General features: G+C 38.1%; 30 protein-coding genes, 3 long non-coding RNA genes and 3 pseudogenes across 41 annotated transcripts in view; 18 read left to right on the top strand and 18 right to left on the bottom strand.

The window, feature by feature from the left end:
• The window catches only part of LOC133738277 (RNA demethylase ALKBH10B), a 4,504-nt gene extending 4,478 nt beyond the window's left edge, over positions 1-26 (bottom strand). Inside the window, exon 1 of the mRNA XM_062165778.1 lies at positions 1-26. This exon is cut by the window's left edge and continues 684 nt beyond it. The gene's annotated coding sequence lies outside the window, so the exon portion shown is untranslated.
• A 13,294-nt stretch (positions 27-13,320) lies between these two features.
• Positions 13,321-14,414, bottom strand: LOC133736343 (uncharacterized). The gene is made up of 3 exons (XR_009859513.1): positions 14,328-14,414; positions 13,653-13,773; positions 13,321-13,564 (listed from the first exon to the last, which is right to left on the bottom strand). It is a non-coding gene; the product is annotated as an uncharacterized LOC133736343 (long non-coding RNA).
• A 1,235-nt stretch (positions 14,415-15,649) lies between these two features.
• On the top strand, positions 15,650-20,158 carry LOC133740181 (bystin-like). The gene is made up of 10 exons (XM_062168103.1): positions 15,650-16,241; positions 16,435-16,486; positions 16,689-17,025; positions 17,403-17,482; positions 18,230-18,277; positions 18,641-18,787; positions 18,952-19,024; positions 19,102-19,179; positions 19,442-19,530; positions 19,635-20,158. The coding sequence occupies exons 1-9, from the start codon at positions 15,782-15,784 to the stop codon at positions 19,517-19,519; spliced, it is 1,353 nt and encodes a 450-aa protein (XP_062024087.1). The 5' UTR covers positions 15,650-15,781; the 3' UTR covers positions 19,520-19,530; positions 19,635-20,158.
• A 10,547-nt stretch (positions 20,159-30,705) lies between these two features.
• Positions 30,706-33,915, bottom strand: LOC133739596 (E3 ubiquitin-protein ligase SP1). The gene is made up of 11 exons (XM_062167381.1): positions 33,528-33,915; positions 33,360-33,412; positions 33,130-33,251; positions 32,926-33,021; positions 32,701-32,838; positions 32,557-32,622; positions 32,013-32,125; positions 31,785-31,895; positions 31,557-31,600; positions 31,364-31,472; positions 30,706-31,266 (listed from the first exon to the last, which is right to left on the bottom strand). Exons 1-11 carry the CDS (start codon positions 33,599-33,601, stop codon positions 31,164-31,166), a joined length of 1,029 nt encoding a protein of 342 aa, XP_062023365.1. The 5' UTR covers positions 33,602-33,915; the 3' UTR covers positions 30,706-31,163.
• Positions 33,916-34,662: 747 nt separating this feature from the next.
• LOC133736789 (elongation factor Tu, mitochondrial) lies at positions 34,663-38,360 on the bottom strand. Its single transcript, XM_062164387.1, has 12 exons — positions 38,082-38,360; positions 37,707-37,782; positions 37,484-37,576; positions 37,294-37,368; positions 37,043-37,147; positions 36,842-36,932; positions 36,555-36,760; positions 36,215-36,298; positions 35,926-35,991; positions 35,772-35,834; positions 35,235-35,475; positions 34,663-35,086 (listed from the first exon to the last, which is right to left on the bottom strand). The coding sequence occupies exons 1-12, from the start codon at positions 38,255-38,257 to the stop codon at positions 35,019-35,021; spliced, it is 1,344 nt and encodes a 447-aa protein (XP_062020371.1). The 5' UTR covers positions 38,258-38,360; the 3' UTR covers positions 34,663-35,018.
• A 1,206-nt stretch (positions 38,361-39,566) lies between these two features.
• LOC133736469 (GDSL esterase/lipase At1g54790-like) lies at positions 39,567-41,942 on the top strand. The gene is made up of 5 exons (XM_062163968.1): positions 39,567-39,780; positions 39,904-40,107; positions 40,194-40,360; positions 40,435-40,705; positions 40,800-41,942. The coding sequence occupies exons 1-5, from the start codon at positions 39,579-39,581 to the stop codon at positions 41,075-41,077; spliced, it is 1,122 nt and encodes a 373-aa protein (XP_062019952.1). The 5' UTR covers positions 39,567-39,578; the 3' UTR covers positions 41,078-41,942.
• A 1,711-nt stretch (positions 41,943-43,653) lies between these two features.
• Positions 43,654-47,935, bottom strand: LOC133736468 (uncharacterized). The gene is made up of 5 exons (XM_062163967.1): positions 47,599-47,935; positions 46,576-46,756; positions 45,566-45,968; positions 44,800-44,877; positions 43,654-44,561 (listed from the first exon to the last, which is right to left on the bottom strand). Exons 1-5 carry the CDS (start codon positions 47,683-47,685, stop codon positions 44,060-44,062), a joined length of 1,251 nt encoding a protein of 416 aa, XP_062019951.1. The 5' UTR covers positions 47,686-47,935; the 3' UTR covers positions 43,654-44,059.
• A 15,435-nt stretch (positions 47,936-63,370) lies between these two features.
• Positions 63,371-66,804, top strand: LOC133735544 (BTB/POZ and MATH domain-containing protein 1-like). The gene is made up of 4 exons (XM_062162943.1): positions 63,371-64,081; positions 64,822-65,170; positions 65,300-65,576; positions 66,399-66,804. The coding sequence occupies exons 1-4, from the start codon at positions 63,645-63,647 to the stop codon at positions 66,575-66,577; spliced, it is 1,242 nt and encodes a 413-aa protein (XP_062018927.1). The 5' UTR covers positions 63,371-63,644; the 3' UTR covers positions 66,578-66,804.
• A 268-nt stretch (positions 66,805-67,072) lies between these two features.
• LOC133735545 (uncharacterized) lies at positions 67,073-73,849 on the top strand (annotated as a pseudogene).
• A 1,095-nt stretch (positions 73,850-74,944) lies between these two features.
• On the bottom strand, positions 74,945-76,746 carry LOC133735543 (aspartic proteinase 36-like). The gene has a single exon (XM_062162942.1). The coding sequence runs from the start codon at positions 76,512-76,514 to the stop codon at positions 75,027-75,029; it is 1,488 nt and encodes a 495-aa protein (XP_062018926.1). The 5' UTR covers positions 76,515-76,746; the 3' UTR covers positions 74,945-75,026.
• A 12,408-nt stretch (positions 76,747-89,154) lies between these two features.
• Positions 89,155-91,116, bottom strand: LOC133738215 (aspartic proteinase 36-like). The gene has a single exon (XM_062165678.1). The coding sequence runs from the start codon at positions 90,753-90,755 to the stop codon at positions 89,271-89,273; it is 1,485 nt and encodes a 494-aa protein (XP_062021662.1). The 5' UTR covers positions 90,756-91,116; the 3' UTR covers positions 89,155-89,270.
• A 3,782-nt stretch (positions 91,117-94,898) lies between these two features.
• Positions 94,899-97,795, top strand: LOC133735244 (uncharacterized). Its single transcript, XM_062162657.1, has 4 exons — positions 94,899-95,109; positions 95,186-95,290; positions 95,862-97,080; positions 97,189-97,795. Exons 3-4 carry the CDS (start codon positions 95,866-95,868, stop codon positions 97,258-97,260), a joined length of 1,287 nt encoding a protein of 428 aa, XP_062018641.1. The 5' UTR covers positions 94,899-95,109; positions 95,186-95,290; positions 95,862-95,865; the 3' UTR covers positions 97,261-97,795.
• Positions 97,796-116,781: 18,986 nt separating this feature from the next.
• Positions 116,782-117,581, top strand: LOC133740925 (xyloglucan endotransglucosylase protein 1-like; annotated as a pseudogene).
• A 442-nt stretch (positions 117,582-118,023) lies between these two features.
• On the bottom strand, positions 118,024-119,636 carry LOC133737803 (leucine-rich repeat extensin-like protein 2). Its single transcript, XM_062165295.1, has 3 exons — positions 119,631-119,636; positions 118,870-118,945; positions 118,024-118,769 (listed from the first exon to the last, which is right to left on the bottom strand). Exons 1-3 carry the CDS (start codon positions 119,634-119,636, stop codon positions 118,024-118,026), a joined length of 828 nt encoding a protein of 275 aa, XP_062021279.1.
• A 2,969-nt stretch (positions 119,637-122,605) lies between these two features.
• LOC133737802 (blue copper protein-like) lies at positions 122,606-123,793 on the top strand. Its single transcript, XM_062165294.1, has 2 exons — positions 122,606-122,771; positions 123,192-123,793. Exons 1-2 carry the CDS (start codon positions 122,606-122,608, stop codon positions 123,791-123,793), a joined length of 768 nt encoding a protein of 255 aa, XP_062021278.1.
• Positions 123,794-124,707: 914 nt separating this feature from the next.
• LOC133738753 (uncharacterized) lies at positions 124,708-128,316 on the top strand. Its single transcript, XM_062166349.1, has 7 exons — positions 124,708-124,907; positions 125,649-125,800; positions 125,914-126,047; positions 126,167-126,390; positions 126,482-126,688; positions 127,061-127,141; positions 127,800-128,316. Exons 1-7 carry the CDS (start codon positions 124,867-124,869, stop codon positions 128,062-128,064), a joined length of 1,104 nt encoding a protein of 367 aa, XP_062022333.1. The 5' UTR covers positions 124,708-124,866; the 3' UTR covers positions 128,065-128,316.
• Positions 128,317-128,820: 504 nt separating this feature from the next.
• Positions 128,821-130,490, bottom strand: LOC133737801 (F-box protein SKIP23-like). The gene is made up of 2 exons (XM_062165293.1): positions 130,352-130,490; positions 128,821-129,962 (listed from the first exon to the last, which is right to left on the bottom strand). The coding sequence occupies exons 1-2, from the start codon at positions 130,359-130,361 to the stop codon at positions 128,821-128,823; spliced, it is 1,152 nt and encodes a 383-aa protein (XP_062021277.1). The 5' UTR covers positions 130,362-130,490.
• Positions 130,491-133,522: 3,032 nt separating this feature from the next.
• LOC133738984 (F-box protein SKIP23-like) lies at positions 133,523-135,381 on the bottom strand. The gene is made up of 2 exons (XM_062166688.1): positions 135,229-135,381; positions 133,523-134,836 (listed from the first exon to the last, which is right to left on the bottom strand). The coding sequence occupies exons 1-2, from the start codon at positions 135,236-135,238 to the stop codon at positions 133,695-133,697; spliced, it is 1,152 nt and encodes a 383-aa protein (XP_062022672.1). The 5' UTR covers positions 135,239-135,381; the 3' UTR covers positions 133,523-133,694.
• A 580-nt stretch (positions 135,382-135,961) lies between these two features.
• LOC133739557 (uncharacterized) lies at positions 135,962-145,440 on the bottom strand. Its single transcript, XR_009860683.1, has 3 exons — positions 145,057-145,440; positions 142,326-142,423; positions 135,962-137,958 (listed from the first exon to the last, which is right to left on the bottom strand). It is a non-coding gene; the product is annotated as an uncharacterized LOC133739557 (long non-coding RNA).
• LOC133739556 (cadmium-induced protein AS8-like) lies at positions 142,437-143,752 on the top strand (annotated as a pseudogene).
• A 5,310-nt stretch (positions 145,441-150,750) lies between the features above and the next one.
• On the top strand, positions 150,751-160,604 carry LOC133740215 (mediator of RNA polymerase II transcription subunit 33B-like). Of its 2 annotated transcripts, none has more exons than XM_062168155.1 (12): positions 150,751-151,197; positions 152,168-152,278; positions 152,855-153,202; positions 153,409-153,728; positions 153,833-153,924; positions 154,725-155,085; positions 155,203-155,410; positions 156,126-156,240; positions 156,322-156,477; positions 157,009-157,669; positions 158,760-158,966; positions 159,257-160,604. In XM_062168155.1, exons 1-12 carry the CDS (start codon positions 150,911-150,913, stop codon positions 160,375-160,377), a joined length of 3,987 nt encoding a protein of 1,328 aa, XP_062024139.1. In that variant the 5' UTR covers positions 150,751-150,910; the 3' UTR covers positions 160,378-160,604. The 2 variants fall into 2 exon arrangements, with proteins under 2 accessions (XP_062024139.1, XP_062024138.1); XM_062168154.1 differs by having other exon boundaries at positions 150,752-151,197; positions 156,316-156,477.
• Positions 160,605-161,153: 549 nt separating this feature from the next.
• On the top strand, positions 161,154-164,139 carry LOC133740216 (endo-1,3;1,4-beta-D-glucanase-like). The gene is made up of 7 exons (XM_062168156.1): positions 161,154-161,564; positions 161,860-161,881; positions 162,737-162,860; positions 162,984-163,074; positions 163,215-163,304; positions 163,492-163,592; positions 163,725-164,139. Exons 1-7 carry the CDS (start codon positions 161,417-161,419, stop codon positions 163,863-163,865), a joined length of 717 nt encoding a protein of 238 aa, XP_062024140.1. The 5' UTR covers positions 161,154-161,416; the 3' UTR covers positions 163,866-164,139.
• Positions 164,140-177,425: 13,286 nt separating this feature from the next.
• On the top strand, positions 177,426-180,098 carry LOC133738398 (endo-1,3;1,4-beta-D-glucanase-like). The gene is made up of 7 exons (XM_062165935.1): positions 177,426-177,768; positions 177,881-177,902; positions 178,740-178,869; positions 178,999-179,089; positions 179,217-179,306; positions 179,484-179,581; positions 179,724-180,098. Exons 1-7 carry the CDS (start codon positions 177,561-177,563, stop codon positions 179,868-179,870), a joined length of 786 nt encoding a protein of 261 aa, XP_062021919.1. The 5' UTR covers positions 177,426-177,560; the 3' UTR covers positions 179,871-180,098.
• A 644-nt stretch (positions 180,099-180,742) lies between these two features.
• LOC133738311 (isoamylase 2, chloroplastic) lies at positions 180,743-184,286 on the bottom strand. 2 transcript variants are annotated; one of them, XM_062165823.1, is made up of 2 exons: positions 184,126-184,286; positions 180,743-183,681 (listed from the first exon to the last, which is right to left on the bottom strand). In XM_062165823.1, exon 2 carries the CDS (start codon positions 183,602-183,604, stop codon positions 180,992-180,994), a length of 2,613 nt encoding a protein of 870 aa, XP_062021807.1. In that variant the 5' UTR covers positions 183,605-183,681; positions 184,126-184,286; the 3' UTR covers positions 180,743-180,991. The 2 variants fall into 2 exon arrangements, with proteins under 2 accessions (XP_062021807.1, XP_062021808.1); XM_062165824.1 differs by having other exon boundaries at positions 180,743-183,713; positions 184,126-184,285.
• A 2,147-nt stretch (positions 184,287-186,433) lies between these two features.
• LOC133739547 (CSC1-like protein At4g02900) lies at positions 186,434-191,424 on the bottom strand. Its single transcript, XM_062167329.1, has 12 exons — positions 191,263-191,424; positions 190,709-191,064; positions 190,459-190,608; positions 190,220-190,355; positions 189,919-190,020; positions 189,607-189,729; positions 189,408-189,488; positions 188,537-188,877; positions 188,194-188,439; positions 187,497-187,821; positions 187,159-187,392; positions 186,434-186,811 (listed from the first exon to the last, which is right to left on the bottom strand). Exons 2-12 carry the CDS (start codon positions 191,020-191,022, stop codon positions 186,572-186,574), a joined length of 2,292 nt encoding a protein of 763 aa, XP_062023313.1. The 5' UTR covers positions 191,023-191,064; positions 191,263-191,424; the 3' UTR covers positions 186,434-186,571.
• A 3,500-nt stretch (positions 191,425-194,924) lies between these two features.
• Positions 194,925-196,013, bottom strand: LOC133735894 (EID1-like F-box protein 3). The gene has a single exon (XM_062163342.1). The coding sequence runs from the start codon at positions 195,968-195,970 to the stop codon at positions 195,113-195,115; it is 858 nt and encodes a 285-aa protein (XP_062019326.1). The 5' UTR covers positions 195,971-196,013; the 3' UTR covers positions 194,925-195,112.
• A 917-nt stretch (positions 196,014-196,930) lies between these two features.
• LOC133735893 (uncharacterized) lies at positions 196,931-201,295 on the bottom strand. The gene is made up of 4 exons (XM_062163341.1): positions 200,183-201,295; positions 199,676-199,887; positions 198,686-199,160; positions 196,931-198,210 (listed from the first exon to the last, which is right to left on the bottom strand). Exons 1-4 carry the CDS (start codon positions 201,278-201,280, stop codon positions 197,080-197,082), a joined length of 2,916 nt encoding a protein of 971 aa, XP_062019325.1. The 5' UTR covers positions 201,281-201,295; the 3' UTR covers positions 196,931-197,079.
• A 3,454-nt stretch (positions 201,296-204,749) lies between these two features.
• LOC133736253 (protein HUA2-LIKE 2) lies at positions 204,750-215,344 on the top strand. The gene is made up of 11 exons (XM_062163691.1): positions 204,750-205,165; positions 205,746-205,822; positions 209,452-211,557; positions 211,738-212,191; positions 212,669-212,777; positions 212,875-212,987; positions 213,162-213,346; positions 213,435-213,897; positions 213,992-214,430; positions 214,535-214,708; positions 214,879-215,344. The coding sequence occupies exons 1-11, from the start codon at positions 205,043-205,045 to the stop codon at positions 214,902-214,904; spliced, it is 4,269 nt and encodes a 1,422-aa protein (XP_062019675.1). The 5' UTR covers positions 204,750-205,042; the 3' UTR covers positions 214,905-215,344.
• Positions 215,345-217,699: 2,355 nt separating this feature from the next.
• Positions 217,700-221,796, top strand: LOC133737799 (uncharacterized). Its single transcript, XM_062165292.1, has 6 exons — positions 217,700-218,041; positions 218,136-218,285; positions 218,369-218,616; positions 218,907-220,852; positions 220,956-221,007; positions 221,139-221,796. The coding sequence occupies exons 1-6, from the start codon at positions 217,700-217,702 to the stop codon at positions 221,794-221,796; spliced, it is 3,396 nt and encodes a 1,131-aa protein (XP_062021276.1).
• Positions 221,797-223,845: 2,049 nt separating this feature from the next.
• LOC133736255 (probable glutathione peroxidase 5) lies at positions 223,846-228,870 on the top strand. The gene is made up of 6 exons (XM_062163693.1): positions 223,846-224,060; positions 224,139-224,215; positions 224,314-224,375; positions 227,000-227,118; positions 228,322-228,489; positions 228,625-228,870. Exons 1-6 carry the CDS (start codon positions 224,001-224,003, stop codon positions 228,655-228,657), a joined length of 519 nt encoding a protein of 172 aa, XP_062019677.1. The 5' UTR covers positions 223,846-224,000; the 3' UTR covers positions 228,658-228,870.
• Positions 228,871-230,032: 1,162 nt separating this feature from the next.
• On the top strand, positions 230,033-231,596 carry LOC133736254 (E3 ubiquitin-protein ligase RING1-like). Its single transcript, XM_062163692.1, has one exon. It carries the CDS (start codon positions 230,193-230,195, stop codon positions 231,255-231,257), a length of 1,065 nt encoding a protein of 354 aa, XP_062019676.1. The 5' UTR covers positions 230,033-230,192; the 3' UTR covers positions 231,258-231,596.
• Positions 231,597-247,581: 15,985 nt separating this feature from the next.
• On the bottom strand, positions 247,582-251,983 carry LOC133738966 (uncharacterized). The gene is made up of 9 exons (XM_062166668.1): positions 251,884-251,983; positions 251,411-251,473; positions 250,861-251,014; positions 249,982-250,685; positions 249,364-249,537; positions 249,154-249,270; positions 248,618-248,797; positions 248,486-248,532; positions 247,582-248,126 (listed from the first exon to the last, which is right to left on the bottom strand). Exons 2-9 carry the CDS (start codon positions 251,456-251,458, stop codon positions 247,790-247,792), a joined length of 1,761 nt encoding a protein of 586 aa, XP_062022652.1. The 5' UTR covers positions 251,459-251,473; positions 251,884-251,983; the 3' UTR covers positions 247,582-247,789.
• A 789-nt stretch (positions 251,984-252,772) lies between these two features.
• LOC133736607 (DUF21 domain-containing protein At4g14240) lies at positions 252,773-256,735 on the bottom strand. Its single transcript, XM_062164157.1, has 13 exons — positions 256,328-256,735; positions 256,138-256,214; positions 255,969-256,052; positions 255,747-255,860; positions 255,391-255,474; positions 255,103-255,174; positions 254,684-254,751; positions 254,296-254,383; positions 254,097-254,170; positions 253,691-254,012; positions 253,418-253,464; positions 253,247-253,328; positions 252,773-253,145 (listed from the first exon to the last, which is right to left on the bottom strand). Exons 1-13 carry the CDS (start codon positions 256,539-256,541, stop codon positions 253,035-253,037), a joined length of 1,437 nt encoding a protein of 478 aa, XP_062020141.1. The 5' UTR covers positions 256,542-256,735; the 3' UTR covers positions 252,773-253,034.
• A 6,193-nt stretch (positions 256,736-262,928) lies between these two features.
• LOC133739953 (protein WHAT'S THIS FACTOR 1 homolog, chloroplastic) lies at positions 262,929-266,415 on the top strand. 3 transcript variants are annotated; one of them, XM_062167777.1, is made up of 3 exons: positions 262,929-264,287; positions 264,981-265,493; positions 265,963-266,415. In XM_062167777.1, exon 1 carries the CDS (start codon positions 263,030-263,032, stop codon positions 264,215-264,217), a length of 1,188 nt encoding a protein of 395 aa, XP_062023761.1. In that variant the 5' UTR covers positions 262,929-263,029; the 3' UTR covers positions 264,218-264,287; positions 264,981-265,493; positions 265,963-266,415. The 3 variants fall into 3 exon arrangements, with proteins under 3 accessions (XP_062023761.1, XP_062023759.1, XP_062023760.1); XM_062167775.1 differs by lacking the exons at positions 264,981-265,493; positions 265,963-266,415 and adding an exon at positions 264,761-264,967; XM_062167776.1 differs by lacking the exons at positions 264,981-265,493; positions 265,963-266,415 and adding an exon at positions 264,719-264,736.
• Positions 266,416-273,303: 6,888 nt separating this feature from the next.
• LOC133740778 (uncharacterized) lies at positions 273,304-276,257 on the top strand. Of its 5 annotated transcripts, none has more exons than XR_009861415.1 (9): positions 273,304-273,462; positions 273,563-273,689; positions 274,118-274,287; positions 274,372-274,419; positions 274,519-274,694; positions 274,801-274,887; positions 275,116-275,223; positions 275,317-275,411; positions 275,635-276,257. It is a non-coding gene; the product is annotated as an uncharacterized LOC133740778 (long non-coding RNA). The 5 variants fall into 5 exon arrangements; XR_009861416.1 differs by having other exon boundaries at positions 273,306-273,462; positions 274,519-274,887; positions 275,635-275,709; positions 276,030-276,257; XR_009861414.1 differs by having other exon boundaries at positions 273,306-273,462; positions 274,195-274,287; positions 274,519-274,887.
• Positions 276,258-277,350: 1,093 nt separating this feature from the next.
• Positions 277,351-279,320, bottom strand: LOC133740077 (uncharacterized). The gene is made up of 3 exons (XM_062167925.1): positions 279,301-279,320; positions 279,073-279,195; positions 277,351-278,346 (listed from the first exon to the last, which is right to left on the bottom strand). The coding sequence occupies exon 3, from the start codon at positions 278,114-278,116 to the stop codon at positions 277,616-277,618; it is 501 nt and encodes a 166-aa protein (XP_062023909.1). The 5' UTR covers positions 278,117-278,346; positions 279,073-279,195; positions 279,301-279,320; the 3' UTR covers positions 277,351-277,615.
• Positions 279,321-281,522: the final 2,202 nt, after the last annotated feature.

The raw sequence follows: 281,522 nt of genomic DNA, 5'->3' as shown, positions 1-281,522 counted from the left end.
AGAGAGATTTTCACATGGAAGGGTTTTGTGGTGTTGGGATTTATATATATAATAATATACTAGGAGGAGGGTGCCGCTGGACCGTGGCATTTCCGTGCATGTGGGGACCACGCGTCGAGGTGGCAATTTCGAGGTTTCAGTGACGTGGCACAACAGAAGCGAAGGTTGGGTGGTTTGGTACTACCTTGGTGAATGGGCTTTGTGAAAGACTAACTTTTTTTTTTGGTTAGGGAACTTAGGGCACAGAGTAAGGTAAGTAGGGTTCATAACTAGCCTTACTCTTTCTTCAACAAAGAGGTAGTTGGCTGTGGGTAGGTCTAGTGAAATATTTGCACGTGCAGAAATTACTTGCCGATTTCGATTTTTGGACCGTCTGATCTAGGGTAAATGTATTATGTCTTTAGCGTTATCCATAAAATTTGAAGACGTTTAAATTTTGGGGGTAAAAATTAACGTGCGGTACAAGTCGTCAAGTCCTAATTTGGTATTTGGATTTGATTTAGAACTCTGCCACATTTTCTATGCATGTTAATCGTCTTATATACCAAGATTTAAGGTGGATTTTTCAATAACTTGCTCAACATGTACTGCTCCAGTCTTGCTAGTTTATCATAAACCTCAAGGGATTTGAGAGTGTGATAGGATTGATGACTAATTGCCCCTCTCTTGCGGAATGTATGTTGAGGAATTTGAGGAACTTGAACATTACTCCCTTTTTTAACTTTATAAACCTCGAACATAATATCGCAAAGCCGTTATGTCTTGCACAACTCATAATTAACTAATCGATCCAATGATTGATATGTAAATAATTGTTAGTAATATCTTTAACTTTAGTTTCGATTATGTAATTAGTACATTAATTAAATCTATATGCTCTTTCGTAATAATAATAAATAATATAACTACTTAACTAGTTAGGTAGTGTACTTTTAACTTAGCTATACTATGTATGGATGTATACATAAATAGTGAAACGAAGAAATTACTTCATAACTGAAGTATTAAATTTTAAGATTATCGAACACGATTTTGTAGTAATAATCATTGATAATGATAACCGACTGTAAATTTTAATTAATGACTAATTGATTCAAAATGTAGGACTAAAACAATTTTCAGAGTTAGATCGCATAAGCAAACACGCATGCAATCTCTCAATTTAAATAACTAGATATGTCTATTAGAAAAATTCTCGCGTATGTTTATTCTAAAAGATCAACAAGGTATAATTCATTGGTCTAGCATATATCTATTAGAAGAATAAAATGATAAATAAATTTCAAACTAATTACATTTCTCTTGTTCTATTACCAGTTAGGTGGTGTCTATCCCTACAAAATCTCTAGCGGGGCGGAGCTCCATTGGATACCCGCCCTTAATGGGGGGAGGATTCGGGGACAAATGGGGAATGGGGATGGGGATCCCTAATCTCCGCTATCTAAGATTAGGGATGGGGCGGGGATGGTCTTGTGATTCCCATCCCCAAACCCGCCCCAATAATATATACATATATTTAATTTATCTATTTTTTAATTATATATTTAATATATATACAAATATTAATTTATTTTTTATAATATAAATCACAAATATATATATTTACTACTTTACTTTAATTGCTACACTTTTACAATATAAAAGGCACCATATAAACCCTAACTTCATAAACAACAGCCCAACCATTCTTATCGTTCTCTCTAACCCTAACTAAATTATGATTTATGAAATTAATCATGTTTTAATTTTATTTGTTGTAGATTTTGATTTTAGAAAAGACAATATGAGAAAAAAATTATTTTATTTAATAAATTATTTTTGGGGATTTGGGGCGGTTTGGAGGCCTAGTCTCCAGTGGGAATCCCCAATATATTTTTAATAGGGATTGGAGCGGGGATGATGATGAAGAATGACTCCGGAAATAGGGATGATATTGTGATCCCCATCCCCAACCCGACCATTACCATCCCTATGTCTATGAGATTAGAGGGCTTATGTATAAATTACAAAATCTTTGAGATTAACATGTGAATGGGTGATCATGTGGCTCGTAATATTGCACCTCCATGTGACATGTGAGTACTCTTTAGTTCACATAACTCAACTAAGCTCGATTTCCGCCCACAACCTGAAAAGAAAAAAAAGCCTCCAAATATCTTTCCATAAGCTGAGCTTAAATTATACAGCTTTCACAAGTAGTTGAACTAATAGTATCTTCAGCAAAATGATCATGAACTTAATTAATCAACAACTCACTTGCTACATCCTCATTTCTCCCAACTCTAAACATTTGTTTTGGGTTACACAATTTTTCATTACCACGTAATTTCAAAAGAGGAATGCTAGCAACCTTCTCCATCTACCTTCTCTTTCAACATTCCCCACTTGTTATCTAACTTCACTCAATCCTATAAATTAAATGTTGTGAAAATCAATTTTTGTTTCTTCCAAATTTGCCCATAATTAATGCAATAACTTACTTTTCCTTATTTTTCTATCTCTCTATCTCTGTTCCATACCTCCACTAGAGACTTCTATTATTTTTTTCATTTTATTTTTTTTCCATTCCTTTTTGTTCAATACAAAGTTACAAACCTAGAAAGAGTTGATGAATAATATTTCAAAACTTGATAACTATCTATGTTGATAGAAACCCAAAATCTAACTCTCTCTCTCTCTCTCTATATATATATATTCAATTTTGGTTTATGGGTTTTGGAATCTATGAAGGCAGACCAACAATCACTTCAATTGAGATGCATAGGAGGACATGAATTGGGTTTGGCTAATAATTTTAATTTATATATAGCAATGATTTGATCCATAAGATTCCTGAAAAATTTGGGTTTCAACAAATAAAGAGTATTAGAAGAGGAATCTAGAGACCTTTTTCCATTTCAGAAAAACAATGTGAAGAATTTAGCTTAAATTTTAGGAGAGATAATACCTATGCTTCGTTATTTAAAGGTTTGAGCCAGAAAAAAAAATGATAAGAGGGAGAGAATGAGCACAAACGTTCAGAGAGATATCAAGGAAAAAAAAAAGTTTAGAGATCGAGAGGGAGAGAAGAAGAGAAATGAATGGAAAAGAATAATGTAAAGTTTAAGATCTTTTCATTAATTATAAAAGAAATATTGTATTAATTATGGGCAAATTTGGAAGAAATAAAAATTGATTTTAACAGCATTTAATTTATAGGATTGAGTGAAGTTAAAAGACACTTGGCAAACAACAAGTGGGGAAGATTGAAAGGAAAGGTAGATGAAGGAAAGGAAGGCTGCTAGCATTACTGGTCGCGATAATAACCAAAAAATTAATAATTTTTAAGGTACTGACTACTGAGGCCGTTAATTTATTCCCTTGACATGACCAAGTAAAGCAGGACAAAACCAAACGACGAGACGCCCCAGAAAATGCCATGTACGGTGGCGTAGGGTATCCCCCCTCTAACCAGTAAGGTTCGTTTGGGTGGTGGGCCCCGCACCCGCCGCTATTGTTGGCTTATAGACGAGGAAGGAAAGTTGCGTGGGTCCCCCCCTTAGGGTAGAGGGGGAGGAGCCTAAAAGGCTGAAGGGCACTTGCTCAATTCAACTTCTTCTTGTTGTGTCCACTGATGCGCATCGCGCACTAACCTGCATAAAGTGTCGTATACATAATATGGATCATATGGAACGGAAAGCCACCACCACAAACGACACGCCGTCCAAGACGATCCCGGGCCGGCTGGTGATGGACTCGGCTCGGCTGCCAACTTTCCCTTTTGGGCGTTTCTTTTAACAGAGGCTGTTTTATAAAACTTTCCTTTTCCGTTTTTTATTGAGGGAAAGGGCTTCGCTGTCTAATTCGATTTCATCGCCAAGAATGTTAAGAGGGAAGCTTCTTTCAGAAGGTTGACGTATACCTGTCATTCATGTGAGTTAGCTTCCATCTTCCATTATTCTTAGAGGTACCAAATTCGATCTATCAATATGTTTAGTTCTAAATTCGAATGCATATAAGATAAGATAATATAAAGTGATTGACATGCACTATGCTGATCGTGTCAAGGTTGGCCCTAAAAATTTTGGCCTCTTGGGGTGCCCTAATGGCTGGGGTAGACTCGTTCAATGAGGTAGTTCTTCGTGCAGAGGAGGATTTTAGTTAATGACCCTAAAACATTTGTGCAAGTATTGAATCTGTTAGTGAATAGGTTATACAAGTCTAATGGATCGAGTCTACGTGTTCGCCCTAGCATTCTTAGGTGCCCGACTTGAGAGTTTGAGACGGGTTCATCTAATGATGTTCGAATTCTCTACGGCTTCTTCACCTTCTTGCATTATAGGATGCTGGTAAAAAATATGAACATACATTTTAGTTATACAAGTTTTTGATGATAAAAAATTAGGCGGCTCATAAAAATTGGATATATATATATATATATATATATATATATATATATATATATATATATATGTTATGATGACTTACTTTTCTCTCATAGAAACAAATTTAATTTTTCATCAACTTTGATTTTCTTCACCGTACCGAATTAAGTCTATTATTAGCCTTAATAATATTCAATATTTCTAATGTAATAATTAATAATATGATTATGCTATCATGAGATCAATCTACATGTTTCAAGATTCGATCTCCAGTACCTGAAGCAATTAAATATAGATGGACTAATAATTGTTTTTAACATGCATTTCGATCGGTGAGTGTCCATATTATATATCAAGTATATAGTTTAGCTTTGGCATACATAATCAGTGTTTAGGTAAAATCATATATATATGCTGATCAGTTACATGACATTAACCATGCATAGGATACGTTATTAATTTATGTACAGAACCTGCACATCCATATTATTTCTAAGTTTTTAACAAGAACATTAGTAGCTGTGCCTCCTACGCACTTTAACATATTCTAATAAATTTCCTTTTGTTTAATCCATTAGGGCATAAATCTTTACCTGTCACTTCCCATAATACTGCAAATGAATAATTTTATCCTTTTAACCCTTTCCATTAGGGCATAAAGCCAATGTTGCTAAAAGGATGACAAAGCCATCCTCTTTAAGTGAACTACCCGTTAAACAATTGTAACTTTCAGTCTTTTTAACCTTTATTTGATTCTACCCGTCAAAAATAATCTTTATTCCCTACGTGCCCAAGTTTACAAGCCAAGCCAAAGCCTAAGTGGGATAGAAAGCCCTGGATTCCATTGTTACCTTTTCTAGGTCAAAATCGAGGGTTGCACATGAGGTATGAGAGGTCCGAGTGAAAAGTAGGGTGCCCATTTGAATGGAGACCATCCCATGACTCACACCCACAAAGACCCACAAAACTACAAAAGCACTTTCTAGAGAAAAAGTCAATTTGCATTTCAACTCAAATTTCTAATGTGTATTTATGCAATTAGATTTGGTTGCCAATAGAAACCCTACACGTAATTAGATTATGCATGAACATCAATCTATGTCTTATATTTATTTTGGGAAACCAAATCGTGATGCCCTTGAACATATTGATAGTGACAAAGACTAATGCTTTGTGATATTTGGTGAAAATCTCCATCATGATTATGGCCGACTTTAAGATATGACTATTCAGGTATAAGAATTTTAGTTAGTGTTGTATTTCTAATTATATTACGCTATTTCAATGAAAATGCTAAACGATAAATAATGTTCTTTTTCAAGATGTGATGGCTGCCTCACAGCCTCGTTGAATCTACGCTACAATTGGATTGTTTCCTTGTTAATTGGATGGAGGAGAAAAATGGCTTGGTTCTTCTTTAATAGGTCACTATCCAAGAAAATTTACGAATGATAGATTTTACAAATTGTTATCGTGATTGAGAATAGATATAAATCTGCTAGCTTGAACTTAACACAAACTTTGAGATATCCAACTCGATCTACACCCTAATTGAAATACATAAAATTATGTATACGAATGTACAATGCTACCCTTTACTTCATGAAATTTGAAGTAATCATTGTAAACTAATAAGAATAATGTACATTAGGCTGTGTTTGATCATTATTCTAAGTTCATCAAATATCTTGAACTTAAAATAACCACATATATTCAGTTTTTTCATGCATGGTAGATCGAATTAGATCTTACACACCCACAATATATTACACTTGGACCTAACTATGGATATTATTATATATTCCGAAGCCAAAACCATTTAAACACGAAGAAGATAAGGAACCCTTCTACATTCACACAAAACATGAGACCACCCCATTTCCTTGAACGTGCTTGTGCCCAAAAGCACTTTAATTTTGTTAAAATTTGGATGGTGGAGAATAAAACCCACACACCAAACCTAGACCATCCAAACTAAATCAAGCAGAAAGTGATCGTATTTTTTTTTCATATTTATCGTGATAAAGCGTCAAAAATGTCCCAACATGCCATGTGGCATGTGATCTTCACGGCCGTTAAGCTAGGAAAAAGATATATATACACGAACACAAAGCAAAGCTAGCAGAAATGGCCGGATTCCCGTTCCTAATTTCATAGTTTTTATAATCTGTTAAATCTAGGTGATGGACAAAGAAACCAATTAAGAAGGTGATCCAAGAAAAAGAAGAGCTTGATTCTTGGTCAGGCCACTCTATTTTTGCTATAAACTAAGCAAAGATGTCCTCCTTTTTTCTTTATTTGGTTTAAAGCCATTGCAGCATGTTAAAGTTTGTTTTTGTATTAATAGCTTAGAGCTGTAGTACTGTTACACCCAACTTCTTAGCCAGAACTCGATTAGTTAATTAGGTAGAAAATAATAAATCTACTTGGATTACAGGAGATTTTGGAGATCGATCTCTAGATGCATAAAACAAGTGCAGGTGCTTCAGCTCCCTTAAATCGATGTTATAAATTTATAATATATGTTCGTTAAAGTTGGTTAATATCGTGTACGTGTTTATGGCTCCTCGCGACCATCAATATGTATCAAGACTTGGATACAACATCATCTCCAAATACTAGATTAATTTTCTACATCAACTTCGTACAATACTATGGTCTATGGCCTACCACGTATTCCACCACATGAAAGCTAATTTACTTATATTTTATTGACATACAATCACATATTGTGAAAATGTACTCTTCGATCATGTAATATGATGGTTCATATACTGCATTCTATATATAACTTGTATTGATTGACGATTTCATAAGCAATGGTTAGCTAGGGTTCCTTGTGATTCCCAAATTCATAACTAATAATTTAAGATTGAGGTGTTATTGAAAATCTTATTCACAATTTATCTTGCAACAGTTGACATTAAAGTTGTATTTAATACTCTTATATCACCTATATATTGTACGTATTCATAATATATTTCAAAAGCAAAATTTACCAAATACTCTACTGTGAGTCTGTGACAGTCGTTTTTTTTTTTTTTTTAACCGAGTAAATTCACTCTAGTCCCGCCTCCCGGTGTTCCACTTTAACCCAAAAAGTATTAATTTGTAGTATATTATATACTTCGGAATCCGTCCTCTCTTTCAGTAATTTTTGTTTCTTGCTGTCTGAGTCGGATTTTGTGGACTGGAAGGCAAAGCCACAGAGCCTCATAAGCCATTTGGCTGCATGCAGCACATGAAAATATATAAAGTGCCCTTATTTTCTTGTAAGAGCTAGCTAATTAAGTTTTATTTATTTATTATTATTATTTTTTAAAGAATGTAGCTAATTAAGCTTTTCTACTCTACACAGTCTAGCATAAACAAGTGACAAATAATTAACAGTGTTTGTTCTAAACTAATTAATTGGCCTCAACGGACAAATACTTTTTGATCACCGATGCATGACAAAAAATCTACGAAGCATGTCAACATCATTTATAGTTTATACTACAGAAGCCACCAGACAAACAAAAGAAGAAATAAAATATACAGTTACCAACCATCTTATACCTAGGTCCCCATGATTTTAATCATTAAATAAAACGGCACCCCATAAACACTATCTTTGATCGTTAATTGTCATCATCTTCCTAATTAAGTTAATGAACAAGTTTCCTCTCAAGATTAGGGTATCTCAAAGTCAAAAACCTTTACTTAGATAACTAATAGTTTTATAAAACCCTTTGTTCATACTATTTTACTTTTCTTTTTCTAGAACCTAGTCGATTAAAGAGTTTCTTCACGCTTAAATCTAAAAAACTAGAAACAAAAAATTACTATCAACAGTCTCTAGAAGCCAATTAATCCCCTACTCTAACAATACAAATAGATCACATAGCAAATTATAAATCGAACAATTGTATGCGCAACCGTAAGAAATTATGTTTGTGTTGGAGTCTATAAGTGATGATACAAGAAATTTAGTCAATGATCCATAAAAACTTTAAATGTCTTCTGCAATAACTCCCTCCTAACTACGCATGGATCCTTGTTGTATACTTCATCGACCTTAAGACCTTGGTGATCATGCATGCTTCCAATTCAATATGATGGTAAACATATGTTTTAGTAATCAGTTTGACTTTCGCCAAATCTTACACTATAATTATATATGTGCATATGTGGGGATTTGCTAAGCATGTATAATATAGGGTGTGGCATCATATATACGTAGATCCCACATCACATGCATATATATGTCTCAAAGATCATTAGTCCCCTAGCCTCCATAATACTTTGTGTCAAAGTTGAATTGTGAAAGGCGTTTCTGTCATATTAATTAATTGCTAGAAAACTCAGCACGCGTGAGCTAGCATGCTGTATATTTGTTATTCATTTTCAGGCTTGACCTAATGCTTAATGAAAATAATAGAACTGTGTTTCCCTCTAATCACAAGCCACTAATATTTTTTTTTTTCAAAAAAGAAGAACTATAATAATAATAAAAATAAATACATGATATTGGTTTTCTTTGGGCACCAGCTACTATAATATTAAGAAATCCACCATCTAGCTACTACTTACTGCGTGGAAAAGAACAAGAAATAATACTTTCTTAGTTTGGTAACCTTGATTAATTTACTTGATGACTTTGATGTATATGCATGTTTGAGGAATTATTTATATATGTATATGTGTAATAGATATGTGATTAACACAATATAATTTTTTTTTCCTGAAAATGGCATGATAATTCTCAGTCTAGCTAATGTTGCTAACAGCTTGTTGATATATTGCTGCTGTCCTCATATGTACGTATGCAGCATGCTTTGCTTAGCCTCTTGATACTATATAATCAGGTGTACCAAATTATTATACTAGAAAATTAATCAAAATAGTAAGTTGGTGGTTTGATAAATAATAGTTTAACTATAATATCTAACGATCACTTGATATAGTAACATAAGTATCTTTTTTTAATTAGAGGTTTCGAGTTAGATTGAAATACACTTGAAATCCCGATAGTTTTCTCATTTGCTTAGCATACAGGCATCAATGCATCAAGTACTTTTAAAATATAAAAAAAAAAAAAAAACTTTTGGGAAAGTTCCCTGCTCTATTTTGAATATGATTAAATGTGGGTCTGGATTAATGTAATAATCCTTTCACGAGCCAACCTAGCTATTTACATGAATCTGTCAATTGAAGCAATATCGATCTTCTGCCCCTTTTCAACCGGGCAATACTTTTTCACTTTTGGATTCAATGGTGGCTATGGAAATGGTCCATCATTAGATTAGCTATAATGCTAAAGAATACCACGTTGTTTAGCCCTACATTAACAAATATGTTACCAAATGGTCCTACCTTTAATAAGTTTCAGGCTTTCAACATTGAACTTATTTTAGGGTTGTGACCCTTAGAGCAAGTTCACCGGGCTCTCTCATGCCCGGGCACCACGTCAAAAGCAGGCCTGGGGGAAGAAATTTTCACTATTCATTCTTCCACCGGTGTTGGGGCAAGACCACAGTGGGTGGCCCAGGACACCATCTCGGGCACCATGGTGACTGAGGGCGTGACCCAGACTGCCACGCTGGCCCAAAAAGAAGAGGAGAGGGGAGACGCGCGTTGCCGAAGAATTGAAGGCCAGTCGCTTGTCTTCTAGCGTCGACAGGACAGCAGGCGCGTAGCCGCGCATGTTTTTGTCGTGACCTGGGGTGCTGGTGCGACGTGGCGTGTAGCCGTTGGGCTGCTTTGGTTTTTGAATGCAATGGTCCACAGATCCGGACCGTTGCTTATGAAAATTGATTTTGATCGGACGGCTATAATTGTGGTTTCTAGAGGTTAAAAAAAATAACCGTTAGATTACAACGGTAACAAAAAAAATATAACCAAAATTTCCTATAAATACCTCACCTCCTATTTTACTTCTCACACCAAAAAAATCATCTTTTTTCCTCAAAATTTGTCTACCCATAAAATTTTATTTGGTTGCATTTCCAAATTGTTCATCAATACTATTTATTTATATCATACATTTCTCATTTTCCCAAATAAAAAATAATAAAATATTTGATGAACAGTAACTGACTGGTGACCCTGACCCAACGGGTGGAAGCAACGATCCAGTGGCAGTGAATAGTTTCCTGCCCTGGTGACCGTGACCTGGTGACCCAACGGGTGAACTTGCCCTTACACAAACCCAAATAATATTTTTAAATTAACTTTTTTTCTCGTACACTTTAAATTTAAAATAATATATATAATGACAAATCAATCATTACAAAATACAAATAAAATAAATATCGATATTTATGGAAAATTGACACTTCACTAATGAATCAATACACTAGCTCGCTAGTGGTAAATCTACTACTGAATTGCACTATGCATATATCACAATTGAAATTGAGGTATTGATCATTAATGTAGCTAAATGGATGAAATCTCCATGCATACTAGGGTTTCCATGTCCTTAGTAAGTTAGTATGCTTTCATGAGAATCGTCATCGATATTATAAAAGATTGAAACGATAGCATGCATACAGACTTACCGGAAGTCACAACACCATTCCAAAATCCCCGAAAGGTCGAAATCAACTCTCCGACGATCATTCAAGCCTTCCTTCCGGCTCACCAACGAAAAAGTTCCAAAAGCTGCAGATCAATCGCATCCAAGATCCAAGCCACAAAATGGAGATCGTTAGCCGAATTTAGGGTATGGAGTACATATTATTCATAACGGTCTTTGACGTCAAACCTGAATCACAATGTGAAACAAATAAACGGAGGATTAAATAAGTCTATATAGTCTTAGCTCACATATAGGTGGAACTAGCAATTATTTGGTATATATATAGTGAATGGGTATATGCCGTTATATATCCGCATGCTGCTGAATATGCCTGAAACAAATAGAACTTTGAAACCTTCTACAAGAGGCAGCTAAATAATACAAAACAGTCAACGAAATATTTCCAAACTGGACCCATGCATAATTATATATGTAAACTGAAGGAAAGAAATCGGTGAATTATTAGTTTAGAGGATTATTCGAAGTTTGTAGTCGTATAAGAATTAAATAATGGGACATGGACTCATATGGTGTTTAATGCCGCCAGGCACGAATTCCATTCAAGAGAGGTGGCCCACTGTCCCACTGGCCCAACGATCATTCTATATAAATATCGTCTAGCATTCCCTCACTCTCGGTGTTAATAAATCTATGTTAATTTGAGAGAAATAAATGTCTTCACACCATATATCCTATACATGTGAAGAACATAAATTGAGTGAAATCACACATAATATATATATATATATATATATATATATATTTTTCATTAAGGACAAATTCCTTTTTTGTTTTGGAACTTAATTAGATACTTGAGATACTTAACGCAAAGAAACAATTTTCGTACATTGTTTGATCTAATACATGACACCATGAGACTTTATAGGATTCTTCTATCAAGGTGCATGTAGGTTATGTTTTCATAGACATGTCTATTTTATCGAGCTTTTTAAGTAACTCAGTTCACTACGCTCTTTGTACAAGTTGAAACTTAGAGAACAAAGAATTTCACTACATTAAAACCTGTAACAGTTCATTGAGGCTTAGGTACGTTGCTCGCTTTCTTGTCATCAGGTCCACCAACTTCCTTGATCTTCCGACAGTGGGCAGGGGTCACCCGGCCCCCATTGTGATTAAGCAACATTCAACATTTTAAGAGGGGCTCACCTTCAGCTGAAGGACAAAGAGTTTGTTATAGGGTCCAGTATATATTATGAAGCAACAAAACAGACTTCGCCAAGTGGGAAAAAAATTTGATCACAAGTATCACAAGTCATGAATCATGATATTTTGTGAAGCACATGAAGAGAGCCTTAGCCTTGGTGGCTTGGTGTTTGAACGAGCAGTTGGGTGGTTAGGTGGGTTATATGACCATATTGTTCAGCTTCATGTATACTAATGGAGAATGAGAAATGAGTTGGCTGTGAGATCAGTCACGTTGTTCTACTTGCATATCACAACCAAAACTTCCAAAGACTCTTCTGATCTAACAACAAGGGAAATAGGTAATGAGGTTTATTTGGCATTTTAGGTTTGTCCAAAGATCTACGTAACTGAGCAAAATAATCAAATAAGTAAATTGGGATGTTAGTTCAATATTAACCACCAACTGAAGCACGAGATTTATAACCGGGTTTAGCCCACATAAGTAATCTTATGCTAGTCAAGCGCAAAAAAAATAAAAAAATAAAATAAAAATAAAAAATGTTACCATTAAGCTATTATCAAAATGGTTACCTAACAATCACGATAATGCAAAACATAAATTTTATATTGGCATATATCTTGCCATACAAATCACTCAACCTCACATGTGATTGTGTACAAGAAATGGTATATGTACTGAGGTCGAGATATTCTGTACTAGCCCTAACCCCTAAGCCTAACCTTGAGTCTTAGTAATTTGGATTTATTGATTTATTCACCGAAGAGACAAAAAAAAAAAAAACAGAAATGGTCCAAATAGAGGTTTGATTATTGAGCCGACCATTTGTGGGCTAACGTCCTATATTAATATGTTGGGCTTCTTGGATCCTGCAGAATCAACCCTAAAAGAAGTAATCGAAAAAAAAAAACCGCTAAAAGAAGTGACAAACAAGAATATGAAGCAAGATGTTCATAGACTAAGGACGATCCTGCTTACAATCTCTTCTTCAGGATAAGCACAGTACACTAGAACAGGGGAAAGACCTCAGAGAGTTGGGTCACAACCCTCCAAGAACCATGGTATTGACATAATGAGCAAAATGATCATTATTTACACGATGAACATTATCAGAACATTCAACATTCTTGGTTATCAGAAGCATCTTCTACTCAAGTGTCGTTTGTTTTCTCCCTTCTACACCCTAAATGTTAAGTGCCTTTACATCTCATCAACAAGGTAAAAGAGAGGCACAAGCAACATAAGTTGACTCTCAATAAGAGACCATCTAAACCTTAAGCCTACACCACGTTGTGAACCTGAATAGTAAGAACTGGTCAAAATGACTAATAACAACCACATTGTAACAGTTCAATATCCCCATTGTAACAGTTCAATATCCACAGCTTAGACCTTATCAACCACATCTCCCAAGTTTGTGCTGAAAAAGGTAGCTCATGGGGCCAAACACCTGCTCCATTGAAACTACAGCAACTAGAATAGCATGTATCAGGAAAATTCAAGAAGAAAATGAAAGAGATGGCATGTTATGATGAACTCATGAACAGGACTTATTACTGACCATTTGATGTAGCAGTAGCAAAGCTGCAAAAGTATGCAAGTGTCAAAGTCTGGAAAGCCTGTGATGTAAACATCATAGTGGGCCACAAATCGTTCCCCAAGTCACCTCTAGGCATCAAAACCTGTGCCAAAGAAGAAATGCAGACATAAACTTAAACTTTTAGACCAGAGTATATGAGTCAGTCATTTCTGCGTATGAATTACCATCAGAATAAGATCAGAGTCGAAAAGAGCTATCTGTGAAAAAATTATATCAATTTGTGGGTCAGATAGGAGAGGAACACTTCCAACCAAGCTAAATTAATACAAAGAAGATTGAAAAGAGTTAACCTGGTCAATTACAATAGTCCTTAAAACCTAGAAATAAAATTCTATTGATAGTAATGAGATAAGTAGGTTGAGCAATTCTTAACAGATAGGATTGTTCACCCCCTCTAGCTTAATTTCTCTTGAAACTCAGGACAACCAAACAAAAGAAAGACAAAACACTGTCCGACAGTGCGTGTTCGAGTGTGAATACATGTGAAACGGTGAGCGTTGTAGTACCACTGAGAGTCAATGCAAGTTCCAGAATTTACTTGAGATAAGCATACTGAAAAGGGTGCTCATACTGCTTATATTGGCAAACATAGTATCAAACATCAATTTTAAGTAGCGGTAAGCTGGCATGTCAAACCTGGTTGACACAATTTGCAATAATGATGAAAGGTGCAATTCCAAGTGAAACAACATTATACGCCTTGTATGCATGGTTCCACAATCTGAAAAAAGTTGGATTAGATAAAGGAATAAAGGTGGGAAGAAAAATTAATAAAGACCCCTTATTAACAGATAATTGCCAAACATTTTCTTGCTGAACAAAATTTTCTTCAGATGAGAACCAAGAATGAGATAAGCATTCAATTACCAAATAATAAAGATCATTCGGGTCTTTGAGCCGTACCTTTGTATTATGTATAATCCATGGCTGAGGTAATGCTGACACAGCTTTAAGATAAACATAGAAAGCCCACAAAATTCTGTTGATCAAAATGAAGTGCTCTGTGGAGAGGGGAATGGCTACAGAGAGCAGAAGACATGGTACCACCTAGATTAAGTTAAGAAATCAACAGAACAATCAATAAGGGAACCAAAAAAAGGAAAATTCATCTCCACAATTATAAAACTATAGTGTGGACTATCATTACTTAATGGAATACGTGATCTTTACAAAATTTTACAAGAGTTTAGAAACTTGCAATATGTAGAGCAGCGAGAGTGCCGACATAGATTGGTCACTTAATATCCATCAAACTCAGAAACAATGCTTTTTGAAAATGTCTTTCAACACATTGTCGCACCACATATATGGAAGCTAGGAACAAATCTACCAAACATTATGAAGCCAGAACAGTTAAAATTCATTTCAAGGACTCATAAAACAAAACTAAGAAACAATAACTTTTCCTAATTAAGCAAGAACTTTTCCAAGAAACAACTAGATAATCAAAACTTCCAACATTAAAGGGTAACATCCTACTGACTTAACATATTCTCAATGGCCGGGACGGGAAGATCATACACCAATTTTCGCAGACTCAAACAAAAAATCCGCTTAGTACGTAAACCATTGGATTGGCAAAAAAGGACTAGCTAACCAAGTGGCAGATTGGGAAGTCTCCATATAGCTGGACCTGACTTTGAACCGAATCATATAGATAATCCACAGCGTTGCCATCAGAATAGGCACCTCATGTAAGAACAGGACCCACCACTCATCTGTCATGAACACACTGCAATACACCTTAATTCCCAGATACAGAGCCGTTAGTTCCAGTGACTTGAGGGAGAGTCCTGCAAATAGTGAAAATTTCAGAGAAAAAAAAAAAACTTAAATTAAAGGTAAATCTTTTGGGGAGGAGGCCAGGGCATAAAGGTAAGAATTAATGCATATTTCTCGTTCAAATAATGCCACGGTTAAAAAGAAAACTTATTTCGATTTATGAAAAGATTGTCCATTTATTTTAGCTGGCGCCCCTGTGACTCACTACTAGTCGAAACCCTAATTGTGAGAGACAGGTTTTTCATCCTCCCAAAAACACAGAGAGAGAGAGAGAGAGAGAGATTCTTGCGTACCAAGCCAAGCCATCAATGACGAAGAAGAGGGGGAGAGAGAGGCATCGAAATCCAAAGCCGTTCCTCGCCGAAGACGATGTCTCTGTGGCTTCCACAAAGCTAACCAAACAGCCCAAAATGGTGCGCAAGCGCCAAGAGAATCTAGTTTTATCAGCAGGCATGAGCTCGAAAATTCTCAGGGAAGCTCAGATTCAGGAGAAGGAGATCGAGGAAGAGGAGAACACAAACGCCTTCACTGAAGAGCCGCACAACGATGAAGAGGACGACGATGACTTTGATACGTTCCTTGAAACACATAGAGAGGATGAAGCAAACAAAGTGATGGAGGCCATAATGAATGAGACTGAAGATGAAGATGAGGAGAAGTTACTAGAGCGATTCTTATCAAAGGAGGAGGGTGATGATGGTCCACAGCGTAATCTCGCAGACCTCGTACTTGCAACCATTAAGAACAAACAGTATGATGTCACCTCAGGTATAATATATGGTTCTTGTGTAAGAATTTTTCATCTCAAAGTCTGATGAAGGTTTACAATTAGTGATGTTAATGAATCCCAACTACTATAGTTCAGACAACTCTTGGAGATACTGTTCATATATTAAGTTGCACCATTTAGAAATATTGGTATCTCTTCATTGACATATTGTATTGATTTCTTTGGTCTCAGATGCTAGGTCTTTCGTTAAAATGGATACAGATTTCATGGAAGTCTACAAGGGGTAAGCAATCCCTCTATTATTCCATTAATGGATTTGACATGTTAGGTCAAGGAGAGTTATCTTTTAATTATTGCCTCTCTTGTTCTAGATGGTGCGAGATCCAAATTGACTTGTACAGTTATATAAATGTCATATCTATATGAGTATATTTATGTATGCATGTATATGTATTACCAAAGTTGTTGATGGTGGGTTTAAACAGGGTTGCAAAGTTTATGAAAAGCTACAGTGCCGGCAAGATTGCCAAACCATTCAAATTTATCCCGGCAATGCAACAATGGGAGGATGCCCTCTATTTCACTGAGCCTGATAATTGGTCACCAACTGCTATGTATGAAGCTACAAGAATTCTTGCTTCTAATTTGACTCCGCAAAAAGCAGAACGTTTCTACAAGCATGTCTTGCTCCCACGGGTGAGACGAGACATTCGGAATAAGAAGAAGAAGAAGCCCTTGCATTTTTCCCTGTATCAATCTCTAAGGAAGTCCGTCCACAAGCGTGCTGCCTTTTTTAAAGGAATACTGTTGCCTTTGTGTGAGGTATTCCATTCTTGAAACACGTGATGCTTGTCTACCTAAATTCAATTCTCTTAAGGTTGAGTGTGATGCTTGTTTGCTTGATACTCACTCATAAATTTCCTTTTCTTCATGATATGTTTAGTTTGTCGTCTATTTCTTATTAACGCAATCCACACAGTGAATGGATGGTGGATTGATGCAGAACTTTTCTTTGGCTGATCCATTAGTATTATTACAACCCAAGTTTGTAAAATGTGATATATATATTCTTCAAAATTCCATAATACTTCAAAAGGGATGTAGGGAACTGATAATATTATTCTGTTTTTCACTTTTTGCATGCTTTTGAGTTTTGGCAACTCTAATCCACTGCGTCCCCCCTGCTCTTTTATTAACAGTCAAGGACATGCACTCTAAAAGAAGCCTCCGTTGTTGGGAGCATCATACAAAAGGTTCGAATTTCTGCAAGTCATGCAGGGTATGTTGGCTTCCCCTCTCAGATTGTTATTGATTACTAGATAGAGCTTTTGAGATTACGAGTTTGTTTTGGAATTTGAATAGTAGGTAGCAAAAAAACTTGCTAGTCGAAGTGTTTTATTTTCCAAATGTGTTTGATATAAGTGTAAGGATACTAAAGTAGTAAATTCTCAACCTTGCATACTTTTAGGAGCAGACCCAGAGTTCTATGTAAACTAATTTTAGGAGATGTTCTTAGAAGTGGATATCTTCTCCACTGTCATGTACTATTTGAGCTTTGTTGCTCATAAAAGTTTCTTTGTTCTTCAATAAAGAAGAAAGTTAACGGTGGTCCGTTGAATTTCTGTTCTGTACCAAAATCAAATAAACATTACTGTAAGTAAGGAGTCCACCAATTACATCACCAAATCCGAATCAACTAAATGATCCTTTTCCCCCTCCATTCATTCTGAGAAGAGAGAGAGAGAAAAAAATAAAAATCTCATTCAGCTTTCAATTTCTTTTGCCACACGTATGGGAATCCAGAGGAGGAATATAGTAAACTTTATGTGTTAACCTCCCCTCTGTGGTTCCCAAAAACTAATTGCCTTATTCTCTTTGAATTGGGTTTGTATGTATTGCACTTATCTTTGTTTGGTATTCAAAAAGTTTTCTTCTTTGGCGTATGCTTATGGAAGTTACCATATTTTATGTAATTTCTTGAGAGCATCTAGGAGGTCTCTGATAAATTCTTCTAATGTATTTGCAGTGCTGCAATGATGATGCTAGCAGAGATGGAATATAGCAGCGCAAGAAGGTATCAACTCTATGAGACTATGACATTTAGCATTGTCAACATATTAATTAGTTTGAAAGACTTGAGTAGATTTAGTATTGTCAAGATGTGTACTTGAGCATATAGGATTTTGATTTGGGATATTTATTGATTTGTTAGAGACATAAGAACCACAAAATTTATGCTTTTGCATATGGAGGAGAGCTGAGGTTTCTCTAAACTTCCTCAGTTTCTTTATATACAATAATATTGTAAATGTTGATTTGTATCCTTCTGTGACATCTGTCCAGTATATGAATTTTATTAAGACTTTAAGAGTTATGTTATCATGAAAGGAAGAAGATCCACCGCTTATAATGTTACTTGACACTGTAATTGTTGCAGTTATTTTATAAAGCTTCTTTTGGAGAAACAGTATGCTTTGCCAAATCCTGTAATCGAGGCTCTTGTTGCACATTTTATGAGATCTGTGGAGGAACCAAGAGTAATGCCTGTGATATGGCACCAGTCTCTTCTTGCATTTGTGGAAAGGTAGGTTATAACCGTTATAACTTTGTAAGAGGTTTTGGCTTGCCTAAATGATTAATGAGCAGCAATTTTCTTCCAATTTTGAGTCATATTTAAGAGTTCATGATTTGTGGTTGTGTTTTTTTTTTACTTTCCAAATTACAGTTGGTGTGCATAATCCCTTGCAGGTACAAAAATGATATAACAAAGGACAACAAAGATAAGCTTAGGAATCTTCTTGAAGCACAAAACCACCGTGAGGTAAGAGTAAATTTTCTCTAGAAGAACTTCAATTCCATAATCTGTGGCATAATGTAATGTAGGTGATTGAATCTTAGATTACTCCTGAAATAAGAAGGGAGCTATTTCATAGCTGCAATCATGGTGAGAAGGAGCATGATCGTGCGTCAAGTGATATCCTTCTTTTATTCTTGTTTTCTGTTATAATTAAATATTTTTGGCGATTTGAATTATAGAATATATATTATCACTGAATTCAAGAAGAAAATTGAATTGGTTCAACCTTTAAGTCCAAGATTCATATCTACAGAAACAATGCCAGAGTTGATAGCGCACATGTGCATATTGGTTCAACCTTTAAGTCCAAGATTCATATCTACAGAATAATTTGGAAAAAAAAATTGGTACAAGTTGTGTTCCCCTTGACTTTACATACATTCTCTGATGTCTGTGTTCAATAAACCAATCGATGAAGACATGTTTGATATTCCAGAGGTGCCTATGGAGGATGACTAATTCAATACTAGGTATGCCTTTTGTTTTTGTGGCAATGTTGTTCTTTTCCTCTTAATTTGTTCTCTTCTGTTTTACTAACATGGGATTACTTTGCCAATCCATGGTTGTATTGCAGATTTGCAGGTGGGTCTGGCTAAAGAAATAATGCACAAGTACATGCTTGGGAGGAAATGCAATACTGTTCTTGCATTGGAATGGCATTAATGTAGCCACCTGGTATCAGGCAGTCAATGTGGTTACTTTTGTACCAGTATTTTAGTTTTATGTTTTGGGTTGGGGTATGACACAATGAATCCTCAAACCCAGAAATGATTTTTCCTTAGCCCTCTTGTAGAGTTAAGGCTTCTACCTTTTGGGTTGGGGTATGAATATGACACAATGAACCCTCAAATCCAAAATGAGTTTTCCTTAGTCCCCTAGTAGAGTTAAGGCTTCTACTCTTTTGGCGGGAAGAGATGATTGGACAAGTCTTTTGTACCCAACTTGTTAATTTATTTTCTGGAGTGAAATTTATCAAACTATTGTTTTCTTTTTAGAAAATTTTCCTTTTTGGTCTACCTGCTTTAAGGATGCTTTCTCAAAGACTTGACTTTAATTGGTCATGATGTTTTTCTTTGGTCAAATGTTTTGCCATGGAGGTTTCTATTGGTAATTGTTGCTAACTATATATATCTCGCAGATTGGCCGGCTATGGGAAGTTGCTTAGTACTCCAATTTTTACTTACAAAATTTTTAATCCTTTAGTTAGTTTGGAGTTCTAGCTAGAAATTTCCCTTGAACATTAAGGATGAGGCCAACTATAGTGTGAAAATTGATAATTTGATTTACTGTGATTCCTGCTGTTTTGAAGCTTATGAAGAATTATACTCCCAGCTGATCAGGTCTCAAGATTTTCAATATTTGTTTATATTCCCTATATTCCTGGGGTTTCTTGGACTGCAAGTTCCTCCGCTAGGACTCTTTAGAGTACTGTGCGTTTGATAATACATATATATTGTCTGAAGCAAGAAGTAGGTGGCTTCAATAGTGGAGTTACGTACTGAGCAACCTCATATTTTCTTCTATTGGTAGAGGATCGACAATTTTTTTTTTTTTTTTTGAGAATACAGGATCGACATTAAAAATTTTAAATGCAAATTCAATCTAAATAAGCAAAAATGATCAAATGTAAATAGTTAATGTTATTTTAATATCACCTGCACAAACCAGATACATTAGCCCGCTCATATAATGCTCGTCTTATCCTTAGCCACCAGGGAAACTGATGCCACAATATTACATTATACGTTTAGCTTATGAATGCACACAGAATTACTTGATCACCAACAACAACACCACTGTTATTTATGAAAACCCATCAACCAAAAAGTTGAACCTTCAATCTTCATTACCTCCTACTGATCTCTCTTAAATGAGACAGTCTTTCCGGTACCACCAACATTCGATGTGCTAGATTTGAACTTGTTCTTTGCACGATCAATAAAAGCAGAAAAATGGACGTCCTTACCACCATCAATACCCTCCTGATCAGATTCTTGTATCTTCTTTGATGACATGGTTCTGATCTTGATCTTAGCACGAGTGATATATTCAGAAAACTTATCATTAATATCCACTCCTCCTGGTTTCTTACCATCATTCTTAACTTGTACTTCTTGTGCTTTCACAACTTTCATAGTAGCATTGATATGTTGCCCCTCCCCAACTGCTCCTCCTTTTGCCTGCAATGACTCGGACTTGGTCTTGTGCTTCTCCTTCTTGCCTTCCTGGCCATGAGTAATGTGTTCAATAGCAATTACCTTCTTTTGGGCCACCTGTGCTGGTCCAGGTTCAATCTTAGCAGCAGCCTTGTGTGAGGTTGACAACTTTCCTCTATTCTCATTTGGAGTACTAGCAGGCTGCAGAACCTCCTTCTTTTCAAACTTGATGGGAACCTGAATCACTGCCGACTTGTTGGACTGTTGAGGTTTGCTTTGGATATCAATTATTTTCTTTCCGGCAGCATGATTGAGGTTTGCCAGTGGGGAACGATCTCTAGCAGGAGAGGAGATTCGGCGGATTGTTTGAAAAGCAGGATTGACTGTAATGGCACTGAAGAGTTTCTCACACACTCCTGATGAATCTGTAGTAGTACTAGTACCACTGCCATTCTTTTCCATTGAAGTATTCCAAGTATATATGATAAAGTTTGAAACTTAATGATAGCTGAGAGCTTGAGGTGATGCATGAAATAAGGACCAGAGAAGGTATTTATATGCATTGTAATTTGTAATACCTCATGTGACTAAACTTGGGGTCTATGCAAGTAAAGAGAAAAGTATTTTGTCCATTAGTGACACATATTTGGGTTGGAATCATATTCTTCATCACTTTATGTGACCTATTTTTCTACGGATATTAGAATCTAAGAAAGCAAGCTTGCACAAAGAGATTATTAAAGAAATCTCTAGCTGGTTTCCACAACTACTTTGATTGTAACAGATTGGTTTCAGAAGCAAATGAGTTTTAAGACCGAGTACTTCTAGAAATGAGCATGTACATTATGTGTGGATTGGATTCGATTGTCCAATTAACGAACCAATTAACCCTTGCAATTAGAGGAATCTTTCTCTTATGGCTTGTGAAGTTGTGATGCTTTAGCAACTAAAAAGCTTGCAAGAATCATACTTTTGTAGCCTGGTGGGTGGTGGAAAACCAAATCAGGGTAGAAACTTACACCAGCTTTTGAGTGATTGAATGTGTTTCGCTTCCTTTTCCCTTGTCTTCGGTCTCCAAGTAAAATTCTTGGAAAGGGATCGAATACTTTTGAACTGGAATATAAAATGTTTCAAAGAAGGAAAATTGTAGCTGAAAAAGCAACTCATGAAGAAGCATATAAGCCACCAATTCGTATAACTGTATGAACACGGCTAGATTCTACTAGTCGTGAGACATGTTCAGAATCTTATCTATTTCCTAATTATATATGTAGGTAAACTGCCGACACTCTTTTAGACTGTGGCATCAATTTTATTAACTAATCATCCAGCTAGGACTTATGCTATAGTTTTACAATACCACACTATTTGCCAACCTATTCAAAATCCACACCTTTTCACATCATCTTGCAACATGCCTTGCAATCCCATCTCTTCATCCAGCACGAAATTGGCCTGCGAAAACATGAATACTGGTAAAAAAGAATTGCAGATCATAGATCCCATGTTCCCATGTATGCCTGCACAAAATGAAATTAAATGTAAAAACTCAATAGTCAAGTGCCAATTTTGTTCGCAAGTACTGAAAAAGGTTCCAATACCTATTATGCATGTTTCCATTACCTTGCACTGCAAGTTTTCATCAAAATGGGTAAAGTCCAGAGGATACAGAAGCAGTACATCGTTATCTTTATTTTCAGTCGTACGCTAGTGACCAGTCATATACAAAGCAAATCCTCAACCAGATTCCTTCAGCAATCAACTATAGACGAACTTTTTTTTGATCGAAAGCCATAAGTTTATTGTACTCGAATTGCCATATCCAAATCTTTTTGTGATACACAGTCCTATTTCGGTGCATTCCTGTGCTTCAGACATTAGTATTATTGATTCTATGTGCCTGACAGAGATAAGTACTTCTTGTCCATACTAAACAGAAACGATGGATGTCTCATAAAAGAACAATGAACAGAAGGTATTCCCCGTTGTTCAGCTTAAAGAAGTGTGAGCTAATCCATAGCAGCATCAGTATCTGAAAAAGGAAAATAGAACTGGATGAGGTTTAGACATAAAGAGAGTAAAGTCCAGACAAGTACTTAGTCAACAAGATGGGAGAATAGGTTAGGAATGAAACTTTAACCTCAGGTGCTACCGGATGGTGAGAGTCGGTTCTTTTTATTCTCTAGATTTTATTTTTTGTTATGGGATACTTTTAACAACTAGTAATTTTTTAGTAAACGAGACTTTCACCAATGAATAATTAGTTAATAGAAGTGTCTACTTCTATAATTTTTATGGATCGTTTTTCCCATAAAACATAAAATCGATGATCTACTTCTTTTTTCAGCCGTAATAGTATGTTTTTTTTTTTTTTTTAATATTTATTTATTTATTTTTATGATAGCCTTTTTGCAGAATTCTATATCGATGCATTCATTATTAGAATTTTGTCGATGATAACTATTAGTAAATGTGTGTCATCTTTCATATACAAGATATGCGAACATTTCACTTCCCTTTTAAAATGAACTGACATGAAAATATTATTACATTTCTCTTTTATCTCCACAAGAAAGAAAAGGAAGAAATGCTTGTGAAATATAACTGCCCCCCGTTACGTAAGTCATGGGTTGTTTAAGGACAATCAAAATTGACAGAGAGAGAGAGAGAGTTTCGATTCAGAGAGAATGAGAATTCATGTGTATTTATTCATCTCATACAATAGGGTATTTATAGGAAAACATTGTAGTGTGAATGCTCAAAGAGAAAACCAAAATGATAACAATCTTCATCATGGCTGCAGCTGTATACTTGTCTTTCAATGATGAAATCTGCCATGCTTGTTGCCTCTTGGTATAAAGCATGTCACACAAGTCTTCATACACTCAAGTACCTATGTATACACTCAAGTACTTATTACATGATATAGACATTTATACTATGACTCATATATACAACATGATGAGTCATATATACTACAACACTCCCCCTTGGATATTTCATGTCAATAGTATTGTCTAGGCTGTGCGCTTCGCAGTTGCCTCGTTAAAAACCTTGCCAAGTAATAAAACCCTGTGGGAAAAAAACAACCTTGGTCGAAGGAGAAAAAGAGCACAACGCGCATGAGTGTGGAGTAGTAATATCACAGTTTCGGAGATAAGTGGAGTCTTGTTATCAGCATCATAAGTAGGTAATATGTCTACGAGAGGGATGCAATAGAGTTGCTGCAACAAAACCTTGCCCGGTAAACCCAGTGGGAAAAACCCGTGGTCGAAGGGAAAAGATGAGCAAAAGCATATATGTTGAATCAAAACATCTTCAGGATGTAGTATAAGTGGGGTGACCATGTTAAAGATGTGCCTCGTTAAAACCTTGCCAGGTAACAAAACCCAGTGGGACAAAATAACCCTGGACGAAGGACAAAAAAGAGTACACGATGGTCAAGTGGGTATGCTTCTGGATACTCCCCCTGATTTCAACATCTCCTTTGTGTCTCCCAAACGTGGTGCTTATCTCGTTGCCTCTTTAAAAACCTTGCCGAGTAATAAAAACCCTGTGGGACAAAAATAACCTCGGTCGAAAGGGAAAAAGAGCACAACACACTCTTCACGTTTTGAGACCATATATGTAGACATCTCCCCCTCTGATTGATCTTTGAGGAGAGTCTGTTATTGCTGATTTTATGCTTGATGTTGTCGCTTTTGATGCAGCCTTGCTTCATTTGTTTTCAAAAATAAGCAGCATTATCTTAAATGCTTGTAGGCTCATCTGTGGTAGACTTCAAACCACAACTGTTCGAACATGCGTAACTATGGATCCAGTCCATATACATTCACGAACTACTTCGTGAAGAGCAATAATCTCTGCATTGTTCGAAGATATAGCGACTAAGGTCTATTCTATAGACCTTCAAGATATCGCGGTCTTACCCATGGTGAACACTTTACCAGTCTGAGAAGGCCTTTGTATGGGTCAACAGATACCAAATATCAGCAAAACCTTCCAAAGACACTTATGTCATTTTGGGGTAGGGATAGAAAACGCAGGCCATCGTTTGGCGGCGTTTCTGGTGTGTGATGGGTCTGATTCCATCATTTCTTTGTAGGGATAGAATAAGCCCATATCGATCGTACATCTCAAGTATCGAAAGATATCTTTTACACCAATCCAATGGCGTCGCGTTGGCGCAGAGCTATACCTTTTAGCTAACAAGTTTATGTCAAAACGAGATGTCCAGTCTTGTGCATTGAGCTAAGTACAATAATGCGCTTATTCGCACTTCTGCCTCTTGCACATCTTTGTCTGATCATCCTTCAGACGAAGATGATCCTTTTTAGGATCAAGACTACGAACGATCATGGGGTGCTTGAAGGCTTGACCTTTGTCAAAATGCCTAAGCATCTATCAACACGGTGCTCAAGTTCCAAACTGAGGCATAATCGTGTTCCCCCAAAAATCCTTCATCTCAAACTCGGATTTCAAGTGTTCAGCGGTTTCCCTTAACTCTTTAAGGGCTTCTAATGAAGATCATGTCCAACATGAAAACCGCGATAGAATCCGAAACTTGTTATGGAAACGCGCGGGCATATCCCTTCCCAATCAAGTAGTCACTTTTAGCGAGCGTTTCAACTCTATTGCAAACGCGCTCCGTGGTCTAGAGCCACTTGATTTGGGTAACTAAAGTTTCACTATGAACTTTCATGTATATTCCATATCTAGATCCCCATAGAGATACGTAGTGACCACATTTATAAGCTGCATGTTCAGTTATTTGGAAACTACCAAACTGACAGGGTAGTGGAGTGCAATGACAACCATTACGAGAGAATATGTCTCATCGTAGTCAATTCCAGGGCGTTTTGTGAGAAGCCTTGCGCCATAAGGCGAGATTGCCATCTCTTTTTCTCAACACGCTTTCTAACGAAGACCCATTAGTCAATAGGTTTTATGTAAGAAGGTGTTGGCATCACTGGCTCAACGACCTTCCTCTTCGTTAGAGAATCTTACTTAACCTGGATCGCATCTTTCCATTTAGGCCAAATTTCTCTACGTTGGTATTCATGCTTCAACAGAGCGTGGTTCGATATCATCGGTCTCAACAAACTCATGCGCAACACAATGCGCAACTACATCATCAATTATGATGGAGTTTCTATTCCACGTCTCATGTACACTAGTGTAATTTTCATAGAGCTCTATATTCTCAGGAATAGGTTCTGACGTTGAGGCGTCCCCCAACGATAACCATAATCCAGAAGATACTCATGAGACGGATCTTTGAGTGTCGATGATCTAAGGATGCCAAAATATCCTTCGAATCCACGGGCTTCCCACGCATCCTAGCTGGGGCCATGGCCTGTAACGCCAGAGTGCCACTTTCTATGACGTTGGCGCCTTGCCTACCTCTGTGTAGGGTGGCGCTAGGTCCTCTTATAGGGACGTCCTTCCTTGCAGGCATTTGTGCAGCAAATGTGTGTGATCTCGTCACTTTAATAGGGATCGAGATGAGACATAGTGGGGACAGACCAAGACAATTCCTGTCGTTCCTGCTGAACATTCGTGTTCTTATCTCCCCCCAACGACGGGAAGACTGTCTCATCAAAGTGACATCCGTAAATCAGACGGTAAGGAGATCGCCTTGCAAGGGCATTAAGTGGCGGACGATTGTTGGAGTCTCAATTCCAACTAAGTTGCGCACTTGTTTTTAAGGACCTACCATAGGCGCTGTGGCGGCGCAATTGGCACATAAATGGCTCACATTGGCACATAAATGACTCACTCGAATGTGCGTAAGTACAAAATATTTGTACCCAGTCACTAGCTGTAACGCAGGGATACATTGAGTGGCGGTAGGTCATAGAGGAATTAGCATAGTTGTATGCGATATTGCATCACCCCAAACGGATATAAAGAGATTGGCGCGCATCGCCAATGTCTGAACTACCATCGTAGTTATTTCCACGAGACCATTTAGGTGTGTATATGGGAATGTGATGTCCAACATCACTCCCTTTGCAATAACCATCGAAAATCTTCGATGTATACTCACTAGCATAGTCAAAATCCAATTGACTAAATAGGATGATCCGGGGAGTGAGCCCGTTGTCATATTATATGTGCTATGAGTATAGCATAAGCAGCTTTTATAGATGGACAATGGCACAACACGTGATTAGTGTGTTTGCGTGTCAACCAACATCATGAGATATTTAAACGTCCGCAAGTTGGTTGAATAGGTCCACAAATATCACCTTGGATTCTTTGCAAGAATGGTATATTTTCTTTAGTGTCCTTTGCATAGGATGGTCTCAATCCTATTTTTGCTAAATAGCAAGCTTTGCAAAACGAATGATATCTTTTAGAAGTAACTCTTTGGACCAATCTTTGGTTCGTACTTCTTTTCGTTGTGAAGAATGGATGTCCGTGTGAAGTTTTTAATATACGGAGCATCATATCACAACCTGGATATCTCAAACGTTCTTGCCAAAGCCTATATGTGTCAGAATCCCATAAGTCATCTCTTATGACATGGTTTGATTCAATGACTTGAATAGTGGCTGCGTACAACCCACTAGAGCGACACATAAGTTTTTCTAATACTCGTTTATGTCCGTAGTCATTAGAGGTAATGCAAATGAATTCTTGTCCATTCTCACAATGTGTTTCCACATGAAAACCATTGGCTCTTATACCTTTCAAATAATAAAGTTCGGAATTTAACACATGTCCATGACATTGAATAATAATGCGACACTTTATTAATAAGGAAAATAACCAATGATTACATCAAAGTTTTCCCAAAGTCTATTCCATAATAGAATCAATTCAAATTTTTAGACAAATTGTAGTTTACTCAATCCGTTTGGTAACTCCAATGAAATATAACCAGGAAAGTAGAGAGATGTTGGTGGAGCGAGGCTCGCTTAAGTACCCCGATCTCAATTACTTTCCTAGACATCATACTACATTGGATGCGCCACATGAGAAAGAGTTTTAATACAATTGTCATTTGACTAAGGCACATTTGCCATTCTTGGAAAATAGAAAGGACTATTCTAATCAAAGTCTGCGGCATCCTCGTGCTCTTTATCTGCAGCTTTGAAGTCCTCAGTGGTGAGAGTGATATCTTCACCATCTTCATCTTCAGCAAGATTGATATCTTCATCTTCAGCAAGATTTATATCTTCATCTTCAGCAAGATTGGTTTCTTGCTCTCTTAATTGCCTATACTCCTTGTAGCTTGCAGCTAGTTGGGTACTTGCATGGCATTGCTTGAACCAATGCTCAATTGATCCACATCGTTGTGGATATTGCCAAAGCGCTCTTCTAGCGCTACCCATAGGTCTCTTGCATCCTTGATCGACATGTACTCTAATCTGAGAGATTTATCCATGTGGCGTCGCATCAAGATAAGTGCTTGAGCATGCTTTGTGGGTGTTCGTTGGAACACAAGGCCCTGGTCAGGTGCCTGGATTATGGGCAATATCCCACTCGCAGTGAGATGGTTCTCATCGTCGGTTACCCAGCCATGGTATTCCGAGCCTGTTGAGTCAAGCATTGGAAAGTCGAGTCTAGGTTCATTCGACATCCTGAAAAATAAGAAGAGAAGATATATTAGTTTCGGAGTTTAAACTTCCACGAAAACTAAAATAATAAGATTTCCGAGCTATGCTACCAAGAAATCAATTTCCAAGAATATTTGGATTTAGACCAAACAATGATGTTTGCGGACGCTCTTAGTCCGAATATTATGAACACTCTTAGTTCATTGATTTACGAGCACTCTTAGTTCGTTTAGCGTGAATCCCCACGATTTCGCTTTAAGTCCATAAATTGATGTTTTGTGGACGCTCTTAGTCCGATTATTATGAACACTCTTAGTTCATTGATTACGAACGCTCTTAGTTCGTTTAGCGTGAATCTCCACGATTCTGCTTTTAGTTGATAAATTGATACTTGCGGACGCTCTTAGTCCGAATATTATGAACACTCTTAGTTCATAGATTACGAATGCTCTTAGTTCGTTTAGCGTGAATTTCTATAATTCCGCTTTTTGATTACAAGTCCCTGAAAATAAGAGAAAAAGGAATACAAACTCAAAACAGGAACTTTAATCTTTAAAACTTACTTGTTGAAATTCGGAGCAAATTTGCTTCTGAACAGATCGCACTTCAAATGTTATACAGGTCTCAAAACTGCTCCAACAGGGCTGAAATTTGGAGATAAGATATAAGAGACAGAGATTAACAACTTTGAAGAAGAAATGATTTTGATTAGATGTCCCGAAAAGGACGTTTCTTGGCGTGCAAGCAGGTTGATCTGCACAGGAACGATCATACTGAATAGCTCCCACTTTGAATGGTGTACATGTCTCAAAACGACTTCAAAAGGGCTGAAATTTTGAGGTCAGATAGAAAAGACATAAATGAACAACTTTGATGAAGGAATGATTTTGATCTGAGGTCCCTATCAAGATTTTTCGGGCGTACAAACAGGCTGATCTGCACAGGAACGAGCGTGCTGAACAGCTCCCACTTCGAATGGTGTACAGGTCTCAAAACGACTCCAACAGGGCTACAATTTGGAGGACAGATAGAAGAGACATATACGAACAACTTTGATGAAGGAAGTATTTTGATCTGAGGTCCCTATCAAGATGTTTCGGGGCGTGCAAACAGGCTGATCTGCACAGGAAAATCACTTAAAAGTGTTTGGCAGGTGACTCGGTAGCTGCTGCGCAGGTCGCTCGGCAGCTGCTGCGCAGCTTCTCGGCAGCTGCTGCGCAGGTCGCTCGGCAGCTGCTGCGCAGCTTCTCGGCAGCTGCTGCGCAGGGTCTCGGAGCAGCTGCTCGGCAGCACTTGGCAGCGGTCTGGTTTCTGTTCAAAAATTCCGGCGGCCGGTTCAGGCCTTTTCCGGCCGGTTCCGGCGATTCTGAGGCCGGTTCTGGGCTTCTGGGATCAATGGCTTTGATATGAGATAGGTTTTGGAGGTTTTTTTTGTAGTTTTGGAAAAATGACTTCGATTGATGATGAACTCTACTCTTGTCAATTTTCGATTCTAATTCTAGAGCAACTTCGTGCTGATAACGTGTTTAAGGACAATCAAAATTGACAGAGAGAGAGAGAGAGAGTTTCGATTCAGAGAGAATGAGAATTCATGTGTATTTATTCATCTCATACAATAGGGTATTTATAGGAAAACATTGTAGTGTGAATGCTCAAAGAGAAAACCAAAATGATAACAATCTTCATCATGGCTGCAGCTGCATACTTGTCTTTCAATGATGAAATCTGCCATGCTTGTTGCCTCTTGGTATAAAGCATGTCACACAAGTCTTCATACACTCAAGTACCTATGTATACACTCAAGTACTTATTACATGATATAGACATTTATACTATGACTCATATATACAACATGATGAGTCATATATACTACAACATGGGTTAGTTTTTTAGCTAAAGAAAAGAAAATGTCATTTTCAACACATTTTTCCGATAACATGAATATATTAAGCAATGGATATCTGAGTTGGAGTAATTTCCAGGGAGACCTCATATGTTTTCGGCAGCATAAACTCGTACATACATATAGAGGGTACATCACTCAACCTCTTTCTAGTCTGCATCAATACTAATTTACAACCATAAAATACATCCATGAATCATTTACAACCATAAAATACATCCATTAATTTACAAGTTTCATTAACTCAGAAATATTTCAGAAAGAACTGTGTTTCAGTAACTTTTCTGAAACAAAACAAGAGAACATATTGAAATCTACTCATAAGAACAAGTTGAGGGGCCTTTGGGAGCGTTGCACCACATTTCAAAGTTGAAATGCCAGGGCAAAGAGTAATTAGGTAGACCCTTCAGATCAACAAAAATATGACCCATTCTCTTTTTTAATCTGCTACGGCAGCTGAAAACATTTGAAGCAGAATCTTAATGGCGGAAAGTCTTAACCACCTGCTCAATTCGTCGCCGGCAGAGAGGACAATTGGTCAGGTGCAAGGAGCAGGTTGTACAACAGCACATATGACCACACCTAACAAAAAAAAAAGAGTCAGCTACTGCTAATTTATGAAGAAATGAACTATGAAGCAGATAATTTATTGTATCAAAAGCCTAAAGTCAGTTCTTACGGGACAAAAACCGCATTATACTCCTGCTCAAGGCATATCACACATAAATCAGGCATCAGACGGTCTTTCTTGGGAGCATCTGATGCATTATCATCTCTTTCAATTGAACCTGGGAGAAACAGATTTAAAGCATTTTAGTAAATTTCTGAGCAAATAATCATGTAATGGGGACAGTCAACAATAAACAAGTTACCTTCATCATCTTCCCCGGATCTTTTAGCAGCTGCAGCAAGAACCCTGCAGCAAGAGGAATTTCATATAATTGTATAGAATTTCTTGAAAGACAGAAGAAACAATTTCAAATACACAGGAGTTGAACAAACTTAATTTTCTGTCCAAAAGAAGTGAAGCCCACCTTTTTGAGTGCCAATCACTATATATGTTGTTTTTCCTTTACATAAAAATATAAGCAGGGACTTACCTTTTCTGTAATTCCCAACGCCGCTTTCTTTCCATGATGTAGTGGACGGAATGCTTAGCAATTAAATAAACACCAAACACACTCAAACCCAAAGATGCATATTTGTACAACCTGGTGAATACATCTATACCATCAGACTTCAGAGAAAGCACACACGAAAATACACGCACGCACACACACCCACATGTACAGACCATTTTGTATCTATTCAAGAATTTAATAACCAACCTTGCCCATTTCCCCAGGTTTGCAATAAGCTGATCAATGGTTTTGGGGGAGATATAAAATGGTCCCTTATGGGGTCGTTGAATTCTAATGGTACCAATGTCATCTTTAACAGCCTGAACATAAATTGAAACAACCAGAGATATATAACTTTTTGTGATGACAAACAAAATTAAGGGATAGGATATATTACAAGTTTACAACATGACAGGCTTCAATGAATAAAATCTCAATCAAAGGATTTCCTATAAACAAACTGAGGTTATGAAAGTACACCCAAAATCCGTTTATAGGAGTGTATACCATACCAAAATCTTCACAGGAACAATGGTCATTAAAGGAAAGTGGAAACCCTTAATGTGGTTGGATTGTACATGCACATCATCCAATTGGTAGCATGTTAAACTAAAAATGTTGGTCTACATTGTAATTCTATAATATAAACCGGTATATATATACCATCTGAACAGTAATAGTCATTCATTAGCTTTTAGTCTATTTGCATGTATATTAAGTACTTGCAGCATAATATTGAGCAACAACATACCTCACCAACAACACTCAAAGAAGTACCAGTTGGTAATACCCTCTCAATTCGTTTGACTCCAAGCATCTAACAAAAGTAGTCACCATATTAGTCGACTAATTAAGTTCTGCATGAGACAAAGAACATTAACTAACCCAGACAGACCTTGAGGCCTTGAAGATAATCTAATGTCCCTCGTACAAGGGATCGCCCTGACTCTTCAAATACCTCACTTGCAACCGGCAATGAAAAGCCTGTGGCACCTCGAGCTCCCACCACATGCACGCGACCAGTCCCATCATCCTGATATAAAGAATTAATGCACCGTCATAATATTCTGTTAGTCAACTTTCAACTCTCAAGAGAGAGGGCGCAATGCAGTTATCTCACCAGATACCAAGGGACTTCTTTACTCATCGACAGCATCAAAGCAGAATCCTGTATCCATGATCCAGCATCATTGTGTTTCAGAAAATGTTGTTCTGCCTAAAAAAATATATAAACAAGATCATCCATTACCAATTACCCAAAAAACTAACCACCAAAACACAAAAACAGCATAAAAAACAATGCTCTAGAGTTTAATTTCGGTACCGTTTCTTCCACAACTACACCTCTTAAACCACTGAACTCACAGGTGATGGGAGTGTCAGAGCTAACTCTCCCCGAAATCGCAACCACCAATGGTAATATAGACTCAGAATCCAACAATTTAGCTGACAATTCAAAAGAAAACGATAAAAATCTTACGTCTCTAATCCAATCAATTGGGCTATGCCGTCACTAGCAAGTCTTTCTCTTTCGAAAATAAAAAGGGTACATACCCAATTCCTTCAACTGGCTGACCCGAGTGGCTGTCCTAAGAATATCAGCGTCCCTGTAAAATCACAAAACAAAACACCCAGTAAGCTAATTTGATTCTACAGTAGCTCAAAATTCAAAGTGGGCAATTAGAAGCTAATATGATTGTTAAGAATCGGAGGAAAAGAGACCTGCCACTGCTTCTGCCGAGAAGATAGAGAGCAGCAGCACTCAAACAACAGCTTAATCCACCCCAAGGTAGCATCTTTATTGATTAAGAAGCCTAAAATCCAGAGGCTTTTGCTATCTAGGCATATGTTCAAGATGGGTATGTGTTTGGAATGGAATTTGAGGAAGGAACAAATTGGGGGAATTAGGGATTGAAAAGGAGGAGAGTGAAATTTGTGGGGAAATTGGAAAGCGTTGCCGGGAAATTTAAAAAAGACGGGAAAAGGGGAATCAGATACGAGGAGTGTGGAAAAGGGAGAATCAAGTTTCAAGTGTGAGAGACTGGAGGCGGTGACACAGCTTTCTTTTGGGAATTAACGTTGATTGGAATGGAAGCAGTGCAGGATATATCATATATGGGTCATTTTATTATAGTTTTGTTTTTCTTTGACAGACAATATGCAATATGGGTTTTAATTGGTTTTTATATATTTATTTACTTGGTTAAAAAAAATAATAATAAGAGAGAGAGAGAGATTGTATTTGTCCGAAGTTACAAAAGTCATATTTTGAAATTTGAAGTACAAAGAAGATCTCGTATTTATTTTTTGATAATAAATATTAAGATAAAACAAATTATTTTGATAAAAAAAAAAAAGATAAAACAAATTATTAAAACCAAAACATAAAAATGATAAAATCACATATGAATATCAACAATATCTCCAATCAACCATCACCTCTGACGAAGTGGTGTTAGTTCAGTGGTTAGAGCACTCACTACCTATGTACGAAGTCATGGATTCGAATCACCATGGAGGCAGGAGTGAAACCCTTTAATTCTCTTTTAAAAAAGAGAATAAAAAAAAAAAAAAACAATATCTCCAATCAACCATCAATAAAACAACTTCAGAATTCGCACCCAAATCATCACTGAAAAATACACTTTTACTTTACAGCATCATTCACATTATAATGTCCAAAAAGTTTTCTAACATCTATAATAATAATTTGAGGCTCTCAGTTTTTTGGCTAATTTCCAACGAATAGATCCTACTACATCACTTTAATTGCCGGTGCGTGATTCTTATTTATTTCTGCAGCAACTGTTTTTGTAACAACCTTCAATAAGTGGAAACATATTGACACTGGCAGAAATTAGAAACTAACAAAGAACAATCAGGCTTCCTTCAATGACAGTAAAACAAATTTGCGAGGAACTCACATTGTACATGACAAACTATATAAAATACTTACCAAAACGACCCTGATTACATTATTATTGTCAGCTCTGAAAAGAAACTAATGTGCAAAAAAAACTATCGCAGAGCTGCGAAGTTTCCTTTTCAATTTACGCTGTTTCTCTAACAAATGATCTCGTCGAGACTACCTAAAACAAACGCATAAAACTCAAAATATGCAACGAATAACCACGTCATGTTTGTCTAAGTGCCCCTTTTCACTTTATGAGCATAGAAAGGGAAATCAAGGCTCCAGCGTTAGAAAATCTCTGCTCAAAGTAGTTTTGAAACTACTCCTGCACCAACTGTTCTACCTCCCTCCCTTAAGGCAAATCTTTGACCTGCAAATCAATATCGGGAATACTTAGCATGAACAAAACAGCTACACTTGGTTTACAAAGAATATTGAAAGAATAAAACAAGCCAAACTAATGAATAAAGCAAATAATTGGGGGATATCACGAGGAATAAACCATGACGTTAAAGTACCTGCTTCAAGAGGAACAGGTAGAATGAGCTCAAAAACTGCAGTCACGTTGTCACCAGGCATAACCATTTTAACATCAGCTGGCAATTCTACTTTTCCAGTGATATCTGCAGTCCTCAAATAAAACTGAGGCATGTAGTTTGAGAAAAAAGCAGTATGACGTCCACCTTCATCCTTTGTGAGGACATATATCTCTGCTTCAAACCTCTTGTGTGTTTTCACTGTTCCTGGCTTAGCAATTACCTATACACGAGTATAAAAAAGTTGGCTTAGCAATTACCTATACACGAGTATAAAAAAGTTGGCTTAGCAATTACCTATACACGAGTATAAAAAAGTAAGTACCTTCCAAAATTTAAAAGGTCAATGCCAATTCATAGTTCAGTTGCCAACACAATAGAAAAATCATTGCTGACCGTAAGGAGTACAAATACAGTACAAATACAGTACAAATACAATAATAACCCACTAAAATGTAACATATCTAAAGTAAAAAATCGAGAATAGCTAAATTTCCTGGTGCAAATAAAACCACGCACCTGTCCTCGTTGTATATCTTCTCGTTTTAGACCTCTCAGAAGAAGACCGACATTGTCACCAGCCTAGTCAAGTTCACAAACCCATCATGAGAAATATTTCCTATTGTAAAAAAACCCGTAGCATCTTGAAGAGGTGTTAGAATCAGTCACTTACTTGCCCTTGATCCAAGATTTTCTTGAACATCTCAACACCTGTCACCACAGTTTTCTGAGGAGCGCCCTGAAAAAGAAAAAGTTCAATCTCAGGAGTCAGGACCAACAATTCTTAGAATGGTATTCTATCCTCAAAATTGCTATTTCAAGGATCAATGCCACCTAAGTTCAAAGTGCTTTATAGCCTTCTAACTGAAGCTCCACTAATTGCATAGTAAATCTTCCACTAAAGAAATGTACAAGGAACAACACGCGGCATCGCATAATTTAAAGAGCGGATATACACACACCTGATGTAACCCCAGAATCTCGACTTCCTCACCAACTTTAATGCACCCTTGTTCAATGCGTCCAGTAGCAACAGTTCCACGCCCCTTTAACACACATGAAATTGATGAATTCAGCACCAACAAAACAATATATGAGAAGCAGAACAGTGCAAACCACCATTTCAAGTCTACGACATGAGAACATAAGTAATTCGGGATGAAAAAAGACTGAATTTTCTAGAAAGGCTTATAATAACCGAATTATAGTAACAGTGCTATTATCATGAATGCAGCACATGTTACTAAGAAAAAAAAATTGCACCGCAAATATGTGTTACAGCTAAAAGCATGTCCAGCTTACCTGAATTGAGAACACATCTTCAATTGGCATAAGGAAAGGCTTGTCAAGCTGGCGTACAGGGTCTGGAATGTATTCATCTACAGATTCCATTAATTTCAAAATTGCCTTTTTGCCTATCTCTTCATTTGTGCCTTGCAAAGCAGACAAAGCCGAACCACGGATGATAGGGATTTCATCCCCAGGGAACTTGTAGAAACTAAGAAGTTCTGCCAGAAATTGTAGAGCAAACATGAGAAATTTAAGTAAAATATAAAGCTGTCAAATTGTCAAAGTGTAAATCTACTGACCACGGAGTTCCATTTCGACAAGCTCCAACAACTCTGGATCATCAACAGCATCAACTTTATTGAGGAAACACACAAGTGATGGCACACCAACCTAAGATTACACCCAACAAAAACAATATATGCATTACTATACACCGCAAATGCATGAGATAAACACACAGGTTGGAGTTGATTTCTAAATTTGGCATCAGTAATACCCACCTGGCGTGCAAGCAGAATGTGTTCCTTAGTTTGTGGCATAGGCCCATCAGGCGCAGATACAACAAGGATACCCCCATCCATTTGAGCAGCTCCAGTAATCATGTTCTGCACATCACGAATCAAATTAATTTATGGAGGCACAAGGCTATACAATATTTTCCATTAAAATCTTTTCTTTAAGAAGAAATAATATTCAGTGAATTCAGAGCTTACTTTGACATATGTAACCAAAAAAAAAAAAAAAAACTTACTTTGACATAATCAGCATGTCCTGGGCAGTCCACATGTGCATAATGGCGTTTAGTGGTCTCATACTCCACATGAGCCTACAAAATCAAGGCAAACAAAGTTACATTTGAAAAGATGATTAAGATAATGGATATGGAAGCTACATTATTCCAATCAAAAGGACAGGCCTCAAGTCAAAAAACACATGCTAACCGTAGCAATTGTAATTCCTCTCTTCTTCTCTTCAGGGGCCTTGTCAATTTCATCAAAGGCTATTGCCTTAGCTTTCCCTTCTTCCGCAAGTACCTGAGAAAAACCCAAACCATTATTACCATCGAAAATGCTAAAGTTGGGACCTTTTAAACAAAGCATTTTCCTTTTAAAGTATGTATTGAGAAGAAAATGAAAACAAGCCAATACGAATCAGTGACCAGACCCTTGTGATTGCAGCAGTCAGCGTCGTCTTTCCGTGATCGACATGACCAATAGTTCCCACATTCACATGAGGTTTTCTGTTAGGCAGACACCACCATATACATAAAGTTTCATCCTTTAACATTCAAGTTCATCAAAGTAGACAAGAAAAGTAAAACTACGCTAAACCCAATTCAGAAAAACAAAAAATATCAACAGGGCTAAGTAACCCAATACAAAATTTAACAGAAAGTCATTTTCCTAATGAAACAAGTACATAAACCACTTCAAGATACAAGCTTTGATCAACTAAAGATGAAACCCAATATTACTAATCCGCTCAAAACCCTAAACCCTAATAGTAACAAACGGAGAGAGAGAGAGGAGAAATACTAACGTGCGTGTAAAGGTGGCCATGGATCTCAGCCAAGGAATGGGGGTGTAAGAGCGGTCATTTTCGGAGGAGATCGGAGAAGCGGCGGCGGCGGCGGATCCACGGCAGCAGGAGTAGATTTGAGAGGAGACGGGGAGGATGCGCCGGGAATTAGGGTTCCGGAGAGCGACCGAAGCCATTGGAAATCGGAATGAAGAAGAAGAGAGAGAGAGAGCCTCTACTACTCACTATAGGCAGTGTTGTGGCGGAGACTTGAGGGTTTAGCTTTTGGGGTTTTCTAATTTCTCAAGGGTTTTACTCGCGGGCCTTTGGATCATAACCCGAATCTACCAAACCCGGCCCCCTTCTTATTAGCTAATGTGTCGTACAATGAGATGCGACTTGTGTGTTTGTGTTTATAAGAACTAACTATATGCAAAAGATATATGTCAATACAAAAGGCCTGCTCACTCCAACAGCTTCTTCATATTTTAGGGGAAAAAATGAGCATATTTTGCTGCAACAGATTTCCTATAACAGTTTTTAGATATGGTGAAGGACAAGGAAACATGGTGATTGAAAATAAATGATCATTTTTAAGTTATTAATATTCTAGTTGTATTAGATTTAATACATGTTAAGTACATTTCCCTCACAATTTCTTAAAATTGTTCGTTAAGTGAATAAGATTAGTAATTGTCCGTTAAGTGAATAAGTTAACAACATAAGTAAAATAGCCACAATTGCCATTGACGATGGGACATCATGACTATTGGCAGGAGTTAAAATTTATAAACTATGATGAATGTGAAAATCTAAGTCGGAATAAGCAAAAATGTGTACTATACGAATCAATCTTGTAATTATATATAAGAGGATTGAAGCTCATTTCTCGACTATTATGAATGAGCAATTGAGTGTAAATGTAGTAACACATATATACTGTAAATATAGTAATACATAAAAACTTTCATCTTTTTCACCTCAAAGCTCTTAACAATAAACACTAGATTATCTATGACATATTACATTGTGCTGATCTTTGTATGACATGAAACCCTAAATTTAAAGATACGAAATCTAAACAGTGATCTAGATCAGATTTCAAAATCAGCGGTTGATTTGTATCACTCCAAATCTGTAATCACTAATACAGAAGGAAAAGGGAGTTAAAAAGGCAGACTTTTGGTTAAACTTGTCCTAGATGCTCCCAAGTGTCTCGAAGACGAGGCTTGTAGTTTAAGGGTTAGGTTTGACGAAGCACCACAATTAGAAGTTGGCATCAATTTGACTTGGATTTTTTAAACATTCCCATTTGGACTTAAGGCACTTCAAGTTCATGGCATTTACATCCAATCCATATTTAGCACATTTCTTTCAGCTTACAAGGCACCCATATACCACCTAACTCTTTCTTCTGTTGAACGAGAAAAAGACATCACCAAACTTTGAGCACGTATATAACTTGACCATTGTTTCACTTATTCTATGATCTAATTAACCCATACATCTTCAGTTGCCATGGCTCTGAAAGTAGTCTCCATCCTTCATTTCCTACCCTTCGTGTTTGCACTGTTACCTATAACTAGTATCCCCATCAATCTCACTTATCCGGCAGTTTTTAACTTCGGTGATTCGAATTCAGACACCGGAGGCCTTCAAGCAGGAGTCGGTTTTCCCATTAAACGCTTTTGCAATGGCTATTTGATCATAGACTATTTTGGTAAGGCCTATTAATTGGTGTTGTGTTTATGTCACACATAACTTTAGTGTAAAGCATTTTGAGCTTTGAAGTCTAGTATTTAAGGAGTTTACATATTGACACTTCGCATGTTTTATGTTGCAGTGACTGCAATGGACCTACCCTATCTGAATCCTTACTTGGATTCAGTTGGTGCACCAAGCTTCCAAACAGGATGTAATTTTGCAACCGGGGGAGCTACCATTCTTCCAGCCAAAGCATCTTCAACAAATCCATTTTCCTTCGGAGTTCAGGTTGCTCAATTTGTCCGATTCAAGGCTCGAGTTCTTGAGTTACTGGGTGAGAAAGGTACTAATGTTGTGCATGGATGCATGATGTGTTTGGTTTGTCATGTGGAACTTAATGATCATGAGAAATTTTGATGTGTGATTTAGACAAGAAGCTTCAACCAGTCCTCCCATATGAAGATTATTTCAAGCAAGGCCTTTACACTTTTGATGTGGGACAGAATGATCTTGATGGTGCATTTTCTTCCAAATCAGAAGACCAAGTTGTTGCTTCAATTCCAGCTATTCTAACAGAACTCGAGACTGGATTTGAGGTAATTGGCCATCTCTTTTCCCTCTTAGGAATTGAAAGTCTTTCGTGACAACCAAGAATCGCTTTCTTTTGCAGAAACTATACAATCAGGGGGCTAGGAATTTTTGGATCCATAATACAGGTCCACTAGGATGCCTACCCAGAATTATAGCAACATTTGGGAAAGATCCATCAAATTTGAACCAGGTTGGATGTGTTGCTTCACATAACCGTGCTGCTACTGCTTTCAATGAACAACTACATGATCTTTGCTTGAAGTTTAAGAAAAACTTCCCTGAAGCTAATGTTACTTATGTTGACATCTTCACCATAAAGTTGGACCTCATCACAAACTATGCTCAATATGGTAACATGCCTTTTTCATAGAACTATGATATCTTTCACAATGTTTTGCCTTTTTTATTGATGGCAAATTCTGGGTTAATGTTGCTTTTTTCCAGGTTTCAAACAAGGCATAGCAGCTTGCTGTGGGTATGGTGGTCCGCCATTAAATTTTGATAACCGGATAGCTTGTGGCCAAACCAAGAATCTAAATGGGACTGTGGTCACTGCAACACCATGCAGTAATCCAGCTGAGTATGTGAATTGGGATGGTAATCATTATACAGAAGCTGCAAATCAATACGTGTCCTCGCAGATATTAACAGGAAACTACTCAGACTACTTGAACTCTTCGATTGGAAGCAAAATTTCTTATGGGAATCCAAACCTTGAGTAGCATATATGTAACACTCAAAAACAATGTAATAAGTAATCAATTCAAATGATCAAATTATCAATACAGTACATTTATGTATAGGACACAGCTACACTCACTAGTGAAGTAATACACAATAAGCATACTATTTTGAAACGGTTGATTTCTCTTACATTGAACAAAAGAGTTTAGATAGTAACAATGTAGAGGAAGAAGAGCACAAACTTTTATCATGTAACAGACTAGCATGATAACAATTCACAATTTCACATCCTACATGATATACTACTACTACCGGCTGACTGATCACTAGCCAGAGCGCTCTCAAGATCACCGGAGCTTAGGTTCACATCAATTGTCATACTTTTGTTAAATCAGATTACAATTTCTTTTGAAAGATGGGTTCTTCAATGTATCGAATTGAAGTACACCACCCCAAGCCTATCCGGTCAGCATATCTTTAACAACTGACAACTTTATCTCTCATGAACACAAGTTCATTTCTTGCTGATAGCGGTACGATAGTGTCCCTCAGCTCATGCACTGCCCTAGATAGCCAAACTAACCCAAACCCAACCCCAGTGTTCAAAAGTGTAGATGCATAGAAGGTTACCCTCCCACAAGCTACTTTAAAGACGACAGATAAAAGGACAGCCAAGCCTAGTCCAGGAATACTGGCAGAAAACTGTGTCAGGAGCTGAGGAAGCTTAGTGCCAGATTTTTGAAGTGAATGAATCGCCGATTCCCCATGATTCTTTCTGTCCATTATTAAAGATAGAAGGCTCTCACAGGTGTGAAAATAGTTCCTAGTGTATAGATCTCCCCCTCTGCCTACCTTTTCACCTTTCTTCTGCTATGGCATGACGTTGTCTTGATTCTTTCAGGACTGTCAAGCAAAAGGATGTCAGAAAGTTCATAAGCAGCTAGCGTGTATGTAAATGATCCAAGCTTTTGGTGAAAGAAGTGATGTATAAGCATACAAAAACCGACACCAATGATCGCTTAAACAGGTACCAAGGAGTTGAACACAAAAATAAGGAACTTACACTGTGTCAAGCAAAGTAACAAGTAAAATGCTTCATTAGAAGAACAAATGTCCTCATGTAGAAAGTATTAGAAAATATGAATCCTAAACTAGAGTATTAGAGATCTGTGTAACAAACAATTCCAGATCTAGGTCAAACAGGTATAAGAATTCAAGCATACCTATCAAAGTACGGAACCAAGACAAAAACACTAGGCTGCTGTAGCAAAACCCTGTAACAGCAGCTTTCATACAGAAGGACAACATATCAAATTGGCTCTCAATTTCATTAAGCAATTTTGCGTGCTAAACATACGATATAGACTCAAGGAACTGAAATTGATTGATATGTAAACAGTCCACATTACGAATACAAACATCAACAATTTCATGGTATCCCTAGATCTTATCTGCAAGAGCAAATATCAAACCAGTAAATTTCATAAGCTAAGCTACAAAAGCTATACTTTACCTTGATGATGCCCATTCTGTGCTTTTGTTGTAAAACATGTTTATGAGGGCAGCCATGAGAAGCCATCAAGCATAGAGTATCCACCACGAAGCTAAGAGTAGAGAGAAACCCAGTTCAGAACACCTAATTTCTCTCTTATAAGAGCTAGACAGCCTTCTCCTTGTTGATATAGGAATCGATGAGTATCTCTACTTACGTACTGATAGTCTGATACCGTGATCCATCATTATACTACTAGAGTGAGACAAGAAGAACATGAACTACCGCTTCACTTTGGCATCCAAAGCGGCGTGCTTCTGATCAGATTAACCTTCTTCAAGCTATTCGGAAGCCAGCTGCCAGTCATGAACAACACATTTTAGCGGACTAACATATTACAGTCTCTCACTCTAATTTCCTGCTCCATCTAAAAGGGATATGTATACAAACAAGGTGGCCGAATTTATTTCCAGCCGCATGCGCGCATGTCCCGGAAGATGAGCAGCCACCCATTATTCATCAGATATTTCTGGCAGTTGAACAGCCCAAATGGGATTTGGAGAAAGTGAAAGTTGCTAGTTTGGAGGCGACTGTTAAGCAGCACCTTGCGTTATTTGTAAGGAGGGCCTTGATCACTTTGAGGGAGTAGAAGAACAAGGGAGTGATCATCAGCCAGTGGTTGCTTGCTTGCCCTGCGCACATCTTTATCATGGAAACTGCATTGTCCCGTGGCTGGAGATGCGTCCCTTGTGCCAATACCCAATGCCAATCAAGGTAGAGAAAGCAAGCCATCAGAACCCTCGGGGCGGCAGCCGCGGCTGCAGTAGACTATGCTGCACACATTGTCCGCGGGTGGTATAATTGCTACTGTTCTGCTTTTGCAGAATATTGAAGTGAAACTAACAATGAAATACATGCTAACATTTGTTGGTGTTGTTCATTCATCTTGTATTTCCATTTCATCTTAAAACCAAGAAAAAAAAATAACAAGAAACTTTCATTCTAAAATCGTAATTCAAATGATTAAATTTGAACCTGTCCACTATGCTTACAGCGCTGCTATCACTCATTTAGTGAAGTAATACGCAATTCCCAACTATTTCTAGTCATGCAAAACATGTCTTATGCAACAAACATAGAAGAGTTTATTTACGGATAGTAACACAGACAAAGACAGTTCCATGCACAAAATTGTACTATGTTACAGACTACATGCAACCTTCCTATCAATTCACATTCTACATGAACTACTACTATTACCACCAGCTGACTGGTCATCAGCCAGAGCTCTGGATAACCAGAGTTCTGGTTCACGTCAACTGTAGAGTTTTTTGAACATATTCATTCTTTGAAAGATGGGTTCTTCAATTGTATCTAATTGAAGAACACTTTTGATCAAAGTGCTTCACCTGTCTGGTCATTAGCCAACTTAGCTACCGTCATATGCAATTTTACTTAAATACTGACCATCTAGCCAAATGTTCTTCACACCATCTGTATCTCCCAAAACTTTGTCTTCGCTTCATGTTCAAGCAAACCTCAACACCGCCACCGCCATCAATGCTGCAGCTCTGAAGTAAATCTCATTCACGCTCGTCTCCACCCTCGACAATATTTCCTCTTCTTTTAAATCCGACTTCCTTGGATTCTTGCTGATAGGAACAATTGTGTCCCTCAGCTTATTCACTGACCAAGACAGCCAAACTAACCCAAATCCAACTCCAGTGTTCAAGAGTTTATAAGAGCAGAAGGGTACCCTCGCACAAGCTACTTTACAGACAACAGAGAAAAGGACAGCCAATCCTGTTCCAGCAATACTGGCAGAAAACTGGGTCAGGAGCTGAGGAAGCTCAGTGCCAGATTTTTGAAGTGAATGAATTGCTGATTTCCCATTCTTCTTTCTGTCGATCATTAATGATAGAAGGCTCTCACAGGCGTGGAAATAGTTCCTCCTGTATATATCTCTGTCTCTGCCCACCTTTTTTCCATTCTTCTGCTTAGGCATCCCCCTTGTCTTGAATTTTTCAGGACTGTAAAGTAAAGGATGACATAAAGTTAATAAGCAGCATGTACGTCTTGATCCAAGATTTGGCAGAAGAACAAGCATACAAAAGCGGACACCAATAATATCAACAACAATTGGAATTTCAATTTAATGTTGAAACTGATATCACTTAAACAGCTAGAACTAAGAAGCTGAAAAAAAGAGAGGAAGTCACAGGTATGAAGCTAAAAGGAAAAAGTACTAAAAACACTCTCATTATATACCTCTTTAAAGGAGCAACTGTAGTCCCATGCATCTTCAAAGGCGAACCATCAATATTGACTTTTTCCCTGAACTGGAACCTGTTACATGAAATAAGTTGACTGTCAGGTCATGTCTATGGAACGAAACAAAATCACAGAAAATTGAGAACATTTGAATTTTGAAATATATGTCAAATTTGAAAGTTATAAAAAAATACTATTTAAAAGTAAGTCATCCACTTTCATAGCTGACACTCCGGACATAAATACGACAAAAATAGTTTACACTCCACCCAAACTGCCAACTAGTAACAAGGTAACAAATGTTATATATATAAGAACACATTGAACTAGGAGATTTTATGCAGAAAGACATAAAAAGAGAATTTAACATAGTACGTTTTTTAATGAGAAACTCACCAGCAGAAACAAATAAAATGTTCAATTGTAGAAAACTGGCATTATAAAATATTTACAGAAAATCCATTTGTGTTCAGTGGGCATAACATGTATGATTAATGGGTTAGAAAATCTAGATTAAACTAGCAGAAAATTTTGATCATATCATTTATCTTTTCTTTCGCAAATAGAAAGAGAGAATTCACACTGAGATAAATAAGGAACAAGATTGCCTTCAACAACTATAATGGTGCCATACTTCTACAAGAAATATATACATAATTTTATTAGAAAATATTCATCCAAAGGAGAAGCATCAGAAAATATTTGATCCTGTAAAACAAGTGATTCCAGATTTGAGTCAAACAGGTATAAGATCAATACGTACCTATCAAAGTACGGAACCAGAACAGAATGCTTTCCCAAATTAGCTGAGGTTTTCAATGAGTAAAACTCCGCAACAACTGAAAGGAGATGCTTCATCTCAGTCCCTGTACCTGTGAAGAAAACTCGACCATCTGGCTGAAATGTAATTTTAGAACTAGATGCCAGACCACCAACAAAGTCCAAGAGAGGCTTTGTATTCGACTCACTACTTGGGTAGATGAGAGACGGTATTAAGGGCTTTTGGTGCATTTCATTTAACCCCATCAAGTCATATAGTGAAGTTATATCTAGTCCACCTCTCTCTACTTCACTTTCTCCGGACATGAGAAACTGCGCCATTTTTTCATGTCGTAGGAAATGCTCAGCAATCCCAGAGCTGAAAAGCACTGAATCTCGATGAACATCTGTAATCAGCAGTAAAAGGAGATCATTCAACACATTGCTCAAGAAGTACATTACATTACAATATATGCAACAATTTAGCAGCATCAATCATCACATGGCACTCTGTTGAAAACACCATATATAGCGTGTGATGCTCATGTTTCACATATATTTGAGACCATGCACACATACACACACAAACACATATTAACTTTGCACCTTTTCAGAGAAACAAATATGTTCACACACCATCTGTAGCCAATAAGATTTGTCATTAATGCCATCTTAAATTCTCAACCTTCTTTCACAATGGTTAGGATGCATGAGTCCATCTTTACAGTAAGTTACACGGCACGTGAATCAAAATATGGTAAGAAAGCCCCAGCCAATCTAGAACATTTAAATATAATAGTGCATGCTAAAGTCGTGCAATTTTTGTCTATCACAAAGGATCCTCCATCATGATTCCAGCATATCATTTTACAGTCAGCCTATCCATATAAACAACTACTCTTTTTTTCATGTCTACGGATGAATTCTGCATACTTTGACATTTAAGATTTACATATTGGAACAAAATAAACAAAATTTCTCATTGAAACCAACAAATACCAGGTAGGTGCATACCTTGCACATCAGTGAGTGCAGGCCTTTCAATATCTGAGGCAGTCTTCGCAAACCAGTTAGACTCTGACAATCCACTTATTGCTCTCCATGGCTCCTCACTTTGCTGAGGCATCATTTTTAAAGATCCCAACTTTGTAATTTCCTGTTTTGCTCCATAACTTGGCAGGAAGGGTTGGAAATCCTGCATTAGTAAAAGATTGATTCTTTTTCAAATACTGATTAAGGTCAATAACCAAAATATAAGCAGGAGGCTGCTAAAGCATACTTGTCAACTAGATAAAACCCTATAACAGCAGCTTCGATAGAAAAAAGGACAATATCTCAACTTGACCTTGAGATTCATTTAACAAAATAATACAAAACAAGAATCATTGGAAGTTAAGCATGCACCATGGACTCAAAAGAACTGAAATTTGATTGATATGTAAACAGCCCAAATTACAAATCAACCATGCGTCCCAGAAGAACTCAACAATCGTAAGGTATCTCATAAAACTTATCCGCAAAGCGCAAATATCAAAGATCGATACTTTCTCAAATACTGATTGACCACAGGAACGAAGAAATATACACTAGGGGCTAAAACAAATTCGTCAACTAAATAACATTGTAGGCAGCAGCTTTAATAGCAAAAGAACAATATCTCAATTTACCCTTCAAATTCATTCAGCAAAGTACAACAATTCAAGGATAATTGAGATCCCAAATACAGCTAAACATACACCATAGACTGAAAGAAATGAATTTGATTAACATAGACAGCCTAAATTAACAAACCAAACATGAATCCCAGAAGAACTCAAACAAATAGGATATCTCATAAATCTTATAAGCAAAGCCCAATTGGAGCTAATTACAGCTAGAACTGAACTTCATCACCACATAGACAGCCCACAATTACAAATCAAACATAAATCCCAAAAGAACTCAAACATTTTCAGGGCATCTCAAAAATCTTATCTTTAACCCCAAATATCAACCCAACAAATCCCATAAGCTAAGCTACAAAGACCTTCACTTTACCTTAATGATGCCCATGTTCTGTTCTTGTTGCAAAACAAGCCCATGAGGGTAGCCATGAGAGGCCATCAGGCAAACGTTATCCACCATGAAGCTAAAAAGAAAAGAGAAACCAAGTTTAGAAAACTAAATTCCTCTCCCTTTTTGTGCTTGGTGCCTCTTCAGGCCACCATAAACTGATCCATCCCAGGACTCAAAATCCGAGATTTTATTAGAATTTGGTGTTATTCGATTTGAGTGGCACCCAAATTAGGAGGATTGAAAATCACAATGTGGGATTTATGTCGTCCAGTTGTTTTGATAAGAGGAGAAGGGTTGTTCTGATCTGAGATTCCAGGTTGGATTTCTCATACCAGACAAGGAGTGTGTTTGTTTTCTTCTAACTTGGAGTCTCTGCAATGTAGGTGGTAATCCAATGTAACTCTGTGCACGTTCTTATTATGTTTCTCATATTCTATGGTGGGATCATGGCCGCTTTTGAGTTTGTGGACCTTTTGTTCGTCAATTTTGTTGGTTTAGGGAAAGCTAGATTGTGCAACGAGTACATACACGAGTCAAGTTTTAAATTTTTAATAGAAGACGATCTTTTCTTGACATGATGGTCGACTTACTTGCGAGGCAAAGCAACTTAATTAATTAGATAATCAAAACTTGCCAAATGATTCAGAGTGATTATGAGATTGGAAATTTAATTAGAAGCGGGTTTTTATCAAACACCATGGGATATACTAGAGACTTATAATTAGGTGCTTTAACCCAAAGAATCTAAATAAGCTAAAATTAACCAACTTAGCCTAATTTAAGAACTAAATGATAATTTTATCCTCAGCTTAATTAAACAACTACTATCATGCCACTCTCTCTATCTCATCCTGGAGTCGGTTTCTCTCTCTCACCTCTCTCTCTCTCTCTCCCTCCCCAAATTGCCCTCAGATCATGAGCTCATTCAGATCGACGACAAAGATGGAATCCGACCTGAACTCGGTGAGCCATTTGTCACCGATGTTGTCGTCACGGGTGGAGGCAGTGACTAATTTCAAAATTAAGGTTAATAAAAGAAGAATGTATACTAACCTTCGAGGGATCCTCATGGGCAAACCTCTGGGCGATGGCCATACTCAAAATAAAGTATGATGAAGTGCCATCATCGAAGGAAGCAAAGTGCCCAACAAGCACTGTATCAACGTGGTCCACCCAGTGGCGGACCTGTGTTAAGGTCTGGGGGGGGGGGTCCAGACCCCTGCCAGTTTGAATAGCTTCCTTATTTGTCTATGTATATACTGTATTAGAACCCCCCATTCCTTTCTCATTTTCTCATTTCATAGTTTCATACTACACTAGTACACTTCAATCCTTAATTTTAGTCTTTCCTTTTGCTTCTGGTTTATATTTAATATTTTCAAAACATCCATTAGGGAAATATGTATCAAACATTAAATTTTATCTAGCAACACCTTTAATATAGTTGTAAAAAGACATTAACTATCGTTAATTCTTTGTTTATTTTAATATATACTTCAAACTTATAGTTAAGATGACAAAAAAGAAAATTAATTACTTTTACATTTGGGCTCACTACGTCTAGTACAAATTGGCAGCGTATAAATAATAAAAGGAAAAAAAATTAAAATCGATAGATACTTTCAAAATTAATAAACCCAATTTACTTATAATTTTCCCTAAACCCGCTTTTCCAATTTAGGATCCTTAATACCAGTGACTAGGTAATTCTATTCCCTGCTTTTCCAGTTTAGAGTATTGATAACTGTTAAAGGAGAAATGGAAAATGCTAAGAAATGGGGAAATAGAATACCACCCCTGATTAGGTAATTCTATTCAGGTTTTCTGAGGAAGTCAATTTCCAGTCAAATCTCATTTTTTTTATTTCCTTTCTAATCTCTTATTACAACCAAACGACATTTTTAAATGGAAGATGAAATTAATTCTCATTCCATACCACAATTTCCTGTCATCTAAAAGGGGCCTAAGGATAACAACCAAACTCAAATTCACAACACGAAAATAAATAACAAATAAATCTCCATATTAACATTCCAAATCAATAATCAAAATCAAATTTTCATACAATAAAGTGTGGCAAAAGGCCCTAAATTACTAAATAGGATTTTTAAACCAAAATAGAGGTTTGAAAAAGGCTGCACGCGCCACCACCCAAAGCTCAAATCTGGCCACACCACCTACACCAAATTAATCCTCACAACAAGTACAACAACATTTATACCTGCAATAACAACCAATTCAAAGTAGGTTGGCCAAACTATAGCCCGAAAGAAATCCCTACTGCCCGAGTTCGATTCTCTCTCCTCTAGCCAAATTGAGCTGCAAGATGGGTCTAGAATTGCTCAAGGAACTGCAACCATCAAAGCCTAGATGATTTCTTGGCCGGAAAATGTTGGAAATCAGAAATTAATCCATATGAAAATTCGGTGAAGCACCGAACTGAACAATCTCACTACGATTTTCTCGATTCAAAGCTTTTCAAATAAGGATACCTACATGGGTTGAAGGAGGAGGAAGAGAGGCTCAATTTGTTGTCGGCAGTCCGACGACGGAGAAATTGTAGGATCTAGTTTCCGGGTTTGAAAATGGGTCGGGTCGCTGAAATAAATTCCCTTATCCTTTCCAAAAATAGAAACCCACAAATATATACACAAAGACCCAAAATAGTAACTTAGGTTTTCAATTATAACTTTTTCATGCGAACTCCCATTTGGGCAAACTACATGTCTACGAACTCGGTTTAACGTATTCTACAACTTCCACAAGAAATTTTACTAAATTGTCATGTCAAATAAAAAGTCAACTCTACGTTCCCTAAACGGTAAAACAGAAACCCATGAAGTAAAATAGTCTTTTACTAACTGTAAACTAGTAAGAAGTTAAATTTTTTGGTACGGGATAGAAGTCCTCTTTTAGTGAGAAAATCGTTCATTGTTAAAAGGCGAGGAAAACATTCATTTCTAAAGGTTCTCTTTTAGCAAGAAAATCGTTCATCGATAAAGATCCTCTTTTAGCGAGGAAATCGTTCATAAAAAAGTCCTCTTTTAGCGAGGAAATCGTTCCTCGTTAAGAGTCCTTATTGGTGAGGAAAACATACTTTCGTCGCCATATAATTTGGCGGGTTTCAGAAGACTTCCCACCAAAACTATAGCGATGACTTAATTATTTCCTCGCAAATTGCATATTTTGGCAACCATATGTTTCCTCGTTGAACATTGACATTTAGCGAGGAACCTATAGTTTCGTTGCTACTAGATTTGGCGGGTCTCACAAAATTTTTCACTAAACCATTAACGAGGAAATCCGTATTTCCTTACTAAATATAGCTTTGGCGTTGAAAAGTTTCCTCGCTAAAGTCTCATATTTCCTCACTAATAATAGAACAATTGATGTTACTAAATTATAGTTTCCTTTAACGAGAAATTTAAAAATTCCTCGTAGAAAGTGACATCTAGTGAGGAAATTATTTTGCTAGCAAAAAATTCAACGCATTTAGATAAAAATTGAAATATTTCTCGTAGAACGTGACATTTAGCGACGAAAATAAATTTCTCGCTGAAAAGACTTTTTATTGTAGTGTCCTCCCACTCTTAAATCATGTCAAAGCTCTCATCTTTCTTCATCCCACTCTCAAAACTCTTCATCTTTCCTCCTACTTCCACATAAACACAATTTTTATAATAATGTAATAAACTTTTGTAAGATTTACGATCTTCTTTTCAGATTGATGAGGTTTTGACGTTCTCTTTAAAATTTGTTTTTTTTAAAAATATGGATCTCTCAGTGGTGATTAATTAGCTTCATTAACTTCACAATTGTGTTGAACTTGTAGAAAGAACGGCAAAAAACTAAAATTGTTAGACTAGGAAGATGATAGACACTAACAAAATGAGAAACTAAAATAATATGTCATTGATGAGTTTCACTAGTTAGTATACAAAAATTGTATAATAGCATAAGTATAGCTCACACTAATGGTGGTGAACTCCATAACAAATAAATATCTCAAATATATGAAAATGTCTAGAATAATCCCCTAAAAGATACAGAAACCCTCTCGAATAAATGCCTAAGATAGAACCGTACTGAATAGTAGGTCACAGTCTGGCTATCTGCTATAGAGTCCCAGAAATAAATAAACCACTGCATGCCACTATCTAATCCAAGACCATCTGACTCATCTCGAGGCAAGACTAGGTCTAGTAGTAGCGCAATGAAGACTCCAATAGTCGGTGCTGATGTGCCGAAGACCAAGACTATGTCACTCACCTACACAAAATTCAACAAAACCAAGAAATTTAGCTAAACAAATTATCAATGAAATTATCAAAATTACTTACAACTAAAGATAAATGTAGAAATTAGGACAACCGCTGAACTGGGGGGAAGCATCCGATAGTACAAAGGTACTATGATTCCCATAACTGTGCTACATCCTAAGATGGTCATGTTTCTTCTGTTGTTCAAGTGCAGTACTGCAAAAAATTGAAACCAGAAGAAACTGCACCAAACAACACCAACTGTTAAGCTTAATAAATAAAATAAATTACAATTTAGTAATTCATACAAACTTATATCATGCTTTAATTTTAATAGTGTACAATTTTCAGTATTTTGCAATGTAGGTTGTTTTTTTAAGTTTTTCATCTAAAATATAAGTTTTGTGATGATGTGGCATTAATGAGTGACAAACAATATAAAAAAATGGCTCGAAATCCATAGTGATTTTGCGGGCCTACTTTAGGTAAAATTCTACAGAAAATTCGACAAAATTTTCCCTAAAAATATACTACCAAAAAATCTGCAATTATTTAAATTCATACCAAAATAGAACAGCAAACATATTCAAATTCCAAAGAATCTAGATGCTCACTTCAAATACTAGATGTTACAACATCTCAACAAATGATCACAACAATTAAGTCTCATATACTTAATTCAATAACACATTCAAGAGTTTGGTCATCGAAGCAAACTATTCAACAAACGCAATCTTTCACTAATTCTTAACTATTTTTTAAAAACCATACCAAATAAAAGGAACTTCCAAAGTACAATAGCTTGGTTTTTTTAATGCAATTCAACAAACACAATCTTTCACCAATTCTTAACTACTTGTTAAAAGACAAACCAAATAAAAGATCTAGAAGCAAGAATTGTGTGAAGTTAAGGTAGTGAAACTAACACTAGAAACTTAGAGATCACTTTGTTTGAAATGAAGGGAAAGTATCTAGAGTTTTATATTTCACCAAAGATACAATAACTTTGGTTTTTGATGCAGTTCAACAAACATAATCTTTCACCAATTCTTAACTATTTGTTAAAAGATAAACCAAATAATAGGATTTAGAAGCAACAAGTGTGCATAATCAATATAGTGAAACTAACACTAGAAACTAAGAAATCACTTTATTTGAAATGAATGAAAAACATAAGTCAACATAAACCCAATTTTTATAATAATGTAATAAACTTTTGTAAGATTTACGATCTTCTTTTCAGATTGATGAGGTTTTGACGTTCTCTTTAAAATTTGTTTAAAAAAAATATGGATCTCTCAGTGGTGATTAGTTAGCTTCATTAACTTCACAATTGTGTTGAACTTGTAGAAAGAACGGCCAAAAACTAAAATTGTTATACTAGGAAGATGATAGACACTAATAAAATGAGAAACTAAAATAATATGCCATTGATGAGCTTCACTAGTCAGTATACAAAAATTGCATAATAGCATAAGTATAGCTCACACTAATGGTGGTGAACTCCATCACAAATAAATATCTCAAATATATGAAAATGTCTAGAATAATCCCCTAAAAGATACATAAACCCTCTCGAATAAATGCCTAAGATAAAACCGTACTGAATAGTAGGTCATGGTCTGGCTATTTGCTCTAGAGTCTCAGAAATAAATAAACCACTGGATGCCACTATCTAATCCAAGACCATCTGACTCATCTCGAGGCAAGACTAGGTCTAGTAGTGGCGCAGTGAAGACTCCAATAGTCGGTGCTGATGTGCCGAAGACCAAGACTATATCACTCACCTACACAAAATTCAACAAAACCAAGAAATTTAGCTAAACAAATTATCAAAATTACTTACAACTGAAGATAAATGTAGAAATTAGGACAACCGCATTATTACTTTCCAGAAACCCATTCTTGCAGGCTTCACCTTTCTTCCTCCTCCGACTGCACTCTCTCTTCCGCACCACCGTACAGCCCACCAGGTCTGGAGTTCCATGAGCCATTTTGAACTTCATGAGAGTGAGAAATGTAGAGTGGTTTTCTGAGTTTGAAAACTCCATTTGCTCGTTAGGTCATACAACTGGAGCTGAGCGTAGATCGTGCTCGTCAAACAAGGAATTGTTATTTTACCCCTTCAATGTTTCATTTGCATTAGAGAGAGTTATCATCAAATCATGAAATCTTGGGTAGTGTCAAACACAGAGCTGGGTTTACAGTCTAGGCTTGGGAAAATTTCAATATTCAGACCCCTCATATATGACTCTTTTTTTTTTTTTTTTGAGAACAGAACCCTCATATATGACTAGACACACGGTATAGTACCAATAATCTCTTTTCAATATGATGAATTGATCAACCTACAACTTTGTTAACTGATCATGACTTTCTAGTTTAGATCACTCTTTTTTAGGCTACCTTTTCATCCTTTCAGATATACTACTTTTTAGTTATTTTCAAACAAATGTGAAATTTGGAAAGTCTAAACACTGAAATTTCCACACCAAGACACTTACAATTCTTAAACCTCTTTCTTGGTATTATTGATAATTTATCTTGTGTCTTTTATGAAGAAACTAAAGACATGTCAAGAATCATAAACACAGATTATTTTGCATTATTTCTAAATGATAAAGATTCCCAATCCACTCATCTTCAGTGAGTTCAGTCATGAAGAAACTAAAGATATACTAAATAGTCAAAGATGAAACAGAATATAAACTAAATACAAATGTTTACAAAAAATGGGAATAAACGAAATGCGGCATGGTCTTTATATATATAGAAAATTACATAGTAGCACATGGTTAAAGATGTAAACACAGAAAACCCACTTTTAAAAAGATTTATACAAATAAGGACATGAGCCCAAACCCAAAAGCCAAATGATGCAAGCCTGACTCCCAATTTTAATGAAAAATGACCAAAATGCTCAGTTTGATCAAATATTTATGTGTATGCCACTAACCCAATACCAACACCCCAAAACAGAGAAGCATCAATCTCCAGCTCTTCTCTCTCGGTTGGCTCCACCAATCGACGACCGCGACAGTAGTAGCAGTACTATCCTCCAGCGAAAAGAAGAATAGACGCGCTTTGTTTTGAATGTCGGAGCGGCATCGTTTTAATGCGATGTTGATGTTGTGAATTGGAACTTTGTGATCGATTTTGTGAAAAGAGTCGGCAGGTGATTAGGGCTCAAAGAGCGATTACACTGGAAAAAATCCATCAAAGTGAAAATTTATGAGCTTTCAGCAGTCGTCGTCTCACCACTTTGGTGTAGCTTAAAGATTTGGACACCCATAATGTTGATTGGACACTGAATGGTCTCTCATCTCCAACTTTCACCAGCTGAAACTCATCTAGCCACTCATCAGCTTGCTGAGATCAAGGAGCCCAGACGATACCCACCGTGCAATCTCAAAATCCAGATAAGTACGTTCTTCCTTTAACATCTAGCTCCGGTTAATAAAAGCTCAGTGCTTTGCATGTCCCTAGTTATTGTTCTTCGAATATATCTGCAAGTTTATGATAGCATAAAATAACTACATACACATAGCTACTGTGCTTTACTCGAAGCTTTGAAGCACATGCATGTGTTGCCAAAGTCTATTTTTACTGATCAGGATGCTGCAATGGCTAAAGCTTGTGCAAATGTGATGCTAACACATATCACATGCTTTGCACATGGCATATAATGAACAATGCCATTAAAAAAGCAAGTAGTATATTACTATATTTTAGTGTGAGGAACGGGTCACCACCTTCTTATCATAATGTATGAATAACTACGAAGAGGAGGATGAGTTCCTAGTTGCATGGGAAGCAATGCTCAATGAATATAGTGCACATGAAAATCCTTGGCTAAGTAGTATATATCGATTAAAGGAGAAATGGGCAAAACCTTATGTCAAGTGGGCATGGTCTACTGGAATGCATAGCACCCAATTAAGTGAGAGTTTCAATGCTAGCCTAAAACCATATGTTAAGTCAGATTATGATGTGGTTCAATTTTTCAAGCACTTTGACAGATTGCTCAACGATAAGTGGTATAAAGAGTTAGAGGCAGAGTATGCTTTGTGCTACAAGTTACCTGCTATAGGGATATTTTCTTCAATGGTGATCAAGGCTGGAAATATTTACACCAAAGCTATATTTGAAGAATTCCAGATTCAGTATGAGAAGGCTCTTGATTACAATTTAGTTGGATGTATTCAAGATGGTGAAGACATTGTGTATAAAGCTGCCTTTAATGGTCATCCAAAGGAGAGATGTGTTAGGGTGAAAAAAGACCATACAGTATCTTGTAGTTGCAGGTTGTTTGAGATTGAAGGAATTTTGTGCCACCATGCAATTAAAATCCTTACTAACTACATGAATGTCAAAGAAATTCCTTATCAGTACATTTTAAAAAGATGGACAAGAAAGGGAAAATCGTCCAAACAGTGTCTGAACTTTTTCAGACTATTAATTTTCATACCTATACTTTGAAAAATATCAAAATGGTACCTGAAAATTTAAGCCCGACCTAATTTTCATACCTGGCAACAGTAAAAACGTTAACCCCGTTAATTTTTTAGGAGTAAATCTGGTACTTCCGAAACAAAAAACTTTTTTTTTTGGAGTGAACCTTCTTCTTCCAGCTGCTTTCGAATTCTTTTCTTTCTTTCTCACAATTGATTCACTTCACTGATTCTTTCTTTCTTTCTTTCTTTCTTCTTATTCTTCTTCGAATTGCTACTTCATCAAACCAAGGACAAAGCGCTCTTTGTATCTCTCTCGACTTCGTGCCCCATTTTCGCGCCACCGGTGAACCGGCACCCAGCCCACAACCCGCTTCAGATTCACCCGCCCACGGACTTCCGATTCGCGCGGTGGAACAACCCCAACGCCGAGAAATTCAACCAGCGCCGCCGCCCCAACAAGTAATCGATAGGCACGCCTTCATTTCCCTCAAGCCCTTCAATTCCAGGCAGAAAATCCAAGTACTCTGGTGGCTGTCGTGGGACGAATGGGTTCTTCTTCAATTGTGGAATTGCTTTGATTGATTTGTATTTGAATCTGGGACGAATGGGTTCTTCTTCAGTTGTGGAATTGCTGCCTAAAGGTTCTGGTGGCTGTCATCTAGTTAGAGGTATTTTTTCGGTTTGTGAAGCTGAGGCTTCATAGGGAATGGGTCAGAGGGGCTTGGGTTCTTCATCTGAGAGAAGAAGAGAGGGTAAGTGGAGTAACTTTTGGGGCTTTTTGTTGGTTATTTGATTTGATTTTGTTGTGGGTGAATTGATTTTTAGGGATGTGATTTTGGTTTAAATGTTGAAACTTTAAGGTGGGTTTTGGGGGAAGGATGAAGATAATGAGGAAATTGATTATTGTTGGGAGGTGATTATTGTTGGGTTTGTGAAGCAGGTTAGTATTCCACCTAGAGTTAAGGTTTATGAGGTTGAGGAAGGAGTAGAAGATGGTTCATTTGGGACGAACCACATATCGTCCACAACCATCTCAAAATGCTTTAACTCCAGGCCTCTTAAAATTGGGACGAAACCCATTTTCTTTTTCAGGTTTTTTCAATGTAACCATAATGCCTAGCTTCCAATAATTTGTCCTCAGAAAAAAGTCAACACCAGGCACAGTAGAAACTATGAACTTGAATTACAAGCAGAAGTAGAAATGGAAGTAGAAGAGCCAGTAAGATTTGTACTTGAGAAGCAGACAATGATTTTTGCATTGATGAAGAAGAAGATGATCTGGAGGATGGTGAGGGTGGACCAGCGTACTTCATCGGCGTCCTCTTCTTCTTCTTCTGATCACAGTTGCAGAAATTTGGAATACATGAAGTACCAGATTTACCCCTAAAAAATTAACGGGATTAACGTTTTTACTGTTGCCAGGTATGAAAATTGAGTCGGGCTTAAATTTTCAGGTACCATTTTGATATTTTTCAAAGTATAGGTATGAAAATTAATAGTCTGGAAAAGTTCAGACACTGTTTGGACGATTTTCCCGGCAAGAAAAGCAAGATCTGAAAGAGTGAAAGACATGTATGGGTGTGACATCCAAGTAGATACCAACCTACAGCAAATATCTCGGTACAAGTCTCTAAGTTCCATATCCACCAAGATTTCATCTCGAGCCGCTGAGAGAGAAGAGACATATAAGTTTGTTGTTTATCATTTGGGGGAACTAAGCAAAGCTATTGAAGACATGTTATGTTCAAAGATAGATACAATACAACTTGGTAAGGATGACCAAGTTACACCTTCCACCACTGTGATTGAGGGTATTAATATGCCATGTCACTCGAATAAGGCAAAAGTTGTCCAAGCTAAGGGATTCAAGCAAAGAGAGATGCTCGGGGAAGAAAAAGAAGAATTATAGGTGATTTCGAAAAAAGTTTGGCCAAGAATCGAAAATGGAGTCCTCTTGAGGAAGAAAAATAATCTAATTCTGATTCAACCAAGGTATTTCGTTTTCGTAAAAGTTGTTTCTTTTTCCTTTGATTGATACAATTCCACCACATTCTTGGCTTTGCTTCTTTTTCTTTTGATTCATTTTGCATAAGCATTAATTAATTCAAAGTTTTTTTTTTCTTTTTTCATGTCCTCAGTCTGGAAATTGTGGTGCACCAATTCCCATGTTATGGATGCCATTTCAAGAACCTCAAAGTTTTAGTTACCAAGCATTACTTAACTCTTAAGATTTTCCAGATGATGAGAAAGACTCAGATTGTGGTGATGAATGATTGGTCTCTGATGCTATTTGAACTCAATTGTGGAGCATGCCTAATATTTATGCAACTAAAGATTTTCATTGAATTGAAGTATGGTTTAACTAGTTGTTGCAATTAAGTGCAATCTATGCTAAAATTTTCTATTCTTCAGGTCATTAGCTTGGTACATGGAAGTCAATGATGACATCATAGTAACTTCTTATTCAGTTTGCTATCTATACACTATGCTTCACAATTTTAGGTCATTTGCCAAGTTAAGATAAAAAAATGAAATTCTCATTTATGTAAATAATATTCTGCAGAATTTCTTCATACATAGAAGCTAATTAATAATTCACTCCAAATTGGAGTCCTCACAATATCTTCATACATTGAAACTTAACAATTCACTCCAAATTGGAGTCATAGGCCAAAAGTAATTAACATGACCATCTGAGCATCCTAAAAGTAACACATTCTTGTTCGAGCCTCTCTGCCGGTGTCATATGATCAAATACTCCAGCCTTTCCTACATCATCACCATCATTAATTCTCAAATTGATCTATTGCATCTCCACCTATCAAACACACTTTCCATAACTAATACTCCCCAGCTCTATGCCTCCACTTCTATTTCATAATTGAACCTGCATCAAATAAAAAGAAAACCAGATTGTTATGTTGGTGGGATGGGGCTAAAAGGAACCACTAATACTAAACAAATCGATAATTTGAGGTTGTTCGAGGGGATTGCACCTCATTTAGATCCGCCTTAAGGGAATTTTCCTCACTCGGATCCGTCTTGAGGGGATTTTACCTCACCTAGATCCGTCTCAAGGAGATTTCAACTCACTTGAATCTTCCTCGAAGAGATTTCCTCTCACTTGGATCTTCCTCAAAGAGATTTCCTCTCACTTGGATCTTCCTCAAAGAAAATTTTCCTCATTCGTATTTGGCTCAAGAAGATGTCATCTTGATGGCACATCAGTCTGGACTGGATAAGTGTAAGCACATGTTGCTACCAAAATACATACCAATAAACAAATATGCTAAACTAATACTAAACAAATATGCTACCAAAATACATACCTACAGTATATAGTGAAAAACAGATTTAGTATTGGACAAAACAAGAGCACAAATAGACTTGAATTTGATCATCACTAAGACTTACAAGGCTTGACAGGTTATTTTTCTAAGTGAATAAAAGTCTAGAACAAAGCTATATTTTCACTAGATGAGAAAAATAACTTGATTGAGACAATAAAACAAACACTTGGTATGCAATACCAAAAGACAAATTGAAATGCAGGTCATCATTCGATAGCTTCCAAATCCATTCTTCTAGACTGAATGATGAAAGTTCAAAGTACCAGCACCCAAAGATGAATGAAGTTTGGATTGAGACCAAAGGGTAAATAGGAAGAATGAAAAACATTTCAGCCATGAGGAAGAGGAAGTCTAAGTGGAGGGAAGAGTGAAAATTGTTGGAGGGAAACTTGAAAAAACACTACCGTTTGTGATCGTTAGTGTGCTGTTTGCTTTTTCCTTATTCATATTTGTTGTTAGTTTGACAGCCATTAGATTGAGTTGGGCTGACGTGGCGGGCTCACATAGTTTTCCAAGCAGATCCTAGCAATAGTTTTTCTAGCAGAGAAGCCGGATCCTTAGATCTAATGGTCTGGGATTCCTCTTTTTATTTCACTTCTCTTTTCCTTGAATTCTTCCCTTTCTCTCTCTTCCGTTGGATCATTCCCATTTAACTCTTTACTCTCTGGAGTAATCTTGTATAGAACATTGTCCATTAACAAGGTGATAAATTAATTCAACCAGCTAAGAAATAACAAATCAACAAACAATTATACTAGGTAGATCGAGGAGGCCAGGCGAAATCACAGTAGCTTATCCTCCATCTTAATTAATTCATACAATTAAATATATTTGCTCAACTGAAAATGATGAACGCGCGCGTTATATCATTCATTTGGCCATTTGGGTTGCCATCAACACAAAGCCATTGGCCCTCGAAGAAGGCTTTTCAATTGCAATTAGGATTGATGGAAAGGAAGAAGTCTAAACTATTTATTCCGAACTTTTCAATGACACTAATGCAGGAATCACCGAAATCTGCAGCCTAAACGGAATTGCAGTCTGCGTCAAAACCATCCACTCCAATTTGTTTACTTTCAGAGATGGAAATTTATAAGAGATACCACCAAATCAGGTTAACATTAGTCCTTGCTGTTTGTTCTCTGCAATTTGGTGCTGCACTGAAAGCAATTTGCAGTTATCAAGTTATGTAGACCCCATAAAAAAAAAAAAAAAAAATCTTTCTTTTGTCTCTCTTCTCCTTCTCATTTCTCACTCTTCCAATTCATTTTCATCGAAAGCCATCAGCCATTGATCCAGAAAAGCATGAACCAATCCAAAATGCAGAACAAACCCAGATAAAGAGGATAAAGAACAAGCTGAAATTCGATCGATATGGCAGATCAGGAGGGGAATGAGGTTTGTCATATATCTACGAAGTCATGCATATGTAGTCACCCAGAATTACACATCCCATGCATACCCAACATTCCAACTACGGCATGCAACGTCATCAATATGCTTGTACCAATGGTTGTGTTAGACCTACATAATCCATTCCAGTCACAAATTACAATGTACGATACCACTCCACGTACGTACACCAGAATAATGCCACACCTAATTTACCGTCCAAACATTGAATAAATGAAATTGAGCATTCATATGATTCAGATCTACATGCATTATGCTCTAGTCAGTATTTCTTCAGTACTCCTATACAAATTTGACCAAGTTTAATGTTCTCATTTGACTACACCAACTATATATATCATACATTCAATATGTGACATGTAGTTCGTAACGATCATCTTCTTCACTACATGTACCGATGTACGTACTGTTCTTCCTGCAGTCAACCTATGAAAACCAGATACTTATTACTCCACCATATTCAAGAGCTCACCCACAAATATGGACCAGCAGATGGATTTTAATCCAGGCATGCATGCACCATATCTTACCAGATCGAGATCGAACTAAAAATGATTTGCCTCTCATTACAGAGATGCTTATTATAAATGTGTTTACCAAACACAGTCAACCTGGAAATAATGTCCTGTACAAGAATATGTAAACCCACCACGTTGAAAGTCAAAAAACCTAGCTATGGTATGGTGGTACGTACTACTCAGAATTAATGAGTTGTATTGTAGCAACCTCTGTTATGAACATTTACCTTTTACGGTTTTAGTTATTATTGAGTTTTCATTTTTGATTTCTCTATTATTATAAATTTTGATTGAAAGTTCAATTCTCGTTAAATAGTAGTTAATCGTTGTAAACAAAAAAAAATATGAAAAAGAATTTTTTTCAACATTTTTCGCTGTTCGAAAGCTCTGACGACTAAAACACTGTACGCAGGGTAATTAATCTTAACAAGAGCAACCAAGGTTTTCTTCATTTCCCATTTTTCGTGTGGATTTTTTTTTTTTTTTTACACATGGAAAGGTGGTCTGCCACGTGGCAATATTGTGACCGTAAGCAGCGTGGTCCTGCTTGTAGCGGATTCTTCCGAAAGCAGGCTGTCGGCTGTTCATCCAGATTCTAGTTTCTAGACAGGCGGAGGCCCAGCCTGACGCGCGCGTAAAGCCAGTTGGCGCGTAAGACAAACCTCCCACTTGAGCAACAAGCCAACATTTCACCTCAAACAATAAACCAAAAAGTCATGCATTGCATGAATACTTCTTCACTTAGCCAGTTAGCCGTCGCTACCACTCTCCAATCCCACATTATTTATTGATGAATAATAGCCTGTATATATATCGTACACAGTTTATATATAGTACTGCAAATGTACAAGAGTAACAAAGTTAATTGTATTCACTTTGATCATGCAGACGGACATCGTTGATAGTCTGATATTGGCTTATCAAATCACAACCATTTTTATTAGGCTGCATGCTCTTAATTAAATATCATACACAGTTTAATTATATATAGTATTGCAAAATGTACGAGAGTAATAAAGTTGTATTAGTTTCGATCATGCAGGCATCGTTGATACCAACTTATCAAATCACAAATGTCTTCTATTAAGATAACATGCTCTTAATTAATTAAATAAGTTTGAGTAAGGTGTCTATAATATCTTAATCGATGGATGGACCTAAATAAAATAACTATCTCTCATGGGACCAAGCAGAAAAGAACTTCACCACTCGTACTATTACAATTTCAATATAACTTCACCACTATAAAATGGAAGAGGATTGTATGCACCGACAGTGCCAGTTATTTTATTCTCTAAAAAAATAACAGCCACTCATCTAATCCACTCATTTATATATTTTAATATCAAAAAAATTACATCCATTCATATTGCAAATACCCATGCACTGACGGTGCATGGAATACACTCCCTCGAGATTTATGTTATTCCGGCCTCCTTCTTCCTCGAGATTTATATTTCTTTCTTTATTGACGACTTTAATAAAAGAAACGTTCACACAGTGGGAGTGGGTTTACCACTATCGTTGGAGGGCGCACTACCAAAATTGTGAATGCGTGATCTATAAATAGCAAAGTAAATCTAAGGTTCCTCATCCAAAACACCTTTCCCGTTAGCTGAAGAACACGTGGCCCAATAGGAGAGCGAGTGGGTCAAAATTTGTTAGGTCGGGCTAGTACACTTTCTGCTGCTCCTCACCAATAATTCACTGTCAGCAAAAAACAAAGTATAAAATCCACCCTGACGATTCACACAAGTCATCGTCTCCCACTTCTTCTTCTTCTTCTTCTTCTCTCTCTCTCTCTCTCTCTCTCTGAATGTGAACGCAATCCCTAGAATTTCACCTTCCAGAACCCCATAGAAGCTTTCCCCACAGATTCTTTCTTCCAAAAGATTCTAGCTTTCTCATTCAGGAGCAGAGGAATCTTCAATCCCAGGTTGAAGATTTCTCATTTCCGATCCAATTCCACCGTAAAACCCTAGATCCCGAATTCGGGGAAATTCCACTCCAAAGTAGCTCAATTTCTCACTGGGGATGGGCAAGGTTGTTATAGAAGCCTCCAGGCCGTCTTCTTCTTCGTCTCCGGCGACCTCGTCCTCGCCGGCGCCGGCGCCGACGACCACCGCGTCGACGTCGATCACGGAGACGGTGAACGGGACGCACCAGTTCAAGATCAACGGGTATTCTTTGTCCAAAGGGATTGGGATTGGGAAGTACGTGACCTCCGAAGTTTTCAATGTGGGTGGGTATTCTTGGGCCATCTATTTCTATCCCGACGGCAAGAGCGCCGAGGACAATGCCACGTATGTGTCGCTGTTCATTGCGCTCGCGAGTGAAGGAAGCGATGTGAGAGCTCTGTTTGAGCTGACGCTTTTGGATCAGAGTGGAAATGGGAGGCACAAGGTGCATAGCCATTTCGGGAGGTCATTGGATAGCGGCCCCTACACGCTCAAGTATCGCGGTAGCATGTGGTGAGTTGAATGCTTCGGAGTTCTTTGCCAGAATCTTGTTTGTCTTGCCTTCTTTTTATTGATGAATGTGTGCGAGTTTGTTATAATTGCTAGCTTTGATTCTCTGATTTTAAAACAAGCATGTTTGATTTGGAAGAGTAAGGGTTTTAGGTGTGAAAAAGCCTTGCAGATATGATTAGGAAATGTGAAGCAATCATTTGGTTTGTAATTATAAATTCTGTACTAGTTTGGGTTAGGATAGAAAAGTTGTGAATCCTTATTTGTTCTTTGCCTTGATCACTGTTAAGGAGCTAATTGTGCAACCTGAAACAGAAAATGCTCACGCCGGCCGAACCTTGTTAGAAGTTAAGTATGACATGTATAGAGTTACAAATGTATTTGCTCGTATTTCGGTTATTCTTGAGTTATTGTATTCAGTGTAGGAACAATAGATAACAGCTCTGTCATGCTCTCATAGAATCCTGTGTGTTTTGTTATGATGACAATGCCCCATTTGATCGTTATATTTCTGCTACAACTGTTTAGTACTTTTGTTGAAAACTTCTTGTGATATATGCTTTGGATTGATTGCTATCTAACCTAGTAATATGTATGCCCTACTTTATTATGTTCAATATTCTGCAGTGTGATGTTCTCAAAAAGTCGAAATTAGTTTGGTTCAGCTTTCCATATCATGTATATATATCCACTGTGGTGATTGGTTTACTTGTAGAATTTAATGGCTTCTTTGGACGCTGCAGGGGTTACAAGCGTTTTTTCAAAAGAACTTCTCTGGAGACATCAGACTACCTTAAAGATGATTGCCTCTCAGTCAACTGTATGGTTGGTGTTGTGAAGTCACACACTGAAGGGCCAAAAATATACTCTATAGCAGTACCACGATCCAACATGGGCCATCATTTTGGGCGACTACTAGAAAGTGGAAAGGGAACTGATGTAAATTTTGAAGTTGATGGGGAAACTTTTGCTGCTCACAAGTTGGTACTAGCGGCTCGATCACCTGTATTCAGGGCCCAACTATTTGGTCCAATGAAAGATCAGAACTCTCAGTGCATAAATGTTGAGGACATAGAGGCTCCAGTCTTTAAGGTAGGATGCATTTCTTTTTCTTTGGTTCATTTTGTGTGTACATCATTTAACTAATGCTTATTGTATGTTTCTACAAAGATGGGAGAGCAGGCTTGACAATTCATTTAACCCTATTTTGTCCATGTGCAGGCTTTACTTCATTTCATGTATTGGGATTCACTGCCTGACATTGAGGAGCTTACCGGCATCAATTCTCATGGAGCTTCCACTCTGATGGCTCAGCATCTGCTTGCAGCAGCAGATCGGTATGGCTTAGAAAGGCTAAGGTTGCTGTGTGAGGAAAATTTGTGCAAGGATGTAGCAATTAACACTGTGGCGACGACATTAGCTTTGGCAGAACAACATCACTGTTTCCAGTTGAAAGCCGTGTGTCTCAGATTCATTGCAACACCTGGAAATCTACAAGGTGAGTCTTTTATATCTATCAAGTTTTGTTTTACAAATAATTTAAAAATGAATTCTGGGTTTGTAAGATGAAAGGAAAACCATTATTCTCGGCATCCCAAATGAGATTGTTGACAATTATGCATGAATTAAATTGGTCATACGTGGATAATTGGATAACTCTAAAAGCTGTGCTAGAATTACAGTGTAATCAATCATTGGAGAATGAAGAATTACTTTTGTATGATTTCAATGTTCTGGTATTCATATGTCCTGTTTTATCTATTGATATTTTGAATTTGCATTCAGTTGCATCTTATTACCAATTCTCTGACAATTATTCTTTAGTTACTTATAATGTACAAATTTCTGTGCCCCGTGCCCAGCTGGTTATTCTCAAATTAATGCCTCTATAGGTCATAAAGTTAAGCTTATTGTGAGAACATTAATACTTCCTCTTGGTCCTTTAGTACCTGGAAGGTCATTTGATAACAGCTAATATACTAGAGGCTTCCGTCACAAGCCTTTGAGAAGGGTTGTTAGAATTGTCTAATACAGCAAGGAAACAAATCTAGGCTATTTTACCCTTTTGAATCTTGTTTTTGCATGAAAAACTTCTAGATGGGTAGTAATCTTGGACCACATGAATATCTTACATTCGTTTAGATTTTATACATTATCTCTTCTTTAAACTAGTAGTTTAGATCTTTTCGTATTACATCATGCTGTCTTGGTCCTTTTTTGTCTCCGTCTAATTTTATGGTTCCTGGATGTAATGTATGCATGAATGATATATTAGATATATTACTCAGTAACTGAGAATTCTTTTGTTTTTATTTTGTAGGTGTGATGAAAACAGATGGTTATAAACACTTGAGGGAAAGCTGCCCGTCTGTTCTGACCGAACTCTTGGAATATGTAGCTAGAGTTAGTGAACATTCTGTACCTGTATGCAGGATTGGTAATGAAGCTATCCTTGATGGTAGTGACATTAATGGCAGGCGAGTGAAGCAAAGGTTATAGTATTGTGAATCGAGCTTGTTAAATGTTTTCTGTGTAGACGAGGAGAAAATGGAAACAAGAAAAAAAAATGAGGAAGAGATTGTTTCTAGGTTTAGAAATAATACTAGTTTCTTCTTAGCTTTGTTGTTTGTAAGGATGTTGATGTACCTGTTGGCTTGTAATGTGAAAGTTGTAGCACTTACTGTTTTGATTTAGAAAAGAAAATTCAATTCCACGCTTTATCCATAGGTTTGTTGTACTCGTGTTTCTCTGTAATCTCACCTTGAGAGCTATATGAACTTTGCCAAGAAAGTGGATTTTAAGACCCTTACTGGAGATTCGTAAGAATATCAAAGAAATGATAGAATTTGGAAGAAATTCCATGAACTCTTCAAAGGAACCCAAAATAGTTACAGTATGCTACTTTCAGCAATGTATGAACCATGGACTTAAAAGCTTGGTCCTTTTGTTTCCAGGAGCGTATAAACTACAAAGCAACGATTTTCAGTAGAAACCTATAATTTTCTTACTATTACGAAAGAACGTATTTTTATCCGTATTATACTAGATTTATAAGTGCGAAGTGATCCAATATTTGCTTGTTTGTTTAATCAGCCCACTCCTATTCTTAACCGCTATAGCCCCTTCTCCTCTCTCGGAATTTCTTTCTTCCTCATCCATCGGTTCCTCCTCAGACTTGGGCAGAATCATGCTACAGCTAAAGAGCTCATTGCAGTTTCAGCTGAGCTTATAGGTACAGTTCTCAGCCTCGTTTACTCTGTCTAGTTTTCACTTTGGATGTTTCTGTAGTGTAGCACATTTTTTTCAGATTTTTATTTGGCGTTTCAGGACACTTTTTCTGTCTAAGAAAGAACTCTGATGGGTAGTTCTTCAAATATTCAGTTTTCTGTTCACATTTTTTTGTAAAGTAATATATGGGTTTGTTTACATACAACAAGTTCTCCACTTTTCAAGCTCTTGGTTATTTAATGGTGTTTAGAGAAGCCATTTTCACGATTATGGGTAAATGGGTAATGCAGTCACATTCAGGATCTTCCTAGTTCATCCCCCACAAATTTCTTGGGTCTGCCCAGTTGCATTGCATATGTGAACTCAGGACATCCATATAGTAATAGATTAGAAGGGTTGATTAGTTGATTTGTTATTGTATTCGATTCATCTATATTCTCACTAGTATAAAAACCACCAATGTTCAACTGCATCCCTTTACAATTGTATTTTTCTAATACAGAAAAGGTATGAAACACATCCCAATTCCTTGCTGCTTATTACCCCTTTAGTCCAATCAATGCTCTGAAAACCTACCTTAGCATACATCCAATATAATAACAATCGGCAATCTGACGTTTCCCTCGTAATCTATGAATATGTGTATTTAAGTGCAAGCACTGAATGAACAAAATAACCACAGAATAGTGTTCTGGGTCGGACTTCAGTTTCAGCTATGCATGTTATTGATTACTGAACCATTTGAGAATTTTGATCTTGTTGAAACAAACGTTCTGCATTTTCGGTTGCAGTAGTCATCAAGTTTTTTTGCTTATGTTCATCTAGTGGATATGATTCCAGTAGGCATTACTGAACAATTTGAACTTATCTATTTGAAACAAATGTTCAGCCTTTTCAGTTATAGATGGCATCAAGTATTTTGTTTATGTTCAACTGCTGGATTTGATGCCTAATAACATTTGAAAAAGTGAGATCGTAATAGAATTCGTCCTGTGGCATCCCTATTAGGGGATCTCTCTATATGTATAAGCTACATCTCATTTGTTTATTTTGTTAAGGTCGTGCCATTTTATGTTCTTTCATCTGTAATTTAGTGAAATCTGCTTTCAGTTCTCATAACTTTGTTGGAGACATGTATCTTTTTCTTTGACCATAGATATTATAGTATTTGAAGTTCATCATCATATTCTGTTTAGTTTGTACGGGTAAATTCATGAAAAGAACAACATCCAAGTATGCTGCTGCATGTTATCTTTTCATTCTCATTCTTATTTTTCAAAACCTCTCATGGATTAGTGATTTTGTTTCTTACGATGAAAGCGCTATCATATGCCTTTCAGTGTTTCAGTAGTGAATTTGTAAAGTCTCTTTATAAATGAGACATAGAACATAGCATCTGTTTTTGTCTCTAAAAGCTATGTTTGTGGCTTAAGCAATTATTATAGCTACAGTGAAGTTTTATTAAGTTTTTTTGTTTTGTGTTAATGTAATGAATGTTACTTTTGGTAGAGTATAGACATGGGTCACATGACAAAATCCCCCTGTCCCTATATATCTGTTTTGTTTGCTGGATGGGTACAGAGATTAGAACGCAGCCACTACAGTGTTGTGGGGTAGCAGTAAATGGTTTGTTCATACTATCATTTGGTATTACCATATTGTATATACTTGGTTCCAGACTTGAGATTGTTGACCAAGGAATGTCTTTGTGCAGGTCCTTTCTCATGTAATTAAGTTTCACCCCAAGGTCCCCGGAGTTTGGATCTATGCTGCAGCTTGGGAATTTGACCATAACCTAAATGTCAATGCTGCTCGTCCTATAATGATGAAGGGATTGAGCGTTTGCAAAACTTCAGAAGATCTTAGGAATGAGTGTCTTCGAATGGATATGACATTCCTAAATAAACTAAAGGCTCAAAAGGTTTCTCTTGGAGAGGATGTGGGCACTCTGGACCGTACTCAGACACTTGCTGATCAGAAATAGCGGGCATTTGCAAAACTTAAATGTCAAACTGCAGCTTGGGAATTTGACCATAACTTAAATGTCAATGCTGCTCGTCCTATAATGATGAAGGGATTGGGCGTTTGCAAAACTTCAGAAGATTTTAGGAATGAGTATCTTTGAATGGAAATGACATACCTAAATAAACTAAAGGCTCAAAAGGTTGCTCTTGGAGAGGATGTGGGCACTCTGGACCGTACTCAGACACTTGCTGATCAGAAACAGTGGAGAGATGAGAATAAAGATCTATACATGCCCCTTAATCAAGAAACAGAAAACAATGAGGGTCAGATACTGAAAATCAGAAGTCAAGGAACAAAGTTAATAAGTTTCAAGAGCAAGGTTTTAGCATACTACGAACCATATACATTGAAGCACTGCTTTTGGAGATCTCGGAAGCAACTTCCTTGGTTAGTTCAGAAGAAATACGTAAGGAATTACTATGTGACATGAAGGACTTCTCAACAGAACCGAGTACTGGGACTAGCTGGCAAGACTTGAATACAATCCTGCAAGTACACAGGAGATGAGTGAAGAAATCACACTTTCTCAGATAGAAAAAGCAGTTCAGGTATCTATGCTTTAACTGAATCTGAATTAGACAAATGTGTTTTCTGGGTGTAATTATTTTATGTGCTTATATTTGTTTGATGGAGAAATCTTGGATGTCATGCTATGATTAGGTTTATATGGTGGCTATAGAAGTTTTGCCGTCAGCCATAATATTCAACCAGTAAGCAAAGTTTTTATGCATGCCACTGCTGTACTAAAACGAGAAAACAACCTGTCTGATTTAGCCAGTCCATCTGCAGCTCTACTAGTTATATTTCACGTCTTTTAAGTGTTTTCAGAAAGGCTGAACAATGGGGTGTATCAACGAGGAACTTGCCTGTCAGCATATTTCATTGTATTTGCAACTTGGAAGACAGGATGAAGCCCAGAAACCAGCACAAAATCTTTGTTCCAGAAAGGTTTCACATTCAGCAAAGATATTGCTATTAAGGGTCTCAGATGAACTCAGACAGTTTAGAAGAGATTGCATTTCTTCGAGTAAAGATGAGCTGCTATCCATCTTTGAACTTGTTAAAGAAGTTTTGACGAGAGAATCTATTTCAGAAGCTAAGAGCCTGTAGCTAATCGTATGCTATGTCGACCTTCCGATTTTCCCCTCCCTCCTGTTGAATTTACCTCATGCAGCATCTTGACGAGAACACTTTTAACCTTATCTCATATTGCAGGCCCCCAAGTTCTTGGCTAATTAAAAACTTTTTCTTTTTGACAAGTTGGTTGAGAGTGCTGAAATGGTTAGCTAAAGTTGGTGGCATGAAAATGGATTTTCCCTATCTTCTTCTGTGGTGAGTTTTGTTCTTTAAAAAGATAGAATTCCACATGCTAGAGAAGTGTATAATTGGTAGGTCATTTTGTTATGAGCCACATATAATCCCAAGGAATTGCTCACATTATGATAACTCTTCATTATACTTCATCCAAGATTGTTTGTTTACCAAGGAGGCAAGGAACATCTAAGCATGCATCATGCTTATATTGCAGCTTTATTGCTCTACCACACCCTAGACAGGAGTCATAGGACCCGCGTCGAGTTGGAATCAAACTTTGTAAGTTTGTATGCAACGGGGATAAAAATCGTCTTCTAAATACCTGAAAGGTATATGAATCTGCACTTGGAACTTACAACTAAGATCTCTTCTCAACAAAAAAAAAAAACTCTCGACTAAGATCTGAGCCTATGACTGTATTTCATTCTTATGGAGACAAAGGTGAGGTTAGTGGCATCACTGGCATGTCTGCTCATCTAGGAAAGTAACAATTTCTGCTTTGAAAAACAGATTTTCTTTCTTTTTTCTTTTAATTGTGAATAACACTACCAATACTTTCTAATATGATAACTAGACTTTCTGCTCGTTGTTTAATATCATATTCTTTACATCATGCCATCCACTAGAAATTTATTCATTTCTGCTAATTAACAGATGGGAACATCACAGACAGCTGCTGCTGTAATAGGTGGGCACGCAAGATTATAAAGACATTACTGGACTTGTTCTCCAGATTGTGATAGCTATTCAATTTTGACCTCAAGTTTAAGATATGATTCCTAAGATGCTTGAAAAAATGAGATCGTATTAAAGTTCTCCCTGTGGCATCCCTATTAGGGCATCTCTCAATATGTATAAGCTACATCCATTGGTCGTACAATGTGTTTATAGTTCTGTTATTTGGTTTCATTTGTATGTTGTTTGTTTTGTTAGGTCGTGCCATTTTCTGTTCTTTGATCCTGTAATTTAGTGAAATCTTCTTTCAGTTTTCATAACTTTGCTGAAGACAAGTATCCTTTTCTTTGACCCTACTCTGAAGTTCATCATCATATTTTGTTTACTTTGTACGGGTGAATTTCAATTCTTCATTTGCGAAATGAACAACATCCAAGTATGCTGCTGCATGTTACCTTTTGGGAAGAACAGTATTGTCAATAAAGCTTTACTGGTTAACTTCCATTCTTATTTTTCAAAACCTCATATATTTGTTATTTTGTTACTTTATGGTGAAATCAGTATCAAATGCCTTTCAGTGTTTCAGTAGTAGTGAATTTGTATAGTCTCTTTCTAAATGAGACATAGAACACAGCATCTGTTTTTGTCTCTAGAAGATATGTTTGTGCCTCAGGCAATTATTATAGCTGCAGTGAAGTTTTATGAGTTTTCTTGTTTTGTGTTGATATAATGAATGTTACGTTTGGAGTGTAGACATGAGTCACATGACAAAATCCCCCCGTCCCAATGTTTCTGTTTTGTTTGCTTGGATGGGGATAGAGATTAGAACGGGGCCTCTACAGTGTCGTATGGTAACAGTAAATGGTTTGTTCAGATTATCATCTGGTATTACCATTTTTTTAAACTCGGTTCTAGACTTGAGATTGTTGATCAAGGAATGTCTTTATGCAGGTCCTGGCTCATGTAATTAAGTTTCACCCCAAATTTCCTGAGTTTGGATTTTTGCTGCAGCTTGGGAACATAACCATAACTTAAATGCCAACGCTGCTCGTCCTATAATGATGAAGGGATTGGGCATTTGCAGAACTTCAGAAGATCTTTGGAATGAGTATCTTCGAATGGAAACATTCCTAAATAAACTAAAGACTCAAAAGGTTGCTCTTCGAGAGGATGACCGTACTCACACAAGTGCTGATGAGAAACAGTGGAGAGACAAAAATAAAGATTTATACACGCTCCTTAATCAAGAAAGAGAATACAGTGAAGGGTCAGATGCTGATAATGAGAAGTCAATCAACACAGTTATTAAGTTTCAAGAGCAAGGTTTAAGCATATTAAGAACCATATACTTTGAAGCAGTTAAAGCTCTTACCTCTAGTTTTACTCTGAGAAAGCGGCTTTTGGAGATCTTGGAAGCAACTTCCTTTGTTAATTCAGAAGAAATACGTAGGAAAAATACGAATTGACATGAAGCGAGACTTGCCAACAGAACCAGAGTATTCGGACTGGCTTGCAAGACTTGAATACAATCCTGCAAGCACACAGGAGATGAGTGAAGAAATCACACTTTCTCAGGTAGAAAAAGCAGTTCAGGTATCTATGCTTTAACTGAATCTGAATTAGACAAATGTGTTGTCTGGGTGTAATTATTTGCTGTGCTTATAATTGTTTGACAGGGAACTTGGATATTGGATGTCATGCTATGATTAGGTTTATGAGGTGGCTATTGAAGTTTTTCCTTCAGCCATAATATTCAACCAGTATGCAAAGTTTTTTATGCATGCCACTGCTCTACTAAAACGAGAAAACAACCTTGTCTGGTTTAGCCAGTCCATCTGCAGCTCTACTAGTTATATTTCACGTCTTTTAAGTGTTTTCAAAAAGGCTGAACAATGGGGTGTATCAACGAGGAACTTGCCTGTCAGCATATTTCATTGTATTGCAACTTGGAAGACTGGATAAATCCCAGAAACTAGCACAAAATCTTTGTTCCAGAAAATTTTCATATTCAGCCAAATTATGGCTATTAAGGGTCTAAGTAGAAATTAGAAAGTTTAGAAGAGATTGTATTTCTTCGAGTAAAGATGAGCTGCACTCCATCATTGAACTTGTTAAAGAAGTTTTGATAAGAAATCCATTTCAGAAGCTGAGAGCCTGTAGCTAATGGTATGTTATGTACACCTTCCAATTTTCCCCTCCCTCCTGTTGAACTTACCTCGTGCAGCATCTTGATGAGAACACTTTAACATTATCTCATATTGCAGGCCCTCAAGTTCTTTGCTAATCAAAAACTTGTTTTTATCAGGTAAGTTCTGATTGCTGAAATGATTAGCTAAAGTTGCTAGCTTGAAAATGGATTTCCCCATCTTCTTCTGTTGCGAGTTTTGTTCTCCAAATAAATGGAATTTCACATGCTAGAGAAGTGTATAAGTGGTAGGTCATCTTGTTATGAGCTACATAAAATCCCAAGGAATTGCTCACATTATGATAACTCTTCATTATACGTCAACCAAGATTGTTTGTTTACCAAGGAGGCAAGGAATATCTAAGCATGCATCATGTTCCTATTGCAGCTTTATTGCTCTACCACACCCCTATAGGACCTGCAATGAGTTGGAATCAAACTTTGCATCCAACGGAGATAAAGACCGTCTTCAAAATACCCGAAAGTTATATGAATCTGCACTTACAAGTTACGACTAAGATCTGAGCCCATGGCAGTATTTCATTTTCATGGAGACAAAGGTGAGGTTTCCTCTGCTTTATTGTAGCATGTCTGCTCGTCTAGGAAAGTAACGATTTCTGCTTTGGAAAACATATTTTCCTTCTTTTTTCTTTTAATTATGAATAACACTACCAATACTATTGGTAGACTTAAATACATTAATATCACATTCTTTTCATCATGCAATCCACTAGGAAATTTATTATTTTCTGCTAATTTACAGATGGGAACTTCACAGACGACTGCTTCTTGACGGGCACGCAAGATTCTAAAAGACTGAACTTGTTCTCTAGATTGTGATAGCTGTTCAATTTTGACCTCATGTTTAAGATATTCAAGTCAAATGAATTTGTTGAACATAAAATAGTAATTTCAATTGCAACGGAGTTTAAAGTTCTGTTCTTTTCATTGACTCTTGGGTGCTTGGAAAATCTGACATTGGCTTGCTCTTGTTACTACTACATTACACAGCAATTGTGAGCTTGCACAGAAGAATCATTAGTTGCTTCATTAGGAGATTATATAGAATAATACTGGCATATACAAGAACCCATAAAGCAAACAAGAGCTTCCTTGAATTCCCATTAGCAAATAAGAGCTTTTTATACAGAGCAATCCTTGAATAATCAGAAAATTATTCTAAACTCCATTCTCCCAAACCCCAAATTTCGTACTTCAATACCAAAATTCCTATCCTACTCTCCTCCAAACACCAAATTCTCAATCCACATACCTAAAATTCTCACTTCAATCCCCACTTTATTCACTCTTATCTATTATACCAACTAGACATCCCTATATCCTATATATGTGTATCATAATGACAATCAGGAGCAACTTTGAACTGAAGTGTCAGAGCACAATCTATCCTCAGAAAAGAGACGATTCATTGCACAAGCTGAGCAAACCCAAATTCTTATTGATTGATAAATTATGGTCCAAAATCAAAGAATGCTGTGCCTATATGTTGAACTAATCTAACTATATAGATATTTGCAGCAGCATACAAATTACAAATAACAAGAATGTCAATAATCTTCTACCTATTAATAGACCTGAAGCAGAAGAAATATTGTGTGCATCAACATAGTATATTGCCCCCGAACTGTCATCCCTCACTTTGATGCTTGAAGAGCAATTGTAATCAATCCACCCAATGGACTGATTCTCAAGATCGTAAAACACCAACTTATTCGAGAGCACCAAATCTCCCAAAAGAGTCATGGAGCTTCCATCTTTGGTTTTCATCCCACTGCTCTGCCACCCAGAACACCATACATACTCTTTCAATTGGAACAAATACTCATGGGGATACACCGAAAGCGAAACCGAGTTGTTGAAATAAAACTTCACCACCGGAAATCCATCATCCACATTCTCCGAATACTGAAAACATGTGAACTGGTCCTCAACAGTGTGCAACTTCAAAAGGGGTTGCTTGCTCAGTATCATTTTCATCACCGGCTCAAAAACCACCTGTGGAAGATAAGCCAAAGTGGTGCCACTATCGATAATGGTCCCTTCCTTGTCTCCACTGTCAAATGTATCCGAGGGCAGGTCGACAACAACACCACCCACCTCAATCGCCTCCATGACCACATTGTAATGCGCACTTTTGGGCACCAATGGAGTCATGTTCAGCTTCAATTTCGTCTCCACAACTTCCCCAATTGCGAAAATGCCACCCCCATTCACATTGTCCAAACAATGCACAAACTGCTTCTTCACCTTCCCAGCTGCAGCCAGCTGCGAAATCATGGACGAATTCGCTTGCCCGAAACCAAGAATCCCATCAAGCGCCCCATCAGACGAATTCCCTAGCTGCCCTGACTGCTTAGCTCCACACCCGAAAACTATGCTCCCATTCGTCACCGAAGTCTGATGACTCCCACTAACCTTATCAAACTCAATCACATCCTTCACAAAGTACCCTGCAGTCCAGCTCCCATCCCCATAGGACACATTATATGGACACAGCAACTCCGGTTTACAACCCGGAAACTGACCATCGGGTTGCGAAGTGCAAAAGTCCTGATCACAAGTGATGGATTGGGAAGTGGAAGAGTCCTTTGGATCATACAATGTGAGCTTGACTCCAATGTCGCTTTTCTTGGGGCAATTGGCGCACTCAATGCAATTGACCCACAAAATGTCGCTGCCGGTGTCGACTTGCACGTAGTAGTCCTTCGACGGGGATCCGATTCCGAGCTTGGTGAAGTAGAGAGCGGTCTCGGAATGGTGGCCGTTGCCGCCCAGTTCCAGATCCACAGCTGATGAAGAAACAGAGAGGAGGTTCCGGCCGTGGCGCCGAGCGTCGTGGGCTTTTAACTCACTAAGTGACCACTGCCCGCGGCGGCCCTGGAACTTGTGAATCACCGGGAAGACCAAGTTGCAGGAAACATGTAGAATCAAAGAGACAAGTAGAAGAAATCCGAAAAGAACCGATCTTGATGTTGGCCCAGGATCCATATACAGAACCCTGATGGAATTCGATGCCAAGATTCGATTTTGAAGGGTGGATTGAAGCTTTTGGGGGAGTAGAAAGATGGGTTTTTTTTTTGAAAAGTTGAGGGTGGTAAGATCTGTTTGGGATTGGAGTATTGGACCCAGAAGCAAGAAGGAGACTTTTCTTGGTTTTGGGAGAAAACCTAATAGGACTAGGACAGAAAGGAAGAAAATAGGGAATTCAAAACAACATCACTTCATTCATACTATTCAAAATGGCAGAGCCTACGATATAAAGACTAAAAGACCTGAAGCAAAAGATTCCACCTCGTGGATGGGTGACAAGTGTCACCATCTTACAATGCTTATCCTAAGTTGTACTACCTACAGACTGGCAAGGGACTACCTACAGAGTACAGACTGCAGCTGGCAGCCACAAAGTTGTACTGTAGTAGGCTGGCACAAAAAGAGTCGTTAGGTTATTGAAAGGTACTGGAAAAAGGTAGGATGATGATGGGTTGTAGTGATTGGGCCTTAGGGTGAAATAAGGGTGGCCTTATCAATTCCCGCGCCCTTGAAAACAGGCCTGTCCTCGGGCCTTAAAGTGAGGGAAACGATTCATCAGGGAGTGGGCTATTTCCCAAGTAGCATCTTCTGCTGGGAGCCCAGTCCATTGTACCAGCCACATGGTGATTGACCTGTTCTTCTTTCTTTCAACCTTGATATCGAGAACTTTCAAGGGAGTCCAACTGATGGCCCCGTCATCACCAAAAGGAGGTAGTGTTGGGGTAGGCCTCATCAAAAAGCCCGCGGATCAAGTGGGCCGATGGAGGCCCGCCGGCCCTAAATGCCAAAAGCCCGGCCCGGCCCGGCAAAAAGCCTGCCTCGGTGGGTAGTGGGCCGGCCCGCAAAAAGCCAGCAAAAAGCCGGCCCGGCCCGTAAAAGCCCGTAAACTATTATATATGTATGTGTTATATATATATATATATAAACACATATTCTATATAAAAGTATGAGAACTTCCACACATATATAAACACACACACACACATATCTATATATATATATATATATATAAACACACACACATATTCTTTTATATATATCTATAAGAATATGTGTGCGTGTGTGTGTGTGTGTGTTTATATATGTTTGTAGAAGTTCTCATACTTCTATATAGAATATGTGCATATATATTCTACATATCATGACGATGGTTGACCAATTCGATCGGATTCGAAAATATGGTGAAATTGGCTAAATTTTTTACCACACTCATAATTTATTGTAATAATCTCATCCAACGGTCGGTTTTTCCATTTTTATTGAATTGATAGGGGTTACTCTTTGGAGTGTATGATATATAAATATAGGTTTATAAGAGTAACTATGTTTGACCTCGTTAATTGAATTCGAAACGAGAACCAAATTGGCTGAATTTTTTACAACCACCATAAAACATTACAGTCTCTCCATCGAGCGGTTGTTTTCTCTAAATTCATTTTCTACTTCATGGTTGTTTTAGAATGAACCTCAACAATTTAAATACAATGTACAAGTCATACAACTTTAGGAGGCAAATTGATATAGGCCAACATCTTTGTAATTAAAATTGAAATTTTTATCTTATGTACACGCACATCCATCGATAGGATATTTACAGACGTGATGGGAAAAAATAAGCACGTTTCGCGGTCGTCAAGCCATCGGTCAACCAAGAAAACATACAAGTGACGACGGTTGACCAATTCGATCGGATTCGAAAATATGGTGAAATTGGCTAAAATTTTATGATAGGAGTATTTTAATGTGGTATTTCAATAATTAATTCCTCACATTTTGCTTAGTTAATTCCTTAACGAATCGATTTTTAACTCAATTTCTATTTTTAGGTACATTGGAGTAGATGATGATGAAATAAGTGTTAGGTCCATAATTATCTAGAAATGATGGAGAAAAATGGAAATGCACTAAAAATGTCAACTTTACACATTTTCCTACTCCGGTTAGGAGAAACCGAGCCAAGCAAGGAAGAAGGAGCGACCACCTGAACAAATGAACTCCAAATGTGCTGAAACCTTCCAGATCCATTCTAGACATCCTAAGAAACATTTCTTCTGAAGAGTGCAAGAGCCAGATAGAAGTGGAAGGCCTTCAAACAGTCAGCCCAATTTTCTGCATAAGCAAAACTGGAAAACTGGACTTGTAAGGAGTCCAGCAGCGATTTCGGCCCAAGGGCATGAAAATAAATTCTGAAAATTTGACAGAGTGATCTACATTCATAAAGGAACATTTGTTATGAAGAAGTCACGGGCAAAATCTGAACTTTCGGTGGAGAAATAGTTGAAGGAATAAAGGGGAAGAAAGTGACCTAAATTCATCATGTTCATGTTTCCCACCCACATAAAGAAAGCTAGATGCTCTTCTCTTTTTTTCTTGGATCCATTTTCCTTTCCATTCTTTAATAGATCATCATATTCCACCTTCATGCTTTGTTTTCATTCATCATTACTTCCCTCTTTTTCTTCTCTATTTAAACCATCACATTTAGCACCCAAAATACACATTCCTTCATCCATTTCATCTTCTTTGTCTCTCCATTTCCTTTCCATTTTCCTCTCCATCCTCTAGTTTCAAGTTTCTACATTTTCAAGCAAAGAGAAGAAGAGAAGAAGAAGCCATGAAGCCTCCTAGCCGTCATCATCCACCTTGTGCCGTGATAGTGAAGCCTTGCTTTCAAGATTCAAGATCAACGTCTCAAGCTGTTTATCATCCACTCCCTTCACGGTGTAATTCTATCTTTTTCCTTGTAACTTCTTTTGGTTTTCTTTGTTTGGATTTGTAGAACTATGAATTGTAGTTAACGTAAACGGTTAGGGCAAAGTTTAAGCCCATTCTTATGTTTGAATAAAAATTGCGATTTCTTTATGTTGATTTTTATGTTGCTTATGTGAGATTGCTTAATTGATTTTGGATTATATAAAACTTTTATATGTATGTGTTCTTTGGTGGCCAACTTAGGATATATGCATGTAATTGGTGCTAGATTTAAGTAGTAAAGGCTTTGGACAAAAGTCGAAATCAATTAAGGAGGATTGCAAATAGATGAACTTTTTCATACTATGTTGTGCACTTTGGTTGACATCCTTTCTTTGTTCTTCATGCATTGAATGTGTTCTTGATTATCTAGCTTTCTAGACTATGATTGCATGTTCAATAGGTTTAATTTAGGTGCTTTCACTTAGATTAAATATTCAAGGAAAGTAAAATATGGGAAATCATTTGCTTCGAATGTTTCACATGGTCAACTTATTTCTCATGACATAGATAATTAACTATAAGAATTTTAATTGGATTTCATTCATATGATTGTGGTTTTGATCTTTCTTCCTTGCGTTCCACCCTTGTATATGTGTTTTTACATTTTCTTTATTTTATTTATTTTAATTTTTGATTTTAAAAATCCTAATCCCCCTTTTTACATTAAATTGTATAAATTTCTATTCTTTGTTTTATTTTTGTACATAATACTTTTTACTTTTTATTAATTCTTTATTTATTTTTGCAATTACAGGTGTACCCTCAATCACCGGCTAGAACGATCCCTACTTATTCTATACTAACAACTACATTTTGCAGGGTTAAATTGCGCGCTTGCTTCTAGCGTATCAATTTTTGGCGCCGTTGCCGGGGATTGAAAAATCACTTGTTTTTGTTTATAATTGTTGTATATAAATTGTTTGAAACTTAGTTTAATTAATTAATTATGATGTTATTTATATTATTGAACACGAGTTTTAATTGTAAGTTGTAAATTGAGAGGAATAGGTGAAGTCTCTTTTGTTAATATTGGCCTAAACCCCTTATTGGTACCTAGTTCATGTTCCTTAAGGTTGAGGGCGGCCTTTATTAACACTTGTTGAACTGTCTTCACACTTATGACATTTTTTTTAGTAAGCATAGCCTATGTGGAATGGTGTCTAGGAAGGGGACAACGTTCATGCATGACGGGTTTTTAAATCCAGAAGTGCTTGCAAATGGGCCTAAACCACTATGTGGGAGTAGCTCATGTCAAAATGGATTTTTCCTCTCGTGTTCGTCCTCCCCCACCTGGCCATTTCAGTAAGGTTGCCCAAAGGATGCTAAAGGGAATTTGTGTCTAGGCGACTATACTTGGGCCGCACATTCACTTGATTTACCGCTTGGAATTTGATTCGATATTAATAATGTTTATAACAAAAGAAAATGTTGTGATAGACTAAGGTAAAAAAAAAAAAAAATATATATATATATATATATATATATATATATATATATATATATATATATATATACATATTACACTTGTAAAAATACTTTTCTTGTTTTTTTACTCACTTGTGTCTCATGTACAATACACTTGCTAATTTTACTTGTAGTTTGTAATTCATAATTATACTTGTTTATAGACTTTGTTTTTCTTTGTTAATTATAGTTACTAACTTTTTAATTTCTATTACGTCTAGGCTGAGAAGACGTTAAATCCAAGCGCTATTTGGGAGGCAACCCAATCCAATCAGATTTGCTTTCTCTATCCCTATTTCTTTTTATTTTTCAATTTTTCTCTTTGTTTTTATTTTTAGAATTTATTTTCGTAAATGTCTTCTAGCTATGCTTATTTGTTTCATTGCATGCTTATAATTGATTACATTGAGGACAATGCAATATTTAAGTGTGGGGGAAGGGATTTATATATTTTTTTTCTTTTATTATGAATCCTATTTATTAAAAAAAAAAAGTTACACTATATCCAAGTGATTTGCTTTCTCTTTCCCTATTTCTTTCTATTTTTCAGTTTTTCTCCCTTATTTTTATTTTAGGATTTATATTTTTGTCTTTTATTTTGAGTCCTATATAATGAAAATGCAAACAAATAAATAAAATAAAATAAAATGCAAAAAAAAAAAAAACTACATTCATTCAGTCTTATTATTATTTAAAAAAATAAAATAAATAAATAAATAAATAAATAATTGTAACTAAGCCAAGTCAACAGATCCGGAGGAGTTGAGGCTGAGCTCAAGGGAAATGCGAGTGTCACCGCCATAGCTGCCCCAGCCACCGGAGTAATCGCCATAGCTGCCACCTCCCTCGGAAGTGGTCTTCATGTTGCTCAAGATGTCTTCACTGTGCATGGGGAACAGTGGAAGGGTTTCAATCTCCTTTATGGATCCACCAACACCAGCTGAAGAAGCACAAGCAGATGCAGAAGATCCGAAGTTAAGATACTTATCCTCAGGTTTCCAATTGGTACCATTACCAACAAGCCCTGATCTTTGCATGGGCACAGGAACATCCGAAGTGGACATCTTCTTCTTTTTGTCCCGAGGCTTGTGGTTCTGGAACCAATAAAAGACGTTCCTGCCCTCGATCTTTCCGTACCTTTTCAGCTGGAGAGTGATCCTCTGAACCTGCTCTACAGTTGGGGACCTAACTCCCTTGTTGTAGAAAAGCTCGTTAAGGATTCTTATCTGATCTTTAGTGGGAGTCCATCTGGTACTACTCCCGGCTGCTTTGTTGCTTCCTCCATCCTCGGTTGGTTGCTGGGTTTGTGGTTCCATTGCTGAAGATCTGAGAGAGACAACTGAAGATCTGAAAGAGAAGAACTGAAGATCTGAGAGGAAAAAACTGAAGATCTGAGAGAGACAACTGAAGATCTGAGAAGGAAGAACTGAAGATCTGATAGGGAAAAACTGAAGATCTGAGAGAGACAACTGAAGATCTGAGAAAGAGACAACTGAAGATCTGAGAAGAAAGAACTGAATATCTGAGAGAGAAAGACTGAAGCTTTGAGAGAGAATGACTGAAGCTCTGAGAGAGGTTTTTGGCGTGAACAGTCTCATCTCCAGAATGCACTTATTTAAGGAACAAAGCATGCAATCTCCACCGTTGGATGGACAATGAAGAGTCAAACCAGCGGCAGAAAAGCAGATTAAAGTTGCCCTAAAACAGGGATTATTGGCGCGTGGGGGAACCAAACGGATCTCAAGGAGTTGTGACAGACAAGCTCTAGCCGAAAGCTGCCGTAAATCACGGAAAAGAAAAGTCAGGACACATGACTGATCAATGCCCTCAACTGTAGCTGTGGATGGAGGCCCGAGGTACAAACCTTTCATGGGCCGGATTGCTGAAACAGGGAAGCTACCAAGCAACACGGCACCAAGCCCACATGAGCAAGCCCAAGCCATCATCACTAGGAGTGGACGCTTACTATTGGACCCTCCAAGAACCCACAAGAAGGCCCAAGTGGCCCATAATGAAGATGGCGCCAAGCCCACAAGAGAAGCTCAACCACGTGTGTCCACCGGATCCTGTATGAAGACAAACCGCCAAGCCCAATCACGTGTGTCCACTGGATCCTGTTAGAAGAAAGCGCCAAGCCCACAAGAAGGCCCATAATAAAGAAGAAGACGCTGTGGAGGAGCCATCAAACGCAGATTTGCTTTCTTGAACTCTTCCTTCTCTTTTATTTTCATCAATTTTAATTTGTTTTAGGTTTCGTTAACTTTCTCTTCTATGCTTGATTTTTGCTTTGCATGCTTTATATTTGTTTATACATTGAGGACATTGCATGAATTAAGTATGGGGGAAGGATTATTGTTTTTTGTGTAGTGATAAGTAGTTAGTTTTTTGTGTAGTCATAAAAAAAAAAAAAAAAAAAAACATTTTAAAAATAATAATTTGTTTTTGTTTGTTTGAGTCTTAGGATGCTCCTAACGTCTAGGATGAACATGTCTCTGAATTCATGGCTGGAGGTTTTCGCAATCGAAATCGGACTTAATTGAATTATGTGGTTAATCGACATTGTGATACTTGTATGAAGATTTGAGATAGGATTGTAACTTGGTTCATAAAGCATGCTAGGATTAAGTTTAATTCATTTGACCCTAAGTGAGCTGTTGAGGTAAAATACTTTCTTTTTGAGTGCTTAATTGATAATTCCATAATTTCATGGCTGTATTTGCAAAACCTCATCATTGTTTGAAAATCCAATGATCATGTGCCATAGATTTTAATGGACTAGAGAATACTAGAACTCGACTTTTGTGACTGTCAAAACTTGTATGCTAATATGCCCTGATCTTGGATAGGATAGAAGGCATTAGGGTAACCACCATAGCCAAACAAGCATGTGTCCCCAATTGTGCCCGTCGTGGGACTCTTTAGAATGAACCCCTTTGAGCCTACGTTGAAAACCTTTGTTTCATCACCCTCACTACCCTACCATGAGCTTAGTATAGGACATCTCTACCCTTGTACTAGGGACTTGGTAGAGCATGACAAATTGTGTAGGGGTGACGATGAAAGACAAGTGTGGGGTGGGGAAAAACCAAGAGAGAGAAAAAAAAAAAAAATTGCCGAAAAAAAAGAAAGAAAGAAAATTTGAAAAGAAAACTCTTAGGAAATTGTTAAGTATGGTTTTGGATTTTCAAATTTGTAGAAGGCTCAAAGTTGAAAATTAGGCATTTGTCCATTCTCATGTTGGTTAGAGTGAATGTTGGGCCCAAAACAATGATAATTGGCTCACAAAAATGGTGACATAAGGTGATCCATATATGCTCTGCTAGGTCCTTAGAACTTTTGCATCCTTAATCTTCATTTCGAAAACCCTAGCTTAGCCCCATTACAACCTGTTTCAAGTCCTTAATTACTTGATCCTTGAGATGGGCATCCTTTGGTTAGTGGAGTCAGGTACAAAGTCGAGCTTATGGTTTAGGTCCATTTGTGCACTTAGTCATTTCTTGAGGTTTTTAAAAATTCTTCACAAAATGCTTTTATTGATGAAATATGCAAGCTGTTTGTTGCCTTACAATTTGTTCTCTTGCGTATACTTGAGTGTGAAGCTTTTAAGCATAGTCATTTCTGAGAGAAAAATCGAGAGTATGCCTTGTGAGTTTGGATTGGACTTGTTCGAAACATGCTATCATTCACTGTATAACATAAGTTCTCCATATCTTACTTAGTCATATGAGTGTCACACGTTTATTAACCTTGGAATTATCTATGTGATTTTGATTAAGTGTTTAACGTGAAAGCCATGAGTTTGGAGTCTCTGAGACAATAGTTAGGGGCAGTAGAGTCATTTACTTACTTTTTGTTGAGTCTTTGTTTTGTTTTGTATTTTTGTTTTGCTAAGGGACTAGCAAAAGCTAAGTGTGCGGGAATTTGATAGGAGTATTTTAATGTGCTAATTTAATAATTAATTCCTCACATTTTGCTTAGTTAATTCCTTAACGAATCGATTTTTAACTCAATTTCTATTTTTAGGTACATTGGAGTAGATGACGTCATGACGATGAAATAAGTGTTAGGTTCATAATTACCTAGAAATGATGGAGAAAAATGGAAATGCACTAAAAATGTCAACTTTACACATTTTCCTACTTCGGCTAGGAGAAACCAAGCCAAGCAAGGAAGAAGGAGCGACCACCTGAACAAATGAACTCCAAATGAGCTGAAACCTTCCAGATCCATTCTAGACATCCTAAGAAACATTTCTTATGAAGAGTGTAAGAGCCAGATAGAAGTGGAAGGCCTTCAAACAGTCAGCCCAATTTTCTGCATAAGCAAAACTGGAAAACTGGACCTGTAAGGAGTCCAGCAGCGATTCCGGCCCAAGGGCATGGAAATAAATTCTGAAAATTTGACAGCGTGATCTACATTCATAAATGAACATTTGTTATGAAGAAGTCACGGGCAAAATCTGAACTTTCGGTGGAGAAATAGTTGAAGGAATAAAGGGGAAGAAAGTGACCTAAATTCATCATGTTCATGTTTCCCACCCACATAAAGAAAGCTAGATGCTCGATCTTCTCTTTTTTTCTTAGATCCATTTTCCTTTCCATTCTTTAATAGATCATCATATTCCACCTTCATGCTTTGTTTTCATTCATCATTACTTCCCTCTTTTTCTTCTCTATTTAAACCATCACATTTACCACCCAAAATACACATTCCTTCATCCACTTCATCTTCTTTGTCTCTCCATTTCCTTTCCATTTTCCTCTCCATCCTCTAGTTTCAAGTTTCTGCATTTTCAAGCAAAGAAAAGAAGAGAAGAAGAAGCCATGAAGCCTCCTAGCCGTCATCATTCACCTTGTGCCGTGATAGTGAAGTCTTGCTTTCAAGATTCAAGACCAACGTCTCAAGCTCTTCATTATCCACTCCCTTCACGGTGTAATTCTATCTTTTTCCTTGTAACTTCTTTTGGTTTTCTTTGTTTGGATTTGTAGAACTATGAATTTTAGTTAACAAATAATGTTTAGGGCAAAGTTTAAGCCTATTCTTATATTTGAATAAAAATTGCGATTTCTTTATGTTGATTTTTATGTTGCTTATGTGAGATTGCTTAATTGATTTTGGATTATAGAAAACTTTTATATATATGTGTTCTTTGATGGCCAACTTAGGATATATGCATGTAATTGGTGCTAGATTTAAGTAGTAAATGCTTTGGACAAACGTCGAAATCAATTAAGGAGGATTGCAAATAGATAGACTTTTTCATACTAGGTTGTGCACTTTGGTTGACATCCTTTCTTTGTTCTTCATGCATTGAATGTATTATTGATTAGCTAGCTTTCTAGACTATGATTGCATGTTCAATAGGATTGATTTAGGTGATTTCAATTAGATTAATTATTCAAGGAAAGTAAAATATGGGAAATCGTTTGCTTACTAACGTTTCACATGGTCAACTTATTTCTCATGACATAGATAATCAACTATAGGAATTGTAATTGGATTTCATTCATATGATTGTGGTTTTGATCTTTGTTCCTTGTGTTCCACTCTTGTATATGTGTTTTTACATTTTCTTTATTTTAATTTTTGATTTAAAAAATCCTAATTCCCCCTTTTTACATTAACTTGTATATATTTCTATTCTTTGTTTTATTTTTGTACATAATACTTTTTACTTTATTATTTTAATTTTTTATTTGTTTTTGCAATGACAGGTGTACCCTCAATCCCTGGCTAAAACGATCTCTACTTATTCTATACTAACAACTACATTTTGCAGGGTTAAATTGCGCGCTTGCTTTTAGCGTTATCATTTTACCACACTCATAATTTATTGTAATAATCTCATCCAACGGTCGGTTTTTCCATTTTCTTTGAATTGATAGGGGTTGCTCTTTGGAGTGCATGATATATAAATATAGGTTTATAAGAGTAACTAAGTTTGACCTAGTTGATTGAATTCGAAACGAGAACCAAATAGGCTGGATTTTTTACAACCACCATAAAACATCACAATCTCTCTATCAAGCGGTTGGTTTCTCTAAATTCATTTTCCACTTCATGGTTGCTTTAGAGTGAACCTCAACAATTTAAATGCAACATATAAGTCATACAACTTTATGAGGCAAATTGGTTTACGTCAACATCTTTATAATTAAAATTGAAATTTTTATCTTATGTCCACGCATATGCATCGATGGAATATTTATAGACGTGATGTAGAAAAATAAGCACGTTTCACGGTTGTTACGCCATCGGTCAACCAAGAAGACATAGAAGTGACGACGGTTGACCAATTCGATCGGATTCGATAATATGGTGAAATTGGCTAAATTTTTTACCACACTCATAATTTATTGTAAAGATCACATCTAACGGTTAATTTTTTTATTTTCTTTGAATTGATAGACGTTGCTCTTTGGAGTGTATGATATATAAATATAAGTTTATAAAAAAATTAGTGTCTTTAAAGATTTATTTGTAAATAAAGCCCGCAAGGCCAGGCCCAAAAAAGCCCGCAAGGCTCGGCCCGCAAAAGCCCGCAAGGCCCGCTTTACATGGACGGACTTGGATCCTTCGATTTACAATAAAGCCCGGCCCGGCCCGGCCCGGCCCGCTACTATTTAAAAATATAGTAAGGCCCGGCCCAAGCCCGCTATGAATGGGCCGGGCCGGGCCATGAGGCCTATGTGGGGGAGATCTGAGTGTGGTCCCCAACTTTTTTCTTCAAGAGAGAGACATGGAAAGTAGGATGCAGCTTTACATTGAGGAGGGAGCAGAAGGCGGTAAGCCACTGGGCCAATTTTGGCCGAGATCTGGAAGGGGTCGTAGAAACGGGGAGCCAACTTCTGGGAAGGGCGGTGATGGAGGGATTTTTGGCGGTAGGGATGGAGCTTGAGGTATACCCAGTCCCCAATATCAAAACTCCGTTCAGTACGGCCTTTATCTGCTTGTTGCTTCATTTTATTCTGTGCAAGATGCAGGTGATGTTTCAATGTGTCCAGGAGCTCATCTCTTTTCTGTAGATTAATATCCACGGCATGGACAGCTGTTGAGCCCGGAATGTAACGGTGGATCGAGGGAGGAGCAGTGCCATAAACAGCTTGGAATGGAGTCATCTGGATACTGGAGTGGAATGTGGTGTTGTACCACCATTCAGCCCAATGAATCAAATCCGACCATGAGGAAGGTTTGTCAGCCACAAAACACCGCAAATAGTGTTATAGGGAAAGATTCACGACCTCGGTCTGTCCATCCGATTGGGGATGATAAGCAGAACTGCGACATAGTTGGGTCCCTTGCATTTTGAACAGAGCCTCCCAGAAGTGACTGGTGAATATGGGATCGCGATCGCTGACAATTGACCGTGGTAGACCATGGAGGCGAAAGATCTCTTTGCTGAAAATATTCGCGATAGTAGCTGCCGTGTACGGGTGTGTAATAGCAATGAAATGACCATATTTCGATAGGCGGTCAACAACCACCATAATAGCGTTTTTGGCATTGGAAGAAGGCAGACCATCGATAAAATCCATAGAGATGTCAACCCAAATAGTGGCAGGTATGGGAAGAGGATGGAGAAGACCTGGAGGGTGAATGGTCTCGTGGTTCTGTCTTTGGCATTGGTCACAACTTGCCACAAAGCATTTTACATCTCGACGCAATCCCGGCCAAGCAAAGCTGCGGCTAATTCGCTGCAACGTGCGCAGATAGCCAGAGTGGCCGCCTTCCAAAGAAGAGTGGAACCCAGTAGCGCCTTGGAACGCCAATCAGCCAATCAGAGACTGAACTTGTTCTCTAGATTTTGATAGCTGTTCAAATTTGAATCGGAGTTTAAAGTTCTGTTCTTTTCATTGACTCTTGGGTGCTTGGAAAAACTGACATTGGCTTGCTCTTGTTACTACTACATTACACACAGCAATTGTGAGCTTGCACAGAAGAATCATTAGTTGCTTCATTAGGAGATTATATAGAATAATACTGGCATATACAAGAACCCATGAAGCAAACAAGAGCTTCCTTGAATTCCCATTAGCAAATACTGGCATATACAAGAACCCATGAAGCAAACAAGAGCTTCCTTGAATTCCCATTAGCAAATAAGAGCTTATACAGAGCAATCCTTAGATAATCAGAAAATTATTCTAAACTCCATTCTCCCAAACCCCAAATTTCCAAATTTCGTACTTCAAAACCAAAATTCCTATCCTACTCTCCTCCAAACACCAAATTCTCAATCCGCATACCCAAAATTCTCACTTCAATCCCCACTTTATTCACTCTTATCTATTATACCAACTAGACATCCCCATATCCTATGTGTATCATATAATGACAATCAATCAGGAGCAACTTTGAACTGAAGTGTCAGAGCACAATCTATCCTCAGAAAAGAGACGATTCATTGCACAAGCTGAGCAAACCCAAGTTCTTATTGATTGATAAATTATGGTCCAAAATCAAAGAATGCTGTGCCTATATGTTGAACTAATCTAACTATATAGATATTTGCAGCAGCATACAAATTACAAATAACAAGAATGTCAATAATCTTCTACCTATTAATAGACCTGAAGCAGAAGAAATATTGTGTGCATCAACATAGTATATTGCCCCCGAACTGTCATCCCTCACTTTGATGCTTGAAGAGCAATTGTAATCAATCCACCCAATGGACTGATTCTCAAGATCGTAAAACACCAACTTATTCGAGAGCACCAAATCTCCCAAAAGAGTCATGGAGCTTCCATCTTTGGTTTTCATCCCACTGCTCTGCCACCCAGAACACCATACATACTCTTTCAATTGGAACAAATACTCATGGGGATACACCGAAAGCGAAACCGAGTTGTTGAAATAAAACTTCACCACCGGAAATCCATCATCCACATTCTCCGAATACTGAAAACATGTGAACTGGTCCTCAACAGTGTGCAACTTCAAAAGGGGTTGCTTGCTCAGTATCATTTTCATCACCGGCTCAAAAACCACCTGTGGAAGATAAGCCAAAGTGGTGCCACTATCGATAATGGTCCCTTCCTTGTCTCCACTGTCAAATGTATCCGAGGGCAGGTCTACAACAACACCACCCACCTCAATCGCCTCCATGACCACATTGTAATGCGCACTTTTGGGCACCAATGGAGTCATGTTCAGCTTCAATTTCGTCTCCACAACTTCCCCAATTGCGAAAATGCCACCCCCATTCACATTGTCCAAACAATGCGCAAACTGCTTCTTCACCTTCCCAGCTGCAGCCAGCTGCGATATCATGGACGACTTCGCTTGACCGAAACCAAGAATCCCATCAAGCGCCTCAGACGACTTCCCTAGCTGCCCTGACTGCTTAGCTCCACACCCGAAAACTATGCTCCCATTCGCCACCGAAGTCTGATGACTCCCACTAACCTTATCAAACTCAATCACATCCTTCACAAAGTACCCTGCAGTCGAGCTCCCATCCCCATAGACCACATTATATTGACACAGCAACTCCGGTTTACAACCCGGCAACTGACCATCGTATTGCGAAGTGCAAAAGTCCTGATCACAAGTGATGGATTGGGAAGTGGAAGAGTCCTTTGGATCATACAATGTGAGCTTGACTCCAATGTCGCTTTTCTTGGGGCAATTGGCGCACTCAATGCAATTGATCCACAAAATGTCGCTGCCGGTGTCGACTTGCACGTAGTAGTCCTTCGACGGGGATCCGATTCCGAGCTTGGCGAAGTAGAGACCGGTCTCGGAAGGGTGGCCGTTGCCGCCCAGTTCCAGATCCACAGCTGATGACGAAACAGAGATGAGGTTCCGGCCGTGGCGCCGAGCGTCGTGGGCTTTTAACTCACTAAGTGACCACTGCCCGCGGCGGCCCTGGAACTTGTGACTCACCGGGAAGACCAAGTTGCCGGAAACATGTAGAATCAAAGAGACAAGTAGAAGAAATCCCAAAAGAACCGATCTTGATGTTGGTCCAGGATCCATATACAGAACCCTGATGGAATTCGATGCCAAGATTCGATTTTGAAGGGTGGATTGAAGCTTTTGGGGGAGTAGAAAGATGGGTTTTTTTTTTTTTGAAAAGTTGAGGGTGGTAAGATCTGTTTGGGATTGGAGTATTGGACCCAGAAGAAAGATGGAGACTTTTCTTGGTTTTGGGAGAAATAACCCAGATGGGAAACAATACCTAACTTGGATTGGAGAAGAGGGTTTTGGGGGAAAGTTTGAGGGGACCAAATAGGGGTGTGTTGAGGAGGACGGTGACTGTGAAGGGAGGGAAAGGTATGTAAGGAAGAAATGAGAAAGGCAAGAAAAGCAATTTGCTTAAGACGGCAAGGGAGAGAGAAGGACAGCCAGAAAGGATTGAAGATAGAGTCAAGAGTCAGAGAAGACTGAGCAACTATTTGCGCGTTTTCAAAGTTTGGTTTTTTGCAATTTCTTTGAGATCAAGTATTGGTTTATCACTTTATCCTGTAAGTTTAACGATAAGACATAGCTTTGTTTGGTAATACTGGGGTAAATTTTGTTATAGGTTATGACATAAGGGGAGTTGTTATAGGCCAGTAGACTGCGGTAATATTATTGGTTGGAAGAAGAAAAAATATCCTATTTTTTGGATTCAAAATCATTTGGATTGTTCATTGTTTTTCATTTATGTGATTTTCGAAAGATAGCTCATTTCTCTCGTACATCATGGAGCAACGAAAACCGTTTAAACTTGAAGCTGTCTGCTTCAACATCCTGATTTTCATAATATAGTTAATGCTGCATTGTTTACTCTAACTAATGGTAATGCTTTTGAGAGTTTTGTGGCAAAAGTAAATGCTTTTCAGGCTTTAGCTCGTAATTGGAATTACACTGTCTTTGATAATTTGTTTCAGCGTATGAAAGATTTACATTCACAACTTCTGAATCTCCAATCGTCTTCTTTACCTTCTTCATATCAATTTCAACAAGAAGCTTATCTACAGTCTCAACTTGATTCTCTGATTAGAGATGAGGAGCTTTTTTGGGCTCAACGCTCTAAGGATAAATGGCTTTCTTTAGGTGATAAGAATACTAAATATTTTCAGACTCATGCTACTATAAGATGAAAGAAAAATCAAATCCTTAAACTGAAAAATGATCTTGGTTGCCGGACTAATGACCAATCCCAAATTGCTGATATTCTAATTACTTCTTTTAAACATAGATTTTCTCATTCTAGTACACTGCATCATGATTCATTATCTTGTTTTCTTTCAACTATTGATCCTTATATTTCTCCTAAAGATAATAAGTCATTACTTGCACCAGTTACGTTGATGAATTATTTTCTGTTGTTCAAAGTATTGGTTCCTTGAAAGCTTCAGGTCTGGATGGGATTCATGCCTTATTTTATCAATCTTTTTGGAGTCAAATTCGACAACCATTATACATGTTTTATTATTAGGGACTCTCAAGGGAATCAGTTTGTTGCAGCGTGTAGAAATATTGGATCAACTAATGCTTTGGTTGCAGAGGCTACAACTCTTTGTGAAGGTTTACACACAGCTCAATTGCAAAATTTATCGAAAGTTATTGTTGAAGGCGATTCAAAGTTGTTGATAGATTTTCTTTCTGGAAAAACTGCTATTCCTTGGAGAATTAATTCAAGTACTGGTCAGAGACATCAAAGGCTAGCTTCTACTTTTCAGTCTATTATATTTAGGCATATTTACAGAGAAGCGAACTTTGTTGCAGATCATTTGGCCTCTTTAGCCTATAATCATGTAAATCCTAAGGTTTGGTTTTCTTGTATTCCCCTTTTTGTGTCCCCAGCATTCCATTTGGATCAGTTGGGAGGGAGTGTCTCTCGTGGTTTTGTTCTGTAATTTTTTTTTTTATGTCATCAAAAAAAAAAAAAAGCTCTTGTTTTAGTGGTGGCTCTTAGCCTTTTGGTCTTCCGGTTTGTGGAAGTTGTTGCCTAGTTTTACATCCTAGCGGTAATATTATTTTTCAAAATCAATATCTGCTCTTTGAATCCAGAAAATTGACACATATAACGCCTAGTCTATAATATTTGTTTTTTCCCAAATGATGGGTTCATTTCTCTCGTTCACCATGGAGCATTACAAGAGTGGTCTCCCACAGCCTTTCGTTGTCTCAGGTTATGGGTGTTGTTGGATGGTTCAAACATGTGAGAGAGTATTCAGTGTACCGACGTACACTACTTGTACCAACATGAATAGACTAGGAGGAATAATTTAAATTAATTGAGTGATTTCACGAGGAATATTTCAACCTACTCGCAAGCGTTTGAATATTGAGATCAATAAACTAAGATTTAGTGACAGAACTCGCCTCAGATTTCACCCTGAAATTCGAGGTGACATTGTAGGGCCCATCTTAGGGGAAATTTCACCCAAAAAATGGCAGAATTATCCATAAAATAGACTATCCAAACCTAAGAAAACAAAAGAAACTCTTCTAATAGCCAACAATATCTTCATCTCCATGAGCCTACAAGCTCTCCTCAACAATTCAACTTTCACAAGTGATATACAAGGAATCTTAAACATGAATCTCGAGTATCAAATTTTAGATACAACTAAAGTGTCGGTAATCTTAGCAATCTAAATGAAATATTGAAATAACGTATCCGTCGGTTAAATATGTAACCTACAATAAAGATGAATGTGGTGGACACTATGCCTCAACGCCTACGCACGCTTGATCTCAACTAATCTGCAAACTAGGCACGAAAAACTGAAAAGCCTAGGGAAAAGTATTTAATGTTAGAGTGAGTGGACGAAAAATAAATAATTTCAATGAAATAAAATAAAATCTAATACTTTCCCAAATTTAATTTCAGATAAAATCAAGCATGCAGTAAGATTTCGTGAAAATACTTTTAATCGCTCTATAGTACTAAAATATCAAAATAAATTCTTTATCATCTGTAAATCATTTCATTTAAGATATGAGCATCTCATAAACATTTCAAAAATCTCATTTAAAACTCTCACATGATAAAATAGGCTACGACTAGAGAGCAATGCCGACTAGTCATCTCATACTACTGGAAGGTACTACCAACTGGGTGACGCATCGGAGGGTACTGTCGCTCGGAATATGAGGAGGCGATGGCTAGAAGGTATTACCGACCAACCATCTGAAAGGATTAAATTGGGAAAGGAAACTCATTATAAACTCCGGTGGTGGACATTTGTTTTTAAATTAAATGTGCATGTAGTATTATTTTTATCATATTGATTTATATTGATAATAAATGAAGTATGATATTTGAATATTTGAGTATGGTTGAATTATCGGGATTTCTTGATATTATGTTTTCAACAAGTTATTTAAGATTTATTGACATTGAGTTCATTTTGAGTTATGGAGTATTCTCAGAGTTTTTGCCGATACTTGACTTATTGGATTATTGAGAGTTTGTTTTCAGAAAGTGGAGATTCAAATATTTGAGTTTGGATAACTTATCAAAATTTCATGAATTATGCTAGAGGGTAAGGGCTTCCAGAAATCGGTGGTGGCGCCGGCTGAAATGGCTGGAGTTCGGAGATCGAATCAGGTCAAGGGCGTCGGACTGCCGAAGAGATTATGGCTTCAATTCTCTTTCTCCACTGCAAATTGAAGCAGGGGATCAGAAGGTCATAAGCGTGGTCGGTGTGGAGACAAACGGTGGCCTAACGGTGGAGAACCGGTTGGGTTAACATTTTGAGTCGGATAATGAAATTCGAGTCTTGCTGGGAGAGTTTCCAAATTAGGGTTTGTTGACTGAAATGGAAACTTCCAGAAATGGAAGGTCAAACTGCAATTTATAGTAGGTTTGCTGAATTAGTAATTTTTGTTTTTCAAATCGTAACTTCTTCATACGAACTCTAATTTTGGCGTGCTGCATGTCCACGAACTCGGTTTAACATCCTCTACAACTTTTCAGAAGAAAGTTTCTTCAAAAAGTGAATCATAGAAAAGCAAGGTTCTAAAAATCGGGCTAGGCGAGTGAGCTAGGCGCTGAGGAGAAAATCGACCGCCTAGGTGGCCTAAACGGTTCTGGGCGGGATTTGGGTAGTCGGCGATTAGTTGTTTCAGATTTTTTTTTTTTTTTTTTCTCTCTCTAGACTTAAAGCCAATTTAGTAATTTACCCAAAGTCCCAATTCCCAAATCGAAGATAAGGTTCTGGAGGGTCGTCGTTTTGAACCAAAAGTCCAAAACTGGAGGCTTTTTGCTCCGGTCTCTTTCTCTCAATCTCTCTGCCTCTCTCTGCGGTCCGGCCACACTATTCTCAACGGCTCAAGTACTCAGCCTCTCTCTGACTGTCTTAGTCGCCTGTGACGCCGTAACAACGAATTTCTGGTAAGTTGAATTTCTAGGTTTTAGAACATTTTAATGATTCAATTGAATTCGGAATTTCTGGGTTTTCACTTTCCAGTCATCACTCTTGGTTTGCTTCTTTGACTCCTCCTCAAGCTATCAAGCCACTCAAGCAGCAAAGCAGAGGACAATCTTGGTTCGATTTCTGGGTTCTTCAAGCTCGGTGAGTCTTTTAATCTCTTGTTAAGTTCCTGGGTATTGTATGAAACTTTGAGTTTTTAGTTTTGACTCGTGTTGTTGATGACTCGTGTTTGAGTGTTTCCCCCTGTTTCTCATTTTCTCATGGTTTCCGTTTCTGGATTCATTGATTGACAATGGTTATCTTGTTGTCTTGTTGAGTTGTTGATGACATTAAGTTTGATTGTTTGAAGCTTCTGTCATTAATTTTGGACTGTTCTGTTTTGGTCCTTTTGGACTAAGTTTATGATTCTTTGATTGTTGACATTAAGTTTGGACTGTTCTGTTTTGGTTAATTGAATATTTGGCCGTTTTGGATGGAAGTCATGGGACTTGATTAATTGAATTTGGCCTCTGTGAATGGTCTATGTGACAGGTTGTATACTTGTATAGTTGTATACTTGTATGCTCAGATTAATTATGCTATGTGGCTCTGTTATGGACTTTTTGAGTTTTTGGTAATCACTTGACAGGTTTCATTGTTTTGGTAAACTGAATTGCATATTTGCATATATAGAAATGGTTGTTGAATGTTGAATACTCTTTTACTTATTTAGGGCAATGGCGGGTACTACATCTTCCTCGGCATCTAATGCAATGTCGGAGATGGATAGATCATTGAAGCGTGGTTCGGGTGATATTGGATGGGAATATGCGGAGTTGGCGGATGCTTCAAACTTGGATAGTTTGAAGTGTAAGTTGTGTGGGAAATTAGTGAGTGGTGGGATATATCGAATGAAGCAACATATTGCCCACATCAAGGGAAATGTGGCTCCTTGTAAAAAGTCTTCGGATGAGGATAAAGCCAAATGCAAGAATGCTATTGAAGAGGCAAAGTCTAAGAAGAAACAAAAGAGTAGACATGAAGCAGAAGTGAGGCAAGAAGTCATTCTTGAAGGAGATGAAGACAATGAAGCGAGTCAAGGGACAAGAAGAATGCTGCATACTCTTGAGCCAATGGATCGTTTTGCATCCCCCATCAATCCGTATTCTTCATTGGATGAAAGTAGGAAGATGAGGCAACAAAATATCAATGATGCACTTTTCAAGCAAAGAACACATAGTGTGCATCAATACTTGGCTAGATGGGTGCATGAAGCCGGGATTCCTTTTCATGCCATTGATAGTGATAGCTTCAAGAAGTTTGTTGAAGCGGTTGGTCAATTTGACCTGGGTTACCGACCTCCAAGCCAATACCAATTAAGGGAGCCATTATTGAAGGAAGAGGTAGAGAGAACTAAAAGTTCATTGAAGAAGCAAGAAGAAGAGTGGGCTTTGAATGGTTGCTCTATTATGACCGATCCTTTGAGTGCTTCTTTTTGGAATGGGGTAAGTCTTTGTTTTAAGGTGTTTACCCCTTTAGTCAAGGTGCTTCGCCTTGTTGATGGGGATAGAAAGCCATCAATGGGCTTTGTGTATGGAGAACTACTTAGAGCCAAAGAGGAGATTAAAATGGCATTCAAAGATCAAGAAGCTCACTATCGTCCAATCCTTGACATTGTTGATGAAAAAGCCCGTGATCGACTTGATAGTCCATTGCATTTTGCGGGCTACCTCTTGAACCCTTACTACACATATGTCAATCCAAGCATTGAGAATGATAATGCGGTCATGGATGAGTTCTTCACTTTTGTTGAGGTATTCTTTCCCGATGACATTCAAACTCAAAGTTTGGTGATAAATGTAGAATTGCACAAGTATTTGAAGAAAGAGGTGGATTTGGAAGAGTTTTGGCTAAGGCGGGATGCGCACAAAATGATGACAATTATAATCCGGGTAAGAAATACCAACTTATTTTTTTATATAGAAACTTATTTTGTTTGTTTTGCTTTTGGAGTTTGGCTAATTCATAATTGTTGTTGTTTTGTTTATGTTTTTGTTTAGTTTTGTGGTGGAATATTTATGGAAACCTTGTACCAAAATTGCAAAGTATGGCTAAAAGGATACTTTCATTGACCACAAGCTCATCCGGATGTGAGAGAAATTGGAGTGCTTTTGAGGGGATAAGTACTTATTTAGTTATGCATTTTTGTAAGTTTATAAGCAAGTAGTAATGTAGTTTACTAATTATTTACAAACTCATAATATACTAATTTTTTTTGTCTTTATGTAGATCCATACAAAGAAAAGGAATAGACTAGATACAACGAGGTTAAACAATTTAGTCTATGTCCAATTCAATGCCAAGATCATCAAAAAGAAGAGAAGAATGAAAGAGAAGAATGTGGATGTATTACTTGCTGGTGAAGCTACTATGGCCCAAGGATGGATTGTGGATTGTGGTGATGAAGATGTTGAGTCTGATCTTACTAGTGAAGTAGTTGGAGAGGGATCGGGATTGGGAGTGGAGAGTAGCTTAGAGCCTAGGAGAAGTTGTAGACTTTAAGAAATTAGAGAACTTCATGAGGAGGATTTTGTATCGGATGAAGAGGAAGAATATGAGATGGATTTTGAGTTTGAGTCCGATGAGGAGGGAGTACTAGAGGGATATGGAGAAGAAGAATTTGAGGATTAGGCTTGGATGAATCAAATTTGTAATTTTTTTTTATTTCTAAGAACTCATTATCTCATTGTTGTTGGACATTTTATCTATATTTTGAGTATTTTTACTATTTTCAAACATTATAATACCTTTTATGTTTTTATTTCTATAATTATATGTTATAAAAATAAAAATAAAATATAAAATAAAAAAAAACGGCCTAGGCAGGTAGGCTAGTCCCCGGCCTTCTGCCCGACTAGCGCTTAGCGTTTTTTAGAACCTTGAGAAAAAGTCAACGTTTGGAGCCCCCAAAAGTTCAAAATTAAGTAAAAAGTAAGGATTTTAATTGTTTACCATCCAAATGACCAGTAAACGGGTAAATCTAGATATGGGGTGTAACATTTAAAAAATTTGTCAAACTATCTCCATTCATTGTTTGACATCAATTCAATGGTGCGATGTATTAAAACAGTAAGGAAAAGTAAACTGCAGGAGAATATTAGTGATGAAATACTATTGAGCTTGCTAAATAAAAGGTCTATAAAGTGATTAAGTTGGGCGGACTACAACATATATATACTTGCACACAATCCTACACTAGGCCCCAGGCGGAACCCAACTTAAGGGGTTAGGGGGCAACGCATAATACCTTCTTGTGCAAATTGGGGATCTACAAATATCTTCTTCCATCGATGTCCGGCTTTTATCTTGGTCTTCGTGCATCTTCTAATAAACAAGTCCAAACACAGTCCAACACTAGCAGCTACTGTCACTTGAAACGACAGTAGCACCTTAGTGCAGACATGAAAAACAAAAGAAAAAAATAAATACAAAAGTTAAGTTTTTATTTTTTTTTTAAATAAAGGATGGTGCTATTCACACACCCTTTTTATTTTTCTATTACTTTAATTCAATTTTTTTATATAAATTACCATAACTACCCTCCCTTGTAATTATGTTTCTTTTTATTTTTTCTATTTGACAAGTCAATTATGAATCAAACATCATTATACAAATATACAATAAATCAATTTTTTATATAGGTGAAAAATGAAGGAAAAATAATACGTTCATTAAGTGGAATGACTTGTATTATTAGACAAGGAATATGTTTTCTAGGTAATTACGTTCATCCAACTGAATCTAAATTGCAAATGTTGGTGACCCATGACCTGTTGGTTAACTAGTCTAACTACCACCGTGGATGTCACTAACATCAGCGGTGGGGAAAAAACTGTCATCCAGAAGATATAAAAACAAAAACAAAAACAAAAAACTGAATCTAAATTGCAAAGTTTGTTTCTTCTGCATTTAGATTCTTCATTTTCAAAAGCATGCTTCATACCCCTCCTACTTGTATGAGGACAAACTTTGCAATTTTGATTCAGTTGATGAACGTAATTACATGGGAAAGACAATGTCCAATAATATAGGTCATTCCATTTAATGAACGTATTATTTTTTCTTCATTTACATAGGTGAAAAAAATTGATTTATTGTATAACGATGTTTGATTCATGATTGACTTCTCAAATAGAAAAAAAAAGAAGAAAAAAAAACATAATTACAAAGGAGGATAGTTAGGGTATTTTATAAAAAAAAATATTGAATTAAAGTAATAGAAAAATAGAGGGGATGTCCACAATAGCGCTCGGCTCGGAACAACTCTTTCCCCTCCTCCGTCCGCATTTCCCCGATCCCCACCATTCCCTCAGACTTGTTGGAGTCCTCCGAGGTCGACTCCGACATCGACCCATACGAAGACGGAGTGATCTCGTTGTCAAAGTCCATTGCTCTCCTCGTCTGAAATGGCTCGTCGGTTTGCACAAAGAGGAAGAGAGTTTGACGGAAGAGTGATACGGGGAAACCGACGTAGGGTTTTAGAGATTTCAAACCTCACTGCTCCGACAAGGCGGTTTAGTTTTGGAGGAGCTGGGTTTAGTTTCAGAGGAGCTAGTTGTGTACTACAAGTCTACAACCCATGCTCGTGGATGCTCTAATTTATAATATTACCCTTTTTCTTTCCATTTCTCTCATTCCATGAGAGTTTGGTCTTTTCACTTTTTGTAAAAATGCAATCTTTATGGTTGAACATTAATGTCTTTTTGTCTTGTTCCGTGCAAGATTTTTTTACCTTTGGTAACTAGTCCCTAATCTTTGCACGGAAGCCGAAGAGTCTAGGCAGCTAGCAAGCTTCTTTGTAATGAAAAGTTTCAAGCAGCTAGTTACGTTAATTTGTTAACGCAATGGATGTTAGGGTTAATTTGTTAGGCCATGGATGTAATAAAAGTTAAAAATTAATCAATTAAGCAGATAGCTGAGGTCAATATGGCCTGACAATTTACATGATGAAATACATTGTCATCTTCGTCTTCCTCTAAAGTGAGATTTGCAAAGTTTTCAAAAGTGATCTTAAACTAATGTTATGTTGTTAGGAAATATGTTGATTGAGAACATATTTTAATTCACAAAATTAATTGAGAACCACAAGTTCAACTTCATAATCTTACCTCCACCGTAGCAACAATCAAAGCAGTCATCAGTGCAAAAGTATGCCCCCTATTTAGCTTAGGACTTCCCCATTGGAATGACAATGGAATCCTAAAGCTGCATTTATGAAAGAAAAGTACACAACCCACAAATTTTAACAAGAGGTGAAACGTGTTTACGAAGGCTTTCCAATACAACATGCGGGAGAACAAAAAACTCACCCAGAGTGTTGGCCAACAAGCCAAGTCCTCCATGCATCACAACCAATTTGTTGAGGATAATGGCCATATATGAGTGATGCTGATAAAATAGCAGACAATGGCCATATAGCCACAATCGACAACAATATGGCATAGCACTGAAATAGTTGATAATTGATCTTGAAAATCCATATAAAGCACTGCAACACCCCACAAAATTCATAAGTACAAGTAGCAAAGAAAAGAAAAATTAACCTAACCTATAGGCACATGCATGGGCGTAGCTACTATAAGGCGAGAATGGTCAATTTTGTGAATATGATTGGTTGAAATATTAGCTAATCTGATTGAGAGTATATTCATTTCTAAAAAAATCATATAATTTTTTAGAACTGAATATGATTGGTTGAAATATTTGGACTTCTATAAATAGAAACGAGATATTGACCATTCTGCTTTTGTCTTGACATGTCTCACCTTCTTTTTATATAATTGAATCTCCAATGAACGATTCTCAAATTAGGAGATATAAATATAATAAATCCTTTACGGTAGAATTCAAAAGATGAAAAAAATCATGATCTTATATATATTTTTCTTCTCTTATTCCTCTCTTCTCAACCGTTTTTGTCTTGACATGTCTCACCTTCTTTTTATATAATTGAATCTCCAATGAACGATTCTCAAATTAGGAGATATAAATATAATAAATCCTTTACGGTAGAATTCAAAAGATGAAAAAAATCATGATCTTATATATTTTTTTTTGTCTCTTATTCCTCTCTTCTCAACCGTTTCTTGTTCTTTAATTTGCTTAATTTGAGTTCTTCTCGTTTTCAAGGCGGTCGACAACTCATTCAACTTTACTCACTTTAAAAAAAAAAAAAAAAAAGATTACTTATATATACTAAGTTTATATAATATGGTTTTAAATCTATAGATTTGTGATTTTAGTTTTTTTTCTTTCTCAAGTTTTGACCCTCCTAGATAAAATTTTTAGCTATACCGCTGGCCACAAGTAGAAAATATGATAACACCTTATAGAAAGATATAGTTGACCTACTATTGACAACCTAATATAAACACTAACTTTCAGAGAGTTAGGTGAGTGTTGATGGTTAGATGGTCATACAATCAGGTAATTTTAAGAATAATAGTGTTGATGAACAGCAAGAACATGGATGTGATTCGTAAAAAGGCAATTTTGAAAGAGTAGCAACACTACCAAATACAAAAATCAGTAAGGGGTGTAGATTTCACGTCCACAATAAAAAGGTATAAAAGGATTAGAGCTAATTATCTCTACAAAAATTACCTTGTTGTCTTTTAAGTACCGGTGCTCTATGCCGCACCATGAATGGAAGTGTATGTGATATAAATAGCATAACCATCAACAAGGAAAATTCAATCTCAGGACATGACAATAACTGCAACAATAAAACACACCGTAAATTGTCATTTGGACCCGAATCAATCTTAAGTCAATTAAATCATAAACAACGCCGGTTAGCTGACATATGTAAGGGTAGGGTGGGCTAAAGTTTTTATTTATATTTTTTTTTTTTTAAGAAAGTAATTCATAGAAAACTGGTGAGCTTTTGTCAAACCATACAGATGAAGCACATAAATTGACTCAAAAATAATTAAATGACATGTGGGAAACCAAAATTAACAGTCCAAAGCCGGTAACCAATGATTTTGGTATCATGGTAGTTGGACCAAGAACCCTGCATCAAAACATATGAAATATGTACATTAGTTTTCATCCATAACAAGCGGATAATAATCAAATTTTTTTAGTTCTGTCTTGGATTTTAATTTTTAATACATCCATGGAATTTTTAATACATCTATAACGAAAGTAATTACCATCGATTTTGACAAAAGTTGGATATTCTAGCTAATTACAGTTTATATATGTTCAAATATTCAAATAAAAATTTGATGAACGGTTTACAACTCGTTCTACTTAAAATTAAGGGATAATTCCCGTATGCCCAAAAATTCCACGTATTGTGCCCAGATGCACCAACTTTTTCGTATCTTACTATTTGCTTGGGAAAAGACTAAAAGGGGTATTTCCTATGCTATCTTGAGCTTTTAGAGCTTTTGTCTACCTTAGAAACTTTATTTAAAAACAAAATGTAAACAAGACTAGCCTTCAACATGTCCAAGTTTTTCTCCTAGCGGATACTTTAACAGGCGGAATCACTGCTGTTTCGTCTTCATCTTGGTCTTAAAACTGGTTTTGTTTTGGTAGGCAAAGCTTTTCAAACTTCAGACAATGATAGGAAACAGATACTGATAGCTATAGATGGAATGCAGACAACAGATAGTGATAATGCAAAATTATGTAACAGATAGTGATAGCTAGAGATATTTAATTTTTGCTACATTTGACAAAATGGGTAGGGCATCCTTGTTTTATTTATTCAAATAGAAATACATGCTAGGAATCCAGAGCCTCATTCCTTAGGTAAACAGCACGAAGCTTGTTTAGTTATTCATGATAGCAATACTTACTTGGAATGATTGCTCACTACTGCACACTGAACAGGAAGGGAAGCACACTGCTATACTAGTTGAGAGAAGACTCTCAAGGTGTTATAATCTAGAACTGATATGGCTATTTTCGAATATTGGAATGATGTTTTCCGTTTCGAATGCCTTACAAATGAAACTAAAGCTCTTTATATAGAGAGCGGAACTCAAACTAGAATTCAAAATTCATAAATGTACAGGATAACTCCGTGATCTTCTGCTTTTCTGAGTGCTCCTGATGATGGAGGTCGGACAGGGAAAAGCAAAAGCATCTAGGTGAAATGTTTTTCACCTTCTTCTTTTCTGAAAAGCAAAAGCATCTTTTGAAAAAAGGAACAGTTGCTTTTTTTGTTTTTGATGCTTTTTTCTTTCACCAGCTGCTACATGTTGTCATCAGTCTCTGAGTGGTGGCCAAAGACAAACGAGTGATTGTCTGTTTGGGCCCTTCTAACTGTTGTAGCATTGTCTTCTACGTCTGTGTCGACGTACATCTTGTAGTGGTTGTCGTTTTCAAGTTTATCCATCCACTGCATGCATGCCATTGTTGAGTCTATCTCTTTTCGGGTGAGAGATAGGAATAGGTCACTGCTGACGACGTCAGGATGATCGTAGGCAGTGATAATAATCTTCTCTTCTGCTGCCAGGAAGGTATTGCTGAGGTCTTCAGAGATGATCTTCTTTATGTATTCCAAGGTCATGGCCTTCATCCATGGGATGCTAGAGTTTGGTTGGCCATTATACCCAACACATGCAGGTTGCAGATATTGTCTTGGAATAATTCTCACATAGTGATATGGAGCAATATATTCGACTTCACCATTTGCTTGCCGGATCCATTCTGGAGGGGTGGATCTAAACTTCAGACGAAGCTCACAGTCTGTTTTTCTCACATTCTTGACTGTATTAACGATGATAGGTGGCAAACCTTTTAGATCATCATTAGTTTTGGTCCACAGATTATGGACAAAACCATTTTCAACAAGCCAAAGCTTGTGTTCTTGTGGATGTTCACTCTGAACATTTACCAGGTATCTTCCAACATATGGTCCCGCGATGATGAAGAGGGTTGGAGGAACTAGGTCTTCAGAATTGTGCCTTCCTATTAGATTGTGGAATTTATGCCAGTCTGCTTCAGTGAGTGCCATGATAGGGACCCTAGCACTTTCTGGACTTTCAAGGAAGTTAATTTTTTCTTTCTTGACAGCACTCTGCTGTAACTCTTCGAATTGTGGTCTAGCATTTTCGTATAGTTCTTCAGCTAATGCAAATAGGGCTGGAAACATTAGACCACTGCTTCTTTCCTGAAAGGCAAATAAAAGATTATCCAGAATTGCCTTCTGGTGGTAAGCTAATCTCCTGCCAGTTCTGAACACAGGAGTATCGAAAGTTCGAAGTTCATAATTGAAAACATTTATTACTCCAGTTGGAGTAGGTTTGCTTTTTGGCAAAGCAACAGCCGTCAACGGTCTTGATGAGCCTTTACCGTCTGCCGTTTGAGACGGGCTAGCCAATCCTTTACCCTGGGATTGATCAGTTATGGCTGGTCTTTTTGGACCTAGCAGGAATTTTTTGAGGATTTCTTCTTTGGGATCCTCGATATCCTCATGTTCTTTCCCAAGTCTTCTGCTTCTGGGATTGCGACCTTCGTCATCATCTCTTTTGAACATGGCTAATTCTCTTGTCAAGACGTCTGGAAGATAGTTCTTGTTTCCTGCAATTAATTCAACAACATAATCGTATTGGTTAAGAAATAATTGCCAGTTAGCTAATCTTCCTCTATCAGCAGCTTTATCAAGTTTGAAATTTTTGAAATTCTTTACTCTGGCACAATCGGTGCGAACAGTAAAGGGTTTTCCAAGAAAAGCTGGAGAATTTAAAATCGTTTTCTTTACAGCCAAAATTTCTTTTTCCCCTGTGGGATAATTCAGTTCTGCAGGGCTGAACTTGCCACTACAAAATTTACAGATTTTTTCAATGTTAGTTCCAGGCGTTTTTGTCAGAACAACACCGGACCAGTAATTATCACTCGCATCTGTTTGGAGGATAATTTCATCATTCTCTTCTGGTTGTTGAAGAGGAGGGAGGTTTTTGCAGAGATTTTTTATCTGCTTCACAGTTTTTTCATCATCTTCTGTGAAGTTCCATTTTCTTTTGGAACTCGTTTTAGGCGATAACATTGCTGTTAACCCTGAGATCTTGGGGATGAAATCTCTCCCATAATTTATGACACCAAGGAATCTCTCTAGACTTTTGGCATCAGGAATTCTATCTGGGAATTTCCAGATCTTTTCAAGGATATGAGGTTGGAGTTTTATCACTCCATTCTTGATATTTATTCCTAGGAAATCAACTTCATCAAGGATAAAGAAGATTTTCTTTTCACCTAGGATAATTCCATGCTGTACTATCAGCTTTACAACCTCATAGAGGTGTTTCATATGTTCTTCTCTGTTTTTGGAGAAGACCAGAATGTCATCTATGTAGACGACGCAGAACTCCGCAACATGTTTGAAGATATTATCCATTTTTCTCTGGAAGATGGAGGGAGCTTGCTTTAGACCAAAAGGCATTACTAACCATTCGTAATGTCCTTGAGGTGTACCAAATGCAGTGAGAGGTATACTCTCAGGATGCATCTTGACCTGCCAAAATCCTGACTTTGCATCAAATTTTGAAAAGACTTTAGCTCCTCTGAGCTGGTTGATCAGTACTCTTACTTGAGCAATTTGATAGCCGTCTTTGACAGTCTTCTTATTGACATCTCGATAGTCAATAACCATTCTAGCTTTTCCTCGAAGGGTTTCTGCATGATTTCTCACGTAAAATGCTGGAGCATGATGAGGGCTAGTGGAAGGTTGAATTAATCTCTTGTTCAGGAGATCTTCAATATCCTTTCTGAATTCTTTTTGATCTTCCTCTTTGTATTGAGGAATGGCTTTGACATGACAGATGGCATTCATGTCATGCAATCTTAATTCACAGACCACTGGGTCTTTTTCCCAAAACTTCTGAGGGTCTACATCGATGTTCTGCTCGAGTAGTTTTTTGATTTTTTCAAGAGTGGGAATTTTCTGTGACTCAAGCTTATTCTGAAAGTGCTTGAGGTTATGCTCATGGATGAAACTAGCTTCTTCTTCTTCACTAGTTTCTTCTTCTTCTTCTTCAGAAGATTCTTCAACAAGTAATTCTTCTTGTTGTTTGATTTGGAGTACGGGTTCAAATTTGGGTTTGTAGGAGGTAAGATCACCACTATTCTGTTGCGATCTCTGATATTGGGTAGTGAAGTTTGGTCCTACCACACTTTTGGCTTGAGTAAGCCGATCTGCCCAGAACACTCGTTCTCCTTTTCTGAAGCCTATCGCTTCTTCATCCTGAATAAATCTCTGTTGGAGAATGAAATCATTACCCAACAAGAAATCTGCGCCTTGACCTTCAGATTGCCAGACATTATGGATGGTAAATGTTCCTCCACCAATGGTGATATGAACATTTTTTGCTACTTTATTCATGGTGAGATGACTTCCATCAAAAGTAACACCAGTAGCTGTTTTCTTTTCTTCTTTCCAGAGTTTTTCTGGGATTGCAAATCTCTTTGCAACTGTAAATCCTGATCCATTATCTACAAAGGCATGTAGATGATATTTTTTATGATCAGGGAATTTTAGTCCAATCTCAATGTAGTTGCTGTATCTACTCGTAGAGACGACTTTCGATTGCTGAAGCTCATTTTCTTGAGCTTGTTCCTTTGGAATGAATGGTTTACATTCTACTGGAACATTTTTCTGAGTGGGGGACATATCAAAATTCTTTGATTTTGTATTATCCCAGCCTGTAGGAATTATCTCTTTGCAGTCTGGATTACTGAACCAAAAAGGAGGGTCATATCTAACTTTATAGTCAAACTTGCCAGAGGGTTGGCCAAGTAGATCCCATGTTTCAGTAGCTGCTTCTTGTTTTTCTAAGAGATGAACATTTTCTGGTGGTTTCACCATTTCTACATTTTCTGGTATTTCAACCAGTTCAATATCGTCATCGATTTTTTCTTTGATGATGTCTTCCTTTTTCGAGGAAGATGGTTCCATGGTTTCCCGGAACAAAGTTTCTACTTCTTTCTCTTTTTTCTCAGAGAAATATTCTTCATATTCTTGTTCGACCAGTTGGCTGACAAGTCCATTCTTGGTTTTTCTTCTTGCTTCAGCTATGAAGCATTCTTTGTGATAAGTCTTTTTTGACTCTTCACAAAACATAGGGAGACCATTCTTTTCATGACATAAACAGTAGTCACAAACGAATGTACCAGGGTTCACCTGATAAGAAGACATTAAGGATTCTGTCTTGCTTTCTTCCCAGTTTTTGATTCTCAAAACATTCATTTGTCTGGATTCGAAGTACTCTACTTCAGAATCTGTCTCAGACTCAGATGAATCTTCTTCTTCAGACCAGGCAGAGTAAACTGACCTGTCGTCTTCTTTATCATCAGAATAGGCTATTTCGTAGCCTTTCATGTTTGCTGATTCTACTATATGCTCATATTCTTCAAAGAGAGCTTTAGTAGAAGATCTTTTACCCTTTTCCGGGCATTCATTGGCATAGTGCCCTTCAGCTTTACATAACCAACATCTGCAAGCTTTCTTGCTTGGTTGTTTATGTTGATGAGTATTCTTCTTTTTCTTGAAGAATTTCTTTTCAGGATTTTTCTCCTGTTGTTTCTTGTAATTGGAACTTTTCTTGAATTTCCAATTCTTCCTTTGATTGCTCCTCTTGAACTTTTTAGAGTAATATTTTCCTTTCTTTTTTCTGTGGAACTTGGATTCATGACATCCCCAGTTGGTTGGCATATCCAGTATTCCGTAACAGAAATTTTCAACTCCTTTGAGTTGTTTCTTGGCCATCTTAGCTCTAAGATTGGCTTTGCATTGTTCTTTCAGTAATTGCCGGATTCTGTCAGCAATTCCTCCAACTGAAAATCTTTCAATTGGTTTTTCTGCTATGCTTTCTCGCACAGCTGTTCTCCATGGTTCAGGGAGTTTCCTGTGCAACAGGTTGACTAGATCAGTGCTTTCTAGTTCACCAATTGTACAGTAATATTCTTGAAATTCATTCAAGTATTCTTCAAAATATCTCATGTCACAAATTTTGAGAGCATAGATATTTGATTTGGCCGTTTCTCTGGCCTTTTCACTCATATTTGCAGAATCTCCACAGAACTGATCGTACAGGGGTACTGCAAAATCATACGGAGATTTTGAAGCTTTGATATCTTCAAGCCATTCTTTTCCTCTGGCCGTTTCTTTGAAAGAGAAATAATATTTCTTTGCTACTCCTGTGAGAGTAGTTTCAAAGTACATCTGAAGATCAGGGGCTTTGAATTTTCCAAAGGTGAGAGCAGATGCCATCATCAGGCTGTCTACCCATTGGTCAAGAGTTTTTCTCTTGTCTAGAGTTTTATCCAGATCTAACCAGATACCAAAATTGGTAATTGGTACTCTGGGTATCTTGTCCTCTGGGACAAATCTTTGAGAATTTCTTTCTCCTTCTCTGCCCGTAGGGGCTTTCTGTATAGGGAGTTTCACCTTTCCTTTTTCTCTGGTGATGGAAGTTTTGGAGCTTTCTCCTTCTTCCATTTCAACATCCTGGTAGGGAAGGAGTTTTCTTTCCTTTCCTGGATTGAAATTTTTCATTTCTTCGATTAGTTTTTCTAATCTTTCTGGATTTTCACAGAATTCTGCTTCTTCATATAGATCATAGAGCTTTTGTGCTCCAAGCATATTGACTGGTCTGTTTAGATCAGTTTCAAGGTCTTCTTCAGTAATTGGCTCTTCAATAGTGGATTTTGCGCCACTAGTACTAGCTTCTCTAGTGCTGTAGCTTCTTCTGAGAAGATTTTTGTTTATCCTGATATTCTCAGGACAGACATCACTTTTTCTGTGATTGTCAAAATTTAGACTGATTTCTCCAGTCTTTCTGCTTTCATAAATTTTAGCTTTTGCACTTTCTGCTGGTAGCTTCGGACCAAATAATTTCCATTCAATAGGAAACGTTACTTCATTCCAAGTAACCTTGTGGATCTGTTGTGAATGGTTCTTCTGACTGGTGAGGAATCCAGTAGTAAGACCAGGGATGTTTGATATCCTTGTCTTTGGCTCTACTGTGGTACTCATCAGTTTATAGTATATTCTGTATACTATTGCCAATTCTTGCATATCATTTTTCATAGATATGCCATCTGTCTTGACTCTCAGTCGGAGACAGTGAGCTGCATCTTTCAAGCTGGTAGAGAAGTTGGGGAAGCAGTTGAAATATGCTACTTGGTTGCACAGAGATGCTTCAAGGGTTCCCAGAAGACTAGCTTGAAAATCTTCCAGTCTATTGTCTTGTAAGACACATAGAACTGAACAGTTTATGCCTTCTCGAGCTAAAAGTTTTATGCCTACTTGGACTGCTCCAATATGCATAAATTGATAATTTTTTGCTTTTGCTCTGGCAACTTCTGCAGGAGTGATCAGTAGTAGATCTGTTTCTCCTGTTGTAGAGGGGGTTGTAAATTCCAGCAATTTGAAATGATGGCTGTCCATCAGGTCAAATGTTCCCCTTTTGTATATTTGCTTGAAATCTAGCTTTGGAATTGAGGCGTTTTTTACCTCATGCTCGATTTCATTGTATTCAAATTCTTCAGAATTTAGGAGTTGTACTCCTTTCTTTTTCCCGAAGATGCTCATCATATTAACATCTCTAGTTTCTTTCGGGTTTTCATACCGAATACTAGTTGAGGGATCCAGAAAAATCAAGTTTGGAACAGGATTCTCTGGTCTTTCTAATGGTTTGAATCCATTAGCTTTCTTTTTTACTGTAGGCACTTTCTTGTCCTTCAGTATATTTTTCATAGAATCCAGCGTTTTTTGCTGTTCATTGATTTTTTTACTAACACTTGTTAGCTTTTCTTCTTCCGTTTTTGGAAGCCCTTTGATATAATCCAGTTTGTTTTTCCAGTTTTTCTAACTGGTGGATTATAACAGGAATTTTTTCTAGATATTCTTGATATCTAGATATTTCTAGCTGCAGGATCTGATATTTTTCATCAGAAGATTTTAATAGAAAATTCAGTCTCTCTATTATTAAATCAGACATTGTCCCCATTGGGGATTCCCCTGCTGAGCTCTTTGCAAGCTCTGATACCAGTGATTTGCGGATCTAACCAATGCTCAAATAATCAAGAGGTTTTTGTTCCTCTCCCAGAATATATAAAAGATTTTCAATATCTTCTTCTAATTTATAAATTCTGGTTTGAAGTCTATAGAGGATATCCCAATAATTGGGAGTTTCCCTAGGAAGACGTTCTCTATAGCCTTTCAATTTTCTCAATTTTTCTCTTTCCTGATTCAATTCTTTGCTAGTGTTTTTGCAGATAACATTTAGCTCAAGTCAATCGACAATCGAAATTATGAATATTAAAACGTACTGTTTGCCTTTTAGAATAGAGGATGAATTCTAACACTTCTATTTAAATAAATAATTTTAAGAATGGGCCCACCACGTTTCATCAATTGTAACAGAAAGTATTAAACTATATGAATATGCAAAGAATCAACAGAAGGGTACTGATGGTAAGAAAAAGAGATATGTTGGGTAGGTAGGAAAGAAAGGGACAGGAGTCTGGGTGAAGAGGAATAAAAATAACTTGTTGGGGTTTTTGGGAGGTATTTTGATGGATTCAGGGTGTATGAGCATTAACCCTAAAATTAAACTCATATCAATCCAACAAAGTAGCCAACTTAAAATCAAACCAAAAACTAGCTAGCGAAACAAAGATGGCCAAATATTCAAATAAAATTAGACTAGAAAACTCCATAAACCAACAAAACTCAATCACTAATCACAAAGACAACTATTTGATGACATGAACGGCGACGTCTCTGACAAGGGGCCATCGTCATCCGGAACAGAGTAGGGAAGACAAAATAGACTAACAAAGTCAACTAACAAGGATTTTACACAAAAAAAAATAAATTACCAAGAAATCAGCTAATATAAAAATACCAAAAATGACAACGGTATGTGTGATTCACCTCACACGTGCCAGAGACCATGGCTTGGCTTGTTTTGCTTTGATTTATGGAGTTTCAGAAGAGGTTTTTTTTTTTTTTAATCGAAAATGCATTTCATTAATCCAAACAAAGATACAACGAGCATCGGTATCTAGTGGCGGCCTCACTAAAACCTTTCCCAATTGGGACGCAAAAAGAGCACCGTACCCATATACGAACTAGTTATGAGAGGTTTCCATCGATCTCAATACAATGATGAAGCCATGAAGGCCCTAACTGTAGACAGAGCATAGGATTAGCAAGAGTCAGAGCTTCTCTTGCAATTCTATGTGCCACCTTATTGCAGTTCTGACTGACATAAACCCAGCTGCATTGGTCTAGCTAGCTGCTTCATCACCTATTTTGCTTCGTCCAACACATTTCCTTCCTCACTAAGGTCTTCTGCACAATCATGGAGTGTGTTAATCACAATGAGAGCATTCCCCTCAATTTCCAGGTTCTTAAACCCAACATGAACATCAAATTTCAGTCCCTGAAGCAAAGCTAAAGCTTCGGCTGCCCTTGGCTTCAATCTGCCCAACTGAGGTACTGCCAACGCGCCTTTCAATCTCCCAGACTCATCCCTAAACACAGCTCCCAGTCCAACGCAGCCCCTACTCACATCATAAGCCGTATCGAAGTTGAGTTTAATAAAACATTGTTTTGGCGGCTGCCATCCAACACTACTACACTGAACAAAATCACTGCTTGTTTCTGTCTTATAGTTAGCATGATCAAACTCTGCCTTCCAACACCCAGCTGCCAGAATTAACTCTTTAGGTGACACATGCTTCTCTCTGTGCCCCTGCAAGTTACGGTTTTTCCATAGCCACCACACAATATAACTAAACTCTTCCAGATTTGTTCCACAAGTAATGGTACTAACATGAGCAAACAAGTCTAAGAAAGAAGACTCCTTCCAAACCTTACATACCTCACTCAGGAAAGAAAGATTCCACACTTGACGTACACAAGGACATTCTCATAGAACATGAAAAACCGATTCCACACGAGCTCCGCACTACCAACAAGAGGAATCATTGGAGATCTTACGTGAAACCAGTTTGAATGCACAAGGAAGAAAATCCTTGCAAGCACACCACATAAAAACTTTAATTTTTTGAGGTACTGTCAAACCCCATACTTTCTTCCAAACCTTTGCCGTCATATTCATTGGACTATCTAAACTAGTGCCTCCCTCCCTATTGCCTTCCTTGCAACCCCATTGCCACCCAATAACCAGACTTAACCGAATAAGTCTCATTCTTAGTAAAATGTCACACTAATATATCTTCTCTTGTGTGCATGCCCAATGGCATTGAGAGAATCATATCAGCTTTATGAGATAGAAACAAATACTGAATCAGAGGAGCATTCCAATTACCCTCAGCCGTCAACAACTCCTCCACCTTCATACTTGTAGAAGGAGTTGGTTGTGTACGTACAACTCAATGACTCATGCGCGTGGATGCTATAATTTACAATGTTACCCTTTTTTCTTTTCATTTCTCCCATTTCATAAGGAGAGTTTGGTCTTTTCACCTTCTATAAAAACACAATGTTTATAGTTGAACATTAATGTCCCTTTGTCTTGTTCCATACAAGAATTTTTTTTTACCTCTAGTAATTAGTCTCTAATCTTACACGTAAACCGAAATGCCTAGGCAACTTGCTTTGAATTAAGGAGCCAGAGTAAGAGAAATGCCTAGTCTCTAATCTTCCTCTTATTTTACTTAACCTAGAGGATTAAGTTTTTTTTTGGTTTTTGGAAGAGGTTTGGAACCCAGCTTAACTGGGATGGTCATTCCCACGCCCGAATATTATTAATAAAAGGAAGATGATTGTACGTCGATGGGGACATATAACCTTAATCTCGAGTACTAGTACAAGAATCCTCATAGAGTGCATCCTGCATAATCAAAGGAGCCTCATCTAGCCAATAATAATCTAAATAAGATAAACTAGTTAGCAAGATGTGTCAATCTATGTGCAACACTCTTTATATTGAAAAGTTTCAAGCAGCTATGTTAATTGATGTTAGGTTTAATTTGTTAGGCCATGGATGTATTAAAAATTAAAAATTAATCAATTAAGCAGCTAACTAAGGTCATATGGCTTAACAATATACACAATGAAATAGATTGTCATCTCTGTCTTCCTCTAAAAAGAAGATGATGAAATGAAAAGTTAGCAAGAGATTTCTAAAGTTTTGACAAGTGATCATAAATTGATGTATATGTTGTTAGCTAGGAAAGATGTTGAAAGTAAAAAAAGAACGAAAGTAATTACCCTCGATTTTGACAAAAATTTGATGAATATAGCTAATTACAATTTATATATATCTCTTTACTTATTCCACTTCAATCGAAAATTTATTCGACAAATATAGTTTCAAAATTTCTGATATGCTCGAATTTGATCAATAACTTTACTAACCGATGGTCTATGGGTGTCTGTGATGATGCCACATGCACATTTTCTCCAAAGGTAAACTTCCATTTATTTTTACTTATTTCACCTCTTATTCTGGATATAAATAGTCCTTTCTTTTTTGCATTTTTTTTTCTTTGATCAAATATAACTCATATACAATAACCAGTCTATTGTGAGTCGAACTCACGACCTCCCACTTATAAAAGGGGGACTTATGCCACTAGACCAAATGGTATTGGACTCTTTTTTGCATTTGTACCTTTTTTTTTTGGCCTGTATTAACTGCGCATGTTAGAAAACTTCCCACATAAAACAAAATCAGGGCCTTTGCTAAGATCATGCCCAAGTTTTTTGCGCAGCAAGCCTAGCAAAAAAACTATAATATATATATATATATATATATATATATATATATATATATATATATATATATATATATATATATTCAATTATCTTATCATTCAATTCATAGACTTTTGTTTTTTTTTTTAATCAACCCAAAGAGGCGTAAATATATTCATCTCAAGCCAAAGTGGCGTAACATACTCTTTTGCTATCATCTCAAGTAGTGATAGACAAGAAGGTGTGGTAGTATCCATGTGGGAGTGGTCAACTTTTGCTGGGCCCACAATTAAGGCGATTAACTCCGAAGTTAATATGACGTTAAATTTCAGCATGAATGCGGTGATTATTACGATAATAACTACGTGCAATGATTACGGTTATGAATGCGCGATGAATGATAAATGAGTCATGATTAATCGTCGTCAATGCATCAATGATTATCATCATAAGTGTGAAAGTAAATGCAACCATAAAAGCAGGAGTAGTGGCAGTTTGTCCTCCAAGCAAGTCATCGCCTATATAAAGGCGGCCTGTCGTCAAGGTAAACCATCCCATTCTGATTCCTCTTACTAGACTCGACTAAGAAACGTACTGACTTAGGCATCAGAGGGTTTTCTGCAGGTACCCCCCTCCTCTTTGAGCCGACAGTCAAACTTCGAGTCAACGCTCAAAGGAAGCTTCTCGATTGTTCCTGGTCAGCTCTCGCTCCAGTCCGCATTCATTGGTGAGTCAAAATCCTCTACATAATTTTTTGTCACCAACAACCCACGGTGGTACATAGACAATAGGTCCACTTATTAGACATCAAATTACATAGAAATATAGTGTGAATCCTCCTTTGGTACTACTCAAGAGGCGCTAGAGACACCTAGATTGCATAAGTGCTTAGTTCCCTAAAAACAAGTAGGGAAATTTATTGAAAAATAGAAATAACTAAAACTTAGTTAAATAGCAGCCCAAGGCCCAAAACAGTTGACCTAGCCCAGTTTCCTTCACTGTTGCAGACAAGATGTGAATGAACCCCGAGTGACACAACTTGCCGCCGCAAGCACACCACCTCAAGCACACAGTGATCAGTTGCACCATCACTGCCACGAACCCAGGGACCAACTACACCGCTGCTACGAAACCATACCGAAGCCCGGCCTCCAAGAAGAAATTGGAGCTCCCACGCCATCATCGCAGACTGGAAAAGAGATGGATTCTGATCCAGTCCCACCCAGCACCAAACTCGTCTCCTAGAACAAATGTCCATGGATGCCTTGCCTCCGAGCTTGATTCAGAAAAACTACGCCGATCAAAATCTGTTAAAAACCTCAGGCCAAACCACCTCCTCGATCAATGAGTATTCGTTTCCCGTCCGGCAGCATAATAATGACAGCGAGACGCCATTAGAGATGCCACCAGACGAGGGATGAAAGGTATTCGTGGCGCCTCCCTTACCTGGTTAGAGAGAGAGAGAGAGAGACCTAGATGATCTATTCATTGAACACTGACTAGTTAAATATAATCATATATTGATATACAGATATGTGTATTCATATACTAAGGCCTGCTCACCTAAGGGACAGTTTTTAAGGGACTGTGAGGGACAAGTGAATCTAACGGCTGAAAATAAATGCACAGTTTTAAGTTATTATAATTTCTGCTTTTATATTTAATACATGTGATTAATTAAGATGCATTTGTCCCTCACAGTCCCTTAGGTGATCAAATCTGTTCATATACTTTTGTTTTGTTTTGTTATTATCTCTAGTTATTAGATTTTTTATAATTATTTGAGCAAAAAAAAAAATTCATATATTTTTTGAAAGAACAAAAAAAAATCATATATATATATATATGTGGGAGGACACATTTAATTCTTCGCCCTAGACTTTTAGAATCTCAAGGCCGGCTCTGTTGATAACTAAAGACGTTCTAAGTTTTCAACAAAAGAGAGGGTCACATTCAAGAATCCCCTCTTAATTTTTGGAATAAAATTTTGAGTAAAAAATAAAAAATTAAATAATAAAAAGCAAATGAGAAATTATATGGAACACATGAAATCAAACCCAGAATCGCTAAAGCAAAGCCTCAAAATTTTCTCTTTTCCACCAAATAGGTCATAGAAAAGGAAGAAACCGAAAGTTTTATCTTCAACTTTACCAGTTTAGTAAAAAATATAACTTGGGATGTCGATTTCTCAAAGCTATTGAATTCCGATTTTTGAGGTGGTGGCCTCAATTTTTTTAGTCTAGGGAGGTCGTAGGAGGCCTTAGGTCATGTGTTCCCCTTTTTAAACTAGTCATTTTGCGGGTTCGGCTACTTTTCTTTTTTGTTGGTAGAGCCGGTTTCCCTCATGTAATACACGTACGTCCAGCCTTCTTCACAAACTCGTACAATCAATGCCATAAATTTTTCTTCTAATACTTGTTGTAAGTCTTATTATGCTATGATCAATATGGAAGATGTAATTACTTAGATAATAAATCCAATATATAAGCCGTAAAGACGGATTCATTATGTGTAACATCGTTTGCTTGTGAATAAACTGACGTCCTCTCTAAGCCAAAAAAAGAAAGAAAGAAAAAAAGTTAAGAGTAAAGACAAGCTAATCATGAAACAAGCCAAAGAAAGTTCAATGCATGCATGCATGTGTCGTGTCTTAAACAAGTATGAAACAACTGTCTAATAGTGATGGCCGGCTGGTTAAGCACTTGAGCTAGGTGAAAGCGTGGAAGCTGTCTTCCCTTAAAGCGTGGGTGGACCTCACGTTCAGGTATATCAGTATTTGTGGAAGGGTTTACCAGCAGTAGTGACATGAACTAATTATCAAAGTCAAATACTAATTTGCTTCTCGTTGACGTGGTTATGAATTTAAAAATAATAAATCACCACGAAACCCAATTCTTCATACATATATACGAATGTCTTTTGCCAAGGAAAGGGCAACAGAGAGCAGCAATTCTACATTTGGTTTGATCCTACTGCCGATTTCCACACATATTCTATAGTCTGGAATCCCCTAAACATTGTGTAAGTACTATAATTAAATTCAAAACTGTGAGGACATGGTGATTTTCTGTGAGTAAATAACAGTTGCAAGTCCTAGTTATTCATGAAATTAATGATGTCTAAAAATGCCTACATTGATTTTACTAGTAACAAACAAGAATATTCCAAGTGTGATTATATTTGAACTGAAACATTGAGGCATCATTTAGTGAAATAATCGATCTGTAATTTGAAAAAATAAAAATAAAAATAAAATACAAAACTGCAACATTATTATGGATCTTGTTTTAGTTTCATTGCCTTTGTACTGATGTGATTTCAAATTCTTGCATATATAGCTTCTTGATGGATGGCATTCCCATCAGACAGTTCAAGAACCTGGAGTCCTTTGGCATTCCATTTCCCAAATACTAGCCTATGAGGTTATACTCCAGTCTTTGGAATGCGGATAACTGGGCTACAAGAGGTGGATATATTGCAGAAGATAGATTAGACCCAAGCACCCTTTACTGCATCTTACAGGAACTTCAGTGCCAATTCCAATTCCCAGGGAGCATGGTACTGGAACAAGTTGGACTATTTGGGTAAAGGCCAGATGCAATGGGTGCAAAAGAACTATATGATCTACAACTACTGCACAGACGCAAAGCGATTCCGATCCCCTTAGGGTTTGATCCTGAATGTTATTTGACTAATCTGTCCTAGACGCAACTCCGCTGATTTGTACAATAAACCTATGTTGAGGAGACCGACTTATACAAGCAGGTCCGCCTCTGTTGATGATGTGCTGTGGAACAATATCATGCATACACCACAACTATTGTTACAATTTTGGTTTTATGTATTTTGTGTTTTGTACGTGTAATAAAATAAAGAAAAGAATTTTTTTTTTTGTAGAAATAAATAAATAATTTTTTTTTAGAAGAAATAAATAAAATACTTGAAAAAGCTTAACCAGTCCCCTTCTGATAGAAAGAATAAACCCCATAAGTGAAGACGTTCTGAACCTCTGACTTGCAATCCGTTGCAGTAGAGGTGCGTGAAATCTAAGGAGACTGTTATTCTTACATAATTTATCATATAAAAATTGTAGCACATATCAACGGTTCAATTCTTCGAATATAAACAAAAAATAAGTCCGACCACCTTACATTAGACTGCAACTACTAGCTGTGTTATCATCGCTTAAAAAATGGATGAATGAGTTGCCAACTGGGGGATCCCTTGGTTTCTGACCATAATAATAAGGATACAGAGGCTGGGGCACCATTCCGTTGATGAAGTTGTAATTGTAAGGGTTATTTTGGTAACCATATAAATGTGGCGGCGGCATCAAATTGTAACCATAAGGGTTTTGGTACCCATATGGGGGAGGCGGCGGCGGCAATAAGGGCGGCTGTGGTGGTGGTGGTCTTCCCCAGTTGTTCGCGTAAATATATGGCCTCGGCCTTACCTGGTGAACAAGCGCGAGTGGAGGATGAGGCCTATACATGGTACCCTTAGGCGCCCTTCTTGGCACATTATTATAGGTGCGTTCATCTTCATCGCAATCGGAATTATCACTCTCACTGCAGTATTGGCAGTTTCTTGCCCTGGAAACGATTTTTTTTTTGTAATCATTTGGAACGCTGTTGAATGGTGGTGCTTGATTTGCAGAAGGCTTAGATATCTTTGGGGCACCCAGAAGGTTCTTGATCTTGTAGGAAACAAGAAACCCGGCCATTTTCCCGAGCCTTGATATTCGCCTTCTGAATAGTTTAGCACAACGAGTATCCTTCCTCTTGGTATATGTTACCACCTCTTTTTCTTCATTTATGCCACCATGTGCTTCTTTCTCATTAGTATCTTGCACCATCTCCTTTTCTTCATGTATTGTACTGATAGAATTCACTCCTACGTACGCATATAAAAACTTGATCGATATTCAGACATATATGTGAATAAATGTGTCAATTAAATACCAACAACAATAAAATTAGGAGTTTGTACATACCATTTAGTTCCTGTAACTTTTCCTTTATTTTAAAGGCACATTCCTTGCAACATGTATTCACCTTCAAATCACAAGTCTGCAATAACATACATAACATTTCAGGGAAAAAAAAATGTCATTATATGTAAATATACCGGTTAGGTTGAGAATCGGGGGATAGGAGAAAGATATTAGTCATCACTCATGGATTATTAATCAATTAAAGACGAGGAGCACATCAGGAGCTAGGGGCACCAAAACCAAAATCATCCGAAGCAACAAATTACATATAAAACCACATATCAAGGAACACAACACTGGGGATTTGGAGAAGTTCCTATTATAGTGCGACAAATTTACATGTTATTCTGTATTAAAATCACAAAAGAGAGGAGTAGCTATCACAGACCGGACCATCAGCACTGTGGTTCTCCATTTGAGGGTTTGTGTGTCTGTTTCAAGATAATCGATTCACAAACCATAGCAATTTTATAGCCGAAGACTGCGCATGCCGATCTTTAATCCAGTATTAATACATTCCAATATTATATTTAATGCTTATAAGATCATCTTGTACCATTTTTTGATTTACGTACGGAGGAGTATCCTGAATCCTAGCTATATATGCCTTTTTCAACAAAAAAAAGAAAGAAAAGGAAATATCTTCTTTATTTTTAATTGTAAGATTTTAACCACAAAATCTTGCCTTAATTGAGCTACTTCACCTTATTCGCCCCCATTTAAATCAAAAGTGTAAGAAAAAAGTAATCTTGATTAATTACCTCCATTTCTTAAGCGAGTAGCAAATATTCATAATATCTCAAATGAAAAGCATAATATGCACTAAATAAGAAATTTTCTTAATATCTATCTCAAATGTAAAAGCATTATATGCACTAATTAATTACCATGTAATTATTAATTAGTGCCAAGAAATCCTTATTCTCTCCATATAAGCACACAATCTAAGTGACCTAGCTAGCATCCAGAAAAATCCAATCTCGAATTTCATTCCATCTCAGACCAAACTTTATGGATTCTACAAAAGCATTATATTTGCAGCCCTATTCTTCTGCATCACAAGGATTTGAAATAATTCCAATGGAACAGCATCAACATCATCATCATGCACCCCCGCCTCGACCTCCAGTAAGTATTTGTTAACTTTCTCTTATTTTTGCTACATAATGACTGTTTTTACATTTTTATTTTTGCTATATTGATTATTTCAACGGACAATATCTGCAGGGTCCTCCTATTAAAGTGAACCTCAAAAGTAATTGTTTGAATTGTCAAGTGAAGCTGAAGAAAAAGTTGCAGAAGATGAGTGGTACGTATTATTTACTATATGGCCTCATTTTTACTTCCGTAAACCCTAGTTCTTAATTTCTCTTATCACTTAAAACATTCTTTGGCTAGGGGTGAATGATGTGGACATAGTTCCAGAACAAGGTGGCACCGTAACAGTTTCAGGTAGCATAGACTCTAAGGTGCTCATGGAGGTGATCCGAAATAATTACAAAAAGGCCAAGTTACTTTGCCCCTTTGATCAGAAGGAGCCCTCCAAAAATACAGTTGGAAAAAAAATTTCGTGCTCTGATGATGAACATGATGATAGCGAGGACGACAAAGACCACAATTTTGCTGTAAACAATAGTAACAACGATGCCGGTCTAAGTGAACCGAAGAAAGAGAAGAAGACGAAGATGTGTGGTATAATGAGATGTTTTGGCAAGAAAAGTAACCCTATGGCCATGCGTCCACCTCCTCCCGGACCATCACCTGGGCCTCGGCCCCCCATGGGTTTTCCGACAAATGGATTTTTTCTTGGGGCGACAAGGCCCGGATTTCGGCCGGGAATGCCATGGATGCCGCCAATTGGGCCACCACCGCCATACGGGTATTTAGGGAGGCCGCCATTACCCACGGACTACGGATATCCTTTCCCGAGGTCGCCGCCAAGATCGAACCCTATGGTACACTACAGCAGTTATAGGGACAATTATCATCATCCATACTAGTGATATTGTACGTTGGTCTGAATTATAAGCCTAGCACACAAACGAATTTTTTTAACGTTTGTTAGCTAGGTTGATTCTTTTGTGCTTACCAATGATTCTTATGAAGTTGCACTCGATTTTTAAATTCTGATCAATTAGTATTTCATCTCGATCTGTAGTTTCTTTGTTTTGGCTGAATCATGCACTTCTTGATTTGGAACGTTTGTTTTCAATATCCTTTCTTTCATTAACTTGTGTTTTTTTTTTTCTAGAATTGCTCACCTAATTGAGGGAAACATTTCAAGAAATTTTGCCGCCTCTATAGTATTCGTGTTCGTTTCATTTTTAGTTGATTGTCCACTTGTCAAGTCGATCTATAATTTTACTAACACCATAGATCAAAATCATCATACGATCGAAATAGGTTTGCACCAGATTAATACATGCAGATGCCAGCTGGGTATAAGCTGGAAATCCAAAACCTCAACTCCATCTCCTACCACCGAATCTGGGTAGCCATAGAGAGGACGCTGTCTAGTCGGGTCTGAGAGATCTTGACCCGTCAACAACCCACACCTCCAGCGGTCGAACCTGCGGGCCACCGTACCATGGTAGACCTACAGGTATATATATATATATATATATATATATATATATATATATATATGAATCGTGGGAGTTGTCCAAAAGAAAGAAATCTGAGTCATGGAAAGTTACTAGGTGAACAGCACCATTAGTGGTCTAACCTCATTAGTCATTAGTTCAAGGTACAAAGAAGATTGAAGAGACTTGGGAGCATTTTCAATGGTGCTCCAATTTTTCATCAAATTTGTTAAAAAAATATCTAAACGTTAAACTAGGAGCTACTTTAATTTGTATTCAAAATGTTGCTTTTTGGTTTCCCTAAATTTTGTCAAGATCCCCTTTGAGTTCTCTGAGAGAAAGCTTGTGAGAAAATTATAGGGAAATTAATCTAAAGGATAAGATAGTCATTCGGTAATTTAGGTTATAACCTAATTTTGGCACAAATTTAGATCCAAGATTGAGAACGAGCTTCAAAGGAAATTCCTTTTAAAAAGGCAATAATAGGATATTTGCTTTATCTTGTTTCGCTCTTGACTGATGTTGCTCTTTAAGTAAGAAGTTACCATGAAGGCAGGTGAGCTGCGATCTATTGGTTAAACAATTAACATTAAACATATCACAAATTCAAATTTTACTGACATCATGAAAGGAGTAAAGTTGAGATTTTAAAAAAGAAATCATTACCACGAAGGATTTGATATCAAATATTTTGTTTTTCCTTCATATTGAGGGAGAGAGAGGATATTGGTAGCTCCATCAAATCATGAGAATGATGAGATAATGTTATTCTTTTCTTTTATAACAATGAGGTGAATTGTACACCATAATTGACACAAATTTTCGCTAATTGTAAGATTTCCTACTAACTAGACATTAATGGATAGTCATTTCATTTTGGTATGAAATCACAAAGTAATTTTGATCCTAAATCAGCGTAGTATTTCAGCAATCAAGGATTAATCACCATGTAGGGTCATTAACAGAACTTACCATCAATGCGTGCTCTGGTAATCACCATTAACGATTAATTGTTTACACAAATGAAATATATTTGGTTTTCCTAGTTTCACCTTAACTGGCATCTTTATATATACAGGCTGTTGTAGTCCATAGCTCTTCTATTCATTTGTTTTAATCACAAATCGATCTGTGCAGTTGTTCGTGGTTTAGCCATGGCTTTGGCCAATATTCCAATGCTTCTTTCCCTTTTGATGGCTTTGTGTGGAGTCTGCTTTGGTACCATTTACCAAGTGGGTGACTCTAACGGGTGGACAGACAAAGGTGTTGACTATAAGACCTGGGCATCTACCAAAAACTTCACCGTTGGAGACATTCTTCGTAAGCTAATTTCCTTCCTACATTTGAAAATTATATAAATGGGTTTTGAGAGATCTGGAAATATATTGTGGACTAGGGAATCCCTTTTCTCATTTATGGTTGTGTTGGTTGTGGATCGATCAGGCAAAATATTCGAATGAAGACTAGGATTATGCCATTAATTTGTATTGCTTCTCCTCAATGTTCTAACAAAAACTAGCTAACGTTTAGTCTCATGATGTGGGTGAAACCCCTTGTTTGTGTAGAGTTCAGTCTATATGCATGATAGTTGCATGTTTATATTTTAATGGGGCTTATCATGGTTGTGGATTTGACAAATTATTACATGCTATTATATATATTCTTCGATGACGATCATATATGCACATGAACCTTAAAGAAATTAATTTCACCATTGCATTATATGTATTATCTATGCAGATTTTAAGTATGACAGAAAGGAGAACAATGTAGTGAGAGTGTTGCATAAAGCATTTAGGTCATGCAACCCAAAGGGTAAAATCTACAAGACGCGCACCGGCGACGATTATATACGCTTGAATAGACCTGGAAACTTCTTCTTCATTTGTAGTGTCAATGGACATTGCCGCTCTGGCCAGAAGGTTCATGTTAGCGTTTCTAAGTCAGTTCCAAGTGTCAGTCCTGGAACAGCCCCAACCCTACCACCGGTACCCAGTTCTAGTCCACTTCGGAGTCCAATTGCCAGCCCAACATCTCCCACAGCCACCCCGACTGGCGCCCCGAAAGGTGCACCCATTGCCTCCCCAAAAGGTGCACCCATTGCCTCCCCAAAAGGTGCACCCACTGCCGCCCCAAAAGGTGCACCCACTGCCGCCCCAACAACTCCCCCAACGGCTGATGGACCACCAAGTGCAGACTCTCCTCCTGATCTTCCTATAGAACTGATCCCAGCGCCTAAGGCACCTCCTCCTAACCCGCCCAAGAAGAGCAGTGCTCAATCCATTCACTCCTCTATGCTGTTCTTGATGGCAATGGGGTTTATTGCCTATATTGTGGTCTGAGTATTTAGGGGTGAGAAGGACATGCTTGGTTTAGAATTAGCGACTATGAAGTTCATGAATAAGTTATTTCACATAATTGTGTGGCAAATCAAATTCGTTCATTAAATTTGTTTAGCTAGTAGTGTTATCTTGGCCCATTTTTGAATAAGTTAATCATTATGACATAAACAAAATTTGGTTTATGCGTGTGTGTAAATTCGTCCTCATTTGTCTCTAAGCATATTCATATATATTCATATGCTGAGAAGAAGAACTTAGAATTCAGGTGAAGTACATTTTCCATATGCGTGTTGTGAAGTTCTTCACCTATTCTTCTCTGACCACATTTAGGTGCGTTCTTAAGTTTTATTATTGTAATGCTTAGTTATACGGTAAAGACCATGGTGTTGAACATGAACATATTATACTTCAAGACCAAACCCAAATAAAAAAACGAGATTTAGGTTGAAGAACATGATAAAAATATAAGTGACTCAGTTTGTTTGTCTAATTCTACTTACTATTGAAGATTATACTTCTCAAAATTAGTAGAAAAATGACTATTGTTTGATCAAATAATTTTTTTATTTGTTGCAGTTGACAGATTTATGGATTATAAAAATGTTAAGTTTAAGGAAAACAAAAAAAAAATTATTACAAAGCGATATCATTATTGTCCTTAGATTCAGATTAAGTTAAATTAGAGGTTCGATTTGATCCAAATAAATTATGACGAATAAAAATGAAGTTGAAAAATTGAAGAAATTGATGCAGTCCCATGTAGTCTTGTTTGCTTTCAGTAACGGAAGTACCAAACTAGACCATTTTTGAGGCCAACACCAAACTAGAACTCAAACGAAGTACAAAAGTTTAAGGGTTAAAATCGGAAAGACAACCGTGTAGTAACTGTAGTTAATGGTTTCGATCGCAGGTACATCGTTGCACACAGTAGTCTGGTCTCTGCCAAATTTCTTTAAACCCTGATCAACTCTCTCTCTCTCTCTCTCTCTCTCTCTGGTCACTATATTTGGCTATTTGGGAAGTGAGAAAATCCCCATTCGGATTCACCGGGACACTATTCCGGTATTCACTCCATGGACTCCGAACCCGACTTGCAGAAAACCCCAACAGCCAGGTGTCACCTTCTCTCTCTCTCTCTCTCTCTCTCTCTCTCTCTCTCTCTCTCTCTCTCTCATGTTCTGCAATTATTGAGGTTTATGGGTTTACTTTCCTTTCCACATTTCTAACAAGGGTTTGCATGTTGCCGAGAAAGTACAAATTTTCTGGTTTAAAGATTGATTCTTTATGTTATGTGGAGCGTGGCATTGGTTATTGCTTTTTGCATCTGGCTTTGGTTTGCTCATTTAGAGTTATACTTCTAAGTGCGTCTAAATTAAGTAAATCAAAGGTGTTTATTGGCTTAGGTAACTTTGATTGTGCTGGAAATGCAAAGGGTAGTTTGAAGTTTGGATCTTTAACGTTATTCATCTGGGTTATTGTGCATTTGTCGGTTCTTGTGGAAGGGTTTATCATTGCTTTGATGACACATTTCTTTGATTGTGCAGCTGTAACTCTCAACATTCTTCATCTGAAGTAATGTGTGAAGTGTATAATCTGAAAATCTTGTTTGGTATAGTCATGTTAGTTATTGCAGGAGAGTAATCGATGTGTCAGGGTAGTTATAAAGGTTCTAGATTTAAGCCCAGAAAGTACTGTAATGCTTATATATAATAAAGCTGCCAGAACAAGTTAACATATTTTCAGAGTTTCACAATTAGAGTAATGTATCTAAACCTTTTTAATTAATAAAGTCTTCAAAACAAGTAAATAGAATCTGTACTGACTCTATTGAAATGTTTGACCCATCGGCTTACAGGCACAAATGTCCTGCCTGTTACAAGCAATATAAAAAGAAAGAACATCTCATTGAGCACATGAAGGTTGCTTTCCACTCAGCTCATGATCCTAGTTGTGGAGTGTGTAGAAAGCACTGCAAATCTTTTGAGTCATTGAGGGAACATCTTACTGGTGAGATGTAATTGCAAGTTCGTTTCAGCTGATAAGATCATTGGGTAGTTTTTATGTTTCATTGATGAAACTGCTTCTTATTTGATTTCTCTTTTGTGGCTCCTATTATTTAGGTCCATTGGCAAAAGCAAATTGCATGAAAATTTTCTCCAAACAAGGGTGTGATTTATGTTTGAAGCTCTTTGATAGCCCTGCTTCTCTTAGCCAGCATAGAGAAATGTGTCTCCTATCTGCACCTGCTCCTATTGTAAGTTGACTACCTTCAATGTCTTATTGTCCATTGATCCATCAATGATACTCTTAATTTCTCAACTTTCTATATATGTAGACATACATGGCTTACATTTTTTATTTGACCTGTTGCAGGGAACAGTGATAATTGCTTGTGCAGAATCTCAATCTTATTTGAACTTGTGTGGTGAAAACCACTTCGATAACCGTCCGGAAGCAATTGCTGTGGATTGTGAAATGGTTGGCGGTGGAAGTGATGGATCACTGGACCTGTGTGCAAGGGTGTGCCTGACAGATGAAGACGAGAATATCCTATTCCACACCTATGTGCGGCCTCAAATTTCTATCACGAATTACAGGCATGTGCATATGACTTCTCATCTTTGATTTGTCTCAAGAATTTGGGGACCAGGCGTGCTCTGATTCACATGCCTTTTACAATGTTTTCAGATATGAAATTACTGGGTTAACAGAAGATCATCTTAGAAATGCCATGCCACTCAAAGAAGTGCACGACAAAATCTTGAAAGTTTTGTACAATGGAGAGTCTATTGGGAGATCAAGTTTGGATGGGGAAAAGGCCAAGCTTCTTGTGGGGCATGATTTGGAGCATGATTTGGATTGCATGGGAATGTATTATCCTGAGCACCTGCTGAGGTATAAAGCTTTTTTCCATTCCCAAGTCATGTCTTCTTCGAGCACCTGCTTCATCATATGGCACCAATTAAATCGCCTACCCCAATATTAATTCTGCAGCACTATGTTCAGCACCTTTTCATGGACAGTTGGACGAATATTTGAATGAAACTGTGTAATCTCTGCGGAGGATTCAATCTATTTTGGTTTCTCATATGCAAAGCTATTCTAATCTTTAATTCCCTTTTATTATATTGGCTGTAGTACTTGGGCTGCCTTACTTTTCTGTGAAATGGTGGTTTCACTGATTCTTTCATAATAGTGAACTGAATTTTTGTATTGTGTTTATTTGGCAGCATTTAGATGCTTGATGGTTCCTTATTTTATATGCAGGGATACAGCAAAGTACCATCCACTGATGAAAACAAATCTAGTCAGTCACTCACTTAAGTATCTCACCAGAACATATCTGGGGCAAGTTATTCTTCTTCTCAGACTTTTGCTTTTGTTTTTATATATATATATATATATATATATTTTTTTTTTTGTAAAATAATTTTATTTGCTTATGCTGATTCCAGTTTATTCTCTTAACTAGAAACCAATTTCTGGTACTTTTAAGAAGTTGCTTAGTTAAGAGATATATTGTGCTTCTAGTTTGAGCTGGTTTACATTACAAATTGTTATGTTCCCTTCTATTTTATTGGGTCATTATCTCTAATTCAAATTCTAGTCTAGAAGCTTTGTTCATATTACTTATAGAACGACAGGTAGAAGTCACAAAATTGGCTCAATTCCATCTAACTTAGCATTTCACTTGTGTTGTTTTGGAGATTAGTGCATTTAGAAACTGTTGCGAGCCTTCTTTCCCTTGGAGACATATGATTTCTTTGTCTCTTCTCTCCCTTCAATATATTTGTATTGTAAACATCAAATGTTGTTTACCATCTATCATTTACTTCATGCAAATCTTCTATCGCACTTCATGATTTGAGTACTTATCCAGAAACTAGTAAAGTTTCTAATAGTCTCAAGTTGTAGGGATCTCCATCTTGCAGTCTATGTTATTTGCTTGTTGGAGTCATCTCTGATTGTAAATTCTCCATTGAATCATGAAGCTTTGGCTTTACAGGTATGATATCCAGTCTGGTATGCATGATCCTTTTGAAGATTGTGTGGCTGTAATGAGACTGTACAAGAGATTTCGAGCCCTAGATCATCAGACAGAAGGCATTGTTGCATCACTTGCTACGAAGTATTCAAACGACATCCATGGGAATTTTGATTCTTGGACAACTGAAAAACTTGAGAAGATGACACCTGATGAGCTTTATGAATTGTCAAAACCAAACTACAAGTGCTGGTGTCTGGATAGAAGGCAAGCACTGCAACCTTAGGATTATGAGTATTCTCTAGAAAATACTTCTCTTTCAATTATAATTATGCAGCTATTAGAGACTTTGAGCAAGAGTATTAGATGCAGGGGAGGGCGTCATTATGGGTATGATTGTTGTGTTTCGTATATTATGTTGTACATGTTCTGTTTGTAGTCATCATCTGAAGTGAAAGAGAGCAAATTTGCAAAGCCCATCCCTTGATAATGTTTATGAATTCCAGTGTAAGGTAACATTTTCAGTTCTGGCATGTTAATTTGCTATGCTTCTGCAGCTGTACCTTTTTCAAACAGTATCAAACATCCGCAAACAAACCAGCTTAATCTATGTCAATCACCTGATTCCAATCCACCAAAGTGTTGACTTAAGGTCCCATGTTCGACTTCCCCCTCCCCCATTTGGTTTCGTTCACCAATCATGCCACATCATCTTGTTTAGATAGCGCACAACAGTCGTGATTCAAAAGTGCTCATAAACTAATTAACAGTATCTGTTACCCTTGAAAGATTGAATCAGAAATCAATTGTTCGTTGGGACCTTTTTGCTCTTATAGGAGCTTTCATGCAAGCAAGCAAAATCCATCTGCAGAAACATTATGCGAAAAGTTCGTTCTTGATCAGCGAGAGCAATTTATTAGGGAAACAAATTTAGAATTCAAAGGACGGAATTACATGTAGAAACAAAATAACTTGAAAAGAATAATATAACTTGAAAAGAATAACAGATATTAACCACAAGAAGCCTTTTTTTCTTTTCTTGTTACAAATTTAAAGTTGGTTTGACCCAAACTGGTTCATAATCAGTCATTTCCACGAGGCTCTTGGCATGCGAGGTGTAAGGTTGAGAAATGCTTTTACTTTTGACATTGTAAACACCAAAATCTAAATGATAGCGTCGATCAATATCATAGCCCTGACCATCATTATCATGGATAAAGTATATGCAATTTGATAGACATCCTGATTTTGAAGCCGGCACAGTTACAGAAGAACTATCACCCACAAAGAGCGCAACATCATCACCTAAGTTGTCTTTGGCAACCCATTCACGCTTGTCAAAATTCAATTCGAAAACCAAGAATCCCACCGTCGAACGTTTTCCACCATCATATGCCACATACCTAATAACCATCAATAATTCTTTCTCGATTGAATATACGAGATATCTCTTGCTCAGAGCTGGTCGTCGGGTCATGCATGCAACCACTTCTACATTTGGGTTGGACTCAGCAGTGACACCAAAGGATAAAAGCCGAAACTTCTGATCAACAGCGTAAAATTTATCTTCAACATTAGTGACTTCATGAATTAAGGTCCCCAGTCTATCAACACCGGTATCAATATAAGTCCATGTTGCGGCTTTACCAAGCCTAATGAAAGCCATTTGATAAAATTCCCTATATATGACCACCACAATGCAATCCTCTGCATCTGCTATGGGGTCTGCTGACATAGTGGCCTTGAAAACATAATGGTTGCATTGTCTAGACCATCTACGCCTTTCAGAATTGCTTGGAGGTAACCGCATTGAAGGAAGCCGAATGATTGAGTTTTCTTTCTTCCTCCTACCTTTAACCCTAAGAAACGGATTGATTAGGGTTATTGCAAAATTCTTCTCAACAGCTATCAACCATCCAAAGGAAGAGCCACAATATCGCTTATTTGGCACACTTAGCTGAAAATCAAAGACCTTGTCATCCACGATGCTGTATAAGTTCCATGAATGTCTTTTGTTAGCACAGATCAAGAGCATTGGAGCTGTCATCTTAGCGCGTTGGATTTGATTATCTTTTGTTACATAATACCATGACTTACAAACAATGCTGAATCGCAAGTAGTCTGATAGTGACACTAACTTCTCTAAAACTGAATCTAAAACGTGCTTGGGTAAACTTGGCCAATCTGAAGGAAAAAAAAAAAAAATTAGCTTGACTGTTAATTTATAACAATAGGCATCAAAGAATCTTCTACAGATATAGTTTATAAGAACAAATGCCCCTTTGTAGAGCTGATAGAAACAGAAATCATAAGTCTATCTTCAAAGTTCAAACAAAACAGAAGGTTATTTGCAATAACGTCATCTTTCTATTTTATCCAGAAATGTTTGCTATATCAAAGAAGCAGATATACCAGACTCACATAGCTAAATTTAACAAAAGTCAGTAAACAGAGCAGAACATATTGCATGCATCAAAGTGGAATAAAGATTAAACTAGCTAGGGTAATCTTTTGTAAAAGTTGTTTGATGTTAAACTATGGTAATCAATAGTACTAACGGAGGTCTAACATACCTGGCTCCATCCAGAAGAATCCTGCAGAAATCGGACTGAAGTCAGGTGGCGCAGAAAGTAAGTACAGTGTCTTCTGCTTTGGTTCTTGTACGGCGTCGGAGATCTGATGTCTTACGTTTTGTGTCAGATTAGGATATTTGTTTTCTTATATATATGTGGATTGGGCCTGTTCTGTTTTCTACTTGCTCTGGAGAGAGAGCATTGCAATGAGTTTATTTCCCTGTACCCGTTTATATATAGACAGCGTACTGGTACTCCATCTAAAACTAGGACTAGGATTTAAATCCGTGTCTCCCATTAGCTAGGAAACCTTTTCAGGTTAGTTTTTGGTTTGTAGGTTTATAATCTGAATAGAAGAAATATGAATGTTTTGGTGAGAAATATTTCTTCTATTTAGATTATATTTCACCTTATCTCTTTTATGGGCAGAAGATGATTTTATTTTTTGGTCTGAGCATGAAGATGATGTTAATAAACTCAGGAAAAAGGTTGAAAAAGAATGGCGTCTAATGGAAGGGCTTCAATTTGAAGGAATGTAATTTGCCTATGACAAGGAACCCAAATCTCAATCTTTACTTCAACCAAGTTATCATACAGAAAGCAAAACGCTTCATTTCATCAAAGAGAAAGCAAAAGCCTCTTCTGTCATGGCCTACATTTAAATATATGAAGGAAGAGCGCCAAAAGATGATTTCAACTGCAAATAATCATTAAACAGGTGACAAAATTTTGTATGCATCTTTTCTTTTCTTTTTATGTCAAAACAGCATTACAAAGACGATCCACATGGATCTTCGATAATCAAACAACACCTCATTAAGACACATTATTGAACACAAGAATAAACCCTAGGCCTCCCGGGTGGCCTCTTAACAAGAATAAATGCACCTAACAACAAAAGAATCACCCATATTCCTCCAAAAAATAACAAAACAAATATATTATTGCCCCGCAATAAACAGATTATTGCCCCCCAATAATATATCAGAAATACCAAAACACATTAGAAGCAGTCTTTAAACACAAAGGAAAATATCACTGAACACAATTATAGAGACTTTACAACAATTAAGACACATTATTGCCCCCCAATAGGACGATTATTGCCCCCCAATAATCTCGACTCCGGTTGACGATTTTGCCCACAATTCCAGTCATTTTGCAACAATTTCGGTTGACCATTTGCCTTCACACTGATTTGACTCTGATTGCAACGACTCCGGTTGCAGCCCGGGACCGGAGATACAATCAAGTTGCGATTTCCGTGATGATCAGTCGTCGGCGAGAGAGACAGAAGCAAATCGAAGACGTACCCGATTCTACTGGCGGCCGTCAATTCCTTCAGAAGGTCCAACCCGGCCTCGCCGAGCTTCTCAGCGACGAGGACCGTCGGCTTGGCGTCGAGCCTGGCCGCGGAGAGCACGACGACGACTTTCAGCGCGGCGATGGCGAGAGCCGGCGTCGTGGGTGACCTGCTGGAGGGATGGAGGGAGGGAGGGAGAGAGATCCGACGTCGTCTGGAGAGAGAGAGAGAGAGAGAGAGAGAGAGAGAGAGAGAGAGAGAGAGAGAGAGAGAGAGAGAGAGAGAGAGAGAGAGAGAGAGAGAGAGAGAGACTGAGAGGAGAGAGATTGATCAGGGCAAAACAGTCCAAAAATATGAAGAAAACAGGTCCAACTCTTAGAGTTTTGGGTAAGTGGGGTTTAAAAATAAAAATTGTTGTGTAAGTGGGGAATCTCTTAGAGTGTTTGGGTAAATGGGGTTAATTAACCCAAAAAATGGGTAAATAATCATTTCCCCTAAGTTTTAATGTCACAACATAATTAAAATTCAGATTACACAATAGCTTCCAACAGAAGTTTGAGCAAAATATAACATTATGTTGAGCCATAATCTGATCATCCACACGGCAAAAGAAAAACAAAAGCAATTTTAAGGCCAACATTAGTCTTGAGCATCCATTTCTCTAGTGGTTAAGAAGCTTGTAAATCAATTGGCTCTTTAAATTGTCAGGAAGGCTGAACAAGAGCTCAATTTTGGAGTCATCGCCAATAATTGTAGCATCAGCCTCAAGCACATCATAATCAATCAAACCTTCAATTTTCATAAGCTCTTCGACAAGTTTACCTCTTTTTGTAGATGTTGCATGGTCATATATTCAAAAGTACTTCTTTCATAGTCTCCAAGTGTGTCTTGATCACATCTACAAGGGAGCGAAGTGTTCTAATAGTCTCAAGTTGTAGGGATCTTCATCTTGCAGTCTATGTTATTTGCTTGTTGGAGTCATCTCTTATTGTATATTCTCCAGTGAATCATGAATCTTTGGCTTTACAGGTATGATATCCAGTCTGGTATGCATGATCCTTATGCAGATTGTGTGGCTGTAATGAGACTGTACAAGAGATTTCGAGCCCTAGATCATCAGACAGAAGGCATTATTGCATCACTTGCTACGAAGTATTCAAACGACATCCATGGGAATTTTGATTCTTGGACAACTGAAAAACTTGAGAAGATGACACCTGATGAGCTTTATGAATTGTCAAAACCAAACTACAAGTGCTGGTGTCTGGATAGAAGGCAAGCAGTGTAACCTTAGGATTATGAGTATTGTCTAGAAAAGACTTCTCTTTCAATTATAATTACGAAGCTATTAGGCCTTTGAGCAAGAGTATGGGTATGCAGGGGATCTTGTTAGGGCGTCATTATGGGTATGATTGCCGTCTGTCTTTCGTATAATATTTTGTACATATACTGTTTGTAGTCATCATCTAAAGTGAAAGAATTCCGGTACACATTACAACATTTTCAGTTCTGGCATGTTAATTTGCTATGCTTCTGCAGCTATACCTTTTTTAAACAGTATCAAACATCAGCAAACAAACCAGCTTAATCTATGTCAATCACCTGATTCCAATCCACCAAAGTGTTGACTTAACTCACTTAAGGTCCCATGTTCGACTTCCCCCTCTCCCATTTGGTTTCGTTCACCAATCATGCCACATCATCTTGTTTAGATAGAGCGCGACAGTCGTGACTCATAAGTGCTCATAAACTACTTAACAGTATCTGTTACCCTTGAAAGATTGAATCAGAAATCAATTGGTCGTTGGGACCTTTTTGCTCTTATAGGAGCTTACATGCAAGCAAGCAAAATCCATCTGCAGAAACATTATGCGAAAATTTCATTCTTGATCAGGGAGAGCAATTTATTAGGGAAACAAATTTAGAATTCAAAGGACGGAATTACATGTTGAAAAAAATAAAAACTACCTTAAAGAAACAAAATAACTTTGAAAAGAATAACAGATATTAACCACAAGAAGCCCTTTTTTTCTTTTCTTGTTACAAATTTAAAGTTGGTTTGACCCAAACTGGTTCATAATCAGTCATTTCCACGAGGCTCTTGGCATGCGAGGTGTAAGGTTGTGAAATGCTTTTACTTTTGACATTGTAAACACCAAAATCTAAATGATAGCGTCGATCAATATCATATCCATTACGATCATTATCATGGACAAAGTATATGCAATTTGATAGACATCCTGATTTTGAAGCCGGCACAGTTACAGAAGCGCTATCACCCACAAAGAGCGCAACATCATCACCTAAGTTGTCTTTGGCAACCCATTCACGCTTGTCAAAATTCAATTCGAAAACCAAGAATCCCACCGTCGAACGTTTTCCACCATCATATGCCACATACCTAATAACCATCAATAATTCTTTCTCGATTGAATATACGAGATATCTCTTGCTCAGAGCTGGTCGTCGGGTCATGCATGCAACCACTTCTACATTTGGGTTGGACTCAGCAGTGACACCAAAGGATAAAAGCCGAAACTTCTGATCAACAGCGTAAAATTTATCTTCAACATTAGTGACTTCTTGAATTAAGGTCCCCAGTCTATCAACACCGGTATCAATGTAAGTCCACGTTGTGGCTTTACCAAGCCTAATGAAAGCCATTTGACAAAATTCCCTATATATGACCACCACAATACAATCCTCTGCATCTGCTATGGGGTCTGCTGACATAGTGGCCTTGAAAACATAATGGTTGCATTGTCTAGACCATCTACGCCTTTCAGAATTGCTTGGAGGTAACCGCATTGAAGGAAGCCGAATGATTGAGTTTTCTTTCTTCCTCCTACCTTTAACCCTAAGAAACGGATTGATTAGGGTTATTGCAAAATTCTTCTCAACAGCTATCAACCATCCAAAGGAAGAGCCACAATATCGCTTATTTGGCACACTTAGCTGAAAATCAAAGACCTTGTCATCCACGATGCTGTATAAGTTCCATGAATGTCTTTTGTTAGCACAGATCAAGAGCATTGGAGCTGTCATCTTAGCGCGTTGGATTTGATTATCTTTTGCTACATAATACCATGACTTACAAACAATGCTGAATCGCAAGTAGTCTGATAGTGACACCAACTTCTCTAAAACTGAATCCAAAAGGTGCTTAGGTAAACTTGCCCAATCTGAAGGAAAAAAAAAAAAAATTAGCTTGAGTACTGTTAATTTATAACAATAGGCATCAAAGAATCTTCTACAGATATAGTTTATAAGAACAAATGCCCCTTTGTAGAGCTGATAGAAACAGAAATCATAAGTCGATCTTCAAAGTTCAAACAAAACAGAAGGTTATTTGCAATAACGTCATCTTTCTATTTTATCCAGAAATGTTTGCTATATCAAAGAAGCAGATATACCAGACTCACATAGCTAAATTTAACAAAAGTCAGTAAACAGAGCAGAACATATTGCATGCATCAAAGTGGAATAAAGATTAAACTAGCTAGGGTAATCTTTTGTAAAAGTTGTTTGATGTTAAACTATGGTAATCAATAGTACTAACGGAGGTCTAACATACCTGGCTCCATCCAGAAGAATCCTGCAGAAATCGGACTGAAGTCAGGCGGCGCAGAAAGTAAGTACAGTGTCTTCTGCTTTGGTTCTTGTACGGCGTCGGAGATCTGATGTCTTACGTTTTGTGTCAGATTAGGATATTTGTTTTCTTATATATATGTGGATTGGGCCTGTTCTGTTTTCTACTTGCTCTGGAGGCTTTGGGCTCTCTATTGCAATGAGTTTATTTCCCTGTACCCGTTTATATATAGACAGCGTACTGGTACTCCATCTAAAACTAGGACTAGGATTTAAATCCGTCTCTCCCATTAGCTAGGAAACCTTTTCAGGTTAGTTTTTGGTTTGTAGGTTTATAATCTGAATAGAAGAAATATGAATGTTTTGGTGACAATTCAAAGTTTATTCATATTTCTCACCAAAACATTCATATTTCTTCTATTCAGATTATATTTCACCTTATCTCTTTTATGGGCAGAAGATGATTTTATTTTTTGGTCCGAGCATGAAGATGATGTTAATAAACTCAGGAAAAAGGTTGAAAAAGAATGGCAATGTCTAATGGAAGGGCTTCAATTTGAAGGAATGTAATTTGCCTATGACAAGGAACCCAAATCTCAATCTTTACTTCAACCAAGTTATCATACAGAAAGCAAAACGCTTCATTTCATCAAAGAGAAAGCAAAAGCCTCTTCTGTCATGGCCTACATTTAAATATATGAAGGAAAAGCGCCAAAAGATGATTTCAACTGCAAATAATCATTAAACAGGTGACAAAATTTTGTATGCATCTTTTCTTTTCTTTTTATGTCAAAACAGCATTACAAAGACGATCCACATGGATCTTCGATAATCAAACAACACCTCATTAGAAAATGTAGAAACCCAAGAATGATCACATGTGTGATCCAAAGTTGCAAATGTGTCGGCAAGCTAGTGTGTTAGCCTCACAAAAGTATGAGCAAAATTAATTTGGGGAATTGGGAAAGAGAGCTGCTAAATGTCTGTAGATAGTGTATATCCTCCATGGAACTTGAGCTTTCTTGTGAATCACATTGATGAGCATTCAAACTCACCTTCCCTTGCAACATCTGAATTGAGTCTGACAGCTTGTATAAGACCTAATTTAAGAGTTGTAAATTCTGCTTGAACTACTACTGAAATATTACCGAAAGAAGCTGAACCTGCAACAACAACAACTTCACCAGACATATATATTACTGCCAACAGAAGCTTGACGAATGGCAACACTGATCCATCAAAATTAAGCTTATAAAAATTCTCAGCAGGAGCTGACCACCCACTAGGTTGTTTATGTCTGTGCCTGATTTTATTCATAACAACATTACTTTTTTAACCGAAATCTCATAAGAAATTTAAAATATAAAATATAAAAACGGGCTTGAGACACAGTAGGAGCTATATGATTAATAACAAATATTTCTTTTGGTTGACAGATTAAAAACCAATTGATTCCTCTGATTCCAAACGCCACAGTTCACAGACAAACAGTAATATATCTCTCAATTAGAAATGCATAATTAGAATTCCACTGCTGTAGCCACTGCACAATATGACAATTAGTAGGGAAGAATAAGTGGAATAAAATTGCCAAACTTTCCCAAACTTGTTGAGCATAAGAACAGTCCCATAAGATGATGTTATGATTCAACATTGATAGGACAAGCATCTGGTAAGTTAGAGAATCTTGAAAGCTTTTCCCTTGCAGAAAGTCTACTTTGGTAAAAGTGCCAAGCAAACAATTGAACTTTTGGTGGTAATTTTTCTTTCCATACTTTTGATAAATGAGATGAATAATTATTGAATAATTGCGCATGAGTTGCAGCTTTAGCATTGAGCTTACCACTACAGGGAAGGGTCCAAACAAATTGATCCTACATATCTGCTAAAGGAATATTAATACCAACAATAGACTGAACTATGGCAGAAGTGCATTCAGTTTTGGCAGATTCCTAGTATGATGCAAAATGTAAGCAGATACCTTTCAGAAAGATGAACAGATCTAAAAGAAGCCTCCAAGGGCAGGTTAACATTGTGATTCTAAAACTGAACTTGCCGGCCATTACCTATGATATATCTAATGCTTTATATGTCCGGCTCTTAATATTGCTTTCCAACTACTGAGTTCCCCACTTTTTCAGTCACCTCAAAAAAGGAATGGTTCTTTAACTATCTTTCTGTCATAATATTGACCCACACATTATGAGAGTAGGTTGACATGTGCCATCCTAATTTAGATTGAAGCTTGATTATAATGCTGGATTCCTAACACGTAAACCCCATATTTTCTTGTTTTTACAATGAGAAGACCAAGCAACTAACAGTTACCCCCCCAAAAGATCTCTAATCATCTTATTAATCTGATGAAGACAATTTTAGCAGAAAGACATGTATACTGAACGTGATTAGACATAGTTGAATTAGTTGAATTTTTGACAATAGCTTAGATTTGTGGCTTGATAAACTTTTTCTACATTTTGTTTAGTAAACCTTGAGTATCAGACCTGTCAGACCATCTATATTCTGAATTCCTAAATATCTAGCAAGAGTACACTTGTGAGGAATTGCCACAATATTGGGCAAAAGATGTCTTTTGGTTCAATAGTAGATTCATGAAAACATACCTTCTGACTTGATGCAATTTGACAATTACAAAGCAGATCTCTTGGACTTTGGGCAGCTTTAGCAGGAGCTTGTGAAAATGCCAATCAATCATCTGCAAAATACATAATAGAAATTCTTAAACCTTTAGGAAAAAAAGAAAGCCATTGATTTTGATTACATTTCAGATGCCTAATAAAAGCTCTACAGAAACAATAAATAGACATGGTGAAAGTGGATCACCATGTCAAAATAGTCAGAAACTGAATGCATACAGTGCAGAATCAATTGAACTCAATTAGGATGAAACCTAAATGGTAACAAAGTGAAATATAATCCCAGTATATCATATCATATCATATCATACCACATCATATCATGTGTAAACAGCTATTTATGACCAAATAAGTATATTATCATGTATAGATTTTCCAGCACCGAAAGCAGCCTGATTTTGAGAAGTGCATTTATGCAATAGAAAGGCGAAAGTCGATTTATAAGTAACTTAGCAAGTATCTTATATGGAACATTACACAAACTAATAAGCCCCAGTTATTTACAGTTTCAGCAGGGTTAGATTTAGGAATTAATACTATATTAGTATGACTCAGAAGGGAAATTTGAAGTTCCCTTGAAATGCTGTAGCTAAATTATTAATATTCTGTTTGACTATGTCTCAACGGTTTGATCGGATAATGCATTTAGTCCATCAGGACTAGAAGCTTTCAAGGGACCTTTGAGCAGTAGCTTAATAATTTCCCAACGCTGTAAATGGAGGCATCAGCCTTTCATTATCAGCAGAATTAAACCAGTGTCAGGAAAGAATTAATTTGAGTAGTAGAGGAAATATGATCTGCTACAAACTTATATTAAAGAAGCATTAACAAATTGTAAAGCAATATCCCTGAGAATTTCCAACCAGATTCCAGATTTTTAAAATATTTTCCCCTTACATTAGCTGTAGGGTGGAAGTAGGTTCCTTTTGGACCTGGAAGTAGCCCAAGTAGCTCTAATCATATCACCAAAAGTTAACCAACTTTTCTAGCCTTTTGGACTCCTCTTGCTGGATTAAACTAGAAAAGTTGGTAAACAAACTAACAAAGAATGATTCAGATGAAAATTTTGAAGGGCTAGCTGACTATGTGATTAAGGATATTAAGTTATTTTGATATGATGAAATAGACTAGGAACCTTAGTTTATTCCATAAATTAAGTGCATAAGTTAGATCCAATATATCTTCTAACAAAGAACTGGATTAAAATCAGCATTGTATTTCTAAGCATTAGTGACTAATTCCTTCAAAAAAAAAAATTCTTTCATTCAGAAGGACTGAAATCGAAAAGGATTAGATTTGAAAGAAGAGGGTGATTTGGAAGAGAATATTAATGGAGCGGTCAGATCCAAATGTAGGTAGAACATCTACAAAAACTAAAGGGAAACAACCTTTAGTTTGATCTGACCTTCATTTGGTTAAAGAACATTTTGCTTTATTCAGTTTTTTTTTTTTTATGACCTTTTGCTTCATTCAGTTTCAGCCCAGAGAAAATACAAAAAGACTATATCACCTCTAAAAGATGACTCAAACTTTCACTAGCCCTTGAAGAGAAAAGATTGTTTCATCCAAAACTGTAAATGAGAAATTTCCACTTCTTCTCTTCCTACTCAAACTTATATCAGCTGCATTTCCTTGCTCTTTCCAACAATAATCCAAACTAAAGCAAAATGTTCTTTAGCAGGATTTATTTTACCGGAAAAAAGAATGGAGGATCTTGCTTCAACTCTAGGCTGCAGTATGTGAAGCTGGCCAATCAAGTATTTGGGGCTGCCTCTTGGTGGTATCATAAAAGTATAAGTTTCTGGGATCCAGTGGTGGCAAAGACAGAAAGAAGATTAGAAGGGTGCAAAAAAAAAAAAAAAAAAAACCTCTTTTATCCAGGGGTAGCAGATTACTGTTGATTCAATCTTTTTGGGAAGTTTGCCTACATATTATCTCTCTTTATTTTGAATACCAAGTGGAGTTGCTAATAGGGTAGATTTAGAAAGGTTAAGGAAAGTTTCTTGTGGGAGGAGGTGGAGGAAGGTGAAAGGGCCATTTAGTTCATTGGGAGAAAGGTGTTTAGGGGTGGGGAATTTGATGAAGAGAAATGAGCCTTTTAGGTATATGGCTCCGGAGATTTCAGGAAGCAAGTGAGACCCTTTGGTACGCTGTCAGTAGAAGTAAATATGGACTTCACACAGATGATTAGGATTCCAATATTGTGATCCATGGCTCAAGCCGGAGTCCTTGGAAAGCTAAATCACTAGGAATTAATTTGTTTTCAGCTTATTGCCGGTTTGTGGTGGAGGGTAAGGGTGAGATTTTGGAAAGAGAGATGGATGGGGGACTTAGATTTTACAATAATTAGGATGAGTACTTATGGTTCTCTTTGTTTCATAACTATACTGATGTTTCTCTTTTTCCTTTAGGCTGGGATTTTTGGTTCAGAAGGAATTTGAATGGCTTTGAAATAGTGGAGCTCTCGTAATTAATCGCAGAACTGGAGAACATTTTACTGGTCTCATATAAACAAGATATGAGAGGATGGATTTTGGAGGCGTAAAAGTTTTTCTCCTGTAAATCTTACTCTAGGAAGCTGATGGCTAACTCTTCTCTTCCCTGGTTTCATCCTCTAGACTGCAATTTGGAAGGCAAAAGTGACTCCTAAAGTTCCCTTGTCAGTCTAGATTATTGCTCATGGGAAGGTAAATATTTGTCATTTGGTTCACAGGAGATGACCCTTTGCTGGCCTCTCCCCTCACTGGTGTATTATGTGCAAAGGAGAAGCAGAGTGTGAACCATTTGTTTTTGCATTGTCGAATTGCTATGGCTATCTGGTATAGGGTGTTTAGAGATTGTAAAGTGCTGGGTCCTAATAGGTTAGTTGCTGCAGTTAGTTGGTTTAGTCTCTTATTCTTCTCTTTTTCTGTTTCCTTGTTGGTGTTTTAGGAGCTCTTTTTCAGTGGATGTCTTATCTACCTCTTTGTAATTGATCTTTTCTCTTTATTACACTAGGTGCAATTACTACCCTTATTAGGAAGTACTTGATTAAACCCTGAACTAGAAAGAGAAGACCGATACAGCAAGATTGAATAGTGGAAAGAGTGTGAGCCACCTAATCTTTCATTTAAATGAAGTCATCTATTGATATAATAGGTAAAGCATCATCTAACACCGTACCAATTTGAGGATATGCATACATCCAACAAACACAACAGCAGAAATTATCAGAAAATACTACCAGTTTCCTAGGAATCCCATTAAAGGAATAAATTTGGACACAGTTGTACAAACTTTTCCAGATAACAGCCTAGTAATATCATATATGAAATTGAATTATAGTGAAAGATAGCCTTATCAAAAATTATGATGAACAAGGACAGACAGAAGAAATAAGGTCAAATAAATTGTATGGAATATAGTTGTAACAACAAAACTGACCTGCAAATTGGCATGCAGACCAGCCAACATAGAATAGGGCGTTGGAATAGAGGAAAACTCAGGTGGGTTGAAGTGAATGGGTTAGGGATGATATTCTGGTGAGGATGAGAACTGTGATCTAAATTTTGACATTTGCAAACTTTGGGTAATGTTGAGATGCAGATGGGTACGTGCTTTTCTGTGAAAGTTTGGATGGGATTGCGATGAAATTAGGTTGTAGAAAGAAAGAGGGAAGAAAGGAAGGGTATAGAGAAAAGGTAGAGAGAAATCGCGCCTTTCCAATTGGCCTCAATTCGTATGGACGTACAACTCAATTGACGCAAAAAAGTTAACAAACTCTAATTCTCACATATCTAATTAATTCTATATAAAATTAGTAAATTCCATAGATGCCACTGGTAACGAATAAGACCCAGGAAATAAAGTTCCTGTTCTCTCTCTCTCTTCCCCGTCACTCCCTCCCTCCCTCAATCTCTCTCTCTCTCTCTCCTCTCTCTCTCTCCCTCCCTAGCTCCCTCTGTCTGTCTGTCTGTCTGTCTGTCTGTCTCTCTCTCTCTCCTCTCTCTCTCTCTCTCCTCTCTCCTCTCTCTCTCTCTCTCTCTCTCTCTCTCTCTCTCTATATATATATATATATATATATATATATATATATATATATATGCTGGAATACAAGTCTATCTATCTATCCCTACATGCTACATGCTGGAATGCAAGAATGGCACATAACAAGCACATATTTTTATCATTCACCATCATTTTGTAGCTCTACTACCATAAGATTCTAGGTGAGCATTACCAGCTCTGTAAACATTTATAATCCAGCACTGGGTGAGCATTACCCAGCTCTTTAAGATTTGTAATCCAGCACTAGGTGAGCATTACCGGCTCCTTTAAGATTTGTAACCCATCACTACTTGGGGTCATGAGCATTACCTGCTCCTTAAGATATGTAACCCAGCACAAATGGGGAAAGCATTATAGTCTAAAGTTTCAAAAAAACAACCTACTGCATGTGTTCCTCCACTGGATGAATTTCTCGTATCTTTACTGCTTACAAAGAATCCAGATCAATACATCCACCATATTGAAACTTTGAATAACCTGCAACAAAAAGTTCAACCAATCAAGTTTAAACTCTGTCAGGGAAGGGAGAGAGTGATTAAAAAGGTGTTCTATTGAAAGTTGAGACACACCATGCTGGGAGCGAAAAGCATGCAGATACACATAATTTAGGTATGCATCAGAATTAGTGTGATTGAAATGGGTAGTGTGATGCAGTGAAGAATTTGAAAGAAGAGGAGGTGCTAAAAATACCCTTCCAAAGCAATACAACAAAGCAGGACCTGAAATAACATTTGTTTAGATGGATACTTAATCCGAGTCAACCAAGGCTTTTAGACATCACTGATAATTGATATTCTAATTAAGAATGTCTCATACAATCGGATTCAAATGCATATCATGAATTAGTCAATGAGTTATGATAGATTTATATGGTTGGGAAGGTAAACTCTTCCCTAGTATAGCACGCACCCATGTCTAGCTATCCATATGTTTTCTATGGGCCTGATCCTATTTCTTACAAACTTCAGTTGAAGAAGAGCTTGAGCAGTTAATTGAATGTTGGGTTCACATTTTTTTAGCAGCAAAGCCATTTAAATGCAGAACACCTTATGGATGCATGACTATATTTGTTCCTGTTATGAAAATCTAAACCTACAAATAAAGTCATTACTAAGACAGTCTTAAGTCACACGTGCATGCCAATCAAAAGGAATGTCCAGTGTAGAGTAATCTCTAAACTCAAAAGAAAAGAAATGGTCTTTTTCACTTTCTTTCTGTAGTGACCATTTCAAAGAGGAAGAACTCTGCAGGACCAGAGCTCGCATCAAAGGTCCTAAAATGATTCTAAAAGAAGTGTTCAGGAGCTAATAGGCATTGGTTGGGAAAGATGCAACCCAGTGCACCCAACCTTTGGAGCATTTTGGGGTTTGGGAATAGGCATTGGTTGTGGTGTTGGATGGGGTTCTGGTTTTGGGCCTGAAGTGATTGGCTATGTTCGAGCTGGCTGTGGTGTTGGCTTCAGTGTGGTTTTAACTCTGCTTGGTGTTGGTATTGGTCTTCCTGCAAATTGGCTCTACAGAGTTCCTTATGATGCTGTGATGGCAGCAAGCAGTGCCGCATTGAGGCTTGGCAGACCTCCTGGTCTTGTTTTCCCGAAAAGTATAGCAGGAGAAAGTTGGAACCTTGTGACACAGGCCTGCAAAGAGAAGCTAGTGGAAGATTGTATAGCTTCAAGCAACATCTTGTGGAAGGTTGAGTCAATTGATATGAAAAGTCAGCTAAGTGCCAATGCTAAGACTGTTTGTGATGGTGTAACAGCATTTGGTGAATTTCATCTTCCACTTTCCTGAAGGTTCCAAAGATTGACAGGTTGAAGAAGTGGATTATCTGGTGCATATACTACAAGGATTGTAAAGCATTCTCACACAGACCACATTCTCCCTGAACTAGATTCTTGCCATGATAATATCTTGGTCTGCCTTAATTTGTAAGTTAAAGAGAAAAGCTGAGAGAAAAGTTTCATTCAGGGGAGGTTGACTGAAATTTTTAAATGATCCTCCCATCTTACCAGCAAGGCTTTCATGGTTTTGAGAATCCCTTTCTTTTATCACCTGGGGAAAGAAAAAAAAATCTCTAAACCCAAGAAAAGAGAAACCCAAAATCGAACCCTATATCCCATGGTTGATTTCGTCCTGACCCTAAATTCCACGAAAATCCTTCTGTTACTTCCATCCTCACCCTACCTTAGCAGGATCTTCAGCTTTCCCTATTTCAGAAGGAACATATTGAGAAATGGAAGGGTTGTCTATCAAATGCCTCTCGTAATGACTAACAAGAGAACTTCCCTGATGACTCCAAGAACCGCTTTCTCTTTTCTAGTCTAGATATATAGTACCAGCACAACACCCTCTAACCTAGATAATAAACACATAAGCTCCCCGACTTCAGCTCTCAAGTTCCTTCTAAACCCAAAATCACAACTCTTAGATATCCACCCTTGTATTAATGTATGGCTCTCAGAGATATTAAAATGTAATAATCAACGCACTCTCTTACTGCTCCACCCTTGTATTTTCCTACCCTTGAGCAAACAAAGAAAACCAAATGTTACTTGAGCCTAAAGACAAAAAGCTAACTTCCCGATCATTAAGCACATAGAATAACGAAAATGGAAATTGTGTGGCTCTGAGAAAAACAATAAATCAATACTTGAAGCTCAGAGTCATGTGTGTGCCTAGCCAATATCAACACACCTCTCAGTTGCGGTTTCTGCATAAACTATATCGACATCTAGAAAAGTTCTTTGACTTTAAACCTCACACCATTAGGCAATATCATATTGAGCACACTAGTATGGCATTTCATAGCAACATCAGAAAAGCACAATTTTGGAACACGAACTGATTCCATAAGCTCATCCTTGTTTCAACCCAATCTAAATATACAAATCATTTGCCACAGAATAAGATTTAGCAGATAATCATCACATAGTTCATCACAAGAGATTCCCTATATTTGATTCACAAACTGGTTTTGTTCAAACAACCCTTACTTCAACCTACATATCCAAATTATTTGCTGCATAATAAGATTAAGCATCACATAATTCCATTCGAACTGAGAAAGAACCAAGAATGAGTGAAAAGCAAGATTCGCAGTCAGAAAATTACCGAATCATTTGTATTCGCACGTATGAGTCTCCCCGGCGGGAGTCATAGGAAGCACGCACTTGTTGATTTTGCAGAAAGTGAAGTCAGCTCTGTGCTTGGAACTCCAATGGGCTTTCAGACCTCCGCCATCTTTGGTCCACAGGTAGCATCTCTTCTCCTCCAATGGCTTCTCACATGCATTGCACATTTTCAAATCGTGCTCTTCGATCAAGTGTTTTAAAAGATTCTGCACCTCATCGCCGCAATTAGGACAGCGCACAATCAAATCGTTCTCCATATTGATGACTGGAATTGCAAGAAGATCACTAAAATCACAGAGAAAACGCTGGAATTGCAAAGCAAGAAGATGACTGGTATCGTAACCGCCGCCTCTTCTAACTTCACTCTCTAACTAATTCCGACCGAAACCAACACGTGGCATCCAACAAAATTATTTATTTTCTTTTTCAAATAATTATTTATTTTGTTATTTACGATACTGCCACTCAAATATTCAAGGTAATTTTTTTTCAGATATGTTTTGCAGTTTTGGCTAACAAAACCTCTTTTGTTAAATCTATACTATTAATAAGAGAATAGGCTTTGTTAGCCAAAATTAAAAATTTTAACAGAAATGACCCTGAAATATTAAAAATTTTTGAGAATTAATTAAATCACAAGGACAATTATGACAATTACAAATTATATTTTATTAAAAAAATAAACAAAAAAAATCTCACAACCCACTTTTGTCTCCCACTAACTTCTCTCTACAATAACTGTTATTATCTTTTTTTCTTTCTGAAAAAAAAAAAAAAACTTGCACATGCAGAGCATGTGTGGAGGAATACTAGTATATACTAGCATTTCCTCACACATGCTCTGCATGTGCAAGTTATTATTATTTTTTTTTTAGAAAATAAAAAAGAAAATAGTTAGTTATTGCAGAGAAAAGATGATGGGGAGATAAAAGTGGATTGTTGATACTTTTTTTATTTATTTTTTTAATAAAAATATATTTTGTAAATGTCTTAATTATCCTTCTGATTTAATTAATTCTCAAAGTTTATTAATCTTCTAGGGTCATTTCTGTCAGAATTCTAGATTTTGGCTAACAAAGTCTATTCTCTTATTAATAGTATAGATACTAGACTCCAAACACACCCTATGGGTGTGGATAATTACGTGGGAAATTATTCCACAAAATGTGGAGAAAATTACTGCACATATTTTATTTATTATTTTTTTTTGTTAAGTTTATTTTGTTTTTCTTTTATTTGTGAATTGACCATTTTGTCTTTCTCAAATATTTCAGTTCAAATGTTTTTTAATATTTGAGGGATATTTTGGTAAAATTTTTCTGTTTTGGCTGACAAACTCTATTCTCTTAATAATAGTATAGATATATATATATATATATATATATATATATATATATATATATACTATTATTAAGAGAAGAGGCTTTGTTAGCCACAATCTAAAATTTTAACAGAATTGATCCTAGAAAATTAATAAACTTTGAGAATTAATTAAATCACAAGGATAATTAAGACATTTACAAAATGTATGTTTATTAAAAAAAATTACTCACAACCCACTTTTCTCTCTCCCATTTTCTTTTCTCTGCAATAACCAACTTTTTTTTTTTTTTTCTGAAAGAAAAAAAATAATAACTTGCACATGCAGAGCATGTGTGGAGAAATGCTAGTATATAATTAAGGCGACTAATAATTTGGGAATATCACTTGGTTTGAATTAGTTAAGTATTATCAAATTTCTTTTTCAAAATTGATTCTACTGTTAAAATTTTTAGTTTCAAAATTAAGCTATTAAATACCAATCAAAACTTTTGGTAATTATTGCTTTTATCAAATTTAATATTTTTTGTTGGTGATCGTGTGTGACGCAGGCTGTGGAGTGCCTACTTTAGTTAGTGTGTCCGCATCAAATTGATTGTTCAATTCATTTGAGGCGCTCAAATCAGACTCGGTGCTTTTTTTTTTTTTTTTTTTTAAGGTAGGACCAAAACGGCTGTCCTTAAGCCATAACCATTAATGAAACCATAGAATACAAGGGGGGACATAAAGCCTAAACCCCAAATTATAAGAAGTCTTAAGAGAACATTCCGAAATAATATCAGAAGTCCCTACTAATATTGTGTATTCTATCACGCACCAATTAGCAAAGAGTGCACATCTGGCTACTCCATTTGCTTTACAAATTTGTCGACATACCAGAAAGATAATGCTCACGCGGAGCCATAATAGACGAATAATATCAACTTTCCCACTATGTTGCCACCGAAAAATAAATCCGGTGACACTTGGTTTCATTCTGCCACTAGGAGGCTGCAACCATTTGACAATGCAAGAAGTTTGCCGCCGCCCTAGGCCAGACAAGGCACTCAAGGTGCATAAACCGGGACAACGTCCACCTCGCCCTACAAACCTAGCGTAGGACATTATTATGGGCATAAAGCCACCTAAAGACACTGAAAAATAAATTAAAATAGATAAATAAACTGAAAAATAAATTGGGCCTAGAGCCAAAGCCCAGGCCCATATGATACCAAGCCCAAGCCTAAAAAGAGAATCGCAGAAGGCATGACGCAGTCCTCTCGTCCGACCGCCGACAGCTCCACCGCCGCCCCCTTGACGTCGTGCAAGGGCAGTCTGACCTTCCAACCTTCCATTATCCCCAAACCGGCAAGACACGCCACCCCATCCCCGATCCAAGCAAAGCCGCCCGAACCCAACCGAAGCAAACGAATCCGAACGAAGATCAGAGGAACCCAGCGAATCCGCCACCGGGTCTTCACCGCCAACGGACCGCCGATCCCGCCACCCCAAAACTAAACAACCATCAAAGAGTCTGCGCGCCGCCCGAGGATAGATGGACTCCGATCCCACCTGCCTGCCCTCGCCAACGTCAGAGTCTGCAAACGTTCGGGTTTGCGCGGTCATCCCCCTGCAACCTCTCCTCTGACTGGACCGTACACAGTCCCTTCTGTCCTGTCCGACGACGACGCCGAGACGGCGCGCCGCCGGACAGGCACTACTGCTACTTTGCGTTTTCTCTTAGCTAGGGTTTTTGGCCCTCGATAGGCTGCGATGTGAGATCCATAGAAGGTTTTGGGTGTCCAAAGCTATTTGAGATGTTGTTTGGATTTCAGTCCAAATGTGAACTAATCTGATGGGATCTATTCCTATAGGGTTTCGTATTTCATCCACAATTCAACATCCTAACAATCTCCACTTTGAATCAAAGTATCAAACCATAATATACTCTCTCTCACCTCAAATCATTTGAATTGACCATCGTCTCTAAGCACGATTATTCACTTGTTGGCAAATAAGCGCATAACACCTTTGAATCAAGCATTCAATTGGTCTGTTTGCAACTCCACCTTTAATTCTACTTCGCCTAGCTCAGGCGTGATTAAGAAGCTAGATATTTCTTTCAGACAAGTCACTCCACCTTTAACTTGCCCTTCACTAGTATGTGCTCCATCTCAAATGAACAATCACACCTCGTACGTATCAAGCTGAAGTACCATTGATTCTAGTACCATTTGATAGAGTTAACATCCTTACAGGTATATTTATTTGCATGGCGATGATATTGTCCCATTTAAACAATCGCTCAACCATAAAAAGTTCTTCTGCAATGAATTAATCAGTCAATCCTTCTTAGATATATGATAAATATGATTACAATTTTTGAGCCCCTCTCTCGTTTCTCGGTTAATATTTTATTCGACAAACTTCCCAAATCTGACCTAGCTCTAATGGCGGACTAGTCTCATTGCGGCTTTTAAACTCTCTTACTCTGCTCGGGTTTCCCTCAGACCTACGAGGGCAGAGCACTGCAAGACAACCATTCGTATATGTTTGGTCATTTACTTGAGCTGAAAGCCGAGTTTCCAAGCTTCAAGGTACCATCTCAACCATCTGGCACATCAAGTCAGGGCAATCCATTCAAGATGTGGGAGACCGATTTTTGTTTCAATTTGATTGCGAAGCAGATCGCAATCTGATCCTGCACAGAGGACCATAATTCTACCGGAATACCATGTTGGTGGTGGGGGAGTACGATAGTGTCGGACTAGTGGAAGCAGTTCCATTGAGGATTATGGAGACCTAGGTGGTTGTCAAAGGCGCGCAAATGGCTCTGAGGAATAAGGTGGCCTTGTCATTGGTCAAATTGTCTCTTGGGCGTGTGATCCGGTTTGACCAACTGACGCTCCACCAAAGAGGTGGGGCAACGCATCAGAATGAAATTTGACATCTGATGCAGGATCCGGACTTAGATGCTATTTGAGTTCTTCGATCCTCTCTGTCGAGCCTGAGTTGACTCTAGTCTATGAGAAAGTTAAAGATTTTTGCAGATAGTGTGACTTGTTTGAACACGAAGTCGTGGGGTGCGACAAGTTTTTGGTGAAGGAAAAGGAGCTGCAAAGCAGGCAGTTGACTATGACTTTGGCCAGTCTATCTCTTTTTGCAGGAACACCGACTAGAGTTTTTGGTATGGCCACGTCTGGGGGGACGCCTAGGGTTTCTGGTATTGGAAGACATGCTTTAGTGTCAGCTAGTGGCAGTGTCGCAAGTGGTGGCGACCTGAGAGGGGTATTGGGAGCCTATACATCATAGGGAGGCGATGGGTCTTCTGGCTTCAAGAAAGTGGGAGGCCGTGTTCTTTCGGAGCACTTTTTGCTGGCATTAAGATAGTAGGTTTTCTTAAGAATTTGGTATCCTCTATTTCTTCTAACCCTGTAGATAACCTGCCTGGTGCCTTTGAAAGTACTACCGGCAGCTCCGGAGGCAGTGGAGGAGGTTGTTATGGCGTTGTAAGCGCCTGCTTCGGAGGCTACTTTGATTGGACGTACATAAATGCAAGGCTGTTATAGAACTTGATCATTCTGGCAAGAGGTACCTTACTCTCCCTACGTGTGAACTGCAAGTGAATGAAAATGTGACTTTATTGCCACAACATAAGAATGGTAAGATAATTGTGTCGCTGAAGAAGAAGAAGAAATTGGGGCATCCAAATGGGAGTAAGAATAAGCTTAAAGCTGCTCGTGTTCTTGACAATGAGCTGCAAGTAAAAAACCTAAAAAATCGAAGAGTCACGTTGAGCAGACTGCTGATATTGCTTATGTAGTTGCAACCAAGGTTGATGAGGTTACTAAGCTTGGGAACACTGATGACTTTGTGGCTGAACACATAGAGGCTTAGGTGACTAAACAAGGAGTAGAAGTTGACTCATCATCTTCTCATCCAACGATTGCTTAATTTTATTTTAGGTCGCAAAGACCATTTGATTTGAGGATCTCACTTTACTTTATTAACTTTAGAGTTTTTGTTAGGAATAATGGTGCGTGAACTTTCTAAAAATGTAGGTGTATTGGGATATGCTGGGTTCTTATTCTTGGTTAGAATAAGTTTTTAGGGTGCTATGAGAAATGTTTCTTTCTGTATATTTTATAGAGGTGTTTCGTTTTAGTTCTGTTTGCTGAACTTAATGAATTGGCCGAGCTCTTTTGTTAAAAAAAAAAAAATAATAATTACAATTTTTGATACATAATAAAATTCTTAGTTATGAACACCGAACAGTAAATAGAATACAGATAATTATTATTTCTTCAATTTTAAGAAATGAAAAGAGTCAAAGACACATGAAAATATGTGCAGTCAACGGAAAGAAACTAATTGAGGTGCGTGTCGTCTGCTTTCTTCTCTCTCTCCTCAGTCAAAGCAGTCACACAGAAGCGAAAGCGAAAACAAAGCAAAGCTTCAGAATTCAGATTCTCTCCTTCCCTCCTCCTTGTAATGAACTGAACCCTAATTCTTCTTCATCCTCTAAAGTGATTCCGATGGCGGTGGTGCCCGTACATCAACCTTCGAGTCATCTATGGGACTCGGTCCTCCAACTCACCAAGTCAGCTCAGGACAAGAACAGCGACCCGCTCCTCTGGGCCCTCCAGCTCAGCTCCAGCCTCAATTCCGCCGCCGTGCCCTTGCCGTCCGTCGAGCTCGCCCACCTCCTCGTCTCCCACATCTGCTGGGGCAACCACGTGCCAATCACGTGGAAGTTCCTCGAGAAGGCTTTGACCGTCAAGATCGTCCCTCCCATGCTCGTCCTCGCTCTTCTCTCTACCAAGTACTCCCATGCTTCCATTGCCTTTTACTTCTGTCTATTTATCAGTTTCTTATACTAGTATGAGTTTCCTGGTTTCTTCACTGGATGTTAATTTGTACATGAGGGAGTGAGATTCTGTTATTAGGGCATTTGATTGTTTATGATTGCTTATGAGCTTGAGAGGTACTATAGTAGATAGAACAATCTAGTTACCGATATCCTTCTGTAGGCTTAAATGGTGAAATTTAAGGTATTGGTATAGAGTAAGTACATTTAGAAAGAAATGATGCTAAGTAATCAGGCAAGCTTCATGGTATATTTCGAGGATAGGTCTGTGCGAAATGCCGGAGTTACTTGGAATGTTGGAAAGAGTACTGTGGCATAGAAACTACGATTCATCGGGTGTTAGATAATGGGTTTGAGAGATGTTAAGGGTCCGTATTGACTAAAAAATTGTTTTGGCACTTAGTAATACACCTTACTAGAGAAAAATATAAAGAAAGAGAGCTACAAGCAGAAAGGAGGGATTGAAAATTGACTACTTTCACTCGGTCATCAGCCACCTAAAATCTGGCATAGCTATCTGTTTATACAGCTAGGAGATTGTCAGTACCGTAAGGGACATATAGATAACTACCAGATGGAAATGGAAAGGGCTGTAAAAAGCAGACGATAGAAATGGATAGTGACCGTATCATTTAAGGTCTTATGGCTCAAAGTTACTAAGGTGGTGCTTGGTGAAAAAAAAAAAGAAGAAGAAGAACTTATTCACTTGGTGAAAACGATGTCTTATATCGTATGTTGGATGTGAACCTTCAAGTATTTTGCCTTTTAACATCTGCATTGTGCATTAGCATAGTCTATCTTAGACTTTCAATTGTCACCTTCCTTTCTGTTATCTGCAATGTGGCTGTTGCATCATCAGTTATCAGACTGCAAGTGCTTACTTTTACTGATAAATTGACCTTCAGTTTTTCTATGTATAATACAGGGTTGTTCCAAATCGACACATTCACCCTGCAGCATATAGGCTTTATATGGAACTTCTTAAGAGGCATACGCTTTCATTTGCTTCTCAATTGAATGGACCAAATTTTCAGAAGTAAGTTTCATTTATGTTCTTGTCTTGCAACAGTGCACTTATCATTGCCCACTTTCCCCTAGAAAGTCACCTTAACCTTGTGCCTTTTCATTATGATATGTAGTCTGTTGGTTCAATATTTTCATGACAACTTTAAGTTTGTATCTACTTTTAGGTGTTTCCACCCCTGCCAGTAAAAAATAAGAATGAACATTATTTAATTTGTTTGGTTTCTTGGAAGTTGATTGGATTTAAAGAATGCAATTTCCAAATAAAGTCTGTCAGTAGTCTGTGCACATGGGTATTCAGGTTTCTCCCCAGACCTCTATAAAAGAAAAGCTCTGTGTTGATCAACAATCATTAACACCAACAATTTTTCTTTAAAGCCTTTCCTTTTCCCTCCAGGTGGTGGCTTCATTGAGAAAAACACCGAATCTTAAAGAGTGTCCTAATGTAGTATCTGTAGTAGACCAATCAAAGTCTTCAAATACCATTTTGAAATGTCTATTTAGTGATTCTTCCATTTGATGTGCTCTGATAATTTTCTGCTTTATGCTCAATCAACAATTATTAACACATATATTGATGCAATTACAGAATCATAAGATCCATTGATGATGTTCTGCAACTTTCCCAACAATATGGTCTTCCAGTGTGTGAACCTGGAGTTCTTCTTGTTGAGTTTGTCTTTTCAATCATATGGCAGTTGCTTGAGGCATCATTAGATGATGAACGTTTGCTCGAACTTACTCCAGACAAGAGCTCCAGATGGCCTACTAGGCCACAAGATATGGAAATAGATGGTCCTGATAGTTTTAATGAAAAGAGAAGTGAGCAAAATGAAGGCCTGAAGAAAGCAAATACTGCAATGGCTATTGAGATAATTGTAGAGTTTCTTCAAAACAAAGTAACTTCAAGGATTTTGTACTTGGCACGTCGGAATATGTAAGGACCTAGTTTTTTGTTACGCATTTACCTTTTGCTTTCAAGGATTCTGTGCATCTTAATGTTAGTTGTGTTGTGATGGAGAAGTGGAAAACAGCAGTTTCACTTAACAATGGTCTGACGCAGTTTGACTAGTTTTAAAGCTCATATTAGAGTGTCAAAAGCATTATTAAATTAAGATACCAAATTATTTGCCCTTCTTTTAGGCCGTCACATTGGGGAGGTTTCGTTCAGCAGCTGCAAGTGCTCGGGGCACACTCATCAGTTTTAAGGACTTTGAAACATATAACTCCAGAGTCCCTTCTGCAGCTGTCATCTGATTCACGTCGACTTCTGAATCGGGAAGGCAAAACAATTTCAAGGCAAGAATTTCATGCCGTATTGTCTTTTGGATCCCTGATGTCTTCTGCTTGTCAATCACATGGAGCTAGTTCGTCTGCCTTTTGGCTTCCTATTGACCTCTTTCTTGAAGATGCTATGGATGGATCAGAAGTAGTGGGAACTAGTGCCGTTGAAACTCTTACTGGTGCGGGTCAATTTTGTAATTGTTATCATTTTGTTATCTGTACCTGGAGTTGATAAGAATCCAGTTCTCCTAGGCAGTGATACTTATCTGAGTTAATATTGCAGGTTTACTAAAGGCTCTACAGGCAATTAATGGGACTACATGGCACAATGCATTTTTAGGGGTATGGATTGCAGCTCTGCGTCTTATTCAAAGGGTAAGAATTGATTCCAATTAATGCTAGAAATTTCTTAGTTTAACGAAGTTTTCTTGTGTGCTGGGAATTCCCAAGAATTGATAATGGAATTACTAATTCTGGTTTATACATAAAGCATATGCACGCGCGCGTGTATGTATATATACTTATACGTATGTATACTTTAATTTACACACATACCGAGAGGCATTTCTAGTTGGATAAATTCTAGAACTTTAAATGTGCTTCTTCCGTTCTTCAAGTGTCAATGATTGCTTGATCATCCCTACCACCACTCCCAAGTCCCATACATATATATATATATATATATATATATATATATATATATATATGATGTATCAAAGAATAGTATTCTGGTTAGAGTAGGCTGGTCAGATTTGGTACGACATTTGTGCATGTCAAGTAAAGCTCAATTTGATCTAAAGCTGAGATCAAAACCTTGTTTACTTAAACAAGGCAAGCTGTGACATCCAAGAACTTGGGTCCTCTGTGCTTGCAAGTTTGTCCCTTGAAATTTAAAAGCTTTTAATTTGAGCTATTGTCTCTCCAGGAATATCATTTTAGTTTTGCTTTTGCTTTTGGCCAACGACAACATTTTGAAACATTGATGAGACATATCTTGTGTCTAATATGTAGGAATGACTATAATTTTACTTGACAACCAGCGTAATGAAATGTAGGAATTGCATACAGTTAGATCTTAGCAGCTTTATTCTCAAGTCTTTCTCGTGGTGCGTTCTGTTGAATTGATACATATTGATCAGTTATTAACATTTCTCTGTTCTTATTTGGTCTTATAGGAAAGGGATCCCAAGGAAGGACCTGTTCCTCGCCTTGATACCTGCTTATGCATGCTACTGTCTATAACAACACTTGCTGTTACAAATATTGTTGAAGAAGAGGAAGCTGAACTGTTGAAGGAAACTGAGCGGGACCCTACTAACCAAGGGAAGGAAAAACTGGCTCTGGGAAAGCGTCGCAGGGATTTAATTACCTGCTTACAGCTATTGGGTGATCATGAGGCCTTATTAACGACACCTCAGTCTGTTTGTCCAGTGGCCAATCAAGCTGCGGCCAAGGCGATGATGTTTAGATCAGGCCTTCCAGTCAGTAATGGATACTATGAATCTATTAGTGTGAATGACATGCCAATAAATTGTAGTAAGTCATTAAATTTCCTTCCAGCTTTGCAATTTGTTTTATGTAGGCTATTTAGATTTGGAAGTTAGAAGATAGCTCAATCTATCCTCAAGCCTTTTGAATAATTTGTACTTGCAGCGGGAAATCTGCGTCATCTAATTGTTGAGGCTTGTATTGCTCGGAATCTACTAGACACATCAGCATATTTCTGGCCAGGTTATGTGCGCAGCAGCAACCAAGTAATGCGTAATGTGTCTGGCCAAGTGCCTGCTTGGTCTTCATTAATGAAAGGGTCTCCTCTAACTCCACCAATGGTTAATGCTTTGGTTACAACTCCAGCTTCTAGGTATGCTGCTACACGTGTCACTACAATATGTTTATCTTTTTTTTTCTTCTTTTTTTTTTCTTTTTTTTTCCCTTTGAAACCCCCCGCTCCTGCTCCTCCTCCTCTTTCTTCCTTCTCTTCCCCTTTTTCAATTCCAAAAAGGGGAGTGCTGTTGTTTGGCGTATCCTAGTTGAAGATATGGTAGAATGCAAAAACCAAGCCACTCGATCTTGAAATTAGCATCCTAGTGGAAGATATGGTAGAATGAAAAACTAAACTGGAAGCTCTAGACATTGCTATGGTATGTTAAATTGACTTAGATGGATGCCCAGCAGATACTTATTTGGTATAAGTAATTCTCTATTTGTCCCCTCCCCTATATACTACCGTCAAGAACTCCGTTTCTGCCATGTTCCACTGTCTTTGCTAGGCCTTAACAAGGGATGAAGGTTGAGTGACAGAAACTGGTAGTCAGAAACTCACACGGTATAAAGAAGACGTCTAAGCCAAATTCAATTAAAGGATGAATAATTTCTAAGTTTACACTACTGTCAGCTGATAAAAGTATCCCCGTAGAAACAATGACACTTTAGTATCCATAAACTTTTCTTGACACGATGACCTGGTCTTCAGTTACACCCTTCTTTTTCCTGAAGCCAGGTATATCAGATGCTCTTTTTTGTAAATTTACCCAGTGGTATGGCAACTGAATTTAAGCTCATGGGTTTGATGGAAGCTTAGCAGAGATCGAGAAAATATATGAGATTGCTGTCAATGGTTCGGATGAAGAGAAGATATCTGCTGCTACCATTCTTTGTGGGGCTTCTCTAGTTCGTGGTTGGAATATACAGGTCTGAAATCTCTCTCCCTCCTCCCTTCCTCTGCTTGCCTGCAGTACATGCTCATCTTATTTAGTTATTTTACAGGAGCAGACCAGCCTTTTCATTATAAAGCTGCTATCCCCTCCTGTTCCTTCAGATTACTCAGGGAGTGATAGCCATTTGATCAGCTATGCTTCATTCTTTAATGTTCTTCTGGTTGGGGTATCATCTATAGATACTGTTCAGATGTTCTCCTTACTTGGATTGGTAAGTTTCAATAAGAACATATACCACCTTGTATCTTTATATAAATATTGCATCAAGATGAATCATAGGGGTGCTACAATTTGGAAGATGCTATCCTTCATATGACATCTCCACATATTCTGGACAAGAAAAAGACCTGAAGAACTTTTTCAATTACTGTATTCTCCAAATCTGTAACTAGTAGTTTCTAGATAGGCATTTATACTAATTATAGGACATTATTTTCCTAATGTCTCCTAGAAAACTTGTTAGGCCTATTGTCTAATTTCATATAAACTAAAATAAACTACATCTTTATCAACTTTCTAAATTGTTCTGCATTTTCAATCAACTAACATTTATAAACATGCATGATTTTGGCACTTGTCTTCTGCATGCAACACAATTAAGAGAATTCTAGAAAAAGCAGTTCAGGGCCCTTATTTATAAAGTGCAGATAGCACAAGGTTTTCTGTATACCAAAATGAAATTTCCATGGCCTGTATATTTCCCTAGAACTGATATTATTTGCATTTTTCTATCCACTTCTAGGTTCCACTACTTGCAGCTGCACTAATGCCCATCTGTGAAGTGTTTGGATCGAGTGTTCCCAGTCCTTCATGGACTCCTACAACAGGGGAAGAACTCTCATGTCATGCAGTTTTCTCCAATGCTTTTACACTTCTATTGAGGTTATGGAGATTTGATCACCCACCCCTTGAACACATGATGGGGGACTTGCCAACTGTGGGTTCCCAAGTTGGTCCAGAGTACCTCTTGGTGCTTCGAAACGCTCGATTAGCATCCTTTGGTAATTCACCAATGGATCGAATTAAAAGCAGAAGAGTTTCAAAATTTATAACCTTTTCTTCAGATCCCATTATTATGGATTCCTTTCCAAAATTGAAACTCTGGTACCAGCAGCATCAAAAATGTATTTGTTCCACCCTCTCTGGGCTTGTACCTGGGACTCCTGTTCATCAGATTGTTGATGCCCTCCTTACCGTGATGTTCAGAAAAATAAACAGAAGCGGTCACCCTGTGACTCCTGCAACTTCAGGTAGCAGTAATTCTTCTGCATCAGGAACTGATGAGTCCTCTATCAAACTGAAAGTGCCAGCATGGGACATCCTTGAAGCAACTCCATTTGTGCTTGATGCTGCTCTTACTGCGTGTGCCCATGGAAGACTTTCTCCCCGTGAACTGGCTACAGGTTTGTTGATTCTCTTTACGTACTAATATAAAATCAAGCCGTTATGTTGAGCATGCTTCAACATATTGAGGTATTCCAACCACAAAAGGAAAAGAAAGAAAAGAAAAAGAAAAAAGAAAAAAAAAAGATTTAGGTATATGAAAAAAAGTTATATCATGAGTTTTCCATATGAAAGTTGAGCAACTTTAAGCTCAATGCACATCGAGTAAGATTAGGGCATTGGGTCTAAAATACCATGTGCTATTTTGTTGTCTTTCCCCTTGTGATGTAGTACCACTAAGGGATTCCTTTTCTTGATCATTGTAAGGGGTTCTTTGTGGGACCACTTTTCAATCACATATCGGCATCTCGACTAATCACTTAGGACTCCATGAATATATCACTTCTGCAAATTTTCAGCCAAATTGGTGATCGTTAAGGTATCGACCTAGATTAAATCAATGGACGAACCAAATCTGTCAAACTTGAACTGTTCATATTTATAATTGTAAATCACAGTTTTGAATGCCTTAACTATTATCCATTTGGCTGAAAATTTGCAGAATTGATGTACTCATATAGACCTAACAACCGAACGGTGGAGATGTTGATAAGTAATTGAAAAGTTGGTCAAATAATCAATCCCTTAAAATGGCCAACAAAAGAGATCCCTCACTAGAAGAGCCTTGCGTGTGTGTGTGTATTCTGTTAAATACATGCCTTGTTATCTAAATACCGGTCATATTTTAGACACTCTCCATTGTATGCTGTAAAGGCTTAGTCTGCCATTCAGTTTAGGAAGTATAAATGTCTGAAATGGTCATGTTGAGTGAGTAGCATATTGTGTACTTAATTACCAGTGCCTTTGTGTGCCTTGTTTTTCTGCACATACTACTGTTCAGGCACTTTAATTGCGCGATGGAATATCTTATGTTAGAAAGAAAAGAAAAATCCCCTATTAAATATTGAATGATGAAAGAGTTATACTGGTAACTATTCTGATATTTGGAAATCTGAACACGACCAAACTGACTTTAGCATTCTTATTACTCATTTGAACATGTAGACAATGAGTAATTAGTTGTTAATATCCTCGCTTGCTTTATTTCAGGACTGAAAGATCTTGCTGATTATCTGCCAGCAACTTTGGCAACCATGGTAAGCTATTTTTCAGCTGAAGTAACACGGGGAATATGGAAGCCAGCGTTTATGAATGGAACTGATTGGCCAAGCCCTGCCGCAAATTTATCCATTGTTGAGCAGCAGATAAAGAAAATTCTAGCTGCCACCGGTGTTGATGTGCCTAGCCTTGCAGTAGGTGTGTGCCTCTATCTTCTAGCCTTGTTAAAACAAAAAGCAAAAAAAAAAAAAAAAAAAAAACTTTGTGGATGAACGTTTACCAGATTCCTTATTTCTGTTACTGTTGAAAATTGAATGGTCTTCACATAATATGTCTGTTCTACTGATGATGGAAAGTGACTGTTCAAGTGTTCAGTTGAGATTATTATGACCATTAAATTTGACAAGTGAAATTTTAGCTTTCAATATAATAGCAAACTTCTGATAGTCATCTTTAACACTTCTTGGCCTTCAATTTTTTTATTGCAGGTGGGAGCGCTCCAGCTACGCTTCCTTTACCCTTTGCTGCTCTCATCAGTCTCACAATAACCTATAAACTTGATAAAGCTTCTGAACGTGCCCTCACCCTGATCGGTCCAGCCTTGAATTCTCTGGCTGCTGGTTGCCCTTGGCCATGCAATCCCATCCTAGCCTCATTATGGGCCCAGAAGGCAAAGCGCTGGAGTGACTACCTTGTGTTTTCTGCTTCTCAAACCGTCTTCCACCACAATAGTGATGCTGTAGTCCAGCTTCTTAAGAGCTGCTTTACATCAACTCTTGGGCTAAGCTCCTCTCACGTTTACAGCAATGGTGGTGTGGGTGCCCTCCTTGGCCATGGCTTTGGTTCCCATTTCTCTGGTGGGATCACTCCAGTTGCCCCTGGAATTCTTTACTTGCGTGTGCATCGGTCTGTCAGAGATGTAATGTTCATAACTGAAGAGATTCTCTCTATTCTAATGCTTTCCGTTAGAGATATTGCAAGTAGTGGGTTACCCAGAGAGAGAGTGGAGAAATTCAAGAAGACCAAGTATGGGATGAGATATGGACAGGTTTCTCTTACTGCAGCAATGGCTCGTGTCAGGCTTGCAGCTTCACTTGGGGCTACTTTAGTTTGGATATCAGGTGGGTCAAGTTTAGTTCAGTCATTGATCAAAGAAACTCTACCTTCATGGTTTATATCGGGCCATGGTTTGGATCAGGAAGGCAGAGAATCTGGAGGTATGGTTGCTATGCTGGGGGGTTACACTGTTGCATACTTTGCAGTGCTTTGTGGGACATTTGCCTGGGGTGTGGACTCAGCATTACCAGCATCAAAACGGAGACCAAAGGTTCTAGGGGCGCATTTGGAATTTCTTGCAAGTGCACTAGATGGGAAAATTTCGCTTGGTTGTGACTGGGCCATGTGGCGAGCATATGTATCGGGGTTTGTTAGTTTGATGGTGGCTTGCACTCAGAAATGGGTGCTGGAAGTTGATGTTGAAGTCTTGAAGACGCTGAGCAAGGGACTTAGACTTTGGAATGAGGAAGAGTTGGCCCTGGCACTACTGGGACTTGGTGGAGTAGGGGCCATGGGTGCAGCAGCTGAACTAGTTGTTGAATGCGAGTTTTGAATGCCTTGAGCTTTCAAGCATCATAAGACGACTGACTTGTAGTTGTATGCCTTGTATTATATCATTCTTGACTAGTAGATTGGTAATAGCTTATAGAGGTTTTGAAGAAATATAGCTGCTTATCCATGTAAAGTGCTAGCAGGATTTTTCTGTTGGCAAAAATGTGTACGTCAAAATTTTAAACTTGCAAAAGTAATTTTGGAGTACTGTCAAGTGCATTTGGTGTATTCCGTTGACCGTCAGTTTAGTATTGTTAAACTCAACTTATATATGAAGTGTTGACTGATAAGGTCTTCATATTTTTAGGACAAACTTCTTTACGGGGGCGAGTTTTGAATGCGTTGAGCTAGCTTGCAGGCACCAGAAGGCTTGTAGCTGTATGGCTTGTATGATATCATTCTTGACCGGGAGATATTGATTATACGTTATAGGGTTTTGAAGAACTATCACTGCTCGTTCATGTCAAGTGCAAGTACGTACGATATCGATTCTTCTTTTGAAAAGAAATGTGTTTGGCAAACATGAAGAGTAGATCAAAGTATTGGTTATGAAATTGACGCTCGATGATGGTATCTTGGATGTTTTTTCATTATCCAAATTAAATTCACCACGTAAACAGCCTATTTCACAGTTCCACAATTAGTGAAAGGAGGAGAAAGAGTTTTGGTCCTAACGGGTTGACATAATCAGACAATTTACATAAATGGAGAGATTGACATATGAGAAGGAGTGTGCTTGGATTGATCCATGATTGTGGGCAACTACGATTACGATTACAGTTCAAACAAAAAAGATCCACGTTTGAATAGAAAAAGGGTTTCCAACTTTCCATGTGAAAATCATTAGCATTAGATAATTGAACAAAGGCCCCATCATCGCAATCATTCTTGCAGTTGTTTCATGATCCGATCCAAGCCCCTCTCGTCCATATAATATTGTCAAACTTATAGTGATCACTGTGCTCATTCATCTCCCATAATAATAAGTTTATATTGGTTTGGTCAAAACTGAGCTCGTGTCACTCTATCTGTAATAAGCCATGTCTGGTCCTCAGTGCTGCGAGAACCCACCGAGCCTTAGCTCAACCTGCGGAGCTGGATCAGTCACTGAAATTGGAGGCTTGAAGGCCTATGTTACTGGCCCTTCTGATTCCAAGCTTGCCATTCTCCTGGTTTCTGATATCCATGGTAATAACTACTATATACTGGTCTTATAGTCTTGCAATTCATCTACTTTTTAACTTTTCTTATCTAGATGGTAGTTAAATTGTGCTTTACTGCTAAGCCTTTTCTTTTCTATTATATATTGATTAGTTTCTAATCTTCTATGTATTTTTTTTCGGTTCAAAAACTTATTTTCTCTTCTAGTAAAGTATTGGTCAATTGAATGTCATATCTAAATTTTTGTAGTTTCAGGAGTTTTTTTTCAATGTTGCTTGGTAATTCGAAGTTGTAACAGTAGTTTTATTTGTTCATTTTGAAGGATTTGAAGCACCAAAGTTCAGGTATGCCCATTTTCTCTCAACTGTGCTGCTCTGCATCCTTAGTAGCTTGCTAGTTTTAGTGGTCAATTATGTCTTGTTCTATTTGGACTCATATTAAGAGATAATAGGCTAGGCTATGTAAGAGGTACTTTTGGAATGATAAGTAATTGTTAAACTATCCCATTTGTAGTTTTTCATAAACTATGTTAGTAATATGATGAGTTGGTTGCTCTAAGAAGCAGTTTGTGCAGCTCTTAGTTTGTTAAATTTTGTAAAAGAAAGTAACTAATCCTACAGTCATATGATTACATCTGCTTCTCGATTTTCCATAATGCGCGTAGTCATCTTATTTCCTTATGCTCGAGTGTGTGTTTACCTTTCGAGCCTTTGAAAAAACAGCATTAGGATGGGATGCATATGGATTAATGAAAACTGAAAAGCCTTAGATGGAAACCCCTGTACATATGGTATTTTAGCTTGTTTTATTCAGTAAGTTTTTTCAAAAGCATATGGTTAAGTCAATTAGCACTTAACTAGGTTGAGATCTACCATTTCCTATGTAGGCTTTTCTTTCTTTAATGAGGAGATGCTCTGACATCTCTGGTCATTTGGTTGTCTTACCTCTTGAGAATCTTGGGGCTTTGCAGTTGTTAAAACTCACTAGATCAACTGAATTTTCTGCACTAAGTTTGTAAAAGAAAATAATTGATGTGCACTTCCAAGACCTTTATTTGACTCACTTATGAAACTCCATGTAAGCAATTTTTGTTGCTTGTTTATGAAGAGATCTTCTTTAAGAGTTAAACTTTTATTCCTTCCTTTGTTTGTGGTTTTTCAACTTTCTGACTCATTTTGGGATCTATATCTACTGTAAAGGGAGCTTGCAGACAAAACTGCTACCATTTCCGGATTCCATGTTGTGGTTCCAGACTTCTTTTATGGAGATCCATTCAATCCTGACAAAACTGAGAGGCTTGTGTGGCTACAGTCTCATGGAACAGTTAGTTTCTGAATCTTATTCTTTTGAAAAGAAATGAGTACATATGTATATTTCAATCTATCGATTCTTATCATATTCTAAAACTGTTGCTACTGTCACCCCCCACCCCCGTGTTCTTTTAAGGACAAAGGATTTGAAGATGCTAAACTTGTAATTGGTGCTCTAAGGAACAAAGGGATCTCCACAATAGGAGCTGCAGGGTTCTGTTGGGGAGGTGAGGATCTCTTGCTCACACTTTCATGTGTACAAGATATAGCTCTAAAGTCCATGTCTTGAGCTTGATTAGTTGTGCCATGATTGGTGAATTAATCAACTCTTGGTTACCAATCTAACTTCAAAACCTTCATTCATCAGGTAAGGTAGTTGTGGAGCTATCGAAGTCTGATTACATTCAGGCTGCAGTGTTGTTGCACCCTTCTCGTGTCACTGTTGATGATATTAAAGGTACGAATATTACCTTACACGAATTCACAGTTGAAAAACCAGGTGCTCCCAAAACCCTGATGTCCTGGAAGTTTTTCCTGCAGCAAGCAATCTAGTCTCTGACAAAATGAAGTAGAGCACCATCATTTGTGATAGTTTAAGTTACTAATTCAGTGTTTTCCTTAATTTTCTTGTTCATCTATGCCAGAGGTTAAGGCTCCAATAGCCATATTGGGTGCTGAGTTTGACAAGATCTCTCCACCTGAACTCCTGAAACAGTTTGAGAAGGTTTTGTCAACGAAGCCTGAGGTAAGCATACATCTCCACCTCTCATTGGATGTGAAACTCATCAGAAATGTTAATGTGATTCAAGATAAGTCCTCATATGACAAATTCACATAACGTTTTTGACAATAATCGATGCTTAATTTCTTTCCACAGGTGAGTGGCTATGTGAAAATATTTCCTGGTGTTCCGCATGGATGGGCAGTGAGGTATAAAGATGAGGATGAGACTGCTGTCAAACTTGCTAATGAAGCTCATCAAGATATGTTGGATTGGTTTACTAAGTATGTGCGGTAAGCATAATCTTGTGGGTTATGAGAATATGAGATGCTCACCATCATATGTATGTTTACAAATTACTGCTGCAACTTACCGTAGAATCAGTTCTCAATAAAGAATGGTGAGCAGGCAAAGTATGAAGAATGTATGCATTTTGTATGCTTCCTGCAATGTATTTGGGCATGAATTGGGAGAACGGCTTTAGTGCTGTAGCCTCTAGGTGCATCCATGCATCAATTTTGAAATATTGAAGGAAAAAAAAATAGAGATTTCGGTATTTGTCATTGTAATACATTTTAAAGATCATGCTTTAACAATAGTGAGATTAAAAAACATGACAATTTGAATAGAAAGGAGCTTTGGATGCCCTCATAACAAGAAAATCATGACAGTTTGAATAGAAATGAGGCTTTGGATGAACCCATAAGAAGAAAACATGACAATTTGAATAAAAATGGGTCTCTATAACCCTAAACCATCATTTTCTACCATGGACCTTTGCAACTCCACCATTGATTAGAATTCTACTTGAGCGCTTGCTCTACCTAGCCTTGGAGTACTTCACTCCACCTAGGCACCTATTGTTATACCACATGTATGCAAAAGTGCAAACACAGAAAATATACGGCTCGATAGCCACTAAAAGACATGAAATAGTAAACAAAGGTTATAAGGTATGCGCCAAACATCAGTCACCTAGCCCTTGACATATAAGGGAAAGCACTCCCACATCGAAGAGTGAGCAAACACACTGCAAAACATCTCCTATAAAAAGGGGAAATCTTCCCCAGTCAAGTAAGTTCACTATTACACTATACATTTTCCTGTCTTTATCTTATAAGCAAATACTGACTTAGGCATCGGAAAGTTATAGGCCGGCAACCTCGGCCTCCCCCTAACCGATTTCTGTGCTGGTAGGTATCAAATAGAGTGCTTAGACCCTCGTAACTCTGAAGATAGCGGCTCCCGACATCTCATCAACACCTATCAACTCACTTTCATCAAAATTTGTCTTAAGTTTCCAACCTGAACCCAAACCCATTAAGGCTACTAAGAATTTTCACCTATCATCCGAGTCATTCTACTTGAGACTACTACCCAGCTCCCTGATAGGAATTTTCTTCAAGCTGATGAGGTGTCACAACCGAATCTTCAAATTTGATACTACTTGGTAGGCAAGGGAAACTGCTTGGCCCACTCCTAACCACTTATGTTTATTATATTGTTGTGTCTCATTTCTATGTTTATGGCTTTTAGTCTATTTACAATAATTTCCTTGTATTAGGAACCTAGATCTTTAGCGCCTCCGGCGTAGTACCAATGGAGGATCTCCGCTATCTCTACGGTCTGAAATGTATAATGAGTGGGTCTATTTCTACGTACCATTGTGGGTACTACCACTACCTCATTGTCTGTCTATGTCCTTAAATGACAGCGGCCGGGTATGTAACGGCCTATTCTGGCTTGTGATGAATATATTATTTCCCCCTGTGGGCTTTTTTTTTTTTTTTTGATTGAAGAAGAATTTTATTAACTCAAATGAATGCATCAATATGGGGACAAGTGTTCCCAGCAGAGAACCCCCATAGAGCTAACAACCTAAACATCATCAATTAAATCATGGAGCCATGGAGGCCCTACATCTTTGCAAAACATAGCTTGTAGTCTTGTACCAAAGATAAAGCTGATCGCGCCAATTTGTGAGCCACTAAGTTGAAACGTTTCTTCGCATGCTTCCAAGAAAACAGATCAAACTCCCTCATAAGCAACCGAACTGCATCTAATACTCCTCCAATAGCACTCAAATCCCATCCAGAAGCATTCAGGCCATTGAGCACATTAAGTGCATCACCATAAACTCTCACATTTCTCAACCCCAATTCTCTACCAAACTTAAGTGCATGCCATAAGGCTAAAGCCTCTGCTGCTATAGGTTTAATAGGAACTGGTAAAGGAATAGACATTGCACCCATTAACTGACCTGTACCACTTAAAATCACAGCACCCAGCCCTACACATCCCCTTGATACATCAACTGCACCATCAAAAAACAACCGAGGCTCTACTCCTTCAAATTGTTGACCAGGTTCACCACCACCCCCATTCTGCCCTCCTTGCAAATTACCACTACTGGTCTGCACCCTTGAAAGTTCAAATTGCCACTCCAAACTCCTTTGCACAATTTGTCCGGCGTTCAACTCTGATTTACCATGAACCACATCTTTTCTACACTTCCATATCCACCAACTAACCAATCCAAATAACTCCAACTCACTTTGAGATCCAACTGCAGCCACATGAAGCACAAGATCAGTAAAAGAAAACTCCTTCCAGTGTTTAACAAATCCTCCCAACCACGTCTTCTTCCAAACCTTCTGGGCTTTTGGACATTCCCAAATGCAATGTAAAACTGTCTCACTTGCTCTTCCACATCTACCACACTCATCATGAGAACAGACTTTGCGTTTAAACAAACGCTCAACACAAGGAAGGAAAGAATGGCAAGCTCTCCATAAGAACAGCTTGACTTTGTTAGGGACCGCTAGACCCCAAAGAATACTCCAGACATTTTTGGAGTTTGAATCATCATTCCCCCCACTATACTCTGTTCTCACACCTACCTGCTTCAACTCCATTCCATACCAATACCCAGATTTCATTGTATAATACCCATCTTCTGTAAAATGCCAAATTGCCACATCCCCCCCCCCCCCACTTTGATCACAAAGAGGGATAGAGAGGATCTTCTCAACATCCACTGGGAGAAAGTTTTCTGTAATGAAATTAATATTCCACATACCTGGCCTCTCCATCAATTGGTTTACAGTAGTGTTCTCATGCATAAATCTCGGAGTAACAACCCGGAAGGTCAATGGTGAAGGCAGCCACTTATCCTCCCATACTCTTGTAGTTTCACCATTCCCAACTCTCCAACGAATCCCTGCACATAACAATTCCTTTCCCCACACAAGACTCCTCCAAATAAATGATGGCTTTGTTCCAACTTGAGCCGCTGCCCAATTACCTCCAATGCCATACTTCAATTGTAAAACACGATTAACCAAAGATTACTTTTCATCTACGTATTTTTGCTTATATCAAGACACAAAACTACATTAATTGTCAAAACTTGATAAGACTAATCAAGGCCGGTAGTTTGGAACCCCTAGTAAAATATTATGAACTAATAAATATTCATTTATCGATAATTTAATAAATTATTTATTTACTCATATAATGGATTTTTTAAAATAATAATTTTTTAGTCCGAACAATATTAATTTATAGGAGTTTTACTATAAGTCTGTAATAATTTTTTTTTTAATTTCTACAACATGATATTTTAACTTGATCATCAACTTGATGAACATGATGAAATATAGTTCTAGATGTAAAATCCAATCTGGTAATAGAGGGGTAGCTAGAAAGAGAAAACTCCCATCGGAATTGCAAATGAAGTCTCCTTAAAGAGCCTCTGTTGAAACGTTTCGAAGCTCGCTCTGGCTTCCATGAGGTCCTTCACTATGTTCTTGTAAGACTACCTGAGCTTCTTCAGCCAGCTCAGTCTGATTTTTCTTAACGTCCTAACTAGCATGCGACTCGCCGAGACTTCTTGCCTCCTAGGAGGGCTATTGGGAGCTTCCAGCGCCGGAGGTTGATCTGATAACGTGACCTCCGGCGATCTGGGTTTGTTACAGGACGAGTTTGCTGATTGAGCTCACCATTTTGAGCCATGTTTGTGAAGGTGATGAGAAGAGAGAATAAGGGATGCATAGTCTTATACGATATAATAGACATAACTTTCGCATGAAAATACCTAGCGGGCTTGCTCTGCTAGGGTTGAGAGTACTGTCTCGGTGTCGGTTTTTTCGCGCATGGCTCCCGTCGTGCCTTGTATCGGGTTGTGGTTCGCATCTTGGCCTGTGGCAAGTTCTCCTGTTCAGATCCATTCTGATCGTGTTTTGTGTCAATGGGAAGAAGTTATGGTTGTGCTGCTTTCCCAGATCCAGTCTGCACCCAGAGTTAAGCGTCTTAGGCCAAGTCGGGCACGACTCAAGTCGTCAGCGTGCGGCTTTGGTTTGGTGGCGGTGTGGCTGAGGTTGAGGTTTAAGAGGAGTCGGAGTTCAGCCCATTTTTCTGGTGCGTGGGAGCGACTGCTGTCCGGATTCCTTCGATCAGATCGAGGGGATGATCCGATAACAGAGGGTGAGCAAACCAGTGCTTCGGGTCCGGACGGGCTATGCGTTCCTGCCAGTGACAGTGGTGGTAGCCGGGGGCGTCATGTTGGTGCGATCGGGATGATCTTTCTCCGGCCAAGGGCGGTGGAGCAAAGGTCGGGGTCGAAGTCAAGGACGGTCTGGGTGCCCAAAGAACTTCAGGGTGCCCAGAGGAGAAGTTTGTGGGCCTTTTGGGCCTTCCTTCTTGGGGCTTTTCAACAGGTGTATGAGCTCAATGCTGTTAGGGTTCGGATCTGGGACCCAGGAGATTTTTTAGCCCAAAATTTCTTGGCATTTTGGAATGGTTTTTTGGCTACTTAGATAGAAGATTGCTCTCTATTCGTCATATTTTTATGCGTGGAGTAGGTAAGATCGGTCACACTACCGCCGGTTATCTTGATAGAAGGTTACCCTCTATTCGACGTCTATCCTTGCGTGGAAGTATGGTTGACCATACTATTGATACCATTTTACATAGCTCGGATTATGTCCGGTGCTTCATCAAATGCTTAATTGCATCCCTAAGTCTCCTTGTTATATTTTATTTTCGATGCCTATTTGCATCTAATATTGTTTTTGTTATTTTATTTTCTAATGTAGTTTCTACATCTATAAGTTGTAATGTTTATTATTATTATTATCAATAAAGTGGCGGACTATTACTCTAAAAAAAAAAAAAAAAAAAAAAGACAACTTTAGAAAAAAATATATAAAAATTTTCAATTTTGCCAAAAAAGAAAATATGAACAAATTTAATACACATGCATAATTTTTTATTCAGAGCCAATGAATCTGCTGCTTCCTGTGATGTCGCTTTCCTTAAGCATAATTTCTTTGAGAAACATGAAATGAAATCAATGGTAATTAAATGAGCTAATTACCTAAAATCCTCCATTTATTCACAATCTAGCATGTTAATCTATAACTATTTTTCTCTTGATTTTAGAAGGTTGAAAACCATATGCTAATCTGTAACTATTTTCCTGTGATGTCGCTTCCATGACGGTTGAGTTGTTAGTTGTTACCATATCATGTGGTGTGGGAGTGGTCAAATTCTGCTGGGCCCGCAATTAAGGCGATTAACTCCGTAGTTAATATGGCGTTGAATTTCAGTCATGAATGCGGCGATTATTACGGTAATAAACACGCAATGATTACGATTATAAGTGCGCAGTGAATGACCGTCGTAAGTACGCAATTAACTGTTATTAGTGCAGCAATAATTGTCATCATAAGTGCGTAAATAAATGCAGCCATAAAAGCAGAAATAATGGCAGCTTGTCCTCTAAGTAAGTGCATTGCCTATATAAAGGCGGCCCGACGTCAAGGTAAACCATCGAATTCCAATTCTCTCTACTCCACTACTAAGAAACGTACTGACTTAGGCATCAGAGAGTTTTCTGCAGGTACCCCCCCTTCTCCTCGAGCCGAGCCGATGGTCAAACTCCAGGTCAATGCTCGAAGGAAGCTTCTCGATTGTTCCCGGTCAGCTCCCGCTCCAGTCCGCATTCATTGGTGAGTCAAACTCCTCTATGAAATTTTTCATCCCCAACATGTGGTCATACTATTGTTCTAGAAAAATAATCAATGTTCTGGAATATCACGTGATATTGTTAAATAGTAATTTAAGTCAATAATATTTTAGTACATGACATAAAATAAAAAATAGATTTTAAATATTATCTATTATCTGAACCAATCACATTAGTCCGAACTGATGATGAAAGTTTGCCTAATATAGCATGCCACAATACTACCCGAATTTTCTGTATTAGATGTTGACCCCATTATTTTTGTTATAAGAAAAACGGACGCTCTTGCGTGCAATGTTTTCAAAGACGTTTTGACGACGTGCCTCGATGCAAGGTGATACAGTTCTGCTCTTTTTTTTTTTTGCAAAAAAGTGATATAGTTCTGCTCTAAAAAGTCAGAAAATGCGCACTGTGGGAAAGAGGATCGTCTCATAGCCTCAGACATTATTTTCTAGCGAAACGTCAGGGAGGCAATCGAGGCGTCTTCGCGAAATAGAAGAAGACCAATTTTATATATATCAAGGCTTCCTGTACAATTTCGTTCCTCCTAATGAGCCACATTTGACCACCTTAGAGCAAGTTCACCCGTTGGGTCACCAGGTCACCTACTATTCACTGCTTTTTAGTGTATTTTCACCCTCTGGGTCACGGGCAGAGTGTATTTTGTGCCCTAGGTCACTCTAGATCACTTTCTGGGTCACCATGGTGACCTGCACAGTGTATTTCGTGCCCTGGGTCACGGGCACAGTGTATTTTGTGACCCAGAGAATGAAAATATACACTAAAAAGCAGTGAATAGTAGGTGACCCAACGGGTGAACTTGCTCTTATGTAAATGCTTGTTCGTCCCACAATACACAACCGTTTGGTCTTTTTTTGGTCAACCTTCATGGGCTGAATCCAGATATATGTAAAAACTGGCTTTTATTTGTTTTTCATCACCTTGAGGCATACGCCTTGTGAGGCGAGAACAAACCGGCCTGCCCTACGCCTTCCCCTTTGAAAACATTGCTTGTGTGCGGCTCTGGCCCCAACTCCAGCATCTCTCTCTCTCTCTGGGCCTGACTTTGTGTCATAAAAAAAAAAAAATCAATCCATGGATTATCACAAAGTTTGAATGCACAGAAATAATGTTCACCATCGTATTACATGTAGTCTGTGTGACTTTGTGTCTGCAACTGCAACAAGGTGTGTCTGGTCCTCAGTGCTTGGAGCACCCACCGAACCTTAATGCAACCTCAAGAGCTTGATCATTTGCTAAAGTTGGAGGCTTGAAGGCCTATGTTACTGGCATGGCCCTTCTCTTTCCAATCTTGCCATAATCCTCGCTTCTGATGTCTATGGTAGTTCCCCACATTAGAATTAACTTTTCTTTTAACTGGGTGCTAGTTATCTTATGAAGGATTTCTTGGTCACTACAAGTTCCAATTGATTTGTATGTTTGTTTTGAAGGCTTTGAAGCACCAAACTTTAGGTATGGCCACTTAATCAACTGTCTTGCTCTACATCCTCAGTAAGTCGGTAGCTTACTAGCTAGGTCTACAGGTTATATATATGTTTGTTCTATATTAAGAGCCAAAGGGGCTGTAAGAGAGGTATTATGGGGCGATTTCATTTATTGGTTGTTCTTAAGATAAAGCAATTCTGCACATGAATATCACATTGTTGTCTGACTATCTACTAAACCAAGGCCAACTTCAATTCGCCTCTTGTTCGCTTTGTATTTGTTTACCTTTAAGCCTTTGAAAAGACGCTTATGATGCAATGCATATATATCTGTGTAACTAAAGCTAGCCTTAGACGGAAAGCACTGTATGTTCAGTATCTTGGCTCGTTTCGTTTCCAAAGGGATATCCACAATATGTCAATATAGAAGCTGCAGGGTTCTATTGGGGCGGTGAGGAACTCTTACTCATACTTTCATGTGTACAAGATATAGCTCTAAAGTCCATGTCTTGCTTTTGATTAGTTGTGCCATGATTGGTGAACTAACCAACTCTTGGTTACTATTCTAACTTATAGAACTTAATTCATTAGGCAAGGTAGCTGTGGAGCTATCAAAGTCTGATTACATTCAGGCTACAGTATTTTTACACCCTTCACTGACAAAATGAACTACTGCACTATCATTGGCTTCTTGTGATACTTAAAGTTACTAATTTAGTGTTCTCCTTAATTAATTTTCTTTGTTCATCTATGCTAGAGGTTAAGGCTCCAATAGCCATATTGGGTGCTGAGTTTGACAAGATCTCTCTGCCTGTACTCCTGAAATGTAGTGCTTGATTTCTTGGGGTTTGATTAGTTTTAACTTAACTCTAGTATTTGTGGCTTATTTTGCTGATAATATCATGTAAATACAAGGGTTTAATTAACATATATTTTTGGATATTATTCTGGGTTTTGGGAAAAAGGTACCGCACATGGAGAATGCCAATTAGAAGTAAACAATAAGTGAAAGTAGTCATGATATTTAATTCCTCTTCAGTTTTTGAATTGAATAATGCTGAACCAAGTTATGTTTCTTCCTTTATTGATGTTAACTTTCACCCTCTTTTTCCCCCTGTCTCTTGTTAAATGGCCTTGTTTCTCTTTGTTTCTCTCCGAGCCGTTTATGGTTTGGAAAATTCCTCTTCAGTCTTTGAATTGAATAATGCTTAACCAAGTTTTGTTTCTTCCTTTATGGATGTTAGCTTTCACCCTCTTTCTTCCTTTGTCTCTAGTTAAATGGCCTTGTTTCTCTGTCTCTCTCTCCAAGCCGTTTATGGTTTGGAGAACCAGTTTTGTATAACATAAATAAGCAATTAGCTACAAAACCATATTTTTGTCTTTGATGGCAAGCCTTTGATGTAATTCACTTGAGTTTCGTGGGTACGTAATCTGGTACAAAATTAAGTAAAAATGTGTTTTTGTGATATATGTTTGATACAGCTTTGATACAACATGAAGTGGCGGGTTCGAGCCCGAGGGTGATAGGTGACAAAATTTAAGTGAAAATGTGTTTAGGTGATACACGTTTGATACATGTGTGATACAGCTTGGATACCACATGACGTGGCGGCCCGAGTCACGAGGGTGAATTGGTACTAAATTGAGTGAAAACGAGTTTTTGTGATATAGCTTTGATACAACAAAATGTGGCGGGCTTGGACTCCAAAAAATGACTTGAGGCAAAATTGAGTGAAAATATATTTTGGTGATACTCACGTGTGATACAGTTTTGATACAAAATGATGTGGCGCGCTCGAGTCTTGAGGGTGATTTGGTGCAAAGATCAGTGAAAATGTTGTGATACACCTTTGACAAAGCTTAAATATAGGTATGATACAGCTTTGATACAACATGACGTGGTGGATCCAAACCCTGATGATGAATAGGGGCAAAATTGAATGAAACTATATTTTGGTGATACAGTTTTAATACAACATGACGTGGTGGGCCCGAGTCCCGAGAGTGATTTAGTGCAAAATTGAGTGAAAATGAGTTTTTATGATACACGTTTGATACAAGTGTCATACAGCTTAAATACAACATGACGTGGCGGGCTCGGACCCCGAGGATGATTTGGGAAAAAATTGAGTGAAAATGCATTTTGGTGATACACGTGTGATACAACTTTAATACATGTGTGATGTAGCTTTGATACAATATGATGTGGTGAGCCCGAGTTCTTACGGTGATTTGATGCAAAGATGAGTGAAAATGAGTTTTTGTAATACATGTTTGATACAGCTTTGATACAGGTGTTAAACAGCTTTCATATAGTATGATGTGGCTGGCCCAGACTCCATGAATGATTTAGGGTAAAATTAAGTGAAAATGTATTTTGGTGATACAACATTGATATATGTTTGATCTAGCTTTTACACAGCATAATGTGGTGGCCTGAACTCCAAGGATGATTTAGGACAAAATTGAGTGAAAATGTATTTTGGTGATACACGTGTGATGCAACTTTGATACAACATGACGTGGTGGACTCAAGTGCCGATGGTGATTTGGTGAAAAATTGAGTGAAAAAGAGCTTTTTCGATACACGTTTGATATATGTGTGATACAGTTTTGATATAGCATGATGTAGCTGGGCCAAACCTCGAGAATGATTTGATGCAAAACCAAGGACTGAAAAATTGATATTTTCGCCTATATTTCAGTGAAATTTTCGCTTTTCTCATTTTTCTCGTGGCCCAACTTGAATTTCCTCATTTTTTTCGTGGCCCAACAGCCCAATTTGCCAAGTTAGACTGAAAATATCTTGGGCTTCAAAGCTTGGTTGTAAAAGGATAATACAAACAACGCAACCAATGCTGTTGGAAGAAGACTTCATCATTTTGTGAATATCATATATATATATATATATATATATATATATATATATATATCTTTCTTCATTAATCTCCTCTTTTTTTATAATCTTTTTTTCAATAGTTTGTTTTATTGTAACTAATCAGATTTATTATTTTAGATACTTTGTATCTTAAGTTCTTAACAAACTACTAATGATATGGAGAATATTATGAAAATAGCATCTATGGCTGGGAAATATCTTGATATGGATGAGAAGCTTTTTAAGTATGAAAGGGAGATTCGGGTTCGGGTTTCGCATGATATCTCTAAGCCTTTTTTTCTGAAAAAAAAACAATGAGGTTGGGTCCAGGCATCGAGGAGGAGATCCATTTTTTCTTTGAGAATTTGATTGGCAGGTGCTGAAATTGTGCTCTTATTTTTCATAAAGATGGGAGGTGTACTGCTACTGCACCGTCGACAACTCAGGAAACTAGGGCTGGTCCTGTGCTCCAGTTCGCTGAAGGTAGTTTCCAATTGGGCGGGACAACTTTTCAGTTTCAGTCCTCTATTCCATCTCCTGTGGCACGATCGCTGTTTACGGACGTGCAGTTTGTCAGGCCTAGGAAGGACAAGAGGTCCGTGGTCATCAGGGATGCCGGTTCTAGGGCTTCTGTGAGTACAGATGATACCTTGGCAGTGGTACCAGTGGATGATTCCATGCCAAAGAAGAGGGACAGACCAGTATCTCTGAATGTGTCCCCAAATAAGATGAAGCATGGTCTGGAGGCAGTACTGGAAGGTAGGCAAGCTTGTTTTTTGCCTCCTAAGAAAGTGAAATTACCGGAATTCCCCACTCGTATTTCTGCTAAGTCTTTTGGTCTCATGGAAACTCCGGATGGTCTGATGGTATCCCAAACTGGGGCAGATAAGGAACATGTGGAGACTAAAAAGAAACGGGGCCAGCCTCTTGGAGCCAAGAACAAGAATCCACCAAAAAATAAGAAGTCTGATGCTGTTATGGAACCATTAAGGTTGACCTATCCTACTTGTTCTCCTTGCCCTATTTCTAAGGGTAAGGGGAAAGTTTAAATTTCAGTTTTATTTTTGTTCTAGCTTACAAACTATGGGTTCTTTTTACACCTAGTTAATGAATTTCCTGGAATACCACAATTGAGTGCATTGACGAAGGGAGATTCACAGTAGTTTTCTCTATGTTGATGTAATTTTTATAGTTTGTAGGCTTCTAAATAAGTGAGCTTCATTGTACTAGTGGATGGTACCCGTATTCCCTTAACTGCTTGACCACTGATTTAGGGTACAAGCATATAGGGCTTATTTGTATGTGTCGTTCTGGCTTTGGGATTAAATGAAATCTCTATTACTCTGTCAAAAAAAAAACAAACTACTAATGATATGTATTATATTTTGTATTAAGATTATAAATATTCACTAAAGTTAAATTTCAAAAAATGTCTGTGACTCAATGTATATTAATTCATTTTAAATTATACTAATTTATTATGTAATAATATTTGTCTAATATATATATATATATTTTGAAATAGAGTAGATTATTGATCAACTAGACGTATCCTAAAGTTTCATTTAAAATTTTTATGTTTTTCTCCAAGTTTCCATAGGCTTTGTCGAAATTTTATTGATATCGATATTTTCTCGAAATTTCCTTCGGAATTTTCATTTTCTAAATGGTCGATATTTCCTCGATCATCGATATTTTGGTCATTGTGCAAAACTAATCAGTGTATAGTTTTACTTTGCCTATTTGCTATCATAGCTTTTATGCTCACTTTCATTAAGTGAGCACTGAATGAGTGAATATATAATGAGTGGTGTATACCTATGTATTACCATGGTACCCCCCACAACCTCTTGTCTGTCTGGTTAATAGTAGCCCATGTAATAGCCATTCTGGATTGAGTATCAATGACGTGTCGATATAAACTTATTAAAAAAAAAAACCCAAAATAAAATGCGTTGTGAATATGAGATTTTGATCAAAACTTGGGTGTTACAATCCACGATTTTGTGTAGATATCATGGTTTTAGAGAATTTTTTTAATAATTTTTTTATAAAAAGTTATGAGGTATGAATTTCAAAATAAGCGCTGATGCCACTAGATCAAAAATTATTGCTTTTAAAAATGAATGTGAGCATTGACCAAAGTTAAGGGGATGTGATGTGAGAAAAAAATAAACTCTATTCTAATGTTGTTGTGTCTCATTTTCAATATGTAACTCTCCATCTCCAAATCTTTTGCTTGTATAGAGCCACAAAACCCAAATAATCTCCACCTAGGCGAGATATAAGCTGCTCGATCTCACGGATCATGGTCCCTTACAACTCCACTATTGATCAGGATTTTACTTGAGCGCTGGCTCCACCTAGCCTCCGAATCACACTACCTGTCGACTCACTTCCATCAGGATTTGTCTAGAGTTTTCAACTCCAAATTATTAGAAATAATACAACCACTATATTTTTTATATCATTGTGTCTTTTTTCCAATGCTCGACTTCGACTTTTCTTCTCCACATTATTTGGTTATGGCGACCCACAATATCAATTAATTGATAGAATTTTCCCTGATAATTAATTATGGCGGATAGTTTGGAACCACTGGTCAGATCTTCGGAGAACTTTTGCGACGTCGACCCAATCTTAAAGGAACCGCATATTCTCTGTAGCCATGAATTTAATTTCTTCCCTTTCATCAAATGGAAAAGTTGGCGCCAATAAATTAATCTGGATTCACACCTTGGTCCTTAAAATGCTCCGACTTCCCTGTAAAACGTGCCGTCTGAACATCACACCAGTCAAAAGCAGCCGGTTCCTTTTATACTACTAGTCTACTACGTCTTTCAGGATAGTGTGAATAAACTATAGTGGGCTGTCAATTTTCTTGTGGAAATAGTGGTCATCTCATCTGTCTATTTCAGTTGTAAAGAAAGAAGTGGGGGATCTGGCTCTAACTGCCGCACATCTCTCTGACTTTGTATTTTTATGGCCTAGAGAGTCTTTGTTAGTTAATAAGGATTAATTTAGAAACCTAAATACGTTTTGGCAGATCCTTAATTCAATCTCTAATTTTCTAGAAATTCAATTATAGATTTATATCCCATAAATTTTCATTAAAAGTAGATTAATCTGGTTCCTTGTGAAGTGGGTTTCCTTATAAGTAGCAAATTTTGTTTGCAAAAATTTGGAAAGAAATCAGACAGCGTAATTAAATGAGCTAAACAACCTAAAATCCTCCATTATTCTCAAACTACCATGCTAATCTATAATTATTTCTCTCTTGATTTTGGAAGGTTGAAAAATGAACAAATTTTAGTGCTTCCACGTACAAATGCTGATTTGTTACCATACCATTGGCCCATTGCTCTAACAGAATAACCGGTAAGTTTTTCAGGACCAATCACACTCATCCGAATTAACTTCCATAGTTTGTCACAATGGCAGAATCGGGTTGCAGTATCTAATTTTGAATTTTCTTTGTTCGACGTACGTTGACCCCTCTTTTCGGTTATAAACGCACGCTCTTGCGTGTGGCTCTAACTCTATAGATCCCAGCATATCTCTCTTTCTCTGTAGCTCTGACTTGGAGTTGGTGTCATCAAAGATACATACCCAGTGGATTATCACAAGCTTGAACGCTCAGAATGTTCACCATCGTATTACATGTACTCTTTGTGACTTTGTGTCTGCAACTGCAACAAGGTGTGTCTGGTCCTCAATGCTTGGAGCATCCACCGAACCTTAACGGAACCTCAGGAGCTGGATCAGTCATTAAAGTTGGAGGCTTGAAGGCCTATGTTACTGGCCCTTCTCATTCCAAGCTTGCCATAATCCTCGCCTCTGACGTCTATGGTAATTTCCCACATTTGAACTTTTCTTCTATCTGGGTGCTTGTTAAATTATGAAGGATTAAGTGCTTGGTTATTACAAGTTCTAACAGTTGATTTATCGGTTTATTTTGAAGGATTTGAAGCACCAAACTTAAGGTATGACCACTTTCTCAACTAGGCTGCTCTGCATCCACAGTAGCTTTCTAGTTTCTACAGGTTATATATGTTTGTTCTATTTGGATTCATATTAACAGCCAAATTAAGGGTGTGTGGAAAGAAAACGAAGTGTCAAACATCCGTTTTGTGCTTTTCATAGGATTCGAGCTATTTGATCAAATTGGTTTCTTTTCAGATGAAGCAATTCTGTTCTTGAATATGAGATTGTTGTCTGATTTCCATTCTGGCATTCTGCTTTCAGTTTTATTAAATGTAACATACATACAGTAATAAGTCCAATAGTCGTATGATTACATCTATCTGCTTCTAAATAAAGCGCCTGTTGTTCTTGTATCATTATGCCTACTATTTGTTTACCTTTGAGCCTTTGAAGAGACACCTTGTGATGCAATGCATATATATCTGTGTAAAAAGCTTTGGACGGAAAGCACTGTATGTTCAGCAAATTATTTTTGGAGACATTTGATTTGGTCAATTAGCACTTATCTACATAGAGATCAATCTACCACTTCCTGTATAGGCTTTTCATTTGGTCATTTGTTCTGACTACTTTGGTAGTTTGGTCATTTGGTTTTCTTCCCCACTTATAAAATCAACTAAATTTTCTCCACTAGTTTGTACAACTTTTATAGTACGTTGGTGGTGCATTTCCAAGACTATACCTTTACTTTCATGGCTCCTTTATCAAAGTTCATACTAGTCTGCTTTAACGACTGTACTTTTATACCTGCCTTGAGATTTTATTTCCCATCCTATATGGTTGTGGGTTTTCATTTTTCTTGACTCATTTTGGAACCCATGTAATGTCACTACTAGGAAAATTGCAGATAAAGTTGCTAGCACTGCTGGATTCCATGTTGTGGTTCCAGACTTCTTTTATGGAGAGCCATACAATCCTAACAACACTCGGAGGAATATGACAGTCTGGCTAAAGGACCATGGAACAGTTTGTTTCTGAATCTTTTTTCTTTTATGAAAAAAAAAAAAGAGTAAATGTGTTATATATACATATTTTCCAGTCATATCCTAATTAAGAATGTTGCTTCTGTCATCCCCACCCCATTCTCTTTTTAAGGACAAAGGTTTTGAAGATGCTAAACGTTTAATTGCTGCTCTAAAGAACAAAGGGGTATCCAAGATAGGAGCTGCAGGGTTCTGTTGGGGCGGTAAAAAATCTTACTCCCCTTTTTACGTTTAGAATCGTAGAAATGAGAAAGTCCATTTCTTGGTTTGATTAATTGTGCCATGATTAACCAGCTCTTGGTTACTATTCTAACTTCTGAAACTCTTCAGGCAAAGTAGTTGCGGAGCTATCAAAGGGTTATTACACTAAGGCTGCAGTTTTGTTACACCCTTCCCGTGTCACTCTTGATGATATTAAAGGTACGGAATCCCTTGCACAATTCACAGTTGAAAAACCACTACTTTCAAAAATATTGATGTCCTGAGAGTGTCTTGCAACAGGCAATCTGATCTCAGACAAAAAAACTTAGTGAACTATCATTGGCTTCTTTAAGTTACTGATCCAGTGGTTTCCTTTTCTTTGTTCATCTATGTCAGCGGTTAAGACTCCAATAGCCATATTGGTTGCTCAATTTGACAACGGCACTCCACCTGAACTCATGAAACAGTTTAAGGAGGCTTTATCCACTAATAAGGTAAGCATCTCCCAACTTCGAATGGTCAAATGTTCACTCTCTCGCACGAAATTCCTAAGAAATGTTAGAGCAATGGGAGATAGTCTGCATGTGACAAAATCACATGAAGTTACCGGAATTAATTGATGCTTTCTTTCTACAGGTTGACAACGTTGTGAAAATATTTCCTGGTGTTTCACATGGATGGACTGTTAGGTATCAAGATAACAATGTGACCGCTGTCAAAAGTGCTAACGAAGCTCATCAAGATATGTTGGACTGGTTTACCAAGTATGTTCAAAAAAGATAATTCTGTGGATTATGAAATGTCCGCAATCATTTACACTTACAAAGTACTCAATAAAGAATGGTGAGCAGGAAAAGTAAGAGAAATGTATGCAAGTTTTAAGCTGTTCTAAACTCGCTTCCTTTGGGATTTCCAAAGTAGTTACTAAGGAACACTATTTGGCATTTCTAAAGTACCATGTCAGGATGTATGATATGAAATGGTAATGTCATTTGCACAAGAATTGCACTATTCAAGTGTCGCCAATGGCAGCAGACATAACCAATTAACCATGCAATGCACTAAAGGAAGCATCCATGAGCACCAATTTGATGCAAAGTGACCAATTATTGAAAACCTTAAGAGACCTTTTGAAACAGCGAGCTTCCATGTAACTTTAAGAGACTTTGGCCTCCACTGTGAGGTAGAATGTCTACAATCATGTTCCAATGACCCATAACGTTAAGTGGTGGAGAAACTCTATCGAGATTCTGGAGCTTAAATTCTTTTACTTTGGCTTTACCAAGAGGTCTCCCATGATTCATCAATAATAAACTTAAAATATCATCTCAAAAGACTAAATTGACATATGACATTTGCCGAAACACTTCTTCAGAAATGTGTTCTCATGGTTAAACCAAAAACAATATTTAGATACGACCCTTGCCAAAGAATCATCTATCAGAAAAGGGTTCCTACCATTAAAATTTAAAACCAAAACTAAAATTCACATTTGACTTTAACAACGAACTATTTGTGTGCGGAAGGTCAGATAGAACCAAATCTGTTGTATTCAAGATCAACTAACATGGCCCCAACTTCTTACCTCTAGAATAATCATTTCACTATGAATCATCTGATGTAAGCAACGATGTAAAAGTGTATGGCTCATCTCAGATCATGAATACATGATGAGTTGATGACAACTATTTTATTGCTGTAATCAAAAGTTGCTAGCATTACAGGAAAAGAAGATAATTTACAGGCGATTTACAGCAGTACCTATGTGCCACTACGCTGCACTTCAATGCCTTATTATCGAATGCCCTATGAAACATTACGGTGCCAGAAATAATAATTTACAAGGGAAAGAAAGTGGATAAGTAGTAAATTTACAAGGCAGTAGGAAAGGCAAGTAGAGGTCACTACAATCTTCTGGCTTCAAAAAGAGCACAACTGTGAGACTTCATGGCATAAGAAAATAAACCCTCCATTTGCTCAATGATAGGCTCACCATCAATTGAGAAAAATCCAGGAAATGGGAGAGCCGTGTCAACCAAACGGCTCCATGCCATACCTTCTGGGGGTGGAGGTAGAATAACAGTCTCCGACTGTTCAGCTGCACTGAAGGCTACAAACAAGTCACCCCTTAAATCAGCATATTCGTTGGTCAATTGGTTTTCCACTTCATCTTGGTCTGCCTTCAACCTCATGGCAAGGAATTTGCACAGAGGGTCTTCCCACCTCGGTAACGATTGGTCACTTCCATACCAGTCAATATTTTCTTCTTTGAAGTAGTGCTTCTTCTGAAGAAGATCACTCCGCCTCCTCCTGAATGAACTTAAATATGCAATAAATTGTGTGGTTTGAGTAGCAAAACCTGTTTCCATTGCCTTCCAGTCAAAAGATTTTCTGTCACTGTATGCAGGAGAACCACCTGAAGATTGTCCACACTCGTCTCCCATGTTAAGAACAGGGACACCCAATGAAAGATACAAGATAAACAGAAAATTACGGATTTGTTTAAGGCGTCTTTCTAGTACAGCAGTTTTACTTGTAGGCCCTTCTTCCCCACAATTCCAACTCAGTTGTGAAGCTAACTCACTGCCACTGAAACTAACAAGGTCCACAAGAGGAAGACCAGAATTTCTGGAAATAAAATTGAAAGAGAATGCTGGGCCTCGCCCATCTGAAAAGATGTCCCCGTTCCCACAAAGCCGTGTAGCAAGGTCACTAAGAAGACCCTCACCCCTCAAAAAGTTTCTTACATCATTGCAGAATCTTGCATTCACTTCTGCCCATCTCTTCCAATGAGGAAAACGAGTTTCCTTTGGTACCATTTCATGAGGGTCCCAGCAGTCTGCAATGAACTTGGTCTTTGTCAGTAGTGGATCAAAAGCAATTGCTTCAACCAATGGTGGGCGAGATTGGTATTCACCGTTAACCCCATGTAACAGAGATGATGCATTTATGAAACAAAAACCATCGACGTGAAACTCAGTCACCCAGTATCGAAAACTATCTAATACCATTTGCTGCACAATGGGATGGTTACAATTCAAAGAATTTCTTGCTTCCAAATCCTTAGCTGTACTTGCATGATAATAAGATGAGGTGTCGATTCCTTGCAGCACTTCACCCGCAGCAGTATGGGTGAAAACAACTTCCAGTAGGACCTCTATTCCATTGGCATGAAACTCTTTCACCATCTCCTTCATCGAGTTGATAGTTGCTATAGGGCCTCCGGATGGTCCAAAACAATTCATTGGTGAAAAGAAATGGCAAGGGAAATATGGACCTTTTTCCTCATCAAATGGGAAAATTGGCTCTAACAAAATTGCATTCACACCCAGATCTTTAAAATGATCCAACTTTTCTGTCAAACCAGAAAACGTACCTGCTACATTAGTAGGTAGCTTACTAGACTTGTGCTCAGTAAAACGTGTCAAGTTCAACCGATAAACCATCAGTTTCTCTATTGGCAGGTGAGGTCGAACATCACCATCCCAGTCAAACACAGGTTCCTCACATAGTCTTCCAACTAACTTCGACCCTGTTCCTTTATTATTAGGGATAGATTCATCAATGACCTTAGCATATGGATCCAGAAGAATATCCCCTTCATCGAAGCTATTTGTATTTCTCAGAAGGGTCCCCTTAAATCTGTAGCCATAGCTCACAAAAGTCCATGCACTTTCAAATGAAGCATGCCATATGTCACCTGATCGATTGACATATGGATCTAGATCAAGCTCCAGAGCAGGCTTCTGAGCAGTGGGGTCATCGTACAAGCATAAAACCACACTTTCTGCATTTCTCGAAAAAATGGCAAAGTTTATGGAACCATCACTAGAAAAGGAAAGACCCAATGGAGTAGGATAACCTCGACCAAAACCAACTGGGACACAGAAATTTGTCTTCCTATGGCTTCTTATTTCCAAACCACTCAAATTTGCATCTGCCAGAGATTTCACAATAAATGAGAGATAGAAAGGGGTTTGTTTAGCCTCAAACTCCAATTCAAGAGTAAAACTGCCTGAAGAAGTCTTTATAAATGGGGTTTCGATAAAGTCTGAAGGCATGAGACTGGATGAATCAGCTCTATACATGCCCCAACTGAGGACTAGCCTGTCAGCACTGCTGGACAATTGTAATGATGAAACTTCAACATACACACTGTAGTTGACAGTATTATTTCTAACAAACACATTCACCAGATCCCCATTTTCTGTCCTAAATAGATAAGTTGATACCTTATCCGTTTCTTCAGTACCAGTGGGAAACTTCTGCTCCATTGGTTCAATAGAAACTCCTGATGTAGCTTGCACTCTGGAGTGACAACCCCGCGGCAAACTTTGTGTGAGACTCTGCACAGATCCTCCAAAAACTAGCTTTCTCTCCGCGTCCAATTTTACCAAACCGAGCGTAGTTTTGTTTCTGTCTCTATAATGAGTAGTGGCTGTCAGCCTAGACGATTCAGTGGTTCCACAGGCCCAACAACAGGCCTGTAGTGTAATTGACAGCGGTAGCATTGCCATCTACAGTCACAGCACTGGACAATCCCAAACAGATATTGCAGCCAAGAAGATCTCCCTAATCAATGCGAACGCTTGTTCTGTTCCAATGAAACGTACCAATTTTCAATAACTGTTCATGAATTCCACAAATCAACCTAATATTAGATCCTAGCAGATCATTATCTCCAAGTATCATTACGTTGAATCTAAAAATAATGATAAAGGAGCTGGACCAAATTCCCTAATCACTGGTATTGTTTAAAGAATCCTGATTTTCATGCTGTAACATACAATTGCAATGATAACATTATGAAAATAAACCTATCCAGTCACAAAAAGAATGGAATCCATAAGAGGGTCATAATAATCAACATCAATGTAAATCAAGAAAATAAGTGAAACCCAATTCTCAATGATGGGTGTTCATCATTCACATATAAATTTACAAACTTTAACCGATACAAAGTTCATCAGCAGCAAAACAATAACACCCAGATCAAGAATGATTGAAACACAAGAAATGTGAGAGGTACTGAACTTACATCATTGGATTTGCTGAGTGAAAAATGAGACTGGAAATGATCAGAGAGCGATGGCAGAGTACAGGAGGAGGGAGGAAGAAAACAAAAGGGTAGAGGTGGGAGACGTCGTCGTTTTACGTAAAGTTATAAGAGCCGCACAGCGCAGCCAAGCTAATCGAGTTTGAATTGATGGGTGAAGCACTGAGCTATTAATAAAAGAAAGGATATTTTAAGAAGAAGAAAAAAATATTTCAAAATATTTGATTTAGTGTCTGACGTAAACCTCCATTTTTATCGGTAGAGATCTTGAGTTGAACAAAACAAACGAAAAGTATGTATGTGTGATTTTGGAGTTTTGACAGTGACTGTATGGAGAAGATTTTCAGTACAGTGTGTTAGTAGTTTTGATGACTGCTAAATCGTAACTCGCCATGTATGTAAAATTGTAAATTGTTAAGTATTAAAGATAAGGATTAAATTATGTTTAATCCCTGTACTATGACTCTTTTTTCGTTTCAGTCCCTGACATTCTCAATTAATCTGAAAAGTCCCTAACGTCAAAAATTCGTCTGATTGGTCCCTCCTGCGTCAAATTAGGAGTTGGCCTTAGGTGAAATGTCCAATATACCCCTCTGTTATTTATTTTTCCTTTTTAATTTCTTTTTCTCCTTTTATTTTTATTTTTTCTTTTTAATTTCTTTTTCTCTTTTTTTTTCTTTTTAATTTCTTTTTTTCCTTTTTTTCTTTTTTCTTTTTAATATCTTTTTTTCTTGTTCCTTTTTAATTTTTTTCCCTTTTTTTCCTTTTTAATTTCTTTTTTGCTTTTTTTTTTTTCTTGTTCCTTTTTAATTTCTTTTTTTCTTTTCATTTTGCCTACTTTCTCCTTCCTCAACCCACCAATCCCATTCCGATCAAACTCCACAACCTATCTGTTTCTCTCCCCAAATTGAAACCAAACCCAACAAAGACCTAGCTTGGCGGTGCAGCGATGGACATTGAGCAAAAGCAAGAGGCAAGGAGCTGATCGATCACTTCTTCACCTTCTCTGAAGCCATCTCCCTCTGTTGGGATCCGCCCTCGCCTCCATCATCGCCGACGCCATCTCCCAAACACAAGCAGATCCCAATTAGTTCGGAAATTCGCCGCTAAACCACTCCCCTCTTGTTTTCACAGCCTACTTCTCTCTCTCCCACTCAAATCTCACTTTCTCTCTCCACATCAAGCCTTAATCTGGAAACTTTTCACTGAAAACTACCATTTTTTCAGACCCTAAGGTTTTTGGGTCTTGCTCAAAATGGTGATTTGGATTTTGGGTCTGGTTGAAATGATGGTTTTTGACGGCCAAGTTGACCAAAACCAGAAGTGAAGAAGAAGAATAGTGATGGAAAAGGAAAATGGCCGCCGGCGTGGAGAATAATAATTGGGGTTTCGGGTCGATCTGGATTGGTTCGCCAACGTGGCGCTACTGATGCAGTAGGATACGATGGTCATTAAAAAGGAAAAAGAAAAAAGAAAAAAGAAAAGAAAAAGGAAAAAAGAAATTAAAAAGGAAAAAAGAAAACAAAAAAAGGAAAAGGAAAAAAGAAATCAAAAAGGAAAAAGAAAAAAGAAATCAAAAAGGGCCGCCAGCATGAAGAACAAGAATTGGGGTTTCGGATCGATCTGGATTGGTTCGCTGACGTGGCGCTACCGATGCAGCAGGATACGATGGTCATTAAAAAAGAAAAAGAAAAAAGAAAAAAGAAATTAAAAAGGAAAAATAAAAAAATAAAAAAGAAAAAAAGAAATTAAAAAGAAAAAAGAAAAAAGAAAAAAAGAAAAAAAGAAATTAAAAAGGAAAAAGAAAAAAAAAAGAGAAAAAGAAATAACAGAGGGGTATATTGGACATTTCACCTAAGGTCAACTCCTAATTTGACGCGGGAGGGACCAATCAGACGAAAATTTTGACGTTAGGAACTTTTCAGATTAATTGAGAATGTCAGGGACTGAAACGAAAAAATAGTCATAGTACAGGGACTAAACAGAATTTAATCCTAAAGATAATTTTAGTACTACATGGGAGCAAAAGTATGGCAATATATGAGATTTTGGAATTGAGTTCTTTGATTGTTTGAACTTTGAACCTACTACGTGACATGACCGTTTTATTCAACATATTCTATTGATTATGATATTATATTTAATAAAGTAAAAACAAATATTGATCTTATTTTCTTCTGGACAACATCTGGGTTAGGTAGCTGGTGAGAATTACTGATCTCCACTGCTCTCTTAAGAAGTTAGTAAACATGTAAAATCACTCTCACTTGACAGTGTACATGATCAATGATTTTCGAGTACATTATATTTCCTATTATAGACAAGAGGAGGAATATGTCAATATGATGTGATCTTGGTGCAACTATACGAGAACATGTAGAAAACAGAACACTAACATTTAAAGGTATAGACTAAAAGAAGGGGTTTCCTAAGATTTCAAAAAAGGTCCTTCAGAGCCTTCAGACTCGTGTTTACTACCAGTTTGAGATGCCATTTGAGATGTTCTCTTTGTAGGAACAAGAGGATTTCTCTCTTCTTCGTCAATGGCTTCGGGTTTGTACATCTCCCCTCCCTTGAAGTCAGGATGTACATAAGCATCCCTAAGATAGGCCAACAAATTCAAGGTTGGTTCAGTAGCTCGTTCAACTGTATCCTTTACCATTGCATCCTGCGCATTGTCAAACACTCTGAGAATACGATACAATGATCAACGCAAAGCAAAAAGGTCTTACAATTGTTGCTATTAGAAAGAAGCATGCAGTAAACTTTATTAGTATGTGTACGGATTTGTTTAAGAACATAAGCAAAGCTTTGAGTAACTTTATTATCATTCCAGACCTCTGGAGAGGAACTGACTTTGCAAAGTTCTAGAGATGTCACCACACTGGAAAGTGGAAAGCATGCAGAGATATATCACTCGCATCATAGCAGAGTTTACATAAAAGGTGTGTGCAATGACTAAACCGGAAGTAATTGTATAACCAAAGGAACTTGTACTGGAAAATTCAATCTGACCTGTAAAGGAAATGTCACGAATGCTGGTTCGAAACGACCCTTGCAGACTCTATAGAACCAGAATGTCAAAATAGGTTGTGGAATGAGAATATATGTTGAATACTGCACATCTAATGTGCTAAATAGTCCAATTACAAGGACTTGGGATACGATTAGGCCAATAATTACACGCATATGCACACGCGGCCAGAAGGCTGCACCACTCTCATATTTCTGATCATAGACATTAATAATCTGGCAAGAAGGGAACAAAAACGATTAGTAACATGTAAACAATGAGATCAGCAGAAGATGATAGACCAGAATTTTGAGCCTGACTGAGAAGTAGTATAACCCACCTGGTGACGGAAAACCACGTAGGCAAAAGCAAAGAAGATAAGAATAAATGGAAGAAGTAAAGGAGTGACAACAGAATATACAAGCCCCAGCAACATATAGAACTGTATTCTAGGTTCATTTGTAGCAAATGCCAAGGAACCAGGATTCATTGCTTCCTCCCTATCTTCTTCTGTCTTAACCAAAAATGTGTTTTTGAAGTGGTATAGAGCTAGCGGAACCAATCTGATGATTTCTGCAGCAATTCCACTCCAACCATCAACCATTATATAAGTGATGAAGAATGTGCCTTTCATTGGCATGGTCCTCCCAATAGTTTTTAAATATCTACAAAACCAGCAGTATGTTTCCTGTAAGATTATCTCTTCATGAAAAGATAAAGTGAGAATTCCAAGTCTACATTCAAAAAAAGCAACTGTGGCTGACGGCTTCAGATATACTGATTTCTACTTGTTAAAACAGGTGTTTGAGATCAACACAACAGAATATAACATACAATAAGAAAAAATTACTGTCGTTTGATAGACAAAGGGAAAAAGTAAAGTATATTAACACATATCAATAATTTCTACATGCTAGATCATGCATCATTAAGATCTCAACAAAGTTGAGTTCCACTGCACATAATTTGGGAGTTGTGAGATGTATATAGTTGCTTTTTTCCTAATATGTTTTCTTGAAAGAGTTGCAGATTATTACTCTGATGAGGCCTGGCTAGTAAATTCCTCAAGCTGCTCAAATGCTGTTCCTGCAACAATATTTCCCAGAAACATGTTGATAAGGATGAATAAATAATACTTCGCAGCAGATCTCCTATCCAGAGATGAGAGTGATGTATAACCCTCTATTTTTGACATGAGCATTAGAATCATAGGAAGTATAGCAAGGAATATCTTCAATGCAATTCCTGGAAGAAATCCTTGGATGACAGACTTAACTTGCTGCCTGAAGAACAAGATTTGAAACACATTATTAGGCCGTAAAACTAGATGGCACTTTTACAAAAGAAAACAATCACTAAAAGCATGAAATAGGCACACACTTCTCTATTATTGGCTCCAAGAAAGGAAGGGCCTTCTTAAGATTGTCAATGTTGGCTAGAGTTTGGACCAATGCTATTGGAATCATAAAAAAGGAAATGAGAACAAAGAAAGCAACAGCCATGAGCAGTTTCCGCACATTGAGCTCAACGTATGGAATTGAAAGATTTCTCCAATAGATGTCACGTGGCTCAGGAGCCCATTCTGTCAACCAGATGGTAGCATTACTTGATTGCTGAGTTTGAGCACATACAGCTGCTCCCCATCGCGATTTGAATGAAACAAATGCTGCTGGCATTATGGCTTCAGGATCACTCGCAACTCTTTCTCTTTCTTTTTTCTCCTGCATGAAAGCTACATTATTATGCATCTAGAACAGGAAAACAAATACTCACTTCCCATTCATTTTAGGAAGAACAGTGAAAATTTATTGGCATTGATATTAGCTAGCTAGCATATGTAAAAAGCATAGGATTATTATAAACTTGTACAGAGGAATGGTACAACTAAGGAGGCATAACATTGTTTTCCCAGAAGTTTCATTTTGTCAATTTTGAACACCAGAACAAGACTGGGTGTGATAATGTAGGTGTTGAATTTCACTAACCGTGAGACTTGAGTTTTTTCTTTTCTTTTGTTGCTTGTCATAAGTACTCTGTTTGACACCCACATTGAAACTTTCACAAACCTTCCACAAATTAATTCTATTGTACAATTTGTCAGGCTGTTTTTTAATTTCTGCCTCCTCTTCGACATGCTTAGAAATCCACCCGTAACAACAAAAGCAGTAAAAGAGGCTCTATATGACATGACAAATAGGAATAAACTTTAAAAGAAATGACAGTCCGAAATACTACATTAATCAATACTCACTTCTTCGCTCAACTTTTCAATCTCAGTTGTGTAGTAATCAATTGCGTCCACTTTGTCTCCCAACAGGCCCAAGAAACCTGTCTAATGGGATATGAGATGATGAACTCAATAGAGATGATTCTATTATCAAAATGGCACTCTCAATGACAAAGATATTTATAATTAAAAAATAATAATAATATCAAGTAAAGAAAGAAACCTTTGTAGTAGGCCTTGATTTATCTGGATTTCTCTCATACTTATTTTGGTAGTACACAAACCTATTTTTCAAACTCTTCTTCCGTGCAACCAACTTTGCAAGTTTATTTGTATTATATACAACCTGCAAATATTTTAAAACAGAAACAGAATCAAAATTGTAGCATCACTTAGAAACAACTGCAGATATAAAACATCCCATCTTTGCTTTCATAAGTGACTTCTGAATGGTCAATTTATGATGTGACCAATGCTGGTTCCTTCATCAGTACTCAAACTAATAAAATCAAAACAAGTCAATAGAGTTGCATACTTGATGTGTAAGATAGTCATTGGGATGGTTTACGCAAAAGAAGTGTTCGATATGCTCACTGACTGATTCATCAGGATCTGGCGGTACATTCCTCACAAGAACCTGTTAGGGACATAGAATAATGAATAGGATAAGCAGCAAGCTCAACTCTGACCTAGCTATGAGACTATGCATGAGGTAGATTGTAATAGGGGACTATCAAATGCTTATGCATTCATGAAACATATTGATCGATTTATACATTACTGGTTTCAGTGGCACATTAAAGAAACAAAATAGACCACCAAGTAAATGCTCTCACCGAAAATTGATCTGGACGGCGTTTTTGAGATGCTAAAAATTGAAGCCTTTTAGTAGCCACTGTCTTGTACTCGTGGTATAAAACAAAGCACGTCCAAATTGAGAAGACATAAGACAATATGAGATGTCCAATGAACCTAGAAGATAAACAAAATTTCCATATTTGGAAAGTATGATCATCACATTTCCTCTTTGAACGTTGTACTAGTTAACCAAACAATTAAAAAAAAACAAACTCACTTAAGAGATGCATTAGGGACATTGGATATCGAGATTTTATCAATGTCGCTGTATTCTACTTCCTTGAATTTTTCCAGCGTGTCGTTCGTGTAATTGAGAGGAATCAAAACCGCAAGTGAAAGAACAGTTATGGGGAAGAATATCTTCAAGCTGCAAATAGTGTCATTAACTCAACAACAGTCATGTGACAATGATACTAGCTACGTACTACACTTAACCATCAAGCATTATGATTCATGAATGAGCTTACCCAAGTACATAAATCCGAATGTAGGCAGCAGAGTCTAGCCCGGCGTGATCAATGAGCTCAGGCTCCGGCATCCTCAGTGCTGCAGGCATCCAATTCAGAAACTTGATGTAGGTCATGGCATCCAAGTTGACAAACCTCTTGGCAAAGGTCCCGGAGCTCGTCGGGCTCCCTCTGATCCCTTTTCGGTACCATTTCGGGAAGTAGACTCTGTCGTTGATGGGCTGAAGCCGCAGCAAAGCAAACGCCACAAGGAACCCCAATGCTGTCGCCAGGTTAATACCTGCTGACGTCAAGATTTCTAGAAGATCCGCCATTTCGGATACTCAATATATATATAACTAGCTTCCTCCTCCCTCCTGCAATTTACAACAACCAAAATCCCAACTCTGATCACCGAGGACTTTTCCCACGAACATCAAATGCATCCGTGCATGCAGTCACATTGTTCTAAACGAAATGTATGTGATCAGAGGTAACACGAGTTTCATTTTCTGGCATATTTTTCGTACACAAAAGCGAATGCAGTAGAATTGCATGCATGATGAATTAGTTACCTGTATAATGTAGATAAGCGTCGGCCGGTGCGGCGGTTCGGGTTGAATGGGAATTGAAGATGAGGTTGATTGAAGGGAGAATCGAAAATTGCAGAGAGAATGGATCAGTTTGGGAAGGGAAGGAAGCAGAATGGACAGAGCCGTTCGATGGCGGCAATAAGCTCGGAGGTGTGTTTGGCCTCGCTGCACTTACGCGTGTAACGTTATATATATATATATATATATCATACGTGGCATATTTGAATCTGTTATTTGACCAAATTACCCCTCGATTATTTTCTATGAAAATTATTTTTTGATATTGTTCTTATTGTTCTTATTTTTCTTTTTCTTTTTTAATCAAAACTGAAATGCGCTCAGATTAGATTAAAAAAAAAAAAAAAAAAAACTCTATTCGTCTTCAGCACCTTGAGACCTTGTTGGCATATTTTAAGTGTGAGTTCTGAACTTAGAACTCACCCTCTTGATTTCAGTCATGATGACGTGTCTCTTACAACTATAGTCTATAGATTGCTTTTGATTCATATCTTAGAGACAATCACAATCGTGTCTACTGGTTCTTTTGTTTTGTGGAAGATCTCAACGGGCTTATATAATTGCAACAAAAGTCTCGTCACTCTCGTACGTGTACCATGTGATATTTTCTTGAGGCTTGATGACAATAAATGAGGATCGATTAAAGTTAAAGCTGTGATGCCAAGATTTTTGGGTATGCTGAAGTTGTAATGCTGAGATTTTTGGGCTCAACTTGTCTAGCTTCCTATGGTCATTTAAGATGTCGGTGTGAGAAAATTCGAGTTGCAAATTTGGGTATGTAGCTTCGACCTACGAAGGTTGGTTACAAAACCAATATAGGAAAATCAGTTGCTTAGCTTTATTTATAATGCATTTGTTGGTTACGAAAATCATGAATATTGATTGGACTCGTTGGAGCTTATTAGGGTTAGAGGTCCAAAGAATTTAAGATGATTAGGGTTAGAGGTCCAAAGAATTTAAGAAAATGACTATTGCTTAATTTGAAAGATATAAGATGTAAATTCATCTATTCGGTGCATATGCAGGGGAGTGTTTTTTTTTTTTTGATCAATAAGAAATTTCATTAATAATGAACTGGTTACAATGAATTTGGGCAACATTTCTGACATATAAATAGCCACTAGACTTTACACTGGAACTCTATAATGACTGACTGAAGGAGCCAGAAGGGCTCCGACTAAAAAAACTTGCACAATAACTATATGGCAAAGACAACATGCGCAGGAGCAATGGATCCGTAATACTCAACTTTGTCAACACTAACTCGCCACCCAAAGTCCACCTGACCTGCCTTTGATCGACCAAGCCAACACTCGTTGTGACTTCGAACCCGACCAAATTGAATTGCTGGACTGTCGGACATGGGACTAAAGTAAACCCAACACCGTCACCACCTTAATGTCAACACCATCAATCCATTGATGCTCCAAATCGCCATCGCCTCCGACCTGAAACCAGAAAGGAACGACCCACTAGAAGGCCAAGGATAATTGTCTATGCCACGGCTAGACTTTTTCGCCATCGCTGCTGACCCAACTCCAGAATAGGAACGACCCTCTAGACGGCCAAAGAGAAGATTGTCTCTGCCACAACTTACAGTGCGCCCGACCCAACAACTAATACCTAACACAACTAGAACACCTGCTAATACCACAAACCAAAACCCTAAACCATAAGCCCTAACCCAAATTGGGAGGGACTTATTGCTCGCATAATGCGCAATAAAGTTTAACATAAATAAGTAAAAACATAAAAGAAATTAAAACCTAAGGCCAGGCCCAACACGTGAGACCCAACCCCATCTTCAGCCCATAGCAGGCCCACTACAGCAAAGTCTGGGCCCAAAGTCACAAGGCCCGAGGTCCATCCAAGCGAGCAGGAAACCATCGCCGTCGCACCACCTCTCCCACCGGACCACCGCCACCACGATCGGAGCCACGAACAAACACACCACCGCTCTCCGCACACTTCACCACCACCTCAGCACCACCACTCCCCCAAAGCCAGATCGGGAACGAACCAGCCATCACCCCCGATCTGGGGTTTCCCGTCCCAGAGTAGCCACCAGACCAGACTAGATCGGAGGTCAGATCCCATTCGATAGGATTCCGCCCAGCGAAGCCTCCAAAGATCAAGGCAACCCCGTTCCGCCAACCACCAGCTGACCCTCCAAGCCAGATCGGTCCAGCCTCCCCCTCCACGACGTCCCCGTAGGCTCCTCCGTCCAACTCCAATGCAGGGGAGTGTTTTGGGTATTCATTTTAATAAAATAAGATAATTTCAAAACACACTTAAATTTTTTAAAATTTTGATTGGTAACCCCATCTCCACGTAATACGTTTGCTTTATGTAAGAATTTCTCAAGATGGGACAACGTATTCGTTAGACTTTAAAATCAGCTGAGGTAGGAGCTAGAAGCAACACAAATCCTATTATTCATATGAGTGGTTCTAGTCAGACCTCCAAATTTGCTATCTAGACCTCTATTAATTTTTGTAAAAATTATTTTCCCGTTTTACCCTCTATTAAGAAAAACAATTGAATATAACTGTTAGCACTTAGCAGAGACCTCCATTTCTGAACCTTTACTTTTGCTTCACCTACGCTGACGCTGATGCCTTCTTTGTCAGCCACAAGACCTGAAAGAACAATAAGAATCCACCTTTGGCAACGTATTGAAGTACCCAAACTTTATTTCAGCAGCAAAGCGACCAACAAAGACATCAAAGGATTCAAAACTATAAGACCCAGTAGATACATAACTCTATAATTAAGGAACTACGCCAAGACGTCAAAGAAAACTCATTTCAAGGCTAGGGAACTAAGGTTGCAGAATTTTTTTTTTTTTTTTTTTTTTAAATCAACTCTTCTCGTTTTGTTATTGGCTCTCATACTACTCTTGATGACAATATCTTTCGTTCTTCAATTAAAGCATGAATTCTGGCCAATATTCAATCTGTACATACATCATGGGATTTGCAAATTTTAAGATGTAATGAGTTCATAATTACTTGATCAATCAAGTTTGCCTAGAGCATAATTACGTCAAAGAAAACTTCAACTCTTATTGTTTTTGTAATTATATTTTTATATATAAAGAAACAATCATCCCAACACATTGATTTGCTCTAGAAGTACAGATTTTTTTTTTCCTTTAATTTGGAGCTCAGCCCAACCATTTTTCATGTTTTTCTTCCATCTAAACATTAGCCCAGCCAAATTACTTGAGCTGCTGGGTCTTAATTCAATCTTAGATTTGAGAACAAGTTTCAATGTATATGGAAGCTATGCATTACCGGTTATGCAGGGCTTAGGTTGAACAAGAATAAAGCTTGTTGATTAATCTCTTTGGCTTGTAGTTAAGTGGAAAGGGGTTTACTCATGATGTCTGCAATTCGGTAAAATTGAGAGAGATGGTTGTTCTCTTCTCCTCAGATGACTCAACATAGTTTTCAAAAGGGATAAAGTAGGAAATAAAATTTTACAAAAATTAGGAGAGGTCTAGATAGCAAATGAAGAGGTCTGAAAGGGGGGTTCTAATTCATGTATCTCGCACTCTCCACCTAAAAATTGAGCCGGGAAACAAACAAACAAAAACAAGCATAAAGTAAAACAACTCCAGCAAAAATGAAAACCAGTCCAACTTGCATTATGCATTTATAAATCCCACAAAAATAAAAATCAAACAGTTTACACGTCTGCCTAAGTTATGCTAATCTATTACCACGTCATCAATGATGTGGATCACCAAAAAAAAAAAAACGACGGCTAACGATCCAACTCCACAAGTCCAAACAAAGCAATCGCACATCCACTAGTCCTCCACAACTTCCTCTCCCATCGAGCCGAGGCTTCCATTCGTCGCCGTCCGGTCGTCGTAGGTAATTCTACGGCGACCGTCCGAATAATATTCCACCTCCTCCTCCTCCTCATCCTCATCCTCATCCGACGACAACGGCACCAGCCAGCAACTGCCGTACAAGTGCCCGTTCACGCACACGAAATACTCCAACGCCCCGTCGTGCGAGCCGAGCCGCCGCGCCGCGCTCTTGGGGACGAGCCGAGCCGCGGTCATGCTCCACACGCGGGCCCCACAGTAAGGGCACATGACGCTCTCCTCCAGCTTCACCCGCCGCTCGATCAAGCAGGCCATCGTCCTCGACCTGTGAAATCCCCGAAACACCCCTCGGTAGATCCCGAGGTGATCCTCCTCCTTATCCCCGGTCTGGTGCTCGCACATGTCGCTGACGTAGAGCAGGTCCCCCCGGCAGTTCTTCGACAGGAAGCTCTGGCCGGAGGTCTTCGAGAACCGCGACGCCTTGACCCGGTGACCCGGGGTGGGTTGACTCAGCTTGAAATGCCGAGTCGGCTTGCAGCCGCAGCAGAAGAACATGAGCTTGGCGAGCGTGTGCCACCCGCCGCCGATCCGCCCGTTGAGGGCGCCGTTCGTCAAGGTCGCTGTCATCCGCGGCGCGCGGTAGAGGCAGACCTCCCGCCAGAGCAGGCGGTTGACGACGGCGCGCAGCTTCCGGTTGACAGAGGCGGTGGAGCAGAGCGCGTGGATGTCCCATTTCATGGACTCGAAGACGAGATAAAGCACGCGCTCGTTGTGAATCCCCAACTCGCCCGAGTCGGAGCCCTCACTCGCCCTCACTCGCTGCCTCGCACTCATTTTTCCGGAAATCGAACCCCCCCCCTCCTCCGTTTTTTGCGTCGGAGCTATTTCCGCGGTTATATATAGCAAAACCCGGGGAGCACAGTAGATGGCCACGTGTCCCTACTGGAGTGGGCGATCCGCTACCTTATTTCCCGCGAGCGCAGAGTAACGTGTCATGTGGCCATTGGCGGTGGAGACGCGTGTTGGGTTGTTATTGCTGAGATTGGTGGGATATCGAATCGAGGCGTTACATCATGAAGCGCCACGTGTCGAGTTGCCTGGAAATATCTCTTCCGCCCCCCCCCCCCGGAACAAAAATATCTGATACCGGATGAGCGGAGGGAGAACAAGAATCGCAGGTGGGGATATGCTTTCGATGGCACGTGTTGTCTGGAAAGGGCACCACGTGTAATTCAAATAAATTTTGGGTGAGCTATTTGTCTTCACGTGGTCACGTTATGGACCAAAATGGAATTGAGGAAAGGAGGTGTTTTGGTTGGTCCCCCCCCCCCGCCAAAATTTTAACGTTTACTCCGTCAGTGGGGACTGACATGCTTTGGTCTGAAGACTCATGATCACTTTGGCTTTTCTAGTTTTTAAATTTTTTTTCCTTTAATAGCCGCGTTCACACCTGCTCTCACTTTCTGCTGTTCTATTTTTAGGTGGAGAAGAGAAAGGTACAGTTTGAGAATTGAGATCTGGCATTCTGGAACAAGAATGGCCCCTATCTTATGATGTTCACAGAAAACAACGTGTTACCAACTTAACCCTTTTCTCTAACATGTCGGTAGAACAAGACCAGAATAAGTCAAGACTCAAGATCAATAGTTTTTCTTTCTACGTAACCAGGAAAAAAGAAGAATCATTGAACATCGATTTGGAAGCTAAAGTGCGAATAATGTATTGTAATCACCTGAATTAATTTATGCCTCAACCATTTAATCCACAAAGCAGTCTATCCATATTAATGTCATATTGTCAAACATTCATGATATAATTCATGAGTTTACCTATATACAGTACTTGTTAGTGTTAAGATTCTTCACTACAATGTACTTTCACTGTACAGAATAGGAATGCTAATTACAATGTACTTTCACTGTTCTACAAAGCTAAAAGCATCACTATAGCAAGAACGCGCTCATGGAATTTGCAAAGAGATGCCTACGGAAAACCACCTTTGATTGGGTGAGGCTGCTTCCTAATAGGTTCCCTAGAAATGCTGGGGGGCCATTGGATGTGGCTTGGCGCATTGTCCTGACATGAAGATGTTTTGCTTCAATCATCTCCGCCAACAATTTTCTACAACTCTGCGGATTCAGTACATCCATCTTACGGATAATTTCACCCTCTAATATCCCGGGGTTTTGCATCACAATCCCAAAAACACGTTGCATGAAGATAGTCTTGTTGATGGTCTCGTCCCCATTTATCCAAGGAAGAAGTGGCACACATAATTCACCAGAAGAGAGTTTAGAACATTCATCAAAATCTCCTCTAGGTGAGATAACTTTGCCTTCCACACCGCTGGTTAGTTTTTCAGACGGACGCTCAGCAACCTCTTTAGGAGAATTAAGAATAGTCACATTATGTGCATCATTAACATTCATATTTTTTTTCCCTATCAAAAGAGTTCCACCAATATCACAATTTCCAGGATGGAGGATACCTTCGCCAGCTGATTCACTACAGGTCTCTGCCACAGGGATAACAATGCCTGAATTGAGGTTTCCTCTAATCTGATTCATACCTGAAGTACTGTCTTGCTGATAATTTTCACCACAATGCTTGTCACCGGTAAGAGTATCATCATCTTTGAACAAATTTTCACAATAGGCTGTAGAAGATGCTGTACGACATACAGATACCATGAGACCCGGGAAACCTTTTTCTCGACGGGAAATAATCTCACTTTCTGCAACCAAGGATTTTAGTCTTTTAGCATCCAAATGTTTATTCCTACCAATTTTATGTTTTGAGCTTCTCAAATCTTCTGCTTCTCCCACTCCATCTGGCAAGCATGGGGAGATTGACAATTCACCTGAAAAAACTAGAGCAAACAAATGAAAAAGTTCACCACACTGTATAGCTGTAGGAAGATCAAGCCCCCTTCCCATAAGATCTCTATCTCTTTTGTGGAGCCAATGAGCAAATTTGGCAGCTCTCTTGCCAGAATCAGCTGGAAATGGTGACTTGCAAATATTGGGGAAGACCTGAGGTGAGAGAGACAAAGGTTCACAATCACTGCCTCCAACCTGGGAAAATGAAAGTCCACCAGAAGAAAAATATATTAATTAAGTGCATAGCAATAGATGAGGAACATGGACACAATTGGATAAAGAACATTAGAAATTTAAACTTTATAAAGAAAAAAATGGAACACTTGTAGATCTGCGTGCTCATCACTCTAGCTACAAGACTAACAGGATCTGCAGGTAGCTTGGGATTCAGTTCATTCCATGTCAATCATTTAATCCAAAAATTCACAAAAACTAAGATCTAGCACAGTTTTGTTATCTAAAGTCTAAAACAATCTGCAAAAACTAAAACTAGATGAACCACTAGAAAAGAGCGAAGCAAGAATTCAAACTCAATATAATCTAGACCGATATAGAGACAGAGAAAGAGCCAGATACATAGGTTATGACGAATCATATAGCACAATGGCCAAGCCAACTAATGCTTCACTAAAATTTATTTCAGACATGACATTTTCAAAAGCATACTTACATCTTCAGCATTAGCATTAAGATCTGAACCCTCCTCGCGGGAAGCTCCACATCTTTTGGAGGCAACAGATTTAGTCAACCTCACATAGTGAAGTATCTGATCAAGCACTTCTTTAATATTTTTGTCATTAAAGTCATCCCATTGTTCTTCCTGAAGACCTGTCCCACGGTCACTGAGAGGATAATTCTGGTTACAACCCTCCTCTGTTGAACCTTGCAAAAGTGATCCGCAATCATCTTGGTAAAATGACCTGGTCTGGGTTTTCTCCAGGAGCTTTGCATACCGTTTACTGAGCATGTTACACAGTGTCATTAAAGAGTTTCTAAATTTTCCATTACTGAGCTTCAGATATGACATTCTTCTTTTGCAGGTACTTGGAGGCGCTGGAAGGTCCGGAAGTGAAGCCCAATTTATCTGGTGATGATATTTTGCCCCAAGAGTTGCACACCGTCTTACATATTGGATGACTAATTGCCTGAAGGTATAAAAATGAAAGATATCGGTAAAAATTAGGTTACATAAAATGAACAAAGAAACCAGCAAATTCATAGAACAAACAGCATGCATGTCTTAAACCATGGAAACTCTTCATGCAGTATAAAACCAGAAAGAAAAAAAGAAAAAGAAATGAAAGAAAGAAGAAGAAAGAATTACTATTGTATTTTCATATTTCATTCCAACTAATGAAATATTTCTATGTCCAAGCATCAGTCACTATCCTAAGCCAAAACGATGATGTGTGCATAAGTGCAAGATCCATGATTCCTTGACTAAAGCTTTGATGTAATATTGACTGTTGGCTTCTCATATCCAATAAACCCATGATTCTCCCATGCTTTTAATACATGAATGAATGCATTTCTAGCTTTGTTAGATTGCTCTTATGGTCAACATGACATTTTGTATAGTAGCTTCCTTATTGACTTTACAGCTAGCCTAAGATAATTAGTTTTTACAGCTATAATTATATTACCCATCTTATTCCCTTACCTATCAGCCTCCTCTGTCCATAAAAACCTTCTTTGACATGTTGATTTTGACTTTGAAAAAGCACACCTCGCCTCACCATCTTCATTTGGTCCAGGTCGGTGCTCAGTTACGCCATCAACTTCTATAAACTTTACAGAAGCTGCTTCAGAAGATCTCTTTCTTTTCTGCAAACGGCTTCTAATTCCCAGAGATTGACGTTCATCCCCTTTATCCTGAATCCATTAAGATGTTTTACGCATGTATCATAACACGCATCAAGCTACAGTAAATAGCATTACAAGTTACAATTTACAGGAGCATACATGCATGAAACAGAAGTCTGTATATTTCGTGAATGACTACCTCTAATGAATGAAGTTAAAGTGTAATCCGACATATGCTGTCAAGACCAGTTATGCTCATCATACTCAATCAACACTGAGCAAACCATGAAACATACATACAGAAACGAAGATAATAATAAGATGACCAGGAAAAGTTCTGAAAATAATGGATAAGAACAAGGACCTGTGATGGTTCAAGTACACTTTTTCCCCTTCTGGGCCTAGCACATTCCGCAGCAGGTGGCATTCCTGATGAGACATCATTTATTGCTGTATCACCTTTCTGAACGGACCCACGAAGAACATCTTCATTAAATTTACTTTGAGTAACATTTTCAGACTCATTCAGAATTGCATTAGCTGATTCAGCATTACGTTTCCCAGGTGCCCAAACTCGATACACTTGCGTCTTTCCGCATTTCTCTTTATCCATTATCATCCCAAACTTGGAGCACAAACTTTCAATCCTCTTCCTATTCTCTTTCCTATCAATTCCCAGCCTCTCTGCAACCTTAAACACCATGACCCCCCTTGACCCCGCATCATTAACTAGCTCGTAAATTTGATGCTCAATTGAAAGTTCCGCTATCAAATTACCACTCTTCTTAGTCATATTCTCTTCCTCCTTAGATTTAGTGGCCTCAGCTTTTTGTTCAGACCCTAGACCTAGATGCTTTGCATAACGATTTAAGTACACTAAATTAGTACTCCCACTCACATTGGCATCATCATCATGATCATCATTCAATGGTTGCTTCACAATCAAGCCTCGACATTCGAGCCTCCTCAATTTGTAAAAGAAATTCTCACCTCTAATCCCAAGCTCCTTGGATAGTTGACTCTGCGTGATCCCCTTTGACCCAGCCGCGGCCACGCGCTCTAGGGTTTTGCGTTGGTACTCGCACATGGTGTCGGATGCGGACTGGACGTCGTAGAGGCCGAGGAAGTTGTTGCGGAGAGGCTGGTCGCCGACGAGCTTCAGGTTGAGCTTCTCGGCGTCTCGGAACGACTGGATTGAAGGGTCGGTGCGGAGGTGCGAAACGGTGGCGTTTTGGGTTTGGGTTTGGGTGTGGAATTTGAGGGCGGGGACGGAGAGTAGCGCCGCCCATAGGGGTTGTTGGAGTGGCGGAGAGAGGTTGAGCCTGGAGGAGAGGGTTTGAAGATGGAGACCGTTTGGACCTTCCGAGCAGATTTCTTGCAAGGATGAGTTTAAAATCGAGTCCATCAAAATGAAAGTTGTAGCTTCAGTCAGGTCGCAAGTTCGATACTTGTTTGCCCCCATATGAGCTACGTTATTAACTTCTCTTCTTGTTGTGACTTGTGAATGTAAATGTCGAAATGTGAATCCGTGCCCTGTTACTTTTGTTTTTGAAAAGTAAATATCCAAGGGAGCAGGTCAAAAAGAATAAAACGTTATTTATCATATTCAAAGCGAAATAGACTAATAGAGACAATTTCATGTCTCATGCTGAAAGTGACTCTTCACCTCGAGGAAAGAATCGAGGAGGCAAGGGCCCGAGGAAAAAGTCGGGGCGGCCAAAGCCCTAGAAAATAAAGAGTCGGGCCAAGATTCGACGCAGCAAGGGATTTGGAAATTTCTTCTTAGGACGAGTGTCCAAAGGGAAAATTTGGGGGCATTGTGGGGGGTGGTCAATTTCTAGACCTATAATTAGGACAATTAACTCGGTCATTGATACGGCTGTAAATGTTAGTCATAAAAGCGACAATGATTACGGTCATAAGTACGGTAATAACTGTGCGCAATGATTACAATTATAAGTGCGTAATTATTAACCGTAATAAGTGCGCGATGATTAACCGTCATACGTGCAGCAATGATGGCCATCATAAGTGCATGAGTAAATATAGCCATAAAAGCAATGGGTACAACGACTTGTAGCCCAAGTATGTTATCGCTTATATAAAGGAGGCTCGACATCCAAGTAATGAATCTCATTTCGATTCTTTCTACTACACTCGACTAAGAAATATACTGACTTAGGCATCAGAGGGCTTTTTGCAGGTACCCCCTCATCTTCTAACTGAATATCCAATTTCGAAGTCAACGCTCAAGTCCGCATTCATTAGTATTGAATCAAAATCCTCTTCAGAATTTTTCATCACCAACAAGTGGCACCGTCTATGGGAACCACTTTTCCCTAAAAAATGATGGCGGCAACTACACCTCAGGGAATCTCATTTTTATCACTAAGGATTGGGAGTGACAGAATACAAGCCCCAAAGAGACAAGAGTCCGGGTAACATAGACTAGGGTTATTTCCTTTAGTAATCATTTTTTTTATTTTCGCTTTCTTTTGTATTCGAAATATATATTTGGCTGGTGTTGCTGAAATGTATGTGTAAGGCTGGTGGCCAAAGTAAATATCCAAGGCCGGTAGCTAAAAAGAATAAAACGTTGTTTATCAGATTCAAAGGGAAATAGGGGCAATTCCATGTCTCATCATGTTGAAAATGACTCTTCACCTCGACGAAGAATCGAGGAGGCCAGGGCTCGAGAAATTAGTCAAGGCGGCTAGGGCTTGAGGAAATATTCAAGGCAAGATTTGACGCAGCCAAAGATCTGGAAATTTCCTCTTTAAACAAGTGTTTAAAGAGAAAATTTAGGGGCATTGTGGGGGTGGTCAATTATTATAGACCCATAATTAGGATAATTAACTAGATCATTAATACGATGGAAAATGTCGGCCATAAAAGGTATAATGATTACGGTCACAAGTATGATAATAACTGTGCGCAATTATTTCAATTATAAGTGCGCAATGATTAACCGTCATAAGTACGAGGTGATTAACCGTCATAAGTGCAGCAATGATTGTCATCATAAGTGCATGAGTAAATACAACCATAGAAGTATGGTAATAACTACTTGTCGCCCAAGTATGTTATCGCCTATATAAAGGAGGCTCGACATTCAAGTAATGCATCTCCTTCCGATTCTTTATTCTACACTCAACTAAGAAATATACTGACCTAGGCATTCGAGGATTTTTTGCATGTACCCCTCTTGTCTTTGAGTTGACGGTCAAATTCCAAAGTTAACGCTCAAAGAAAGCTTCTCGATCATTTCTGATCAGCTCTCGCTCCAGTCGGCATTCATTGGTAAGTCGAAATCCTCTTCCGAATTTTTCATCACGAACAAGGTATAGCTTCACCTATGCTCTCTCTCAACCCTAGCCTCCGCCTGCAAAGATCGACAATCCTTATCATCAATCACAACTTCAATCAGTGTCGATTTTTTGCCCGTCGAGGAAAAGAATGTTCGCCACCCAGATGACGTTGAATGCTAGCCTTTTGGGGCGAGACTTGTGTGCCGCTCTCCAACTTGCTTACAGGAGCAAGGGATGTGCGTTATAACTGGATGTGGAGAGCAGTAGTAGCCAGCATCTCTCATGGATCGAGGCTTTGATCTAATATAGGCTTTGTTGTTAGTAAGGAGGGTGGACAGTGGGTCTATACTCCAATTTGGGAGAGATGGATTATCGGGCTAGAGTCGGCCTCTTGGGATGGGAGTTGTTGGCAGGGGATAGTTAGTTTTAGTTTGTAATGTGTCGATGCAGTTCTAAGCCCTTAATAGGTGATGTGGTTGCGGTCAGTTTGTAATTGCATTTTATTGAAATTAAGTTTATTTTTTCAAATTTTTTTTTTTTTTAAAAACCACACAAAGAAAGTAATTTATTCTTAAGAAACATAAAATATTTGTTGAGGTGGTAACAATACTACTACTTTCGATCTTTCATCCTCAAATTCAGACACTACGACGTTTAGTTCATATAATTAGCTTATTGAAGGTTGAGCTTGCTCATCACTCTCAATGGCTTCTCCAGGTATATGTTCATATCTCGATCATATATCTAAGTTTTGATTAGGATTAAATACTTGTTGCTCCTCATATTTTTCCCTGAAAAACAGTTTGGTCCCTCGCCTTTTAAATTAAATTGAATAGTCTTTATTCTCTCAAATTCTCATATAACAAGTCCAAAATGATCTGAAATGACTATTATGCCCCTAATTTTCTATTTTTATTATTATTTTTATTTTTTTCTCTATTTTTTTAATTTTCCTCCCTTTTTTTTTATATTTTCTCTCTCCCTCCCTCTATCCTGGCCGCACAGTCTCTCTATCTCTCCCTCGACCTCTCTTCTTCTTCTTCTTCTCTTCCTCTGCAACCACCGGAGAACACCTTCCTCTACACGTAATTTAACTACACTTCCTTAATAAACATTTAATCCTTAATACACTTCCACCGGAGACACTCTAGTTAGTTCTTGAATCTATGCCTTTTTTTTTTTTTTTTTGAAAAGGAATCTATGATTTTTTTTAAAGATTTCCTAGTATCCTAGCAACCAAAAAAAGAAAAAAGATTTTGTGAAAAAAACTAAAGGATGACAGATCCAAACCCTACTACCCTTGTCCCTGAGCTCTCGAGTCCCACAGTGAAGTGATGAAGCATGGCCTTCAGCCTCTAGATATGAATCACATCACTTGGGGTGGGGTCACGTGTTGTTCGCACAGCACTGCACTTGGCTACTCCTCGCCGCACGTACCCCACGCACCTAGGCGCACGATAGCGCACTACTCTTTTACGCCCAAAGGCCGAAAAGGAAAGAAAAAAAAATTAAATACAAAAAGAAAAAGAAAAAAAAAAGAAAATCACCACCAGGCGCACATTAGTCCCCCCTCACCTAACCAAACTCTCATATCTCTGTTTGTGCTTCTTCCACATAAACCCAAAAAAAAAAAAAAAAAAAAAAAAAAAACTTCTTCTCTATCAGAGTTCCCAACTCTCTCTCTCTCGCTTTTCTCTCTCACTCTCTGAAATTAGGGTTTCGCAGCTTCGCACAGTGCCGGAGGTCCTTCGCTTCTTAAGCGATCCTCGTTTTTCAATGCCGGCGAATCCCTCCCGGAGATTTTCCACAATTGTTCAATTCCTTGGGCGATTGCGGCAAATAGCTCAGTTCCGGTATTCGTTTCAGTTCAAATAGCGGTTCCTCATTGAATTGGAGCTGCTCCCGTGGTTTCTGCCATGGCGCCTAGCAGGAGGAAAGGAGCTAGCAAAGCCGCTCAGGCCGCCGCGGCTCGCCGCCAGTGGAAGGTCGGCGATCTTGTGCTTGCTAAAGTCAAAGGGTTCCCTGCTTGGCCTGCTACGGTAAGTTTTCTTTGCTGAGAATCTCTTTCTTATAGTTTTGCTTATGCGGTGCGGCTGTGCCGAGTGAAGAGGATTAAGGAGTTGAGGATATGGTTTAGTTAGGGTTTGGGTGCTTTTTGTGGATACTTGGTTAGGTTTGATAGATTGCCGGCTAGTACTTGGAAGGGTGGTTTTTCTGGATCTGAGTTTGAATTTTAAGTTTTAGTTTAAAGTGCTAGATAGAAGAGAAGAATTGTGTTGTTTCAGTTTGTTTAATCTAATTTCGATGCATTTGAAGTGCTAGATAGAAGAGGAGATTTATGCTGTTTCAGTTTGTTTAATCTAATTTCGATGCATGTGAAATGAGGACTTGATGATTGGCGGCGATGCTCTGTAGTTAAAGTGGGGAAATGTTATATTAGCACTGTCAAATTTTGTATATCGGTGATTCTCTTAGGTAGTCACTTTGAAACTGCAGTAACTACAGTCGTTTTGGTTCGTTAACATGCTTTTAGTAGTAGACTTATTTTCAATGATTTCCCATTGGAGAATCCCATAGATACCGATTAATTGGGCTTATCAACTTGGTTTTTGATTGCAGGTAAGTGAGCCCGAGAAGTGGGGTTACTCTGCTGATTGGAAGAAAGTACTTGTTTTCTTCTTTGGAACACAACAGATGTAAGTCCTTAATGCACTCTTGATTAACTCCTACTAACTTCAATGGTTGGACTCTCGATTGCTCCTTAAGTTAAAAATTGATTAGCTACGAACTTTCTTTTCCGATCAGACTTATTGATGGAAGTTAACTTTCTACTTTATAAAATATGGTGTGTGTTGTTTGAGTAAGGTATGAGTATTATGTTATCACAGTGTATTGAAAAAGTGAAGCTCGTTATGTTATTGTCTATAAACATATGGTCAAATGATACTTAGTTCATTACTCTGCCACTGGATCCGTCCTTCATTTCCATCACCGCTTTCTTTTATTTATTTATCTGTACTAGAAGATGATACTTCGCCTTTTAGATATTTCTTATTGTGATCTGCCCCAGGAAAGAGATTGCACTACTAAGGTCAACTGGCAACTAGACTGTAAAGCCCATTTTATATGTTACTTTGATGATTTATTGCCGTTAGTTATTATGGCCTTTATTCTTTTTTCTTATGGATAAAGCAATGGTATCTGGATAAGAACATTATATACTCTTACAATGTCAGTAAGTGAATTGTGATGATGATTTGTCAACAATCCAGTGGAAAAAAGAGAGGAGAGAATCTTGATTTAGATGGAACTGAAAACCCTATAGGGACAGTGTTTTATTGATCCATTATGCTTAACTTTGGACATAAATCCTAAATTATGATCTGTTAATAAATAACAGGAGAATGGAGATGAACATGACAATTTCTTTTGTTAGTAATTCTATTAGGTTTTATTGTCATCTACAATCCAAACTGAGGAGGAAGATTTTAAATTGTTACTTCACAAATAAGTTGGCAAGTGCTTTTCATTGAATTATATACCTATGTCTCTTGCTTTATTGATCCATTATGCTTAATGGTAGGATTAAATAAAATACTAAGGATTTAATAGATATCAGTATAATGGAGATGAACACGACAATTTCTTTTATTAGTGTTTTCATTAGCTTTTATTGCCATCCCAGAACCAGACTCAGGAGGAAGAGTTTAAATTTGTTTTTCACAAATAAGTTGAAGATTGCTTGTTTCATTGTATTTTATACCAGGATTTCCTTTTAAGCAAATAATTGATTGAACTTTGTACACTTTTGAGTTAAACCTTACCCTCTAAGCATGGCAAACCTTGCTCAGTATTTCGTAACCAGTGAAACAAAGCTTTGGGATGAGGGTTTTGTTAATAGTTGGTCACTCTATTTTATACCATGATGTCTTATGAAGCGACTAATTGATTGAAGTTGGTACGCTTTGAGTGAAACCTTACCATCCAAGGGTGGTAAACCGTGCTCAGTATCTCCTAACAAGTGAGAACAAAGCTTTTGGAGGAGGGCTTTGTCAATAATCAGTCACTGATTTAGAAACCTTTGTATGTTCTTTCAGTATAGACAAAAATTTTGTCCTTGATATTGCCAGGTATTGATAGATATCTGCAATATATCCTTTTCTATTATTATTTTTTTTGCTTTTGGGGATAGATATATCTTCTATCTGCAATATCTTCATCATTAATATGTATAATATCTACCCCCAATATCTTCGTCTCTTAATATATCTCATATATATGGATCTGTTGATATATCCTTAAATTTAAGTGCAAGATGTATGTCATGGTGTATATTTAAAATGTCGGGTATTATCCATTGTTTTTCTTTAGAGTAGAATAAAGCCGTTAGACAGAGACTTGATTTTTTGATGCATTTTAGAACTGAATGGAACCATGTAACCAACTTTAGAAGTTTGGGTTTATATTGGTTGGATTTCAATAAAGCTGGAAGACATGTTGTTTTAGTTTTATATGATATAAAGAAACATACAGGAGACTGCTTGCTTGCTAGATATTTAATTTGCTAGACTAGTTATATGCATTCAAACAAGAATGCAGCTCATCAATGTTTCAGATTGACTTATGATATAATATGCTAGACTGTCAGGGAAGAGAACATGTCCCTATATATACATGTCTCGGGTGGGCGGACCTATGCTAGACCTTAAGTATGAATTTTGCCTCCTTTTTTGGGGTATAAAGACCCTCTGTGAGTGATGTTTCACATTCAGGGTTCATTGTTGGACTTCTGGTAATGAAATGCAAGGTCATGCTTGAAAACAGGTCTATTTTCTCATATGTTAACCATGGTTTCATGGGTAACTCTCGTGTAATTATATTTCGATGAGAGTTAGTTGATAAAAAATGAGTTTATTTTTGTTATCTGCTTGTTTCATAAAAGCATATGATACACTAGGATATTAATGCGGAGCCTAGCATATGTGTATATATTGGATATGTCTTTCTATACAGTACCTTTCCTTATTTGCTCATGTCAATGGGGGAACAAATATCTATCCTTGCATGTGCACGCCTCTATGTGCTTTTTTTTATAGCTTAAGAGGGCTTTGTGATTTGTGGGAGAAGGGTTGTAGAGCTCAATTTCTTCCTTTAAGCATTAAGGGTTGAAGTGTAGATCACAAGCACTCCCATATGGAGTAGCTACATACAACAAAAGAATGGTGTAAATGTTGGTAGTATCGAATTCTGTGGGTAGAAAAGATTATGGCCAAGTTTAGAATTCTCACATTTACTTGGACATCATCTTTAGCAACTATGGCCAAGTCTAGAAGTTGCCTATCCTTGACAACAACAGGAAATTACAATCCCTCAATCTCATTGGAACTTTCTCCTTAACACTACAAATATTTCTTCATATTACTGTGTACAATAGATATTTTGCAAATATTATCAGATCATTTTTAGCAGAAATTCATTGATGTATATACAGATTCAGTGATTAAACTGATGGCCAGTAGTCTTTAACTTTCAATGCCTGGAGCTTTTTTTAAATCAAGCTAATGTAGCCCATATTAGTGAAAGCATTGACAATCCTGTTAAGAAAGAACTCCTGAAAACTCTTAAATAACATATTGATAGTAAATTTAATGTTTTATGATTCAGAAACAAATTGATTACAATCTATGGTAATCTGTTGGGACTTTTCATTGGTGGTAGAGTTGCAACCTACATTAATCTATGTGTGTATAACTTAACTTTGATGTGATCCTTGAAACTTCTGTGATTCTTGATATGTTTCAAGGGTGATGTCAAAAGGCTACATGAGATTTGAGATTATGACTTTTAGTTGCATTTAATTATTGACTACCAAGTTTCCAGTTTTCTTTCCTCTTGGAGAACTGAAGGGAGCTTCTGTGTGGTTTGTATTTTGCTACACGTTCTGGGAAGAAGAAAACCTTGAGATACTTATAGTGCTTTCTATATGTCTTGCAGATGTACATGCCCTTCGTATTAAATTATTTTATATGCATGTACTGTTACGATGCCTCACTGATTATCATGTTCGCCATTCAGTTCTCTTATTTCTATCTTAATTGGAGATTAGAATTTAAACCTTTGCGTTCTTTTGACTACTTTTCTCATGCTTTATCCATTGCAGACATGTAGATTCCCCCTTTTTTTTTCATTTGCATCGCATATTCATTTTACTTTTGCTGAATATGACCTGAGTGACCTAAGTGATTCTTTCTCATTAAGTGCATTGGAGTCTGATATGATTTTACTTGGCAAGATTGCCTATTTACTGAGAATTTTGGTTATGCAGTGCTTTCTGCAACCCTGCTGATGTTGAGGCATTTACGGAGGAGAAGAAACAGTCTCTTCTCGGAAAGCGTCATGGGAAGGGTGCTGATTTTGTTCGTGCAGTCCAGGAGATTATTGATAGTTTTGAGAAGTTGAAGAAAGAGGACCAGGTTGATGAGCTAAACTCTAGTGCAAATGGTGGGAACTCAGTTGATTCTTCATGCAATTTTGGTTCAAAGGATCAGAAAGAAGCTCCTGAAGCAATTCTTGATTTATGTCCAAAATCTTCTTCTTCTACCATTGATAAAAATGAGCCAAGTAATTCTGTTGAGGATGCTTCGGCTACTGCACTAGTAGATGCCACCCTTAATAAGGAGGACTTAATTGAGGAACCTGCTGCTACCACAATGGTTTCTGAAACACCTGTGCCGACAACCTGCTCTTCAAGAAAAAGATCTGGTGACTTGCGATTACAGAGCTGTGTCTCAAAGAGAGAGGAAGCACCAGCTCGTAGGTCAAGAAGCTCATCCAGGACGGAATCACGTAAATTACGGAACTTCATAATGCCACGTGATGATGATACCAAGAATGCTGTAGATATATCTGGTAATGCAGTTCAGGACAGAAGTTTAAGAAGGAATAAACGAACACGGAAATCACCTGATGCCTCCATATGTGATGATGTTAAATTGGCTGCTTGTGTTTCAAATGGTTGTGCTGAAGATGATGGTTCTGAAGTTGTTCCAGTTGATTCTAGCACATTTAGTTTGAACGACGGCAGTGTTACTGATTCTGGTTGTAAAGGAGAGCACTCAGAGACTGTTGTTGAATGCTTGGAAGGAGATGCTGAGTTGATCAAAGGACTTGATCTCCAAATAAAGGCTTTTAGTAAGAAGAAAAGGAAACCAAACAGAAAGCGAGTTACTAATGATGCAGCTGAGCCTATTGCTATATTGGACAAGGAGACGGTTCAAGATGTTGGTTTGCAGAGCAGTAGTCAAAGTATGCAGACTGATGGTGGAAATATGAATGGAAATTTATCCAAGGAAGATGGAGATGAACATCTGCCATTGGTGAAACGAGCCAGGGTTCGAATGAATAAACCATCTTCTGTTGAGGAAGTTGATAGCTCTTCGCACATTCAAGAAAGTCTGAAGGAAGTCATGCTCAATCCATCAGGGCTGATCAATACATCTCCAATATGTGATGACAATTGCCCTGGTGGTAGGGACTCATTTGTGGTAAATGGAGCTCTAAGTAATAATACACCTTCAAGAGTTTGCACTCAAAGTTTGGAGAATAGGCCTCAGCTTTGGAACTCGAAGAAAGACCAGTCTTTTGGTTGTTCGGCTGATGGTGAAGCTGTTTTACCTCCATCTAAGCGTCTTCATCGTGCTCTAGAAGCCATGTCAGCTAATGCAGCTGAAGATGATGAAAGATGTAACTATGATTCATCAGCCATGAGGACATCTGCTATTGATTGTCATAATTCTTGCATGAACACATGCGTTACTATAACTGTGGAAAGTAATTCAGGGAATGGTCTGGGTCTGCATAGTGATGACTCTTTTGGCAATAATGCTTCAGGGTTCTCTACCAGTCCAAACCGTGTAATCTTGGAGCAAAATACTAAATCAGCAATGGAAGTGGATGTATGTGATCAAAGAAGGAATAGTCCTGATAATCAGAATAATCAGTGTTCCGTTAATGGTTTCATAGATTCTGGGCACCATGTTGGTGGTAAAATTCTTTGTGCTGGTTCTGCTGGCTGTTGCACTATTGGAACTGCAGTTCAGACTGAAAGTCCAGGGAATTTATCACATAGTATGGAGAGAAGAGAGGCTGGTACTCGATTTAATCAAGGTTCAATAGATGAGTTTCCTCGGAAAGATGAAGGTCATGCAATAATTGAATCAAGCAATAAAGATGCAGAAAATCCTGATACTGATTGTGATACTTTAGAGCATACTCTGAAGAGCTTAGATCCTGTACCAGGCACCAGCCATGGATTTGTTGAAGTTCCACGTCGAATTAATGCTAGTCCACCTCACTGTGGTGCAAAGGGCCCTAGGGAGGACATCAATTCTCTGGAGCCTGAGCTGCAAGAGAACAGAGATGTAAAAGACGTGTAAGTTTCTATAAGTAGTCTAGTTCTATGGTTGAAGTTGATACTGTTGTTTTCTTGTTCATATTTCACAAGAATTGTCTTCTGTGACTTTCCAAGAAAGTTATGTATTCCCAGAAAGTACTGAAACCTGTTTTGCATTGCATTCTTCTGATTCTCTGTTGCTTTGTATTTCTGTCTTAGAATGGATGCTGTAAAAGAGGTCAAGCATAAACAAATAGAGAAAGGTCCTAGTTCAGTTTCCGATCCAACTGAGTACTTGACTGAAAAACATGTTGCTGGTGTCCGGTCAAGTCCATCCCTAACAGATGGAGGAGATTCTCTTGCACAAGCATCACCTCCTAATACTTCAGGCTGTCGTATTTCTACTTCCGATAGTAGTAATATTCTTCAGAACAATGGCAGTTGTAGTCCTGATGTTGATATGCACAAGAGAACATCTACTCCAGTTGACGAGGATGAAAACTCAGAAGCAGTGGTTTGTCAAAGACCAAAATCTGTGAGCAGGTATGCAGAAGCACTTGCTGCTCTGTCATCCTTTGAGACAATGCTAGGAACCTTGACAAGGACCAAGGACAGCATTGGTCGAGCAACTCGTGTAGCTATCGACTGTGGAAAGATTGGTGTAGCTTCTAAGGTAGGGAAAATTGAATAAGTTTTTTGGTCAGATGAGATATGGTTCATACCTGTATCTCCCTCCAGGATTTTTATTCTTAAAATTCAATTCTATCTCAGTATATTACAAGCTTAAGATGCATGAATTAGTTCTTGAGCACTAGATGGAGTCGGGGGAAAATGTCTCTATTGTAGTAGTAGATGATACTGCAACTTTCTTTTCTGTTTTATTTTGAGATATGGTTCATACCTGTATCTCCCTCCAGGATTTTTATTCTTAAAATTCAATTCTATCTCAGTATATTACAAGCTTAAGATGCATGAATTAGTTCTTGAGCACTAGATGGAGTCGGGGGAAAATGTCTCTATTGTAGTAGTAGATGATACTGCAACTTTCTTTTCTGTTTTATTTTGAGGTTAAAATAATGTTCAAATTCTGATGAATAACGAACACACTCCTTGATCACTTTTCCTTCTATAACTTATTTCTACAACTCAGGCGTTGGAAATTCTGGCACGTCATTTGGAAAATGAGTCGAGCTTACACCGGAGAATCGATTTATTTTTCCTGGTCGATTCAATTGCTCAGCATTCTCGAGGTTTGAAAGGTAATGTGTCTCTGTGCATCAGAATCAAAGTTATTGAATGAGTGAAGTATGAACCCTTTACATATCTAGTAATGTTGGAATTGATTTTGAATAATAGGTGATACTGGTGGTATGTACACTTCTGCAATCCAAGCAGTACTACCACGGTTATTGTCCGCTGCTGCTCCTCCTGGAAGTTCGGCGAATGAGAATCGTAGGCAGTGTCTAAAGGCAAGCACAATTTTTATTTATTTTTATTTTTATTTTTTAAAGGGGGAGGAGGGGGTGTTTTAGTTGAATATGGGGCAATATTATCCTCTTACGCATCACTGTTACTTCTTATCGGGTGAAGTTGTCTGGCATCTGGCTCATGCATGCCTTACCTGTTCCTTCTCTTTTATACAGGTTTTGAAACTTTGGTTGGAGAGAAGGATTGTTCCTGAGTCCATAATTCGTCGCCATATGCGAGAACTTGATTCTCTGGGTGGGTCTTCTGCTGGTGCTTATTGTCGGCGCTCCTCGAGAACAGAAAGGTCTTTGGATGATCCTCTTAGAGAGATGGAGGGTATGCTTGTCGATGAATACGGAAGGTTTGAATTGTTTCAATCTTAATGCTAGGTTGTCTCATATGCTCTGTTATTGTATTTTATTTATTGAGTACTTCCTGTATTGCTGCAGTAATTCAAGTTTTCAACTTCCGGGATTTTGTATGCCCCGCATGCTCAAGGATGAAGACGGTGGAAGTGATTCTGATGGGGAGAGTTTTGAGGCTGTCACCCCTGAACATAATCCTCAGACTAATGAAGAACATGAAGCCACTCCCGCAACTGAAAGGCATAGGCATATCTTGGAAGATGTTGATGGAGAACTTGAAATGGAGGATGTGGCTCCGTCGTGTGATGTTGACATGAGTTCATCTTGCGGTGTTGCTGGAGTCAATGTTGTGCAGGCTTCACATAATCAGTTTGAACAACATTTTCCACATCCCTTTGCCCCTCCGCTACCTCAAGATGTGCCACCGTCATCTCCTCCTCTACCATCGTCTCCTCCGCCCCCACCGCCACCAGCACCTCTGCCCCCTCCTCATGTCATTCACCCTCCATGTGCTACTTCTGATTTAAATCCATACACTGATTCACATGTGCGTTTTTGTTTTCTATATTAAGGTTTCAGTATTATGATGGAAATTGAATTTGTCATTAAATCAGTCTTCTAACTTGGACGTGCATTTGCAGAATGTGCATGACAGCAGAGTTCCACCTCCGCCTCAGCAGTTGAATGGACCAAGAATTAACCAAGCAATTCCTGATGCAGTGCACTATCATGCCCCTGAGTCTAGAGATCTTCACAGGCAGATGCCTGATTCTACTTCCTGCTCTTATAGTAGTTTCCCTTCCAATTCAGGGAGAAATATTCCACAAACTGATGGGGCTGCCTTCCATAACAAAGGTTACCCTTTACGGCCACCTCATGCCCCACCGTCGAATCAGTTTTCTTATGTTAAAGGAGACCATCATGTAAAGCCACGGCGTGAAGTTCCGCCTCCTTATCACAACAGGTTTGACTTCATGCAGCATGGGGACCGAGAACACTACTACAATAATCATGAAAGAATGAAACCAGCTCCTTATGATCCCCATGAGAGCTGGAGGTTTCCCGCACATTCTTATTCTGGTAACTCTCCCAACTGTAACAGAGGATGGTCTAGCTGTTTGGTTTTTTTTTTTTTCCTGGTGAAATGTTGATCATAAAATTATTTTCTTTACTTTCTGCTGCAGGTCCTCGCTATCCTGAAAAAGGCAAGGCGTCTTATGGGAATGCTCCATTTGCTGGCCCCCCTCGTGAACCAACAAGATTACCTGGCCAAGGGTGGAGATTTCCTCCACGCTCAGCAAGCCACAGACACTCTTATATACCGCCTTATGATGGTCCAATACCCGTCACCAGCAGAGGTGCGTGAGTTTCTTTTCGAAGGAGAAAAAAAGTAAAATAGTTTTGTTCCTCCATCTTCTCGGCTATTTTTTTTTCTCTTTTTAGATTTGGGTTTTATGCTGGTGGCTTCCAGAGGATTATTGGAAAGTTCATTTATTTAAGCTCATTGAGGGTTGATTGTGTGCTTCAGGTCCAGGATTTTGGCGGCCTAGATGAGTGAATGTAGCAAATTGTCAGGACTCAGGACTGGTGTCTTTACGGCGGGACAATTTCTATTGATCAACAGTTTTTATAGTAGTCTTACTTTTGCTAATACTACAAGGTCCAAAAATCTTAGGTATGAGCATAATCCATTTTTGATCTTGCTTGTGCTGCCTTTCAAGTCATTTCGCCTTCGCCATTGTTCATCATGCTGTGAGGTTTAGACCTCTAGAAGAGGGCCAAGGAATAGAGATAGACCAGCGCAATAATGCCTTCGGATTTGTACATATGTATTTTACCCTTCCTCCTGCAAAAGGCAGACAGGGAGACGTCATTGTAGAGATGATTGAGAGCCGTGACTAATCCTAGGTTGGCATTGTATCAGTATTTTTACTTTGCCAAATCTTATAATTTAGTTCATCTCTTTGAAGTCCTTTAGTGAAATTTTACCGACTTATGCATGGGTCATTTGTTAGAAAATATATTCTTCTGTTGGCTTATATGTGCATATCTTTTCTCCTCGATGATTCCTTCAAATTCAGATGGTGCCAAACCATCAATGGAATTGATGTTTTAATGCTACTGTATGGGGGGAGCCAAGTCAGTGTAGCCTAGAATTAGTTTTTAAGGTGAAATAGGTCCTGCAATTGTGTTTTGTTTTGTTTTTGTTTTTTTTTGAAACGGTCCTGCAATTGTTTTGCTCCTAACCATTTTAAATTAAAAAAATTGTTTGTTTTTTTTTTTTTTGTTATCGTTTTGAGTAGAGACAATAACTTCATTGAATAATGCGGTAGTTTACTCCTGAAAAGTCTCCACGCATGTCACTAAACCAATACAATGAAGCGTCAGAAAGAACATAGAAGTACAGGGTAAGAGAGAGAACGTTAGTTCACATGCATACTCAATTTAACCGTGATTACATAAAAACTTTCGAATGAGTCTCCTCATCCAAATGTTTTGACAGTCTTTTTCAGGACCGTAATGATAACCTCGGGATACTTTTCTCTGATAGGGATCGATTTCTTCTTTGCAGAAAAAACCTTGGCCTTCACCTTGGTAAGAGAATTAGTGTAGCAGCTCTTCAACCTCTTCTTCTTCCGAGCAGAAGACTCCAACTGGGTCGTATTTTGCAGTGTGAATCACATCCCATTATACTTTCTGCAAAAATTGACATATAGAACATGCTTTTTTTGCCAACACGGCTGAGGTAGTTGCGACAAATTGAACCACCCCAATAATCATGTGGCATCATCAATTGATTCTCAATCACCAACTACGTCGCTACGAAATTCCCCAAATTGTGACAATATCCTTGATTTCTCGTCATCTTTCATGAGCTGTTGTTTCTTGTGTAATTAGGATTCTCAATCACCTTTTAAAACTCTTAAAAAAAAAAAACATACTTTATTCTGAAACACTTTGAAACAATCTGTAAGTATACACTATTGAAACAATTTGTAAGTATACAGTCTACATTTTGCTAAGCTAATCATAATCGTATTGTTTTCTTAGTTATTTTCTAAATCTCATTTATGTGTTCAAATTAGAAATTGTATATTCATTTAACTAATGACGATTTCTCCTGAAAATACTAATTACAAATATCATAACTGGAAACATTTCCTAAATAGGCTTCTTCTTCTTCTTGTTTTTTTTTTTTTTTTTTTTTTTTTTTTTTTTTTTTTGTCAAAAACAATCCTTCTTCAGAGGTAACTTTCTTTTTTGGTCTATCCCTTTTCTTCAAAGGTAACTAGATAAATGAACATAAATGAAAACGTTTACTAAAATAGAAAGTGCGTGTATTTATAATAATATACTAGAAAATGGGTGTGGGAGTAGTGAGTAGTTATGCTTAGAGCATCTTTAGCAATGCTAGCCATTTTTGAGTCAAATTTTAGCCAAAATAGCTAAAAAGTCATTTTGGCTAGCCACTTTAGAAATACGTCTGTATCAGTGCTCTCTATTTTAACTAATTTTGAGTTTATATTATTTTTTAAATGAAGATTAACTAGTTTAAATGTATTTATAAATTACATAAAATGCTTAAACCCAAAATGAATGTTTTAAATTATAGAGAGTCTCATCTCGCTCTCTATATTTAGAAGCGAGATATCTAAAAGTTAAAATGGAGAGCCACTTAAGAGTCTAGTGCAGCTGCTAAAATATAAAAACTCTTGCAAATGACACCAAAATAGTTGCTTTCTGGAAGCAGGTTGAGGCTAAGACTGCTAAGAAACTTGGATCTGCTAAATCTAGCAATGACTTTAATCTCTCTGACTCATCTGGTTCTATGACACCTAGCATGTCAAATAAAAAACACCTTCAGGATATTCCCAATGCAGTTTCTTCCTCACTTGGTTCAGGTAAGTCCTCAATTCCAACCAAGAGCATTAAAGGAGGCAAAGGCAAGTCTATTCTCACTTATCAATTGAAGAAGAACAAAGGGACTGTTACTTTAGGTGCTGATGTAGTACCTAATCTACCTAGTATTGATTTGGTGCCTAGTTTCCCTAACATTAATGAGGTAATCCATGAAGGTTCTACTCCTAATTCTGTTAGTAATGTTGGTGCTGTTTTTGGTCATAGTCCCCCTAACATTATTGCAGGTCCATTACAAAACTCATCTCTCATGAAAACAGCTGATACTGAGCCTAGTATTGATCAGGATTGTTCTGATCTTACTGTTGATAATATGCAGAATGCTGCTATGGTGGATGACACTACTGTCACCATTCCCATATCCTCCACTGTGGAGGATATGATTGATCACTGATTTTGGGCTTCCACCCCTCTTTCCCTGCTCTGCTTTAATGATTAAGCTTATTTTTTGGAATTCTAGAGGTGCAGGAAGTGAGAAGTTTAGATCTGATATTGTGGATCTTGTTAATTTACATTCCATTGATATTTTGGTTATTTGTGAACCTCGAATTCAATTTCGGAAAGCTAGTGACACTCTTTTATCCCTTCGGTTTACTGATTACAAAATTGTTGAGGCTAATGGCTTTTCTGGTGGTATCTGGTTATTCTGGGACTCTTCTAAAATCAATGTTGATTTTATTGATTCCACTAGTCAATCCATCACCACTAAGATCACTATTCCCAATGGTCCTTCTTGGTTACTCACTTCTCTTTATGCTAGTCCTACCAATTCTGTTAGAAGCATGCTTTGGAATTATTTAGCAAATCTTATCCATATTCATCAACTACCTTCTTTATTCATTGGTGATTTTAATGTGCTTTACTCAGCTGTTGATAGAAACTTTGGTCATGGGAGATTTGGAGGCCTCAGAGATTGGGTTGATTCTAACTCTCTCATTGACTTGGGATTTCTTGGTTCTTGCTTTACTTGGTCTAATAACAGAATCAAAGAGAGATTGGATTGAGCTTTCTGTACTTGTGAGTGGAGATCATGTTTCCCTGAGGCTTTCATCAGACACCTGGCTAAGATGAAATTAGATCATTGTCCTATCCTCCTTCAGTTGTATTCTAATAACTCCGTTGATAGAAGAGCTACTCCCTTCAGGTTCCAAGCCATGTGGCTAACTCACAATGAATTCCCTGCTTTTGTTACTGATACCTGGAATTCTACTCATGGCAATTTTGTGAAGAAAACTGCTGATCTCTCTCAAGCTTTGCTGCATTGGAACAAAAATACTTTTGGCAATATTTTTAGAAGAAAGAAACATCTCTTGGCTCGAATTGGTGGCATCCAGAAAGCAACTGACAGGTATGATAATCCTTTTATGATTAACCTTGAACGTGAGCTTACTACTGAATATGAAACATTAAGGGATCAGGAAAATTTATTTTGGAAACAAAAATCAAGGGACAAATGGTTGCAGGGAGGAGATAGGAACACTAAATTTTTTCATCTTACCACTTTGGTGAGAAGAAGAAAAAATAAAATAGAAGGCCTATTTGATGAGAATGGTCAATGGCAGACTGATATTACCACCATGAAGCATATTGCAGTTTCTTTTTTCATGAAGTTGTTTGGCATCCTTCAAATGATTCAAGGTTTATTATCCCCTGGCTTTTTCCAACTCTTGATGCTAATACTTTACATGCTTTATGCATTCTTGTTGATATGTGTGAAGTTAAGAAGGCTATGTTCTCTATTGGTGGCTTAAAGGCACCTGGGTTTGATGGGTTTCCCGCCTTATTCTATCAAAAATTTTGGAGTTTATATAATGCTGAGATTTTCTCTATTGTTCAAGTTGCCTTTTCTTCTTGTGAAATCCCAGCTGGTTTAAATCACACAATTATCTCCTTAATCCCGAAAGTGCCTGGTCCTCAAAGTATGGTGCAATTTAGACCCATTAGTCTGTGCTCTACCATTTATAAGGTTATTTCAAAGATCATAGTTGCCAGGATTAGACCTCTCATGCAGAATTTAATCAGTCCTAATCAAGTGAGCTACGTTCCTGGAAGACAAATATCTGATAATATTATGATCGCTCAAGAATTGCTTTTCAAATTCAAAAAATCGTCTGGTTATAAGGGATTCTTTGCTTGGAAAGTTGACCTATCCAAGGCCTACGATAGGCTCAGCTGGAGTTTTATTGAGTCAGTTTTGCATGAAGCTTGCTTTCCTCCTTCTCTTGTCAAACTAATCATGAGTTGTATATCCTCCACTAGTTTTCAGATATGCTTCAATGGAGAACTTACTGATTCTTTTCAAGCTCATAGAGGTATTCGTCAAGGTGACCCCCTCTCTCCTTACATTTTTGTCCTCTGTATGGAAAAATTGGCTCACCTAATCCAATCTGCTGTGGATATCGGGGCCTGGAAAGCTGTGAGAACTTCTCAATCTGGCCCTAAAGTTTCTCATCTCTTCTTTGGAGATGATCTTATGCTTTTTGCAGAAGCTACTCATGATCAAGCTCGTATCTTAAAACAATGCCTCGATATCTTCTGCTCCTTATCTGGTCAAGCTGTCAACTATGAAAAATCTTTAATTTTTTGTTCTCCGAATACTAATGGTGAATTGGCTGGTGATATTAGCAATATATGTGGCTCCCCTCTTACCACTGATTTGGGAAAGTACTTAGGCATGCCCCTCATCCACTCCAGGGTAAATAAGTACACTTATATTAGTATTTTGGACAAGGTTCAAAGTAGACTTTCAGGATGGAAGAGTAAGGTCCTAAGCATGGCTGGAAGACTAACTTTAATCCATTCTGTGACTGCTACTATTCCAAGTTATGCCATGCAAACAGCTAAACTGCCTACGTCTATATGTGATAGCTTGGACAAGTTAAATAGAAATTTTCTTTGGGGAGATATTGAGGATAAAAGGCGAGTTCATTTGATAAATTGGGACACTGTGTGTTTGCCCAAATCCCTTGGAGGTCTGGGTATTAAGAAATCTTCTGAGATGAATCAGGCTATGTTAGCCAAAGCTGGATGGAGGCTTTTCCAAAATAATTCTGGATTGTGGGCTACTGTTTATAAGGATAAGTACTTGTCTCATGACAATCTTTTTGATGCTAATTATCAAATTCCTAAAGACTGTTCTAGTACTTGGCGAAGTGTTGTTCATGGTGCGAGTCTTTTAAAACAAGGGCTTACTTGGAGAGTTGGAGATGGTAAGAGAATTAAATTTTGGATTGATATTTGGCTGCCTCCTCTTGCTCTTATTAATTATATTCATCATGATGTTGAAATTGATATAAATGCTACAATTTGCTCATTTTGGAATGAGAATGGCAGGAACATCAACTTGTTATATTCTTATTTCCCTGATGATATTGTTAGTCGAATTCTGCATACTCCTCCTGGCTTTGATGGATGTGGAGAAGATATCCAGATATGGAACTACACCTCTAATGGCGACTTTTCTGTCAAATCTGCGTACCACATTTTCTTTGATACTTATGATCAGCTTCATTCTCCTTGGAAATTCATATGGAAAATGCACATACCTCCCAAACTTAAAACCTTTACTTGGGTGCTTTGCCATGGTAAGTTACTTACTAATGTTCAAAGGGTCAGAAGGCACTTTTCTTCTGATGACTCTTGTCCTCTTTGTCATTCTGCTAGTGAATCTCTTGTTCATCTCTTTAGAGATTGCCCTTGTGTTCAAAATATTTGGAATTCTTTCACTTTACCTAACGCTGTTATTCATACCTCTAACTTGGATTGGAATGCTTGGCTAATGGCTCACCTACATTGTACTGTTGAAACTAGCGTTGATATTCAATGCTGTTCTTTCTTTGTTTTCATCTGCTGGTTCATTTGGAAATGAAGAAACAAATGTGTTTTTGATGTTTCTTTTCAAAGGCCTAGAAATCCTGGTATGCTTGTTATCTCTGCTATTACTGAATGGATCACTGCTCAAGCTAAAGTTAATGTGGATAGAAATTATTGCTTGAATTTGCTGAGTTGGTTGAAGCCTCCTGCTGGGATTTTTAAATTGAATGTGGATGGAACTAGACATGGTCCATCAGGAAAAATTGGTGCTGGTGGTGTCATTAGATGCTCTAATGGCAATTGGATCAAGGGGTTTCAGGTAAACTTGGGAATTGGTGAGATTCTTGATGCAGAAGCTTGGGGTCTTCTACATGGTCTTAAGCAAGCTTTTGGGTGCCATATCAATCAAATTGAAGTTGAATCTGACTCTGCAATTCTGGTGAGGCTCATTAAGAACACTGATGTTTCTCTCCATCCTCTTGGCTCTCTCATCAGTTGCTGCAGAAATCTTATTGATAAGTTTCAATCTTTTTCTCTAAGACACATTTATAGGGAGTGCAACATGGTTGCTGACTGCCTTGCTAAAAATAGCATTACTCATGCCCATGGAGTTGTGGAATTTGAATGTCCTCCAATTCATGTTTCTCAGGCTTACTTTGAAGACCTTGATAATACTGTAAGAATGCGCATAACTAGTGTGATGCTTGCTAGCTAAGTTGTTTTAGTTTTGTTCTTTTCGTTTTGGGGAAATTCGTCCAAACAGTATCTGAACTTTTCCAGACTATTAATTTTCATACTATACTTTGAAAAATGTCATAATAGTACCTGAAGTTTTGGCCCCGACCCAATTTCCATACCTGGCAACAATAAAAACGTTAACTCTGTTAACTTTTAAAAGGTTTTTTCGTCATTTTACTATTCATCCTCCTATCTTATCTGAAACCATCCTCATCTCCATCCTCTTCTTCTCCTCCACCGAAACCATCTCAAAGCTTCAGTCTTTGCACACAAAATCCAAAAAAGTTTTCAGCATTCCCTTACATTTCCCATATACTGATTAGCTCACCATAACAAATTAACAATGCACTAAAGCCAATTTCTCTTACTTTCAACTCAGACCGATTAGCTCATTCATATACATTCCTCCCAAACATACATTATGCATCATAAAGCTTCAAACTTTTTGCAAAATTACACAAAATCAAACAACTTTCAGCTATCCCAACACACCCACCAAGCCAAATCCACCTAAAACACCATAAATTCTTCAATTTCTACCAAACAAATGCAAAATTGAGCAACTACACAAGTCCAGGTAGCCTACCGTCACCTCGGCTTCCCCAGACTGGCCTGCCACCCTCCCTGCCTGTAGTAGACTCGCGTCCGACAGCCCGCGCCTTGCACACCCCGCCTCCTCACCTGCAACGGCGCTGCTGCACCTGTACGCATGGCCCAACTCTCGCTTAGCCGCGCACGGCCGGCTGCCCACCTCGCGTAGCCTCGCACGACCCGAGAAGGCCACTGCTCGCCGGCGCTCTCCACCGTCGCAGCACCCAGATCGGATTTGTCAGCTCCCCACCGTCGCAGCACCCAGATCGGCGACGACGTAGCAGCCCACTCATCCCCAATCCCCGCCAGCCCACACGAGCCTCAGCCTTGTCCAACGCTGCACCCCAGGCCTCCGCGGCCCCGCGCATGCCTCCCCGCCTGACAGCATCCACTCTCGCCCGACCTCGCCTCCCTGCAAACCATCCATCGCTGCAGACCAGAAGGAAGGAGAAGGGAGAAAAGAAAGAAGAAGATGGAGATGGTTTCGGTGGAGGAGGAGAAGAAGAGGATGGAGATGAGGATGGTTTCAGATAAGATAGGAGGATGAATAGTAAAATGACGAAAAAACCCTTTAAAAGTTAACAGAGTTAACGTTTTTACTGTTGCCAGGTATGGAAATTGGGTCGGGGCCAAAACTTCAGGTACTATTTGTTGGAGAGGAAAGATCCCACATTGGAAAAGTGACAAATAAAATATAACTTATAAGTGGGTGGCTCTTACCCAATTGTACCGAGGCCTTTTGTGATTAAAACCCAACACCTAACGGGTGGTTAAGTTGGGACAGTATCGGTACAATGGTTGGCCACTGGCCACGCTTGTCGCTGTTTAACATGGTATCAGAGCGGGTCCCTCTCCAATTGCGTCTCCACGTAGGCACGTATCATGAGCCCAAATTGGGGTTCCTTGTATTGCCATTGAAATGAAATTACCAAGTGTCCAATGTGGGCCTTGGATTGTATTGACCAAGTCTCCAATATGAGACTTGTGTCCCAATTTCCAATATGGGAATTGGATGAATGAATTTCACGTGCAGACCTAGAGCTAGGTTGCACGTGAGGGGGCGTGTTGGAGAGGAAAGATCCCACATTGGAAAAGTGACAAATAAAATATAACTTATAAGTGGGTGGCTCTTACCCAATTGTACCGAGGCCTTTTGTGATTAAAACCCAACACCTAAAGGGTGGTTAAGTTGGGACAGTATCGGTACAATGGTGGGCCACTGGCCACGCTTGTCGCTGTTTAACACTATTATGACATTTTTCAAAGTATAGGTATGAAAATTAATAGTCTGGAAAAGTTCAGACACTGTTTGGACGAATTTCCCTTTCGTTTTGGGCCGTTTCGGTCCCATCTGTAACAAAAAATATATATATATATATATATATATATAAATCAGTTTTGAGCCTTGTCTTAATAATAATAGTATAAAATAGATAGATGAGAGAGGGATAGAATTTGCAGGCGAAACGTATCGTCTTCCCCAAATTGGGGTCCCACCCCACGCCAGCAGCCAGCTCCCCCGCGGCGCGCACGAAAATTGAGAAACTTGTTCATCACCCAAAACTCACACACTTTTCAAACTATATTCAAATGGGTGCTACACACTCGTCGTGCCTCTCCGAAAAATCCATCCACGAATTCACAGTCAAGGTAATCCATCCATCCCCCAATTCTAAATGCCTCCTCTTCTCTTTTGTAATTTGATTCGAAAGGTTTTGGTGGTGGCAGGATAGCAAAGGCAAGGACGTCGACCTCAGCGTTTACAAAGGGAAGGTCCTCCTCGTGGTTAACGTCGCTTCCAAATGGTTAGGCTTTGCTCTTCCTTCTTCCTCTTCTTCCTACTCCAATTTTGAGGGATTGGATTACTAATCATTGCGTTCTTTGTTTCTGGATATGCAAACAGTGGCTTTACCGATACCAATTACACACAGTTGACTGAGCTTTACAGCAAATACAAGGACAAAGGTTTCCTTCTTCTCCCTCTGAAACTTTTTTTTTTTTTTTTTTTTCCAGTGGTGTTTTATAGGTATGACAACTATTATCTGTTCAGAATTGTGTTTCCTGAGCTGATTACTAGTAATTAAGCACTTAAAACTATTAATTGAACTATTGAGAGGGTTCGGCAGTAGAAATAGAATTAGCAGACAACACCAGTTGTTGAATGCTAGGTAGATTATATCCAGAACCCCGAAAACACCAAAGACTAACAGTGAAATTAAAAAAAACCACAGACTAACAGTGAAATTAAAAAAAACCAAGGAGTAGAAGTTTGGAAATTGGATTTAAGTTTGAGGTTTTTCTAGAGCCAATCTTCAAAATCAAGTCTAATTGAAGTCATATCCTAGATTAGCCTGAATCTTCTGCGAAAGTCTCCCATCTCCTAAATGGATGGTCCAGTTTAGGTGCAGTGAGTGCACGTTATACCTAGGATGTAGAGGATGAATTGGCAATTTTCTTCTACGTCTGTTGACATAGGTAAGAACTTTTCCCATGTCAAACAGCGCAAGAAAAGGTTTGAATTTGGAGGCAGGTGAACCTTCCAAATGAACCCCCACTTCCAAGTGTCATGCTTCTGAAAGAAAAGAGACGAGTAAACAAGACAGAGAACTTTCCATTATAACTCAAATTCCAGATCCACGTGCCAGCGCCACTATTAGGAAAACCAACATCTGTGAAAGCATTTTTTTTTTTTTGAAATCTCAGCAGAAAAAGAGTATACATAATCTGTCAAAGTCTAAACCATAATCAATAAAAGCAATGGTTCTGTTGGTCCTAGTCTTGGTAAGGTTCTATCTCCCAACTAGATATCCAACCAAAACTGAAGAGAATCATCTGCTCCCACCCTCCATTTAAGTACCATTTGGCAAAAGATAAGCTCCATATGATATCCTTTTCCGAGTAGAAAGGCAACAGTTGTTAGGATAGTCTTTCACTTGCAGAAAATTCTTCCCTTTCAGGTATTTTGCAGAAATAACATTAGTCTTCAACCCTCCCTCTTTTCTAAACCTTCCTCCAACCAGTTTTTTCTATTAAAGTTCTGTTAATAGTAGAAGCCTACCAAATTATTTAGGCTAACAAACGTTGCCAAACTGACAAGACGACATTTAGCCTTCTCAGTACTGGTCCCCTTCAGAGAAGTATTGTAGATCTTATCCATAGAGTTATAGGAGGTTCAATAGTCTGTATTGTGTAGAATGTAGATAGTAATATGTTTGAAACACCTTCAATGAGAGCAGCCCTACCAGCCTTTGAGAGGTTATGGCTTTTCCATAAAGCCAGCCTCTTATGAACTTTTTCAACCAAGTTGTAGTGGTTGTATTTGGTCGCTCTAGAATGTACCAGAGTGATTTCCCCATAGTATTTTGTTATAGGAGAATAACAGATATCAGCAAGGTTGGTAGCACTATATTATGCTGATTAAAAGAGCAATAAACTCTAATCTTCTCAAGGCTGAGTTGCTGCCAAGATACATTACAGTCAAATATATATCTTGCCTTGTGGTAATGGCCTGTTTCTTGGTAGGTTCACTAAACAGTATTAAATTATCATTGAAGAAGAGATGTGAGACTGCAGGGCCATTCTTATAGACAAGAAGAGCTTTCCACAACTTAGAAATTACTGGATTTAAATATGATGTGGGACAAGAACTCCATACCCGAGACAGAAATGTAAGGAGACAAAGGATCTCATTGTAATATACCAGGAGTAAAGACATCAGTCAACCCACCATTGAGTATAACTGTATACTTAACTGAGGTAATACACTGCATAGTAGATCAAGTGATCTAGCCCTTATACTGATTCCCCATAAGACTTATCTGACAAACTTCATTGCAATATATCATAAGCCTCAGCGTGGTATATTTTCCAAGCAATGAAACCATTTTTCACCAAATATAGCTGTTGTGCAGTAACAACATTATCAGTAATTGTACACCTTTCTTTAATCTATGATACTAAAGGGCGAAGTAGCTCGACTTGAAGAAAGAGACTATAAAAGGGGACCTACCAGAAAGAAAGCTGATCGACTAGAGCTTACAAGCTGTGGCATAATGCCTCTAAATCTCCAGAAAAGAAACTTAGATATGGACTGTTTCAAAGATAAATATCTCTTAATTGAGAAATTGCTATAGGATCTCAACTGTAATCAAAGTGTCATTTGATCCTTTAGGCAAACAAGCAGTGAGAAAGCAGTCATTAACTATTGCACAGTTACCATCTTCACTATTTTCCAACTGCTGCTGGTAGAGTCTACATACCATCCATGTGCACTTGGAAAGTAGTTGCCAAGTTGATTACCTGAACTATTCTAGGGACGGCAGAGAACAACTCTCTATCATAATAAGTAACAACATCCATCACAGAATCTCTGTCCAATATTAGTTTTTTTTTTTTTTTAATTTCTTTTATATTATATTAACTACTTGTTATATTTTGCTCGCATTGCTATTTGCCAAGGTCGTAATACTGTTGGAATTCCCTCACCATAGTGTCTTGTACTATGACTTAGGTGATGTAATCTGCTCATTAACTGCAATTAAATGTTTCCCTTGTTTCCTCTTTGATTTGGCTTAAATGATTGTCTTCAGGTTTTGAGATCTTGGCATTTCCATGCAACCAGTTTCTGAAGCAGGAGCCTGGAACAAGCCTGGATGCGATTGAATTTGCATGTACAAGGTACAAGGCTGAATATCCAATCTTCAAGAAGGTAGTTGAATATCTTTTACCATATCATATTTATCAGCTAGTCAATGAGATTATTCTATTTCAATCGGTGCTTCATGCTTGTGATGCCATTTGCTTTTAAGAAATTAAGTATTCATGTAATATCACTTTTGGTTTATGCATTCTGAAAATAGTTTTCTTTGAACCTCAAAAATTGCTTCTTGGAATTAGATAAGAATCATAAGATAGAGTGAAGAGCTTACTACTTTCCTCACTTGCTCAGCTCTATCTATTGCTTACTACCAGTTGGAATGCAGAGACTAGGTCTGGTAGTTACAGTATTTGAATACTATATAGGCTAGATATCCTCCCAGAGAGTTGGTTTCCTGGCACTTACCATTTCAAAAGAGGCATATGTTCTCACAGAGCTTTCTGGATAAGGCATTTAGTAATTTGAAATAGATGTAATATGCTTTGAATTCTCTTGCTCATGTCGGATGCCATTCCTTTTTTTTGTTTCCGCTTGAGAGAAGAAATTCTGTTGTAGCTTTGGCATTTTGGCATAAGTAATGGCCCGGGTTTCACTTGAGCTAGCTTAATTCCCTCAATACTGTAGTCTAAAATGTAGTATACATGCAATGCTAATGAGAACATGGATTGCTTATCCACTTGAACATAATACCAATGTATTTCAGATTCTGGCACAATTCGTTTTCTTTATTATTTCTGTAGACCTTGGAAACTTTTCCTGTATGTGCTTGAAGTGGAGTGCTATTGGGGATGTTCAGTTGTAATGAACTATAATAGGGGAAGAATATTAGATTATTACTGTATTCTTACCAGCTATAACATTTTCATCGCTGTAGTGATTTCTTTATGGGAAATGGTTTACAAGGTTTCAAAATCCTTATGGTCACCAAATATATTTCTGTGAGGTAGATAGATGAAAGTTTATATTATTAGAACACCCAGGATACAAAACCAATGTTAAACAAAGCAAGTAAAAGAAACTGCAGCAGGGTGAAGTCTGTTTCCTTACTTCCTGTAGAAAGTAGTGTGAGTTGACTGTTGATTAGTATGTTTTACCTTTCAAGAGTGCGCTTTGCTTTAGACTGTTTATGTATGACTGTTAATCCTGTTGATTGCATTCCCAGTGTTCCCATTGAAGCATTTAGATTAAGATTTTTGCAATCTGCAGTTGTATTTTCACTAGTTAACATGCAGTTTATATAATTTTTGTATCTAGATACGTGTGAATGGGCCAAACGCAGAACCTGTCTTTAAATTCCTTAAAGCAAGTAAACCTGGATTTATGGGGAGTAGGATAAAGTGGAACTTCACTAAGTTCTTAGTGAACAAGGATGGCAATGTCATTGGACGTTACAGCCCAACAACCTCTCCCTTAAACATTGAGGTGGGTCTCTCTCTCTCTCTCTCTCTCACACACACACACACACACACACAAAGGTTTCTTCTCTCTCACGCGCGCACAGATATAAAGATTGCTCTTGTTGTCACTAAAAGTAGTCATTGGTTCCCCTTCACACAGGCTGACATCAAAAAAGCACTAGGAGAAGTATAAGAATGAAGCAGTTTAGATGAGTTATCTGTTTCTCTGTTCATCATCTTTCTCCCATGCCTGTGTTTTTTCTCCCTCTTCTCCTGTCCATATAACTTTAGTTTGCTATTACATCTTATTTATTATTTGTTTGTGCTTTGTCTTCCCTGTAATTGACATTCATGTAACAAATGAAATTACTACTTTGCAAATGAAATGTAAGTTGTTTGGTTGTCATGGCTGGTAATGAAGCGGCCAGTTTGTCGGTTGCACTAGTACAATTCCGACTTCCGAGTTATATGTTAGAGGTTTCTTTAAGTATCAATTTACGAGTGAGGTGGATTTCCTTGTTAGGCATCAATTACCAGATTTATTTAGTTTGCTAATAATGCTTAGTTAAAATTCTCGAAAATATTATCTTCCCAATCAATTAGGTTGAATTATTTATCCTTCATCGTGAAACTTATTCCATCAATTTCAATGGCATGCATTACTTTCATTTTGGAAGAGAGGAGGGGGTGAATCAGTTTTAGGCTGAGTGATACTATACTAACCAAGATGGTAGCTAAACAAAGTCTCTTACACAAGGAACTTCACAAGCAAATGTCTAGGATCAAAATCTATATAAAATATAGAAACCATTAGGTATATGAAACTACCAATCAATTGCCAGGGTTTCTTTAGGTTCCATCTGCGTTTTAACCCCCCAACATGAACTTATAAGCATTCTCGGAGTCCGAGTTAGGTTTGCCTATTAGTTTCACAATTGCTGCACAGCTCCCTTCCAAGTCAAGCTCTCCTCTACTTTTCTAGGGAAGCTTATATCTGGACAGTACGTAATTCTTCAAGCAGGAAATCTTTAAGCATTGCAGTGGCAAGTTTAGCGGCTGCTTAATTTACTAAGTCAAATTAAACTGCGCATTATCTACTAATAAAACAACTTGAGGAAGTTAAACAGAAACAACGTACGAATTTTCTTCTTTCATCTCGAATAATCAATTCTATGAAAAGCAAACAATTAAGATGTCAAGTAGAGATATGGGCTGTAGGTTCCCATATGTGATGACCCCATTTCCTTTGTGATCGTAGATGAGATCTTGACGCTTCAAATTGACTGTCATGGAAGAGTTAATATCACATAATTCTTTATTTTTTAAAACAATATAAAATTAATACCATTACCGGCCAGCGCCATTTTACCAAGTCCAAAAGCTTCAAAGTTCAAACCCCACTTGAGAAGTATTCACTTTATTCTCATAAAGGGCAAAATAAGAGCAAATACTACTTTTGTAAAAAAGAAAAAGAAATTGAGTTTGAAATATCAGCTACTTATAATTAAAAAGGAGCTAGCTTTAACGTGTTCCATATTGTCCATTCTTGATATTCAAAGATCAACTTTTGACAAAGCAACCAGTTTGAATTCAACCTTAACCTCTTGTTCCACGCACGTCTCTTCCTCTTCACCAACCAGGAACCTCTCTACCTCTCTCTCTCTCTCTTGTTTGTTCTCTGCTGCAGCTCAACAACCTAGCTCCATCTTTATCCCTAGTTACAGAGCTATGGAATTGGAATTTAAGCACAGAAAGCTGATTAGCCCACCCTGTTCATTAAAATGTAAAATCCCCCATAATAACGGTATCTTCATAGTCGTCGCATCGTCGTTGGCTGCAATCGCTTTGCTTGTTATTTGCGGCTATTTTCTCTATGTAAAGTACTACAAAAACAGAAGAAGATCACCATCACAACCACAACCACAACAACATCTACCTCATCAGGAGGAGGAGACTCTTCATCATCAGGATCATCATGCTGAGTTGTTTATTGATGAAGAGCATGGACCTGTGGTTGACCACCCCATATGGTACATCCGCACCGTCGGTCTGCAACAATCGCTTATCAGCTCCATCAGCGTGTGCCAGTACAAGAAAGGTGATGGCCTTATCGAAGGGACAGAGTGCGCTGTGTGCTTGAGTGAGTTCCAAGAAGATGAGACTTTGAGACTTCTGCCAAAGTGTGATCATGCTTTTCATATTCCCTGTATTGATACTTGGCTCACATCTCATACAAATTGCCCCTTGTGCCGTGCCCCCATTATCAAAACCGGCGCAACAGATGTGGCACCACCCGAGCCATTTGTTGCAGCTGATTCAAGTGAGCCAGCAGAGGAAGAAACCCCGGTCGAGGTTCTAGAAAATACAGGTGAGTCCAGTACTAGTACTGGAGGAGTTGAAGATGAAATTTGTGATGGGATTAGTAGGACTACTGAAGCAGGGGAAGATGATATCATTAACAAACAGATCTGTATTAATGAGGAGGAGGTGGATGATGATGTGGAGGAGCCAAGAAGAAGATCGGTTTCCATGGATTCTGCATCAGCTTTGAAGATTAGTCTTGCGGTTTCTAATGTTGTTGAGGTGGATAAATCAAACCGGGGGATTGAAATTGTTGCCAAGAGAGTTGGGGGAGATCAGAAATTGTCAAGGCAGAAAGGTAGTTCTTCAAGAGGGGCATCTTTACAAAATGGAAAACAAACAATTCAGAAGTCGTCTTCCTGGAATGGCAAGTTCTCATTATGCAGGGACATCAACAACTGTGACTCCGTTGTTCCACTGCGAAGCTTTTGAGTTTCTTTTACTTGTCTTTTGGTCCTTCTCGATCTGTGGTGAGACATCCATCTAAGAACTTGATGAGATTGTCTCCAAGCTCTCAGCAACATACTGAGAGTTTTTATACTTTGTAGTGAAACTACATACTTCATTTCAAGTCTTGTTTAATTTCTATCCAAGTAGGAAATTGAGGTTGGCCCAAAATGGGATTGAGCTCACTCATAAATGATGATACTTTGTGATTCATTTACACAAATCTGTATTGGAGTAAAGCAGAATGATCCTACTGCTTTTTCCCTTTTTCTCTAGTACTAATATGTATCTGATAACACTAGTTTGCTTCATACCATTCCATCATTGTTAGTTGTCTCAATCCCACAATAAAACTAGAAGCTCAATTCATGACTAGATAGAATTATACTTAGATAGGATCTAGCATGAGATTCTCTCAACCAGGAATCAACAGGATCACAAACTTGGAATCTTCTAGTACAGCTACTAGCATCTAAAACCCCAACAATCCAACTTCTCTCATGCCACAGAACTGAATCGGATCATGTCCTTATAAAGTCTACAGAATCATAATCTGGGCTCTGATTCCATTTGTAACATCATATCCCACTCTTAAGTACCATATTAGCCAAAGAATTGCTTAGGGTTATAGTCAGATCGAGTATTAATATGATCTTGGACATGTAATTTTAACAACAGTAGTAGCTATGAAGGGGTGACATCCAAGGTAGATTGATAGTAAATTTATAGCATTGTGTATCATTTCGAACCTGCTAGCACTAGCTCCTCCTCTATTAGTCGTTCAAGAGGCTGTTGGGTGACTGAGGTCAAAGAAGCAGATGATCATCATCTAACTCGTACATTGTTAGATGAGCAGGTACCTAAGACATTATATCCAAACTTCCAAACCCAAAACTCGAATTAAGCTTATTGGACTTTCAGATATTATATTTAAATTAACAAGAGGTTATGCTGCACATTTCGAGCCTCTAAACTACAGTTCTTCCAAGTATGGAGTGGCTGTGTCCTTGAAAATCCATATTGTCCAGCAGTCATGATCCTTACTAATGAAAAATTACACAGCTACCATGATTTTAATAATTATATTGATGATGCTGATGAGGAGGAGGGGTAGTAAGAGGATGATAATGGTGATCAAGATGGCTTTATTCATTATGACGATATATTCGAAGTACAGGTAGTTCCGACCTTTATCAAGATGTTATATGCTATGAGAAAACTTCTATAGTTCTATATATGTTACCTAGTAGTTTGGCATGTACAAAAAGCTTTATGAACTGAACTTGCAACATTAGTTGATACACCTCTGGCATGGCCACTAGCAACGAGTATTCAAATCTGAATCGGCAACCATACGAAAGTATCTACAGGAAAAACGACATGATCAATCAATATATGATACAATTAAAGATGAAGCAATTCTCTCCTGAGGCCATGAATACATCTACACTAGGCTAGCAAAAGAACTGAGCAACATCAACCACATCAAATTATCATAAAGGTTTTTGAAGTTGCAACTTAGAGCTGCCAGATCCCAAATTAAAATAAGTCTAGTTGTGCACTTGTGCCTATTTCTAACGAATCCATATATCTCCAGTTACAGAAGATACTAAAAATTATTGCTAGGAAGAACTGGACAGCTCTTGTAAAATACCAGAATACCATCAATGAAAGATCAAACCACCAAAAGGTAACTACGTACTCATTCTTCTCAACTTTTAACTTGCATGAGTGAAATGGCTAAAACCTCCACCCGATCGAGTAATGCATATCTATAAGTTCTGAACTAGTTTCAATTCTCATTAGCATCAACATCCCACTTAATTAGCAAGATGGTTGTGACCAAACAATATAACAATTTGGAAACAGATGAAAGTTAGCAGAGAACGTACTGACGAAGAGAGTGAGGGAGAGACAGAGTTCAATTCTGGTATACGTGACTCCCCATTTTCATCCATAAAACCCAAAAATCGAATAGAAATTGAACTCTATAACTACTTAAAAGATAGAGTGGCGGGCTAAGACATTGGCCTTCATAGGGTTTTTAAGGGGTCTTTCTTTCTTTCCTTCCCTTTTTTTTTTTTTTGATAATCAACATCTTTTGTGTGAAGATGGGTTCAGAGTTGAATTTGCTCAGACCCCATTACACATGTATTGGAGTATGAGAAAGGGAAACAGAGAGACTGGTGGGATACATTTGTTGAATAGGTTTTGCTAAGTATAGCACCCAGAAGATTTTGACAGTTTCATCTTTCATGATTCTCTAGGTGGTAGCTGAATGTCATTAATTCATGGTAAAATAGCCAAATTACCCCCTAACTTTTCTCATGACTGTCGATTTACCCAATGACATTTCAATTTTGATTATTTACACCCTCACTTTTCTAAATGTTGTCAATTTACACCCTATAGTTAAATTTTAGACTTTCCATCCAATTTCTCCGTTAATTTGGTTAGCATGTGAGTGGCATTTTCATCTCTGCAATTGTCACCTAAAAACAAGAAAAGAATACAAAATTATTTTGTTAAAAAATAAAAAATAAAATACTGCTATTCGTCTCCCACAACTGTTTTTTTTTTTTCCCTCATCCTCTCATCTTCTTCTTTATCTATCTCGCAATTATCTTCTTCTCAGCATGACCTCTTCCTCTATGTTCCTTTTATCGAGATCAATATAACACAATCCCAACTTGAATCAATCAAGATGACCTTCACATGCTTGCTGTAATTTTAATTTTCATATTCCATACATAAAAATATTTTAGTTTGTTCGATGACTTCTCAATCTTATACACAATACAAACCCCTCCAACTGGAAACATGGAAGATCAAATTCTCATATGAATGTTTGAAATATTAATGACCAGTCCGGCCTTCAAAGAAAAAGAAAACCAGAAACCTAAATGATCAAAGATCGTTTCTCCTTCAGTGATATGATCATCCAATCATTTGATGTGACTAGCAAATATTAATTAAGTGATCAGTTGCAAGCTAACGACCAATCTTGAAATAAAGGGAGTGAAGAAGAAGAAGAGATAAACAGTATGACGAATTCCGACTTTGGTGGATGTTAAGACTGCATTGGTAGGGTTTCGATAAAAGTCCCCCTTCTCCGTCCGACGGCTTGCCCTAGGGGCTCTGTCGTCGGACGGGATGTGTTGTTCCGCCTACGACGGTGGAGGTAGTGGTGTCCTCATTTGTAGGGGGTTCGACCTGGGCCGCTGCGATTTGAGGAAGGTGGAGGAGGAGCTCATGGTCACTGTTGGGCGAAGATCTAGTTCTGGTCGGAGTGGTTGGTTGCTGAGGACGCCGTCGCTGGGTTTTGGCACCGGTTGGGTCGGGTTCTGGGTTGCTGCGAGGGTGATGTCGAAGGGTGCTTGGCGAATCTGGGTTGGCATTATCGTTGTTTCCAGATCCGATCTCGAGATGGAGGATGGCTGGGCTGGTGGCGACGGGGTTGACAGGCAGCGGCTGGTGGCGTCTTTGCAGGTGGTGCTGCGGCTTCTCGGCGGGGATGTACCAGAGCTGGGTTGGGCCTGGCATGTTGGCTGGGCTCTCCTTGCTTCTAGGGCTTGGGCTTGGGCCCTCTACTTGGGCTTGGGCCCTCTACTTGGGCTCAAACCAGGCTACTATTTTCTTTATGGTTTTTATTCTTTTATGTTGTTTAGTTTTATTGCGCATTTTGCGAGTAATAAGTCTCTGCATATGTTGTGTAGAGCTAGTCGGGCCTTTTGCCTGTGGGTGCACTCAAAGTACCTTGTCTGCTCTAGGTAGGCGGCGAGTTCCTTGCTTCGTCAAATGGTCGCTACCTCCTAGTGGCAGGGTGAGACTAAGTGTCACTGGATATATTTTTCAGTGGCAACATGGTGGGAAAACTGTGATTATGGAAATTATGCTATGCTGTATTCGAGTTGCAGATCGAGTTATCTTTCCGTTGTGTCACCGCTGCGAAGCAAATAGAGCCGTCTGGAGCGCGTTCTTTGCTAGTATGTGCCTGTTTGAATACAAGTGTTTAGTAAAGTTTCATGATATTATTTCAGGATGTACTCTAAGTGCCTATTGTAATCAGGGGTTTAGGCTCAATGTCCCCCCCCTTGTATTCGCCTGTTTCATTAATTAAGGCTTGAGGGCAGCCGCACCAGCCCTTTATTAAAAAAAAAAAAAAAAAAAAAAAAGAAGAGATGGACAAGGAAGAAGGACAAAGGGCGTGTTTTTTTTTTTTTTTTTTCCTTTTTTAATGAAGAACAGTTTTGTATTTTTTTATTTTTATTTCTTTGACGATGTGTTGATTTATTTAATTTTTTTTTTGTGATAGTTGAAAAGACAAAAAAGCCCCTCATGTGCTAACCAAATTAACGGAAAATTGGATGGAAAGTCTAAAAAATAACGATAGGGTGTAAATCGGCAACAATTAGAAAAGTGAGGGTGTAGATAATCAAAATTGAAATGCCAGGGGGTAAATCGGCCGCCATGGAAAAAGTCAGGATTTGGCTATTTTGCTTTAATTCATTAATAAAACATGTTCCTATAATGGGTCACGTACAAAAATAAAAAATGATAAGCTTGTAACGAGTACGTAGGCTACAAAATTAAAAGTATCATGTTTAGAGAATTTTCCTAAATAATCATATACTATTATTTAATTAATTAAGCCACAATACGATTGCATGTAGTAAATGGTCAATAAAACATCTTATCAACGGTGTGAACCTAAACATGCCTAAAATCCATAATATTGATGATACATTAAATTACGTGTGGTAAAAACTCCCTTGTTCTTAGAAAATCTCTTTATTTACTTATTTTATAAATACTGAAAATCAATATTGTCATTATAGTGTATGGCAACAAAAAGGAAGTAAATAAAAAATAAAATAGAATTTGGGACTAACTAAGGTATTTGTCATTTCTGATGAGTAGTTTGACGAAAAACACTAGTGCTGAAACTGTACAGTAGGAAAAGTTGATATCCTTAGGTGGGAGGAATATCTCAATTTCTCTCATCTTTTCCCTTGTAGTTCCTTTCCAATTTCCACAATCCACACTAATGCATTTACCAAACATGAACAGTACTTGCTCATTTTGAAATCTTCTAATCCGTGAAGCAAAACGAGACGCGTTTCCTTGTAGCGAATTAAGATATTCTTTTCCTTTCTCCGACAGCTTGGATTTTTATCCCTAAGATTTGAAAGAAACACACAAACATTCCCATTCGTTAAGAGAAAGGATCCAAGCCTCGTCCTCTCCTTTGCTCCATTCCCACGTGAGCATTTATCATCACCATGAACAACACGTGTGAAGTCTCTCAACCCATGTAATCTTCTGCGTACACTATATTGTCACGTATCGATACTCATCACTAGCTTGGTCCAGATAAGGAAGCATATATAATTGCCGCTGCAGCACTTGGACAGAGAAAAACGACATACATTTTCAGAACAACTACTTGCATGCGGTGCTCGATCCGAAGGCACTAGGTTTAAAAGGTGGCCCAACATGTCTGCGATGGTACTATCACATTACTATAGTAGTGCAGCTTCTTCAATTCTGAGAGGTTGTTATTTGAAGGCGATGGATCACTATTTGAGTGTCGCCTTAAAATCCATGCAAGTAGAGCGAAGCTTCCTGGTCAAGTCATTGAAGATAAGGTCCAGTGGCCTTCATGTTTGAGGAGCTATTGGTTTGTTTCGATTCAGTTCGACTTGTCGTGGCGCGCCGGTAATGATAAGTGCTTCGGTTTGACCAGAGCAAATTCTGAGATGGAGGAAGCTCGACAATGGCACGTGATATGGAGCGTAGGGAGGGTCTGTTTGGCCCCCCTTGTACTAGTCTAATTGTGCATCTTGCAATTGAATCCTTGATAGCTGTATGTGGGCTCTAGTAGGTTGTTTATTTCGTGTTCCAAACCCCATGTTCAAACCTGTATTTGAGATTTTTTTTTTTTTTTTTGAGCCAAGCGGGGTGTCAGTTAATTAAAAGTGATTAGTATGGGACATTACAACTGTGATTCACCCGATAACCGGGTTACAAACATAAATGAGTCATAAATGAAAAATTTTAAGTAAAATTCTAGACTAATCAAATTTAATGTAATTATGGGATTAAGATCTATGTAACAAGTAACCTTGACACTAACAAGCCTAGTTAGTAATTTTTCGTATTATATGCGAATAAAACACGTACTTACGTTTTTTTTTAAAATACTTCCATACTTCATATTTTGGAAAGGGACTCGTTAAATTTCCCGTACTTTTGAAGTCAAAAGTATTATACACGTACTATACACGATTTTTACGTTTTTTTCCGTATTTTACACATAATATTGAACAAAAATGAATATAAATTAATATTTTTAATTAAAAATTTTAATTATTTAATTAATTAAAAATATTTTGCCAAACTTTTCAACGAACTATTTGATAAAATGTCCGAATAATACACGTACGTATTTTTCGCGTACTATACACTTCCCGTTTTTTACTAACTATGCTAACAGGGAAGCCTCCGAGCAGTCAAGAGTCTTCCCCAATATCATGCATGAACCAGAGGGCTCAATAAAAAAACAAATCTAGATTAAAAAAACCTAAAAACAGACTGAGCCCAACAAAGCAAGCCCAGCCCCAGCCCAGCAACATGGAGGCCCAAAATGAGGCCTAGCACACAACCACATACCACGATCCCTACCAAACCCGCCTGAATGCTCGCCGTCGTCAACCATCGCCACCTGCACCCACCGCATCAATCTAGATCAAAAGGGAAGGAAGAACCATCGCCCTCCGTTAGACAGCCAAACCGAAAACCAAAGATCGCACGACCATGAGAGACTGCCGAAAACCCAACCGCGTCCGACAATCGCCTCCTCCACCGCTCGGCCCCAACGTGCACGACCTCACCCACCATCTCACGAATCGCAATATGCACCAAATCGGACCCGATTCAAGGGCGCTTATTTGTCCTCACACTTATATATCTCCCACTCTGAAAGGGGAGCAGATCAACATGGAGACCAAAGAGACCTGTCCAACGACGACATCGAGGCAATGCGCCGTCAGACGGAGAGAAAAAAAGAGATGACGGCTGTTCATCGGGAGAGAACGAGAGAACAACCCTAAATTTTTACTTCTCTTTAGCCCACAACTATAGATTGTACATGAATTTGATATTTGATTGGGAGTAAGTTCCTACCATATTATAGGAAAATTTTGATAGTTTTGTTGGTATGGTAGCCGAGTGGGGTATTCTCAAATTGTAACTTACTAAAAAAGATTACGCATTTACTCAAAACTTGACGTTTTTAAGAACATTTATAAAAAAATTTGTGAGGTATTGCATGTTACAAAAAATTATAGATGTACATATTTTGAGGCTTTATGTCGGATACAACTAGTTTCGGAAGTTTTATTTTAGGGGTCGTGACCACTTACCCAATTTTAGCCCAAAAATTGCCCACTTACTCCACCAAGAGTTTTTTGACCTCATTTACCCAATCTAACCTATAGTGACAGTTTTGCCCCCTATTAAACTCTATCCTCTCAGACTCTCTCTCACACACTCTCTCTCTCTGCCGCGCCCCACATCCGGCTTCGCTCTCTCTCTCTCTCTATCTCTCTGTGCCATGGTTGCTCCGGCAGCTTCGGGCCACCACCTCCATCAAGTCTCCACCTCCATCAGAGAAGATAGGAGCACTGCATCCGGATTCGACCTCAACCTCCGAGCGCCGCCGTCACTCGAACCATACTCTCTCTCCCCCAGACTCTCTCTCTCTCTGCCATGGCTGCTCAGGCGCTCCACCTTCGGATTCGGGCCAACAACTCAATCGATCCGGCGGATTCTGGGCCATCTAGTCTCTGTTTCTCGATCCGGATCTTGGCCGGGTCTTAACTGGGGAACCCACGGCGACGAAGAGGTACGGTGATTGAGGTTGAGGTCGGTGGTCCGGTCCCATTAACCTTGTTTCGCCAACTCTTCCCATCTCGACGAAGACGATGACGATCCGACCAATCCTGCACCGGCCTCACACTCGGTGGGTGCCCAGAGCAATTTCTGGGTGCCCATATCACTTTTTTTTTTTTTTTTTGTACACTGTGAACCCCGAGAATGAGGAAGGAGGGGAATTGCAATGTAACTGTGGGGTTTGTTTGATGGTCTACTGGGGCAGTAGACACATTATTGGCCCCCAGTAGACTTTTATATGAGGGACAGGGATCACTATAGTGTGGTGTTTTAATAAGTTACCTGTTGTTTTCTGTGTATTAAAGTCAAATTATCTGTGAATCCTACAAAAATGTGCATTTTTGGTGGTCTATTGGGAGGCAGTAGAAACATTGGACTTTGTATTGGGGGGCAATAATATGATTACTGGGGGGCAGTAATATGATTATAAATTGATCAATTGTTCCTGTAGTGTATTCATTTTGGTTTTTGGAGTTCATACAATTCACTGGACGGCAATAATATGATTTTTGGGAGGCAATAATATGATTACTGGGGGGCAGTAATATGATTACTGGGGGGCAATAATATGATTACTGGGGGGCAGTAATATGATTACTGGGGGGCAATAATAGCCGGATTCCGGATTCCGGTCACCGGTCGCCGGAATCTGGTCACCGTTCGCCGGAGTTCCGTCACCGGTCGCCGGAGACCGCGCCGACCACTGGTCACCGGAGCACAGCAAGGTGGAAGGTGACTTCTCTCTCTAAGTGAGAAAGAAGGAGAGGGCAAAAAAGTCTCAAAAAAAAAGAAAAAAGAATTAATTGGGTAAAGGGGAAATAATCCCTTAGAGTGTTTTGGGTAAATGGGGTTAAAAAACAGTTGGTGGAGCAAGTGGGCAATTTTTAGCCTAAAATTGGGTAAACGAGCATTTTCCCTTTATTTTATCTATTAATAGATAAAGGTTAAAGATCGAAGATATACGAATTAATCATCAGCAAAGATGGATTCTTTTTATTTTATTTCTTCTGGGAGGCTTCTTCATTGAACCAATCGTCAGCAAATGCATATTCCTTTTAATTTTTTTATGAGAGAATTTTACCAACAAATTAGTCATTACAAAGGTATGTTTTTTATGTTTAATTATATAGCTGATCACTTCTTCATCAGCAAAAAATGTAATATGTTTTTATTTTATTTTATTTTGGGAGGCTTCTTTTTTAGGGCAACGGAAGACTAATTCATTGATCGAAATCATGACGATCTCACTCGGTCAAGCATGAAGGGTACAAACACCCCTCATATTACAATGCAAGCTCAATAGAGTACTAAAACCAAAAGGAAATCCAAAAAAAACTAAAGTTCAAAAGAGAAAACTACCAGCCAAAGCAAAGAATCTGAAAACTACGACACTACGAAACCCTACGCCGCCTAGCATGAGACACTTCCTTGATCGTTTTGACGCCTAAGACCCTTCTGGTGTACGTCGCTGCCATCAAACAAGATATATCGCACCCTAGATGACATAGGGAATCATCTCCTACCCGGACTGGGAGACGAGCTCCAAAGAGGCCGGCCCAACCTGCATCCCATGCACACCATCAGCTCCTCCGTCAGGGGACCCCGCCGTCATGGACGCCATGGACTCAGAGCCGACACAGGTGGACTCCGCCAGTGCCGCTTTGACCTTGTTTCTCTAACCACGAGGCCTTCCCTTCTTCTTGTAAACCGCCTGAGGCATTTTCGCACCAACCAGACCTGTAGCAGAAAGCTCGAGGCCAAGTTGTTCAGGTTGCAGGTTGACCGGAACCAGAGCCAAACTGTGTTTGGCCCGCTTACCGTCCTCGGGAACGTCCTCATCTCTGGGATGACGCATCCCCACTACCTGAGCTTGAGCAGAGGTACCCTCAGTCCCAGAAGACACCAGCTATGGAAGCTCTCGGATGTGCACAGATTTCTTCTTCAGCATATTGGGAACCTTGAAGGCAGAAAGCAATGAAGAAGAAATAGAAGGCGGAACGTTTGCCCTAAAGACGAGGGCTGGAACGATCGGCCCTGCTGCCGGTTGCAATCCTGTCTCCACCACAGAATCAACCTCCGAGTCATCCACCATAGGGAAACGCTGGCCACCATGGTTCAACATAACACATGAGTGACAACGCCCTAGGAGCCTTTCATACCTGAATCTTAGGGTTAGGACATCAATAGGAGAAACCCTAACCCTACGGACAAGACGCACCAGATCATTGATAGAGAGAACAAGCCGGACCTGTGCATCTCCCCTACGCAACGCCATGCGATCCACTTCCAGAACCTCACCAATTGTCCCACCAACCAACCAGACAGTGGGTTCAGTCAATATGCCCAGAGGTATGCCCTCCAACGTAACCCAGATCCAAACAAAGTCCAACTTCACAAAAGAAATCTCCGAGAAACCATCATAATCATTCAGGAGAAGCATGGCTCGCTGAAAGCCCCATGGGCCTCCCTTCTTCACACGAGCAACATCCCTTTCATGGGTGAAAGTAAACAGAAATCGTTCTCCCCTTGACTGGACTTCCATGGTCCCCGACAACCTCCACATCGATCTCACAGCACTCCGGAACGAATCCAACACCACCGCCCTGCAAGTGTTAAGCCTCCCTACCAAATAGAAATTGTGAGCCAAAAACTCCTTCCCCGGAACCCTAAGATTCCCCAAATCCACCGGTTCTTCTCCTTCCTTGAGCAACAACTTGGTCTCAAGTCTAGCAGTCATGGATGTGATAGCTGCAGCCATGAAAGTAGGATGCCGCACAACTTGAAAATACTCAAAACCCTAACCCTAGCAGAGCGAGAGAGAGAGAAGGAGTAAAAGTCGCGGTATAGTTGGTTTTTTTTTTTTCTGTGTTTTATGTCTTCTGGGAGGCTTCTTCATTGAACCAATCGTCAGCAAATGCATGTCTCTTTTGACTTTTTTATGAGAGAATTTTACCAACAAATTAGTCGTTACAAAGGTATGTTTTTTTATGTTTATATAGCCGATCACTTCTTCATCAGCAAAAGATGAGAAATTTTGATAAATAACCATTATTTTGCTTCTGAATTGACTTTTGACCTCCAGTTTTGAAAAGAATGAAAAATAACCTTGGGAAAAGACATGAGTACCCTTAATCAATCACCAACTGTTAAAGCCTCGTCTTTTTCCGAATCCCCATTCAGTTTCACATTTGATTATCCTCAACTCTGAAACACTTTCAAAACTACCTGCAATCCTATGAGTTCTTGCTTCAATACAACTTTGCTGGCAAAATACCCAGAGCTACATTCAATGTTGCTTTTGAAAATCAAGCCAAAAAAGAATCAAAACGGCAGGTGAAAATGGGAGCGGTGAAGAACATCTTGAACTTGAAGGCCATGGAAGTAGCTGAAGCTCCAGATTGCTCTCATATCCAAACCCAATACCTAGAAACTCAGAAAGTACCCAAACAACCAGTACCATATACCATAGGGAAGAAGCTTCAATTCTATGTTCTTCTCTGTCCCATATTCTTAGAAGAAAAAAAAATTGATCAAAAACTGATCTTGATCCTTTTCTTACCAAACCCAGATCATTCCCAACTTGTGCTTGAACATCAAGCACGTGCTCTTACCCAGAAACCTTGTTCATCATACCAATTACCCATAACATACTCAGGTACCCATAAAAGAATCGAATTGCCTTGATTCTTCTCTGACCACTCCAAACCAGACCCATACCAGAATCATATCAATCAATCAAAATTGCAGTCAATCTCTTGCATCTTCGACCCCCTCCACCGCTCGGATCCTCCTTCGACCCGACCTATCATCATGGTCTTCAGCCGAACTTGTACGTTGAAGAAAAGAAAAAAAAAATTGCTTTGAAGTAGTCGAAAGTGTTCAAACAAAACCATACAATGAAGATAAAGATTGAAGTGATGAGAATTAAGAGAATTCTGCATAGTTTATAAACTGTGGGGTATTTGTGTCTTTTGACACTTTAAAAAGGTCAGAATTCAACTATTTTTTGAAGTTGGGTTATAAATCAATTCAAGGTCCTAAAAGAGGCTATTTTTCTAAATTTCTCGCAAAAGATGTGATGTGTTTTTATTTTATTTTTTTATGAAAATCTTTTGCCGATGAATCAGTTATCAGAAAACATGTTTCTTTTTATTTTATTTTATTTTATTTTATTTTTTGAAAAAGATTTTTACCGACAAGTCGTTTGAACGTGAGTTTGATCATACCAATAGATAGTTGCACATTTAGGTCATATAGATGATTGTGCTAATTTAAGAGTTTTCTTTGAGGGATTTTCTTCACCATATGCTACAAGTTTCCATCACCTAGAGTTGGCTACAAGAGCTTCATTATTGCTAATTTGAAACCGTAGGATATGCATGTTCTCTTCCCAATCTAGCTACCCGACTATATATTCTACAAATTCTTCAACTACTCCAAACTATTAAGTTGAATTATCACTCTGTTCGTTAAGAGAACACTGCCCTAATTGTTGATTAATCATCGAGCTTTCGAAGTTTTCTCAGAACAATTTTCTTTGATATCATTTATCGGAGATTTCACACCGATATTGTCCTAAATATAAGGCTCTGGTTTAGCAGACCATTGCAGCTGTTGTTGTGTTTATGCTTCTGATGAACGAAACACCTAACGATTATAATACTTCGATGATGTAAGAACTACATTGTCAATGTAGACGTTTATATATATCTTGACATGATGAATAAAGAAATTGATATCATGACATGATGATAACTAATAGATATAATAAAGATTATCTATAGGAGTACCAAACTGAGGCAATACGTGTGGCATTCTTTCGGTGATCAAATGGTATTAAAATTATAGTTCCCTAATCCCTAATCTATTTGTCTCTACTAATTTTGTCAAATTGGGAAAAAGCTTCCATGAGTCATTACAACCGAAAACCGGCCAATTAACTTATCAATACTTGGATATCTAATATTCAACCAATATAGAATTAGTGGCTTCATGTGATGTAAAATATGATTTTTTTTTTTAAAGGGGTTTGGAACCCAGCCTAAGTAGGAGGCTCAGCCCCACGCCCGGTTCCATTTATTGAAATAAAATTTTGCATCGGGGGGGACATATAACCTAAACCCCGAGCTACATAAGAAAGATTACATTGGTGAAAAGAGTTAGAGAAGAGGTGGTGGATGAATTGCTTTAAACAAGACTAAACTAAACAAATCGACAAGATAAGCAAAGCAAGCTAACGCATAAACTTCTTCGATCATCTCGCTCTGAGAAACAGAAACTTTTTGAAACAACCAACTATATTCGGTGCATGAATGCAGGTAGGTATGAGCATGCTAGGATGATTATATTTTTAAGAGCTAATCATTCTGTGGATCAAGAACTAATTAGATGAAAGGAACATGTATGCAGGTAGGTATGAGCATGCATGCAGGTTTAAATGTCAGAGCGAGAGACAGGGATGACCCCTCCATAAGTAAGAGTGGATGAGAGGTCCCTATCCAGAGGGTTTGGCAAAGCAAAGAGACGACAACCATTACCAAGTAGCTATATAGCCTATATATAAGTATAAGCTTTTGTCATATAGCTATCACAGGAGGGACTGTCCCATAGGGCCAACCAGGGGGCAACATTTGTCAACCACCACCACACATAATGTTCTCTTCTCACCTCACACTTCTCCGGTATCTCCTTCTCCACTCTCCTCAATATCTCTATTTAAGTCCTTGTTCCTCATAACCCTCCCAACACATCCATTTTCCTCAGCTTGTTAAAGTTCACCAGCTACCCTTCAAAACTCAGTAGAATCCAGTTGGTGTTGTATACTCTTTGTTTTGATTTAATGGCTACCGCCAGCAACGAAATCCCAACGAGGAGGAGCACAAGTAGAAGAAGCACTGGGTCATTGGGAAGGTGTTTGAAAGAGCAGAGGGGAAGGCTTTACATCATGTGGAGATGTACTGTCATGCTTGTGTGTTGGCATGACTGAACGCTCCGTCCATCGCTTCGATTACAGTTCTTTTTTAGTGGGTGAAGTGTTGGGAATCAGTTATAGGCTTACTGATACTATAGGAAGATGTATAGTAATTAGTAAACAAGCTTGATGAAGCTTAGCTAGCTAGCAAGCTCGGAATCAATGCCTATTTTGACTCTGTAAATAGGTTTGTACCATTTGATATGAAAGACTGTAGCTCTTTTGGTTTATATATGTTCCCAGAATTATGCCAATTTCCAGAGTTTCTTTCCAAATAAACCATGGTCAAATACATAAGTGTTTTCCAACCTCTGCTCTGGGGCTGCTTAGAGGTGTGCAAAACATGGTGCAAACCGATCAAATTGGTTGAAACCGACCTATAAATATGATTTGGTTAAGGTTTTATAATTTTAAAAATTGAAATCCAGTTCACTACCGAACCAAACTATTTATGAACTAGATTAGTTTGGTTTCTCTTCTACTTCAACCGCGAAAAAACCGAACCGACCGGGATGTTTGAAATATAATAAAAAAATTACAATATATATATATATATATATATATATATATATATATATATATATATATATTCTGCTAAGGAGGTCCTTAGATATTAATACCTAAGGATTTCCTTAATAGACCCACTTTTCGATCGCATATCCACATCTCGACAGTTCAGTTTTTAGGTATATAAATAGACTCACTTTTCGATCGCATATCCACATCTTAACCGTTCAGTTTTTAGATATATATGAGTAGATCATCTCTGCAAATTTTCAGCCAAATTCATAATCATTAAAGCATTCAAAACTATGATTTACAATTATGAACACGAACAGTTCAGGTTGGACAGATTCGGTTCGTTCATTGATTTAAGGCCCAGTTTGGGACTGCTTTTGAGCTCAAAAGTGCTTTTACAATTTAGTAGGGGTGTTTGGTAAAGTAGCAGAAATTGCTTTTGGGGTGGAAGCGCTTCAGGTGGCAGCGAAAAATGAGAAGCAGCACTGAGTGTGCTTTTCATATCTGCTTCTGCGGAAACCATCTCGAGGAAGCGGTACAATTAAATGATTTTTCTGTAACTACCAACCTGCCCTCTTCTTTCTCTTCTCTCTCTCTGTTGTCCCTCTTCCTCTCTCTCCTAGCCTGTCAACTACAACCTCTTTTCCGTCTTATCGGTTAGAAGTATTACCATGTATGTGTTGATCTACAGGTTTTTCTTTCTCAATCGATATATTGAAGTAATACTTTGTTTGAATTTCTGGGTACCAGTCTCTTTCCTTCTTTCCATACTTCTATCAATTTAAGCAATTTGCAAATTAATTGATCCTCTCTCTACACAATCTGCAAATTCATCCCATCTCTCCACGCAATTCACCCAATGAACTGAGGAACCATTAATCAAATTCCCAGCAAATTCAGGATTCCCGGTAATAAATAGAGCCAAATCCTTTAATGGGCAAAGGTTTTGGCCATTTTCCACCGTACAATCCCAATAGTTACCTGTTCTTGGTAGCTCATGAATTGAAATGGGTGCTGGCGAATGATTAGAAATGGGTCCTGAGCATGGATATTGGCCAGAAAGAGATGGGAGGAAAGAAAACTCTTCATTATCATTTTAAACAAATATAAAACAAATTTAGTCCAATTACATTATATTTTCATGACACCGTAATGCTAAAATTAACATATACTCGAAATGAAATTTTTCTTTGTTTGGTTTTACTTCAAGACATTTTTTGGTTAAAAAAAAAAAAGAATAGGAAGAAATACTTCATAAAAAATAGAAATTGAGGGTAGTTTAATTTGAGTTGAGATTACACAAGACTGATATAAATATATTTTCAACATATTAAGCATTCATGTCCACTTTGGTGATTATACACAACCATAACTTTTTTTACTAACAGTTTACCAAACACCTAAAACAGCTTTTCATCCTCACAGCACTTTTGAAAAAAAATTTACCAAACACTTCACTGATTTTGCCCACAGCAGAAGTAAAAGCAATTCTGCCCACAGCAGAGCAATGTCAAACTGCGCCTTAATCTAGTTCGATACCTTAACGATCATCAATTTAGCTGAAAATTTGCATGAGTGATCTAATACATTAGGACATAAAAATTGAACGATTGAGATGTGGATATGCGATCGAAAAATAAATCTATGCTAAGGACCTCATTCGATTTTTTTTTAGTTTTTATTTTATTATATATATATATATTTTTAACTCTTAGCCCACCAGACTATGTTAGTGAGAATCGAATTGTAAAATGTTGGAATTATAATTTACCAACAGATCACAGCTCACCGACAATATTGCACCCTAAGAAAACCTGAGGGGAACTCGGTTACAAAGAAAAGCGACGGCAGCATTTTACTCAGGGCTTTCATGCATTTTCATTGCTCATATATATATATATATAGAATATATTCAAAATCTCCAAGTTTAAATTATTTTGCTGTACAAAATAAATTCACTGCAGAAAGCTCACCATCTCTATAGGAGGACAGAGCGCTCTATAGTGAAAAATAACCCTACCAAAAACCAAGACAAAAAAGCATGAGGTGAAGATCTTCGTAACTTGAGAGTTTACTACTCCAAGAGATCTTCGTCAAAGACATCCCACCCATCGGCCATAAGAGCTTGTTTATCGACCTTGACTGTTTTATCTTCTAGTCTGTATTTTGGTGAGAGACCGTCAACTGAAGCAACAGGACTTGCCCTCTCTATGGTCTTTGGTGACTCAGATGACCCAACTGACCCAACTCGTTCTAGAAGCAAGTCAGATGCCGCGCTTTTCAAGGATGAGCCTGAAGAAGCTAAGATGCAACTTGTCTGGCTAGATGAAACAGACTGGCTTAGAGGAACACGATCATCAAACTTCTCTTTCAGCAACTTGACATCCTGACAAATTACAGAGATTTCTCCTCTGCAATTATATGAGAACACAACATTACATGGTTGATCTAAATGGTAAAACTTAAGAGAATACATAGTTTGTCTGCAATAAGGCAAAATTTTAAAAACGCTTGGCAGTTACCGGGAGGTTACTTCTAGAATTCAAGTATAGGCAAAGGAATGTACAGATTCAAGACATGAACAGAACTTTTAACAACAGACTGAACCAAGAGCACAAGAGCAGTTTACTGCATCCTATTCAAGCATAAGGAGTGAATTGATATGTGCTATTTTGCTTAGGATAAACCACAGATAGGCAATCTGGCTTCCCATCATCTAATCAAAAGTTCAAGCTTATATATTAAATAAAACAAGGACGAAGAAACTTACTGTAGCATATCTACAATGTGGCCACGGTCCATCAGAAACTCCCGCAACTGCAGTTGAGAGAAACTAGAAGTATTAATATCTGCTATTTTACATTAGAGTCTAGTCCATGGCTACTGGAAAAAGTTTATTTACCTTGGAATTTTCCTCCGCTGCCTGTTGCAGTGTCTTCGACTCCTCAACCACTTTCTCCATGATGGTTTCTTGTTCAGCAAGAGCTTTCCGTGCAGATTCTTCCTTTTCTAGCTTTTCATCCTCGGCCATTTTTCTCAACTCTGCAACTCCAGTTAGTCGTGCTTCAAGTGTTTCACGCATCTGCATTTACATAACAGATAACGAAATAAGAAATTGGATAATATTTCTATTGTTTTTCCCATCGGTCAGAGATATATACTTCCTAATCTTTTCAACTCTTTACGAAGTGTATAGCTTAGACCACAAGAAGTTTAAACTATAACAAAACCAAAAGGCTGGGAATTTCTTATCAATTAAAGTGAGCACTATTACTCTTTTCAGAGAACCACTATTTTGAATGATTATCTGCTTCAAAAAGTAAACAACTTGACAAATATGATATGAAGTTAACATAACACATGTGGCACTCCCAAAAAATAAGTAACTAATTAGTAAAATTAATAACAATAAGCAACAGGGTGTAGAGGAGTCAAAACCTCGTCAAGGATTGCAAGTGACTTATCCCTTTCATCTGACAAACTGAGCAATCGACATTGAAGCTCTCTAACTTCAGTTGCTAAAATTGCCTTCTCCCCATAAACTTCACCAGCATGCTGCAAGAAAAAAGAGATCTATGCTCAGTCATCATGGCACGTTTATCAAACAATACATTACATTCAGAATTTAATAATTAAGCAATAGACAACCATGTCATTTGCATCCTTCGCATGTGCCAACATCAGTTTTAGTTCCTCCACCTTAACCATAATATCCTGACCTCCCCTTGCGGCTTCCTCTGTGACACGATCCACAGCTTTCTCTTCCAGTTCCACTTCTCTCATCATGGTGATAACAGACTCCATGGCTGAAAACAATGTTCTCTGCACCATTATCAAATAATTAGGAGTTGTTTCATCAAGTAGTAAAATGCAAAAACATGCTCTTTCTGATAATTGACTCCACATTGCTGATGCTTCAATATAAGAATGTGCTAAACATTACGCTGAAGCTCCAAAATTTAAACAAAACAATTAACCAGTGCATCCTTTTTGGTATAAAAATTAAACAAAGCAAAAAAAATCAATGCAATGAAAAGGAAAAGCCCGAATAAGTACAGCAATAAAAAAATAAAAAAAATACTATTATTGAAAACAGAACATCATCATCATGTCACATAGGGTCAAAGACCACATATCTAATCTATTTTTCTTATGTGGGGTCAAGTATATTTAGAGCCTTACAACAACATAATAAACAGGACCAATTACTTGTGACTAATGTGCTTTTAAAGCTAACAAAATGTAAATCCATTATTAGATTAGTACCTTGTTATGTTTAGCATCTTCAATGCTCTCTTCAAGAACATCAATATTGCATATGCTATTCGTGGTGGACTCCTTCATATCAGCCATATTACAGAAAGACTCGTCTTCCTTGGAAAGGACAGTTTCTGTTGCATGTTCTGGAAAAGGAGGATCCAGCTGAACAATAGAATTTTCACCCTCCAACAGAGACAGATCATCAGTCTGAGAAAAATCAAAATCTTTCCATTCATAGGGCACATTGACCAAGCCGTCATGAACCCCCTCTTTTTCATGTACTGAGCTGGTTGCCATTCCAGATGAAGACTGCTGAAGCCCAGCTTCGACATTACCAGCTGCTGTTGTTTCAGTATAAAGCTGAGTATCACTCAGAAATGTTTCTACCCCCTCTGGCAATATGAAAGTGTCATCATCCTCATTAATCTTCTTTCCACGTCGCTCCAGTTCTTCACTTCCAGTGTTCACAAATTCTTGTTCATCATGCCCAGTTGCTTGATCTCCATCTGAAGAGGCAAGGAGATTCTGTGATGAATTTGTATCATCTACCAGTGTACAAACCTCATGGGAGGCACCACTTGTAAATTCTGTTTGATCAGTAGTGTTGGCATTGTCAACATCAGTGGATCTTGCTGCTGGAAAAGACTCAACCTCTACTTCCTTAACTACCTGCTGGTGATTTAATTCTTTACTCTGCTCCTCAGGTTCAACTGCAATTTCAATCGGCAACTTGTTAGTATCAATGTTTGCTACTCCCTGATAGACCACGTAATGCAAAATTTACCATTTAAAAGTAAAAAAGAAAAAGAAGGGCAACATTCTAGTATTGTAAGTAATTATTGATAATACAATGGCAGTAGGTTCTCAAGAGAAGCTATAGAATACCTGCAGTTGGTTGGCTGCTAGGAGTCTGAACCTTTGCAGGACTCTCAGGATGTTTGGTCAAGAAAGGGAGAACCTCGTTCAGCACATCATTGACAGCTGCGTCAAGATCATTAGAATTTTCTATAGCAACAGCTTTCAGAACACGAAAATCAACCTGTGCGAAGGAATAATATGTAAATCAGAATCAAAACCAAATACAGACCAACCCCAAACATCCTAGGTACTACAGATTCCATCAACTCAAAGCCTCGACAGTAGTGGATAAAAACTACATAGAATCTTATGATCTTAGAGTAAATTCCATAACATCAAAATACAAGTCTCAAAACCATTAGCATCCGCAGGACTCATACAAATGAATGCTGCAAACAAATTAGGAAAACTACCAAGATAAAAAAAAAATTATTTCTGCTAGTGAGTCATCAGAATAGGTGATCCCAAAACCACCATTCCGTACATTAAATCCAATTCTCCAATCTCAAAAGTTTCACAAAAACTAGAAAGGGAAAACAAGACAATTCCAACAAAATTAGAGGTAAAAAAGCGTTACCTGGGGAAAAACCTCCTTCAAGGAGCTAAAAACCGCATTAAACCCCATATCCAACACACTAATCTGCAAAATTCAAACATAAATAGAATAAACACGTGTTCATTAATCGGATCGTCGCAAACCCTGATTATTAGAACAAAAACAACACAAAAACGAGGTCATTATGCTCTCTTTGATCGAAATCGAAGATACACATGGAGTTTCTGTTTCTTTCAAATTCATAACCGAATTACAAAATTCATCGCAACGTAAAACAACACCAGAAACGAAATTCAACAAAAATCATAAGCAATGGAAAATAGAGAAAAAAAAAAAAAAGACGAAATATTAGAATATAGGGTTCTTCCTAACGATTTGGAAACCAGAGTTCAAAAGACGAAACAGCAATTGAAGAACCAGAGAAATTTGATGCGAAATATTCCAGACGTTTCTAGTTTTCTTTCTCGGAAATCAGAATTGAGATGAAGACTAACCTTTCAGGCGCAGAGGAAGAGAGAGAGAGAGAGAGAGAGAGAGCCTCAGTGGGAAAAACTATAAAGGACGAAGAAGAAAAGGTTTTCGGTATTTGTAGTATTCGATTTTCGAGATAACAGACTTTAAGAGGAGGAGGCTCGGCCCAGTTGACCTAACCCATGCAGCTAAGGAACATGGTATTCTCGATAATCTGGTTGTTACGCGAGGGCAATATCGTCTATGTGTTATCGTTGCGATTTTATGGTGGGAGTTTGTTGCGTCATTTGGGATAAACGAGTCCTTTGTCCGTTGGATGAACGTTAGCCGACGTGGAACAATCCAATTGTGCCGTTGGATGGACGTTAGATGACGTGGAACTCGGAAATTTCCTCTGTATTACTTCTCACTTGGAAAGAGACTCCAATCCTTTTCCTCATCAACTTCTTTGTCCTTTTTTTTTTTTTTTTTTTTTTTGAGAATCAACTTCTTTGTCCCTATTGGCATAAAAATAAAAATAAAAATAAAAATAAAAATAAATAAAAAAAAGTCTTGACAAAAATCCATACTTAGATTATGGATTCATATGTTCTGAGTCGAGTTTACCTCTCTTTTTGATGGTACGGCGAGAAATTCTTAATCACAAGAGCTATAATTCCAATTGCAATAATCTCGATTATTTCACCTGTATTAATTCTTATTCTTAAATTGATGAATACTTAAGTAGAAGTCGGGAATAATCCCGGATTGTGGTGCAAGTTCACATACTTTTTGCCTGTCTTGTGTTGTTTCTTTCTTCTAGTGCTGCAATATATTCCTTTTTTTCATTTGGTCGGATTGAAGATAATGAATGATACATGATATTCCCAGCTTCTTTCAAGGGATAAAAGTTAAAACTTAAAAGGCACAACATTTCACCAATTCCGAAACTCATTTCCGAGACTTACATTCAAGCACTAGCATCTACAAAATTAAACCCAGAATGGGAATAGATCAACAAAATTAAACCCAGAATTACATTCAAGCACTAGCATCTACAAAACCCTAGCTTATAGTTTTACTTGTGATGATATACAACAAAGGGCACAAATGCCACTGCCCACAACCTCCGTGGCATGAGAACTCAAAGGACAGAAGCAACGAGGGTAGCCTTCTATCCCAACTGGAACTACTGTTATCTTATAACACCTAGAAGAGGCTCCCGTGAACTCCCTGAAAACCTCGTCGAATGTGCACCATCCTCCCCAGACTTCTTCGGGGTTTGTCCATGCTTATTTGTAGCTCCCTGAAATATAGCAAAGAAATAATTAGACAAACAGTGATTTACAACTTCAGTTTGTTTAATACTTCGCAACGAAGATTGGCAAGTAAATGATGATAACTTACTGCATGCTTTTGACTAATCAACTTCTGACTTGACTGAGCTCTGGACATGGATGAAGCAGCTGCAGCAGCAGCCACACGTATCCTACACAAATCAAACACTCCAGATTAATCAAGCAAAATGACCATGAGGGAGATAGAGAGCAGAACCAGAAGCTATTGATACCATCATACCTCTTATGTACATCAATATATACATCTGTCTCATCTACAATTTCTTCCTGTGTTGGAAAAGAGAACCAGAAAAATCAATCCAGAAACAATAAGGCAATAGAGAAAAAAAAAACACAACTGAACCATGTAAAGCTTAATAGATCCAAGTTAGAAGATTGGACTGAGTGATGTGAGTGGGATCATTTTCTGGGAGTGCTACAGGTACAAAGCCAACTACTAGGGAATCAATAATCATTCAGAGATCCAAAAATAAAACTTAGAAGCAGAGCTTACTTGCAGAAGTTCTTCAAAAACATCCTCCAGGGTTATGATTCCAATCACCTCCCCATCTTCAATATCATCTGATGAATTTGAAATGCCATTTGTAGTAGCATCATTTTCTTGAACAGTTGCCATGTTTGTCAGAGACCTTGGACGTTTATCAACATCAATGGCAACACATCCATTGGTTGGTCTGGCCTCCTCAAGTTTCTCTCTATCAGCAAAAAGTAGAGGATTCTTGGTTTTTCCTTTGATCTTCACTACAGCAGCCAGGTGACTGCTTCCTTTTTGAAACTCATTAAGTATATCATACAAAGGCATATCGGCTGGAACCCTGGGATATCCATGCATATGATTTTAATGTTTTCCTAAAGAGAACAGATATAGAAGAGAAGAGAAGAGGAAGAAAATGATAAACCTAGGCATTCTACGAATGGAAACTGCACTAACTGGAGTCTCTGTTTCTGCTCGTACTGTGAGGAGACTTTTCACCTATGTTCAGCACAACAAAATTACCAAATGAATCATCACTTAGAAACAGCTGTTACCGATAACAAGGATCATACTTCCTGCACACAAAAAAAAGAACTTAAGATGGGTCATAGTTTTTAACCCACCAGTAAGAGGCCGATTATGTTTTTGGGATTTCCAGAATAGACAGGGACTCTACTATGACCACGTGCAAGAATTTTCCCAATTGCTTCCCTGCAGTAGGAAAAAAAAATGTTAGTGTGTTTGGCCCTGATTAATAAGAAGACATGTGTGCTTATACCATTCTATATATCAGTCTTTTCCCTATATAGCAGAAGAGAACTACCCATCTAAATTGCTACCATATGATCATAACAAGTCCTCTTCATTTTTTAACTTTCTACTATGCTCTGCTCAATAAACAGCATATATAGCAAAAAGTAAGGATCAAGAAATGTCCTTATTAGAGGAAAGAAGAAAACTAGATCACTACCAGCATAAATGAAAACCAAACAAGGCCAATGAAAGACATACCAGTCTAACTTTGAATTAACATCCAAGGAAAATGTTGATTCAATAGGTGTCATAGCCTCCTCAGCAGTCTGTAGATTGAAAGATGATTTATTATTATGTACAATTCACAGATTAAAGAGAAATTATCTCAATGCTTAAAATGGCATTAAGATAACTGAGACATGTAAGTAAAACTAAAATACCTTGGAAAACTAGCATTGAAATAGTTTCAAAGCAATATGAGCAACAAACAAAGTACACGAAGAATGCACTTGACCATGAAAGGAACCAAAAGGTTGATAGTATAAAACTAAGGACCATTGGCAAGAACAACCCAATATAAATATGAAAGATGCAATTAAAGAATTTAATATTGGAAGATGCAATAAAGAATTTATCATCACTCAAGTGTAGAACACTTGTTTGAAAGCATTAGGCACCTTTTCAGTTAAATCTAGCGCTCCACTGATGATCGTTGTCTCATCATGTGTTAGTTCACCTCCTTTTCCAGCCTAAAATGGACAGAAATAGCATGTCAAGGAAGAATAGGAAACCATGAGAACCAGCATAACTGTTCTGGCATTTTCAGCAGCCACTAACAAATCAGAAAGTCACATTCACCCCGAACCACTAGGTGTAGATTCTTTACAGAAACATTTGTCTTCAACAAAGAAATTAGAAATCATGATAAAAATGTGGGCAGTTGCAAGTGGTTTTAAATTGCTTACCTCAAGGCCGTGAATAGAGACGAGGGCTTTCAACTGTGCTCGCCTGAACAAATCATCCCCGTGTCCGAGAACAAGATCCAGAACCTGGAACCACGAATTCAAAAAGAAATAGTATTATAATCTGAAACCTAGAGCCTAGACGAATACACTCCTTACTCTGCTTTTAGTGATAAAGAAACATAATTATGAGTGCATATACAAAAATTATCACCAAATATAGAATGAAAAAAGATCATTGCCTTGTAACAAGTCATTTGAGTGTTGGTGCAATACTTAAATGTCCAATAACCAAAAAAATCAATTAATTCAGCAGGAACTGAGGTAAACTAAATCTAGTGCAAGGCTATAAACATTACCTTTCCAATTGGGTACGCGATTGGATAGCAGATGATCATCAGAATGCGAACAAGCCAAACGAAGTTTGAACCAACAGACAGCCCATATCTTGAGCATATAGCTTGTGGAATAATCTAACCCACAATGTCAAGTCACAAGTCAGTCACAATCCCAATGTATAAACAAAATGCCACACCAATTACATCTCAATGAGCTTATAATAAATCGATTAGGCAACATACCTCTCCGAAAATTAGAACAAATGTTACAGACAGCAAAACGGCAACAACAGGGTGAAAGATTTCATCAAGGTATAAAGGAAGGGCCTAAAAAAAAAATCAAAATCCAATGTAGTTCATAAATTATCCACTGATGAACTTCATGAATGGAGAGTTGGTTGGGGAAACTAACCTCCATGGCACAAGCATTGCAGAGAAGCAAAGTGACCAAAAGCTGGTGCTGCTTTTTCACCACAGGTAGAATCGCCGCTGCGAAAAGATGGACAACGATTCAATATCAATGATCATGTTCAAATCAAGCTTAATTGAATCAGCTACCAGCTACCATTACTTTGATTTATCTAACTTGAATCAAAACGCACCGGCTTGCTTTTTCTGATCGGAGGAACCGCTCCGCTGGAGAATCTCGAGGTCGACGAGATTGAGCGACATCAATCCGAGCGTAAGGCCGGACATGATTCCGGCGAACAAAACCAGCACGCAAGAGATTCCGGCGTAGAGGTACCACTCACCGGTCCCGAACGGAACGTCATCCGAGTCGAGCACTATGTCGCGGGCTCCGTTCCACGTCATCATGGCGGTCGAGCTAGACTAGACTGCTAGGGTTTTGGCGTGCGGCAGCGCCACCATCCACGGCCACTGAGAGCTCAGAGAGAGAGAGAGAGAGAGCGCGGTTTTTGACCTTCAGTTGTGGAGCGTCACGGTTTTGTCCTAGAGTCCAGAAGGAGGAGACTTGCTGACGTAGCTAACTGTTTGGACGATCGATACGGGCCGTTCTGAAATTTTGTATTGTAAGAAGAAACGACGTCGTATTTATGCGCGTTGGGGACAAGGTAGGGGTAATTATTGGCTGCGGTGCAGATCTGTGAGACTAAAAAAAGAGTAGATCTAGGTACGGAAACATTTTGCCATTTTGGGTCATGCGGCGCGATAACATCAACACACATTTTTTGTTTTGTTTTGTTTTTTTTTCAGGAGAAAAGAAAATTACAAAGATAAGCTTCTGAGAAGGTTATAATTAAGAAGATCTATGTTAAGAGTTGAGAGGGATGAAGTCGGAAGTTTTTTTATCCAAACGGAGAAGAGAGATTTTGGTCAACGTGATAGCATTTACAACAAAATTAATTTTGTGAAAAACATGATTGAAATAAACATCTTCAAATCTTTTAGCCAAAATTTTGATACCTCGAACGAGAGACTTAAGGCGCTAAGGGACTTGGTGTCGTTGATGTCGCTGATAATAAGCTTAGAGTATCCTTCCACATGAACTCGACTATATTTTAATTGAATTGAAGAGCAAGCTAAAGACTATCCTTGAGGACACCATACTTAGCAATAAGAACATTGGCCATGCCGAGATTACGAGTACTGGCAAGGACATGCAATCCATTAGTATCTCTGATGGTGAAACTTGCAACAGTCTTTCAATTATTAGTGACTGAGTCATCGAAATTGAACTTCACAAAATGTTCTAAAGAGGGATTCCATATGATGATATTAAGGAGTTTGGTGATTCTTAATGGGAGTAGGATTGTGTTTCGTGTAGCTTGACAAGGCGTGTCTTAAAGAGGGATTCCAATTGTTTGGACCCAAAATAAGCATTTTAGCCTGACAAGGCGTGTCTTGGAGAAATTGAGCCAATGTCAGTGGCTCAAGCTATATATTGTCGACAAGTTCGAAATATATATTTAGAGGCTAAATAAAGCCTACTATGAAAGCATGGAAGCATGGAAACATGAAAAGTCAACTTTAGCACATTTTCCTACTTCGGCTAGGAGAAACCGAGCTAAACAAGGAAGGAGGGGCGGAAGACTGACCAAATGAACTTGAAATGAGCTGAAACTCTGCAGATCCATTCTAGACAGCCCAAGGATCATTTCTTATGAAGAGTGCCAGAGCTTTTTTTGAGTGGAAGACCTTCAAACAATCAGCCCAATTTTCTACAGAAGCAAAACTGGAAAACTGGACCTGTAAGAGGTCCAGCAGCATTTTCGGCCCAACCACATGGAATAAAAATCTGAAAATTTGTCAGGATGATCTACACTCATAGTGGAACATTTCATATGAAGAAGTCGAAGGCATATAATGAAGTCTTGTTGGAGAAATAATTGAAGGAATAAAGGGGCAGAAACTGACCTAAAACCAGCTCAATATTCACATGTTCATGTTTCCTACCCACATGAAGAAAGCTAGATGCTTTTCTCTTTTTCCTTGGATATATTTTTCTTCTACAATCTCTTTAATAGATCATCACCACTTCCATGTTGCTGCACCTTCATGCTTTGCTTTCATTTCATCTTTTCTCTATCTTTTCCATATTTTACAAGTGAACTTAGATCTACTTTCATTATTTTTCTTCCACTCATCATTTCACTCTTCTTTTTCTTCCCTATATAAACACCTTCTCCTCTCATTCTAACAGACACATTCACATTCAACAACAACATCTCTAAGATGATCTAAGTTCTCTCTAGAGCAAACCTCTCTAAGAGCAACTCCTCTCCTTCTCTTTCTCTTACCGGTGATCATACTCCTAGTCCTAGTCTTCTCAGAAGCCGACTTTCAGTGCCACCAAACTCTCTGTCAACGTGCTTCGGTCCTAGTCTCCTCGGGAGCCGACGGTAGTGCCGCGACCACAACGGTTACAGAACCAGCCAAGAAAGGGTAACGCCCTAGCAACCCAGCCAAGCTAAAGTCACGCTTTAGCAAGTTCTCTCTACTTCCCGGTGGTTCTCGCTCTGCTCGATCTACAACATCGAGTATCGATTTGGTGACGCAAGAAGATTAGCAAAAGTCCTCACCACGAGGCACAAAGAATCCCACGACGAGGTTGGTGCTCTCCTCGTCCACAATTGCTTGAAAGAAGTCAGGTCAAGGGACACCCCCGACGACCGCACCCGAACGGTGCTGGCACGTCCGCGCAGAAAAGAGACTGTTGACCAGCTGCAACAAAATTGGAGCCAAACATTTTGGCACGCCCAGTGGGACAAGGTTAGATTTTTTTTTTCTTTTCTTGAAGACATTCAACTACCGGGCTTCAAAACAAACATTTTGGCACGCCCAGTGGGACAAGGTTAGATTTTTTTTTTTCTTGAAGACATTCAACCACCGGGCTTCAAAAACAAACATTTTGGCACGCCCAGTGGGACTACATTAGAAGTTTTTCTCTTGAAGCACGCCCGCTCAATGACTTTAGCACTCCTCCTAGCTGGTCAACATTTTGGCACGTACAACATTGTACCGGTGGGACTATACTAGAGTCTTTTTTCGTCATCATTGAGATGCCAGGGGAAAATCTTTACCAAAAGAAATTCCTAAAGTGAATTGATGGACAATGCTGCCACCATTGGCGATACCGCCATTAATGATGAGTTTATGCCTATTCCCATCCCAGAGGGGGCAAGCATTGATGAACAGCTCGCGATCATCATGGCCAACATCGAGAGGAATAAAGAAAAGCAAGCCAGGGACATGGCCATTTTGATCGCAAAAACAAAGCAGAGGTTTCGCGATTGGGACCTAGAAATTGAGCAGAACGCTCGAGAAGAGGTCATTTATGAGGCTGATTTGCCTATAGGTGGCAATCAACCTAATGGCCTCACTGGTGAATCACAGCCTTACATAGAGGCTACTTATGGAGAACGTCATCAACAAGATTGTTCTTCAGACAAGAAAATTGTCTCTGAACAAATATCTGATGTCTCCACTGATCAAGCCAAATATGTGGCTACTGATCAGATGCATGGGGGCAAGATATGACCCATGATCATCCCTTTGTCAAGAGAAGTTGGCGACAGTTGGCGACAAAGCCGATCTTGGGACACCGTCATCTTCCAAATTACAATTGGAGATCATGTCTCGTCAACCAACAAAGATACTTGGGGGGCAAGAATACCCCTCTCACGAGCCAAATTCCTCCAAATTCTTCAACGAGAAGTATCTTTGTTCTTTTTCTACAAGCTCTCATAGGAGGGATTTTTACCCTACAAATTTTGATACATCGGAGCTTGGAGTGAAGCATAGATGGCCTCCCCCGTGGCCTTCTGGAGGTTAGCCAAATATAGTGCTGCTAACTTCTTTCTTTGTTTTTAAATTTCCTGTCAATTTTCAGTTTTCATTTTTATTTTCGTCATTTGTGAATCATAACGGAATAGGTGAAGTCTCTTTTGTTAATATTGGCCTAAACTCCTTATTGGTGCCTAGTTCAGGTCCCTTAAGGTTAAGGGCGGCTTTTATTAACACTTGTTGAACTGTCTTCACACTTATGACCTTTCTCATCTTAGTAAGTATAGCCTATGTGAAATGGTGTCTAGAAATGGGACAACGTTCATGACAGGTTCTTGAATCCAGAAGTGCGTGCAAATGGGCCTAAACCACTATGTGGGAGTAGCTCATGCCAAAATGGATTCTGCCTCTCTTGTTCGCCCTCCCCCACCTGGCCATTTCAGTAAGGTTGCCCAAAGGATTTGAAAGAAAATTTGTGTCTAGACGACTATACTTGGGCCGCATGTCTAAACCTTGATTCACAATGTCTTATTAAAATTTAAAAAAAAAAAAAATACAAAAATACAAAAAGAGTTTCAAATTTGTGCGTCGCGGAGGATGCAAAAAATTGTGTTCTTGCCTAATAGTGGCTGGAACTTGCTAATATACTTAAGAGGTCATTGGTATTGGTCTGGGCACATATACAAGAGGCATTTAATATGCCTAGTATGGTATTAGCAGTGGAGGAGGTCAAATCAATATTTTTGCCAATAATTGTGGCGAAAGCTGGGTTGCGAATTGTTGGCAGCGAAGTGGTTTTAATTACATGGCCTCGCAAAGGATGGTTCGCGAAGGAAGACTGGCGATTAATATATGTATGCTCACTATGTATAATTAAGAGGGAGAGAGGCTACTGTTCAAGTAATTTTAGTCAAGCCAATACAAGTGGCTTTGGAGCAACGACATTATAAGAGGAGTACTGATTCAAGACCTCTTTAGTCAAGACGAAGACCTTTGACTTCGAGGTCTGGGGGGCAATGTTTGGACCCAAAATAAGCATTTTGGCCTGACAAGGCGTGTCTTGGAGAAATTGAGCCAATGTCAGTGGCTCAAGCTATATATTGTCGACAAGTTCGAAATATATATTTAGAGGCTAAATAAAGCCTACTATGAAAGCATGGAAGCATGGAAACATGAAAAGTCAACTTTAGCACATTTTCCTACTTCGGCTAGGAGAAACCGAGCTAAACAAGGAAGGAGGGGCGGAAGACTGACCAAATGAACTTGAAATGAGCTGAAACTCTGCAGATCCATTCTAGACAGCCCAAGGATCATTTCTTATGAAGAGTGCCAGAGCTTTTTTTGAGTGGAAGACCTTCAAACAATCAGCCCAATTTTCTACAGAAGCAAAACTGGAAAACTGGACCTGTAAGAGGTCCAGCAGCATTTTCGGCCCAACCACATGGAATAAAAATCTGAAAATTTGTCAGGATGATCTACACTCATAGTGGAACATTTCATATGAAGAAGTCGAAGGCATATAATGAAGTCTTGTTGGAGAAATAATTGAAGGAATAAAGGGGCAGAAACTGACCTAAAACCAGCTCAATATTCACATGTTCATGTTTCCTACCCACATGAAGAAAGCTAGATGCTTTTCTCTTTTTCCTTGGATATATTTTTCTTCTACAATCTCTTTAATAGATCATCACCACTTCCATGTTGCTGCACCTTCATGCTTTGCTTTCATTTCATCTTTTCTTTATCTTTTCCATATTTTACAAGTGAACTTAGATCTACTTTCATTATTTTTCTTCCACTCATCATTTCACTCTTCTTTTTCTTCCCTATATAAACACCTTCTCCTCTCATTCTAACAGACACATTCACATTCAACAACAACATCTCTAAGATGATCTAAGTTCTCTCTAGAGCAAACCTCTCTAAGAGCAACTCCTCTCCTTCTCTTTCTCTTACCGGTGATCATACTCCTAGTCCTAGTCTTCTCAGAAGCCGACTTTCAGTGCCACCAAACCCTCTGTCAACGTGCTTCGGTCCTAGTCTCCTCGGGAGCCGACGGTAGTGCCGCGACCACAACGGTTACAGAACCAGCCAAGAAAGGGTAACGCCCTAGCAACCCAGCCAAGCTAAAGTCACGCTTTAGCAAGTTCTCTCTACTTCCCGGTGGTTCTCGCTCTGCTCGATCTACAACATCGAGTATCGATTTGGTGACGCAAGAAGATTAGCAAAAGTCCTCACCACGAGGCACAAAGAATCCCACGACGAGGTTGGTGCTCTCCTCGTCCACAATTGCTTGAAAGAAGTCAGGTCAAGGGACACCCCCGACGACCGCACCCGAACGGTGCTGGCACGTCCGCGCAGAAAAGAGACTGTTGACCAGCTGCAACAAAATTGGAGCCAAACACCAATGAAGACAACAGCATGAATCATTGAGTTGGGAAAAGCCTAGGCATATTTGCGAAGGTTTTCTTAAAGAAGAGGGAAATAAGCCAATCATCATGGTTTGGAGATCTAGTAGAGGGGTACAGAGATTGCTAGTTAGACTCCAAACATTAACAACAAAGAGAAAAGAATAGAAGAGATGATTTAAGTCCTCCAAACGAAAAACACAAGAAGAATCCATATTAGTAGAATAACTAGCTAAACAAGCTCTAGCTAGTTTTTAATCTGCCCCTTACTATAAGCCAAGCAAAGTAACGCTACTACCTTTTGTTTTTTTTTTTTTTTCTTAGGCAAATAATTCAATTGAAATATTGGCGATCAAAACTATCTTACGACTCAACATAACTTATATTGCTCGTCTAGAGTGCACTTATTTTAAACGTTCGATCATTATAGATACTTGACAATGAGAGCATCTTCACCATCCACGTGGCGTGGCAAGACAGGTGGTCTATGTGCAAAAATAAACATTTATAGTATTTCTCCATCCACCCAATTAACACTTTTTGTTACAATTCAGTCCATTCGAGCAGCCGTGAAAACCCTGAACCCCTTTTTTAGAAAAGTCGTTGTTTTCACTCTGTGAGTGGCTCCAGTCTCTGATTCCGATTCCAGGTATGCTCTCCAAGACTCGAACCATCTCGTCCTATCTGCACAGCCACGGCACCACTCTCACATCGCACGCGAACCCAGAAATCCACCTTCAGATCAAACCCATTTCGAGTCTGAAGGTGGTGTGGCGCAAAGACCCAAAGCTAGACCAGGCCATAGAGAACGACAAGGCGTACAAGCTCTGCGCCCGGGTCGTGAAGGAGGTCCTAAACGAACCGGGCCAGAAAATCCCACTCCGGTACCTCGAAAAAAGGCGCGAGAGATTGCGCCTCAGAACCAAAGCCACAACCTTTATTGGCAAAAACCCAGGTTTATTTGAGGTCTATTATGATAGAATCAAACCCAAAACTGAGAAGGTTCAGTTTCTTAGGGTTAGTGATAGGCTGAGAGAGTTTCTTGAAGAAGAGAAGAGGATTAATGTGGAAAATGAGGGTTTGATTGTGTCTAAGTTGTGTAAATTGTTGATGATGGCCAACAATAAGGTGGTTAGTGCTGATAAATTGGTTGATGTGAAGAGGGAATTTGGGTTCCCTAATGATTTTATGGTGAATTTGGTGCCTAAATATTCGCAGTATTTTCGGCTGGTTGGGGGTTCCGGCGAGGGGAAGTCATTCTTGGAATTGGTTGATTGGAACCCCGAGTTTGCGAAATCTGTGATTGAGAGGAGAGCAGAAGAGGAGTCAAGCTTGACAGGGATCCGGGTTCGGCCTAATTTTGATTACAAGCTTCCACAAGGGTTTGTGTTGAAGAAGGAAATGAGGGAGTGGGTTAGGGATTGGATGGAAATGGATTATATGTCGCCGTATGAGGATGTTTCGAAGTTGGATCAAGCGTCCCCAGAAATGGAGAAGAGGACGGTTGGGGTTTTCCATGAGTTGTTGTCATTGTCTTTGTTGAAGAGGATGCCTGTGCCCATACTGGGAAAATTTTGTGATGAGTATAGGTTTTCAAATGCATTCCCGAATGTATTCACAAGGCATTCGGGGTTGTTTTATGTGTCACAGAAAGGAGGGATCAAGACGGCGGTGCTGAGGGAAGCTTACAAGGATGACCAGTTGATTGATCGGGATCCGCTGCTACAGATTAAGGACAAGTTTGTTGAGCTATTGGAGGAAGGATGGCGGGAGAGCACACAGCAGTTGAGGTTGCAAAGGGAACAAGTTAAGGGGATGGCTGTGAGGAATGAAGAATAGGGAAAGCACAGGTACAAAGAATGATGGTGATCAACAAAGGCAAGTTTTGCAACTAGATGAATGCTGGCAGGTAAGGAGAAATGATTTCATAGGATTTATTTATAATTCCATTGCTGTTGAGCTGAAAGTTGATGTATTGAATCATTATAGTTGTGTAAGACTGTAGCATTCATCCTAGTCTTGTATAATGTACTTTTTAGTAATTTATTCATCTAAAATTTATAGTGATTCTTGGTATAACTGCATTCTGAATCCTTTACAATGGAAGGTGAAACTGTTATCTTCATCTTTTGATCTTTTATTTTTCCCTATAAGGCCCATCATTGTAATTATTTGTGCATATTTTGGTTGGACGGTACAATATTAAGAGGAATTACTAAGGGAACATTTGTGAGTATGCTCATACATTGCATGACTAAAGATAATGGTAATAGTTAATATGATTGAATATTTTCATCTTTTTCCAAATCCCATTTTGAACTTTGCCAATGCCATGCTCAGTGTTAAAACTCATACAGTCGGTTCCATCCCACCCTTGACCAGGACAAGTGTATATTTGCAACATGACACTATTTCAGCAAAACTTGATCTTGTTAGGCATTGATCTCGAGTTATGAGTAGAGAAATCTATGTATTAAGGTGGAGTTCAATTTCTCAGCCATATGTATACATTCTGACAAGTAGCTTCTCAAGAGAATGCTCACCACAGCTGACTGTGTTACACTGGGCACCTGATCTGAAAACTTTTATGATGGATTATCAGCTTCAACCAAGGTTTTGTTGAAGAAGAAAATGAGGAAGTGGATTAGTGATTGGGTGAAACAGGATTTATATATCACCATAAGAGGATATATCACTTTTGGGCAAGCTTCGCAGAAATGGAGAACAGAGCAAGCTTCCATAAGTTGTTATCTTTGTCTTTATGGAAGGGAGTCCTGTGCCCATGTTAGTAAAATTTTGGGATGACTATAGGTTTTCAAATGCACTCTCGAATGTATTCAGATGGCACTCCAGGATATTCTGTGTCAGAGGGACCAAGACGGTAGTGCTTACGGAATTTAGAAGAATGACCAGTTGATTAATCAGGAGCCACTGTTAGTGCTTAAGGAAAATTTTATTGAGCTATAGGAGGGTAGCAGGAGAGAGTGGAGCAGATGCAGTTGCAAAGGGAAGAGGTTAAGAACATAGAGGTGTTGGCTGGGAAAAATAAAGAAGAGGTGCAGAGAATTGTGGTAATTAAGAAGGCTTTGTTTTGCAACTAGATGAATGGTGACAGGTATGAGAAGTTAATTCTAATCTTTATTTAGAATGTCTGTTGATATTGAGCTGAAAAATACGTTGAAGTATTGGATGTATCCTTGTATATGATATAGTATTCTGTCTTGAAGAAGGTTTCTGTTTTTAGTCTTGTATAATGTTGCTTTGTAGTAATCCAACCCATTCATCTAAAGTTCATAGTGATTCTTGGTTAACTGTTCTCTTAATCTTTTCAATGGAAGGGTGAATCCACCTTCTTCTTTTAAATCTGTTATGCTATCATATACAAGTCCCATTATTATATATGTGCATCTTTCTGCTGGATTCTACTACATTGGTATATTGCTAAGAGAACCATTGGGACCTTTGCTGCTGCATCCTTGCAATTTACATGACTAAGTTAATGGTGATAGTTATCTATAAAGCATGTTAATTGTTTTCAAATCCTCATATTGAACTTTGCCAATTGTCCGTTTGCCAAATCCTAGGAGCTAGGTAGTCAGTCATGTCCCGCCCCTTAAGCATGAGGAGGAATCTGCAACATGATCTATTTGAGCAAAAGTTGATCTAATTTGGTCTAACTCTGGAGTTGTAAGTAGAAAAATCTGTGTCAAGGTGCAATTTGATTTCTTAGATATGTATACGTGCTGACAAGTAGCTGCTGGAGGGCATGCTCTCTGTGTTACACAGGCACTAGATCTGAAAATTTTTGTAATGAATTAACTAATAATAGGGGCATCAGATAATTGTATGCTATTCTACTCATAATTGAATTGAAATATCATTTAGCTTCATTCCCATCCACTTCTGCATTAGTTCCGTACGAACTTTGTAATGACTGAGGTAGTTCAGCAGTTCCTGAGACTCTGTCATGAAATCAATGTGATTCATGTAAGGATTAGCATATTTTTGCAAACCTGAATTTATGCTTCGCTTAATTATTTACAGATGTCAAGTATATGGTTCCATTTCATTTACTTGAATGATTCTGCAAACAGGGCCTTTATTGTGTTCTTTTCTTAATACCGGTATCTTTTTCATGATCTCCATGTTGCTATGACTAAGCATTAAGATACTTTATGCCTAATAAATTCGTTATTTTCAGCTATATTGACGGAGATGTCAACAAATTGTAGAAATTTTTAGTGTAGGTAATTTCATTAAAGAATTCCCCCTTCTCGTTTTTATGGTTGGAGCGAGGTGGGTTGTGCAAACCATATAGAAGAGTTTGTACGTCACCTAACAGACTCTTCACACTAAGAGTGTGAGAGGAAATAGTAAACCATTCAGAACCAAACTCATCCTCTTGGTAATCCCACTACTTAATAACCGACAAGCAGAAGCTAACTACGCCAAAGAAAAACAAGAAGCTTATGAAAGCATAGTGTATAAATAGAAGGTTTGGCCTAAAACGCCTAAAATACAAGCAGAAGATGATGGAGAGAGTCAAGAAGATTCTTACCTTGTTTGCAGCAACCCTGCTATTGCTTCCCATCATGGAGGCGCAGCATTATCCTCCTCCCCGCCCATTTTGTGCATCCCAATTTGCACTTGCTAGCTACGCGTGTTCACTGCTGCCGTATACTCCAATGCCAACTCCACAACCTCCTTCCCCTCCTGCCCCTTCACCTCCTGATGATGACGACAACGACGATGATGACGACGACGATGACGATGGTGGTGGTGATGACGGTCGTGATGGTGGTGGTGATGGCGGTCGTGATGGTGATGGTGATGACGGTCGTGATGGTGGTGGTGATGGCGGTCGTGATGGTGATGGTGATCAACCAGAGCATGGTAGCGGCCACGGCCATGGTCGCAGCCACGGCCACGGTCACGGCCACCACCACAGACATGGGCGCAATCGCAAACAACAACGTCGCCATAGACACAGGCATGGGCACCACCATAGGTCAGAAACACCACTGTCACCCCAAGAAGATAATTGCTGCAAATGGTTGAACCAGCTTGATAACCAGTGTGTCTGTGAGTTGCTTCTGCGCTTGCCCACCTTCCTCCTTAAGCCTGCACACACTTACTCTCTATTTGTTGGATCGTCCTGCAACGTTAAATACACTTGCACACACCCATGAAGCTGCCTGCCGATTCTCATCACTTCATGGAGAATTTCCTTTACTTATAGTGTTCTTATTATGTTTGATGTTATGGGGTTTGAATGGTCGAAATGTGATGGTGAATGTTGTTATAGTCTGGTGTTGTTTTGTTGCCTAAAAATGTAATAATTTTGAGCATATGTTTAGTTAAATTGATGTTGTTGTTGCATTGTGAAGAGGAGCAGTATTCAGAAACTCATTTACCTATCAATATAATTTCTCAATAATGAGAAATATGGATTCTATTTATTTCATGTGGGATAAATTACGAGAGTTACCAAGAAAACTGGTTCGTCTCACATCCATGATAAAAGCTTGATTCTTATTTCTTCCCTCTCGTGAATCATAGCAATATCAGAGAATTATCATATAAATTGGCTCATCTCACATCCACAACAGCAGAAGTTCAATTCTTACTTTCCTCCTCCCATAAATCAAAGTAATATCAGACGATTACCAAGGACTTGCAACTCATCTCACATCCACAACAAGACTTCTATTCTTAGTTTCCTCTCATGGACTCCCGCCATGACTCAAATAAAGTAACATCAATAGAAGAGAATGGGTTTTTGTCCATTTACCCCATTTTTAGAGATTTTTTTCTCACTTACCCCATTAAGTTTTTTTAATTACCTCTTACTCAAAACACTCTAAGGAGGTCTTCCCTAATACCCCATTAAGATTTTTTTTTTGTTTTTAAATTTTTTTTTAATACCATTTTACCCTCACGCCTTTGTTACTTAGAGAGAGAGAGAGAAAATGGAAGAGAGAGAAACCATGGAAGACTTCGCCGGAGCTCGGTCACTGGCCGCCGGAGTCCGATCACCGGCCGTCGGAATCCGGTCAACTTCGCCGGAATCCGGTCAACTTTCGCCGGATTCTGGTTACCGGTCGTCGGATTTCTATCATCGGCCGCCGGATTCCGGTCACCGTCTGCCGCCCACCGGCATTTGTTGAAAATCTCACCGGAAAGTTTTTTTGCACCCAATAGACATCTATCGCCCCTAATAGAGGAGCAATAGAGGTCTATTGCCCCCTAATAGACATCTATTGCCCCCCAATAGATGACTATCAGCCCTGTATTGCCCCCCAATAGACGTCTATTGCCCCCCAAATCCCCAATAGGACTTTCAGTCGCAAGAATGAGAACTAATCTCCCTAAATTTAGACAAGGGTTAAATACTGTTTAGTCCCTGTACTTTGCCTCTCTCATCGTTTCAGTCCCTGACATTCTATTTTAATCTAAAAACTCCCTGATCTCACAATTTCCCTCTAATAGGTCCCTTCCGCGTCAAATTAGGAGTTGGTTTTAGGTGAAATGTCCAATATACCCCTATGTTATTTCTTTTTCCTTTTTAATTTCTTTTTTTTTCTTTTTCCTTTTTAATTTCTTTTTTTGCTTTTTTTCCTTTTTTCTTTTTTTCTTTTTCCTTTTTAATGACCATCATATCCTGCTGCATCAGTAGCGCCACGTCGGCGAACCAATCCAGATCGACCCGAAACCTCAATTATTGTTCTCCACGCCGGCGGCCATTTTTCTTTTCCATCACTATTCTTCTTCTTCACTTCTGGATTTAGTCAACTTAGCCATCAAAAACCACCATTTCAACCAGACCCAAAATCCAAATCACCATTTTGAGCAAGACCCAAAAACCTCAGTGAAAAAATGGTAGTTTTCAGTGAAAAGTTTCCAAATTGAGGCCTGATGTGGAGAGAGAAAGTGGGATTTGAGTAGGAGAGAGAGAAGTAGGTTGTGAAAACAAGAGAGGAGTGGTTGAGCGGCGAATTTCCGAGCTGATTGGGATCTGCTTATGTTTGAGAGATGGCGTCAGTGACGATTGAGACAAGGGCGGATCCGCTAAGAGACAACGGAGGGAGATGGCTTCAGAGAAGGTGAAGAAGTGATTGATCAGCTCCTAGCCTCTTGCTTTTGCTAGATGTCCATCTATACACCGCCAAGCTAGGTCTTTGCTGGGTTTGGTTTCAATTTGGGGAGAGAAACAGATGGGTTGTGGAGTTTGATCGGAATGAGATTGGTGGGTTGAGAAAGGAGGAAGTAGGGTGGGTTGAGGAAGGAGAAAGTAGGCCGAACGAAAAGAAAAAAAAAGGAAAAAAGAAATTAAAAAGGAACAAGAAAAAAAGAAGAAAAAGCAAAAAAGAAATTAAAAAGGAAAAAGAAAAAAGAAAAAAGAGAAATTAAAAAGGAAAAAAAGAAATTAAAAAGAAAAAAGAAATTAAATAGGAAAAAAAGAAATTAAAAAGGAAAAAGAAAAAAAAGGAAAAAAAGAAATTTAAAAGGAAAAAGAAATAACATAGGGATATATTGGACATTTCACCCAAGGTCAACTCCTAATTTGACGCGGAATAGACCTATTAAAGGGAAATTGTGAGATCATGGGGTTTTTAGATTAAATTAGAATGACAGGGACTGAAACGATGAGAGAGGCGAAGTACAGGGACTAAACAGTATTTAACCCTTTAGACAAATAAAACTTTGATTACAGAAAAAAAAAATAAAGAGATTACATCAATTTAAAACGTCTATTGCCCCCCAATAGCCGTTTATTGCCCCCTAATAGACCTTTAACAGGCCTCTATTGCCCCAATAGAACCTCTCTTTTTTTTTTCATTTTTCTTTCATTTTGGGCTTCTGCCCATAGTTGACTAAAAAAAAAAAAGTGATTTGGGCACCCAAAATTGATTTGCATCTCTCTTTCCAGTACCAGAAGAGCCGGTGATGATCCGGAGTAAAGCAACCTTACCCGGCGGCGAGGTTGATTGTGTCAGTACTCAATGCACCAAAAAATTGATTCCAGCGGCGACCCGGCCCTATCGCAGGCCAAGCCAGAGATGGTGGGGCACTCGGTGTCGTCGACAGAGGCCTGCCGTCGTTCCGCAAATCGTCCAATCCAAATTGGACGACGTGGTTCGTCGGAGGAAGAGAGAGAGGGCTTCCTGTTGGATTCGCTGGTTCTCGGATTGTGCACCTTCAGATCGTTGCTGGTTCTCGGATCGTGCAACTTCAGATAGTCGCTGGTTCTCAGATCGTGCACCTTCAGATCGTCGCTGGCTCGATCGTACCTTGTCTTTGATCGTCGTCTTCTTCTTCAACGGCGCAGGCGAGCTCGTAAAGTCTGCAATGGCGTCATTTCGGTTTGTAATGATACCATTGTGGTTTTGCCGGAGCTCCGGCGTTGATATCTCGGCGAGAGAGAGCAGATCAGAGAGAGAGAGAGAGAGATTGATGGCATGGATGCAGTTTCTCAATTATACGGAGGGTGAAATTGTCATTTTACTTGAAATTGGGTAAGCAGGAATAAAAATCTGTTGTTGGGGTAAGTGAGATAATTTTGGCCAATTTTGGTGTTTTGGGTCAAGGACCCGAATAGAATCGTCGACAATATATCAAACAAGCAAGGCATTGCATGCATGCATTAACGTTTCAATCTTAGCTATCATAACAAGGTTGATTGTGAAGTATAAATTGTCAAAGCGTTGTTTAAATAACATACATATATATATATATATATATACAGATCATATCTAGAGCGAGGCCTCGCTCTGAAATTAAAGTGAGAGGTTGGAGTTTAGGGTCACTTTTCGGTCTCATATCCACATCTCGACCGTTCAGTTTTTAGGTACTAATGTACAAATCATCTCTGCAAAATTTCAGCCAAATTAATGGTCGTTATATAAACGTACATATTTCAGCCAAACTAATGTATAGAAGGGCCCTGTATATATATATATAGGATTTTTCTCAGGTGAGGACGTTTGTCCCGAAATTTCGGTACGGATTTTCTGTTTTCAACCACTTTCCAGCCACATTTATACATCTTAATCGTTCAGTTTTTAGGTCCTAATGTATAGATCACCTCTGCAAAATTTCAGCCAATTTGGTGATCGTTAAGGCATCCAAAACTGCAATTTACACGAACGGACCGAATCTGTCGAACCGGAACCGTTCGTATTTATAATGATAAATTGCAGTTTTGGATGCCTTAACGATCACCAAATTGGCTAAAATTTTGCAGAGGTGATCTATACATTAGGACCTAAAAACTGAACGGTTAAGATGTGAAAATGTGACCGGAAATTGGGGGAAAACTGGAAATCCGTACCGTCCGCACCGTAGCCAGACTATATATATATATATATATATATATATATATATATATATATATATATTGTAGGTACATGTTTTGATTAACTTGGTGTGTTGGCATTCCATACAAAAACGGGAAAGTATCGTTGAGGTTAATGAGTTTAATATCTCTTATTCATTTAAAGATATTTTTCTGTGTGCCATATTGGATTATTGATTTCCCATATATTTTAAGGTTTGGTGTCCTTAATTATATATATTTTTTATTAACACAAAAAGATTGGTTTTTCCTTGTAGAAGGCGGATTAGGGTAAACAGCTGTCTTTGGTTGTTTTGGTGGACACGGCAGCTAAGTTTAGAAGGAGAAAAAACAGACGGCACATGAGAGAGAGGCTAGAGACGCAAGAATTTTTGTAGAGTCTTGCATGTTTGCTTGAGATTGAGTCTTCACAAAGAGTCAAAACACTTGGTCCATGTATAAGTGTTGTTGATCATGTTTTCATATGCTAAACAAACTCTCTTGAGATCAGTAGAGAGACTGTGAAGAAGGAAGAGCAAGCATTGGTCATCGTTCAAGTAGAAGGAGTTCAAGAAGATAGACAAACCGTGTGTTAGTTTTTGTCTAAACTTTATAGCTGAGCTAGTGCTATTCAAGTTTGTAAAAGAACATATCCTTTTGAATAAGATGATCATTGTTTTGGGTTCTCAAGAGTAAGAGCCCCGCAATGTGTTTAATCTCATATTTGAGGTTTTCACTGCGTAACCAAAATCTGGTGTTTAGTTTGTTATTTGGTTTCTGCTGCCCATTAAGGATTGATCAGTGCACTGCAATCCCATTTTCCAGAAAAACGTTTTATCCTTGTATTTTCATTTTGGCATCAGAGCGGGTTCTAAAGTTTTTTTAGTTGATCCGTGGTCAAGGTTGGAACGTGAATATAACAGAGCCTCTAGTTCTATAAATTGCCCGCCTTTGTTTGATGGTGAAGACTATTCACAATGGAAGATTATGATGAGTGCTTTTCTTTACTCTCAGGATGAAAACATGTGGAATGTTGTTGAGAATGGATGGGAACACCCAACAAAGGCAGAAGAGTCAAAGAAAGTGGAAGGGTCATCTGCAAGAATTCTTAAACCTAGGAAGGAGTGGACAGATGAGGAAGTTCGTGACAGAAATTGTGATTTTAAGGCTAGAAAATCCTTAGACACAGCTTTATCCAAGAATGAGAGGGTGAGAATTAATAAGCCATTGTGACACGGCTAAACAAGCATGGGATCTTCTTCAGGTCACTTATGAAGGAAATAAAAAGGTTAGAGGTCAGAAGCTTCAGAGACTCACTACAACAAATGTCCCCAATATATAGCACCCTTTTTTTGGGGACGAAAAAGGAAAAACTCATCAGTCACCATAGGAATAGTATCACACTGATATAAAAGATCAGTGAGGGTTTTTTTGTTGTCACTGTCATCAGTGGGAATGAGTACCAATTTAGTAAAAATTAAGTAAAAATATGATTATTTAATAAGACAAGCCCACTGTATCGGTGTGTATACCCACTAACACGGCGTCCAATGCATCTCTCCTCCCTATTTACCACAAAAACTAATCTCTCTCTCTTCAATCCTCATATTTTTGACATTGAAGTTTTTCTTCTTCTCCTCTCTCACTATGCTGCCGTTCCGGGTTTCTTTCCTTCGATTCGTTTTATCTACTGCGGATCCACCAAATTTATCGGGGAACTAGCTGCACCGATGAAGAAGGAGTTGCAGAGGTATTAACTTTGAGTTTTTTGATTTTGTTTTGACATCTGAATACTTAATTAGGGTAAAGTAATTGCAGAGATACTTACTTTCCCCATTTTTGATTTATAGCTTTTGGTTGTTTGACATCGTTTTGAACCTGGAAGGCTCAGATCTACAAAAGCCCCCAAATTCCCAGGTTCGATATCGCCGGATACACAACACGCGTCACCGTCCCCTTTACTTTTAAGGCCTTAAGGTGAATGATTGAGGACTATTCATAATCAGTAGCTTGCTAACATACCCGATCTATCAATTTATGGCTTTTCTGAGTCTTATGTGGTGGGATTTTGTTAATTTTCAGTTTGGGTGTTTTATTAAGTTCTGAATTGTGAAATTTGAATCTTTTGGGGCTAGTTTAGTTTTTTGAATGCTTCTTTAGGATCAACATTGTTTGAGTTGTTTGATTTTCCCAAATTCATGATTGAAATATTAGGTTACTGATTGACTTGTCTTGATTTGGTTTATTTCAGTTCAGTAGTATCAAAATTCAAAGTTTACATTGTTATTCTACTATACTTGTGATCTTTATTGATGTGTTCTTGTATCAACAATAGCTAGCTAGTAATATTTGGTATTTCTAATAATACAATAGCTCTCAAGTAATATTTGGTATTTCTAATACAGTAGCTCTCAGCCTCTATTGGTAATTACTTTCATGCGCGCGTACTCCTTGCTTAACATATCTGAGTCTTCTTCATCAGAGTTGGTCCACTATTGATATTAACCTTGGGCTGAGGTATCTCTTTAGTAACAAAGACATCTTCTTCATGGAGTTGAGTTCCAATGCTTCTGATGTAAGCTTGCTTTGACTTTTTATATATATTTATAAAATGTTTTCTTGGAAACCTTGCATGAATTACATACCAAATTTATTTCAGGTGCTATACAAGATTAGATTCCTTTCCCTCACATATAAGGAAATTCAGGTTAGTTGATGTTCCTTGCATTGCTTTAACATTAGGAAGTGTGCTACTAGATGACATGTTATTCAGCATTGTTCATTGATTTACAAAAAAAAAATGCAGATTAAATTAGACCAAGAGAGAGAATCCTCTCCTATGTGACTAGATTACATGTATGACAAAGGAGGTGGCTTGATCAAGAACTTGGGAATTATAGCAAAATCTGGAACTTCATGTCTCTTTTGTTGTTATATTGAAGTTTACATTTGTTATCTATTTCGAATGCAATTGATGGAAAGGTAAAAGTTATTAGAACCTATTGTTTGTTTATTTGTCTTTAGTTTGTATAATAGTACTACTTTTGTGTGAGGACCTTGTTGATCTAGTTAAATTAATTAATTATAGTTTGCAAGGGTTGATGTTAAATATGAAGAGATAATTGAAGCAACCTCAACTGGCTCCAGTTCAATGATTTCCAAGATTGTTCAAATGGTTAGTGAACTTACTTTTACTCATGACACAAACAATTGTTTTGAGCAACCTTTCTTTTGTGCAAAAACACCAAGTCATTGAGGATATTTATGTATCTGTGCAAGGAAAATCTCTTTCTTTTGTTTATTTTTCATGGGAAGGGGATTGCAATGCAGGAAGTTTTATGATTGATATCTTAATCAGTTAGCATCTTTACTCATTAGAGAGTACCTGCATTTCATTTGTCAGGTTGAGGATGCTCAAGGCCATGAAGCACCAATAGAAGGGCTTACTGATTCAATAGCTGGATCTTTTGTATACAGTATAATGACTCTCAGCTACAATATTTGGTTTTTGGTATGTGGTTATTTTTCTTTCACGTAATACAAGTGTTTACAAAAATGTCATTGTGGTGAACTTGAAGTTTTGGATAATTGTAAATGTCAACAGAAACAAAGGGAGGTGGAATCAGAAAGGATAGAGAAGATGCCGGAGGAACATGCAGCTGTGAACCTGCATTCTAACTGTGCTCGAGGCTCGACATGGTAAAATATTCCATCTACTAACTTTGATTTTCCTTTTTGTCTGCATGCCGTCAATTTCAATTTGTCTGCATGACTGTTGTTAATACTTGTAAACATGTGCAGTGCATTTGCTGTTGCATATGTGCTTAAAATGTGTCTGACATGGTTAATATGAAGCTTATTTTTAGGCAAGTAATTGAATACCACCACTTAAAGTAATGCTTTGTTGTTTTTATGCATGCAGAACATCACTGGCAGATTCATTGGCAGATATGGTATGATTGTAGAAAAGAATACATCTACCTTTGTTTTCTTTAAGGTACTAACTTCTACATATAAATGTGTTGGGATAGTGATTTAGACTGTTGCTTGAAAGTGGCTATTAGTTGTCGATTGTTTGGTTTGGGGCTGGTATATTATTCTGAGTATCTTGTTTTGCTATCAATGTGGAGTTTTATAATCCTCGTGTACAAGAACTCATTATTTTCCTTCTTGGCATGGACAAGAACTCATTATTTTCCTTCTTGGCATCTACAATTTACAGATAGTGATCTACAATGCTTGAAGATTTACAGAATTGCTACTTGCTAGATAATACTTCACATTGCAAAATTTAATTCTTGTTTTCTAGAACTTCAGGTACTGTGAGCACGTTGCCATTTTCTTTGAAAGAGTTTGTCCATATCAAAGAAGGGTTGCAGTTGTGGAGAAGAAATTTTGTTGTCTCTGGATGTAATGAATTATTTTGAGTTCGTGAATTTGTTGTATGATGCATTTTTTAATATAGTATACAGTACATGAAATGTAGAGGTGCCAAATACTAGTATTTGGCACCTATTTTTTTATTCCAGTTTAATGATTTTGCCACTGGTATCAGTGGAATTCCGAAGCCACTGATATTTGGATCAGTTGCTTTGGCACTGATTTGGATGCAATTTTGCTTTGGTTAAAGGCATCACACTGATAATTTAACAGTGTGCTTAGTCCCATTAGCACCTGCAATAGAGGGGACTGATTTCCCATTAGTGGCTGCATAGTGGCTAATGCCATCAGCCACTCTTATCAGTATGCTTTGTCCCAATAGGGACTAATTCAAAACAGTGTGCTTTGGGGACATTTGTTGTAGTGACTTGTCTTAGAATTTGAGAACATGCAAATGGGGGAGGATGAATCAATAGATGACTTTCATGCTCGTCTTATGTACGTGACAAGTCAGTGTCACAGTCTTGGTGATCCTTTTGAAGAGCATCGGATTGTCAAGAAAATTCTTAGGTCTCTTTCATCAAAGTTTCAATCCAAACAGACAGCTATAGAGGAGACTCAAGACCTGGACACCTATTCTCTTGACAAACTGATAGGTAATCTCAAAACCTTTGAGATGAGGATCAAGCCTGACACGCCCAAAATAGACGCTCAACTTAACCCTGCAAAATTGTAGTTGTTAGTATAGAATAAGTAGGGATCGTTCAAGCCGGGGATTGAGGGTACACAAGTAATTACATAAAGAATCACAGTATGAATATAAGTATGTACGAAAATAATGAAAGAATGTATGAACAATAAATTATAAAAAGGGGGGTTTTGGGTTTTATAACGCAGAAATTAAAGTAAAACATATAAACAATGCGGGGTTTACAATGATATGAATGAAGATGTTAGAGATTCGGAAATCCACCACCAAAACATGCTCGAGACAAATTTATTATCCTAGTTTCAATTACCAAGTCATGAAAATGTTCCAATCAAGAACAAACCATGAAAACATGCATAAGTTCTTATTACTCTCTTAGATTACTTAAGCAAGATGAACGCACCATTACTAAGCCTTTAGAATAAACAATCAAGGTATAGAATGCTATCCCATCAACAATTTATTCTAAGCATTAACAGTGGCGGATCCAGGATCCTAGAAGTGTCTAGGCTAATTAGAAGTGCACAATTTTTTTTTTTTGTTGAGGTTTGGAACCCAGTGGGAGACTCATCCTCACGCCTTTATAATTTTTAATCAAAACATACAACGGAGGGGACATAAAACCAAACCCCGTAAATTAAAAATTACAAGCATACATTTGTTGTAAAATAACAATAAACTAACTAAATCGTACCCTCCGAGGCCCACTCACTTCAAACTCAACAATCACAGAATCATTATCAATGCTATCGGCCAATTCTTTTTCGATGTAGAGAACCATCAAATCATCAAGAAACTCATCTTCCATCTTATTTCAAAGTTTGTTTTTTATGATATTTATAGATGAAAATGCTCTCTCTGTTGTTGCTGTAGAAACTGGCAGAGTTAGAACAAGACAAATCAATCTATAAATCATAGGAAAGAATGCTGACTTTCTTGATTGAACTAACCGCCGACACAAATCAGACACAGTAGTTGTGTTGGCAAATCTTGGATCCCTCTGAATATCTGTTAGAAAAAACCCACACTCCATATCTAGAACAAGCATATCATATGATGTAAAATCTTGAGGATAAAACCTCAAAGCAAGATTTTTAACATCTTCATATTTAAATGATCGAAAGTTATCACGTGGATCAAATGTAGCACTAAGAACAAGGATCTCTAACGAATCATCTGTAAATCTACTATCCAACTCTGCCAACTGAAAGTCTATCACAGCATTAAGTATATTGATCCGATAATAATGCTCATTTATAATATTTTGTTTACAAGCCCTTATACCTTTCTTGTAAGGAGCAGACATATATGGCATAATAATATCAAACAAGAAACAAGGGAAGCAAAATGCTTTGTCCAACTCTTCAGAATACTCAAGCCAAGACCATTCTTTGAACCACTTGGGACTAAATCTTCGACCTTGACCTCCGTCAAATGAAGATGGGTAACTACTTAAGTGGGGTTGATACGGTCCTAAGACCACATAAGCTCTTCGAATATTGTCACGCTCATTCAAAGGGTACTTGCATATTGGACGCCGTATTCCTGGATCACGTTCAAGGGAAGCAAAATCAAAACTTTCTTCTCTTTCAATTCTTTCATTACGACACTCTTCTAGTGGAATAGATGGAGAAGGGTTTAAAGGGACATCATTAACAGAATTATCAATCACATTTCTACTCCCACTCCCACTCCCATCGACACTATCACTTGATGGAGTATCATTTGCAAACCATGACAGAAGATTTTTGTACCTCTTGGGTTTCCGGTGATCCGACATTATATTCAATACCTATAATATTATATAAATACCACCATTAAAATTATATATATCTATATTTTAGACATAACAAAGCATTCAAGTCGGCAAGTCACAATAATTAAACAATGAAACCAAGCTGCAGCATTTAAACAATTATATAATATTGATTACCAATTTACCATCATTAATTCATTATATTCAAGTCGGCAACGGCAAGTCACAGAGTAAGGAATGAATTAAACCATGAAACCAATTAACCAAATAAGCAATAAGGAATGAATTAAACCATGAAACCAATTAACCAAATAAGCAATAATAGACCCAGAAATGGCAAGTCACAGAGTAAGTAATGAATTAAACCATGAAACCAATTAACCTGTAGTTCAATAATAGACCCAGAAACGGCAAGTCACAAATCAACTAATCAAATCAACTAAACCAATTAACCAAATAACCAACGGCAAGTCACAAATCAACTAAAGATGTGGATAGACTCAATACCCAGTTACCCAGAAATCCAGATTCACAGCAAGTCAGCAACAAGCCAACAACTCGCTCCGTCGCTCGCCAACTCCAGTAAAACCAGTAAACCCAGAACCAGTAAACGCACAAACGCACAAAAGCAGGTCTGCCTACAAAACCAGTAAACCACAAACCCAGAAATTTAGAGTAGATTCATGGGATTTCCCCAAATTGAAATTTAAATCTCCATGAAGATGAAGATAGAGTAATTGTACCTGTTAAGTAGGGATCCCCAAATCGGATTGTGGGTTCACGGAGATTTCCGGCGGCGGTTTGTGGGAGTATTCAATCCTTCACTTCAACTGACCTAGTGAGTACTTGACTCAAGACCTGCTGCGGCCTGTGGGAGACTGGGAGTATGCGATTTCGGACTTCAAGTCTTCAACAGATACTTTTTTTTTTCTTTGGACTGGTATGGGCAATGGGCTGAAGGGACATATACTTAGGGGTTTTTGGGCCAAAATGTTGTCTGGGCTATAGCCCATAAAGCCTTCCATGTAGTTCCGCGCCTGAGCATTAATCACATGTGGAAGTTTGATCGAAACAAGTATGCAAAACTAGTGTGGAACGCCTACCTAGCATGCAATCCTTTTTATCTGGTTTCACCTATTGTCCTATAGGTTTTACTACCATTGAAACAAGCATTATTAACCGTTTAGGAGATTAAAGTTGACTGATCTAGCCCCACTCACATGATCATAATATTTTATGTGCGCATTCATAAAACATAAACATGCAAGAGTTATCTGTAAACCAAAACCAAATAAACAAATGTACAACAAAGTAGTTTCAAAACTAAGAATCAAAACCATGTCTTAGGGCTTCAAACCTCGCCCCTAACAAAAGTAATTTAGTTATACATTGTAGCAAAATAACATAGTATTATAAAATAGGGAAAAATAAAAAAGATGGTGGCGGAGGAACAAGTAAGAGAGGTAAAAGAGAAGGTGAAGGGTGCGGTTCTCTTCATTGTGTTGCAGAGGCTCTTTATATAGGAGATACACAACCCTAGTTTCCTTATTCAACTCTAGCTTGTAATTTGCTTGAGGTTTCCTTCGATTGATGCACAAATTAATTACTTTCAAGCCAATAAAATAATTCCATGTCATCAAGATTTGGAGATGATACTTGAGATTTGTATCCAAGTATCATTGGGGAAGCTTTTGAACGTCATAGACTCTAGAATCTTCATGTAAATATAAATTCCCGTCAAAAACCAGATTCACGCGCAGCTTGACCTTCCTGTACTAAATCGGCCATAACTTCTTCTAGAAATATGATATGGATGAACCGTAAAAAGCTGTGAAAACTAGACATCCGAGGATTTTCAACAATATAAAGATCATTATCTGGTTCGTTCTGAGCTGCTCTCAGTGCTCTGTCGAAGTTGACTGATCTGCACATGCAGATTTCCTGATTTCGCCTTTCATGCGTCTTTTCTCCTTTATTTTCTCCTTTACTCCACAAGAATCCTAAAACAATAAAACAAACATTAATACTTTCTATTAAGAGAAATAGCGTGACAAAATGCAAGGAAATATTAATATAAATATCGCACATTATGCTCCTATCAAAGCCCGAGAAAAAGGTAAAAAATATTGTTTTCTCTTCTGTTAAAAAGAAAGATTATATTGTTGATGATTCTGTGGATTTAGCTTTGTTGACAAAAGGGTTCAAAAAAATTTAAAAAAACAAAAACTTTTATGGAAACTCATCGAAAAATTTTCCTAACAAATCTAAATGCTTTGAGTGTGGTGGAATCGGACATCTTGCTGCCGATTGTGGCAACAAGAAATATAATTCACGTGGTAACAAGGCTTTAAAATCCACATGGAGTGATAGTGATGAAAGCTCTCAATCTGAGAATGAAGAGATAAATCTTGCTCTTACTTCCTCTCTTAATATTGATTTTTCTGATGGTTCTGACTTGGAAGATGATACTCTTGATGAAGAAACAAATGAAAAGTGTAAGCAATTGTATAATGCTTCCAAAATTGTTCTTCGAAAAAATAACAAACTTGAAGAAGAAATTGAATCTTTAAGAGTGGAAAAGATGAAAATTGAGCAAAAATTTGATACTTCTTTAAAAGAATGGGAAGAAGAACGCACTGACCTTGTTGATAAGATTAAAGTTTTGCAGAGTGAGGTCAAATCTCAAAATTGGGACAAGGAGCATGATGAGCTTATAAACAAAATCAAAATTTTGCAGGTTGAAGTCAAGGCTCAGTCTACTCTAAATGTTTCACTAACCCTTGAAAATGAGAAATTGCAGGATGAGCTACTCAAAGTCAAGGAAAGCTTCAACAAGTTCTCTATAGGGTATGAAAAGGTCTCCAAGATGATGGGCTTTGGTAAAACTCATGGCAACAAAGAAGGGTTAGGTTATGAAGGTGAGTCTTGCAAGCCTTTAACCTTTGTTAAAGGTGCGGAATGTGAA

Source organism: Rosa rugosa, chromosome 3 (genome assembly GCF_958449725.1).
Source record: "Rosa rugosa chromosome 3, drRosRugo1.1, whole genome shotgun sequence".
NCBI classification, from domain to species: Eukaryota; Viridiplantae; Streptophyta; class Magnoliopsida; order Rosales; family Rosaceae; genus Rosa; species Rosa rugosa.
Note: the sequence above shows the minus strand (reverse complement) of the source record. Positions and strands in the feature narration are given on the sequence as shown.

What these genes read in the sequence shown, in the direction of transcription:
- LOC133740181 (XM_062168103.1), top strand. Translation starts at nt 15,782, where the DNA reads ATGACGAAGAAGAGGGGGAGAGAGAGGCATCGAAATCCAAAGCCGTTC. An exon ending in TTCATGGAAGTCTACAAGGG is followed by an intron (nt 16,487 to 16,688) that starts GTAAGCAATCCC and finishes GGGTTTAAACAG; the next exon opens with GGTTGCAAAGTTTATGAAAA. An exon ending in TACTGTTGCCTTTGTGTGAG is followed by an intron (nt 17,026 to 17,402) that starts GTATTCCATTCT and finishes TTTTATTAACAG; the next exon opens with TCAAGGACATGCACTCTAAA.
- LOC133739596 (XM_062167381.1), bottom strand. Translation starts at nt 33,601, where the DNA reads ATGCTACCTTGGGGTGGATTAAGCTGTTGTTTGAGTGCTGCTGCTCTC. An exon ending in CAGCCAGTTGAAGGAATTGG is followed by an intron (nt 33,252 to 33,359) that starts GTATGTACCCTT and finishes TTGAATTGTCAG; the next exon opens with CTAAATTGTTGGATTCTGAG. An exon ending in GTGTAGTTGTGGAAGAAACG is followed by an intron (nt 33,022 to 33,129) that starts GTACCGAAATTA and finishes ATATTTTTTTAG; the next exon opens with GCAGAACAACATTTTCTGAA.
- LOC133736789 (XM_062164387.1), bottom strand. Translation starts at nt 38,257, where the DNA reads ATGGCTTCGGTCGCTCTCCGGAACCCTAATTCCCGGCGCATCCTCCCC. An exon ending in GACATGCTGATTATGTCAAA is followed by an intron (nt 37,148 to 37,293) that starts GTAAGTTTTTTT and finishes CGTGATGTGCAG; the next exon opens with AACATGATTACTGGAGCTGC. An exon ending in ACATTCTGCTTGCACGCCAG is followed by an intron (nt 36,933 to 37,042) that starts GTGGGTATTACT and finishes GTGTAATCTTAG; the next exon opens with GTTGGTGTGCCATCACTTGT.
- LOC133736469 (XM_062163968.1), top strand. Translation starts at nt 39,579, where the DNA reads ATGGCTCTGAAAGTAGTCTCCATCCTTCATTTCCTACCCTTCGTGTTT. An exon ending in TGAGTTACTGGGTGAGAAAG is followed by an intron (nt 40,108 to 40,193) that starts GTACTAATGTTG and finishes TGTGTGATTTAG; the next exon opens with ACAAGAAGCTTCAACCAGTC. An exon ending in CACAAACTATGCTCAATATG is followed by an intron (nt 40,706 to 40,799) that starts GTAACATGCCTT and finishes GCTTTTTTCCAG; the next exon opens with GTTTCAAACAAGGCATAGCA.
- LOC133736468 (XM_062163967.1), bottom strand. Translation starts at nt 47,685, where the DNA reads ATGGTGGATAACGTTTGCCTGATGGCCTCTCATGGCTACCCTCATGGG. An exon ending in AGAACATGGGCATCATTAAG is followed by an intron (nt 46,757 to 47,598) that starts GTAAAGTGAAGG and finishes TTACTAATGCAG; the next exon opens with GATTTCCAACCCTTCCTGCC. An exon ending in TGCACTCACTGATGTGCAAG is followed by an intron (nt 45,969 to 46,575) that starts GTATGCACCTAC and finishes TGCTGATTACAG; the next exon opens with ATGTTCATCGAGATTCAGTG.
- LOC133735544 (XM_062162943.1), top strand. Translation starts at nt 63,645, where the DNA reads ATGGGCAAGGTTGTTATAGAAGCCTCCAGGCCGTCTTCTTCTTCGTCT. An exon ending in AAGTATCGCGGTAGCATGTG is followed by an intron (nt 64,082 to 64,821) that starts GTGAGTTGAATG and finishes TGGACGCTGCAG; the next exon opens with GGGTTACAAGCGTTTTTTCA. An exon ending in AACACCTGGAAATCTACAAG is followed by an intron (nt 65,577 to 66,398) that starts GTGAGTCTTTTA and finishes TTTATTTTGTAG; the next exon opens with GTGTGATGAAAACAGATGGT.
- LOC133735543 (XM_062162942.1), bottom strand. Translation starts at nt 76,514, where the DNA reads ATGGATCCTGGGCCAACATCAAGATCGGTTCTTTTCGGATTTCTTCTA.
- LOC133738215 (XM_062165678.1), bottom strand. Translation starts at nt 90,755, where the DNA reads ATGGATCCTGGACCAACATCAAGATCGGTTCTTTTGGGATTTCTTCTA.
- LOC133735244 (XM_062162657.1), top strand. Translation starts at nt 95,866, where the DNA reads ATGGCGGGTACTACATCTTCCTCGGCATCTAATGCAATGTCGGAGATG. An exon ending in TGATGACAATTATAATCCGG is followed by an intron (nt 97,081 to 97,188) that starts GTAAGAAATACC and finishes GTTTTTGTTTAG; the next exon opens with TTTTGTGGTGGAATATTTAT.
- LOC133737803 (XM_062165295.1), bottom strand. An exon ending in AAAGTTACAGGAACTAAATG is followed by an intron (nt 118,770 to 118,869) that starts GTATGTACAAAC and finishes ATGCGTACGTAG; the next exon opens with GAGTGAATTCTATCAGTACA.
- LOC133737802 (XM_062165294.1), top strand. Translation starts at nt 122,606, where the DNA reads ATGGCTTTGGCCAATATTCCAATGCTTCTTTCCCTTTTGATGGCTTTG. An exon ending in CACCGTTGGAGACATTCTTC is followed by an intron (nt 122,772 to 123,191) that starts GTAAGCTAATTT and finishes TTATCTATGCAG; the next exon opens with ATTTTAAGTATGACAGAAAG.
- LOC133738753 (XM_062166349.1), top strand. Translation starts at nt 124,867, where the DNA reads ATGGACTCCGAACCCGACTTGCAGAAAACCCCAACAGCCAG. An exon ending in CAGAAAACCCCAACAGCCAG is followed by an intron (nt 124,908 to 125,648) that starts GTGTCACCTTCT and finishes ATCGGCTTACAG; the next exon opens with GCACAAATGTCCTGCCTGTT. An exon ending in ATTGAGGGAACATCTTACTG is followed by an intron (nt 125,801 to 125,913) that starts GTGAGATGTAAT and finishes CCTATTATTTAG; the next exon opens with GTCCATTGGCAAAAGCAAAT.
- LOC133740215 (XM_062168154.1), top strand. Translation starts at nt 150,911, where the DNA reads ATGGCGGTGGTGCCCGTACATCAACCTTCGAGTCATCTATGGGACTCG. An exon ending in CTCTGCGTCTTATTCAAAGG is followed by an intron (nt 153,925 to 154,724) that starts GTAAGAATTGAT and finishes TTGGTCTTATAG; the next exon opens with GAAAGGGATCCCAAGGAAGG. An exon ending in TGTTCTCCTTACTTGGATTG is followed by an intron (nt 156,478 to 157,008) that starts GTAAGTTTCAAT and finishes ATCCACTTCTAG; the next exon opens with GTTCCACTACTTGCAGCTGC.
- LOC133740216 (XM_062168156.1), top strand. Translation starts at nt 161,417, where the DNA reads ATGTCTGGTCCTCAGTGCTGCGAGAACCCACCGAGCCTTAGCTCAACC. An exon ending in TGCAGGGTTCTGTTGGGGAG is followed by an intron (nt 163,075 to 163,214) that starts GTGAGGATCTCT and finishes TTCATTCATCAG; the next exon opens with GTAAGGTAGTTGTGGAGCTA. An exon ending in TTTTGTCAACGAAGCCTGAG is followed by an intron (nt 163,593 to 163,724) that starts GTAAGCATACAT and finishes TTCTTTCCACAG; the next exon opens with GTGAGTGGCTATGTGAAAAT.
- LOC133738398 (XM_062165935.1), top strand. Translation starts at nt 177,561, where the DNA reads ATGTTCACCATCGTATTACATGTACTCTTTGTGACTTTGTGTCTGCAA. An exon ending in TTTGAAGCACCAAACTTAAG is followed by an intron (nt 177,903 to 178,739) that starts GTATGACCACTT and finishes TGTCACTACTAG; the next exon opens with GAAAATTGCAGATAAAGTTG. An exon ending in TGCAGGGTTCTGTTGGGGCG is followed by an intron (nt 179,090 to 179,216) that starts GTAAAAAATCTT and finishes GAAACTCTTCAG; the next exon opens with GCAAAGTAGTTGCGGAGCTA.
- LOC133738311 (XM_062165823.1), bottom strand. Translation starts at nt 183,604, where the DNA reads ATGGCAATGCTACCGCTGTCAATTACACTACAGGCCTGTTGTTGGGCC.
- LOC133739547 (XM_062167329.1), bottom strand. Translation starts at nt 191,022, where the DNA reads ATGGCGGATCTTCTAGAAATCTTGACGTCAGCAGGTATTAACCTGGCG. An exon ending in GCCGTCCAGATCAATTTTCG is followed by an intron (nt 190,021 to 190,219) that starts GTGAGAGCATTT and finishes TGTCCCTAACAG; the next exon opens with GTTCTTGTGAGGAATGTACC. An exon ending in TTGAAAAGTTGAGCGAAGAA is followed by an intron (nt 188,878 to 189,407) that starts GTGAGTATTGAT and finishes GCTTTCATGCAG; the next exon opens with GAGAAAAAAGAAAGAGAAAG.
- LOC133735894 (XM_062163342.1), bottom strand. Translation starts at nt 195,970, where the DNA reads ATGAGTGCGAGGCAGCGAGTGAGGGCGAGTGAGGGCTCCGACTCGGGC.
- LOC133735893 (XM_062163341.1), bottom strand. Translation starts at nt 201,280, where the DNA reads ATGGGGGCAAACAAGTATCGAACTTGCGACCTGACTGAAGCTACAACT. An exon ending in GTGTACTTGAACCATCACAG is followed by an intron (nt 199,888 to 200,182) that starts GTCCTTGTTCTT and finishes TAATGGATTCAG; the next exon opens with GATAAAGGGGATGAACGTCA. An exon ending in TTAATGCTAATGCTGAAGAT is followed by an intron (nt 198,211 to 198,685) that starts GTAAGTATGCTT and finishes TCATTTTCCCAG; the next exon opens with GTTGGAGGCAGTGATTGTGA.
- LOC133736253 (XM_062163691.1), top strand. Translation starts at nt 205,043, where the DNA reads ATGGCGCCTAGCAGGAGGAAAGGAGCTAGCAAAGCCGCTCAGGCCGCC. An exon ending in TCCCTGCTTGGCCTGCTACG is followed by an intron (nt 205,166 to 205,745) that starts GTAAGTTTTCTT and finishes TTTTGATTGCAG; the next exon opens with GTAAGTGAGCCCGAGAAGTG. An exon ending in AGATTGGTGTAGCTTCTAAG is followed by an intron (nt 212,192 to 212,668) that starts GTAGGGAAAATT and finishes TCTACAACTCAG; the next exon opens with GCGTTGGAAATTCTGGCACG.
- LOC133737799 (XM_062165292.1), top strand. Translation starts at nt 217,700, where the DNA reads ATGATTAAGCTTATTTTTTGGAATTCTAGAGGTGCAGGAAGTGAGAAG. An exon ending in TACTTGGGTGCTTTGCCATG is followed by an intron (nt 220,853 to 220,955) that starts GTAAGTTACTTA and finishes TCATCTCTTTAG; the next exon opens with AGATTGCCCTTGTGTTCAAA. An exon ending in CTTTCACTTTACCTAACGCT is followed by an intron (nt 221,008 to 221,138) that starts GTTATTCATACC and finishes TTGGAAATGAAG; the next exon opens with AAACAAATGTGTTTTTGATG.
- LOC133736255 (XM_062163693.1), top strand. Translation starts at nt 224,001, where the DNA reads ATGGGTGCTACACACTCGTCGTGCCTCTCCGAAAAATCCATCCACGAA. An exon ending in AATATCCAATCTTCAAGAAG is followed by an intron (nt 227,119 to 228,321) that starts GTAGTTGAATAT and finishes TTTTGTATCTAG; the next exon opens with ATACGTGTGAATGGGCCAAA. An exon ending in CCTCTCCCTTAAACATTGAG is followed by an intron (nt 228,490 to 228,624) that starts GTGGGTCTCTCT and finishes CCCTTCACACAG; the next exon opens with GCTGACATCAAAAAAGCACT.
- LOC133736254 (XM_062163692.1), top strand. Translation starts at nt 230,193, where the DNA reads ATGGAATTGGAATTTAAGCACAGAAAGCTGATTAGCCCACCCTGTTCA.
- LOC133738966 (XM_062166668.1), bottom strand. Translation starts at nt 251,458, where the DNA reads ATGGGGTTTAATGCGGTTTTTAGCTCCTTGAAGGAGGTTTTTCCCCAG. An exon ending in TAGCAGCCAACCAACTGCAG is followed by an intron (nt 250,686 to 250,860) that starts GTATTCTATAGC and finishes TTGAAATTGCAG; the next exon opens with TTGAACCTGAGGAGCAGAGT. An exon ending in CAGCGGAGGAAAATTCCAAG is followed by an intron (nt 248,533 to 248,617) that starts GTAAATAAACTT and finishes TCTCAACTGCAG; the next exon opens with TTGCGGGAGTTTCTGATGGA.
- LOC133736607 (XM_062164157.1), bottom strand. Translation starts at nt 256,541, where the DNA reads ATGATGACGTGGAACGGAGCCCGCGACATAGTGCTCGACTCGGATGAC. An exon ending in CGATCAGAAAAAGCAAGCCG is followed by an intron (nt 256,215 to 256,327) that starts GTGCGTTTTGAT and finishes ATCTTTTCGCAG; the next exon opens with CGGCGATTCTACCTGTGGTG. An exon ending in CGCTAGATTTAACTGAAAAG is followed by an intron (nt 254,752 to 255,102) that starts GTGCCTAATGCT and finishes TTCAATCTACAG; the next exon opens with ACTGCTGAGGAGGCTATGAC.
- LOC133739953 (XM_062167777.1), top strand. Translation starts at nt 263,030, where the DNA reads ATGCTCTCCAAGACTCGAACCATCTCGTCCTATCTGCACAGCCACGGC.
- LOC133740077 (XM_062167925.1), bottom strand. Translation starts at nt 278,116, where the DNA reads ATGCCATATATGTCTGCTCCTTACAAGAAAGGTATAAGGGCTTGTAAA.